The sequence below is a fragment of the Felis catus genome, chromosome D1 (assembly GCF_018350175.1).
Source record: "Felis catus isolate Fca126 chromosome D1, F.catus_Fca126_mat1.0, whole genome shotgun sequence".
NCBI classification, from domain to species: domain Eukaryota; kingdom Metazoa; phylum Chordata; class Mammalia; order Carnivora; family Felidae; genus Felis; species Felis catus.
In genome coordinates, this window is record NC_058377.1 from 89,605,273 (window position 1) to 89,880,052 (window position 274,780).

Here is a 274,780-nt window from a genome sequence, read left to right on the forward strand (position 1 = left end):
TTTTTTTCTTTTCCGCAAATGGGGGCCCCAGTGTTCCACTGGGCATAGGTAGACAAGATCCAGATGAAATAACTCTTAAAGGTGTTAGCTTCCCTACTCCACTTGTGGTTCTCAGATGTCAGTCTAGGAACCACCTAGACGCTTGTTAGAAAAGCAGAATCTCCGGCCCCACCTCAGACCCACGGAGTCAGAATCGGCATTTTAACAAGAATCCCGTGTCCAATGCATATTACAGTTTGAGAAGCACTGGTCGCGGTATTCTGCTCTTGCTACTAAAAATAAAATGCATATTTTCTCATAATATTTGGTCCTTTCTTCCAAACTTTTTCTGTCTCTCCCTGGAGTGAACTAATTTTATAGTTAAGTCAAGAACTCCAGCTTGGTCTGGAAGGCGGTGAGCGCCGCATCCTCGAGGATGGAGGAGCTAAGGGAGGAGGAAAAAGAGGGGGCAGAGAACAGAGCCCGGGCTGTTGGAAGAGCCTCGAAGCCCAGGCGGGAGGCGGCGAGGCCAAGGGGGCCGGACGCTCCGCAGCCCCGTCGGCGGCCCCTGCAGCCGGGCACGCGGGACAGGGCGCGGACGGCGCGCGCGGCGGGGCGCTGGCAAAACTTGGCTGAGCGCGGCCGGCGGCCGGGCCGGGGCGGGCGGGGCGCGCGGGGCGCGCGGGCGGAGGGACAGCGGGGGGCGGGGCCGGCGCGGCGAGGGGCGGGGTCAGCGCCGCGGCCGCGGGGGCAGCGACGGCGCCGGGCAGCGGGAGCGGCGGCCGCGCCATGTGGCTGCTGGGGCCGCTGTGCCTGCTGCTGAGCAGCGCCGCGGGTGAGTCGGAGGGCGTCGGGCGAACTTCCTGCGGGGCGCGGGGCGGGGGTGCGGCGGCCGGGCTGCGATCGCGCGCCCTCCCCGCGGCCCGGCTGCGTCTCCCGGGCGAGTGTGCACGGAGGGCGGCCCCCGGCGCCGGGCTGGCCGGGACCCGGGCGAGGGGCCGCGGCGGGGTGCGCGCAGTCCTATTGTGTGGGCGTGCGGGCCGGCCGGTGCGGAGGGCTGTGCGCGCGGGCGGGGCTTTGTGTGCAGCCCGGCTGGAGAGCCCGGCTGCTGCCCCGATTGGGCGTAGCTCCAGTGCGTGTGTGTGTGTTGTGTGTCTTGGGGAAGGGAGGAGGGGAGGGGAGGGGAGGGAACTCTTCCCTGATCCCATCTTCCCAGGCTCCCGGTGCTGGGCGCTGTGCGAGCCTCCCCAGGGCCTCTTCCCGCATCCCTCGCGTGCACCCTTGTGCCTCAGTTTCCCCCCTGGACGTCTGGCGGGTAGCATGGTGGCTTCTTTCCACTCCTTCCGGAGACTGTGTTTGGTTTGGGTAAAGAGAGATGATGCAGGGCCAGACCTGGGAATTATTAATCTTTCCCACTTATCCGGGGAGCAGAACGTTTGTCATCTGACCACCCCGAGTTGTTCCTCAGCGAGCGCCCAGACTGGCGAGGTGCCCGTTGAGAGTGCACCCCAGCTTCATCTGGAGGCCCTTTGGACCAGGCATCACCGCAGCGGGTGCATCCTGAGGTTCTGGGAAGCAGCAAAGCCTCTTTCCCTTCCTGACAGCGTGCTGTCCCCTGGAACTTTTCTGCTGATGTGGTCACGCTCAGAATTCCAGCCCAGGAGCCCTTCCTCCTCTGCCCCAGCCCGCTGGCCACAGCTGTCAGCTGCCCCTCCTCAGCTCGGCCCGCCCCCTGACGTTTATTTTTGGGCAGCTGATGCCCAGAAAGTGGGTGACAGGGCCCAGTGAACTTTCTTCAGCTGAAGCATGCTTGCCTGACATTTGTGCTATCCACTTATCTAATGTATGCCTGATTTCCCCAGATGCTTCTAGCTGTTTGCTATGGAGGTGTCTGTGGTGTTTCATGTGTTGGGAAGTTGAGGCTGACATCACTCTGAGTTCCCCCACTCCCCCATGTGTGTTTGGAAAGAGAAATCCCCCTCCTTCCTTGAAGTCCCTGGTCCTGGTCCTCCTCAGAATCCACTGGGCAGCCTTTCCCACCTCTCAGACCTGTGACATCATCCCCACCCCTGGAGACCCGTTTTGGTGTGTGTGGGTTTGCTGTGCCTTCCAGTGATGGTGGAATGGTGGTAGGTGCCATGCGGTTTTAACTCAGTCTGGGGGACAATGCCCTGTTTCTCCTGAACTGTCAGGCCAGTCCAGCGAAAGAGTCCCAAGGGGGCATTGGCAGCTATAGGTAGGTGTGAATGAGCCTGTGTGGGGGCTGTTAGAACAGGGAGCTTTCCAGGGCCTCTAAATTCATGCTCTCCATTTGCATAGCGGAGATGTGTCCCATGGTAACATCCAAGTAGGACAGTCTGGAAGCTGGCTCTTGTAGGTGTCCTCAGATTTGCTTGTGGCTCAGTGGACACTTTTTGCAATTCCCAGTTGGTACTTGGTTGCTTTGGTTGAGTCTCCATGTCTGTAAAAATAGCTGTGAAGTTAATTTTGTCCTTCTCTGGTCAATGCTGGTTATTTACTACATGTATACATATAAAATAGCATTACAATAAACAGTCACAGTGGGGAGGGAGAGATTGGGGGTCACAGAACCTCCTGACTGTCCGTGGTGGTGGTTTTCCATTCTCTGTGGTCATTGCATCATTGTGGCTTTGAATCACCTTTACAGTTGTTGCTTTAGAAACTTCTAGGCAGGTTGGGTTGTGTGTGCATTTTTCGTGTTACATTAAGCATCATCCTTTTAGCATGGATTCCACGTTGACCCAGTGTGTTACCAGAAACAGGGCTGGTCATTTTTCTTGATGCCCCCGGGTGCCCCTGGCCTTCCAGCCTCTTAGAGAAGCCCATGTGTGGTTCAGTTTGGGGTTCATAGTGGGACCAGAGACTCCACCCCTCTATCTCATATCCAGCTTCTTGGTGCTCTTCTGGGAAGTTGGAAAAACAAGAGAGATTATAAAAGCCAGTACTTTGGATTTCTGTCTCCCCTTGGAGAGTCTGTGAAGAAAACTGGGGTCATAGTTAGTTGAACCCTACTCTGAGTTTCTTTGTAGGGCTGGGAGGCCACTGACATCTCAAGAGCAATCCGGAGGCCTTTGTTACTCAGGAACCCCAGACACCTCCGTGTGTTTTCTTTTTCTTCCTTTGTTATGTTGTTTGTGTCAGTGAAGTGAAGCATTGATTTTTTAGCTGTTGTTATGTTTTAATGTATCCTGTGAGAAAGACTCAGCCCATCCAATGTCCAGTTTCTTTTCCCGTGGTGGGCTTGCTGGGTTTTAAGTGCACAGATGGTGAGCCGTGTCTGATGGTGGCCGTGTCCTGCGGGTGGTCAATCCCACCTCCCCCTGGGCGGACCTTTGCTTCCATTCCCTGACATTCTCCTTCTGTCAGTGAACACGCTTGATTTTCCCCCCATGTGTACTCCCAGGAGTGTGAGTACTGACCTTTTCTCCTGGAAAGATCTACTTAATGGTGTGAGCGGGTAGATTTCATTATTATTTTTACCTAGTTGAGTAACATCGCAGCCCAGCCCTGGTAGATGAGACTGGGCACTGTGTACCGAAGTACAAATAAACACACCTTGTTGCTGTTCCTCTTCAAAGAGATGGGACAAAGGTTCCCTGCTGGGGTCTGAGGTGTTTCTATTTGGCAGCCCACTTAGGCCTTTGACCTTGATATGGGTGGGGGAGGAACAGCGGAGTGAATAGGAAAGGGCAGGATGGTCAATTCTGGGCCTCCAAGACTGGTGTAGACACCTTTTTACCAGAGTCTCCAGGGTAACTTGAAAGTGGGCTTGTATCTCACCTTCATGAAGCATTTTAGAAGAAGCTGGGAGTAGGAGAGTTTGTAGTCAAATAATCTCATAGTAAAGACTTGACCTTGCCCGTTTGCACGGGCCCAGGGAGAAAGGGGACCCAGTATTGATGGCAGGCACATATATGTGTGAGATATTTTGCTTGCCACTTTAAATGCACGATCTTGTTGAATTTTTTCAATGGTACTGTGTGGCAGGAAGTCATTTTATGGTTCACGAGAACTCATTCATACCCAGGATGCCGGAGTGAGGACTGACGCTTGGATTCTAACTCTGGCTTCTTGTTTGCAGGAATCATGCACACAGCTTCCACGCCTTTACTCCCACTTGCTTTTGTGAATTTAACAGTCAGTGAGATTGTTTCCATAAACACCCCTCCTCCCTAAATCTGTTCGCTTTGTGGTCACTGCTCTGAACTTACCAGTTGGTGTTCATGGGAAATACAGAAAATAAATCTCAATCCTTGAGGAAAGATGGAACTTTTCAAAATAGCACGGGTCTGTTTTGCTGTGTTCATGGTGGGGAGGCTTGGTGGAAAGATACCATGGGCCATGGTTGGATTTCTTGACCTGAATTGTAATTACTTGGCGGGGGGGTGGGGAGTGAGGAGGGTTGGGTTGTTTTTGTTCATTGAGATCTATATGTATACATTGCCCTTTTTTTTAAATATGTTTATTGTATTTTACAATTAAAAAATAAAAGATGCTATATGCCATAGGCTGATGGAACTATTTTTAACTGTAAGATAGCCCCTGGGGACAAGTTTTGTTCTTTGGATCCTCCGGGATCTGTTTTGTTTGTGGAGTTTTCTTGTTTGTTCTCTTTTCCTCTTTCTTTCTCTCTTTAGAGTATTTTGGAAATGGTTGAGCCATCCTAAGTGTGCTGGTTTTTCTGCCAGTGCCTATACCTGACCTCCAAGGAGATTTTTAAGATGGTTGTGTGTGCGCGCGCGCGCATGTGTGTGTGTGTGTGTGTGTGTAAGTAAAAGAACTGTTCTTTCTTTGTAATTGTTGTAAAAGAATCTGCTCTCTCGGATGCTGAGGAGTACCTTTAAAAATGTTTCCTGGGAAAGCAGCCAGGTACTTTGAAGATGCGGCATTTGCTTGTGACATCATCTGCTTGATTTTTTTTTTTAGTCAAAAAAAAAGTTTATTTATTTGTTTATTTTGAGAGAGTGCTTGCATGCGTGGGGGAGGGGCAGAGAGAGAGAGGGAGAGAGAACCCCAAGCAGACCCCATGCTATTAGTGTAGAGCCCTACTTGGGGCTCGATCTCATGAACCATGACAGCATGACCTGAGCTGAAATCAAGAGTCGGAGGCTTAACCGACTGAGCTCCCCAGGTGCCCCTGCTTGCTGTTTGATGTTGCTTACCAGAAGAAGTGGACTTTTGTGACTGGGTAGCTGCTCCGTCCCAGGGATGGCAAATGTTTCTTTCAGGTAGGATTGTTAGAGTTTCTGGACATGATTGCAGGGATGGGGTTGGTCTAGTGCAGGATTTCGCAGCCTCAGCTCTGTCGACTTTTGGGCTGCATAGTTTGTTGTGGGGACTGTCCTGCCATTCTAGAACATTTAGCAGCATCGCTGGTTCTAGCCAGTAGCGGCTCCTTCCTCTTGGCCTCCCACACTTGTGACAATCAAAGATGTCTCCAGATGATACCAAAAGCCCTCTGGGGGCAGAATGCACCTCCCCTCCCTCCCCCCCCCCCCCCCCCGGTTGGGAACCCCTAGGGTGAGCAAGCCCCCTTGCCATACACCTTGAGCGTTGTTACTGCTCATCCAAAATATCTTCTAGATGCGGTGGGTTGGGATGGCATCCTCCTTCCAAGGGGTCTTTTAGTCATCTGGTTTCTGCTTTCTGTTTCCACAGCCCCAGAAGTTCAATGTGAAAGTACAGTTGTAATTAGAACCGCCCAGCACTGACCCTTTCTCTCTCTCGCTTCCCCTTGTACCACAGCGAAAACTTTCGGGAGTTTTACGTTGCAGATTCAGTTCTCCTGGGAGAGACTCCTGAGGAGGGTGACAGCTGACGCCAGAAGCCTCTAGGCTCCCTGAATGTGAAACTGGGGAGGTTCACCCTGCCTAGAAGTCCGCCTTGGGAGTTGTGTGTTGAAATCTTAACCCTGGAAGTCCCCCCTTCCTCTGCTCTACAGAGCAGTTACTGTTCTTCTCAGCTTCCCTCCCCTCCCTGTGATTCCTGCTTCCTTCCCATCAAAGGGCTTTACAACTTGGGTCGGTTGTGCAGGTGGCGGGGAAAACCATCTGTACTAGCGGCAAGATGGTTTTGGGGGAATTTTCATCTCGGACTTTGTTCTCTGAGGTCTTTTTAGAGTTTATGTGTCACTTTATAACACTCGGATTCCTTTAAGACACTTCGCCTTCCAGCTGTCATTTCCCTTTGTTCAGTGTCCAGCTTTCCTCAAGTGTTTTCCTTCCTTCTCTCCTCAGACCAGCAGTGTGCATTGTCTGCGGTCTTTTGTGCAGGAAAAAAGGAGGCTCCACGAAGAGGGATGCTGGGCTTGAAGGGAGAAGCGGGTGTTATCTTAGGTCAGGCACCTGTGCCTCCGGTCACGTCCTCTTCAGAGAGGCTTTTCCAGGGAGGAGCTCTTGCTTCCCAAGCATGCAAATGTGTGTTCCCTTTTGTCTTTGGATCAATTAGAAAATTCTTCTCAAAGTTTTACGTGGCTCTTCATCAGTGTGGCACCAGCTCTGCCCTGTCCATGCCTTGCTCGAGGGGCTTGAAGCTGCGTAAACGTGTTCATTGTCCTTGAAGAACCGGATGATCCAGTGATGGCAGTGGGGTTGTTTCCCTTCTGTCCTTATCTGGGAAGGCACTTGTCTGCAGGCACTATTGCAAAGGCGTTCTGGATGTGAGGTGTACCGACGCGCACCTGGCCTTGATGGGAACAGAGCTGCGTGGACGTCACGGGGCCTCAGCACAGGTGGATATCTTGCCTTTGGGGATATGAAACGGATGAGTCCTTCTTGAACAGGTTTCAGAGGCGGTGGCCCCATTCTGACTTGCTTTCTTTTGCTTTCCAGTTAGAATGTTGGGTCATGCGTGTGGGTGTTCTAAAACTCCTGTGGCTCTTGGCTTCAGGGATTTGAAGAAGACGTTTCTTCTGTGGCTTGTGGGCAACAACCTTCTTTATCGTTCAACAGATATGTCCTATTTCTTGTGTCTTTCGTGGTATCTAGGTGCATAATAATGGCTGTCCCTCCTTGAAGGTTTTCTCTATGTGGCAGGGTGCCATGGCTGTATATACATTATTTTGTTGTAATCTTCTTGAATTAAAGCCATGACAAAAATAATACCCAGATACCTGCTTATTATAAAGATTCAAACAAAATAGGATCCTTACAATAAAACATTAAAATCCTTCTTCGTCTTTCATTTACATTATCTCTCCTTTTCCTAAATTACTATGAACTGATATATATCATTTTAGCCCTTATATGGATTTACACACACACACACACACACACACACACACACACACACACACACACACAATTTAATGAGCTCATATGTCTCTGTATTTGTAATTTTTCGACTTGTTGTTTTCACTTAAATATGTATTTTTTTTACATACATACTTAAATATGTATTCTGTCACTTTTACTTTGAGCTATGTGAATTAGTTATGTCTGCCCCCACCCCCACTCCCGTTTGGAAACGTCATTTATTCCAAAGCATTTGGCATTTCCTCTTAACCTTAATGTGCACTGCAGTAAGGCTTCAGCTCTTTGTGTGTGTCTTCCTCTATTAAGTACTTTAAAGTTACAGAATTGCTTTGCAAAAATGATGGAATTGCAGTCATTTTTCCAATGACAGATATTTGCTTCCCTATCACCACATTTTCACTGTTTCCTCACTTTTTTGTGTACACACTGATTTTTCATTAAATTTTTTTTAAGTTTATTTTGAGAGAGCGAGAGCGAGCGGAGGAGGGGCAGAGAGAGAGAGAGAGAGAGAGAGAGAGAGAGAGAGAGGGAAAGAGAGAATCCCAAGCGGGCTTTGGGGCTCCATCTCACAGTGAGCCAAAGTCACGAGTCAGACCCTTAACCAGTTGAGCCACCCGGGTGCCCCTAATTTTTCATTTCAACATTGGATCTCAGTACAGTCTTTAAAAGACATTCTGAATACCAACCTCTTCAGTACTGTCAGTGCCCAGAACTGGACAGAGGTGAGGACACCATGAATGGCCGTGACCAAGTTTGCCCAGGTACCACCAGTGACCAGTAAATCACTGCTTCTGTTTGTCCTGTGCTATCACAAGATGCTGTTGAGCACATCTTGATTTCAGACATATTTCAATATTAAAGATAAATTGGGTACATCCTGATTTCAGATGTATTACAAAAACAAAGATATGCATTGTCTTAACCATCTTTCGGTTCTTACATATCTACCCATTCTTTTAAAAACATCTTCTGGGGGCGCCTGGGTGGCGCAGTCGGTTAAGCGTCCGACTTCAGCCGGGTCACGATCTCACGGTCTGTGAGTTTGAGCCCCGCGTCAGGCTCTGGGTTGTTGGCTCAGAGCCTGGAGCCTGTTTCCGATTCTGTGTCTCCCTCTCTCTCTGCCCCTCCCCCGTTCATGCTCTGTCTCTCTCTGTCCCAAAAATAAATAAACGTTGAAAAAAAAAATAAAAAACATCTTCTGGTATGTGTGTATACCATAATTCATTTTTTTATTAAAAAAATTTTTTTAATGTTTATTTTTGAGAGCCAGAGAGAGAGACAGACAGACAGACAGAGCGAGAGTGGGGGAGGAGCAGGGAGAGAGGGAGACACAGAATTTGAAGCAGGCTCCAGGCTCTGAGCTGTCAGCACAGAGCCTGACGTGGGGCTCAAACTCACAAACTGTGAGATCATGACCTGAGCCAAAGTCGGACTTAGCTGACTGAGCCACCCAGGTGCCCCAAATCTTATTTCATTTTCAAGCAGTTTATTCAGGTAGGTGGTATGCTTTGCCATTTTATAGATGAGGAAACTAGAAGGCTAAGTAATGTTCCCAAGCCCACAGCCAATAAAAGGTGGTTTCAGAATTGGCATATAGGACTGTACAACTTGAACCTGTGCGCTTAACCGCTGGACCACTGGCTTTACTGCTCTGGCATCGAGTAGTCACTCAACTCAAGTTCATGTATGCTGGAAGAAGCAGGTGTACTCCCTAGCTTGTGCTAGACAATTCCATCATTGGGTAGTGATGTCAATATTGATTCCAGTTTATCATGTTGGATAGAATGATGTTAGCCATTAGAGTCAGGGGGCGTCCTAAATTGATTTTGTTCGAGTGGCTTGGTTTTGGCAGATTTAAACTGATGTTCTGCCATTCCTCCCTGTGGAGAACTTGTCATTTTAGGTATTTAAATTGGCCTTTGTGGAGGCTTGTTTTATTAAAAGAAACAATAACAACAAACAAGTTATTTCAACACCAGGAGACTTGCCTTTGAATGTATTAATGATGGAGAATTTTTTTCTCCCTGTTGCTGGAAATATTTTATTGGAATGCCAACCTAAAGCAATTTTTTTTGGTCAGTACTTCCCTTAAATACTGCTGGGTTGCCAAATAGAAAGGCTCACTGTTTATAAAGTCCTGATATAGGTTTTTTAAGACAGAAGTACAGTGCTGATTATAATATCTCATATAAAAAGAAAAACTGAAGTTTTATTCTTACTTTCTGACCCTGAGCTGAAGCTTGTATGGTTCACGTATGGGAGAACTTTTTCTGAACGCTAGTCGTTGATATTATTCATTGTGAAAGGTGAAATGTTAATATACTGCACCAGAAATAAGGTAGAAATAATTTGCCCCATTTCGTTGCCCCAGACCACAAGGTTTGCTCTTGTGGGCAGTGGGTCGTACCTTGTGAGAAAGTAAGGCCACAGGTCTGTCACATGTTAATAACTCTAGGCAGACCAGAGTGAGCTGAGCCTCAGGATTCCAAAGTCTCTCTCCCATGTCCTCTCCTTTTCATGAGTCATTGTGATATCAGGAGACTGTTAATTGGGTGGATTGGCTGGTGCTCAGATCCAACTGTGATTTTTGACAGACAAATAGCACAGTGTGAAGACAAGGTTGTCTCTGGCCTGGAGAGAGGCCACAGAGAGGGAGGGCAGCCATTTAGCTTACTCTGGAACAGGCCTTTGGGAACTGGGTGCTGGAGGAACATGGAATTTATGAATAACTTGATTGAGAAGACTTGCAAACCCAAGGAGCCAGTGTTCCACGTGGGACACTCATGTGTCTGTTGGCATACAGAAATGAAAGCATAAAGGGTGTTTAATTTTACTGCATTAAAAATCCCTTCTCGTTATTATAAGGCCCAGTGAGGTTAGCTTCGGGGATATCAGAAGTGTGTCGTCTTTGATGGCAGCCCTGGAACATTTTCCTTCAGTCCTAGCCTTGAATCAGAGCAGTGTTCTCCGGGAGTCGTTAAACTAATTGGACATGGCTGAAAAATGAGTCCCAGTCACTCTTGTAGCTCCATGGTCAGTTAAAAAAAGCCTCTCAATTGGTTTGGAAAGTTCTAAATATAACTTGTTTTTTATTTTAAAAATAAAATGGGGGACTTGGGGGCGATGGAAGGGTGATTAGCAATGTAGGGTGTTTCATCAGAAAAAAATCCAATGCCATAAAAAAGTGTCAATGCTGAGAGAAACCAGAACAGAACGGAATAAAGGGTTTTGAAAACAGATTTCATAAAAACATCAGCATAAGCTTGATGAAAAAGTGTGATAGTAGCAAGTGAGGCCAGCTGGCAGGACCTGGGGAAGCAGGCCTGGAAAGTGTGGGTGCTAATTACTGTAGAAGAGATGAAGTTAAAGAGATGGCCTGTCAGGAATATTCTGTATCAATGAAAGATAGAGCTAGCCTTGTAAGCGTCATATATAGAGAAACTGTACATCCTTGGATCTATGCAGTGATGCAGGGAGGCAGAGACTTAGCACGCCCCAAATTCCTTCATGTTGCCCAAGTAGATGGTAAGGACAATACAAGAAAAACTAACAGATGTCGAAAATATAATAGGGACGCTCAACGTTTGAGTTATAAACACACCAGAGGAGTTGGAGATGCTCAGACATTGGAATAGATATTCTGGGAAAGGAACACTGTTCAGCCTCAAGGGGAGAGTATCAGGATCTTTTCCAAGTACAGTAAAACCTTGGATCGCAAATAATTTGTTTTGCAAGTGTTCCACAAGATGGGCAAAGGTTTCTAATAAATTTTAACTTGATAAATAAGCAAGGTCTTGCAATATGAGTAGCACATGGTGCCGAATGTCACATGATTGCAACTGAGCCAATGGTCCTGTCTTTCTCTCACTGTGGAATTGTGGGTGATTGTCTCCCATGCTTGGATGCTTGGTCTCACATCGTGTTGTTTGGCAGAAATCAGTGATTTTTCAGAACATTGGAAGGTGCCCACAACTGGCACGGGTGTATTTTTTGTCACTTCAAAGCACCTGTGGACAGTCCTTTGCTTTTCCATGCAAGAGTAAGCTTAGGAATGCTTTGCCTCATTCTAGGTCAGGCTGCCTGCAGATATAGACCCTTTTCTCTGCTTCCTTATTGCCAGTTAATTACATACAGTATATGACAAGAGTTTGTCAATACTGTCCTGTAGTCAACATCCATGTGAGTGCCTATAATGGCCCCCGTGAAGAAGGGTAAAAAGAAAGGCAGTAAGAAAGAGACAATCACAGTGGAAGTTAAGGAAATCATGGAGGAGCACGAATGAGGTATGCAAGTGGCTGAAATTGAAAGATTTTATAAAAAGTTTACATCTGCATCTCGTCTGCAGAGGAGGAGGAGAAAACCGGAGGAATCCCTCACTTCAAATGAGATTAGGGATATGTGCAAAATGTGGGAAACTGCAAAATTCTGTAAATATTTTGGGTAATTTGGGTATAAAACCACCACTCGAATAAGGCTGTAGAAGTGCAAGAGATGAATCTGTTTAACGACAATGCAGTGTTGCAGTTCCATGAAATCCTCAAAAGGAGGCAAAAGCAAGTGTCATTAGAAAGGTTCCTTGTTAAAGTTGCAGGGAAAGAAAAAGATTCCATTGAGCCAATAGATAGCAGTGATTCCGTCAGCGATAGTGAAAGTTGTTCTACACAATAACCCTCCTTTCTCTTGTCTCCCTCACACCAGCCCCAAATGTTTTCAAAGGTAAGTGCAGGTTAACTTATTTATATTTATTTATTTTTCTCTATATTTTGTGTTGTCTTCATTGTTTTATATTACATTACAGGATTGTCATGATCTTATATGAATGTTTTTGGGTTGTGGAGCAAATCATCTGAGTTTCCATTATTGCTTATGGGGAAGTTTGCTTTGATATACAAGTGCTTTGGATTACAAGCATGGTTCCGGAACGCATTATGCTCTCCAACCAAGTTTTAATTTACAAAATGTGACTCAGCAACAACCCTGAACAGAAAAAAGGACTCTTCCTTTCTTGTGTGATTAAAGTTCCATGAGGCAGGATGGCATCAGGCAGGTTCTTTGAAGGCTGCCTTAGTTGCCGTGATAGTCTAGCTCCTGAGTCAGTGCTTGGCATAATGTCAGTCACACAATACAGTACCCTGTAGGTTTCCTAGAAGGAATGGAGGTGACACTAAGGACGTGTGGTTTTGAGAAAGAGAGGCAATTGAAGGAAGTATGAAATTTCCCTGGTCAAGCTGGTTTTGCCCTTGGGTGGCACATTGTTTCCCTTCCAGATTTTGGAACAGTCTTACTCATTTTCCAAGACCTAGAAAGGTCTTTACCAGAGATACCTGTGACTTAAAAAAGACAAAGAAGACGACGTCTTTGCGAGGGAACCGATGATTACCATATTAAAATCAGGGGATAAATTAGTCCCTTGTGAGGCTGGCATGTGGTACGTAAAAAGGGTGTAGGACAGGTCAGTGAAAACTGCTTCGCATCTTAATTCCATTTGAAGGGAGTTAATAGGGAGAAGTTACCAAGAGGAAAAAGGGAAAACAGTTCTGTTTTGTGAAATATCACTGTTAAACATGTTAGCTAGTAAGAAATTGAAGGTTGTCTTCTGGTCTCATTTCAAAGCAAATAAGAATTTGCTGCCTAAACCACATAAATGATTCAAGGAAGGAAGTGCATTAGTAAGCATAATCTTAGAAATGGAGGGTGATAGAAATACACCAGTTATAAGAGTAGATGTAAGAAAAAAAGCTGTCACTAACTCCTAACTGAAAAAAAAATCACCCATCTATTCATTACAGGAGACATAGTAAAAACCAAGAGATATGAACAGAATGAAAAGTTAGGGAAATAAAATTCATTATGCAAGGGCTACTTTTATGGTATCAGATAAGTAAGTTCATAGCATTAAGCATTAAGAGAGATAAACAGGGTTACTGCAGAGAGCTAAAGGTTCATTAAACAATGAATATCTGGGTTATCCCATATAAAAAGACATGAAGAATTAGGAACATAATTAAAGGGTACTTTAATTCATAATTGTTGAAGGTCCTTCAAGTATAAAATTCGTTAGTGCTTGCCAAATTTTGGAAGGTTAAAACACTTAAAGAATACATAATTTTAATGTCGCAAAGGAAATGTCCGTGGGAATAGGGGAATGCAGGTGGCAGACGGGCTGGTGTCGGTCTGCAATGGGGTGTGGAGGGTGGGCCCGATGTGTTCTTCTGGATATTCCCAACAGCCTTTCCTCCATACACCTGCTCCCTGGACTCGTGCACGTGTTTGCTAATGGAAGCTTTGGGGATAAAAAAATCCTCCCTGCTAATGAGATGAGAAAGTTGATTCAGCTTTCAGTTGGGCTGAGCAAGTCTGACACTGATGGCTGCCCAGGGCCGGTGTCTGTGCGTGAGAGTTTCCAGGGGTGGCGTAGGGCCGGCCATATGGATGGCAGAGAAGATTTTTGAGAAAGTCATTGGGAAGGAAAGTCTATTTTTGATTTTATAGATTAGTAAGCATTGATAGTATCTGAATTATGAGCAGACATTTTCCTGGTTGAGTATAGTGGATTTTCTCCTTTAAGATTATAGTGTAAGGATTATCGTGTGGTGCTTTGCTCTTTAGAGTGTGATCTATAGGCCCACAACATCAGCATCACTGAACCAGAGTCTGCAATTTAACCAGATCCTTGGGTGATGTATGCACACATTGAAGTTTGAGAGGTGCTGATGTAGTGGCCGGGGATACAGGCTTTTGAGGAAGTCAGCCTGGGTTCGCATCCTGCTCATTCCCTTGACTTTGGCCAAGTTTCTTAAACATTTACCAACCCACTGTGGCTTCATCTGTAAATAGGAGTAATGATGTTTGAAACCATTATTGCCATGTTGAAATAGTTTAAATGAGATACTGCACATAAAGCGGTTCTTTTTTTTTTTTTTAAGTTGTATTTATTTATTTAGAGGGAGAGAAAGCACAGGCAGGGGAGGAGCAGAGAGAAGAAGAGACAGAATCCTAAGCAGGCTCAGCACCATCAGTGCAGAGCCCGACACGGGGCTCCAAGTCATGAACTGTGAGATCATGACCCGAGCTGAGATCAAGAGTTGGACACTTAACTGACTGCAGCACCCAGGTGCCCCTAAAGCATTTAGTTTTTAAAATTGCCTACTAAATGTTACTTATTTTAATAATTACTCAGGTTTATTATAAAAGTTTGGAGAGGAGTTTAGAAAAACACAAGTTACGGTGCTACAAACTAAAGATTGTTAACACATTGGTGTATTTTCTTTTATTTTACGTATTTTTGATCATGCTGGGAATAAATTTTGGTGTACTGCTCTTTTCTCCTGTGAGTATAGTATAAGCATTCTCCCTTGTTAAACTAATCTGGGGGAACAGATGGTCTGACATCACCGAATGGCTGGGTGTATTCTTTGAAGTTGGCTATAAAAACCACCTAACCCGACCAAGTCAGTGGCAAGCTTATACATAGGGGATGATATTACCTGCCCCATCTCATTTGATGTGGTGGTCATGAGGGTCCCATGAGGATCACGTATTCACAAACAGCTAGTGCGGCGTCTTGACTCTCGATTTCAGCTCAGGTCGTGATCTCATGGTTTGTGAGATCGAGCCCCACGTTGGGCTCTGTGCTGACAGCACAGAGCCTGCGTAGGATTCTCCTTTTCTCTCTGTTCCTTCCCTGCTTGCATGTGCACATGTGCACACATGCTCTGTCTCTCTCTGTCTCTCTCAAAACAAATAAGTATTAAAAAGAACAGCTAATAATAGGTATGATGCTGTTTGTATCTATGTTATTATAAGTGGATGGTGTTAACATGTAGGAAAAACCTAGAACCATAATTACCTACTGACTCCACAATTCTACTGTTAGGACTTTATCCTGATAGTGTGGGATGTGTACAAACTTTCAGCTAGGATCATGTGTGTGGCAGCATTGTTTTTAATGGTGAAACGCTGGAAGCAAACAAAAGACTCATGAGAAAGTGAGCTATTACATCAAATGCTAAAATGCTAGGCAGACTGAGAAGGATGCTGTAGGCCTGTACGTTCAGTAAGCTGTCCCCTAGCCACATGTGGCTACTTCAGTGTAAACGGGTTAAGATGAAATACAATCGATCAGAAATTAAATTCTGCCTTTACTCCACGCAGATTTCAAGGGCTCAATAGCCTCAGGTGGCTGGTGGCTACCTTCTTCCACAGCTCAGATGCAGAACATTTCCATCATCTCAGGAAGTTCTTTTGGATAGCGCCACTGTAGAAGAATAATTCTTACATGGAAAGGAAAATTTTGTGAGGCAGAATGATTCAAATTTATAGAGAGAGAGAGAGAGAGAGAGATAAATTGTCCCGTGGTGTTTGGGGAACAACATGGCATTTCCTGATTTTTCTAAGTTCATCAAATCTGGCCCTAATGGTCCCCACTCACCAAAAGCTCGAGATTCGGTACAAGTGGGTTGGTGAGGCCTCATCCTGTAGCTTCTCTCAGGACCCTCGGTGTCTGACCTGATCATTGCTGTTGCTGTTGCTGTTGCTTTTTCTTCCAAAACTTGTTGCCGAGCATTGGCCCTTCTTGTCTGCCCAACACTTCAGTCCCTCCCTTCCCACGAGTTAACTCCCCTTACATTTCACAGCAATGGTTTACAAGAGTTGCGAGAGAGGAAACCACTATGCTCCCTTCCCCATTCAGATTGGTAGGATAGTGTTACCTATTAGAGGGAAAAAGGCTGAAATCATTCTACGTTAAGTGGAAGACAGTAATAACAACACAACTCCTCTTGAGTGATTTGAAAATGTGTGCTCTGCTTTTAATCTGGTTTGCAGATCCTAGCAGGGACTGTGCAGGAGGGCTGTACAGAGGTGGACCCTCCCTCCCCTGTCCCTTCCAGCAGTCTCTGTACCCAGGCACCCAGGCCTCGGTGGGAGTACTCCCTTCACCTTGCCAGTGGGGTCAGCTGAGACAAATAACCCTTGCTTTGACTTTCTTGGAGGTGCTGTTGGTGCCTGAGGGATCCCTGTCTCCTGTTGCGTTTTTAGAAACGGTTCTGGCCCGCTTGCCTGAGAAAGGACGGTGTTGGGCGGCTCATTCCTCCCCCCACAGCTAAATGCAGCCGTTATGTGTGGAGTGTGTGCCCTTGTTTACTGTCTGGTCCTACCGTTGATTTAGACCGTGTCTGTGTTTGTACAGTTTCTCAAAGAAAGTTTCCTCTTCACCCTTCAGGACCTTGCCAGTGAATCTCCTTGTCTCGAAAGCTGTCCTCCCATATTCAACTCCCAACCACAGAATTAAGCTGCCTTTTTAAAAATTTGGTATGTGGATATGCTGCAAAATGATCACTAAGTAAGTTCACTTAACATCCATCACTTGGCAGAGTTGCAGATTTTCTTTTCTTGTGATGAGAAGTTTTAAGATCTGTCCTCTGAGCACCGTGTTATTAGCTGGAGTCACTGTGCTATACGTTACATCCCCAGGACTTAACTGCTGTTATAACTGGAAGTTTGTGCCTTTTGACCTCTGTCACCCGTTTCTCCACCCCCACCCCCTGCCTCTGGCAGCCACCAATCTGTTCTCTATTTCTCTATGAGTTCGGATTTTGGGTTTTTTTGTCTGTTTGTTTGTTTTTATTTTGTTTTATGATTCCATATATATGTGAGATCATACAGTATTTGTCTTTGTCTGACTTATTTCACTTTCCATAATTGCCTCACGGTCCATCCGTGCCGCCACAAGTGCCAGGATTTCCTTCTCTTTTAAAAGCTGAGTAATATTTCATAATCTCACTTTTTTTAAAGTTTATTTATTTATTTTTTGGGGGGGAGCAGAGAGAGAGAGGGAGAGAGAGAATCCCAAGCAGGCTCCACACTGTTGGCGTGGAGTCTGACACGGGGCTCGAGTTCATGACCTCAGATCATGACCTGAGCCGAAACCAAGAGTAAGATGCTTAACCGACTGAGCCACCCAGGTGCCCCTTATACATGTTTTAAAGTGTACATAAATGCTATCATACTGAGCATATTTTTCAGTTTACTTTTTCATTTATTCTTATAATATTGAGGTCCATCCATGTTGCCATGTATAGGTGTATTTTTTTAGGTAAACTCTACGCTCAGTGTGGGGCTCTAACTCACGACCCCAAGTTCAAGGGTCGCACACCCTACTGACTGAGCCAGCCAGGTGCCCCAATATAGATGTGGTTTTTAAACTGCTGTAAGATACTCCATTGTATGAATATACTGCACTTTGTTTATTCATCCCTTAAGGAGACCTTTAGGTTGTTACCGCACCTGTTTCCCCACGTCTTCCAATACTTAGAATTAAGAGTTCTTAGTTTCCCAAGAGCACAAAGCAGTAACTTGCCTTGGTTTCAGTGTCTTTTCCCCTGAAAAGTAGGGAGGGGAGTGTGGTAGGCTGTGGCCAGTCTTCAGCCCGCCCCACCCCCTCCTCTACCCCCATTTGGATGTAGATAGAGAAGCCTGAGGGCATTTGGCACTGGGTGGTGGTTCCACAACCACCAGAGTTCAGGACCGGAACTCCAGGTTTAGGGCTGGCTGATAAGGTCTAGTTCTGCCAGGGAGTAGAATGTTTCCTTTTCACATGGATTCTGGGTGCTTCTGTGTCACAGCATCTAGAAGGAAGCTTTACTCTGTGAGGGCTGCTGAGATCACTGAACTAAGTTTGTGAGCAAACCAGCAAAGCTGTGGGAGCCACTTTCTGGCCCCCACTTCTGATGGAGGTATAGGATTCAAGAAGGCAGGCTCTTTAACCAAAAACTTCTGGGTTCAGATACTGGCTGTTGGCCTTAGGCTGGTTATAGAGACTCTATGCTTCAGTGAGCTCTTTAACCTATAAAAGGGAGATGAGAATAATGCCAGCCTCATAGCACTCTTGGGAAGAGTGGACAAGGTCATACATGCAAGGTGCCTCTTAGCCCAGTGCCTGGTACTTCATCAGCACTCATCTGCTTACCAGTCCATGCTCTGAGACTGGGTTTGAGGGCTGGGGGTGTCGTTTATGCCAGGATCCTGTGTTGGCACTGATGTGGGTGCTCTCAGTGAACATTTGTTGAATGAATATATGAGTTTCTACCTACGTATGTGCTTCAGTTTGTTTGTACAGCAGGTTATGTCAAGGCTTTTGAATTTTATACTAAGAGCCATGAGAATATTTTTAACCAGTGACTACTATGATCCTGTTTGGTCTTAAAACAGAGATGAGGACTGTTGGTCATTCTGATATTTTCAGTCTTAAAATTTTATGAACCCGAAGTCGGGTTTTTCTGACTCATTTTCACACTGACTTTTAAAAATGTATTTTCCCCATCTCCCCCGCTTCCTGGTCCTTCTGAACTACATTCGTAGTTTTCTTTCTGTTGGTGGCTCTGAAATATACAAGTGTTTGAAGTTTGAACTTGAGCTAGTCGACAAGTTCCAGGGGGTAGTCCCCTGCATAACCTGGGATATATTGAAGGTTCAGCGCTGAGTTCAATTCTAGAGGCAGAGTCCGGAGAATTCTGAATATGTTAGAGTTCTGCTTCAGGTTCACAGGGCTCACTCCCTCCGTTGTCTTGCTGCAGACGACTTTCTTCCATAGTAAATTTTGCATCAAAGGGGGTGTGTGTACCCTGCAGAGCCAGCCTGCAGAGTAAGTGACTGATGGTAAATTTCCCTATGTTGTTTCTGCTCTGACTTCCGGGGAATTGCAACCTCCCAGCTTGCTTCTGGGAGGTTCATTGAGTTGCTTGGGTTCTCCGGAGCACTTCCTTTTACATGAGTTCCTAAGGTGAACAGAAGAGCCTCAAAGATTTTGAACGAGAAACGTCCTTTCTTTAACCACATTTAAAGGGGCTTCGAGGAACTCCTGCCTGTTCCCTTTCCTACTGAAATAATTTTCATTTCTTTGAGAAATGGAGGGTGAGGACAGAATGGGAAGCAATGAGAATCTCTGTGGACTTGAGTTATTTGCACTCATACGGTACCATAAAAAGGCCATTGAGTAGATTTAGAAACCTGGTGGGGGCATAGGAGATGGGGGAAAAAAAACCAGAGTAAAGGCTGCCTTTGTAAAATAAATAAATAACACTGCCACTTGGAGGAGGTGAGTCAGATGAAGGTAGGAAAATAATGTGGTAAAGATTAAACCCAAAGAGGACAAGCAAAACAACCCAGAAGTCAGAAGTACAAAGTTGTAAATGTTAATGGGAGAGCAAAGTAGTCATGCACTGACTGAGTGGGCCAGGCCTTAAGGACGTTGGATTTAAATCCCACTAGATTTGAATTTTAATTACCATTCACATGCATTGCCTGAGAGTTGGGGATGGACATGTGTGTATACACACAGCCTTGTATGTGTGTGTGTGTGTGTGTGTGTGTGTGTGTGTGTGTGTGTGTATGTGTGCATGTGTACACATATAACCATTGCTAGCTTTGGTCTTAGGAGAAATTTCACATGGGACATAGGAGGTCTTCATCCTGTATCTGCTTATCTGTTTTAAAATGATAGATTGTGGGGGGTGCCTGGGTGGTTCATCAGTTAAGCGTCCGACTTCGGCTCAGGTCATGATCTCGCAGTCCGTTGAGTTTGAGCCCTGCGTCCGTCTCTGTGCTGACAGCTCAGAGCCTGGAGCCTGTTTCAGATTCTGTGTCTCCCTCTCTCTCTGACCCTCCCCCATTCATGCTCTGTCTCTCTCTGTCTCAAAAATAAATAAACATTTAAAAAAAAAAGATAAAATGATAGATTGGGGACTATGTCACAGGGGCTTCTTAGAACAATTATTTATCGTTCACTTACTTGTAGGACACTGTGGCAAGTCCTGCTGGACATCCAGAGTTTCCCCCGACTTTGAGGAAAGAACGCAGGAACAGAGGGAGAATGTGCAGATTCTATCTAGGTCTGAGTAAAGCATCGGGTCTTAGTGTGAAGAGCTGTACGGTCACAAGAGTGGCATGGACCAGAAGCGGTAGAATTCAGAGGATGTCCACACTTACTCCTCCTGCGATGGATAAGCAAGGATCGTGAAGGAGGTCCTGACACGGGCTTGGAGGAACGGGTGGAAGATAGGCTGGAGTGCCAGGCTGTCGTGGGCAGAGTCCCAGAGGTGGGAAAGTATGAAGAATGATTGGGGAGCCCCAAAGACGACAGTTTTGCTGGAGTCTCCAGGAGTGGTGGGGGCAAAAGCCAGAAAGAGGGCATGCTGTACTATGAATACTCCTCCTTACCGTGTTCCCAGTTACTGGCACCTCCTGTGTCCTAGTTATTGGCACTTCCTGTGTCCCAGGCACTGTGGAAAGTGCCTTACTCCAACCCCCTATGAGATAGGTACCGTTGCCATCGCTTACTTGACCTGGTAGGAGACTGATGCTCAGAGAAGCAAGCAACTTGCTAGGATGTGGGCAAAGAATAGGCTGCGGGCCCTGGGCTTTCCCGGCTTCTGTGGGTGGGGTGGTGATGAGGGCCGCACAGGCCAGCGAGAGCTTGGGCTTGCGTGACGGAGGTTAGGAGGCCGTGGCCTAGATTGAGGCTGTGTAGCACACGGGGGTTGGCTACTATGCAGGCTCCGCTATATCTGAGTGCAGCGAACACTGCCTCGCTCACACCGCCAGATGCAAGCTGCAGGGAAGGGGCCTGGATTTGGATACCTTCGATTGAGCCGTTTCCCTGCAATGGTGAGAGCAGACGCTGGCTTTGTAAGTGAGGGTCAAGCCGTTGAGCTGGGGACTAAGTGTAGGCCGCCAGGCATCGGGCGATTCCCAGACTTGGATTTCTGGATCAGTAAAATTATGAAAAATAAACCCAAAATGGGTGGGCTCTTGATGTTGGGTCACCTACTTGTATTTGCTCGCGTGAGAACAACGTAAAAAAAAAACAAACCCACCCTTTATTATATCGCTGTTTTATATAAGAAGTCACGTTTTACTGAAAAAAATGTAGGAGCTTCTCATCCTCAGAGTAAAGATGGCCCTTTACATGGAACAGATTACTTGTAAGGAGAGTTCACGGCCGTTGCTCCTAAAGTGCAGTGAACACCTTGCAGTATCTGGGTGTTTTCACACACACATTTGGGACCCGCTGGGAGAGGCTGTTGCGTCCCCAGAGGTGATTTCCTTTGGGGAAGGGGAGGGAAGCTGCATGGCACGTCGTGGGGGGAGGGGGAGGATTCAGGTGCCTAGTGTTTAGGCCTGTGGGCATTTAGGATTTAGAGAAGAGTGTTCCAGGGCAGAGAGCCCTGACTGTGTCCACAGGAGCTGGGGAGGGATCTCGTGAACACAGGAGCAGGGAGAAAAGCCAGAGAGAGGAGGGAGGGAGGAAGGGCAGTGGAGGGGGCAGACTGACCACCATTTAGCACCTGGCAGGAATACGTGCAGAGCGGCCCTTCACTTAATCCTTGTAAGAAGTCTTTGGGTCAGAGGCACTACTGCTCCCATTTGCCAGACGGGGAAAGGGCAGCCACATAAGTGTTTGGTGTACCCGAGTCACCTCAGAGCTAGGTCGCAGAGTTGAGGTTCCCGTGGAGCCTGACACCTCTTTTTATTTCTCTGCACGGGTCCCTCACTCTGGGATGACATCGGCATGCTGTTTGGGAGCCCTTTCAATGACTCCTGTAATTTATTTGGGGTAACCGTTGTGATGTGTCAAGGCACTTCTGATTCCCTTGGGGACTTGTGTGGTTGGCTGTCTTGTGACTTGGTGACCGTTTCAGCTGGTTACACCCCTTCAAGTGCAGCCTCATCATTTGGCACCTGGCAGACGGTATCTGCAGATCCACAGATTGCCGTTGTCATTACCAAGAATCCTTGCCTGAGTGTGTCCAGTGTGTGCACTGATCCGTGGCTAAGCTTCACCAGTTTGTGTGCGGATCTGGGTCCTAGAATCCGTGTGTCCTGCGCGGAGGTGGCAGCTGGGGTTCCGGGGTGCTTGTTTCTCCCTCTTACAAAACTGAAACTCCCAGAGAGGAAGGGGGATCCCCAAGCGGGCAGGATTTGAACCCTGGCCCCCGCCCTCTCGGTCTGGGCTCTTCTCACCTCACTTCTGCGGAGGCCTCTCTCTCACACTGGTGTGAACTCTCATAGAGGGCTTCCCAGAAAGCTCATAATAGAATCTTTGAACAGCTGTCCAGGGATGGTTTCAAGGATGGTTTACCTAGAATTTCAGATATTTTCCTCTTTTAATGGAAGCTCTGTCTGGCTAGTTGGTTCACGGGGGCCAGCTTCGCCCAGGCCACTTGCTTCCCAATTTGCAAGCATCCTCCATGGACAAAATCCACCCTACGGGAGCTTACGCCTTAATGAGTCTAGTCAAAGTCAGTCTCATAGTGTGGGCAGTAGGGCAGTAGCTTTGATCGTCCCGATGGGTGTTTTGGTTTCTGCCGAGGAGGGAGTGGGGAAAGGGCTTTGCCCAGGATCGATGTGTCGCTTCGCTGGGCGCACCATCTGGCCTGGCTCTCCGGGGAAGGCCCCAGCGTGTGCTGCTCAGGATTCAGCCTCAGCCCAAGGCTTTATCTCCCCTACAGCCCGGGGGCTTCCAGGGCTTTGTTTCTGGAACGTGTTGCTCAGTTGGAAGGCAGCCAGATGTTGGGACCAGAAGTGCACACCTCTAGGAGAGCCCTTTCTGCTTTTAGAGCAGCCCGTGGGGCTCCTTCCTGGCAGACCAGCTCCTCTAGGAGGAGGCGCGTGGGGCCCACGTGTGGGTGTGGGGTTTCCTCAGACAGACCCACTGATAAAGCATCTACATCGGTGACTTGGTACCCAGCCCTGGTTTGTTTGCTTTAAAAGGCTCAACAACACATCAGCCGTAAGGATGCCGGCTTGTTAGCTTTTGGTTTCTTGCTTGCGGTTTTTGTTTTTATGAGGAGCGGGGAAGCCAGGCCTGATGTTCTGGGAAGGAGCCTGCTGTGTGGGAGAGAGCTCCTCCCTTGTGTGTCTCACAGTGATGAGGCTCCCGCCCGTCGAGCGTTTTCCGTGTGCCCCGGCCGCGTTCTTGGTGCTTTGCGTCGCCGTCGTTTTCGTCTTCTTACCATCTCCTAGGGGGGTTGAATGGCATCCGTGCACAAAAACATATGTCCCAGTCCAGTTGCGAGTGTGACCATATTTGGAAACGGGGTCCTTGCAAAATGCAGTTGGTTAAGATGAGGTCATACTGGATTAGGGTGGGTCCTGATTCCGGTGACTTTAAGAGGAGGGGACACACAGACACGCAGAGGAAGATGGCCCTGTGAAGACACAGCCGGGAATTGGAGTGATGTAGGTACAAAGCAAGGAATGCCAAGGGGGGCTGGCCACCACCAGGGCCTAGGGGAGAGATGAGGAAGCGTTCTTCCCGAGAGCCTTCAGAGCGAGCCTAGCCTTGCCGACACCTTGACTTTGAACTTCCAGCCTCCAGAACTGTGAGACGGAATAGATTTCCATTGTTTTTCGCCACCCGGTTTGTGAGAATCTGTGAAGCAGATCGTGAAGCGGTAGGAATTACCTAGGAGGGTAATAACCCCATTTTGCAGATGAGCAAACCAAGGCTCCGAGGGGTTAAGTGTCCTGCGTCAGGTCACTCAGCGCCTGTGTGGAGACAGACAGGGGGATGGCGTGACAATGCTGCCAATCTACACCTTCAAGGTGGTGACTTTGTGCTCTCGGCTCTTTAGGACATCTGTACTTCTTCAACTGGACAACAAAGACTGGGAGTCTGTAGCAGGGAGGTGTGGGGGGCACCATCAAAGTGTCTTAAAGGAGGAAAGACACAGGACCAGAGGAAGCACAGTGGCTTAAGCCTGTCTTTTAACGGTCTGTTTCAAATTGGTACAAAAATGGAAGAAAATACAGTGAAAAAGTAGTTCCCTCTCTTACCCCTGCTGCCTTGCTACCTGGGTTACTAGTTACAGTTATACTAGTTCCCAGCCCAGAGGAAACCGGTCCTCAGATGCTCGTGTGTTCTTCTGGACGAGCTGTTTAATACATAGTACGAATGTATGCATACATCTGTGTATCTATAGTACATAGATATGACGCCTGTAGATATCTTTATATAATTGTGTATACGTATAGTATTCTGTATATATAACATAAATTTAGAATCTTTACTTTATTAAACAATTTTTTTAATGTTTATTCTTTTTCAATGTTTATTTATTTTTGGGACAGAGAGAGACAGCATGAACGGGGGAGGGGCAGAGAGAGAGGGAGACACAGAATCGGAAACAGGCTCCAGGCTCTGAGCCATCAGCCCAGAGCCTGACGCGGGGCTCGAACTCACGGACCGCGAGATCGTGACCTGGTTGAAGTCGGACGCTTAACCGACTGCGCCACCCAGGCGCCCCTTTAATGTTTATTCTTGAGAGAGAGAGAGAGAGAGAGAGAGAGAGCGTGAGCAGGGGAGGGGCAGAGAGAGGGACACAGAATCTAAAGCAGGCTCCAGGCTCTGAGCTGTCAGCATAGAGCCCGACGCGGGGCTTGAACTCACCAGCCGTGAGCTCGTGACCTGACCCAAAGTTGGACGCTTGTTTGATCGAGCCACCCAGGCGCCCCAATTTAAAATCTTTATATTGTTTATGCTTTCCAACAACTTTGCATGAATTTTTTGATTTGAGTTTTAATGTTCTGAAAAAGAAACACAACCATATGGTGTGATACTCATAAGGTACAAAAGAGCACACAGTGAAAAGGCGTCCTCTGATCTAGTCCCCAGCCACTCCTCGTCTCTTCTCTGGAGGCACCTGTTTTTTCGGTTATTGTTGTTTATTTACTAAATATATTTCAGAGCTCGCTCTCAGAACAGAAAGAGCCGCCTCATTTATTTTTATGGTTTATAGTATTTGTGGCGTTCTGTTACCTGGATGGACCATAAATTACTTAGCCCATCTGCTATTGGTAGATAGGATGACTTCCATCTCTGCTGTGACGGTGTTATGTTAAATAGCCTTACACATAGGTTATTTTAAATATCTGGAGAAGTGAAATTGTTGAGTTGAAGAGTTAAGCGCATTTGATATTTTGATGGTTATGCTTAATTGTCCTCCAGAAAGTCTGTTCCAGTCCCCCCTCCCCCCTCTGTAAACGAGGGTGCTGGTCTCCCCACTGCTTTCCCGCCCACTGTGTTACCAGCATTCTATCACAGTTAGTGCCTTATTTTATTTCTCTTACAATGAGTGAGCATCTTTTCAAAATGATCTTTTCTTGTTGATGTGGAGGAGCTACTTTGATTTCTTATTATTTGTAGGAGCCATTTTGAAGGAAAGTAGCCCTTTGTGATACAAGTGGCAGATAGATTTTCTCACTTTAGTTAGATTTATCGATCCTTTCTAGATGAAGAAATTCTTCTGGGTTTTCGTGTCACGTGTAGGCCCTCTGTGCTCCAGAATTACGTATTTAAAAGCTCCTGTTTTCTTCTTTTGATTTATTTTTTCATATTTAAATCCTTCACCCATCTGGAAGTTATTTTGGTGGTATGTGTGAGTCAGGGATTCAACTTTATTTTTTTCCAGGTGGCTATCAATGCATTCCATTCATTTATTGAATAACCCCTTCTTGCCCCCTGACTTGATTTGCATTAGTTTTTTATTGCTGCATAACAATGTCACTGCAAACTTAGTGTTTCAACACAGCATGTATTTATTGGTTCATCTGTGGTTCAGGAGACAGGGTGCAGCATAGCCAGGCTCTCTGCAAGGCTGCAGTCAAGGTGTCAGCTGGGGCTGCGGTCTCCTCTGAGGCTCGACTGGGGAAAGATCCATTTCCAAACTCACGTGGTCGTTAGCATTCATTTCCTCGAAGGGGGCGGGAGGAAGGCCTCATTTTCTTGTTGGCTGTCAGCTGGAGGTGGGTCTCAGTTACTTGTTCTGTCCCAACATAGCCTTTTGGTTCATCAAGTCAGCAAGAGAAAGAGGAGCCCTGTAGTCTTCTCTACCATAATCGCATACATCCTGTCACCTTTGCCTTCTTCCGTTGATTAGAAGCAGGTCACATTCAGGGGGAGGTGATCACACAAGGGCTTGACACCAGGGGGAGGGGGAGACTGTGTAGGCACCTTCTTGAGAGCGTGTCTGACCTCCTGCCTTCGTTTTACTTTAAATTTCTATGCATATTTGAACCCATTTCTGAAACCCCACCAGCTTTTTTGAACCCATTTCTGAAACCCCACCAGCTTTCGAGGAGTGGTAGAGGAAGAGAAAGCTGCATAGAGATGGGGAGGAGGTGCCCATCTTTTCCGACTCCCTACCTGGAGCCTAACTCACCCTGGCCAGTTGTGGACCGTGTCTCTCTGAGACGTTTGGCGGCTGGCTTCATTCCATGGCTGAACTTGATACGAAGGCTGCCTGCTGCCTTCACGTCCGCACTCTGTGTCTCCAGGCTGAGATGACCTATCGCTGGCCTGGGCGCACGTTTGCAGCTTCACTTCCATGCCCTTGAGCTGGAATTCTGTGTTTTATTAGAGATTATGTTCATATTGGTGAATATTGCTTTTTAGCCGCACCACTGCCTCTAGATGAAATCAAGTGTGTTGTTGCAACCTGAAAGTGTTATCCCAGTAGAATGCAGAAATAGGATAAGTTGTGGGGGGATGAGAGATGTTGATGGATTGGTACCAGTCCTCTTCCCTGGGGAGCACGAGCATGCAGAACAGGCCTCTGGAAGAAGGATGGGAATCCTGACAGCTGTGTTCTCTTCATACTTCCTTAAGCCTTCGGTCAATTTTATTACCTGTAGTTTCTGTCTCCACCGCCCCCCCCTCCATCCCAGTATCCCATTTCCTTTCACAAAAGTTGTTATGGACCGATTGGTCTGCTGCGAGTAGAAGATTTAAATAGTCATTAAAAGACAATGGGGAGGGCACCCGGGTGGCTCAGTTGGTTGAGCATCCCACTCTTGATTTCAGCTCAGGTTGTAATCTCATGATCCCGAGACCGAGCCCAGCATCAGGCTCTGCGCTGACAGCACAAAGAGCCTGCTTGGGATTCTCTCTCTCTCTCTCCCTCTCTCTCTCTCTCTCTCTCTCTCTACCTCCCCCACTCAAAATACATAAATAAACATTTTTTTTAAGTGTAAAAAAAAAGATGATGGGTATAGCCACAGCAAGCAATATATGCAGTGGTGTGCCAGTGTGGTGTAATCTTGGGCACTGAGCTGCGCAGGGTGGACAGGTATGAGGATGCAGTCATTCATGGTGGCGGGGAGGGGGGATTGGAACCTGGCCGTGGGCCGGGGCAGAGGGGGCTGGCCTGGAGGAAGAGGGGGTAATGAGGGATTTTTTTTTTCTTTAAGTGGAAGGATGTGACACTAAAAAAGAATTTTAGTGTTGTTTGGGCATGCTGATGGGGTAAAAACTTCTTAGAACAAGTAAGGGATTGAGTGGCCAGGCTCAGGAGAATGGCTGTTTAGAATATGCCTTGGTAGGGCTGGAGAGTCCGGTGATGCAGAGTGGGGACCATTTTGCTATCAGGTAGGAGGAGTCAGAGGGCTTTCATTTCCCGGAGTATAGGGTGCTGGCCCTGAAGGAGAAATAGGCTGGTCCCAGAGTTGCGGACCATGAGGGCTGACTGAAGTGATGTTGGCAATAAACCTGCCAGGCGGTCCTCTAACCTTGTTGCCAGTGAATTGTAACCATGGTAGAAGTTGAACTTGGAAGTGTATGCAGTTGGATCCTCTTGTCCCTTCACAATCGAGAAAAGGATTGTTATTGGGATTAATTCGGTGGATCCAACTCTTTCAGAAGTGTGGATGGTCAGTGTCCTAGTAGGAAAAGGAAGTTGGTGGAGATGACCCAGGACTTCTAGGTGGTGGGGCTGGAAGATTTCTCCCTCACAGCAGGTGATGCGAGCTGGAGGGTGGGGTGAGGAGCCTCTGTAGGGGGAGTGTCTACAGTAGAGAGGGGTGGGGGCCTTCGGAGAATGGATGAGTATGTTGACAGGAAACAGACATAGATGCCACCAAGAGGGAAGATGTTGATATGTCCGTGTACACTCTTTTCCCTTTTCCTGGGCCAGTGGGTGAATTTTATTTCATTCATTATCAAACTTACTATGTTCCGGGCATTGTGTTAGGCACTTGGGGATACTGAGTTGAATAATGCCCAGTCTCTTCTCTCCAGGAGCTTAGGGTAGTGGGGGTGCGAAAGACACTTTGAAGGATCTGAGACAATGTTGGAACAAATGGAACTTCTCCCGGAAGAGTCTGTGTGAGTTGAATTCTGTTGTGTGGCAGGGTGGACAGTGACTTGAGTGGTCTGTGTGTGTGTATGTGTGTGTGTATGTGCATATGCATGCCTGTGTGTGTGTGTGTGTGTGTGTGTGTGTGCGCGCGTGCATGTTTAGTTGTATTGCTTTGGCTTTTTATTCCTCTTGGAGTCTTGGAAATATGTGCGCTTAAATGTATTTATAAACGTGTTTTGTTTGGGTGCTCTCAGTCTACTGCAACTCAAGCCAAATTTAGTAACTTGATTTATAGCATGAAAATTCCATTACTCAGGCATGCGCTTAGCCCACTGAGTGGCTTGCAGAGCTTTCTGTAGGTAGGTGATTCAGAGGGGCTTGGTGGCTCCAAGTCCTCAGGGGCCCAGGCTCCCTTTCTTACACATTCCTCTGCTAGCTCCTCCATGGCCCAGAGCGACTGCTTGAGTACCAGCCACGTCATCTGAATTCCAGCCTGCAGGAAGGAGGAAGGCCCTAAGTGGAATGAGCTCCTTCTTGCAGCACCTGGGTGGCTCAGTTGGTTAAGTGTCCAGCTCTTGGTTTCAGCTCAGGTCATGATCTCACGGGTTTGTGAGTTCAAGCTCCATGTCGGGCTCTGTGCTGACAGGGTGGAGCCCGCTTGGGATTCTCTCTCCCTCCCTCTCTCTGTCCCTCCCCTGCTTGTGCATGCTCCCTTAAAATGAATAAATAAACTTAAAAAAAAAAAGAATGAGCTTCTTCTTCTCAAAGGCCCTTCCTGTAAGTCACATACAGGACTTCTGTCTATATCCCATGGGCCAGCGTGTAGTCACATAGCCACGTTCTGCTACAAACGAGAGTAGGCACTGTGCTGAGGTCACGTTGGGAGCCCTCTTAGTGATTACGGGAGGAGAAAACACATCACAGGGGGTATATATGGGAGTTCATCACGAAGGGAAAAAGACCAAGGACTAGAGTTTTACTTCTGGAAACTTGTTTCAGGGCAAGAAAGGGTACAGGGGTAGATGGCTTCACTGGGCTAGTACGTTACAGGAAACATGCCTCATCCTCCCAAGCAGCTCTGAAAGAGGAATCACAGGTATCCTGGAGAGGCCAGGTGGGGAGAGCTCCCACGTGACCCCTTAGGGTGCATGTTTTGGGAAAACCGGCAGTGGTATCAAGCCAGAAGCCCCGCCCCTCCGTCCACGTCCACAGTGGCCACTCTGTGCCGTGGATGGCAGTTTGCAGGGCTGCAGCCTCTCATGTGGGCAGCTCCATGGAACGTGTTCCAGAGCGAGGTCTGTTTCTTGATTCGTGATGGCTGACTACCCCAGATGCGCCGGGGTGATGCAGGGGATGCTGGCCCCTTTAAAAAAGCTAGGCGCTCATTTACATTTTTGGGAGGAAGGGAAATGGCCCTGAGGCACGTCCCCCAGTCCATCAAAGGCAAAGATCCAAACTGTAGCCCTCTGTGAACTGGATCCTGCCTGTCCCCAGCCTCATCGTCCCTGGAGGTTTGCATACCTGCAGTGCAGAGCTCCTCCACCCAGCCCTTGTCCAGGGCCGGGGAGGTTCAGGGCAGAGCAGCCTCATCCTTTGTGTCTGTAACAGTCACGTGATGTGTGGCCCGGACTGACGCCCGTTGAACGTTTTCCTGCTTCCGTCGGCTCTTCTTGGCGAACTAAGCTCCTTGGTGCAGTTGGGGCTGCTTCTCACACATCTTTGGGTCCCCAGCACTGCTGTGCTTGGCACCTGTGGCCGGACCCAGTGCCCTAGACTTGAGGGTCCCTCTGCGTGTCAGTCCTGGCAGGGTTTGCCATGTTTTCACAGCCTCATGGTCTTCACCTACGCGGAAGGTCCCTGGAGCGAATTACTAAGTGGGCAAAGACTGGTAAAGGGTAAATTGATCACTTGCTGAGCCCGCGACAGTCAGCTCATTGAAACATTTAAATTTTAAACACCCACACTCAGAACTATTTCTCTAGCCGTCCAAGTGCCTTGGGTTAGGGAGAGAGAGAGGAGTTCTTTTAGTTTAGATGCTGCTTTTGCGTCAAGCGGTTTAGTATTGAAGCACTTTTTCTTTATCCATTCGTCCGTTGGTGGACACTGAGGTTGCCCCCGTGTCTCGGCCATTGTGAACAAAGCTGCAGTGAACACGGGGGTGCAGATATCTTTTTAAGTTACACGAGCGTTGGAATGGTGAGTCTCCACGCTTCTGGTCCGTTTGTTTTAGGCAGTTGTTCTTTTGCCTCTTCTGACGGCCCTGGGATAAGCAAATTTATGTTGAGTCGGGTTAGCTCAGGTTTTTCCTAGGTGCCGTGTGTGAAAGAGAATTTATAAGCTATACTGGGCCTTGTAGCTCTTGCAGAGAAATAGGGAGTTGATGTGATACCTGGGACAAGGCTCTTGAGTCAGCGGCTCTCCCCTGGGGAGGGATCTCCTGGTCTCTTGATTCCAGCCTGTCTTGCATCTGTTTTGCCGGGTCTGTCCTTGTCTTCTTCCTTCTTATTTTATTTTTTTTAAATGTTTATTTATTTTCGAGAGAGAGAGAGTGAGCGAGCCTGAGTGAGGGGGGGAGGGGTAGAGAGAGTGGGAGAGCATCCGAAGCAGGCTCTGAGCTGACAGCAGAGAGCCCCGCTGCAGGGCTCGAACTCGCAAACCATGAGATCATGACTTGAGCTGAAGTCAGATGCTTAACAGACTGAGCCCTCCGGGCGCCCCTCTTGTCCCTTCTTGTTAGCTAGCTGGTTATTGATGGGGAGCTTTATCAAGACTGTTACAGAAAGGTCCCGTATCGTGGGGGACGACCCGATCAGGTGGAGGCCCGCGCTGGCTGTGAAAGAATTCACCCGAGGCAGAACAAAGGGGATAGAAGTTAATTGAATACACTCGCTGCACAGGAACAGCAGGCAGGACAGCAAAGGAGAGACTGTCTGCCAGGAGACAGTGGTGGGGGGCTGTAGTTACGGGGGAAGGTGAGGAGGTATGGGGACATATGGAATTTTCCTTTTTTTCCGTGCTGCATCTGGGTGTAAGTAGCCCGTTGGTCAGCAAGGGCTGATGGATATTTTGAGGTGGGTCACCTGATGGGCCTGTTTGTATTCAGCCCAGGGGTCACTGGGGGCCCTTCTACCTTACCCTGGTTTCCACTGTTCAATTAGTTGAGCATATCCCTTCTCTAGGAGTGGCTCTGCTGGCTTTAAATACTGTTGTCTTTAAAATAACAAGGTGATCGAGATTTTTTTTTTTTTTAATACGGAGCCTCTTAATTGAGCCTTAATTTCCACGGAAGTATTTTTATAAGATTTATAACCGTGTTTAGTTGCTTTGTAATGGTTGCTATGTCAATTTGCATAATGCTGATTATCTAGGCAGTCCAAAGTCATTTATGGCTATGTCTTCATTACCAGGTAGTAGATATTCTCCCCATTCCGTTGCTGGGGAAATTGAGGCTTCTTATAGAGAAATATTGGACCCATAGAAAGTCAAACCGCACAGGGAATTACCACCAGGGCTCCCTGGCATTTGTCTTACCTTTTCGCCATTGACTTTATCTGGATGGGCAAGGTCGTGCTGGGAACTAATCTACTGGTGATTAGTTGGTTTGAGTTAACTCCTTTTAGAAATGGGATCACTGTTTCTCTTTACGTATATGACATGGAAATTCTCATTCACCTAGCTGCCCCGCCGTGAAGGTTAATGAAAAAATGTGAGGTTTGTTAAGCAGTTTGGGAGAATGACAGCATGAGGAATGTTATGTTTTTAATGGTAAACTTGGGCCCTTCCACTGGGCCTCACGGAGGCGGTTTCCAGCTTCCCAAGTGTGGATGACACAGGGCTGATAAATCCCAGTCTACTTCCGTTCTGTCTAACCCAGCCAAGGACTTCTTGCCGAATATTCTCCCACAAACCAGATGTTTTCACATAGCTTGTTACCAAACTGCAATTATTAAATAATAATCTGTATTGTTAAATCATTAATGAAAGACTTTATATCTGCGAGAGATTCCTTTGGAAGGATGTAGTTATTGTTACCACACTAATGTGTTTGAACAGAGACATTTGATGTGCCGAGTGCTGGGCATTTAGGCAAGTGGACACGTTTGGTTGGCCCCTTTGAACTAGCCCTGGGAATCTTTGACGTTCCCAGCCACCGGGGACCTCGGTTTGGAAGCTGTTGATGGAGACCCTAGGGCCACTGCTGACCCCAGGGGAGTCCATTATCATTCAGGTTCTGGTTTTCATATTGGTTGGGAAATTTCATATAAAAAAAAATCTAGAAAATCATTCTCTTGGGGTTCCCATGGTCTACTTAGAGCTATGACTGGTTCTTTCCCCCAAGGTCAGAGTCATGAGGTCACATGGTGGGGAAATACAGGCATCAACGGGAAGGTGGAGTCAGAGGGGGGGGGGAGAGTGACAGCTCTGGAAGCAGAGTGACTTGGGACCAGACCCAGGCTGTTTCTCAGCAGTGTCACTTTAACCTCTCTGATCTCAAGTTTCTTCATCTGCAAAATGGAGGCGATAACCACCTCAGTGGATTATTGTGAGGACTAAATGTGGTAACATTTATAAAAAAGGGCTCTCCTGGGCTAGCACCCAGTAGGCTCTCAATATTATTAAGAACAGAAAGTTACCCATGAAGACCTAAGATTCTTTGGCTGGTGCACCTCCTGTTGAAAGATTGGGTTCTTATATCCTCATATTTTTCTAAGAGTGCACCTTTCTCATGTTCTTTTAGATAGTCCTAATACTGTGACCTTCACCCCCCCCCCCCCCCCATCCCTTGGGGAGGGGAGTCTGTTCCTGCCCTTTCCTAGAAGCCTGCAGTTTGCTAAAACCACTGTTGTCACAGATAGCCCTCTGGCAAGATGGCCTTGGAAATCCCTGAGTGCGGGGCGTCCCCCACCGAGTTGGCATTGCCCTAGCTTCACCCGTGAGCAGGACTCAGCAGTAGCCCTGCTACCCAGGCTGGGATCATGGTGTGTGTGTGGGGGGGTATTCAAGGCACGTGTTGGTTGCATGTCAGAAAATCTGCCTTTTCTACTCTTGGTTCTTCCATCGGAAGCTGAAGAAAGGTCCTTTTTTACTTGGCTTCATGGCTTGTGAGCTGGAGCTCTTTGGTCCTGCCTTCGTCGGTTTTATTTCCTCAGCTGTTCTGGGTTGCAGTAACTAGTCCCATGTTTGGGGCCTCTTTTGTAAACTCTTTTAAGACCAGGACCATAACTACCCTACGTTGGACATACTGGGTTAAATAAAATGTATTATACCTGTTCCTTTTTACTTTCTGGCTACTAGAAACATTTAAATTACATATGTGGTTTGTATTGTGTTTCTTTTTTTTTTTCAAGTTTATTTATTTATTTTGAGAGAGAGAGAGACAGAGTGAGCAAGCTAGCAGGGGAGGAGCAGAGAGAGAGAGAGAGAGAGAGAGAGAGAGAGAGAGAGAGAGAATCCCAAGCAGGCTCCACACTGTCAGCACAGAGCCTGATGCAGGGCTCGAATTCACAAACCGTGAGATCATGACCTGAGCTGAGATCAAGAATTGCACACTTAACTGACTGAGCCCCCCAGGCGCCCCTGCATTGTGTTTCTATTAGTGCTGGTTACAGCCCTCTCTCTCTGTCCGTTTAGTAAACTGCATGGACCCACCTGGGTTACATGGCTGGGTTGAGGGTTTGGGGTAGAGGTGGGCGTGAGGTGCTCTGAGTGGCTAGCGTAGACCCCTGTAGTGAGGTGTAGTGAGTTAATGGTGGTCCCCCCAAAGATTCGTCTACCCTGAACCTGTGAATGTGACTTTATTTGGAGAAAGGGTCTTTGCAGTTGTAATGAAGTTGAGGATCTTGAGAGGATACCATGCTAGATTATCTGGGTGGGCCCTAAGTCTAATGACATTGTCCTTATAAGAGGAGGAGACATAGAGAAGGTCGTGTGTAGACAGGCAGAGGTTGGAGGAACGCCAGGGATTGCCAGCAGCCCCCAGAAACTAGGAAAGAGGCAGGGATGGATTCTCCTGGAGAGTCTCCAGAAGGAAGCACCCTATCAACTCCTCGATTTCGCACTCCTGTCCTCCAGGATTGTGAGGGAATGATTTCTGTTGATGTGAGCCGCCCAGCTTGTGGTCATCTGTCTCAGAGACCCTGAGAAGCTCACCCATGAGGAGGTGGCACCCCACTGTGTCTGATGGAGGCAGGGGAGGAGTTCCCTGAAGGGACCGGAAGAAACCAGCACAAAAATGGGCTGGGCTGTTAAGCTGTCGCTGTCACAGACCCCTGCCCCAACCTATAGAATTTATTCTGGATATCAAAAGTGATGGCATATACAAAGTGCCTGCCTTAGTTTCCACAGCGAAGGAAGTTTTCGTTATTACGGTGGAAGGTGCTACGCCACTCTCCTCAACCTTGACGGTGAGATGGTGGCTGATTGTGCCAGTGATGCTAGTTAGTGGTCTGGAGACCCTTCACGTCTAGGCATTTTGTGTGTGCCTTGTGAGGCCATCTGCCAGGTTTTCGGGTTATTTCCCCTATTTATTTTGTTGCATGGGGAAGAAGAGGAGAAGTTTGCTGATTCTGAGAGGTTTTTCCTGCTTGGTGAGAAATCTGCTGTCTTTTTGGTGCTCGCTAAATACTTGAATTGGATCACTCCATTTTGGGGCGAATGGTGTTATTCTCTAGTTTACCTAGAGATTTTGGGCTCCCACCAAAAAGTTTTAGAAAAGGCGCTCTCATATTACTAATTGCAGAACAAACATTTCCAGCCCCATGTGCAGCAGACTTATTTGGCCAGTATTTATGCTGGTGGGGAAGAGAAAGAGTATTTGTTGACTGTCTACAGTACCTCCGGCAGTTTTGTGCAATCATTTTAGTTAGTTTCTCATGCTAGGCCTGCAAGGTAAGCGTTATTGCCCGATTGATAGATATACTCTCCGGGGGGAAGTGACCTGTCCAGGGACATGTGGTAAGTGGGAAAACCGAGAGTCCCAATCGAGCCAGTCTTGCCTTTTCTCTGAGAAAATGGTGACATGGTAGCGAAATGCGTAGAACAGGTCATCTCGGCTGGTTCGGTTAGGTGGGCGTTGTTGGGGTGGGTTGTGGGTGGCGAGAAAGTCTGTGCCCTCCCCTGGAATCCTCACACTCTGGGAGACTCGGAGGCACCTCTGCATAGCTCATTTCGAAAAATCATTGTTCCTTACTTGATGACTCCCTCATTCACCCTGTGTCTGTGATTCTGCGGGTCGTCCATTGTGTTTGTCCCTTCAGTTATTAACCTTTAGCATTTTGAGGTTTTCATTTTAGATGAGTCAGGCCATGTAGCGGGCCCCATGGGAGAGCGTGTTTCTGCAGATTCTGTAAGTTGGCCTGCTGAGGTGGTGGAACTTCCTGGAGAATGGGGTGGTAATGCTAAAAGTCACTGGGGCCTTTTAGGGGCACCTGGGTGGCTCACTTGCTTAAGAGTCTCTTGGGGCGCCTGGGTGGCTCAGTCGGTTGGAGCATCCGACTCCGGCTCGGGTCGTGAGCTCACGGTTCGTGGGTTCGAGCCCCGCGTCGGGCTCTGTGCTGACAGCTCGGAGCCTGGAGCCTGCTTCGGATTCTGTGTCTCCCTCTCTCTCTGCTCCTCCCCCACTCATGCTCTGTCTGTCTCTCAAAAAATAAACATTTAAGAAGAAAAAAAAGAGTCTCTTTTGGCTCAGGTCATGATTTCACGGTTGGTGAGATCAAGCCCCGAGTCAGGCTCTGTGCTGAAAGCTGTGGAGCCTGCTTGGGATTCTCTCTCTGCCCCTCCCCTGCTTGTGCGTGCGCGCTCTCTCTCTCTCTCTCTCTCTCTCTCTCTCTCTCTCTCTAAGTAAATAAATTTAAAAAAAAAGTCAGTGGGGCCTTTTAGCGCTTGGGCCCCAGTCAGGCTCTGGGTCTTGGAATTTAACCAGCTACTTTATAGTGCTATATGCTCACGCAGAGATGTATGTTAGAGAATGTGTTAGTCACGGTAGGACAGCTCTTTGCTGCAGCATGGTTTCCCCAGTAGTCCATTGGTTTAACACATAAAAGCCTGTGCTTCACTTACACAAAGACTCTGGCAGGAATCTACTCCTCATGGTGACTTTGTCCCGGGGTTTGCAGGACTTGTCAGGTGCTGGTTCTTCTGTTCTTTACCCTGAAAGTGATAGGAGTCACTTTTGTCCGCCTTCCGTTGGCCCACACCAGTCATGTGGGCTGCCCGGCCTGGGAAGTGGGGGCAGTGGGGTGGTACAGATGGGCCTGGTGGTATAGACGACATAGACGGGGGTGAGTACCACTCTGTGCCACGGAGCGCACAGAGCACGCCTGTTGGTGATGGGTTCACTAACTCCGAGTAAGTGCTCAGGCCCATTTGCTTGAGAAAAAAATGAAGAGTCGGGGCTGTATTTCTGTGAATCTTTTACTGGCTCTTTTCCTCACACCTTCTCAGCACTCAGCAAACGTTGGCTGAGTTGAATGAATGAGACATTTAAAATCTGGGTCTGATGGGCAGTGCTTCTTCCCTTAGACGGAGGTTCAGGGTCCACGCTGATCCAGGATGACCTCTTCTTCACCTGGTTACATCTGCAAAAGAACCTCTTTACATTCATAGTTACTGGAGGTCAGAACTTGAACATAGCTTTGTGGGGCAGGGACACACGATTCTACCCTTTACGGTAGTGTAGGTAAAGGATTAACACAATATGCACACATAGTAGGCCCTCATTAAATAATAGTTTCCATTACTCTTCTCAAGACAGTGCTTGGGAAAACCCATATAGACCTTTGAGGTTTATAGTATCAATAAAACGAGAGCATTTTCTGTTGTTTTTGATAACGCGTAGCTCTTATTTGCAATATGATGTTCTTCTAGGGCATGTATACGAGATGCCGTGCATCTCCATTACAGAATACGCTTGGCATTTGGATTTTGAGTGACTTTAGCCCAGTGCTGTCGGTTTCCTTCGGGCACTTTTGTCTTGCTTAACGATGCAAAACAGAAAATGCACACCAATGGTTCCCCAAAATGAGGACTCTTGTTATTGCTTCTTTTTTTTACCTCTGGGGCCCCAAACTGCAGAAGCTTATTTACTGCAAGGCAATGAGGGCTCTAAATCTCCCGCCTCCATATATTACATTCTGTATTACACTCAAACTTGGTGAAATTAATTGTGGCCAAGGCAGGGGAGACAGGAAAAACCTATAATGGTTTATCATATTTTGCAGGCTTTGTGAGGGCCATAAATTTAAGGCATATAGGAATTGTATTTATTCTTTAGATTTCACAAATTTGTCATGTTCCCTTTCTCTGAGGATGACAAGTTCTTTAAGACAATGGAGTCTCTGGTTTTGAAATAGAAAGAGGGGAACGATGGAGATGTTCTCGGTGTCCCAGATGACCACAGAGTCCTTGCTCTCAAGCTTCTTGAGTTTCATGCCTGTTAATAGTTAAATTATTAATGCAGGTTTGCTAGCGGAGGGAGTTGCTTTTGACCACCGCCTCTCCTCTCCTCTAGTATCAGCTCTTTTATAGCTGCAGTTGTAGGAGTCAGATTTCATATGGAGCAGTTTATAAATTGAATAGCGTGTGTGTGTGTGCGTGTGCGTGTGCGTGTGCGTGTGTGTGTGTGTGTGTGTGTGTGTGTATTGGAAAGAGCCTGTAGTGGCCTCTCACTATGTCTTGTGAGTGCCCTTGTGTCTGAAACCTTGCGATGTAGAAATTTACATCTTGGAATTCCATCCAACTTGGAGCTGGCTCAAACAAGGAAATTGACCTAATACTGAATTCTGCTGATAGTTCAGCAGCTTCTGTCAGTAAGGAAATGGCCCCTCTCCCAATCTGTTTGGACAGTGAAGTTGCATATTCCTAGGGTTGAAATTCTCTGAAATGATAGGTTCTTGAAGATTTGCCCCCAGAATCTCTGGTGGCCGCATCAATAAGAATGCAGCTTTGATTTGATGATCTTTATTTTCTTTCCTGAAGCAAAAGTCCATAGAATTGATTTTAAAAAAAATCTTAGAATGATGTAGTTATCCCTCAGTAACCCTCTAGGCCCCTGGCATCAAACTTTTTTGATAGTAACCCAAAGAAACACATTTATGTGTGTACACAGACATTTGGACACAGATGGTTCATCGCTGTGTTATTCATGACAGCCCCAAAGTGGTAATTACACTGCTGTCATCCGTAGATGGATGGGTAAATAAATGTATTATACTCATGCCATGGAATATTATACAGCCATAAAAAGGAATGAAGTAATGATACATGTTGTATCATGACTGGACCTTGAGATCATTATACTAAGCGAAAGAAGCGAGACACAAAACACCACATGGCATATGATTCTGTTTATATGAGTGTCCAGAAGGTAAATCCTTGGAGACAGAAAGTAGGTTGGTGGTAGCCCAGGCTTGAGAAGAAATGGAGAGTGAATGCTAATGGGCATGTGGTTTCCTTTTGAGGTGATGAAATGTCCCAAAACCAATGTGGTTATGGTTGTGTAACTCTGAATTTACTAAAAGCCATTAAGTTGCATACTTTTAAGGTAAAAGCATGGGTAAATTGTATGGTATGTGAATTATATCTCAGTCATGCTGTTAAAAATCACATATATAGGGGCGCCTGGGTGGCTCAGTCAGTTAAGTGTCTGACTTCAGCTCAGGTCATGATCTTGTGCTTTGCAGGTTCAAGTCCCATGTCAGGCTTCTGTTGTCAGCACAGAGCCAGCATCAGATCCTCTCCCCCCACCCTTCCCCTCCCCTGCTGCATCTCTCTCTCTCTCTCAATAATAAGCATTTTTAAAAAAATCACATTTACATTGCAATCTAGATCATCTATATGAAGCTCAATCAAAACCTACTCTTCTATTACACTCTGATCGATTCCAATCTCTTCCATTCAGTTTCTTTAAAAAGTTGCTGGCTGTTTCCCACCAAATTAATTTTCCATAACCTGTACATTGATAGATTCCTCTCCATTTTACAGATGAAAAAACCGAGTCCCAGGGCTTAAGACGTGGGTGCAGGGGTACCCAGTGTATTAATGACCAAGCTGAGACTATAAGCTGAGCCTTCTGACACCCAGGCCCTCTGTGCCAGCCCAGAGGTTGGGTGTTCTTTTTTCAAAGATTAAGCAGAATTTGGGGTTAAAAAAAGGTACTGGCACTGAATAGCCTCGTTGTAAACACCTTCACGTGGAGTCTGGAGTGGTTAGGAAAGCTCAGGACGCGGAGAGGACTGATTGCATGGTTTTGCCTTGGGCACAGTATTCAGTGCGCCTACACCCCATGGCCACAGCTTATGCGGGGGGGGGGGGGGGCATCTGTTTAGGTTTCAAGCGAAGATTCTATTTTCTGAGCGTTGTAGGGTAAACACTTGAGAAGTTTCTGGCTGTTATTTAGACTCCCTGGCTTCTAGCCCTTCCGCTTTAAGTAAAATTCGAGGTAGGGATTGATAGAAAGTTGAGAAAGTACACACAAGGAATTAGGAGAGAAGGGGAGCTGGTGTGTCCCTACAGCTCTTGAATCAGCTGTTTGGTGCCAGTGAATGGTCAATGAACACAGCACAGCCTTGGCCAGAGATGCAAAGACGAGAGAATTTTCTCTGGGGAAAGGATGGGGAGGGAGGGGGAGGGCAGAGGTACCGAGAAGGGCCCGGTCACTGTAGGCGCGAACTTCATTCTCTACAGGGTTCATTTCTGAGTCTCTAGGAGCTGATTCAGACCTGCTGTCCCCTCCTGTGGCCCTTGAGAGGCCATTTCGTGGCCAGGGCTATGTTTTTTTTTTTTTTTTAATAAGTTTTGCTCAACATTTGGACAGAACACCATACCTCCTTGGTTAATTATTTGCGTAAATACTTGCTCCTTCGTCATGGGACCGTCTCCTGGGTTAAAAAGACTCACGTGGAAATAAAGGTTTTCTTTAAATTTTTTTAAAAGTGTATTCATTTTTCACAGAGTGCGAGCGGGGGAGGGGCAGAGAGAGAGGGAGTCACAGAATCCGAAGCAGGTTCCAGGCTCTGAGCTGTCAGCACAGAGCCTGACCCAGGGCTTGAACTCGCGAACCGTGAGACCATGACCTGAACTGAGGTTGGATTCTTAAGCGACTGAGCCACCCAGGCACCCCGAACGTCTTCTTTTCTTCCTCCCCTTATGAATGGAGTGCTGGTCAAAGGGTCCACCTCAGGAATAGAAAATCCCGTCTGCAGTGAGGGGTCTGAGCTGGAGGTGGGAGGTGGGTGGAGGGGTGGCCTGTCCTTCCACAGGGTTGGCCTCCAGCAGGGCTGTGGTTGCCCCCCTTGGTGCCTAGAAGGGAAACTCCGCCATTGGCTGGGTTTCCTGAGTGCGGCCAGAGCCCCCTGTGCGCGTGGCAGTGTGGGCGGAGCTCTGGTTAACCAAGAACCCATGTCCATCCTTGCCCGATTGAGAAAGCCAGGGGCCAGGAGCGTGACAAAGAGAATCAGAGCAGCAGATGTAAATAATACATGACAAAATAGTAATGATTAACCTTTTTTGGTGTAAAGCCTCTTTCAAACCGTGCCACCTTCTCAGCGGGAGAGGCTAAGATGCTCCCAGCTCTGGCTGGCCCGCCTCCAGGCCCGGCCCCTCCACGTGCTCCTGTGTAGCCTTGGGAATGTGGTGTCACCTCTTTCAAACCTCAGTTTCCTCATCTGGCACGCTGGGACAGTCATTTGCTTGCCTGGAGGGATGACAGCCGACTGGCATAAGGTGAAACACGACAGCGCATAGCCTGCAGAATGGCCCCTATTCCATGCTCCAAAATGATGGTTATTTTTATGAGTAGGCAGCACCTTTCCTTATTCCCATTCAACAGACTGGGATGCTGAGGCACAAGTAGGTTGTACGGCTGGCTCGAGGTAGTTGGGGCCTGTCCGACCTTAGACCTCTTTTTTTTTTTTTTTTTTTACCCATGTTGTCCTTGTGAGTCATCTGATGAATGGCTGTAGGTGTTGAGCTTAGGGAAGACACCAGGGCGGTGGGCGGGGGTCTGTGCTGCTTATTCAGATTTCTGGTCTGCCCAGAGGGAGTTGACTCTCCCAGGTGACCTCAAGGATGTGCACTGCAGGAGGGCCATCACACAGCCCTTAGGAGTGGACCTGTGTCCCTCCCTTCCCTCTTCCTCTGTTCCGGGCATTGCTGAGGCTGAGGTGTTTTCCGTTGCCCTTTTGAACTGAAGGACTCAGCTGACTTCTGGTTGTGCAAATTCCTTTGTCTTCCAGTTTCAGTATGCGTGTGCCTTCTGTTCGTTTTGTCTGTCGGAGATTGTAATCTGTCATGGCAGATAAAGGCCCTTTCCTTCCCTCCCTCCCTCTTTGATGCTGGCACATTCCTCGCGGCTAATAAGTATTGGATGCTCCCAAGAAACAGAATAAACACATTTAATACTGGATTGATTCTCTGAGGCCTTCCCGCCCCGTCTCCTCTGGGCCGGAGCATACTCACTCTTTGTCAGTCTTGCGCGCTCAACTGTGCGAGGCTTAGAGCCTGTTGGGCAAGATGATTAAAAACAAAACAAAACAAAAAAACCCATCCTGGAATGAACCTCTGGAGACGATTACCCTGGGTTCCCTTGGAAGATACCCTGTGTGGTTCCAGGGTGGTGGAAGACGGGAGTCCCGGGTGCGTGGTTTGTTTGCGAAGGCTGCCGCGCTCAGAGTGGGGCCTCGGTCTCGTGGCTCGAGGAATCCCGCGGCCTCTGGGTGGTAGTAGTAAAAGCAGTTTAAAGCAGGCTCATTACTGGACCAGTTATTGCTTTTGTTCAGAATGGCCCATCTAAGTCAGGCCCTATTAAATACAGCAATTTAACTGACACTTAGCGTCTTTAAGGAGATAAATTATCCTTTGGCCTGGTCACCTCCACTTTGAAATCTGATCATTGGTACGGGCCCTGGGAGAGTAGTTCAGGCGGATGCGTTTGCTCACGGAAGCCACATTTCAATCATATGTTCAGGACACATTTACTGAGGACCTACTCTGTACCTGATACCCCTGTAAAGCCTGGCTATGTGACGTGGGCCCTGCTTTTAAGGTGCTCACGGCTTTTGTTCGGGCATGAAACATGGAGTGAGCACCTACTGTGTGCAGAGCCCCATGCCTGGCGTTGTGCAGGAGACTGAATAACGGCAGCAGGTGCGTACCGGTGGGGCCCTTACCTTTTGTGCTGAGGGCTGCCGTGGAGTCAGTTAACTGGGCACAGCCTGGAACCGAGTGTGCGTTGTGAGAGAGGTGCAGCAAGTGCCGTGAGGGTGGAGGAAGGAGCCGGTCGTTCTGTGGGCTGGAGAGAGGAAAGCTTTATGGCGGAGGTGACATCTGTTGATCTTTGAAGGAGGGCCTCTCTCATGAGAGGCACTTAAAGCAGGGCTCCTTCTCTAGGACGTAGACTGGAGCCAGCAGCCTCCCCAGACTGAGGCTGCGCCTTTGCCCATCTCTCTTGACAACTGCATGGACGCTCCTGGGTGTTCTCGTTTGCGTGCCTCTTTGCACGCCTGCCGTGTTCTCACCCTCCCCACCCCTGCCTCCAGGCTTCAGTGCACACCATCCCAGCCCCGTCTCCCTCAGTCTCTTCCCGCTCAGCTCCCGTGTCTCGCTGACCCGCTTGTGCCCTAATCCTAAAAACCCTAAGGGAGGAATTTGGGCCGCCTGTCCATGTTTTCTGGCCACGCCCTGCATGCCGCTGGCGCCTGGCAATCCCATCTTGGATTCAGGCTTGCCTGGCTCAGGCAGCAGTAGTCAGGGTCAGGCACAAATGACTATGGTGACTGGCTCATCATGCGCCCTGGGCACGGCAACATCCAAGAAAGGTGGGTTATGTGTCCTTTGGGTCCAGCATTGTCGCCCGAGAGAAGATCTCTGCAAGTGCCTGTGGAGATGTGTGTGAGATTGTTCACTGCAGCTCTGTTGGCAGTAGTGAAACATTGGAGAAAGTCTTGTTGACCATTTAAGGAGACTGAGTAAATAAATGGCGGTGCCATCACAAACTGGAGTGCTATCCAGCGACTACAATGAATAGACCAGATCTTCACATGCTGATACGGATAAATCTCTAAGGAAATTTCGAGTGGAAAAGAGGAAAGATCTATATGGTATGTGCCACTTGAGTTTATTTTAAAACTAGAAAAACTGTATGTCTGTCTACCCAAGTAGTATCTATATATCTGTATATAGTGAGTGTATATACGTGCAAAATTATATATGCACATGCATCTATAAGTTATTTATGGGTGTATATATACATATATAACATACATATGAAATGTGCACATACAATTGAGTTATGCGTGTGTTGTAAAAGTAGTAAACAGAAGATACACCCCGGGATTGTAGTTACCTCTGGGATGACGGGGTGGGAGGGCCTCTCAACCATCCATGTCACTAGTGTTTTATTCCTTAAGAAAGATGAAATACGGCAGAGTATTAGCATTTGTGAATTTGGTGCTCTGGGTACATGAGTCTACTATGTTAAAATCCCTATTCATATGTTTGAAGTATTTCATATCATTAAACAGTTATGTTTACAGAACAGGCGATTGATTATGTGGGATGTCTGGGACGTAGCTTGTGAGGAGGAATGTTCTGGATGAAACACGTAGAAAGGTAGGTGGAACCTCGGTCATGCAGGCTCCGAGGCTTGCAGCCAGTGAGGTTCTGGATGTAGGAGTTGGGGAGACTTGACGTGCAGACAGTGACGTGATCGGTCTTCAGTGTGAAGAGTCGCCGTGGGGGAAAGAGCCCGGGGGCCCAGAGTTTGGGTATGAAGTGGTCCAGGCAGAGTGGGTCAAGGCCAGACACAGGAAGGAAGGGGAGGATGAATCTGAGAGCCCTGAGGTGAAGCAGCAGGACCTGGTGAAGTCAGGATGTGATGACCACATTCTAGTGGAGCCCTGGCCACTCCAAGGGAGGATTGGCCGTGGAAGCGGTACAACTAGTTTAACCCGACCCCGGGGCTGAGGGTTGTAGCAGGTCGGCGGTACTTCCTCTGTCAGGAAAAGTGCGAGGAAAAGCAGGTGCTGGAAGAGAGCTTGGAGAAAACAATGGCTCTGAGGAGAAGGCGGCTGTCTCCCAGAGTCTGACTGGTCAGGAATGGAGTCTATAACGTTTTGTGATTTGAGCGTCATGTGGACGTGTGCTCAAAATGGAAAGTACCTACTGTATCTCCCAAGTCACACACTCGATGTCACTCACTACAGAAATGTCCTGTGGAGGAATTCTTTAAATAATAGGCTCCGTTTCTGCATTACTGTGCACTGTCTTTATAAAAAAAAAAAAAAAAAAAAACTTTTAATTGAATTATTAGGTGGAAAGGGTCTCTGGGGAGTCAAAGTGCCACCTGCTTTGTATGACATTTGGGTTCTGTAATGGTCTCTGTCCCCATGAAAATTGTGAAAAATATCTCAGTGGGACTTCCAAAAAAAGAAAAAAAAAAGAAATAAGATTGTGGAAAATAACTTTTATTGCTATCGTTCCTGTTATTTCTTGCTGAAAATTCAGTTAACTGGAACGAAGAAAATAAAAATCATCAGTGAATCCTACTGTTCAGAAAGAAACTGGCGTATCCTTCTTTTGGATACTTTACGTGTGTGTGTGTGTGTGTGTGTGTGTGTGTGTGTGTGTGTGTGTGTGTGTATGTAGTTTTTATACTTTCTGTTTCCATCTTAAATGTGCTGAAGATTTTTCTATTTATTAAAACATTTCTATTTTATTTTTTATATTTTTAAAATTTATTTACTTAGAGAGAGAGAGAAAAGAGAGTGCACATGTGTGAGTGGGGGTGGGGCAGAGAGGGGGAGAGAGAATCCTACGCAGGCTCCACACTGTCAGCTCAGAGCCCGATGCGGGGCTTGATCTCACGAATGGCAAGATCATGACCTGAGCCGAAATCAAGAGTTGGATGGACGCTTAACCAGCTGAGCCACCCAGGCGCCCCAAAACATTTCTATTTTAGTGTATCCTCAGTCTTCTCTACCCCAACTCTATCGTTCAGAATAATTCTTATCAGCTTCATTTCTGTGGTCTGTATTAGGAAAACAGTAGGCTTCTTCGTTATTTGCCTCCCAACTCAGGATGGTTATTCTAGCAAGAATTGATTGTTTGGAACCCCACGGTGCCCCTCTTGACTGGGCTTTCTTTCCTTGAGGGAGAATGCTTCCACAGCCCTGCCCCCAGTACTTCTAAGCCTGTTGTAATGGCTGCATTGAATTCCGTCCAACAGATGTTCCATAATTTATTGCTCTAATTTTGGGCATTTGTGTTGTTTCCAAGTTTGTGTTTATTTTAAACATCGTCGTGGATAGCATATTTGTAGCTATTATTTGTGCACATCTAGTCATTTTGGTAGATTAAAAACAATTCCCAGAATTTCCACACCCATTTGTGCCCCTCAGCATTGAATGGGCACAAGTAGACACAGGTGCCTTAGACCAGGTCCTACGGGCAGGGTCCCAGAGCTTCCTGCCTTGTGCATATGTTGTCACTGTCTTCCTGTGTCATCCTTATCATTCATGCTGTTAACAACGAGAGTCATAGCTGGTACCGTGTTATTCTGTTAGTGCTACTGCCTGGACCAGAGAGGGGCACGTGAGGTCGTTTCACTGAGCTCCATGGATGCCCTCAGTTAGCATCATCTGCTGCTGCCCCCTCACCCCCTTTTTTAAACCTCTTGGCTCTTTGTCTTAGCACCCACCCTGGGTCACAGTGGGTCTTCCCAATCCAGACTGGGGAGGGCCCCCCAGAATGCCACCTAGCTGTAGGATGGTTAAGTCTCAGCTCACAGAAAGGGCCCCAGGCGTCCAGAACTGTGGCTCTAGATAAATGGCTTTCAAATGATTTTTATCTTTGCCTTTTTAGGTGGGTCAAGGGCCCCTGTGGTGCACCAACCCCAGTGCTTCCCACTTTTTATAGAAAAGAATTAGAGAGGGACCGCCTAAGCGATAAGGTAGTATTTATACACCCGAATCTCACGGTCATCCTACAAGTTTATTAAGGTAAGGGCAGCCATTGTGCATACGAGTGTGTCAGCTTTACTCATTAGGCTTCTGGTAGAAAGTAATCTTGCACGTGTTATTAGGTTACCATACACATTTTTGTTAGGTAAAGCCATACACATTTCCAATTACGACAAAGAATGTGCAATTTCCTGGAGTCAGGATTGAGGTCATAACCTTGAGTGCTCAGGAATTCCAGGTTTAATTAATCCACCAAATGATGATTACTAAGAGGAAATGTCCTATCAATATTAACCGCGACAAGACGGCGGTCTGGCTGTGACACGTCACTCTTGTCAAGCCCTTAAATCTTAACTTATCTGGTGGGTCCAGGCAGTGTCTCTCATCGGGGTGAGTGCGTCCCCTCTGGAAGCCAGCCACGCTGACTTCGTCCCGCCTTCTCCGTTAAGTGCACACTGCACGCGAATCTTATGGAACTTACTGGGTTACTTTTCCCCAGCACTACCTGTGTTTTCTGAGCCTTGGCTTCCCTGCTCCAGTGAAATCCCTTCGGTCAGGAGACCCGTGAGCTTTTTCCTAGCGAGGTGGTGTCAGAGAGATTTCATTTTACAGTAAAAAGAGTCCTTCTTTGTCAGGCTTCTTGGAAGGAATGGGCTGTTTTCAGCGCCTTTGCCTTTCTTCTGAGAAGTCATGCTCCAGGGAGGGAGCCATTATCTTAGTTCAGCTCAGATCGCATTGCCTTCCTTTGGACTGGAGAGCGGAGGACCCTTGATTGTAGCCCCGTGGCATTGTAGCCATCGAGAAAGAGCTCATTCTAATAAAGCAGAAGGAGAAATGCACGCATGCCAACAAACTTGAACAAAAACCAGCCACCGGTGTCTACTGTAGCTGTGACTTGAGAACGGCCGGCTCACTCCTCCTCCCGCTGGAAGTGTGGGCTCAGGGACCTTGTGGGCAGGCAGTACGATTTGATGTTCTTCCTCTGGCTGCAGCAGTTTGGTCCTTTTTCTCCCTGAATCACGTAGGCTGCATCGTTATCAGATTTATGGTGAATTCACAGATGAGGATCTTAGGTTAGAGGGAAAAGTCTTGAATTTAGGAGCTATGTAGAGGGGTTAAATTTTTGGCTCTGCTACTTATGAGCTGGATGATCTTGACTTTTCCCGGCCTTGGTTTCTCATGGGTGCAGTCGAGGGAAGGGGACACCCCCCAGAGTTGTTCTGAGAATTAAGTGGAACAGCCTCCGTGGAGACAGCGAGCTCTGTGGCCAGGACGTGGGAGGCACTGAATGACTGGGTGGTGTTTTCTCCTTCTCCCCAGAGTCCCGATGAGCATCTGCGGTGGCTGTTGGGTTGAAGAGCATGAGTTGGAGGGTCACACAGTCCTGGTTCCACTGCTCTCTGATTATGTCACCTTGGGCAAGGTATTTAACTTTCCAAGCCTCTGTAAAGGAAAGCCAACTTTCCCTCCTCTGTAAAGTTGGCAGTAGTTCCTTCCTGCCCCGTGTGGCTGGGATCAGTGAAAATGCAGGTTTTGTGTACTCTGTTCAGTGCCCGGCACATAGGCAGTGCTCTGTTACACGGGGTGAAATCCGATGGGCTCATGCCCGCGGATCCAGACCTCACTTCTGGCTGTATCGGCCCTGTTGCACCTGATGCCTGTTCTCCTTGCAGGAAAAGCAGCCCTTGTGTTGCAAGCAGAACGAAGCCGCTGCTCTTAAATCACCACGCTGCTCAGTTTTCAGCCCTATGGGCCCCCTATTTGTGTCTTGTTTCGGGTCAGTCCATTTTCAGCTCCACACAGTGGGCCTCAGTCACTCCCTCTCAATCTGCAGGGAGAAAGTTAACAATTCAGATTCCAAGAGCTTTGGAAAAGTCTCACCTCCCCGGCAGGCATTACTTATTTATGCTTTAATCTTCGTAGATTGCTCGGAGTTGCTCTCAAGCTGTCCCGAAAGCCCCCAGTAAGCGGAAGTAGTGCATGCACCCAGAGTAATTAATGCACTTTCTACTAGAGACGGAACGTGTAATTTGCAGGAATGTGTGTCAAGACCCACCCTGCTAAATTTATACCCTGTAATTTGCAACGTTAGCTGGCACCAAATCGGCAGATTGGTGAGTCTAGCCTACCTGCTTTGCAATTATATCTGCTGGCTGGTGTTGCAGGATTGAGTAACTGGAGATCTCAATCATTTAAGTAAATTAGAACCGGCTCCTGGGACCCATCTGAGATCACCCTCAGGTACAGGAGGCTGGTTAATGATGTTTTCCTTTGTACCAGCTTGAGAGGCTCTGATGAGGGCGAGGAAGGGAAGAGTCTAAGACAAGTCTTCGGGCTTCTGTGGGTGTGGGCGGACCATAGGCCGTGGGAAGGCCTCTCCTCAGGAGCCCCCCCCCCCCACAACCCCCCACCCCTGCCACGCCACGGGCCTCTGGAAAAGAAAAACACAAAACTAATATAACAGAAATGGTTTTATGGTCTGTTTTATGAGCTGTATCAGCCCTAATAATCGGCTCTGGGGAGATTCTTGTTAGTTCTTAAAACTGGAAGTCACTTCGCAGCCTCTGCAGACCAGTGATTTTTGTAAAACCCTCGTAAATTTTCTTTTTTGGGAAGACTTGCAGGAGAATCTTCTAGGCTGACGTGCAGGCTTCTTGTTCTGTGGGGTGCTCGGAGGAGGGCGTGAGCCGGCTGGGTTTTCCCGTGGTTATGTTTTTGTGGCCGGATGAAAGAGTCCGGTAGAAGACAAAATGAATTGTAGGCAGACTCAGCCCTGGTATAAAGCCCAGATCCTCAATTACTTCATGTGACCTTGGGCAGATATTTAACCTCCCTGAGCAGCCTTTCCGCATTTGTGGAATGGAGCTAATGATTCCTTTGATTAAAGCTGTTATAAATATTAGATGTTTGTAAAGGCATCTGGCACATGGAGAACACTCAATAAATGGTAATTATCATCAGTGCCATTTATATTTGGGGAGGGCATATCATTTATCAGTTGTAAAGAACGCTTGGCTACACAGGCAAGGCGGACTTGGTAGACAAATTGGGTGGAATCTTTATTCTTTCAAAAAGCCATTTGTGGATACACCCTGAGGTCTGAAAATGTGGGTTGGCGCTATTTGGTGCTGTCCACGGGAGTGGGCTTGTTGCTAAAGAAAAGCCTCCCTCATCCCGATTCCAGGGCTCATCTCTGAAGAGCGTGGGATTCCCGTTCGGCCTTGGGACCTCCTCAGGGCTTGAAAAGTGTAAGGAGGAATGTAGAAGCTGGAGAGAGAGAGAGATTCTTTCCCCCAGGAGCTGGTTGAGCTCAGGAACGGGAACTTTGCACGCTCTTACTGCGAGATTGGGTTTGCACATACACGGACAATTCTGTGGGTCCCCCCACCCGGTGGGGTGAGAAATGTGGGGCGAATATGTTCCGTGTGTGCACACGCATGCATGTGGCGCTCGTGTCTGGTGGGCGTGCACGTGTGTGCCCGGGTCTGCTCCTAAACATTTCTGGGCTGGTGGCCTGCAGCTGGGAAAGGCCCGGGTTTAACTGGCTCAATATTAATAAACATGTTCCAGAGCATTGAAGCCTTTGCTTCGTCTTTATAAGAAATGAACCCCTTCTCACTCATTGCGCTTCCGCGGGAGACCGTGCTGGGCGCAGAAGTACTACTTTATTTTCCTTGTAGGCTTTCCAGCTCGGACTCCTGTGTCCACCGAGGCCTTGTTTTTAAAAACATGTTTTTACAGCAGAACTACAACTATGGAGATGACAGCGGTTTCTTACCACTTTGATTATGAAAGTACTGGATGTGGTGATTTTATTTCTGTTAATCGACCATTCTCTCACCGGTCCATTTCTCTCCTCATGGGGCTGTGCCAGATATCTCCTTCCGTTGTATTTGTTTCTGCCTTCTCCAGAAGTCTGAGATCGACGCCTAAGCACACACCTCCGCTTTCCTCCTCCTTCCTGGTGCCCAGTGAAACGGATCTCGCACCGTTCTAACGCCCGTGCTTTTCCCACATGCCTTTCCACCTTTTTCTTCCTGGAACTTCCCTGGAGAGCTCATTTCTGTGTCTTGGCATCACATCCCAGGATCCACATCCCCTTTCTGCTCTGAGACCGACCTTTTCTTTTAATTCAAATCAAATGTTTCCAGACCACAGTTTAAGTCCCCCGGCTTGGGAACAGTCCTGCTCAGCAAGCCCTATGATGAATTCTTTTTGTGGGATTTGGTGTGGACTTTCGTGGTCACTTGGCTGAAATGAAGGCTGGGAGAAAAGTGCAGGCAGTTTTCACTCCCCTACCTGAAAAATCAGTTTCCATTAGAACAGAGATGGATTCTGCCCCCTGCCAAAGGGTTCTGTCAAAAGGGGTTAAGGTGGATTGGAGGATGAAATGGAGCTCTTTGGAAAGAACGGATCTCCCGCCCCCATTATAACACCTGAGTGTATCCTTATGAGCCGGTTTGGTGCCTGCTCAAATGCAAATGGATTTGTTCCGTTATTGGTTTGCTTACGGAACGTAGCAGAAATGTAATCCACGCAGAAAATGCTATGAGTCACTCCATCTCCTGCACACGCTTCTTTTATTATTATTATTGCGGAAAGGAGCACATCGAAAGGCAGGTCTAGGGAAACACAGTTTCGAGAAGCTTATTTGATTTGTCTTAAGAAGCAGTTATTTCCCTGAAATTAGCAACCAGTACGAGGAATTTTCCAGCTCTGCCCACCTAGCCGCCTGTTACTGTCTGAGTCTCCTCCTTGCTTCCCCCCCCCCCCCCGCCCTTTTCTGCGTTTGTTGCCTTTGAGGTTTTGCAGACATGAAGGACACTGGTCAGAATTGTGTCCAGGGTGCACCGAACATTCCACCAGCATAGGAGTTTGAAGCATGTCTTGTACTTGGGTGTGTTTGTGTCCGGGTTATCCAAATGCTCAAATTGGAAGCCCAGTGTAACGTCCGTTATTGCTTATTACATTTTGGGATTGCCTGCCCCATGCGCCAGTGGTGCAGGCTGAGGAAATGCAAACAAAGTGCACCATTAGCCTGAGCAAAACATATAACTAGGACAGCAGATCGGCTGCCAAAACTACCATCTGCTGTTTTCTAAAGCCAAAGATTGATGACTTGGGTTGTCTCCTCCTTCAGCAAATAGTCAAAGAGACTCGATGTATCTATTTATTTAACTTTGACCAGCCTTTCGTGATATTTCTTGTTAGAAGGTGGACTGTATATTGGAGTTAGCAGAGTAAGGCCCAATTCTTTGATTCGCAGCTAGATGCCTACAAATTTCCAGTAGCTTCCCAGCTGCATTTTCTTACTACTCCCCTAGCCCGGTGTCTGTTTAGGTAGAGCCACCGGGTTAACCTACACGAAGTATTTATTACTCGGTCCATGTCACTGCTCTGCTCAAGAACCGTTGCTCTTGGAGCGCCTGGCTGGCTCATCAGTAGAGCATGAGGCTTGTGATCTTGGGGTGGTGAGTTCCAGCCCCACTTTGGATAGAGAGATTACTCAATGATAGTTCAAAACAAAAACCAAAAAACTGTTGCTGCTGGTTTCTCACTGTTGGCAAAGTGAAGTCTACACTCCACAGCCTGGCTTTTAAAGCTTTTCTCAGCCTTCTGTCCCTTGTTCCTCTTCGTTAATGTTTTCCTGCCTCTGCTTAGCTTAACATTTTTTTTTTTAACATTTATTTTTGAGACAGAGAGAGACAGAGCATGAACAGGGGAGGGTCAGAGAGAGAGGGAGGCACAGAATCCGAAGCAGGCTCCAGGCTCCGAGCTGTCAGCACAGAGCCCTAGGCGGGGCTCGAACCCACGAACTGTGAGATCATGACCTGAGCTAAGTCGGATGCTTAACCAACTGAGCCACCCAGATGCTCCTGCTTAGCTTAACTTTTTATCTAGAATGCAAGTCTACATCTTAATCACCCTGCAAAGCCAGCCTGGTTGAAAACTGTGCTGTGAAGCATTCCATGATACTTCCCTGAAAGAAATTTTTCCCTCCTTAGTGATTCCTATATCCCATTTTGTACTCCTTTTTGATGGCATTTATGACCTCAGGTTTTATAATTATAGCCATGTAGGTGCATATTCCTCTCTTCTGGTCAAACTGTAGGCTTTGAAAGTGCTCAGATCTTGTATTTGTCATAATCTGAAGGACATCAGGTGCTCAGTCAGTTCTTTCTGGGTCATTGAATGCCTGTGTTAATTGAATGAATGCTTACCACAAAACAGAGCACACGGAGGTAATGGGTCGATTTAAATATAATGATCTTGTCTCGTGGACCCAGTGCAGTGGCACACTGTCATTGTCAAAGAGAACGTTAGCTCAAGTGGTTTGGCAGTGGGAACGCAGCAGTTGCCCAGTTTCGGATTGGATGGTTCTCCCACACTTAGGGTACGTAATTGTTAGGATTTGTGCGTCAGAAGTCCCGCTATTCCAATAACACTCGATTTGTGACTTTGAAAGGTGGTCCGTTTGTGCTGTCGTGGGAACACGACGGTGGTGGAGGGAGGAGTGTTTTGGGAAGCCAGATGGACCTTGATCTGCATCCCAGTGCTCACTGACTGTTTTGTCCTCTTGAACCTCGGTTTTTCCATCTGTAAAATGGGCATAAAATCTAGTCAGTAGGGATGCAGTGTGGATTGAATAACATGCATGAAACACCAGCACAGGCTCCAACACATAGTGGGTATGACGTAATGTAGGGATTATTTCTAAGAGAAGGGTGGCCTGTCACCAGCACTTGTTAGTGAGTGATCATGGTCTGCTTATCTGTGGTTGAAGACAGTGGAGAGAGTCAGAGCCATTTTTAACTTGAAATGTCTGAAATTGCTTTTTTTGTTGCTACTGTCCTTGAAGGTGGTTTCTTCCTGTTGATTTTAATCAGCACATTTAGATTTCCTCCCATCTATATTCTAAGTAATTGGAGGTTAGGAATTCTGAGTACTCTGTCTCTATCAAAGATGTGAATGTCTGGGAATTTTTGAAACTGGAAAAAACTGGACAGAAAAGGTAGGAACAAACAAACTGTGGCGCTTGGGGAGCAGAGAATGGAAATTCATGGAACGTTTGAAATCCTGTTTCTCCCTTATAAATTCTGAAGTTACTTGTTAATTCTGAACCATAAAAAGATCTGCTGTGTATAAATTGGCTTGCCCATCGTTGATTATATTTGGTATATGTAGGGCTAGAAATGCTGTTCTTGTTTATTTGTATGGAATTTTGAGAAATAACTTGTCTTGTTCCTGGGCTTTCTTGTCTCTTGTTCTTTAAGAAGTACCGAGGATAGGGGCCCATGGGTGGCTCATTCGGTTAAGCACCTGACTCTTGGTTTCAGCTCAGGTCATGATCTTGCGGTTTGTGGGTTTGAGCCCCAGGTCTGGCTCTACACTGGCAGTGCAGAGCCTGCTTGGGATTCTCTCTCTCCCTCTCTCTCTGCCCGTCCACTGCTTGGTCACTCCTTTCTCTCTCAAAGTAAATAAATAAACTTAAAAAAAAAAAGTGAGGACAGTGCCTGATGCACAGGAGTCTGGTTAAAGCAGACGTTTTCCTGAAAGTATGTGCTTGCTAGCAGGGCCCCTCAGCCTCTTGGCAGCTTGCTTATGACGGGGACTTTGAAGGATGGGCGTCCTCTCCTTTGGATGGTGTTTTACGGAGTCGATTCCCTTCTCTCCTCCTCACAGGTGCTTGTAACCCCCAAGGGAGTGTGTTCGAGGCTTTCCCTTCTGTTGAGGAGTTGGGGTGGTGGTTCCTGCCTCTCACTGACCAGCTTTGCTGACACCCCTGAGGCTGGACGGTCCATGGCCCAGCTCCTCGTGTTTATGTGCTGTGTGCTAGGATCTAGAAGGCACCAGAAGACAGTTGATCAAGTCCGGCTTTGCTAGCACCCTCCCTTTCCCCTGCCTTAATAAAGAAACCTTTTTTTTTTTTTTTTTTTTAAGTCTTCGGTTGGTTCTTTCTTTTTCAGGCTTTCCTGTGTGATTTTTGGATCTGTGGTTGCTGCTCTCAACTGTGGGTCTGTGATTCTTGGGCCCGGTGAGCGCAGCCTGAGGTGTCCCTTGCCCACCTGACCACCCGCCTCGTTCTCAGGCTGAGCTTTGAGCTGGTCTTTCTGTGTTTACACAAGTTTGGGATTTTTCCTGGGATGCGGGAGGTGTCGGGAGATTGAGTTGCGCCTGGCCAAAGTTTGAACAGAAGCTGTTTGATCTGAGAGAGACAGACAGACAGACAGACAGACAGAGGGGTGGTGGACAGAAACGTAATGTATCTGTGTGGGGAACACAATGTAGGGTATTAAGCAAGCTGGCCTTGAATGAAAATGCGGTAGCAGCATCACATAAAATGAGGGTCCCAGTCATGCCAGACAAGTCCAAGTTGCTGGAAGGATGCAATATGCAGGCATATGGGCTGGTACCCCAGTAGTGTCTTCAAATCAGAGACTGCCCTTGGCTGGGGTGGTGGTCCTCGCGCGCTCCTTGCTTCCCTGCTCTGCCCTCCAGAGGTGACAGTCACCTTGCTGTGAGCGACAACCAGCTGTACTTTGCTTGAGCTGAGGCTTTTCTCCCTGAACATCTGGGCAGTGGTGGTGACTTGGCAGGTGTCTTTTTGAAAGGGTGATTGTAGCAAGGGAGGGAGGGTCGGAGGGAGGGAGAGAGAGAGAGAGAAAGAAAGAGAGAGAGAAAGAGAGAGAGAGAGAGAGAGAGAGAGAAAGCCAGGCTCAGACTTCTCACTTGGCCTCACGCAGAGACCAGCATTCAGTTGCCTAATTTGTGGGTTCATCGAATGTAAATCATTCTGGATCCCTTTTCTCTCCCTCTAGTTTTCTGTAATCCTTTTCGTCAAAAGACAAAACAAAAGAGGGGGGACCCCCAAACTGACCACCTGGAGAAGTTCATTGAGACCCCAAGTATCGCTGATAATCCACGAATAACCCAGGGGGTTTTGGGGAGTGAGGGCAGAGGTAACTGGAGATAGTATTGACTTACAGGAGGAGAGCCACACCCTGCTTCAGACTCTTTTTGGATTGAGAGCTGGAGCAGCCGGGCAGACTTTCTGGATGCTTCCTGGAGGCTCGTTCTTCAAATGGGGTTAGTAGACAGGACCACAGAGCCTTGTGCCAGGCCTGAGAAGTTTGCATGCTTGGGGTTTATCCGGGTGGGGCTGCTGCCATTTTGGGCATTGGAGGAAAGGAGTGGGACTGTTTTGATAGTAGGAGAAAATGAGCAAATCAATTAAAAATAAATGCTGGACATTCCATGCCCCACTGCTCACACCGCCAGTCCCCTGCCCGTCACCACATCGTGGCACTGGGGACTATTGGACTTGGCGTGACTTTGACCAGTACATTTGTTTGTGGCTGGGGCTGCAGGAAAGAAAGGAGGCAGTCAACCCGTAATGGACAGAGGCAGTCAGTGCCCGTGAGCTAGCTTCCCACTAGAAAGGTTTTCTTTTATTATTTAAGTAACCTTTTTATCGAAATTTAACATGCGTACTGAAAAGTGCACAGATGTTAAGTGGGGAGCTCCGTGAATTTGCATAAAGTAATCACACGGGGAGTCAGTGCTCTCAGGTCAGGAAATAGAGCATCGCCAACACCCCCAGGACCCCCACCGCATCGCTGCCTGGTCCTCCCACGCCTCTTCTTGACTTCCAACATCATAGATTACTTTTGCCCGGTTTTGCGCCGGCAAGACTAAGAGCGTCTGGCTCCTTTCTGCTCACTGTTAAAAACATCTGATTTCCGTCCCCTTTCCAAGGAGGCGGGTTGTGGGACGACCCTCCACCCACTTGGGTTGGGAGGACAACTCCGGATCCTTGGCGAACAGACATCCCGCCAGCCTTGGGCTCCTGGGTCTGGCTCTCCTGCTGCAGGCGCCCTTGGATGAGCTCTTCTGTCTTCCAGCAGAAAGTGTGGCCTCAAGCCACCTGGAAGGTCCAGTAGCGGGAAGCGGGAGTCCCGAGCGAGCTATAATTGTGGGCTCACATTGAGCACAAGCTCGCCTTGGAGAGACACGCTGCATTCCTCACAGACGACAGATTAATTTGTATCCCTTGAATCTGAGTCAGAGCTCGGAGGACTGGCACGCAGGCCAGCGACCGACCTACCATGGGGCCCCTGGTGTGGGAGGAAAGGGCAACGTGTGGCTGGGGGAAGGTGGCTCAGCAGCTCTCCTGTGGGGTGGGTTTGTGTTGGAAAACCGAATCAAAGGGAATAAAGCCCTTGGGTAATTTCCCGGAGTAACTCATTAAGAAAGCAATCCGCAGGTTTCTCCAAATGATTCCCTATTCTTTCGTTCATTCGTTCGTTCATTCATTCATTCATTCATTCATTCATTTTAGTTTGGGCCAATGTTTGGGGCTTTTAGTTTCATAATTATGTAAAAGGGCTCTCACCCAACTTGCTTCTCTGAAGTTTCAAGGAATGCTTTGTCTCTTTTGTATGTTATAAATTGGTAAATGGGATGACCTTTTTCTTTTGGGTTTGCTTCTTAAGGTTAAAGGAGCTAGTGTGTGTGTGTGTGTGTGTGTGTGTGTGTGTGTGTGTGTGTGTGTCTGACTTAATAACTAACAATGCACTGCAGTCCCTCCCCCATATCATCTTGGTTACTCTTGTAAGTTCTTCAGGCACATTTACCATGGTGATATATTTTTTTAAATGTTTTATTTACTTTTGAGAGAGAGAGCGTGAGCAGGGGAGGGGCAGAGAGAGGAGGGATCGAGGATCTGAAGCGGCCTCTGCGCTGATAGCAATGAGCCCGATGTGGGGCTCAAACTCATGAACCTTGAGATCATGACCTGTGCCAAAGTCGGATGCTCGACTGACTGAGCCACCCAGGTGCCCCTGCCATGGTGTTATTTTAAGGAATTCGTTTCAAAGAAAAGATGCCAATAAGAATATGCCCATGTTTTAAAAATTTTTTTTAAATTTTTTTAAATGTTTATTTATTTTTGAGAGAGAGAGAGAGAGAGAGAGAGAGCGAGCATGAGCGGGGGAGGGGCAGAGAGGGAGAGAGGGAGACACAGAATCCAAAGCAGGCTTCAGGCGCTGAGCTGTCAGCACAGAGCCCGACATGGGGCTCGAACCCACCGACTGCGAGATCATGACCTGAGCCCAAGTCAGATGCTTAACCGACTGAACCGCCCAGGTGCCCCAGAATATGCCCATATATATATTTTTTTAACAGACCTTTCAGTTTCTTCCCTTGGAGTGTATGTTCTAGGACCTTGTAGATGTGAATGTAAATACAGGTGCCTATATATTATCACATATATCTCTAGAGATAAACAAGAAAGGCTTATGTTACACATACCGTTTTGTAATTTACTACCCCCCTGACTCTGTGGTAGGTGTTCTTCCTATGTGCTGCGGTGTTCTAGCATGGATATGCCATATCACGTTTACCCATCTCCCTCTTGGGTGACATTTAAGTTCTTTTAAGTTTTAAGCTCTACAAGTAAGTATGTGGCGGGGGGGACGCCTTTTGTGTTTCTCTATGTGTTTATATATTCCTAAGGAAGGGTTCCTAGAAACGGAATCCAGAGGTACACTCCGTAAATAGTGCTGGCTACTGCCAGGTGGCCTCAGGAGGGTGTTTACATTCTCACCAGTAGTATGACAGTGCCACTGTCCTCACATCTATGCCAGCTCTCAGCATTATCCACGTTTTAGCTCTTGCTGATCGGATTGCTTTAAAGAATTGGCATATCTACTAGTATTTCTTTACCTGCCCTTGAGGCTGTGCACTCTCCGTTCGTCTATTAGCCATCTTATGTTTCGTGACACGCTCGGTCATTTACTGTATCCATTTTTCTTTGCAGTCCCCCCCCCCCGAGTTTTAAGGAGTTCTTTGCAGTTGGGGACACAGAGGATCGCTTTAAAAGATTTTAGGGAAAAAAATCATCTTGATTGGCATTCTTGGCTATCAAGGTCCACAGAAGATCAGTCGTCAGCCTTGAAATTGGCACTGGTTAAAGGCTTGGGTTTTCTATTTTGTTTTTATTTAATTAGGTGAAATTTTCCCTCCTGGCTGGAAAGTCCCTGCCGTCTGTAAATGCATTATCATTTGTGCGGCATGGGTGAATCGTGATGTGCAGGGAAAAGTGAGTGGTGCCAGGCGGGGGTTGGCGCCTGTTGGAGCTGATTATCACAGACATTCAGTGGGAAGCTGGGTCCCTTGCCTCATTTCTCTTAAAAAACCGTGGTCTCTCATGTCTTTAGCATAAAGGCACATGATCCATAAAAGAAGGGACAGGGAGAGTCTCTCAAGCCGTGTTGGCAGTTCTGGTTCATGACACTTCTTTATTCTGCCAGCATTTCCTAGACCAGTGTTGCTTCTTAAACTCTTGGCAGGTTCACATTGGAGCCAGTATTCTTCTCTTCACGTCCAGAGCCTGCGGACCGTTGCCACCTTCCGCGTGGGTAAACAAACTGGACTTTGTTCAAAGGATGTCAGGGCAGTTACTGGGGACCCGGGTCTCAGTGCTCCCATGGCCCTTGATGACAATGGCAGACTGTTGATCAAGCCCCTGTAGGCCCCTTCATTCCACCAGGCCACCCTCACCAGCAGATGGCTTCTTTCTTTGCCTGTTCTGGAGCAGAGTCCCAGCCCAAAATGCCACCGTCTTTGGTACAGCTGTCACTACTCCCTGGATACGGAAAGAAACAAACAAAGGCCATGTGTAGGGTGCTGATGGTTTGGGCTTTGCCCTGGGGAGAGGGGAAATCAGCCTCCCTGTGGATGGAGGCCTGAAGGCTTAAGTGAGGCCGCCTCCAAGCCAGTATGGAGCAGAAACAGAGGGCTGACTCTTACGGGTGTTTTCGGCTACTTCTGCACCTGAATCTGGTTGGTTCTGCTCCCCCTCCCCACTTAACACGTGTCCATCCTTGATCTCTTGAGAGATTGGGTCATCACAGAATATTGGATCTGTCTCCTGGGCAGCTGTGCCAGATCTTGCGGGCAGCTCGCATCCCATACAGAGTCCGGGTGCCCAAGAGCTCTGGAGGCAAGCTCTAACCTGCTGACGTTATGGTGGAGAGTTGGGCTACCTTTGAATTTTTATGTTCATCCATGAAGAATGATTGATTAAGCTCAAGCTAATCCAGGTGTTAAGATTGCTTTGTAGAAAATCCCAAGGTTCATAGACCTCTCAGGAAAGAGAATAATAATATGAATAAAAAATATTTTTGGTTCCTCTCCTCCTCCCATTTTTCAAATAAATGACTTCAGATCAAATTATTATCTGAGCATGAAGAAACATGTTTTTGTTACATAAATCTTAAGCTGCATACAAATGTGGACTGTCCCCACGGCTGAGGAATAATCCTGACTTGCAGGAGTTATCCACAAAAATATTTGGTGGAATGATTTTCATAGTATTTTCGCACAAAGAAGCAACCATCCGTATTTCCGTCCACCTGCGCTATTTATTCCTTCTTCCCTTCTTCCCTCCCTTCCTCCCTCTATGCATCACAACAGACATTCTGTTTTTGGCTCCGTTTAGGACGTTAGGACACATGCCCTCCTCTGAGGTAAAAGCTGCTCATGGTGGGGAAGACAGAACGGGAACCGTGGAGCACTCTGCGAGGTGAAGAGACAGAGGTTGGCATAGGTTATGTTGAGAGGTCTGATGGGGAGCTTGTGAAGTAACCTGGGGGGCTAGGACAGAACTATAGGAGAGATGGGCTGGCCAGGACACGCAGGCCTTTGATTTCTTCTCAGTGTCTCCGCACTGAGCGGTCCCCGTTAGCATGGCACCATAGTAGCCTCAACCGGGAGGGAGACTAGTCTGCTGTGGGGCAGACTGGATGTATTGGAAATAATTTCTTTTTTTTTTTTTAATTTTTTAATATTTACTTTTGAGAGAGAGGTGCAGCATGAGCAAGGGAGGGGCAGAGAGAGAGGGAGACACAGAATCAGAAGCAGGCTCCAGGCTCCGAGCTGTCAGCACAGAGCCCGATGCGGGGCTCGAACTCACAGACCGTGAGATCCTGACCTGAGCCAAAGTCGGTCGCTCAACCGACTGAGCCACCCAGGCGCCCCATAGAACTGTATGTCTTGTGTAGAGTGGCATATTTGGTGCCTACATTACATCTAGTCTTTATATAATAGTAATTCTTCAGTAGTGAATAAGGATGCCCTTAACAGTGAACTCTGGCTAGTCGTATGGCCTTTATCTGCATGCTGTCTTATATGTGTGACAGTCCTGGAAGCTTCCACTGGCTTCTTCATCCTTTTAGGTTTTCCAGTGTGAGGGAAGCAGGACAAGAGCTTTGAGGTTTTCCCCTCTGTTACTGTGCAACTCTGGGACCAGATGGACAGAATAGCCCTTTAGTTCCCCAGGGGGCTTGTCAGGGTTGTCTTTGGTCCATCTCCATTTTATAGATGAGGAAACTGAGGCACAGAGGTTTAAGCCATTCCGGGAGCTGGGAACGAGTGGCATTAGAATTCAGAGTTTGTGGGCTCCCAGGCCGACCTGAGCGAGGCAAGCTCTATAATCCTTCCTTAATCTTTAATCGATTTCTTTTCTGGACCGTCATAGGCTCCACAATCTGGAGAACCCAAACAGGTTAGTCTTCACGGTGTCAGCCCTTTGATTTGCCAAATCCGACAAGTCTCTTGCAAAGGTAAATTGCTCTCTCTGAAAGCCGAGCTCATTCAGACGTGCATGCTGAAGCGGGGACGCCAGCAGTAAATACTGCTTAACTCTGGCACTTGCTAGATGTACAAACATCATTTGCTCAAGAAGTCAGCTAATTCCTCATGATGGAGGGCCTGTCTTCGTGCTCCATACGGAGGGAGGGTGCCCGCGTGAGCAGATTGTAGAAGCTGGATGGACCGGTTTAATGGATTAAGCTACTTAAGAAAATTTAAGAAGACGCACCAGTTAATATGTATTCCGCCCTTGCTTGGTTGGTAACAGGCTGGTGTTTTTGATTTCCCTAGCAGGGTTCCTCCCTGATCGGAAGTGATAAGCCAGACAGCCGTTCATTTGCTGAGGTGTGATGGGAGATTGTGGTTAATGGAGTGAACCGGAGAGGCCCTTGCGTCCCTAGAGAGCAGGAGGCAGGTCAGATTCCTGGCCCCCTGGAGATGACTTTCTCCTGTTTCGGGGGAAGGTAGGACCAGCGGTGTAGAGCGGAGGCAGGAACAGTGTCATCCCGGGTCTGAGAACCTGGGATTCTCTGGCTAGCTTCCGTGCTGCCTTTTTGACCGCCTGGTAGATCTCTGGGTCCTAAGTCTCCCTGTGTTGAACAAGGAGGAACTACCTTCGGTATCTGGCTTGTAGGGATGTTTTCAGTCCTGTAGTGGAGGAGCTCTGTGTAAATCCCAGGTATTATTTTTAAATGCTGAAGAATGTATCTAGGACAGGCAGATGGTGAGTGTTTGCCTCCATGGGGACTGGGTGTGTGTCCTCAGAAGTAGGAATAGTAAGTTGAGAGCTAAAAAGGAACTTGGATGTCATCTGTTACTGCCTTATTCTACACACGGGGAAACTGAGGCTCATGGACACAGAGCAGCTCCCTCCGATCCTGATGAGCCCCACGTACCTTTCTCTTTTCATCTGTGTCCTAACCACGCTGTTCTGAGGGGTTGGTTTGTGTTTATGATTTTGCTGCTGCTAAGGAGTCCTAGGGATGATCCAAGAAAGGCTACTTCTTTCTTTTTTTATTTGTTTAGAGAGAACACGAGGGGAAAGGGGCAGAGAGAGAGAGAGAGAGAGAGAGAGGACAGAGAATCCCAAGCAGGATCCATACTGCAGAACCCGATGTGGGCCTCGAACTCACAAGCCACAAGATCATGATCTTAGTCAAAATCAAGAGTCGGATGCTTAACCACCTGAGCTCCCCAGATGCCCCGAAGGGCTACTTATTTCTTTAGGAATTACCTAACCGAGACTGTTGTGTGTTAGAAGATACAAAGCCAGGGTCACATTGTGAGCTCCATAACTATGTTCTCAGAACCCAGCGTCTGTCCCCAGAGTCTACATTTTTGCACCTGGGTGACATGTACTCTTAGCCAGCCAGCCCCGCTTGTCCAGGCTGCGCCCTTTTTAGGGAGGCAGGTAGAGAAAAGGGACAGTACCGGCTCTGTGAGGAGAGTCCGGGAGAATGTATGGAGGGCAGGAAGGAGGAACATACCAGTACTATTTCTTGAGCCCCATGTATCTGCCAAGTACTCTTAACTATATTTACTTTATCTCTTTATCTGTGTATAGATATTATATCTCTATCCCTCAGCAACCCTGCCCAGAAGGTGGACTTACCCCAGGTTTGTGAGTGGACAGTTTTAACTCAGAGACGGTAACTCAGTTGTCTGAAGTCACACAGCTATAGAGAAGCAGGCATTTGGCAGTTGTGATTGGGTGTGCCAGATCATCGCTGGGCCCCTTTACTTGGCCTCCTTGAGGAGGGGTGAGGGGGCAGATGGTATGGGCTATTCTGAGATGGACAGATTACTGCGGCTTTGCCCACCCTGACGTCTCAGGGAGTTCGTATTTAAAAAAATATCTGCCCTTCTGGCTAGGCCTTGCTATTTTTGTTTTCGGAATGTCACGGCTTAATGAGTTGGGTGGGTAAATCTATCTTATGAGACGTGTTTATTTTTTCCTCCACAATTTGCTTCTACTCTGCAACTGTTGCTGCCTTTCAGAAAATGAAAAGAGCTCATAATAGGACCGAATTTCCCAGATGGATGTCCTTGCATTTGCTCTTTTTTTTTCCCCAGCGTGAATAACTTGCCCCCTTTTATCTCTCATCCTTTTATAGTTGATGGGGTTTTTGAAGCTAGGATATCAGTGGTAAATGGTTCCATATGTCTTTCAGAGATTTTCTCAAATATTAGCATTTTTTTTGTTCTTTATAATACATTTTATTAATGAAACATTTTTTAAGGGATGGGGAAGAGGAACAAGAATAACACGAAGGAAGCCTGTGTGCCTTCCACCCGGCTCCCGTGAATTCTGATATTTGGTCATGCTTGCTTCAGATTGTTTCAAAGAAAGAAATCTTATGTTTGCAGTTCATTGTGTCCCCTCTGATCCCATTCGCCAGAGGGTGACCACGCTCCTGAATTTGCTATTTTTCTTCTCCTGTACAATGAAAAAAGAAATACTTTTGCATTTGTATCTACCCGTGAAAGTCTTCTAGTCTTCAGGCTTGACTTCAGTGATATTCTGCAACCTGCTCTTTCTTCACTGAGCATTGGGTTTCTCAGATTTGACCCATGTGGATCCATGCCACCTCAGCTGATTAAGTTGAAGCCTTGGGTGCTGTTCCATCGTGTGGGTGCAACCCTATTTTTCATCCATCCTGCTTTTGATGAACATTGAGTTTGTCTTGCAATTTTCTATGCTAGTGGTACCAGCCGGGAACGTGCTCTTGCTATTGTCTCTTCCCCATGCCTGGGGTGTGCACCAGAAGACGATAGGCAGGTCAAAGGGTAGGAGCATCTGCGGGGTCACTAGGAGCTCCCAGGTCGTCGCTCCGAGTTCCTCCATCACGTGCAGCGTGCGTTCCTGTTGCGTCACATCATCTTGCTACTTGAGAATGTCATACTCCACCTTTTTGCAAGTCCGATGGGTGCGAAGGAGAACTTTCTTGTTTCGTGAATTATGTTTTGATTACAAGTGAGACTGAGGACATCTGAAGTGGCTATTTGATATTTCTCGTCAGTGAAAGCACCTGTTCGTATGCTCTGTCCAGTTTTCTGTGGGATGGCTTGTGTTTTCTCCTATAGTCTTGTAGGAAAATCCTGGGTAGTGAGCTCTGTGGGTCCTAAATGTGGCAGATACAGCCTTTCAGTTAGTGGTTTACCTTTTAGGTTTGTTTGTGGTATCTTTTGATGAGCAGGAGTTTTACGCTTTAGTGTGGTTGTATTTCTCAATCTTTATGGTCTATGCTTTTTTTTTTTTTTTTTTTTTTTGAGTCTTATTTCGGAAATCCTTCCTTACCTTGAGCTCGTAAAGATAGCTTTTCGGCCTAATTAAAGCTTATTTTGTTTTTCTGGCCTTATTCCTTGGTTTGGTTTGGGATTTTCCATACGTGCCCTGCCTGGGTGTCTCTGTGTGGAGTGTAATACAGGCTGCAGAACGGTTCCCAGTGACCGTAGAGATTATTGCAGCCATCTCCGGGCAGATAGGGTTGAGCTGAACTTGGGGTCAGAGCAAACTCCTTCTTCTTGACCCTGTGGCTGTTTCTGAGACATGCTTAAGTGCAGGGTTGATCGGCCCTCTCTTAAGCCTGGCTTATCTGCGGGCCTGATAAAAATTGGTCATAAAGCCATCCCCTTTTTTGTCCTTAGTTTAGCTGCACTGCCTGATTCGCACTTCCTGCTGCTGCTGATTGAAGCTGAAAGGACAGAAGGGGCATGTGGGGGACAGCTCCTGCCCCAGGTTCTCCCCCGGGCCTGACACCCTGGGCCTGGTGTGCAGCCGGCCCTTGGCAAGGGCTCTGGTGTGTGCACAAGTTCATCTGGTGGTTCTTCGCTTCTGTTCTTTTCCTCCTGGGTGCTCAGAAGTGTTCTACAGACCCGATGTCATTTATCCATTGCATTTTGCACGGAAATCTGAATGGGTTCAAGTAGGGTTTGGGTAAAGTCATAAAACTTTGAGAATATCCCAGCTGGAAGGGTCCTGATGCATCATCCCTCTTTCAGTCAGTAAGCACTTCCTGAGTGTCTGCTGGGTGTCTGGAACCTTGCTAGTTGCTGAACACATGGGGAGCAGGACAGCCAAGGTCTGCGCCCTCATGGTTTTGGGGAGCAGCCATTGAACCACAGGGATCATTTCAGATCCTGAAAGTGGTGGGGATGTGGGATAGAGAGAAGGTGTCTTTGGATGATGCCCCCTAAGGTCATTTTGTTATTTTGAATAGACCTGCCATCTTCTAGCTTAGGAGTCCATAAACTGTGCCCCATGGGCCAGAGCCAGCCCACTGAAGTCACCTAGCTAAGAAGGGTTTTAACATTTTTAAATGGTGAAAAAAATTAAACATTTGTGATAGATTTTGATGATAGGGAACACTAACCTTGAACCTTATCAAGTGCAGTGTTACCTGCCCCCTCTCCCACCACCACCTCACCCCCCCCCCGTAATTCTATTCTTCTCATTAGTAGACCTGTATTATGAAAAATTGTTCTCAATAATGATCATGTGTTGAATTTTGCCAATGCATATTTTGTGGAACATTTTTTCTCTCCTTTTATAGAAGTACCTGTCTTTAAAAACATTTTTTTTAAATGTTTATTTATTTTTGAGAGAGATATAGAGCAGAAGCAGGGAGGGGCAGGGAGAGAGGAAGACCCAGAATCTGAAACAGGCTCCAGGCTCTGGGCTGTCAGCACAGAGCCCAACACGGAGCTCGAACCCATGGACCGTGAGATCATAACCTGAGCCGAAGTCTGACGTTTAACCTACTGAGCCACCCAGTTGCCCCAGTACCTTTCTATCTTTACTTTGGCTTCCTGTCTTGCACAGCCTAAAATATTTACTACCTGGTCCCAAAAGTTGCGAGCTGTGTGACTTTGGGCAGGTTGCTTCTTGAGTCTCTGTTTTCCTCAACTGCAAAATGGGCATGGCTGCCTAGTGCATGGGACTGTTGTGAAGGACAAGAACTGATATGTTAAAGTCCTGTCATGTGTTGAGAGCTGCAGCAGATGTTAGATCATCCCTAGGGGAAGATCAATAATAGTTCCTTAAGGGCTGTTAAAGGGAGGGTCGTGAGGGAGGGGGAGCAGGGTGGGGCTCCGTGCCCACCCCTGAGGGTCAGCATCATGAGGAACAGCCCCCTCCAGCATTGCCATCCAGCCCCCTGAGCTGTGGACCGCGGACCTTGCAAGGGCTGCATCCCGAAGGCTCTGCAAATCCCCACGACGTTAACGCTCTTCCTACATAATTTTCCCCATGAAATGCGATGAAGCATAACTAAAAAATGTAAGTAACAGCTTCAGGCCCTTAATGAGGCTATAAATACAGGGCAGAAATAATTTCGAAAGCCATTTCCTGGTGAAGAACTGTCCCTTTCCTAGACCTCTTCACTTTCGCTTTGCTTGGCCCATCAATACTAGCCATTGGCTTTCTTTGCCAACTCATTTTAGGGAGGAAACAGAGCATTGATCATCTTGTAGTGGTTGCCGTTTTGCATTTCATGGCAAAAGCAAACAAGAAACCTGCGTGGAGCGCAGAGGCTGCACGGACAGCGAGGCTCACTCCCTGCTTAGAAGACTTGCTCCATCCGTCAGCTGTTCCTGCAGCAACACTCTCTTCCTTCAGTGTCAGTGTGAGTAGGCTACCCTGTAGGTGTAAACATGGAGTCTGTGTAAACATGGAGTCTGTGAATGCCAAGGCTCAGCAGTCCTGGGCTCAACCTATGAGGCGTTTTATGCCTTCTCACCCATTTCCCTGGGCTGTATCTTCCTTGAACGGATGGGTAAACGGGGTTTGGGGCCCCTGGAATGTTCTCCCAGGGAGGAGCTGTGTGCAGAGTCTAGACAGAAGTAGAGACCTGGCTGTGCATAGGTACTTGGAGCCAGAGGCACAGCCCCCCTCCGGGCTCACACATCCCCCGGTGACCGCTCCCTTTTGATGGCAGCCAGAACGTTCCCCAAAGCGGAGCTCAGCAGGAAGCAGTTTGGTGAGAACTGAATGGATCGGGGTTGTGCTTGGGACAGATGTCTCTGGTTCCGTCTGACACTGATGCCACCACGCAGAGCAGTCTGGGGTCCGAGGGACTTTTAGGGACTTTCCAGGGATGTTCGCAAACGAGTCCTTGCAGACCAGCCCACTTGGTGCTGTACATGTGCCCGTGCATGGAACGTGTGTGTCGAAGAAGCGAATTCAAAGGGAAAACAGACGGTGGCTTCCAGCGGCCTCGTAGCGTTATGTTTGTTGGCACCAGGCAGTGGGAGGAGGTGTGTTAATTCTCCAGGGAGGGTTTTAGGGTAGCTCTGAGCGCTGAAAAACAGAACGCCAGGCTGTCGGCACGTACGTGGGCATGTCTTGCTTTGTTGTTCCTTGAGCCTGCACATGGGATTGTCGGGAGGCGAGGGATGAAAACAGAGGCGACTGGACAGAAACTGGGAAGGAGGGCCTGTCGATAGTTTGCAGATGTCGGTTCTGCATCGCGTCATGACAAGGAGTGTCCTGGCGGAGAGCGGCAGAGGGAGAGAGGAGCATGTGGGGGCCTCTGGCGGGGAGAATGGGTTTCCCATTTCTCAGCTGGAAAAGTCAACATCACTCACTGCGCGCGTTCCAGAAGGACAGTTTGGGAGGACGCAGCAGCTGTCTGTGTTTCTGCTGTTGCTCCGGGTGTGGCTCCCTCATCCGGGATAAATTCGTGGATGCCAGAACTTTTGGGAGAAGCTGCTGCTCGCTGTTTGCCTTTGCCTGTTGGGGGAGGACTTGGAATTTTTTTTTTTTCTTGGTGCAGATGGTATAGTTATTTTAAGTAAGTGATGTGCTGCAGTGAACATGGGCAACTCTTTTCATTTTTCAGCTTAATGAAAAAAAGAAAAGGGGGAAGGAAAAACCCCAGCTAGCCAACTGCGTGCTAATGCTTGTCTTTTTTGGATTCTAAATGTGTCCCAAGGCACTGAGATGGGATAAATATTTCAGCCACTAGAAAGTCCTGCTGTCGGGCTGAAAAGATTTCTTACCTCTTTTAAAGCAGACGGGGTAGTAATTTACGTGCACAAATCCAGACGCCCCCACGTCCCTTATTTTCAACTATGTATGTATAGATCCCACTGCCTTCCATGGGGATGAAGCAGGGAGGGGATGGAACTTTGCGAGGAAGAGTATGCAGGGTGGGAATAAACCATAAGCAAATGCTTGGCTGTCCTCTTAGAGCAGCCATGCATGTCTGTTGGGCCCTTAATCACCTCTTCGAAGACCCTGGCTCCCAATACACACTCTGAGGTACTGAGGGATAAGGCTTCAACATATTAAATTTTGGGGCGGTGAATGGGGGGCACAATTCAACCTGTCTCACCAGGTGAAAGGTGGGTGGAAGAATCAGTGTCCGCAAGTAGCAATGTACGGGGGCCTCTGTGCAGGGAGGACGTTCATATTCCAGGAGACGAGGTTGCAAAGGTAGGCAGGGGCTGATCATGACCGGCCTTGTAAACCGTGGCATGAGTCTTAGATTTACTCATGAGGGCACTGGGAAGCCATCAGTAGCATTTTAAAATCTCACTGCTGCGAGGGGACAGAACCTGGGGGGCATGGGAAAAGCAGGTTGGAGGGTTGGTTTTCCCAGACTTCCTCAAGGATGTCTCAGCCTTGGCACTACAGACGTTTCGGGCTGGATACTTCCGTGTGGTGAGGGGCGGCATTCCCAGCCTTGATTCTCTAGAGGCCGCCACCAAAAATGTCTCCCGGACATCGCCATGTGTGCCCCAGGTGGGCACAATTGTCCCCTGTTGGGAACCACTGGTTTAAAATAATTTTTTTTAATGTTTATTTATTTTTGAGACAGAGAAAGGGAGAGAGAGAGAGACAGAGAGAGAGAGAGAGAGAGAGAGAGGCAGAAAGAGCGAGGGAGACCCAGAATCCAAAGCAGGCTCCAGGCTCCAAGCTATCAGCACAGAGCCCAACGTGGGGCTTGAGCCCATGAACCGTGAGATCCTGACCTGAACCAGAGTCGGATGCTTAACTGACTAAGCCATCCAGGCGCCCCAAGAACCATTGGTTTAGATGGGATCGTTCCAGTTTAATAAAAGCGCACTGGATGGGTTTCAGGAAGATTTTTGAAGGCAAAGCCTGCAGGATTTAACTTCTCTTTGCCTTGGTTTCTCCTCACGCTTTTGAGGTTGGTGATCTTGTCCCTTCCCTGAAGCACAAGGCTCCGTGCCGTCTGCGTTTATAATGTAGTTGCTCAGGAGCTCACAAAGAGCGCTCCTCTGTGTTAGCCTTTGCTGGGCCCGGGGATCCCTGGTCCTGCCGGTGAAGCACCTCAAGCCTATGCTGGCAGGGCCACCTGTGTATGACGGATGTGGTACTTGGTCTTTGTGCCGTGCCCTTTCACTTGTCAGAGCCTTGCACGCCCAGCCTGTCGACTGACTCTCAGAGCAAGCACTCTGGAATCCAATCTGGCCCATTTTCTGGCTCTGGAAATCTGTTTATCTGAACAGGATTTCACAGTTGCAGTGACTTTTCTAGGGGGCTTGCCTTCGAGGAGGCAGCTCTACAGAGGCATATGTGAGTGATTTCCAAACAAAACAGAGTGACAGTTGCCTTCTGGAGCCCGGAGGAATTCCCTGGGAGCTTGCTGGTGAAGCCCAGAGCAGTTGTAAGGAAACAGCTGGAATGGGTGGGCGGTCTGGGTTGTGCCTTCCGTGGCTGGCTGGGATCCAGCACCTGACTGCCCTTCTGGGCTTCTCTCCTGTGATTCCCCTTGTCCTGTGACTGCGCTCACCCAGAGGTGTTGAATCGGTTTCATGCTTTTCTCTGGGTTGCTGGAGGCTTTCTGGAGTCCGGTCTTGAGAGGGATTCTTTTACTGAGTGTGGGCTCAGTGGACAGGGCACCATGTCTGGTAACGGCTGACCCAGGGGTGGGATAGGGGAAATAGCAACACAATATGTCTGCAATTCCTGACGGTCAGAGCCGTGAGGGTTTTTTATTCTATACCCTTCAGTGCCCTGGGCTGAGCCTTCCTGTGCTCTTCAGGCCTGAAGGGCCTTATGTTCTATCTCTCTGTGTATTAGCATCCACTGTAAATGCCACTTCTTCCCTGGAACCTTCTGCAACATGTTAAAACTTGACTTTATCTTAAGAACGTTGGGGACCCATTCAGTGGCTTTTTAAAGTGAGAAAGAGTCACGATCGATTTGCCCTTTAGAAAGATCCTGCTGGCCACAGAGACGTGGCGGGGAGGCGAGGAGGCCAGGCTGGGAGACTGGGAGCAAGGTTGGTGCAAGGTGGCGATCCCTTGGGCTGGAGTCAGGCCTGTGGCATTGAGACTGGCGTGCAGGGCTCAGCTGTTGGCCCTCCAAAGGGGATGATGGAGCGAGGAGGGGTCAAGAGAGACGTTCAGGATACTAGTGTGGGGAGTAAGGCAGGGCGAGGCCCTTCACTGTAGCTGTTGTTATGGAATTCTTCAGCGACCTACAAAAGTTCGTTTCCAGGAGGGAGATGTGTACGCAGCGTGACAGGGTGGATGGTCCGCGAGGAAAATCCACGGCCGACGTGGTGCTGCCTGCCTAGGGCTGCGTCCTTTCCAATTTCTTGTTGCCTGTTTGTTCCACTTGTAAAATACTTTTAGTGCCATCTCAGTAGTGCTGGAGCTGCCACAGCAGAGTAAGGGCTCATTTCTTCTGGGAAAAGTCAGGGAACAGTTCAGACGGAGAGTAACGTACACGTTGTATGCAAAAGGGTAGGCAGGGGTTTCCTAGGACACTCACGGGTCGAAGGGCGTTCCGGGTAAAAATAAGAAGCTACGTAAAGGCTAGCGGCATGAAAAAGAGGTCACGTCCGGGATCTGGAGTGAGATGCTTCTCTTTGGCAAAGCTTGTGAAAGAGGGTCCTTGGCCCTGCTGTCTTCCTCTTGCTCCCAGGCAGGTCTGGACACCTCTCTTTCTCTGCACGTGGCAGTAAGACCACTGGCATAGCCTCATGCCTTCCTGGGCTGCAGGGAGGAGCCCCACCTTTCATCTCTGCATCCTTAGGACCTACACAAGTGTCTGGTCACAGATGTTCAATGAATGGCTTATTGAAGATTCAGAGAGGACCCCTGGAGGGCCTGGTCTTTTTCTCTCCTTTTCCCCTAAAACAACGTTACTTCCAGATGGCTCCTTATCTCCTGGCTGCTGAACACACTGGCTCAGACTGATGAGATTCATTAGATTCTGGCTCCCTTGAAAATCTGTCCCCAGGGTCCATTGGTGGATGAATTCAGCAGCCCCGTCCCCGTGAAGAGCCTTTGCTCTTCCCTGTTTGCTGTCCAGCCTAAGACTTGGCCTTTTCTCATCAGGGCCTCGGCATTTGGTGACTGCGCTCGGTGCCCTGGAATCTAAACCCTGGGGCTTCGTTCTAAACCTCCAGGAGTTCTTGGCAAATAGTTCAGTGACCTTGCCGCCCTGAGTTCAAGTTTCAGTTTGGCCTTTCCTCCCCATATGACCGTAGGTGGGTTTGTGGGCTAAAGTGAGATGGTCCTCAGTGTTCCTGCTGACAGGCCCAGGTTCAAATATCTGGTGATTGTAGGGCCACGGGGTCTGAGGCCCGGAAGGAGCCCATGATTCCTGCAGTTGGAGGGATTGGGAATCCAGAGCTCACTCCTGTCCTGGAACTTTCATTTTTAGCCACAGCTGAGGGCCTGGAAAGAATTTGGGTTTTACAACCAACCTTTTTTTTTTTTTTTTTTAATTTTTCTTTTTCTTTAAAAATTTTTTTTTTTTTTTTTTTTTTAGAAAGAGAGCAGGGGAGAGGGGCAGTGGGAGAGGGAGAGAGAGAATCTCAAGCAGGCTCCGTGCTCAGTGCAGAGCCTGATGCTGGGCTCTATCCCATGACCCTGGGATCATGACCTGAGCAGAGATCAAGGGTTGGACGCTCAACCAAACTGAGCCACCTAGGTGCCCCACAACCAAGCTTTTTGACAGAGAAAGGAGAAAGGCAGTGAACATCAGTTGTGTGCCAAGCACTTGCTACAGGCTTTCCCTGTATTTTTCCATTTAGTTCTCTTAGAATCTCTAGGGTGGGGGTTGGGTGGATTATCGGTCCATTTTGCAGATGAGGAAACTGAAGCCCAGAGAAGTGACCTTGCCTACTGGAAGTCTCCCATATGTGAGCCATGTCGAACAAGAGCCCCGTCGGTTGTGGGGGCTCGCGTCCCTGCTGCCTCCGCCTGTCTCATGTCCCCGTCCCCTCTCTCTTCTGCAGAGAGCCAGCTCCTCCCTGGAAACAACTTCACCAATGAGTGCAACATTCCAGGCAACTTCATGTGCAGCAACGGGCGGTGCATCCCCGGCGCTTGGCAGTGTGACGGGCTGCCCGACTGCTTCGACAAGAGTGATGAGAAGGAGTGCCGTGAGTGGCCTGGCCTCTTGCTGGGGTGGGGGTGGGGGAGATCCTGGGGCAGAGGGAAGGAGGGCCTGATCCGGCTCAGACCCTGCACACCCCACGTGCTGCAAGCTGGTGCGTTTGTTTGGGCCTCCGGCCAGCCGCCCTGCCCTCTCCACTCCGCAGCTGTGCCTGGGAGCAGCGAGGTCTGTGCAGAGACAGGAGTCTTGGTGGGGACAGAGTCACGGTCTCAGGAGAACAGAGGTCCCTTCCAGCAGGCTCTACTAAACCCCACCCTGAGGCACTGCTTTTTGCATTCCATGTGAGGACTCCGAGACTCCCAGAGGTTACATGGCTGCGGTGTCCCCCCAGCTAGCAAGCAGCAGATCTGGATTTGAATTCAGGGCTGCCTGCCTGACCCCAAGGCCCCGGCTGGTGATCATCTTTCCCATCTCGTACATGGTGGAATGTTCTTAGTGACTAAATACGGTGTAGCGTCATGCCAAGTATACGGCCCAGGGCTGGTGGTGACTAGACGGCAGTTTGCTCTTGCCGGCCCTTCTATCTGCTAATATGGTGTGGGCAAATGGGGTTGGTTCTTTCTTACCCTCCCCCCCCTTCTCCTTCTTCGGCCTCTTTCCCATTTTGTGCCCTCGAAATCTGCAGACGCGAGTCGAGGGCGTCCGGGGTGCTGGACGATCACGCTCCCCGCCCCGTGGAGTGCGTTTCTCTTCCACACCAGAGTGTGGCACCGCAGAGTGAGCTCGGCCGTGGCACCCTGGCAGGCAGGAAGCACACCTGAGGAGCGCTGGGCCTAAGGGTGTTCTAATGGGTCACTGCCTTGGGACCACACAGCTGGCTGGACACGGGTTCTTGGCTTGTCTGTGGGCTTCGGGCACCAGGCCACAGGGCCTCACTGACAGGAGAACCGTGTGTTCTGGCTCCGAATCTTCCAGAGAGGGCTCTGGAAGCCAGCCGAGGAAATGGCTGAGAGATGATAATTTGAACTTTGCCGTGGCTGTTACTGGGATTTGACGCACGGGAAGAAGAACTGGGTTTGGAGCCCAGTCTGGATCAGCGCGCCCCCACCTTCATGATGCTCTCCCTCAGACAGGCTGCTCACTCAGAGATTGGCCCCTTGTCTGTCCCAGGGCTCCAGGATCCCCCACCTGCCTGCTCCCACTCCCCAGGGAAGGTTTGGGAGGGGGTGGGTTAGGAATATGTTGTGTTTATTCCGCGTGTGGGGGGAATATTCATTTTGCTTGTTGCAGGTGACTGTTTTTCTAAATGGACCAGCATACGTAAGGCGTTTTCATTTTTCAGAATTTTAAACACAGTATTAATAATGTCTATTTCAGCTTTCTCTGTTTCTTGGTCTTTAAAATTGCTAGAAACGTAAGGTTTGTAATTTGAGTTACATATGTGATTGTATGGGTGAACTCTACAGTCTATCCAGTTTTGGGGTGCCTGGGTGGCTCAGTCGGTTAAGCATCTGACTTCAGCTCAGGTCATGATCTCACAGTTCATCGGTTCGAGCCCTGCATTGGGCTCTGTGCTGACAGCTCAGAGCCTGGAACCTGCTTTTGATTCTGTCTCCCTTTCTCTCTGCCCCTCCCCAACTTGTGCTCTGTCTGTCTGTCTCTCTCTCAGAAATAAATAAACATTAAAAAAAAAAGAATTTAGAATCTGTCCAGTTTTGAGCATTATTAAAACTACACAAATATGTGGAATGACCATTTTTAGAATACGGTGTGTATTTGAACTCTGGTTAACACAGATTGTCTTTAGCTGAGCTGGGACTATTCAGCACAGGGTCCGTTTATGAAAGAATACACGGTTTGGAGTTGAGACTTAAGTTTTATTTCCAGCTTTGTCAATAGAAGCTGTGTAATGTTAGGAGATTCTGTGTCTTGTGTCAGTCCAGTTCCATGATTTCAGAACTCATGCACAAACTGGAAAAGGTGATGGAAAGAGAATTAAAAAAAAAAAAAATGCCCAGCAGCTGCCTGGCGCTATTTAGTTTGGTTTGGAACAGGCTTGTCTTGGCTGTTCTCATTTTTGTCTCCTTATTTCCTACCCTTAACCCCCAAGTGTAGTAAGGACTTGATTGGCATTTACTTAGTGTTTTGATCAAAACATAATTTTAGGGGCGCCTGGGTGGCTCAGTCAGTTAAGCATCTGACTCTTGATTTTGGCTCAGGTCATGATCTCAGGGTTGATGAGACCGAGTCCCCCATCAGGCTCTGCACTGATAGTGTGGAGCCTGCTTGGGATTCTCTCTCCCCCTCTCTGTGCCCCGTTTCCACTTGTGTGCACTCTCTCTCTCAAAATAAATATTAAAAAAAAAACCCAAAAGCCCCACAATTAAAAAAAAAAAGTGTATGCACAAACACACCCATTAAAGAATCTCTCCTCGGTTGACCTTCTTTTTTTTCCTTTTTGTCTTTAAGTTATAAAAACAGAGCATTAAAAAGCTTAGGTAATAGAAGGAAGGAAAAGAGGTCGCTTTTCTAAAACAAATTCTACTTGCCTTTTGAATCTCTTACGTATTCCTTCCCAGTCTAGGACCTGATGGTCTGAGCACTGGGGAAAGACTGTGCAAATCCCTCGGCCCAGATCACGTGCTCTGTGATCTTAGAGAAGGTACCAGGATATTCTAGACCTTAGCCACTGGGAGGATTGAGTGAGAAGTCCCTAACCTCATGGTGCCTCAGTTGCCTCCTCTCCAAAATGAAAAGAATAAGGCTTCTGGTAAGCATTGTTGTGAAGCTTAAATGCACCTTAAGCACACAGCACAGTGCCTGGGCGTAGTAAGTGGCTTGTAAACGTTAGCTACTATTGGTCAGTCTCCACAAACTGTTTTATACAGACGTCGTCATGGCGATGGGTGATTGAGTAACCCATTTGTTTCTACTTCATATGAGAGGCCCTTTGCCATGTGACCATATTTAGCCTTCACGGTTGTTGTTTTGTGAGGTTGCTCACTGATGCATCAAGTTGGTGCCGTGTAACCTCACCACTCCTCTCTGGTGGGGTGGTCACACGTTTGGGGTCAGTTAAGGAACTTATCCATACCCGGAGGACAGTGTGCACAATGATTTCAGCTGGAGCCAGCTGGGGTCGGCCAGGCCGAGGTCTTCAACTGCACCGTCTTTCCAAGGGCACCTGGAGAGTGGCTCCCGTAGAATTCGTGCCGCTTCGTGTCCTTTCTTTGATTCTTTGGAACAACGTGGTGCTTCCCGGGAGGAGAGTGAAGGTGCCTGATTTCCTCACCTCGGAGAGCTGATTGCCTCAAGTATCCTGTGAAATAGCTTTGCCATTTACAAGGTTGTACACTTAAAAAAAGAGAGTTCTTGCCCCTTCCAAAGGGTGAGAGAAGAGTCCAGAGAGCTGTGTCGTGGTGGGATGTGATGCGGTGAGAGGCTATTCTGTACCCACAGCAGAGGAAAGATTTTTCATAAGACAGGAAGAAACTTTTTTTCATTGTAAACATAATAAAAATCACATGCTGTAAAACTTGGAACGGGGAGGAGAAAAACAATGGCATTGCACCTGAAGTCTCAACTCTAACAGAACCACTGTTAGTTAGCTTCTTAGAAGTTTTTATTCAAGGTTTTTCCCAGTTGTAATCACTGTGGGAATACAATTTTAGATTTTGATCTTTCGAGGTAACATTTAACCTTTTTAACATTTTAATGTATTTTTTTTTTCATATTTCTCTATGAGTTTTAATGCCTAGAAAAACAGTCCACTGACTTGGTATAATATAGTTTTTTTACTCCTTATTTGGCATTTGCTTCCAGTTTTTCATTGTTAGAAATAGTATTCAGTGTTGTGAACATGAGGGTGGATATGACTTTCTCCCTGTTTTGAGAGATTTTCTTAGGCTGAGTTCTCAGAAATGAAATTACTAGGTCAAGGGACAGGAAGCCTTTTTTGGTTCTTGAAACAGATGCCCACTTGTTTTGCTAAAGGTTGCACCAGTGTGCTCTCTCACTGGCAATGTGGGAGAATTCTGGTTTTATTTTAGTCTTGGCAGCATTGAGGAATATCTTTAAAAATATTTTTTCTGGCTAATAGAAAAGTTATATATTTTTATTTTTATTTTTTTTATTATCTAAAGAGGTTGAGTGTTTTCCCAACCCCTATTCACTAGTCTTGTTTCTGACTTGGTGAAATGTCTATTAATGGACCAGAATAAATTTCCACCCGGGTTGAGTCATTAAATTTTCCACCTTGTGAATCTGGAGAACCTCCTCCTTAGAATTTTGAGAGAAGAGGCTCCTTTTGGGATAGTTTGAGTGAATTTCTGCTTTTGGTTGGGAAAATGACCCAAATAATTATTTTATCCAAATAACTTTTGGTGGGGGGGGAGGTTGTAAAAGGAATAGAGATATTTTAGAAAAACGTAGAAGCCCCATGAAAGCACACATTATTTGGGAGCTTTCTCTAGGTTGCACTATCCCCGGCACTTTGTACTTATTAACCCATTTGATTGTTAGGAGCCTTATGAGGAGAGGACCATTGTCATTTTCAGATGACGAAACTGAGCCGCAGAGAGATTATGCAGAGCTTGCCTATTGTCCCAGAGAATAAGTGCCCTTCACCTTCCCCATCAGAGACCACCTGTCTGTCTCTCCCTGGATCTGTTATTCTGCTCAATCAGAGTCTCCTGTATGTTATCACTACTAACCTGCTCTTTTTTTTTCTTTTTTAAAAAATGTTTATTTTAGAGAGAGAGCAGAGGAGGGGCAGAGAGAGAGGGAGACAGAGAATCCCAAGCAGGCTCCATGCTGTGGACAGCACAGAGCCCAACGCTGGGCTTGAACTCAGGAACTCTGAGATCATGACCCGAGTTGAAATCAAGGGTCGGACACTAAATGACTGAGCCACCCAGGCGCCCCTCTACAAACGTGCTTTTTTAAAAAGAGTTAGAAATGTCAATAATGTTCTTCTATGGAAATGATTTCTAAAATGGCCATTAGCGCTATGAGTCTCTGAAAGGAGAGACTGTACTGTAATTACTGCCACAAGCTGTAATAAAGCAGCAGTTCAAATATCCAGAACTCACACATGACCTGGAATCACGAGCCTTAAGATCTCCTTCCAACTTGGTGTTGGATTTTAGCTGCCATTTATCTGTGTCCTGACCAAATGGGGGAGAGATCTTGGAAGTTTGAGTTCTGTGTCACAAAGTGGTTTTCTTCTTTGATAAATGAAATCGATCGATATCTTTGATGAGGCATGTACAGATTTTCAAATCTCAGGCCCTTTGTGCGTGTGTGTGTGTGTGTGTGTGTGTGCATGCACGTGTGCGCACATGTAGATGGAGTGGAGAGGAGATGGGGATAAATTCAAGGATCCTGTCAAATGATAAGATTTCTGTGACTCTCCCAAGTCCAGAGACAGAAAAGGACAAAAATGGAACCTGAATTTTATTTGCTTGTACTGTTTCCAACCATTTCTTGAGCACGACTGGTCATTGCTCCTGTGCGATGGCAGAAATCCATGAGAGGGTTGAAAGGGCGAGTTTGGAAAAAGGATCACCAAGAAACATAAAAGGGGAGGAAAGGGGAGGGTTGGGGGTGGGGACAGAAACTCTTCCTTTCCTTTTGATCGTCTTTCTCATCTTCTGCCTCTGGGTGGCGCCACATGTAATGTTTTCTTGTAAGCCTGATGCTACAGGGCTAGCAGAGAGAGCGCACAAAACTGGAGTCTGAGGTATTATCCTTATCAAACTTCAGCAGTAGTTCAGCTATTCCACCAGGGCCCTCGTACCTGGCTCATGTGCAGAATTCCCCAGAAAGTCGGGAAGTGGAAATTTGGATGCAGAGGTACGGACAGGGGGAAGATGGTCTTTTGAAGCCAAGGAGAGAGGCCTGGAAAAGACCCGTGCTCACCACCCTCAGAAGGAGCCAACCTGCCGATACTTTGGTTTGGGACTTCCGGCCTAGCGGACGGTGAGACGATACATTTCTGTCGCGGAGGCCACCAGTGTGGTGGAGGCCACAGCTCTAGCAGACTCATCCAGACATCCACCCAGCTCTCTTTTGTTTTCTAAAATTATTACGTGGTGAGTGACAGCCACCCTGCCTACTGTGTAACAGGGTGACATTCACAGGCATCCCACTTCTGCTTCTTTTCTTTAATAATTGGAAAGCAAGAATGTTACTCTTCTAGGTTGAATCGCATCGCCCCCAAAAGATATGTTGAACTCCTGAGGCCCGGTGCCTCAGAATGTGACCTTATTTGGAATTGGGGTGATTGAGGTTGGATTAGTTAAGATGAGGTCGTACTGAAGTCGGGTGTCTTTATAACAAGACAGCGTGAAGAAAGGAGGGAAGAGGGCCTGGTGACAGCAGAGGCAGGATGATGCAGCCGCGAGCCAAGGAGTGTCAGGCATTGCCAGCCGCCACCGGGAGCTGAAGAGTCTCAGGGAAAGGGTCCACGCAGAGTCTCAGAGGGAGCATGGCCCTGCCGACAGTTTGATTGTAGGCTTCCGGTAATGCGAGAGAAGAAATTTCCGTTGCTTAAAGGCGCTCAGTTTACATTGCTTTGTTGTGGCAGCCCCGGGAATCTATCCACTTACTTCCCAGGGACGGTTAAAGCCATCTGGGCTTCAGTGGGCCTTTCATCACACCCCTCCCCTGCCCCCCGCCATGCCGCCGGGCCTCTCTCTGGGAGTCATGCCCTCCATTCCTGCTCATGTGATTGAGATGTCCTCCTCCAGAGCTGAGACCTGGCAAGCCACGGTTAAGGGCTGAATTTCAAAAGCTTTCTGAAGAAGTTGAACTTCACAAAGCAAAACTGGAACTTACAAGAGTCTAGAGAATATCACTGTGGTTTATCGCCACGTCCGTTAAGCCCTTCGGAGAAAAACTCGCTTGCCTCCATGGCATTCACTGTGCAGAAGAAATCCAAGACCCCTGGGTGTTAATGTTGCCTCTTTTCTGACTTAGGCTTTTTGTTTGTTCCTGTACTCGTCTTTAAACGTCTTGGGTGATTCCAGGCATGCCCCCTGCCTCGCTTACTGTGTTTTATCTCAAATGTGAGACCATAAATCCTGTAGTTAGGAAGAGGGGCCTTGGGCCAGCCTCCATTTATGACCTCGGGCTCTGGGCACCATTTTACCTTACTCTGTCCCTATTTCCTCATCTGTAAGAGGGGGATAATGATGCTACCTACTCCAGGGGTGATATTGAAATTACTAGGTCAAGGGTGCTATGTCCAGGCCATAAGCCAGTTAGGAATGAGCTGACCTTAAACAGTAGGCACTGTTTGCTGGTACACAGAAGGTGAAGATCAGCTCTGCTGACCACAGGACATTGTTGTCTTAAATGAGCCGATGTGTGTGAGGCTTAGAACTGGGGGCCTGGCACGTGTTAGGCATTCAGTAAATGCCAGCTGACATTTTCCCTCGATAAGCAGTAATGACATTACACCGAAACCCAAGTCTGCTGCGACATTGCTGGCCTGTGCAGTGCGGACACGACTGGTCCAGCCCGCCCCTTGCCTACCTCCCCTGGACCCTCACGTTCCCTTCTCCTCCCCCCCTTCTCTTCCTGCTCTCACTTATAGAACCAAAGCCATAGCAACACCTTCTTTGGTTGGGTCAACATCTTCTCTTCAGTTTAGAGAGTCTTGAGCCAGTTGCTCTTAGGAAATTCTCTTCGGCTTCGAGCTCCGGCCACACGCCAGAGCCAGTGCACAAGGGAAGGAAACAAATATTTGAAGGTCTGAGATGAGCCTGGCAGGGAGGGAAGTTTGGAAGTGGCTCTCTTGCATGCGGCTGGGCCCCGCTGGCTAATGGCCCTGCGGTTGGTCTCCGCCTGCAGGGCAGCCGCGTCAGCTTGCTCCCGGCTCTGCCACGGCCCCGCACAATTAAGCACGTAAGTGGATTTTGACGATGGCATTTTGCTTCATTGCTTGAACTGTCTTCTTCAGTCCCCACGGCCGCTACCCCGGGGTGGGAACCCGCACGGTGCCCTGCGGTGGCCTCCAAGGTTTTCGGCCTAGAATTCGTAGAAATGACAGTCTTCCCCGCCCTCTTTCTGCCCCCAGATTTGCGCCTTGTGCCCTGCGCCCATAGCGAGGAGAGACTTGCGGCCCTGGTGTTGAGACCTCGGCCTAAATTCCCAGGTAGTCCCCTGACGGCTGGATACAGACACTTCTGGCTTGTCAGGTTCTACTCGACCTAACACGAGTTTGACCTTGTGTTAACTCTTCTAAAAGGGCCCCGTAGCTGTTGGAAGATGCTGGCAATTTTACACTGGGAAGGGAGATACAGAGCGCTCTGAGTGTATCAGTTAGCTAGGCCTGCTATGATAAGATACCACAGACTGAATGACATTAAACCACAGAAGTGCATTCTCTCATGGTTCTGGAAGCTAGATGTCCAAAGTCAAGGTGACGACACGGCCATTCTGTCTCCGAAGCCTCTACGGGAGGGTCCTTCCTTGCTTCCTTGCTGGCATTCCTGGGCTTCCTCGGCTCGTGGCTGGAACACTCCAGTGTCTGCCTCCACCTTCATGCGGCCCTTTCCCTGTGCATCTCTCTCTGTGTACGGATTTCCCTCTTCCTAAAAGGACGCCCATCGTTGGATTAGGGGCCACCTTAATCCATTATGACCTCACCTTAACTAGGTTACGTATGCCAAGACCTTGTTTCCAAATAAGGTTCCATTCACAGGTTCCAGAACACAACCTGCCCCACTGGGTCCGTACAGAGGAGGAAGCATGGGCGGTGACCAGCAGCTGCCACGGCCCTCTGGAGGTCCGCGGGCCGTGTGCGTTCTCACTGTATCCACTCGGGGGATTTTGTTGTCATATGTTTTACCCCTGCCTTTAGAGCATGATGGTCGTGGAACAAGAGCAGGTGTGTCAGTAGATCAGGAGTGGTTTGAAAGCCCGTGGAGAGTGTATTGTATGAGAAAATGAAGCATTTTTTAAAAACTCAGCTCTTTTTAAAGAGTTTTTAAAAAATTCACCTGGCATCTTGATTTGGCCATTTCCATGATGAAAAGGTACTCAGAGTGCTGGTGAGTGTGTAGGCAGCCTGTGACAGTTCTTTGCCTTGAAGGGCCTCAGGGGTGGCTCTATTACTGCATCAGGCCGATAGCTCTCTGCCTTCCAGCCCACCTAGAGGAAGCTGGGAGGCCTCCCGGCCATGTTGGGCTGCAGTCAGGTCCCCTCTGTCCTGCTCAAGGATACTAAAAGCACCAATTAGTTGCCACTGTGTCTGAATTGGGAACTTGCACGTAAAAGTCAGGATTATCAGGTATTCTAGAAAAATCAGAGTTAGCGTTAGGTTGCTTTCTGCACTCAGGGTACCTTGCTTCCACTCTGCATCTGTCACGCATTTCACCATCCTGTTCGTGCGAAGGCCTCCAGTATTTGTTTCGTTCTGAGACACACATCTTTTCATGTTTTCAGAACTCTCAAGCGGAGATGCCTCTGATAATGGATGGGGTAGGAAAACGTGGTGTCCTCGTTTAATTGGCCAGGTTTTTTCCTTTCTTAGTTGTACATAAAAGAGTGGCTTGCCTTGCAATCCACGTGTGTTGGATTCAGTGAAACAGAATTTTCTCCGATTGTTAGCACGGGATGTTTCAACCAAAAGTACAGACATTTCCAAACAGGTAGAGTGTTCCACGTGTACATTTTCCTTAGGGTGCTTGAGGGCAGGGTGCACGTGCAGAATTTCCGGGGTTGGGGGGAGGGGAGGGTGGCTCTGGAATCACACTACCTGGCTTGGGTCCCGGCTGTGTCGCAGGTGAGCTTGGGGACGTGGGTGAGATACTTAGCCTCAGTTTCCTTAAATCCCATGGAATTGTTACGAGGATTAAATGAGCTAAAACCTTGACAACCTTTTAAGTAGCTGCTGGCACATAGTAAGCACTGAATAAATGTTAGCTGTATCTTTACTGGCTGTGTGGAGGCACATTTCTGGTTTATTGATTTATTTTTTTAATGTTGGCTTATTTATTTATTTTGAGAGAGTGAGAGTGGGGGAAGAGCAGAGAGAGAGAGAGAGAGAGAGAGAGAGAGAGAGAGAGAGAGACAGGGGATCTAAGCAAGCTCCACTCTGTCAGCCAAAGCCCACTGTGGGTCTTGAGCTCACGAACCTTGAGATCATGACCTGAGCCTAGGTCAAAGACACGTAACCGACTGAGCCACCCAGGCTCACGCATATCTGGTTTAGATCCCAGATCTGCCACTGGTTAGCCCCTTCCTTTCTTGGAGCCCCAGTTTCTTCATCTGTGAAATGGGAACAGGTTGAAAAGAGGTGTGTGAAAATCACATATGCAGGTGCTGACGTCTGGTGCATAGTAGGCGCTTGAAAGAACACACTCTCCTGTCTTCTGCCTTCCCCAGCTCTACATGACTCCCTAAAAGGGAGAGTCTTCAGGGTTGCCAGAGAGTTTTCGATCCAGGCTTCCTTGGGCTCCTGTAGTCCTCAGACATGGCCTGGAAGATGCTGTAGATTGTGCTTTCTGGCAGGTTGTGTAAGCTAAGGAAGGTGGACCCTTCTACTTCAGAAGTACTGTGAATGTTCACATCGGCTGCACGCCAGTCAAAATGAACATCTTCCCTTCTCTGAACCATTTTCAGAAGCCAGAACCCAGGGACCCCATGATACTTCTTTTGAGGGGGGTACTGTGGGGCTGCCTAGGATGGGGAAGCCTCATGCCAAATACAGTGCTCTTGAGCCCCTATTGATCCCCCGGAAGGTAAGAAGGCTCAGACTCTCTACCAAGGTCCTGTGCCCCTTCCCTGGGAGCTGGGACAGGAAACCTCAGACTCTGGTTGGGGGAAAGGTTGAGGTAAGGTGTTCCAGAGCCTAGAGAAAAACTGGGAGAATTTGTCCAATTTGGTGTCTTCTTGGAGGAGAGCGGCTCTTTGATTTCTTTTTTTTTTTTTAAGTTTATTTATTTATTGAGAGACTGAGAGCGAGTTGGGGAGGGGCAAAGAGAGAAGGGGACAGAGGATCCAAAGCAGGCTCTGTTCTGACAGCAGAGAGCCCAGTGTGGTGTTCAAACTCATGAGCCGTGAGATCGTGACCTGAGCCGAAGTCAGACGCTTAACCGACTGAGCCACCCAGGCGCCCCCCTTTCATTTCTGAATCACCAATACCCCTAGCTCTTAGAAAGATTTATCTTATTATTTCGTTCTAGCTCCCCTCACACATGCCTGCTGGGGCCATTCCAGTCCTATCTGGTGGTGATAGACTCATGTGGCATCTACCAGGAACCCCATCAAGCCCCCTCTGGTTTCCTCCATCCTTCCCAGGTGATGCCAGCCATTGTTGGGGACCTGCCACCACTTTCTCGGGAACTACCAATTTAAATGCCAATACTGTCACCAGCTGAGAAGTTAGTGGCATAGTCATCTTAAAGTCATCTTTTAAATCAACTCTTGTGCAAATATCAGCCTCACTCCGTCTTGCCAGTCCTCCCCGCCACTTCCAGAGAACTCTGTTATTATCGGCACTGCGTGCTGCCTTTTCCCTGCAAGGGGAGAATCCTAATGAAGTAGCCCGAGCTGGGGGAGTCTACGTGGTCTTGTGTCGCTAGAGTGAGTGTGGTGAGGTCTCCCAGGCCTTTGTCATGCCGACACGCTCTTATAGCCAGGACTTGGCTGTGACTGCATGATGCAGTCAGTGGTAACAGGCTCTGTAATTGCTAATAAAATTTAAATGGCTGCAAAATCACAGAACATCAAAAAAAAATTTTTTTTCCTGGCACGTCTAGACAAATTTTGCTGATCCAAGTTAGGCTGTGACTGTGCAGTCTTTTTATTTTTATTTTTTTAATGCAGACTTGTGCTTTCATCTGTGACACGGCTAGTTTGCAGTTGCCTAATGGCTTTTTAAAAAATTCAGAGACAGATGAGAAAGTAATAATTAAAAGACGAGGATGTGGTGCGTTCATATCATTCAGACACGCGACCAGAGATATTCTTTTGCTTGTAACGCTTGAGAAGAATAGTTTCCGATGGTTTAGAGTGGGAGAAGATGGGGGAGGGGGGAGCAGGGAGAGAGGCTTTGAGGTCAAAAGCTAACTGTGTCCCCCTCTTAAGCGTTTCAGGAGCTTTTGGCTTTTGACATTGTTAACATCACGTCCTTTGCCAAGATGCCTGCAAAGGGAGTCCCATAAAATGTAAGAATGAAGGAGTGACTTAGGTCTAGAAGGTTTGCTGGCGTCCGTGGATGAAGAGAAGGGATCAAAATCACTTACATGCATGTATGTCATGTTCTGCCACCTGGAAGAACATCAGGTTCGTTCCAAATGAGAACATAGTCTCTGAGTCTTTTGGAAAGGCATCCGTTTGCAGGTGCCCGAGTTGTTTATTTCTGTCATCAGTGCCCTTCGTTGGGGGGGGTGGGTGGTGAGGGTGTGGAGGCAGGTAGGTAATCCGTGTCTCCGATTCTTGATAGGACGGAAATATGCAGGGTGCCAAAGACCATCTTGGCCCCTGTTGTCTCTTGTCAGGTGTACAGGATCATTCCCTGCTCGCGTTCTTTTGGAATCTGGCAACAAGCTGGTGATTTTGCCTCCCCTCCCGAGCTAAGAGGAGGTGCTTCAGGGAGGGCAGCCGCGCTACCCGGTGATTTTGTGGTGATCACCCAGCGTCGTGTATTTTTTTTCTCTTGGCCGCTTTGGGCATTTTGGCCGAGAGAGGGGGCGCTGTGGCAGGAGCCTGCTGGAGCCCTCACCCTTGCCGTGCTGCGTGTCACTGGGCCGCTTCCTGTTGTGCCCCCGGCACAGCCTGCCTCTTGATGTCCTCCCACCTCCCAGATGCTCACGCGGCTCCCAGTGGCCGGGCCGCAGGCGGGCAGCCGGTGGGCAGTGGAGTGAAGCTCTGTCACCTGATGGGGAGCAGATGCGCTGATGCAGAACGTGGCGGGTCTCAGCCACTTGCTGTCTGACATTCAAAGCCAAACCAGGATTGTTCCTGGCTCCCCGGGATGGAGGAAGCTGGCCGGCCTGATGCCGGGAAGGGACGAGGGAGACTGCGTCGCCTGCCGCCCCCAGTTGGGGTGGGTTTCTGGGGCACAGCGGCGACGGTGCCTGATGCCGTGACCCAAGGCCTGGCCATTACGCCCAGTCCCTTCCCCGTTCCTGCCGTCACTCAGGACCTCCTCTGAGCTTCTCCTGAGATGGAAATGCAGGTGAGGCTCCCCACTCTTTCCCCAGTTAGCCTTTTCGTGGCGTGCTGGGATATTGGCCCTCGTGGTGACTTGGGGAAGAGCCTGTCTGGCCGCCCTGACTTTGGGGACAGGCCGTGGCGTAGCAGTTACGACTGTATTATTTAGGTCTGCTGAGACACAGGTACCAGGATGGGATCGGGCACTCAGGAGCTTCACTGGGGGTGGGAGGGGGAGGAGGCAGGGAGAGCCCTGCCGGAGGTTTGGCACCGGAGGAAGGAGAGAGGGCAGGGGGAGGGAGAGGAGGGCAGGAGGAGCCTCACACTGCTGGCTCGGCCCACGGAAGGTTCTGCCAGGCCCATGGGATGTCCTAGAGCCGCAGGCACCTATTGGAGGAGTCCCGGCTCTTTTAGGGATGGGCCTGTCTTAGCACACCTGCCATGCCTGGTCAGGGGCTAAGAGCAGCTCATGGGAGGTGTGGCTTTAGCCCAGATGTGGTAGTGGGTCCAGAGGTCCTCTGCTGGGACTATCAGTCATGCTTCCTGTTCTCAGAGATCTGGGGGGTACATTTTCTTCATTGTCACAGCCACTGCTGAGCCAGGTTATACATTCATGAATTCTCTTAACGGACATTTACAGAGCACTTTCTGTGCACTTGACCCTTGTTGGCACTGGGGGAAAACAACACATGAGGAAATCCCTGTGCTGTGAGAGCCCTCAGTCAGGTGAGAAGATGAATCCACGAACAGGCAGTGGCAGTGGTATGTGATCCATGCAGGGCAGGGCCACGTCCTGGGTGCTCTCGGATCCCACAGAAGGGACACTAATCTCCCCTGGGGCATCCAGGGCATGTTCTGGGAGAAGGCCACTGTCTAAGCTGAGGCTGGAAGAGCGAAGGTGAGCGAATGACCCAGTAAGAGGTTGAAGAACTCCAACGGAAAGAGGAAACCTACACACAGCCCCTGAGGGTAAGAGAGAGGGTGGTGTCTATTTCGGCATGCCTGTAGTAATTCCTGTGGCTCGTGGGGAGGAGGAGAGATTTTTCAGGGGGTGTTTACAAAAGTACGTGTTGGGGAACCAGTCATATGGGGCCTTGTAAACCAACAAAAGACATTAACTGTGTGCCTTGTGGTCAAGAGGCCGATGAGTGGGTCAGATCCTGCCCTACCACTTCCCAGCTGTGCAGCCCTGGGCAAGTCACCTAACCTCTCTGTACGTCTTTGCCATGTCTGTCGAATGGGATCACAATAGTCGTGTTCCATCCGGTTCTGAAAATTAAGTGGCTTTCTGTCAAGCTCCTAGAACAGTACCTGTCATGCAGTAAACATTCAATAAATGTCTGTTTCAGTTGTCATCATTATCCTATACTTTAAATCGTCCTGTTCAAAAATCATGGTCAGACAGGCTTAAATGCTTGCCTGCTGGCATTTGACAGTCGCCAGACTTCTCAAAATGACACGACTGGTACATTTTCTGAATGAATAAAAGAGTGCCGTGGTGTTGTCTCGATGGCTCAGGATGCAGCTGCTCTGGATAATATTGACAGAATCAAAAAATGAAAAACCCAAACCTCAACCACTAAGTTTCCTTGACTTTTCTCCTGAACAACAACTGAATGAACCTCGAAGCTGTCGCCACCTGGGGCTCTTGGGCTCTGAGGGACAGTCCCCAACCAGTGTTTCCAGAAGCGGGCTCGGTGGGTCACCTGACTCATCTGTTAATGTAGATTTGGGGGCAACTCAAAACCTGCTGATGCAGAGTGTCCGAGAAGGAGACCCGAGGTTCTGTGTCTTAACCGGCAGCCCAGGTGAGACTTGCTCCCACCGCACTATGAGACTCACTTGTCCTATGGTTAGACTAACAGTCTCCGTGAAGGAGGAAGTTAGCATAAAGCTTTTATGTTGTCAGCCTCTTTCCATATCAGGGAAGGAAGGATACCCAAGACAGCATCCCTTCTGAGAAGCCCAAGCAGGTAGGAAGCATCTCAGCTAGTGTGTGGGCCTCCAAAGCAAAACATTCTGAACACAGGGCACTAACTGATGCGATGGCCACGTGCTGAGGGTTAGCATTTTACTTTAAGGTGCATTCATGCATACTGTCTCCTAAAGAAAGCCAACGGATCGCAAGTGCTGTCCCTGCACTGCCCACGGAAGAAAATGACTTTATCTCCGCCGGAAATGAAATTGTCAGCAAGAGGTGCCTGGCCTTTGTAAATCTCAGCAAGTAACTCCCAACAAGATTAAATCCCCGTGAACAGTGGGTATCTCTGGGAGGTGGGATAACGGGCTACTGTTCCTTCCTGATAACTTCTTACAAGTTTTGCACGGGAGGCAGTGTGTGGAGTGCTTCAGAGTGCATAAGCCTGGCACGAGCCTGCCTGGGTCTGTCCTGCTTCCTCTGCACACTGGGCAAGTTACTGACTCTCTCTTTGCGTCACTTTCCTCATCTGTAACATGGGGAACAAATAGAAGGGATAATCAGATGCCTCACTGAGTTTAAATACATTTATAGCTGTGCAGTGTTTAGGCAATGCTTAACAATTACTAAGCTCTTGAGAAGAATTAACTATTATTATTATTATTTTAAAGTTTTTTAATGTTTATTTATTAGAGAGAGAATGAGAGAGTGTGAGTGCACGTGAGCAGGGGAGCGGCGGGGAGAGAGGGAGAGAGAGAATCCCTGAGCAGGCTCCGCACTCTGTGCAGAGCCCTACACAGGGCTTGATCTCACGGCCACGAGATCACGACCTGAGCTGAAATCAAGAGTCAGATGCTTAACTGACTGAGCCACCCAGGCGCCCCTGTTTTTTTATTTTGGAGACAGAGTGTGTGAGAGGGGCAGAGAGACAGAGAGAGAGAGAGAGGGAGAGAGAGAGAGAGAGAGAGAGAGAGAGAGAGAGAGAGAGAGAGAGAGAATCCTAAGAAGGCTCTTCCTTCAGCGTGGAGCCTAATGTGGGGCTTGATCCCGTGACCCTGGGATCATGACCTGGGCTAAAATCAAAAGTCAGATGCTCAACCGACTGAGCCACCCAGGCGCCCCTCAGCTGTTATTAATAATAACATCATCATCTTTATGTACATGCATCAGGTAGCTGTAGGGTGATTGGAAATGAGGCATAAAGAGTAAGGCTGCCTCAACTGTAGGAGCTAATGTGTGAAAGGTCTAGACTATCTGCTGTAAAGACCAGAAGGAATTGATAGGGAGCCAGCTGTAGTCTGGTTTGGGGCCTGACTTTTCATGTCTGTTGCGAGGGGTGAGAGTCCAGTTAGCGTTTCACACTTTGCTTCTTGGAGCGCCACGGTTTAGCGCCACAGTGACAGGCAGGAGGGCCGAAGGGCCTGGGGGGCTTTGGACTTGGGCTCTTCTGTCTGAAAGGGAAGCAGCTACAGTTTTCTCTCTTAATACCTGGTGGGTTTGCATAAGATTCTGGTTTTCCCACAGAGGGTCCTGCAGTAACCAGACAAAAAGAGTTGAATCCCACTGGGCCAGCTCCCTAACAAGCCCCTGTTCCCCCTTCGCTCTCTTCTTGACACCTGCAGCTGCAAAGACGGCCCCACGACTATCCTTTTCCAGGGCAGAGCTCGCTTCCAACTACCACAGCACGGGAGCCTCGGGAATTTGTTCTGTGTGATGGGCCCCAGTCTGCTTTTTGGAAGTCTTTAATGGTCGCGTTGGGGTGCCTTAGGTACTGACGAGTTCCCTGTTTTTAGAACCGTTCAGGCTTCGGGTGATATCAAGTTCTAGCTTCACTAATTGCTGGCTGCGTGACTGGGTAATGAATATGAGGCTATAAGCACAGTGTTTCCATACTGTGAATGGTGGGTGTCGGTGACCTGACTGCTCTAATAATCACAGTCGACTGGCGAGCGTCTGCTTGGGATCCTCTTTTTGCCACCCGGGAGTCTCTTTTTAAAGTCCCGTTTTAACGCGGCCACCCTGGTACTAGCCGTCAGCCATCCTCACGGACGAGGCCATGGACACGATTGCTAGAGCATCCATCACGTCCCACTCTTTCCTTTGCGCTGCAGGGCGTATTTCCGAAGAAACATGAACGGTGGATTGTGTAATCACGCGCTGATGCAAACCAAATCTTGGCAAGTGTGAACGACTATGAAAACAATACATATGCGAAACACACTTCCCCTGTGCTTCTATTTAACGTTCCGGTTCCCATGCCAGGTTTCCCCCTGTGTTCTGCATTTCAGAAATATTTTGTTTTTCATTCCAGACCGTAGGAGTACAAAGGCAGATTTGTTTCATCACTTAATTTGCTAATTCTGCCAGGCTCTTTCTCCCACTGATCAGCAGTCCTCCTTAGAGTCTTACATGTGAGGCTGGCCTTTAGGAAAATTACATAGGAGTGGTTTCATATTTACCCTGTGCGTGACTGCAGAGGACATGAGTAAAATCAAAACAAAACAAACAACCGAGGAAACAAAACAGTGCCCCTGTGGGGGAATTTTAGGATAGGCTGGTATGCCGCAGCTGAGCAGGGTAGGGGTGCAGACTCTATTTTTGTTCTTGACTCTGCGTGAAACTTAGGGCATGTGATTTTACTTTATTGAGCTCTCTTTTCCTTCCAAGTAGGAACCTGCTGTCTGACATCCCAGAGATAGCGTTATTTTACAGGATTGACATCACCCAGTTCTTTGACTTCCCTGCTGATGGGAGTACAGAAAACCTTAGCAGAGACTGCTGCTCAAAAAGAAGGAAGATGGATGGATGGATGGATGGGTTAGTGGATGGATTGATGGGTAGATTGATGGATAGATGAATTGATGGATGGCTCAGTGGATGAAATGATGGATGGGTGGGCGAGTGGATGGATAGATGGATGGATGGATGGATCAGTGGGTGAATTGATGGATGGATGGATGAAGACAGAAACTTCTTATTCTATAACCGCATCCCTGCCCAGAAGCCTTCCTGACCTTCCTTTTCATTATACCCACCTTGTCCCTGCTTCCATAGCCGTCCTCTACCTTTGGCTTGTAAACAAGCAGATGCAGTAAGGAGTGGTAGGTAAAATCTTCCAGGTAATATTAGAAGCTTCAGGACAACCAGGAAAAGCCCCACATAATTCTTGTTCACCGTCATCCCCACACCAAACAGTGTCAGCTTCTGGCACTTAGAAGATGCTCAGTACACATTTGTTGGATGAACAAATGAAAGCATCCAATGAGAGAACGGTGACTGTTCGCAAGGACTTTTGGGAGCAAATCTTGGCTTTCCTTCTTGTATCCCTCTAGTACTACTGCTCTTGTGAGAGCTGGTTTTCTATTCATGGGGAGCCAGATGGGATTGCTAAGTAGGAATAGGATTCCTCCCACCTGTAACACACACACGCACGCACACACACACACACACACACACACACACACAGTTTCTCCCTCAGGACTTCTAAAGGGGTCACCTGACTGATTTGCTTTAACAGCCTGACCTCCTGTCCTCCTTCTCTCCCTCACCTATCCTAATTCCTCCTTGTTAATTAATCATTCTTCTGAGGGTAAATATTCCTCCCGGCTCTTTCCTTTTCCTTTGGGCCCCAAGGGGTGTGACCTCTGGGAGAGCCTTGCCTTTCTCTTTCTAAGCCTTTGCCTAGATACCTATTATTATCAGCTCAGTCATTGCATCCTGATATTTTGCTTGGATTTAAAGACGAGAGGCAGGGGCTAATGAAGGGCTTTTGTGTTCAGGAACACAGGGCACCCAGCAGCTTCAGCGGCTTCTCCCTTTGATTCCAGGCTTGTAGGGACACTCACTATGCTTAGCACAGCCCTGGAGAGGGTGGCAGGGAGCACATTCAGGCCTCCCCTGCTCAGCACTTCCTACACAGCCTTGGTACCTGTGCTCAGAGGAGGAGCCAAAACACCGGAAGGACATAGTCTGCAGTCTTCCTGGCCAGCACAGCATACTCTGGTTCAGAGAACTAACTATTGCCATGGGTATGCACTCTGCCTTTTCTGGGCCTTAGTTCTCTCATCTATAAAGGGACTTGATCTTCTCCAACCCCCATTACAACTACAGATGCCTGTGATTTAAAATAGAATGTCCTTCCCTCTGTGAAAATGCAGAATGGTTTTCTGGCACGTGGGCATACACACGTAGGAATGGATTTAGGTCTGTTGAGGCTTATGCAGAATGCTGGCGACCCTCAGTGAGCAAGTTAGTGAACAGGCTCTGGGTCAGACTATAAAACTTTTCCCTGCGGACCAGGCACTAGACCCAGTGCTCTGCATGGATGATCTCCTTTAGTCATCACAACTGTCCCATGAGGTAAGTCCTACCAGTACTCCCATTTTACTGATGAATTGCGGTTTGGAGAAGTTAGGTCATTGGCTGAAGCAGTTTGGGTATCACGAGTCACGTTAGGAAAGCAGACACGCAGGCTTGAGGGAGCGGCTTGACCTCTCTGCTCTGCTGCCCCCTGCAGGTAAGTGTGTGCCATGGCGGATCTGTACCAAAAGGTTTCTAGGGCTCAGATGCAGCTTTCCTGCCTCCCTTGTAAAGGGAGTGCATGTTAAATGTCCTGCCTGTCCCATTCCCATGCAAGAAAGGATTGCATTTGAAATGTCTGAAGTCATGCCTGACTTTGCTCCTCTGCCCAGAGGGCCCAGCAGGGGCCTGAAGCGTTAAAACCTGTATGAGGGTTCATTTCAGTGATGCTTTGCTATCTTTCATAAAAATTGGCAGCAGGCAAATCTCAGGGCAATCTGCACTAAAGATGTCTGGCAGGAGGGCACCTGAGTACCTCTCCCCTCTACCCCAGGACCCTCCTTCCATTCTAGTCTAGAACTTCGCAAACACTGTGTGTATCATAAAGGCATGGGATCTTGGTAAACTACAGATTCTAATTAAGTGAGTCAGGGGCGTGGCTCCCAGGGGGTTACCGATGCTGCAGATCTGAGGTCTACACTTTGAGCAGAGAGGGTCTAGAGGCCATGGTTTCCAGGCTGCATCAGAATGCCCCGGAGGCCTCAGTAAACAACTTCCCAGGACCTTCCTGGGAATCTCAATCACCAGAGTGAGGAGGGGACCCTGGAGCTGAAGTGTTTCTGGGAGCACACTATAAGAAACACTGCCCAGTCCAGTGGCTCCTAAGCCACTGTAGTTGTCCGAGTCCTCTGCAGATTGAGGTCATCCTGGGAAAGAGTGGCTCATGGGCCTAGAGTGGGGCCAGAATTCTCTGCGTGCTGTTTCCCCAGGTGAGTCTGACCTGTATTCCAGTTTGGGAACTCACCTCTTTATCGTCAGTCTTTCCCTGGCCCCAGATTCTTCCTCAGGCCAGAGTCCTACAGGCCCCTGCCCTTTGTTGTGCCTAGTCTGTGACACAGCCCTCTGTAGTATGGCTTTCACATGCACCACAGTCATGAATTTGCTCTGGGGAGGATCACAGGAAACTCCTGGTTGTCAGATCCAGTGTCGAGATCCGACCTTACCTGGCCCCCAAGCTGTGTTGGACACTGCGGACCACATCCTTCACTTCCATCTTTTGTTCACTGGGATTCCATCCCCTATTTCCAGGCTGCCCTTCTCCCTGGCAGGGAGGCCCTCTTGGTCTGCTTCCTGCATCATTATTTACCAGAAATAGATTCCTTCCTTCTCGTCTAATACTCCGCCCACTCCCCTCCTTGGAGATCTCCTCCCCTCCCATAAACTGGTGATGCCCAAATATTTATTTCCTGAATCATCTTCCTAAACCACAGACCAAATCATATTACTACTACCTTGCTTAAAGCAGGAGGCAGAGGACTCTGAAGCCAGCCAGCCTGGGCTCAGATCCTGGCCCTGCCACTTGGCAGCTGGGAAGTCTTGACCGAGTCATTGAACTTCCTGAGGCTGCCATTTTCTCATGTGGAGAAGGGGATGAGGCACCTCGTCTATGTAGAGTTCCCTGCACTGGAGTTGGTATAATGTGAGCACTCAGTAGATAACCCACTTCGAGGTTTGTTTGTTTTTTAAATCCTTAGATGTGAGGAATATGAATAACAGTAGACTTCCAGGGGCTCCCAGGTCCCCCATGGAGTAAAGGGGTCTCCGAAGTCCCAGAGAGACCTCCTGGCTGGCTCTGCCTGTCTCACTGGCTGCAGCTCCTGCCCCACCTTGCGTGCCTCCCTAGCCACTCAGGCTTATTCCTCTGGGCCTTTGCACATTCTCTTTTTCCCCCTGGGCTTCTGTCCTCCAGCACAGCCTTCAGCCTCCATGGTGCCTCCCCTGCCTCCCCCAGGAGTAAAGGGCCATGTTCTCCTTTGTGCTTCTGCTTAGTCTCACGGGTTCTTCTAACCCATGTGTCCTGTACCAACTTCACTTGCTTGTATGTCTATGTCCCTGTTAGACTGTAAGCTCTTTAAGTCTGTAAGCCAGGCCTCCCTGGGATGAGGTATGGCTGACTCTGGGGACTGTGTTTTTTTTTTGTTTTTTTTTTTTTAATGTTTATTTTTGAGAGAGACCAAGTGTGAGCAGGGGAAGGGAAGAAGGAGAGGGAGATAGAATCTGAAGCAGGCTTCAGGCTCTGGGCTATTAGCACAGCCCGATGCAGGGCTCATTCAGGAACCACGAGATCAGGACCCGAACTGAAGTCGGATGCTCAACTGACTGAGCCACCCAGATGCCCCTCTGTGGACCATTTGAATGAATGAATGAGTGACACTGAAAATCAGGAGCAAGTTCAGTGGCAGACAAGGCAAGCAAGCTGAATGTTTGAGGTGATCTTACCTTGTTATGGACAAAAACGTGGGAATCATCCTTGAGGCCTCTCTTTTGCTGACTGCCCTTTCTCCCTGATCCCGCCTATTAGCAAAAGCCAGTCAGCTCTGCCTCTAAAGCAGTGGTTCTCAGCCAGGGGTGATTTGGGCTCCCAGGGTTAGTTATTTGGCCATGTCTGGAGACATTCTTGGTTGTCAGAACTGGGGATGCTGCTGGCATCTAGTGGTGGAAACCAGGGATGCTGTGAAACATCCTGCCGTGCATGGGACAGTCCCCCACGCCAAGGACTTTTCCAGCCCCAAATGTCAACAGTGCTGCGGTTGAGACACCCTGATCTAGAAGGTTCTGAGTCAAGTCCGTGCACAGCTCTCTGTCTTCACTACTCCCACACACCTCCAGGCACTGTTGTCCCCTCCTGGAACGACTTCCTGCTTCATTTGCTTCATCCCACTCTCCCAAGGGCAGCCCAAGATCTTTTAGAAAAGTAAATAAAATCACTCCCCTGTAACACTTCCCATCACTTTCACTTGGAATCAAACCCAGACTCCTTCCCTGAGGAATCCCTTCTGGACCTGGCTTCTGCTTTCCCTGCCTCGCCCCGGGGGCAGCCTGCTCCAGCCTTGCCTGGCTGCCCCTCCTGCTCCCGGGCCTTTCCAGGCTTTGTCACTGGTGTGTTTTCGTGATGGGCTCTCCGCCTGGGCTGCTCTCCCCTCTCATCCCTGCTTGGCTGGCTGCTGCTTGTCATTTAGTTCTCATCGTAACTGCTTTGGCCTCTGAAATTCCCTTCCTGGTTATCCATACCAACCATGCACCCACGATCACATCTTCCATCTCCGTGGAGCACTTAGCACTGTCCGATTTTGTCTGTGTGTTTGTTGGAGCTCCATGAGGGCAAGACCTCCCCTGCCTGGGATAGGGCTGTGTCCTCTCCTGCCGAGAACAGTGCTGGCGTGTGATCAGTTACCAATAAAGTGTGGTGGGAGTAGGGCTGCTATTAATAGCTTACATTGGTGCAGTAGAGCCTAAGAAGTGCTCAACATGATTTACATTTAATGCCCACAATTGCTTTATGAGATTGGGTACTATGATGGTCATCTCCACTTTACAGATGAGGAAACTGAGGCACCGAAAGTTAAAAATTGTATCACTAGATAGGGACAGAGCTGGGATTTGAGCATAACCAGTCTGACGGCAGACTCTCTCTCTCTCTCTCTCTCTCTCTCTCTCTCTCTCTCTCTCTCTCTCTATATATATATATATATATATATATATATAAATTTATTGCCAAGTTTATTGCCAAGTTAGGTAACATACAGTGTATGCAGCGTGCTCTTGGCTTCAGGCCTAGATTCCTGTGATTCATCGCTTACATACAATGCCCAGTGCTCATCCCAAGTGCCCTCCTCAATGCCCATCATGACAGCAGAATCTTAATCATTCCATCACTCAGCCACACTGTTGAGGACATGAATGTGGAATACAAATGGTGGCACATTCACACCCATCCTTCACCGAATGCTTAGATATTAGGCAGCCTTTTCAGAACTGGGATTCTGCTCTGGGTTCAAATCTGCTCTGGGTTCAAATTTTGTGACTGCCTCACATTTTGTGATGTATTCACTTACATCTGGGTTATGAGGAGAGAGTACCAAAAATCTCTTTTCTCTTAAATGGTTAGGTCTTAGTGTTCTGTACGCTTTACTCTGACTCCTTATCATGTTTCCTTTGTTGCTTTGGCCACTAGGAAACTCACAGCCCTGATGATAGTAATCCTGTAATACTGTATGGAGTGCATCTTGTCTACTACCTTCTTTTCTTTTGCTTTTGCCTATAACATCCTGTTTTCCTTGGTTTTTTTACCGATTTTTTTTCCTATGGCAACCCAAACGATTTATGAGTTGAGATGGAGCAAAGATAAATATATATGGAAAGTGTGTCCCTGGAAACATTAATCTCTCTGATTGTCAGCATTCTGTATGCAGTGTTAGTAACCAACGTTCTCAGTTTTTTGGTGGAATGTAAATTGGATAAAGTCCACCAAAGTGGCTCAGGACACACAGCAAGAATTTAGTAAGTGTTAATTACTTTATCTTTTTTCCCTCATTTATGGTGAGGAGGAGGCGCTCTCAAACTACCACCTGGTCTAGTGGAGGTGTTGGAAGGCCTGGGTGGTTTAATATGTCTTACTGAGCCATTCCTATCCACTGCTAACTGGTGAGCTCCATTACAGAAACCCATAGCAAATGACAGCCTGTCATCTTGTCCTGTCTTTGGTGCTATTTCCATGACAGTAAATTGGTTTTTGAGCAGCAGAAAGATATTAGGTGTAGTAGATGGAAAAGACTCCGCCCCTGTGCATTGAACTTGTACATGAAGTGTAGCCTGACAAACAAAAAGCATTTACTGGAAAGAAAATGAGTCAGACTCACAGAAACTTTTTATTACTATGGCAACAGGGTACTTGGCCAGTCCCTCTTTGGCTAGAGCATAATATACTGGTGAGGAATGTCAGCTGTTACGTTTCAGTTGCTTATTAACTCGTAAAATGTCCTAGTTTACATACTAATTGTTGCCGGAGAAAATAGTCCTATTTTAAGATGACCCAGTCACCCATTTCCTGGTACTAAGCCACTTTGGGGCTTAACAAAAAATAATAATTACAGTAATAAAAGCTCTTAGCCTTTCTGATACCAGGCATCTTCTGTCTTCTCATTTAATCCTTACCTACTTTGTAAGGTTGATTTCATCATCCCATTTTACAGATGACAGAGTAAAAGCCCAGGGCAGGTAGGTAATTTGCCCAAGGTCTCAGTTCTGGGAAGGCGTGGGATCGGGATTTGAATCCAAGTTCCGTTTGATTCCTAACCCTTTGTTTGTTTGTTTTTTAACCATTAGTAGAGAGTTAGGTCTTCCTTTAAATCAGAAAAGGCTGAAGTTCAAGAGTATTGACCTTTTCCTGGTGTAGGGTTCTTCACTCTTGAAATGTTGACATTTTGGGGCCAGATAATTCTTTATTTGATGGAGGGGAGCCCCCTGTGCATTATGAGACTTTTGGCAGCATCCCTGGTCTACCCACTGGATGCCAGTAGCACTCACTCCTCCCCTCCTACCACCAATGTTTTTTAAAAGATTTTATTTTTAAGTAATCTTCACATCCAGCATGGGGCTCAAACTCACAACCCCGAGATTAGGAGTTGCATTCTGTACCTACTGAACCAGCCAGATGCCCCATCCTCCCCCCTCCAGTATTGCCAAATGTTCCCTGGGGAGCAAACCAGAAGAACGAGGGAGGAATTCAGACAATTTCCTTCCTGGAAAAGAGCAGCTCTTTCATTTCTGATGTCACCAACCCTCCTGGATCTCAGAAATTCTTAGAAAGTTTTGTTTCCTTGTTTAGTTATATTCAGGGAGTTGTGCAATTCTTGCTGCTACCTGATTTTAGAACACCTTTATCACCCCCAAAAGAAACCCCCTTCTTCTCCCTTCCTCCCTCCCCCAATCCCTGGGGGCCACTAATCTATTTTTGTTTTTTTGTCTCTATGGATTTCTGTATTAGATGTGGCCTTTATGCATAGCCCTTTCACTTAGCATGATGTTTTCAGGTTTCATCTGTTTTGGATCATGCATCAGTACTTCATCTTTTTATTGAACAAATAACATTCCATTATATGGAATGAATAACTTCATTATTTTGCATGTGGGTATCCAGTTGTCCCAGCTCTTTGTTGAAAAGACTGTCTTTTCCCTTAATGAATTTTCTTGACACCTTGTCAAAAATCCATTGACTGAAAGTGATGGGTTGTTTCTAGACTCTCAATTTTATTCTGTTGATCCATAAGCATTTGAATCTGTAGATCAATTTGGAGAGTATTGGTATCTTACCAATACTTAGTCTTCTAATCCATGAACATGGGATGTCTTTTCTGTTTATTTAGTTCTTAAATTTCTTTGAACAGTATTTTGTAGGTTTCAGTGTACAGGTCACAAGACCTCTGGTTAAATGTATTCCTAAGTATTTTATTTGTTTTATTTATTTGTTTTAATGCTATTATAAATGAAATTGTTTTATTAATTTCATGTTAGGATATTTGATTGCTGGTATATAGAAGTTCAATTTATTTTGATATTTTCATCTTGTGTTCTACACCCTTGCTGAAGTTGTTTGTTAGTTCTAAGAGTTGTTTGTGGATTTGAGATTAAAAAAAAATACACTTACAGCTATACATTTCATTCTCAATACTGCTTTAGCTGCATCTTGTGAATTTTGGCATGTTGTTTCTGTTTTCATTCATCCCGAAGTATTTTTCTAATTTTGTATTTTTTTCTTCCACTCATTGGTAACTTGTTGGTAATTCCTACATAGTTGTGTTTATTCTGGTATTGGTAATATTGACAATTTCCCACATAGTTGTGAATTTCCAGATTTCCTTCTGTTATTGATGTCTAATTTTATTTCAGTGTGACTGGAGAACATACATTGTATTATTTCTTTTAAATGTATTGATGTTTTTTTAAATATTTATTTTTCAGAGAAAGAGAGAGAGAGAGAGAGCGAGCATGTGAGTAGGGAAGGGGCAGAGAGAGACAGAGACAGAATCTGAAGCAGGCTTCAGGCTCTGAGCTCTTAGCATGGAGTCTGGTGCGGGCCTTAAACACAAACTGTGAGATCACGACCTGAGCTGACATCAGATGCTTAACTGACTGAGCCCCCCAGGAGCCCCATATATTGAGGTTATTTTATGGGCTAATATTTGGAATACCCTGGAGAATGTTCCATTACCGCCTGAGAAGAATGTGTGTCCTACTGCTTTGCTTGTAATTTCGATGGATGTCTGTTAGATGTGGTTGGTTTACTGTGTTGTTCCTTTCTGCTCATCTGTTTTCTTGCTGATCTTCAGCCTAATTATTCTACCCATTATTGAAAGCAGGCATTGAAGTCTCCAACTCTTACTGTTTAAATATTTCTTTCTCCCTTGTCAGTCCCATGTATTTTGGGACTCCGTTTTTAAGTGTATGTATTATGCCTTCCTGATGGATTGACCATTTCTTTGTCTCTAGGAACATATTTTTATCACCACTTCTATTTTGTTTGACGTTAGTATAGTCACTCTAGCTCCATTGACTTGGGATTGCTTTGCTTTGTTTTGTTTCATTTTTTTTAAAGCTTCCTGAGTTATTGTGATGTGCATTCAAGATTGAGTCACAGCTCTTATTGGATAAGTTAGAAGCTGAGGGTCGGTGTTTTGTTTTTAAAGCCAGCCCATAGCTACTGAGAGATGCTCTCCTTGGGATTATGTGATTCCTGTGACTGGTGTTGAAGGCATCATAGAAACCTCCAGATCCCTTGGTGGAAACCGTTCCTGGAGCCAGATTTGTGGTGCGTTAAGCCATTGTTTTCAGGCTACCTCGTGACAGACTGAATGTCCTCCTGCTCGGCTTTTCAGAGCCGCCTCCCCTGTCTCACTCTGTTGGCAGCAGCCAGCAAAGGATTATGCCTCGTGTCTGTGAAGGCACGTCCTGCTGTCCTGTGGATCTGACGCCAGTGTAATCCTCCTTCATAGGCCTTTCTCTGGCCCTTTTGGCCAGCACTGCACCGTTAAGGAGGCAGTGTCTGAGTCCCAGGGTCCTTCTGTCCCTGTGGATGTGTGGGGAGGGGCGGGTAAGGGGGGCTGTCAGAGACACTTCTAGGAGGCTGATCAGAAATGAGCTTCCTTTTCACAAGGCTGAAGGTAAAGAACTTGCACAGAAATGAAGGCGTTTTTTTGGAAGAAAAACCTCAGCGTTTGCCGAGGGCCCAAAGGGTGGAAGCAGGTAGAGGCCCTGAAGAGTAAAACCTGCCTCTTTGGGCAAAGGTGATGTCCCTCATGCCCAGCAAGATGGAAGGTGATCTACAATGGATTCTCCTTTGTTTCTGTTCAAGCCTTTAAACTTTGATTCTCGCATCATCCCCCTTTCCCCCCACATTTTTTTTTTCCTTTATCACTCACCCCCTCCCCCGTTTCTTAGGAGTTGGCCCTTGGATATCACCTTTCCTTGGATGATGCCTTTATCAAAGTATCCTTTATAAACTGGAAACTAGTCAGTTCTAGCATGTCTGTTCCCACATCTGGTTTTCATCCCGGGGACTCTGATCCACTGTCAGGAAGTTTTTTCTCCAAGCGGTGAAAAGCCTCTGGAAGCTAACTTATCTGACCCACGTTTATTTATTATCTTTTTCGAGCTTATCCTCTCAAACTTTGTCTATAGAAAAATCAGATGGGAATGTCTTGGTTTCCTACTTACGGGTTCTCTGGAATTTTCATTCCAATATATATACATACACACATACCTTCATGCACGTATGTTTGTGCATTACAAATAGCTAAAATTAATAACCTGGAAAAAAAACCCCTTAGGTTATAAGATAATGTCTTAATCCCAAACTTGCTAACTTTTTCCCTTTCATTCTTAAAAATATTTTAAAGGGCAGGGCACCTGGGTGGCTGAGTTGGTTAAGCGTCTGACTTCGGCTCTGAGCATGATCTCATGGTTTGTGAGTTCGAGCCCCTCGTCGGGCTCTGTGCTGACAGCTTGGAGCCTAGAGTCCGCTTCGGATTCTGTGTCTTCCACTCTGTCTCTGCCCCTCCCCTGCTCATGTGCGCGCGCATGCTCTCTCTCTCTCTCTCTCTCTCTCTCACTCAAAAATAAGTGAACATTAAAAAAAATTTCTTAAATATTTTAAAGGGCAAGGACAGGCACTTAGAATCCCCTTATTGTTTATAGTGCCCTTTTTCCTGAAAGCCCCAAAAATATTGTAGACTTGGCTGTTCAGTTCCCTCAGGGCTTTTTGGGAGTAAGGGGGATATTTACGTGCTTACAGGGCCTCATAATATTCTTGTGAGTCCGTAAAAATTTTCTTCATAAAACCCAAATCTGACAAGTCACTTGCCTGGCTGGCTCGCGGGGTGGGGAGGTGTCTAGGTGCTCCCTGCCTCTACCACAGATCGTCTCCTGCCACATCCGTGTTCCACACGCCCTACACTCTCCCAGGTTCTGTACGGATGGGCTCAGCCCTGCCACCACTCAGCTTTTATTCATGTCACTCATTTTTCCTGGAAGCCCTTCCCTCTCCACTTCCACTAACGCATCCCTACTCATCTGCTAGACGACTGACATGGCCGTCGTTTGTGCTGTGTTCCCTGGGGCAGGATGGGACAGGAAGTGCTTGAAAATAATAGTCATAAATAATAACAGTAATAATAGCTAATGCTGTAATTATACTGTATGATACTCTAACACTGTATAGGATACTGTTGTGGTGTAATGTTAAATAATAATGGCTAAGGTGTAATATATGTAACAATAGCTAAGACAGTATCAACTGTCATAGCTAATACCGTGTTCCAGAAAAAGACGAAGCAACTATTGGGTTGTGTCCTTTAATCCCTGCGGCAACCCAACGAGGTAGATGCTGTTAATGTTGCCATTTCCTGATGAGGAAATGGAGGCACAGAGAGGTGAAATAAGTTGCCATAAATCATGTGTCCAGTAACTGGTGGAACCAGTGTTTGGACCCTGGCAGGCTGACCTCTAACCCTACTGTTGAAAGACGAATGTTTATACAGCTTATGTAGCACTTACCACATCTCATGGCAACGATCTGTTTATTGTCCTTTGTTTTCTTCTTTTTCTTCTCCTCCTCCTCCTCCTCCTCCTCCTCCTCCTCCTCCTCCTCCTTCTCCTTCTTCTCCAGGTGCTCCTTAGCTAGAGGCACCTTGCTCCCAGAAGTTATATTTGAATGTTTGATTCTCTTTGCAACCCCACTTGGTCCAACGTGTGGCATAGAGAGTCCGAGAATTAACGTTAATGCATAGAATAACTGAAAGAGGAAGGCCTTAGTCTAAACATAACATCGGTTTCCACCTCATTTTTCTCCAGGCCATCCATATATGGGAAGAACAGTTTGTAGACCCGTGGACCATGTTAGGGAGGAGAAGACATGATCAGATCCCTACTAGATGTCTAGTATTACAGTGTTTTTTCTACATGCAAAATCTCATGTATTTTCCAGCAGCTGATGAGGTCTGTTCTATCTGTACGCCCCTTTTACAGATGAGGACGTTGAAGCCAGTGGAGGTTAAGTGACTTGTCCTTGGTCTCTGGGATTATGTGGCAGAATTGGGGATAGAAGCCCAGAAGCTTCTGAACCCTAATCCCTTCTGACCTCTTAGCCCCAAAGCTTCATAACCTCCTGTATTCTCTTGAAAGAGGTGATTCGAAAGAATTTTCTGACAGTCTTCTGTTGAAGCTGTTGCAGCTAGATGCCTTCTTTCTGTATTTATGTTCCAGTGAGCATGTGGTCTTTTGCATTGAACTACTGTAACAGGCAGAACGCCTTTTGTTGTTGTTTTTGTTGTTGCTTGTTTTGGTTTGGTTTTGCTCAGGTAATAGTGGATGTGCAGACTTGAATTCCAGGCACGGATTTGGCTTTCTGGGGAGTGTGTCCTCTGCATCAGGACCACCATGAAGCACCTGTTTGTTCCCCTCTCCCAGACTTCTTAGAGAACCCAGGCATGTTGTTTTTTAAAAAAGCCTGTTGGGGAGCCTGGGTGGCGCAGTCGGTTAAGCGTCCGACTTCAGCCAGGTCACGATCTTGCGGTCCATGAGTTCAAGCCCCGCGTCAGGCTCTGGGCTGATGGCTTGGAGCCTGGAGCCTGTTTCCGATTCTGTGTCTCCCTCTCTCTCTGCCCCTCCCCCGTTCATGCTCTGTCTCTCTCTGTCCCCAAAATAAATAAAAAACGTTGAAAAAAAAAAAAAAAGCCTGTTACTTTTTATAAGGCTCTTTTTGCTTTTTTGCTTCCAACCATGAAGTCATGTTTGACTTTTCAGAGGAACCACAGTTTGACATTTTACAAAGCGAACCAGGGGGCTGAATATAGTAGCAATTTTGGGTCCATTACTTTTTGCGAAATTTTTAGCCAGTGATGGCTGCACGTGGGCGTTCACTCTGGGGGGGGGGCGGTGTGCATGTTGATTCAAATTATATGAATTTTATAATCTGACTTTTTTTCTGATTCATACTTTGGTGTAGATAATGCTTACGTTTTTAGCGTGAGCTGAATTGCAGCTGGCTCATGGCACATTTCTTATGAGAAATAGGGTTTTAATTCTCTTTTAAATTTTTAATGTTTATTTTTGAGAGAGAGAGAGAGAGAGTAAGAGCAAGGGAGGGGCATTGAGAGAGAGGAAGACATGGAATCCAAAGCAGGCTCCAGGTTCCGAGCTGTCAGCCCAGAGCCCGATGCGGGGCTCGAACTCACCAACTGTGAGATCATGACCTGAGCCGAAATCAGACATCCAACCAACTGAGCCACCCAGGTGCCCCATGGGTTTTAATTCTTTTTAGTTAAAACATACTGGGTACTTTTTCCTGACCTGAGAAGGAATCTTGTATTGACCCCCTTTCAGTTCTCCCAGTACCACATTGTTTCTGCCTCTTGGCCTTTGCACATGCTGTTCCTCCTTCCTGGAACAGTCCCACCAGCACTGAAATTTTATCTGTGGCAGAGCTGTCTCCAGTGTATCTTCACTCTTTGCAGGTATGACAGAATTTGTGAATTAATGTTAGTGTGAGTAAATAAGTGTGTAAGGCCTAAGACTGTCTACACATTGCATTCGTTTCTACCTCAGCTATGTGTGAAGTGGCTTTGCTGAGGCCTGCTTTCTTCTGAGCAGCCTTTTCTGACATCAACCTCTGCCTCTCTTTGAGATTGGGTGACCTCTAGCTCCCCCATCAGGGCACTCATGGCACTGCATGCAGAAGCTCACTTCCTTGTCTGTGTCCTTCTCCGCTCCCAGTTAGGGAGTACTGTTGGATCACCACAGAACTGACCCAGTGCCTGACGGATAGCAGGATGCTCAGGAATATTTTATTTGCTAAGAGGGAGCAGCAAACATGTTTTGGCCTCTTTATCCCTATTTTGTATTATGCACAGATAGCGTAAATCCTTAAAAAGTAGACAGAACTTAAGGGGTTTTAAAGTTCTAAAACGGCCCTTTTGCCGGGACAGCAACCATTGGAATATGAGCTAACAGCTTTTACGTGTAAAGCAGAGTTATTTTGTGTCTTGCACATGAACGTGGAGGAAGAGAGAGCCTGTTGAAATGGAGAAAGATCATAAAGAGGCCCATGGTTTTCTTGTGGGTGCTCTTTGCATGATAACTACGCTGTCTGGGATGCAGGTGCTAGATTTGACCAGGGTGGTGGCTGGACTAGGCCCACAGTGGCCCCATAGCCAGAATTCCTGCAGTGGCTGCTGGTCTGTGCAGTGGCAACAGCAGGAAGAAAGGACTGGGGAGGTCATTTATTCTCGGGGCATAGGACACAGGTAGAGTCTGTCCAGTAGGGTGTTTGCATGAGAGTGTTCATTGGAATCCTCTGTGCTTAATACAAATGCAGACCTCCTAGGAGAGAGGCCCCGGAATCGGCATCTTCACCAGCACCCCTCTCCAGGGATCCCTCTGCGGGGGGATCACTGACCCCCTTCTTTGTTAAACACTGCCTTATGGGACATGACGTTCTGGAGAAATGTGAATTTCTGGAGAAATGGGATATGACTGGCAAGGAGGACCGTCTTTGGAGTGAGAACCTACCCTTTGTCGGGCCCTTAGAGGGGACAGTGCAGCCTAGGAAAGTTAGTGCAAGGAGCATCTCCTGAAAGGAGGGACACTTTGCATTAGCCCGTGATTCGCGTAACCCAGGGAAACCAATTCCAGCAAAGATTGATGGTCTGCACCCGGTGCAAATTTAAAAGATAAAAAGAAGAGTCATGGTTTCCTTGACTGGATAGGAATGTCCCCTTCTCTGCAAAGTAATGAAATACACAGATGTTAAAGTGAGGAGAGACAGAGATAAATGGAGAATAATGGAGCACCGGCAGCTGTGAAGGGCCCGCTTAACATAAACACAGAGGAACCGTGGGGTGTTCGCAGCCTGTGTGCTTCGAGGAATATCATTGCCAGCCGGGGAGAATCAGCCTATCCTGGGCTGGAGGCTTTTCCTGTAGCCATCTGTGGCCAGAAGACAGTACCAGGAGGCCGTCGATGATCAAAAGGATGCCCAAATGTGAAATATGCATATCCTTTGACCTACTGGTTATACCTTGAGGAGATATTGTACAAGTGGGGAAAATAGTACATGCATCTGTATGTGCGTTGTTTATTGAAAACACCCCAAATATCCATCAGCAATGGGACTTATGGGTACAGAGATGCAGTAAAATTACCTTTAGCCATTAAAAGTGATTGTGTGCACCTATAGTTATCAACATGAAAATGTCAATATATTAGTAAGTGACAAAAGCAAGTTTAGAATAACGTAGTATTTTATGGATGCATTTAAACAAAACTGCATGCTCAGATTTCTATGTATTCATTTAGTAATTATTGAGTAACCTGTGTGCTAGACACTTTTCTGGGCACTGGAGATACAACAGTGAACAAAACAGTGGGCCTTGGAAGTGAAGTGCCTGGGACCCACAGCATTGACATCATCTGGGAGCATTAGGAATGCAGAATCCTAGGCTCCACTTGAGACCTGCTGCATTTTAATAAGGTCCTGAGGCTACCATTTGCACACAATAGTTTCTGAGACCTTGCTTTTTGGAGCGCTGTTTACCAAAACAGCCACTGTGGCTTTTCCTGGGCGACAGCAGTTTGGGGCAGTTTTTACATTTACCATGTACATTTCTCTGTAGTTTGAATTTTTCACGGTGGGCTGTGTCATGAGGATGGTAATTTTCCGGAAGAGCTTAAGGCTCCTGCTTCTGGTTCTTTGGGCTTTCACGGGCACACACTGGCAGGATCCCGGAGCAAGAACTGGAGGCAGGCAGGGGCAGTGAAGGTAGCAGCTGTTGCTTATTTGGCCCCCTACAGACATGTTGGAAGAGAGACCCCAGATATTCGTGTTTATAGCTGGGGCTGTTGCCACAGCCCGAGAGATGCCGCAGGTCCGATGAGCCGATTTCCTGGCTGAACAGAGAGGCTGTGTCGTTGCAGCTCCTGTCTGACTCTTTTGTGGGATCACTACCCAGGGAGGGTCTGGGCCAGGAGCTGTAGACAGCAGGCCCACGCTGCAGCACTGGCATCCTCCAGGACCAGCGGGTAGCCCTGAGCCCTTTCTGGACAGATGGGAGCCCCGGCCTGAAGCCTGATGCAGAGCATTTCTCTCCAAGGCGTGGAAAGTTCTGGCCATGTGGAACTTTCAGTCTCATAGGAGCTCTCCTGAATGTGATCCCTGATGTGGGGTTTGGCAGGGTGTGGGTGTGAAGCACCCTGCCTGAAGCACATCATAGTTGAAAGAGGCTAGACTCAGGGACTGAGAACTGGATTCTAGGCCAGTCAGATCCTAAATAGCTGTGTGACTTTGGGCGCGTCTCCAATCGCCTATCCTCAGGCCTCCGTTTTCTCCCCTGTTGAAAGTGAGAATTCGTTACTGAGCAAGCTGTGTGAACCACCTGCCGTGCTCCAGATGTTGTGCATAGAAAGGTCAGGTCTTTGCTGTGAGGGCCGCACAGCCTGACCACACCAAATGTCTCCTGGTTCCCCTCTGGTTCTGACGTAATCCTCCAATACTGGTCTGTCCTGCATGTGGGAGGTGAAAGCAGTTTTTGCTTAAGACCGTAGTGAGTAGGGATTATTGCGGGTTTGTTTATGTCCTTGCTGGTAAACTTAACAAGTTGGCAACCATTTCAGTCTTTTGCCCATGCCTATCTCCCTTAAAAAAAAAATTACTTTTTTATGTTTTATTTTCCTGACCCGTGAAAATCAGAACTGTGACAACCTGGCTGTAAGGAGGGAGGGGACACAGATCAGGAAATTAACCAGCCCCCAGGAGAGCCCCAGTTTCTTGTCCTTCTGCTGGTGAAAGCTGCCACCTTGCAAAGTTCATGGGGCAGGTACTCAAAAAATCGTGAATTCAGGTATTCAGTGGCGTGGAGTCCCCCTGTCCCCCTTTGTCAGGGCAATTTGAGACACAGTCAGGCTTCCATCTTCTGCCCGGGGCTGCCGAGTTTCATGCTGAAATCTCCCTGTCGTGGAAATGGGGGCTGGGGGAGGACAATGCAGACTTGGTCCAGCAGCCCCCCCCCCCCCCCAGCCCGCCAAGTGGGTTGTGCAAGCAGGGAGCAGCCGACAGCTGCTGTCAGCGGCTGGCTTCTCTCTGAGGCTCAGCCAGGCGCTTGGCCGGCCGCCTGTGATCCGCCTCGCCAGTTGCCTTAGCAGGCGCCCGATGGCGCAGACGTAAATCATAACAGGACGGGCTCCCTCTGACAGAGACCACGACTGAGCATCGCTGACAAGGCAGCAGGTCTCATTACTAATCCTTGAAAAGGGTTCAGGGGCAGGGCCAAAGAGCTGGTTAATTGAACGATAGCTAATTCATTTATAATTATGCATATTCTTTTTCTTTGTCTCATAAAGTCTGGTCCTTTGGAGCTGGACTGGGGCTTAGAAATATCTGAAGAGGCAGAAGAGCAGACGAGTCAAGAGGAAGGTTTGAGCCTTGACTCTGCTTATTAGCAGTGGCAAGCTCCCTCACTTCCGGACCTCAGTTTTCCAATCTGTGAAATGGGTTTCTGTGAGGAGTAAATGAGGGGAGATTCGTAAAACGTAGAGCATCCTGCTTAGCCCGTGGTAAACATTCAGCCAGTTGGGGGTCATTACCCAATCCCAGTCTCTCTTTTACAGGCCTGTTTGTGTAGTTGGCAAGTATTTATCACCCGGTGTCGGCGCTGCATAGCGTAGCTCTGTCAAAGTGGTGAATGAAAGTATTTGAATGACCATGTGTTCATCATTCGCACAGCACAGCACAGAGCCGCCGACGTCCTTTCCTAGGAGGGAAAAGAAAGAAGCAGAGTGAGGGGTAGAGAGACTGAGGGTGGGAGTCAGAGTTTCTGGGTAGACGGTAGAGTGGTTCAAGACACCTAAATGAATGGAGGGCCACACGACCCTGGGAGAAAGGCAGTGCAGGTAGCAGGAGAGGCAGGGTCCCCCCCCCTGGGGTGGGACTGAGCACGGCAGCTCCCGCAGGAGCGAGGAGGCCCGTGTAGCCGGGCAGGGAGAGTGGGTGCATGTGAATTACAGATGTCTCCAGAGCTGCCTGATGCTGTGATAGGGGCTTTAGGCTTTTTTAAGATGCTGGGAGGGCAGTGATGTTGTGAATAGAGGTTTACAAGGAAACATCTCCCAGATGTCAAACCCTATAAACAGCCTTTCTTCCTCTGATCCCTCAAAGGGTGACCAGAGGAAGGCCGGCCGAGACTCTTAATGTGGGCATCCATTGCTGGGTCTTGCCTGGAACGGTTGTTACTGGGGTGTTTGCTAAATGGTGACTTTTTGCTTCCTACATCCTCCAGTGTAATAATTGGAATTCTTCTATAAGGAAAAACTTCCCTTCTTCCCCATTTACTTATTTATCCAATGATGTATGATACTGGTACGGACTCACAGATATTTATTGTGTTCTCTGGACCACAGTCCGGTACTGTCATCATTTTGTTGCTCAAAGTGTTGTAGCTTTGGCCATTGGGCAGCTCCTTCGGGGTGACCCCTGTGTCCTTCTGACATGTGCCCGTCATGTTTTGAGTGCTTCTTGACTTTCTGACAGCACAAGACCCTCCACGTTCATCTTGAATTTTCTGCTGGAATCAAATGCTTCTCCAAGGATCCCTGGCTCCCTTTACTGGATAATGGTATTTAGAAATCAGGATCTGGTGCTGGGCGTGCTCATTTGTGTATAGCTTCTAGTCTTTCTTGGCCCACGGAACTAGGAAATAAATGTCTGTATGTATACTAACTCAAGCACACACACAGATTATGATTTCTCTTTCTCTCTCTTATCTGTCTCTCTCTCTCTCTCTCTCTCTCTCTGTCTTTACAAACCTTGAGTTCATACTGATGCCTCCTCCTCTAGTCCAAAGCCTCTGGGATCATTTAGCCTTTCCACTTTACTTATTTTTAACTTCTTCCTCGGAGAGTGAGGAACCTCGCTGTTATTATCTGCAGTATATTTACTCATTTGTTCAATCCGAGTACACACAAAGGTAGTTTCAGAACGGCTAATCCATACCCCGGCGACAAATAAAAGTAGAGTGCCGTATGTGTGTACAATTCTCTTTTTCTTTAGCCTCGTAGAATGCAGTCCAAGTAACGGTTTCCCGAATTAGGTGGGTTCTGCTCTTCCCCACACCCTTCAGGTTGGTGGGCTTACTCACCTACAGTCCAGATGCGTTCACTTTGCCATTTCTGTTCCATTTTGAGCCTCTCCACACATGCACACGTGGATGATTTTAATTGTTTATCCTTTGGCTATGTGAAGTATTAGAGTTCTTTTTAAGTGTTTATTTATTTTTGAAAGAGAGAGCAGGGGAGGGGCAGAGAGAGAGAGAGGCAGACAAAGAATCCCAAGCAGGTTCCACGCTGTCAGCACAGAGCCCAGTGCTGGGTCTGATCTCACGAGCCGTGAGATCATGACCTGAGCCAAAATCAAGAGTCAGACGCTTAACCAACTGAGCCACCCAGGCACCTGAGATAGGGTTCTAAGAGTCAGAGCTGTACAGACTCCAAGAAATGTGACCCTTCTCGTTTTGACTGCCTCATTCCAACCCTTTCCCACCCACCCCTCGTGGGTAAGCAGTCTCTCCAGTTTCTGCTGTGTCCTTCCCGTGTCTTGTATGCACAGATGAACCATTCCAGGTACATTTTCTTATGTCCCTTTCTTTTGCTGTAGAGATTTTAAAATACTGTAGATAACTCTTTTGCAGTCTGCTTTCTCCCCCACTTAACAGTGTATCCTGGAGATCATTTCATACCAGTTCATAGAGATCTTCCATAATGAGCTTTTTTTACCTTTGGCAATCAGAATAAAATTAGCAGCCCAAGTAGTTTTAAAATTCTATAAGTAAAGATGGTGAATAGTGTAAGCATTACCATTAATTGAGCACCTACTATACCATGGTCTGTGCTAAGCATTTTACATAGATTATCTCATCGAATCCTTCCTAGAGCCCTGTGAGGTAGATGTTACCTCCAACTTACTGGTGAGGCAGCTGAGGCTCAGTAATATGAAGAAACTTGCCCCAGTTCACAAGACAGTAGAGCCACTATTCGAACCCAGGACGCTGTCTCCCAAGTTTGTGCTTTTGAAGAGCACACCAGCACCATTGCAGAAGTTCCTAGTTGAAACAAAGCGATGTGGGTTTTTAAAACCTAGGCACGTCCCAGCCCTTAAAACCCTGTTGATTGTGGATCGTGCCACCAAAGTTGGCATGTTACTGATGGCAGGAACGGGAAGGTAATTTACTGGCTGTTTGTTCCCAAGAAATGGCCCTTCCTTCCTGAGGACCCTAGCTCCTGCCTCTAAGGCAGGAGATGGGAGGGATGCTAGTCGGAGCCAGCTACCTGGGATGTGGCAATAGATTCGATCTTACACCTCGTAATCGCAAGCCAGAGCAGCCGGCACCATTAACGGGAAAGTACATTACCCCACAGGGCTGTTTGGTTAGCAGGCCACTCCATCAAGCGTGAGTTACAGCAGCTTCCGTTAAAACTGTTTGTACAGCAGGAGTGGAAGAAGAATTTCTCTGAGCAGGAGTCTGGCCTCTGTTGTGAGAAGTGACAGACTGGCAGAGAGGTAACACAGTTGAGTTGGTTGAGAGCTTGGCTTCTGGAATCTGAGTGCCGGGGTGCTCACCGCAGGGTCAGATTTTCTAGCTGTGTGGCCTTGAGTCGGTCACTTCACCACCCAAAGCACGCCTCCGAAATGGGGATAAGAACCATCCCCATCTTTGTCTGCGGTCCCCGAGATCGCCCCCGGGCTCAGTGATTTGCCAGGAGGATTCAGTGAGCTCAGCGTATAGTCGTATGATGTATTATGGTGGAAGGATACCTAGCAAAACTAGCAAAGGGAAGAAGCACGTGGAGTGAAGTCCAGGGGAATCCAAGTTCAGACCTCCAGTCCTCTCCCTGTGGAGTCACACAGGGTGCACTTAGCTTCCCAGCAACCAATTGTGACAACACGTGTGTAATGTTTTCCACTGGGGGAGCTCATTACAGACTCAGTGCCTGGGGATTTTTCTAGGGGCTGGTTTCGCAGGCACCATCTGCCCAGCGTGCACCAAAATCCCAGACTCCCAGAAGAAAAGCAGGTGTTCGGCATAAACTGCACTGTCTGCATCAATAGTTCAGGCACAGTGGGCCGTTCTTACCGGAGAGAATGGTGGGAACCCTCCCGAAACCCCAGTTCGCAGACACCAGCCGAGCAAGGGCAGCCTTGCAAGCCAGCAAGCCTTACTCAAGGGTAGCCGTCTTAGGCCTGTGGCGTTAATTCTCTTCTGCACACCATGCCGTTGGGTGCTGGCCGGGGGGATTAAATGACATCATCCGTGTGTAGCCCTGGCCACGCTGTCTAGTATGGGAAGCATTTAATCAGTGTAGACAATTACTCTGACAGGAAATGAATTTTGAATGCTTCCTTAGCACCTTAAGAGCAGGCTCAGTCTATCACCCCATCTGCTTACCCATTCATTGCTTTGTTCAGCACGTGCTGATTGAACCCTGCTGGTGTAGGGGCCGTGTGAACACAGCAGGATTGGCCTCCCCCTTACGCAAGGATGGTGCGTGCGGGCCGCCGATCTGGCTGGGCACCGGAGGTGGGTGGTGGTGGTAAGAAACCTTTGGGGACTTCAAGGTACACGGGGAAGGACCCCTTTGCGCACTCAGAGTTGGTGGGATGGGCGTGCGGTGGCCAGAAATCTTCACCTCCTGATGACCTGCTGTTTGTCTTGTGTTTCCTCCTGTAGCCAAGGCCAAGTCGAAATGCGGCCCGACGTTCTTCCCTTGTGCCAGCGGCATCCACTGCATCATTGGCCGCTTCCAGTGCAACGGCTTCGAGGACTGTCCCGACGGCAGTGATGAGGAGAACTGTAGTAAGTGCCGGGAGGGCCCATGTCGCCGTGCCTTGTTCCTTCTCGTGGGCCGGGGCCTCCATCAGGGCCACTTTTCTCCGTGCTCCTCGCTCCCATAGGCCCAGGTGCCTTCTGCCGTCCCCCACATCCTGTTCCTTACCGCTTCTTTCTTGCGCAAACGCGTGAATGCTCAGCTGCCATTTATTGGGGTCTCTACTAAACACTTGGGTCTCGGACATACTTCAGTACAATAGCTCTGCAGGTGCAGGCGTGTGATCCTCATTAACAAGTGAGGAATCCAAAGCATAGGGACATCCGTGAACTCGTCTAGCATCTTACAGGTCATAAATGGCAGAGCTGATTCCCTGCTCCTTCAGACCCTCAGCTGACTTACTCTTACACTCGGCACCCCGTGTTCATGTGCCTGCTCTCCTTCCTAGTTTGAGTTATTTTTAAAAAGGTGTATATGTATATGTCATAAGAATATATTTTTGAGGGGCGCCTGGGTGGCTCAGTCAGTTAGGCATCTGACTTCGGCTCAGGTTGTGATCTTGCAGTTTGTGGGTTCAAGCCCTGCATTGGGATCTGTGCTGACAGCTCAGAGCCTGGAGCCTGCTTCGGATTCTGTGTCTCCCTCTCTCTCTCCCTGCGTCTCCCCTGCTCATGCTCTGTCTCTCTGTTTCTCTCTCTCTCTCTCAAAAATAAATGTTAAAAAAATTTTAAAAAAGAATATATATATATACACATACATATATATACGTATATGTGTATGTATGTTGCTATATATATGTATATATATGTATGTGTATATATATATACCAAATACTGTAGAAAGCTAAAGTTCTCCTTGTCTTGTGACTGCCTTGATTCCTTTTCCTTGCTGTATGACATTCCAAGGTATCACCACACAGACAGACACACACCCCTTCTCGTGCTCTCTGCCCCACCTTGCCTCTTAGCAGTCCTGGTGTTGAACTTCATACTCCATGGCCTGGACGCACGCATTCCCTTCCTGGCCAGAGTCTCTGTGTCCAGAACCATTTCACGTAGGAGCTTCAGTGACCTTCAGGCATCTCTTCCCCACCTTTCATGCTGTGCCGGCTCTCCCAGCAAGTAGCTTTGGAACTTGCAAAATACAGAAAATATAAAGTGGAAAATGAGATTTGCCCAGAATGACACTTAATATGTGGGCTTTCTTGTGCCAGTCCTTCCTCCCTCTCTCTTCCTCCCTCTCTCTTTTTGGCCCTCTCTTTCTCCCTCCCTCTTTCTCTCTGTGTATATCAATGTATGCGTGTATACGTACATGTACACATATATGTTATTCGTGAGGATTGTCGTTGCTATGAATGTAATTGTTATATATGTTACGAATTTATTTCAAAACATGGGTTTTAATGACTTCAGTGATTGTTTCGGGAAACTGACTTCCCTTTACCCTGTTGGTTCTGTTTTAAGCCCTGGAAGAGGGGGTGACCATTCATGCCTTCCCAGGGCCTAGTCATTGACACCCCCTCCCAGCGAGGACGCAGGAAGTATATAATTCTCCCGTGTGCCTTCTCCTGTTGCCTTTTTTCATCTTCTGGATCTCAAATGGCAAAAATGTGACATAGCGGCTAGATTGTTGAATGATTAGTCGAGTAGCAGAAACCCACCGTAGCAGGGGGATACAGGTCACTAACAGGGTAGCAGCCTGATTGAGTGAAATGACTCTGGAGCTGGAAAGTCTGGCTCCAGGTTTCTGATCCGCCCTCATTAGGCATGGGTTGGCTATGCTACGTAATGTTGCACGGTGGTTTCCTCATCTCATGAAAGAGGAGTGCTAAGAGCCTGCTTCCTGGGTTGTTGTGACAATTAGACCAGGTCATATCTGAAAAGTGCTTAGTGTGGTGGCTGGCAAGGAGTAATTGATTTTGCAAACCCATAGTGACTTAAAACTATGAGCTGTTAAGAGGAAGACCGTATTTACTAGCATTTCACCTTTGGCTTAGGACGTCCAAGGACGTACTTGTTGTATTTTCATTGAGTTCTTTCGAGTTTCAACTTGATCTTAGCTTCTTCCTACTGTCCATGGGGAATTTACGTGCATGTATATATATGTCTGTATTTATGTATATAATTTGTTTATATACACCCATATATACATATGAGAGAATAATTGAATGGCAATAAAAAGCAAGTGTGATACGTTCTAGTACGTACATTCTAAATGACTGTGCCATTCTGCATACTCCCTGCCATATTAAAGACCTTGTATGATTTAAATGTTTGGATATTGGTCTTTAATTGTCTAAATGAGTTAATTCTATCCATTCCAAATTAGATCATTGGGGATTAAGCCAGCATTTTCCTCTGGCATATCTACCATCTAAAAATAATGGTTCTAATTCACTGTTTTTATAACTAGTAAATAAAAGAAGAGAATCAAGCATTTAGCCTCCTTTTTCTAGATGCATTGTACTTCTCAGTAATTAAATAGCCAACATAGGAAAGGTTTTTGTTTTTGTTTTTTTAATGAACTATAATGGGAAAAAGAATTAGAGTGTCTGTTTTGTAACCCTGATGAAGACGTGCATCTTCAATGGTTCCTGAAACCATGAAATAAAAAATTGATGGGGAGCTTTATAAGGCATGGATCAAGCTAAAAACCCTTGAAACCAGCTGTCAGTCTTTCAGCAGACAGACCTGAATCGATACTGTGCCACCTCAAGTAGAACGTAGAAACCCTGTCACTCTGTATATCTCTTTATGTTCTGGTCGTCGGTACAGCAACAGAACATCCGAAACCCTAAAAGGCCGTGTTTTAATTTTTGCTTTAGACTCTCAGATGCATTTTAAAGAACTTCAGAGGGAATGAGCAATCTGTTAGTAAATTTACCCAGAGATTTGCCATTTTGGTTGTTCTTTCTTCATTCCTGATGTTCCTGGTCTCCTCTGGTACTGTTTCCCTTCTGTCTGAAGCACTTCCTTCAGCAGTTCTTTTAAAGCAGGTCCGCTGGCAACACATTCTCTTAGTTTTCCTGCATCTGACCGTGTCTCGATTTCACCTTCACTCCTGAAGGATATTTTTACTGCATATAGAATTCTGGGTTGACAGCTCTGTTTTTAAGCACTTTAAAAATGTCGTGCCACTTCCTCTGGCTTCTGTGGTTTCCGATGAGAAATTTGCAGCCATTCAAATTGTTTCCCCGTAGAAAATGCATCATTTTTCTGGCCGCTTTGAAGATTTTTTTTTTCTCCCAGCCTAGCTTCAGCAGCTAGATTATAGTGTGTGTGTGTGTGTGTGTGTGTGTGTGTGTGTGTGTGTGTGTGGCTATGTGGATTTCTTTGAGTATATTCTGCATAGGGTTCTGTTTGAATGTGCAAGCCTTTGTCTTTTGCTATACTCAGTACATTTTCAGGTATTCTTTCTTCAAATCATTTTCAAGTACTGTACCTTCTCCTTGTGGGATTCTGATAACAACTTTGGATCTTTTGTGATCATCCCACAGGTCCCTGAGGCTCTGTTCAGTTTCTAGTCAACCTTTTTCCTTTCATTGTTCAGGTTAGATCATGTCTGTTAGTCTTTTGTCAAGTTTACTTTCTCTTCTGTCATCTCTAGTCTGAGCCCACACGGTGTGTTTGTTTCTTCGTCACTGTATTTTTCAGTTCTAAAGTTTCTTTTTGGTTCTTCTTTATACCTTCTGGGTTCTTTGCTGAGACTTTCTATTTTCCATTTGTTTCAAGAGTGTATGTGATTGCTTGTTAGAGTCTTGCTGTAAGAGCTGCTCTGAAGCCTTTGTCACATAATTCCAACATCTGCCTTATCTTGGCGTCGATGTCTGTTGATTATCTTTTCCCATGAGAATTGAGATTTTCCTGATTGTTTTCACAAGGCAAGTTAATTTTGGATTATATTCTGGATATTTTGTTGGTTATGTACGACCTTCTGGGTTTTGTGTCAGTCCTGCAGAGAATGCTTATATTTTTGTTTTAGTAAGCAAATGACCCTGTTGGGTCAGGCCACAGATTCCTAACAGCCCCTCTGTGGGCTGCCGTTGTCATAGTTTTCAAACTGTTTTTGCACTGCTGTTTGGATGTGTGGTGCATGGGCACCTCCTGTGTGGTCTGTCTGAGACGTGGGCAGTAGTCGGTGAGTTTGGTTCTCAAAGTCTTGGGTGTGCTGATTAGGACCAGATCCATGCTTGTGCAGACTGGGGACAGCCTAGAAGTTCATAAATAACTTTATAGGGTTGCTTCTCCAAGTTCCTCCCTGCCCACCACTGTCTTTCCAACACTTTGTAGTTTTCCTGGGACTGTGCCGGGGGAATGAGGGAATAGTAAATTCACCACTATTTCAGTGATAGATTGAATTTTGTTCTTCTTCCCCAGTTGGTCTACTCCAGTTTACTTTCCAGAATCTAAAAATAGCTGTACCACGTATTTGGCTAGGTTTTTATTGCAGCTGCACGCAGTGGCAGAGACAGGGCGGGTGTGATTACCGCATCTGACCTGGAATTGGAACCTCCCGCAAATCAGTCTTAGGATCACAAGGAAAGAGACAGCCAGATGTTATTTGCCTTCTGATATGACCCAACAGGAACACACATCATCACTGTGAGGTGTTTCTGCCAAAACTTCCAACCTGAGCCTGATTGATTGAGCCTGTGAATCTGCCGTAGTCAATTTGGGCTGTAGTAACAGAAGGCCATGGACTGGGTGACTTAAACTTATCTCTCATAGTCCTGGAAGTCCAAGATCCAGGCTACCATCGTGGCTGTGTTCTTGGTGTGGGCCCTCCTCTTATTGATGTCCTCACTTGGCCTTCCCTGGTGAGGAAGGCAGAAGAGAAAGTAAACTTTCTTCTCTCACACATAGAGAAATCCCTTGGCCCCTCATCTCATAACGGCCCTGATCCCATCCTGAGAGTGCCACCTTCATGACCTCATCTTACCCTAATCTCCTACCAAAGGCTCCACTCCAAGACCATCCCGTTTATTAGGGGTTAGGGTTTTAACATGTGAACTCTGGGAGACACAACATGACGTCTGTAACACTAACCATTTGTTTACAGGAAATTCAGGGACAGGGGAACATGTTAGCGACTCCATGGGGAGACATACTGCCAGATCCAGAATATGGGAGATTCTTCAGGACTCCATTGCATCCATTAATAAATTCTAAGAAAAATTAGAAGAAGAGGGAATCTACAGACTGAAGGGGAGAATGAGTGACAAATCAGTCAAATGCAACATACAGATCTCATTTCAGTCCTGACTCCAACAAGCCAACTGTAAAAAAAAAAAAAAAAAAAGTGGGGGCACCTGGGTGACTCAGTCAGTTAAGCCCCTGGCTCTTGATTTTGGCTCAGGTCATGATCTCACGGTTTGTGAGATCAAGCCCCGCATTGGGCTCAGCTCTGACAGTGTGGAGGCTGCTTGAGATTCTCTCTCTCCCTCTCTCTGTCCCTCCCCTGCTTGCTCTCTGTTGGTGTCTCTCAAATTAAATGAATAAACATTTGAAAAAAAATAACCCCCAAAATTGAGGTAACTGGGAAAATGAATTGTGGTTGTATATTTAATGATGTTAAGGCAATCCTGTTAGTTTTTTAAAGTGTGAGAATGAAAACAGAAAATGAAGTGTGAGAATGATAATCTGTTTATTATTTTAAAAAATACTTATATATAAAGATGTATCTGTATGTATACATATATAATATCTAATAGCATATTAAATATAGTAATAATAAGTATAATAATAATTAGAAATATATAAAGATGAAATCTCATGAGGGGTAGTAGATGTGGGTAGGGTTGAAATGAAACTGTCAGTGAGTTGATAATTTTTAAAGCCAGATGATTGGAACATGGGGATTCATTATGCCAGTCTCTATTTGTGTACATTTGGCATATAATAAAACAGTAAAAATAATAAAAGCTAAAGGAGAGGTTTCATTGGATTATGTCTTGACTTTGCATCGATAACTAAAGAATCATAAATTTTTTTAATGTTTATTTAGTTTTGAGAGAGAGAGAAACAGAGCACGAGTAGGGGAGGGGCAGAGAGAGAAGGAGACACAGAATCCAAAGCAGGCTCCAGGCTCTGAGCTGTCAGCACAGAGCCCAACACGGGGCTCAAACTCACGAATCTTGAGATCACAACCTGAGCCAAAGTGAGACGCTTAACCGACTGAGCCACCCAGGCACCCCTGGAGAATTGTAATTTTAAAGAACTTTGTTTTTACAGATGTGTTTTCCCACTTTTTGCATTCATTTGACTCAGGAGTGAGGATAAGCAAGAACCAGGATTTCCTCTTAGAGGCTCACAATGCTGAGATTTTACTCTTTTGCCTTTTGTCCTTTCTCCCTTGGCTGTGTTCAGACCTCTCCTTCTTCCCTGTGCTCAGACATTCTTGGCTGGAGCTCGGCTGGCCACATGGCCCTGACCTGGGTCCCATTCAGTGAAGACAGAGACTCCTGCCCAGAACCGAGATGGCAGAGTTGCCTGGGTGACCACATGGAACGCTGATTCACGCTAAGGACCTTATGCTATTGGTTTCACTGTACTTGTGCCCAGAAACACCACCAGGTCCCAGACTGTGTTTCTTCCACTGCTGACAAGTTCTTGCCTGTCCCCCCAAGCAGCCAAATGGTTTCGCCAGTGTCTCTGGTTTTTGTTCACAGAGCCCCTTGGTGCTGGCATGTTCCCAAAGCTCTGGTCACGTCAGCCAGATTCGATTCTATATTTCTTCTTCACTCCTCTGCCAGTGGCAGTGGCCTCAAGGAGTTGGGCCCGCATCACATGGGCAGCAGGAGGACCCTTTCACCCAGGGCTCCAAAGCCCCCTCATCAAGGTTTCCTTAAAGACTCCTTCCTGTGTGACCTGCTTCCTTATGGAACCATCCCTGGTTTGCCAGGGCTGGGCCAGGACATTCTCCTGTGTGTCCATATACCTACCGTCCTGGGCCTTCTCCAAACAAACGCCACCTAAAAAGAGAGACCTGCTTTGAGCACCCTATTAAAACATAACCCCCTTCCTCGCCAGTCTTCCACTCTGTTTCCTTCTCTGCTTCACTCTTCTCAGTGCCACCTTGTGTTCACGTTCTGTCTTCCCTGCTTGTGACCTCGTGAGATGGTATATTGGCAGGTTCACAGCTGTGTCCCCAGTGCCAGGCATGCAGTCGGGCTCGGCCTTAGCACGAGTAAATATATGTGGAACGAATCACACTCGTCATGCTTTATCTTCATTGCCTATTGCCTTTCCTGTCTCCCCACTAGAATGTCAGCTCTGGAAGAACACAGACTGGGATTTCTTTTATCCCCTGTGCCTAGTGGAGTGCTTTATTTGAAGGAAGTAGTCAGTCATAAATGTCTGTTGACAAATGGGCCAAGCAACTAACTAATCAAACGAAGGGTTAAAGAAGGAAGACAGGCAGTCAGGATATATTCCTAACATATGGATGTCTTGAACCTCTTCTGCAGTCTCAGATGTATACCCGGAGGGCATATTTAGGCCACACATTGTTCATTAGCCCCCACCTCCTGCCTTCTTTCAGATTCTCTTCTTTCCACAATTTCTATGCCAGACCTGTGCAAGATGCCGCAAAGGATATAGACCTGGGTCACATACAGGACCCTGGCATTGTTGAGATCGTACTCGAGCAAGGGAGACAGTAATGCTCACATCCAGATGATTAGAACATGGGGTTGGCTGTTGGGAGTGCTGTGGGAAGCTGTGATGGGAAGGTTATTTCCCTCTGGGCTCATCAGTGGGAGCTGTTGAAGGACGCGGCCCTAGGAGAATGAATAGCATTAAAAAGTTAGCACTACAGTTTCAGGCTTAGAGCCCAGGCAGAGGCTGGGAGGCGTGCAAACTACGAGATGTAGAAGCCACTTGGTTGACAATTGCTGAACACTTACATGCATGTGGCACATTTCTATGTGCTTTAATGTGTCTAATCTCATTTTAGGTTGGTAATATTACTCCCTGTTTATAGACAAGGAGACAGGTACAGAGAAGTTGAATAGCTTGCCCAAGGTCACCCGGTAAGTGGTACAGTCAGTATCTCAACCCACACAGGATAAATCCAGGATCCAAACTCTTAACCACTATATTGGTAGGTGTAGTTATGTGTAATGTGCGGAATGTTAATTATAACAAGCATCTATTGAATGCCTCTGCGGGCCACATGCTGTTCTCAGTTATTTGCATGTATTATCTCAATTATAACAAAATGTTATTATATAGGCACAATTTGCTTTGTAAGTAGGTTCCAGCCAAACGTGAGGCTTGAACTCACAACCTTGATACGAAGACCTGAGCTGAGATCAAGAGTCAGACGCTTAACCGACCAAGCCTCCCAGGTGTCCCAATAATGGCAGTATTTTTATCCCCCATTTTACAGATGAGGAAAATGAGGCTGAGAGAAGTCAGATGATTTTCCCAGCATGATGTACTAGTGAGTGGGAAAGCTGAAATATGAACCCGGGTGGACTTCACACTCAGTTCTAACCATAACAGCAAAGTGTATGCTTGGCCTGGTAGGCTGGGGCAGATCAAGAAAAGTTAAGAATTGGGGGTTGTATTTTATACCCAGTCAGGAGCAGTGGGTATTGAGCCAAGTGCATGCAAGGTGCGGAGAGGGAGAAGGTCAGACGTGGCTGGAGCCTGAGGAACTGGGACATGGTGGTCCTTTAATAGGAGTGGAATCACAGGAAGGGGGCGGGGGGGGGGTCGTCCATTTCAGACACGCAGAGTTTGAGGAGAGGGGATGTTCAGGCAGAAGTGTCCACAGGGCGTCAGGAATGAGGTTTAGTGCAGGAGGAAAGGTCTGGGGAGCCATCCACGCAAAGGCAGTGGTCGGGGCAGTGAAACTGGGTGTTAGACAGGAGCTAGGCACGTCCGGGAAGCCTTTCTAGGGAGGAGGAAACAAACTACCTCAGCAAATTCTGCCGCTGGCACCTGGTGGACTCTAGAGGGGTTTTGGAAATTCAAATCCTCTGAGTCCTTAGAGACTGAAAAAAAGGCAAGTAGAATTAAGGACTCTTGGCCTCCTGCCTCTGGCCCCACATAATGACCTCTTGCCCTCCTGCAGACTCAGAAGAGGTTCTAGCTGCAGAACATGGCTGTGCACGGGCCCCAGTGGCTTGGTGGGCAGAGGACTGCGGGAGAGGCCTTGCAGAGCAGACTTGGAGAGGAAGGCAGGAACTCGCAGCTGGCCGCACACGGGCTGCCTCTTTGAAGGTCGGCGGCAAGCGTTTTCCAGGCCACAAAAAGGGTAGTGCTTGTTAATGGGACAGATGATTTGCACAGAGGCTTGGGGCCAGGCGCCCTGCATCCTGGAACAGAGGAAGTCCCAGGGCAGTTCCATCTCCCCCAGCTGCCTGGTTTCCAGAGAAATGGGGCTGGAAAGACAAGATTTCCCTGGGGGCCATGAGGTTGGGATGCCTGGTGAAGAGGGGAAGAGAAACCGCCACAGGATGGGGAACAGATGGGAAGTGAGGGCGCTGGTGATGAGGGGTTTCTCATTGACGTGCTTTATGAAGAACCCTTTGAGGTAGAAGAGGGGCTGACTTCACAGACTTTAAATGGATTAAAGGCGACATTTCCTACATCCTGCTAGAGACGGATTGCTTCATTTCCTGTCTCGAAGCCGGTCAGTTGCTTTTGGGCAACCGCAGTGGGCCTCGGGTCCTTCTCCTTCAGATGTGGTTGAAGTAAACGCTGCCAGTTTAATTAACCACTGAGCTTAACCTTAACTCATTCCTCTCTCTCTCTCTCTCTCTCTCTCTCTCTCTCTCTCTCTCTGGCAGGGAAAGACAAGTTCTCTTTCCTGACTATTGTGGGCTGGGAAACATCCTGAGATCCCTGTTTGTTGTGCTGATAATAATAACTGAGGAGTTTTTGAGTCTGCTGTTGAGTTTCTGAAATCGACTCTCCAGACCATTTTTTCCATCCTTGCTGAGATAAATAGTGTTCCTCTTTCTAGTTACCTAAGTAAAGTAATACATTTTCTGGTGACTGGTAAACCTGACCAAGGACAAAGAAAACATACATTTGGAGCACATTAAATATTGCTAGAAAATACTGAGACGTAACATCCTAAAGAACAGAGTATTTCCCGCTCCGCTGATGAGCTGTGCATTGAGCAGTTACTGTTTCAGGGTCCCGCGGAAGGCTCTACGGGACCACAGGGACCCGTAAGACTCTTTCCTGCCCACCCAGAGCCTGCGGGGCTGGTCCACCGCAGTCCCACGTACACTCACCCCGAGCTTTGGCTGAGCCTGGTAGGTAGCCGCGGAGGCCCTGGAAGAGATACCGTGAAACTCGAGCTGTCTGGGGTCTTAGGGGAGATTTGCTCCTCTGGTTAAGTGAGTCTGACTAATAACTGAACATCTTTATACTTTTGAGGACCCTGGTTGCCAGGGATCTCTCTGAGATGCGTTGCATCCTGGCGTAATCAGTGTTTACCTTTGTTGGTGACAGTGCAGGGCCATTCTTAGAAACGTTAATTTTTAGACCAGGCTATAATATAGGTTGCCTTTGGCTCCTTTTGGAACTTTCTGGTCTCTTTTGAAACTATCTTAGGCTGCTCTGCTTTTGGAAGTCTTAAGGCAGCTTTTTATAGCTTTTCTGTCTCCTGCCATCGACGTCTGCGTTTATTTCTTGCTGGCAGTTTGTCTGTAGAGCGGCAGTCAGCAGCCCCTCTCCCTTCTCATTCGCTGTGCCCTTGGGAATGGGAACCCAGACCTTGTTGGAATTCACATAAATGGAGAATCCATAGACCCTGAGGGAGGTGAAGGCTTGAGGGCCCTTTTGCGAGGAAGCTCCTGGCATTTGAAGGACACGGACGTCGCAGCGTGTGTCTTGATGGTTCAAAGGCTTTTTTCTCTGGCTTGCCGCGGCTTGGGGGAGTGTTCCGCGGGCTTCCTCTGCCTCTGTTTCTCTGCCCTGAGATTGGGTGGTGGGGAGGATACGCTGTTTTCTGAGGAGCCGCTGATGAGGAGGTACCCCAGGTATGGCTTTTTGCCAGCACGTACCTGTGTCTTCTGAGCAGCTGGGCACCTAAGCGCGAAAGATACTAAAACAGGTGTTTGTGGGCCAGAGAGAATTTCGTGAGGGAAGAGTGAAGGAAAAGGACAGCAAATGATCCCTGGAACATTTCTGCCAGGGTAGACACTTAACATGTTTTCGTGAAATCTTTCAAACATACTGAAAAGGAAAAGTGAGATTAAATGAACACCTGTGTCCCCAACGCCGTGTTTTAAAAATCCCATTGTCTGTTGTTGTTACCATATTATTATAACTGTGTTAACTGTAGTTAACAATAATCTGTCATATTATTAATCCTATAATGGTATAACTAGGTTAACTATAGTTAATAAAACTGTATTGTATACTTGGAAGCTGCTGAGAGAGTTGATCTTTTTTTTTTTTAATTTTTTTTTTAATCTTTATTTATTTTTGAGAGAGAGACAGAGTGTGAGCAGGGGAGGAGCTGAGGGGAGGGAGAATCAGAAGCAGGTTCCAGGCCCTGAGCTGTCAGCACAGAGCCCGATGCGGGGCCCGAACTCATGAACCGTGAGATCATGACCTGAGCCGAAGTCGGATGCTTAACCGACTGAGCCACCCGGGCGCCCCAAGTAGATCTTAAAAGTTCTCATCGCAAGAAAAGAAATTCATAACTGTGTATGGCAATGTATGTTAACTAGACTTATCGTGGTGGTCATTTCACAATGCATGCAAGTATCAAATCATTATTTTGTATACCTGAAACTCGCATAATATTATATGTCAGTTATGTCTCAGTTAAAAAATCCCATTATTTCTGTTTTGACTTATTTGCTTCAGGTTTTTAAAATAAAAGGTTACCAGGCATCGTTAGAAGTTTGCAGTATGTACTTGTTCCTGGATTCTGTCCTTCTCCCTTCTCTCCAGAGGCATCTACTGTCCTGAACTTACTTTTCTCCCTCACTGTCATATGTGTGAAATTTGTCCATCTTGACTCTGGTTCTTTGATTTCTCTTTCTTTCTTTCTTTCTTTTTTTTTTTTTTTTTTTTGTTGTTGTTGTTGTTGTTGATTGATTTTTTACTACTCTTCATCAGGGGTTGGCAAACTATGGCCCCTAGGCCAAATATGCTCTACCACCTGTTTATTTTTTATTTTTTAAGTTTATTTATCTTTTGAGAGAGAGCGCGCACGAGTGAGCAGGGAGGAGCAGAGAGAGAGAGGGAGAGAGAGACTCCCAAGCAGGCTCCATGCTGTCAGCACAGAGCCCGATGTGAGGCTCAAACCGGTGAACCATGAGATCATGACCTGAGCCGAAATCAAGGGTCAGATGCTCAACCGACTGAGCTACCCAGGCACCCCGTCCCACCTGTTTTTATAAATAAAGTTTTATTGGAACACAGCCATGCCCTTTTGTGTATGAATTTTCCATGGCTGCTTTGCATTACAATGGCAAAGTTGAGGTTCTAGCAGACACAAAGGCAGAATGGTTAGCAAAGCCTTAAATATTTATTAACTGGCCCTTTACAGAAAACGTTAGCCTCCTCCTGCTGCGGAATTCTCTTATAACACTGTAGCACGTTGTACCTGTTTTCCCATGGGTGAGCATTTGGGTCATTTCTAATTTTTTTATTTTACACGCAGTGCTTCCGTAAACATTTTTGTTTTGTTCAGGATTCTCCTGGAGCGTGCAGTAAGCGAAATCACTGGGCTGTGGGGCATGTGCACCTTTTTACCGGCTGTGACTAAATTGATCTCCAAGGTGGATCCACCAGGCTCCCACTGGTGGTCCCTGAGACCTTCTCTCCCTCCACATCCTTGCCAACAACCTGATATTTTAAGACCGTAAGTTTGGCAAGTGTGCTGTGGTTAAGGCGGAGCTTTATTACCGATGACAGTCAACGTTTTTTCAAGTCGTTATTGACCATTTGCCATTCCTCCTGTGGGAACTGCCCGATCGTTTCGCCCATTTTCATACTGAGTTGTTCGTCTTCTTCCTTTTGGGTTGTGAGAGATCTGCCTGAGATCTGCCTGTGTGAGCCTGCCTGATAGTCCTTTTGGCTGCATGGGTTAAACCCAGTGTGTGACTTGGTTGTCAGTCTGGATTCTTTCTCAGAGCTGTGTCTTAAGGGATAGTCAGTCTTCGTTCATCTTGAAGATACGTGTGATCTGTATATACGCCTAACACACACGTGTATGTAATGTGTCTGTGTGCATACATGTGCACACACGCACGTACAGATAGATGCCTTCTTTGCCATGGGAAAGTTTGCAGGGTTGCAGGGGTGTAAGGCTGACGGAAAGTGAGTGGATGCCGCCACCGTCAGCAAGGTTGACTCAGCACAGACTCCCCTACCAGAGCCTTCACGTACGTGTGCAGAGCCCCATCTTGGAGTGATTACAGCGCCTTCCCGAGGCTGTCTGTCGGAGCGAGCTGATTGCTGCTGACGCCTCGGCTGCGGGCACGTGACCCGCGAGGTCCCAGGGAGGCTGAAGGCCACCACGGAGGGCTGCCGAAGGGTTTGGAAGGCTGCCTTCGACAGAAACCGAACGTGATTTGTGGTTTGGGCTTCCCCATTTTGGTTTTGGCTGAAATCAGACCTTGGTTTCACTCTGATCAAGTTGAACAGCTCTGTGGCCCACAGCGATTTAAATAATTAAAACTTAATATTTTCAGGCCAGACTGCTTTTATTTGACTTTACACTGGTCCATATCTTTAAAACTGAGAGCCCTGGCTTCCTCCTCCCCTCTACCTCCTCTGACCTTTCAAGTCAAGCTTTCTGAGTTAAATAGTTAAAGATACTGGGGAAAAACAAAACAGAACAAAACAAAACAAAACAAAAACCCTCTTCAGTCCTTCGGGTTTATGAAGCCCTGTGAAGTCTTCAGCCCTTGCAGCCTTAATCTGTGTATATCTTAACAATAGCTCAGTGAAGCGTGTGGGAAAGATGTATTACAAATGCCATCTTGCAGGGGCACCTGGGTGGCCCAGTTGGTTAAACGTCCGACTTCGGCTCAGGTCACGATCTCGCGGTTCGTGGGTTTGAGGCCGGCATCAGGCTCTGTGCTGACAGCTCGGAGCCTGGAGCCTGCTTTGGATTCTGTGTGTGTGTCTCTCTCTCCCTCCCCCTCCCCACTCATGCTCTGTCTCTCTCCCAAAAAATGAATAAACATTAAAAAAATTAAAAACAAAATGCCATCCCACAATTGAGGACCAATGAAGGGCAGCACGGCTAACTTGACCCTGACCCCATAGCAATCCCTGTGCTAGCCCCAAGCGCCCCAACCTGGTGCTCTTCCCATCACGTGTGATGCAATTGTGGGCTTGGTTTAGTACCCCACATCTAGTATGACCCCTCCTCATCGTCACCAACATTGCCCGTGCAGGGAGGGCCCCACTCTCTGGACCGAGACAGACATTACTAAGGGAGTGTGTCTAATGTTCCCTGAGCGTTATGCTACGAGTCAGACTTTGCACCGCACGTTTTCTCACACACCATCTCATTGGATGCGTGAATTAATGCCATAAGCAGGGCCGGCTTCAGGTCCTGTCTCCTGCACAGGTAGCCAGGGCCCAGTCTCCACTTGGAAGGGCACCATGCTTGCTTTTATCCCCTGCACTGCCTTCTTGAATTTTTAACTAATTTCTGAACAGTTGACCCCGAGTTTTCATTTTTTAATATTTTTGTTTTTTGTATTTTTTGAGCCAGAGAGCGAGAGGGAGGGGCAGAGGGAGAGGGAGGGACAGAATCCCAAATTGATGTGGGGCTCGATCTCACGGCTGTGAGATCATGACCTGAACTGAAATCAACAGTCAGACATTTAACCGACTGAGCCCGACCCCACATTTTCAGTTTGCACTGGGCCCCACAAATTATGTAGCCAGTCCTGTCTGTAGATAAAGAAACCGAGACTCCAAGAGGTGAAGTAATTTGCGCAGGATTACACGGCTAATAACTGGCAGAGCTAGGATTGGACGGATTTCTACTTTGCTACTTCATTTGTTGAAAATAGCAATGAGCCTTGTTTGAATCGCACTGCAGGGAACAGGGAAACAGGTAAATTGCATTGTACAAATACTGATTTTCTGTGGAGAATTGCTTGTGCGTTGAGTAGTTTTGTGTAGACCTCACGCTGGCTAGTACCACTCTTTTCCTTGAGGGGAGGGACAATACCTGTCATTTCTTTTGAGGTTCTGAAAGTGCCTAGACCAGGGAGCCTCACAGCAGTGCTGCTCAGGCTGACCGAGAAGGCTAATGGGCTTCTTGGATTGTAACGAAACTGAGACCTCTGAGTTTACCTTGGTAAGCCATAAAGATACATGAGGGATTAACAGGCTTGTCCATAGTCACAGAACCAGAAGAATCCAGCCCAGCTCTTGGACCAGATCATGCCATCACTCCCTGGGTGGCAGGTGTTCAGGGATCCCCAACTCATCTCCTCCTGGCTTTGCTTATCTGTGTGTCTTATGGTACCAACCATTTCACTCTGACTTTCCCAGGAGATTCGGGTTTTGCCCCAGGCCCCTCAGAGGCAGCTGGCCAGCCTAGAGGTTAACCATGTGGAGTGAGTCATTGCCTCCTGGCCATGTTGGTACGTTATAGGGTACCGCCTGGTGACTTGGGAGAAGGAGCTATTAGAACAGGGCAGGGTAAGTGTTGTCCTGTCTTCCTCATTGGCCGGCCAGTTTCCCAGGATGGTCATTGAGTCCGCCATCTTGGAAGATGAGCTCACTGCTTCCTGAGCAGGACACACTCCTGGTTTGGGGGCTTCTCCAAGGGACTCGCTGGCCTCCCTGATGATCTGCTGTGTTCTCCCTTCACAGCCGCCAACCCTCTGCTTTGCTCCACCGCCCGCTACCACTGCAAGAATGGCCTCTGCATTGACAAGAGCTTCATTTGCGATGGGCAAAATAACTGTCAAGACAACAGCGATGAGGAAAGCTGTGAAAGCTCTCAAGGTAGGAAGCCTCCTAAGCTTTAAAAAACAATTGCGTCGCCATGTACCACAGTTAACACTGAACAGAAAGAAACAACACCCATACCCCCTCCAAATACAACAGCCATGTTAGTTTTTACACTTTGCCTTGTGGCCCTTGTACATATGCTTTTAACCCTAATGCACCTACCATTTTGTATTTTGTGTTTCTCCTGTTTGGAGTATCGCATATACATTTTCTCTCCAAAACTGTAATTTGCCCCAGCTGCCTTGCATATGGTCAGGGTGCTCTACTGTGGTTTTCTACGTTGTTGCATGAGTTGGGGCCACCTGGATTGGTTTTTTTCCCATTGCATTACTTCTTTAGGCTAAATTCTGCAGAGCACAGTCCGTGGCTTACACCTCAATGTGCAGCTGTTTGAAACAATACTTCCTTTTCTTTACATGGTTGCTAACATTGTCTGCACATGTCAGTTTTATCTTCATATCCTGGGCATTCGCTGCTGTTCCATTTTTTCCATTTTTGCTAATTTAGGAGTCCTAGAATGATAGCTCCCCAAATGCTTTAATTTGCATTTCTCTGATTATGAGCAAAGTCAACATTTTCCCCCGTGTGTTTGTTTACTACTTTGCTCCCGCTTGTGTGAATTGCCTGCTCCTATCAGGGTTTTTTCGCTCTCGGAGCTATTTTATAGAATCTGAAGAGATACAGTTGGGGGGATGGAAAGATGAGCTCTTAAGAGAGCCCAGAAGGACACAGCAGGGTCATATCCTCTGTTAAAACTGACCAGGTTCTTTTCTTTACTCATTGACTCTTTTCTTCAGTGATTAAAAGAATATATAAAGATTTAAAAATGTACATCCAAATTAAGGCATCCTAAGAAGTATGTATTTCTAATGTTATAAACTGGTGGGATCTGTATGCAATCATTACTTTTTTCACTTAATGTCAAGTTGCTGTGATTCACCTACATTGTTGCTTATCGGTAGACTTCATTTGTTGTGACTGTTACTCAGTATTCTGCTGTGTGTACCACAGTTTATAGATTTAATAAAATTATAAACTGGAAAGGCAAGAGAAAGGTGGCTAACTGCTTGGCTCATATGTTGGGAGGCAAGATGGATGGAGTAAGCTCTGTGAAGTTACAGAGAGGCCAGTTTCAAAGTCCTAGCTTTTATTTTGGTTGATGTTTATTATTATTAGGTGCAGGCCATTATTAAAAATGGATGAGTGAATGAATGAATGAATGAATGAATGAATGGGTCAGGCGTAGCCCACTGGTGAGGGTAGGTCACACATCAAGGATTACACAATCCAAATCTGTGTGCTGAGGTCCATAGACAAGAAAAGACAAAATGTGTATCAACATAGATTTTGCCAAAATTGGTGCAGAGAACAGCTCTGGGAGGTGAGTCTTAGGTAGCATTACCCTCTGGTTGTCCTCATCCAGAAAATTTCCGTCCTTGAGTTTTTTCTTCACCAGTGGTTCTCAAAGTATAATCCTCAGACCAGCAGCATCAGCATCGTGTGGGAACTCTGTGGAAACATAGAGCTCGGGCTGTGCCCCAACCAGCAGAATCAACCCGGGAAGTGGGCCCAGCAGTCTGTGTTTTAACAAGCCCTCCAAGTGATTCCAACACATGTTAAATCTGAGAACCACGGTTTTATACCAACTTTAGAGACGTTTCTAATCTTGCCATTTCCCTGGGAATTTCTAAACTGCTGATTGGATGGCAAGGTGTTTCTAGCCTTTACACAAAGTCAGATGTTTATAAACCAAAACTTACCAGTGTAACTCCTATGGCCTCTGCCATCGGCAGCAATAGATACCACATAGGGGAATAGCGGTCACAAAGTGAAGGTATTAGCATAGATAGGAGGGATGGAAGAACATTTTCTGCAAATACTGTTTCTTGTGTAGTTCGTTATGTGTTTATGTATCCTAGACTCACCTGTGGTGCCATGAGATGTTCAGCAAAACGACCCCTATCTCAAAAATTTGGAAATTAGGGAATTTGTCCTGGTGGGTTTGGGCAGCATCCCCCTACCCTCCACGTGCTTATCCCTGCATTTTGCTGTAGCAGATTCTTGCTTGCCCTTAAGAACTGTCTCTGTGATGGCTGGGTGAAGTTTGTATTTCTAAATCCAGCTCCTTTCTCTCTCTCTGCCTTGTACTCTCATTGTTATAAACAGAGGTGGAGGGTGAGTCAGTGGTGAGACCCTTGCACACGAAGCCCAGCTCTCGGCAGATATGAAACTTGAAGCAGCATCCCTTAGACTCTCGGCTTTGTGCCCCCCTTACCCAAACAACACCCCTGTAGAATGTAAGCTCTGTTTGCATGTGCTCCCCGAAAACATGTCCCATCCGGGCACGGGTGACAGCTGTCAGGTGCCGTTTGGCATGACAGCCTCCGAGCCCGGGTGCTTTGCATTGTGGAAAGGCACTTCTGCCAGTTACCAAAGAACAGGAAGAAGAAAAGCGTGCCTTTTTTGCCCCTCAAATGCCACCGATCCTACCTAGCTGCACAGCGCCCTTGCACATAGTGGATTCAATAAATTGTGTATGCTAGAAAAGATGTCTTTGTTGGGTGTTATGTTATGAAGCTGCATTTAATTTGTCCCTTCTGTGCTATGACAGCGTATATATATTTAAGTTATGTGAGTTCAAGTGTACACAGTCTATTAAAATAATAAGTATCACTACTGGTATTTAAATAGAGTGGGTGGTTCTGTCATTCCCTCAATGGGAGTGCGCCCTGTAGTGACAGGGGACAAGAATCTGGACCTGCTGGCCCCTTGGCCGGTGTGCAGTTCTGTGTTCCCACTGTGATGTGAGTGTCTTTCCACTCCGGGTGTGATTTTAGTATCAGAGGGTGTGCTTGTCTCTATCGAGTGGCTTCTAAATGCGAACTGGCTACTAATTCCAGTGCGTGAACAAAGGAACGCCAGTGTTCTGGGGCTGGGGGAAAACCTGACTCAGACTGGGCTTTTGAGAGACCGTGCTTCATGCAGTGTCTTCCTGAAGAATGTCAGAGGCATCTTGAATCGACAAAATATGGTCTTACACGGCGCGGGATTTGACCCATTGTCCTCTGAATAATGTGAACATTTATCGAGTCTTACCAAGCGCCAGATACTGTGCTAAGCACCTTCTGCACGCGAGCTCATTTAGTCAGAATACATCCTCTCTGCTCCGGCGGGGCTTCCAGACCTTGAAAAATGTGTCTTTGCTCTCACTCGGTGTGGGAAAGAAAATTATATTTTATAATGTTTATTTTGATGGAGTGGAGAGGACTGGCCCTAAGACAGGAAATATGGTGCTTGAAATACTTTTCTTCCGACTTGATGAGGGTATGAAAAAAGTCGTGTCTCCACTTGAGAGACACCAGCTGTGTGTGCCTCTCCTCCCTGTCTTGCTCATCCCGATTTAGTTCCCTCCTCTATCCTTGGCCTTTGAAACCAGCAACAAACTGTCAGAAATTGGAAGTGGGAGGGGACCGCGAAAGCGCAAACATGACCGTGTACCTTTCTATTTCACCGGCAGTGGTGGGGGGGTGGGGTATTAGCCAAAGAACTCGGCGTTGGAGTCGATTTTTAATTGGGGATTTACTGATTGGAAACGTAGCCTGTATATCAGATCATTCCAAAAGCATAGCTTTGGAGCAGGCTCGCATATGGCTTTTCTGTTTCTTAGGAACCCATCTGAGAGTCCACAGTACTGCTGTGCACGTGTTGGGTGTGGCCAGCACTCAGGTAGCCTTAGATATGTTGGATTCAATCCTAATTGAGCGGATAGATTCTTTTCAACTTTGGATAAATGACTGACTGTGGCGGGCATCCTACAGTGATCCCTACCCCCTGGGGTTCACGCCCTGGTAGAGTGCCGTCCTTTGAACGCGATCTGGACCTTGTGACTTGCATGGTTTCTTTCCTTTTTTTTTTTTAATTGTGTCAAAATACTCGTAACATAAAATGTAGCACCTTAACATTTGTAAGTGTATAGTCCAAAGGTGTTGTGTATTCGCACTGTTGTGCCACCAAACTCCAGAACTTTACTATCTTGTAAAACTGAGACACTGTACCCGCAGACAACTCCCTGTTCTCCACTCCAGCCCCTGACAACTGCCATTCAACTTTTTGTGTCCATGCAGTTGACTACTCTAGATAACTCCTATGAGCGGAAGCATACAGTATTTGTCATTTTGTGACCGGTTTAGTTTTCTTAGCAAAATGTCCATAAGAGTCATGCTGTAGCGTGTGTCAGAATTTGCTTCCTTTTAATTAAGGCTGGATAATACTCCATTGTATGTCTGTACCACCTTTTGTTTATACACTCACCTGTTGATGGACATTTGAGTTCCTTCCACGTTTTGGCTGTTGTGAAGAATGGCCGTTGGGAACATGGCTGTAGAAAGTGTGATTCAATTTTAGTGAAGAGAGTAGCAGCACAATTGATCGAATGTCACTTCCAAGATTAGATTAGAAAAGATTTTGGCGTTTTGCGTACTCTCTCCTGCTGACGCCTGTGGAAGCTGGTTACCATCTTTGGGCTGCCTCCCAGATGGGCTCATGTGGCAAGGAACTGGGTAGGGCTCTGATCAGAGGCCAGGGAGTAGCTGAGGCCTGTCAGCGGCCACCTGAATGAGCTTGGAAGTGGATCTCCCGCTAGCCCAGCCCTGACCTGTCTGTGGCCTGGCGCACACCTTGATTGTGACCTTTTAAGAGGTCTTGAGCCAGAGCTAAGCCACTCCTGGATTTTTTGGCCCATGGAAACTGTCAGATAATAAATGTTTGGTTTCTTAAAATTTTGGAGTAATTTATTGTACAATAATAACTAATAAAATGAATACTTCCCAAGCGGGTCCCAGTTCTGATTGCTTTCATTGCAGAGAGCTTATGAAGACGTAGGTGTTGCTGAGCGGGTCAGACCTTTGAAGGGAGATCAGGCACACAGGAGATAGATATTTACACGGATAAGCGTTGCTTTGCGCAGTAAGCGTCAGACACCGGTTTTAGCATTGTACCTTTATTTTCCCATCCAGTCTCACAGAATCCCTGTGAGAGCAGCTCCTCTCCCAGACACATGATCTCCATTTCTAGATGAAGAGCTCGAGAAGCACACAGGTTGTTCCGTGGCTGTGCCGCGTTCACATAGCAAGTAAATGGTGAAGCCAGGATGGGACGTGGATCGTCCACATACAGACTAACGTTCTTCGTGGTTCTTCATCGGCCCCTGACACTGCCTCCCGGTTATCACTCGCCTGGGACCAGGAACTCCAGGTGATCAGTCCATGCCCGCCCTTGGCCCTCCCGTGAGCTCACGGGCAAGGTTGTGTGTGAAGGCTGGCATACCTTCCCTGTTTCCATACTCAGGTTTTCCTTTCAGTGTGAAAGACTAATGATGCCTGTCCACCTTCCTGCTTGATGAGAAATGCTGGAGAGTTAAGCTCTTCTAAAAAAGCCACCAGTGCCAAGATAGCTAATTGAGTATTTTGGCAGTTGGGTTGCAGTTTCTTTATCTTGCCTGCTGTATCCTGGTGATAACGCTCAAGGAGAATTTGGAAAGCTGGTCGTGAGGTTTGGCACCTCCCCAGAAGCTAACAGTGACAGCTTTGTCCTGTTTCTTCTGTAGAAGTGTGTGTGTGTGTGTGTGTGTGAGAGAGAGAGAGAGAGAGAGAGAGAGCGAGAGAGAGCGAGAAGGAGGGAGGGAAAAAGAGAGGGAGAGAGAGCAAGCAGTCCTTACTGGTGTTTTTTGTCAGTGGGAAGGTAATGGGGTACCTCCATGTGCCAGGCCTTGAGCCGCATACAGGGGATACAGTAATGGCCTTGGCCTCTCTTGAATTATGTCCTCCCTCACCTAAAATTCATATATTGAAGTCCTAAACCCCAGGGCCTCAGGATGAGACCTTATTTGGAAATAGGGTCATTGCAGATGTGATTAGTTAAGATGAGGTCATACTGGAATCAGGTGGGCCTCTAATCTAATCTGACTGGTGTCCTTACAACATAAAGGGCAAACTTGCGTGAGAGTGTGTGTGTGTGTGTGTGTGTGTGTGTGTGCGCGCGCACACACACACACACACACACACACACACACACACAGGGAGAACTCCATGTGAACATGAAAGCAGAAACGGGCTAATACATTGATGAGCCAAGGAACTCCAGACACAGCCAGCAAACCCACCAGATGTTAGGGGAGAGGCACAGCACAGATTCTCCCTCAGGCCCTCAGAGGGAGCCGACCCTGCCAACATCCAGCCTCCAGAACTGTGAGACAGTAGATTTCTGTTGTTTAAGCCATGTAGTGGGTGGCACGTTGTGAACAGCGGTCCTAGCAAACTAATACAGCCCCCAGGACGCCACCCTCAGGCAGGGCACAGCCGTGTGCCCAGTGCCACAGCGAGGGGATGGGAGCTGCCGGAGGGTGGCCAGAGCACGAAAGCAGGGTGAGAGCAGGGCCCGGGGAGAGGTGAAAGCTCGCGGGGCTCCGAGGGGACCGTGGGGGCTGAGCATGAACCCGTGGGGAGAGCCGCTGCTCTGCCTGCCTTGGGGGTCGTAGAGCCGTGCTTGGTTAATGGGACATCTATCTCCCCGCTTGTATCTCGAGACGCTCCCCTCCCGTTCGTGGCGTACAGGCCTCATTAACCGTGTCTCCACAGCAGTCCTGGCCCTAGAGTCAGTGAGTCAGCACCCCTCCAGGGGTCTGGCTGAGACCATCAACACCCGTTTCCAGGCACAACTCCCGACAGTTGTGCTTGTGGCTTTCATCTGCCGAGCCTAATGCCACAGCCAGTCTAAACCCACCAGTGACCGGCTCCGGGCGGGCGCCGGAACCGGGCCTTCCAGTGAGGAAATATATAGCTGCAGGAAGGAGGAACTAGGGACAGGGACTGCGTCTTACCCCACCCTCTCAAATAAACACCTCAGAGAAAACCCTGTAGCCGCGGGAATCCGACACAATATAACCGAGTGATCCAACAGCCAAAGAGCATTTCTAGAGGAACCCGGAAGGCACGAGATTGGAAGAGTGCTAGTTTTTATTATCACTTTTCAAATATCAGTGGAAAAGAGCCTTATACGTTTAAAAGCAAAAAAGAGCCTTCTAGGTTCAGGGGATCCAACCAAAAATGTCGCCAGCTCGAACTTGGTGGAGAGTCAGGATTTCCCACAAAACCGTTGGCCACCAAGTGGTGTCAAGGGCTGTGTCAGAGGGACCCTCAGAAAGACTCGTCCCCACGAAAGAACTCATTTGGCTTTGCTTAGAATAAAGCTGCTGGAGGTACTATTAACGGCAGGATTGCAGAAGCCTTTCTTCCACTTTTAATTTGAGAGTTTGAGAGCCCAGCGGGGCGAGGAAAGGCAGAAATGCCGAAGAAACAGGAGGATGGGCAATGCTGCCTTTCTGTACCTGTGGAGTTTTCTTCCTAATAGTCGAGTGCGTCACGAAAGCTTCCTTTCCTTCAACCACTGCAGCGGGGGCTTGAGGATTTCTGAAATGTCCCTCGTTGAGAAGCAAGTCAGAGTGACTCTCCTCCCGAGACGATAATTGCTTCCTGATCCCGCAGCCACCGTGGTAATCTTCAGAGCTGTTTCTTTAGGCCCTCCCATTGCTTACACACGTCTCCCTCCTCTTGGCTCTCCTGGCTTCTGCCTCCATCTGTCCATCTGTCCCTCCCTCTCCCTGGCATGCGGCGCATCCAGCCTGGACACCTGAGGCTGTGGACAGAAGTTTCGGGGCAATGGGACCGCGTGTGGGGCTTCCTGCCTGTCTGCAAGTCTGCGTTGCAAGTTTTCTGAGCTGCTGCTTGATCATGCGGGGGCCATTTATCTGTCCCGTCCGTGGACAGCTCCCCGCCCCCCGGCCCCCGCCCAGCACCCTGTTATTTTCCTGACTATTCCCAACACTCATTCACACACACACCGTTTGCAGAGTGCCCCCTGTTGCCTGGCCCCACTCAGGTCCTGGAAGAAACACACAGCTAGATCCGATTAAAACTGCTCGCGGTCTACAAGGGAGAAGCAGTGTGCCCTGCAGATAATTACCCAAAAGTGTGATAAATGCTGTCGCAGAGGAGCGAGTAGCACGCTGTGGTGACACGAGGGGCATGACTGAGACAGTGGGCGAGGACAGTTTCCCTAGGGGAGTATGGATAAATACTCTTGAAGGATAAGTAAAAATGGAGCCAGAAACGAGCGCGAGGCCGGGCATCCTGCCGGAGCGGGTAGGGCAGGAGGAAAGTGTGCGTGTGTGTGCGTGTGGGGTGGGGGTGCATGGTGGGCTGAAACTGTCAGGGTGGGTTGGCGCCGGCCGGTGGAGACCCACTCCCTACATGCCTCACTTGGAAGGTGGAGCCAGAGGAAGAAAACTAGGAGAAATGAGATGCTCAACCCCGGTAAGGAAAGTCACAGGAGGGGCTGATTCCGACTGCATACAGCCAGCATTGTGATTCTCCGTGGCTCCTGGTTGGCTCTGCTGACCCACCGGCGGGAAAAGCCTAACTGAGATTTGGGGATACTGTAAACGAGGTTGTGGAATAATCGATTCTGTGAATTCTCTTTGGGGAGGGCCGATGACCATGGGCTGGGTGTTCCCCGTCTCCCACCCTTGACTAGTAGCTTGCACTTCCTTCCTGGGTTATGCAGTCCTGTAATTATCTTTCCCTTGTTAGCCCCAGTTTGGCTACCTGAGAACTCTTGGCCTGTGAAAAGTGGAAATGGGCTCTGATGTTACAGATATCTTGTCACATTCCCCAGAGGCTCCCGGACCTCTTTCTCATTTCCTCCCTGTTGCTCTCTGAAGACTGCAGCCTATCAGTCTTTGGTTCTGGAATGCCCCAAAATGACATGTGGCCACGTTCTCCCTCCATGAGTTCTTTTCCTTGAAATCGTGTCCCTTCTGTAATCACGTGAGCTGCTCAAATTTGCACCGGTAGTCAGCTTTTCTTGAAGGTCTTTGGCAGAGCACTTTGCTGTGAGGAGTCAAGATAATTCCTAGGAGCTTAATTTTCAGTTGAGAGAAAGACCAGGAATGCACAATCACCCCTTTGGCCAGCACTACCAACTTGAAAAATGTTGCGTTAATCCTTGCATTTGAAAGTATACATTAACGTGCTGTATATTCTGGATACCAACGTACATCAGATATGTTCTGTCAGCTGCCCCGTCCTCAGCTCCTTCCTGACTGCGTGCTCCACTTAAGACCTTTGGAAGGACGAGCCCTCCGTGCTCTGAGACTGTTCCCAACCACCTGAGCCACTGTGAACCCAATAAGGCACGGACACCTGACCCGAGGCCAGTCCGTTCATGGGCTGGCTGGCAGCAGATCAGAATGTCTCCCTCAAACTCAGACGCTCAGGGCAGAGTCAGCCTTAAGAGGCTGAGCAAATGTTTTGCTTCATCCCCCATCGCCCCCGGTTCTCAGCGCTGGTCCCCAGCCCTGGTCCGCGTGAGGCCCAAGGCCTCCATCTTTCAGTGAGTATCCCAGAGTAGACCTTCCCTTCCACGTGAGCTGACTCGACTGGACCACACGTGACGATAAGCGGCAGCCATTCACGGACTCATGGGAAGAGGTCGTTTTGTACTTGGACGAGTAGGAGGGAGTAGGAAGACGGGAGAGGCGGAGCAAAGAGGGAAAGGTGCAAATCCTTCAGGGACCTTTAGGATCCGTGCTGAGTGTTTCTTCTCTGATTTTTTCCACCGTGATGTTCTTAGTTTGGAAGACTTGAGGTGGCCCAGGGACTCCATATTAGTCAGGAGATGGGCTGATACAGTGGCTAAAATAACGTGGAAGTGATACTTTAAGTAAGTGCCTTAAATAAGACAAAGTCTCTCACATGCGACACCCCAGAGATGAGCAGTCCGGGCCGACTGGGAGCCCTGCCCTCTTTGGGGCTCCCGAGGCTGCTCCAGTGGCCACCATTTCCCAGACATCAGAAAGAAGAAAAGAAGGAGAAAACCAGGACAGGCCACTTCCTCTTTAAGGAGGTGACCCGAAAGCAGCACAGTGTCAGCTTTCTTCATAAGCCAGTGACCCGAACTTAGTCACATGACCACACCGAGCTGCAAGAGGGACTGAGGCATGTGTTCTTTTATTTTTTAATTTTTCAAATTTTTTTTATTTTATTATATGTTTATTTATTTATTTTTGAGAGAGAGAGAGAGAGAGAGAGAGAGAGAGGGCACAAATGGGGGAGGGACAGAGAGAGAGACACAGAATGTGAAGCAGGCTCCAGTCTCCAAGCTGTCAGTACAGAGCCTGATGCGGGGCTCAAACCCACGTACTGTGAGATCATAACCTGAACCAAGATCGGATGCTTCACTGACTGAGCCCCCCAGGTGCCCTGCATGTATTCTTTATCATCGTGGGTACACCTGTGCCCAACTAAATCTCAGGAGTATATGTTCTGAGAGGCAGAAAAGGAGAGAATGGGGAATAATTAGCCTGTCTCTGCCCCAGGCTCTTGTAAACTGAGCCGATAGACTGAGGTTGCTTTATGCCAATAGCGTGCCCTGTCGGGTTTTGGTACTGGCCACCACTCGACCACAGACTTCTCTGAGTGGCATTAATCACACCGCCTGAGAGAGGACACTCAGTGGGCGCTTCGCTTCCTGGGGCTCTCGGACGCAGCGGGACTGAGTATTCCTTCATTGGCCTCCCTCATTCCCAGATGCCTAATTGGAGAGGCACTTTACATATTTGCCCTTCCTTCATGGACTCATTTATTATAAATGTGTTGTGACCCTTTGAGAGCCAAGCTTTTACCTTAATCTTGGAGTTTGATCAAGGTGGTAGTTATTCTTCAGATGACAGGAACCTGACTTTTCACTTGCTTTTTCTGCAGAAGTCTCAGATCTGGCTCACTTTGCATCTGAAGGAAATCTCCAAGGACCGATGCTTTGTCCTCGCTAGCTGATTGGTTAGGCAGCCTTTCCCTTGTGGCTCAGAACCTTCTATTTATTTTCTTTCTAACTGTCTTGGTCTACCAGTGCCTGCCGGTTTCTCCCTTCTGGAAATATGCCGTGTGTTAGGGAAGTGACCGTATGGTGCCCATGTCCCCACAGTACACATCCCTGTGCTTTTCACAGCCAATTACTTCTCCCTGTCTTTCTCCCGACCTCAGTGTGGCAGTGTGGCAGTTTTACCTTTTTTAATGTTTATTTATTTTGAAAGAGAGAGAGAGAGAGAGTGCGTGCGTGAACAGAACAGAGGAGGGGCAGAGAGAGGGAGAGAATGCCAAGCAGGCTCTGCACTGTCAGTGCAGAGCCCAACGCAGGGTTCAGACTCACGAAACTGTGAGATCATGACCTGAGCCGAAACCAAGAGTCAGAGGCTTAACCAACTGAGCCACCCAGGCGCCCCCAGTGTGGCAGTTTTAAAGTGTGTCCACAAATTCTTTGGCATTCTTCTCATCAAGAACTAGAGCCCGTGTCCCTTGCCCTGGAAACTTTTGTGAGTATTTGACTAGTAGGGTAGAAGTGATGTTCTGTGATTTCCGCAGCTGGGAAGTAGAAGGCTATGTGGCTTCCTCCTTGCTTTCTGGAATAGTTTTATTGAAGGCTTCACCTACCATATAAACGGTCCAGCTGCCCTCAGGCTACCATACTGTGAGGAAGCCCAAACCAGTCTACAGGGAGAGACCATGGAGAGAGTGTCTCGGCAGCCCCCAGCGGCTTCTGCCGCTCTGATCACGGTTATACGTGAGACCCCAAGGGAGAACTACTGCTCCTGTCCTGAATTCCTAAACCACAGAAACTGAGAGATAATACAGTGTCATCATGGTAAGTCATTAAACTTAGGGCCGACTTGTTACGCAGCAGTAGCTCCCTGGAACCCCGTGCCATCAGAGAGCATCTCCCTGAGCCATAATCTGCTCCCCGAGGTGGAGAAGCTGATGGGCCCAAATGCTTCGCTGGGCGCCTCATTTCCCAAGAGAGCCCTCACGTGGTCCTTGTGTTCCTGGGTGCCCTCAGACATGGTGTTGCACACGCAGGCCAGAAAGGCTGCCGGCCGCCAGACTCTGCTGTGTCATGTCTGCGTCACACGAAGCTATTCCTGGTCACCCCACAGACACATCCCCCGAGTGTGATCACACTTCACTTGTGATCCTTGGAGGCCGTGTAGGATGCTTCTCACAGAGGCTGAGCCCAAATCCCTGCCCACAGAGACCTGGAGGAGCTTTAGTTTCCCTGGCCAGCCCTGTGCTAGGCACGGAGGAGACAGAGGAGAACATTTGATGGGAGAAGGTTAAAAAACAACAACAGCAACAACCCATGAGGCTTTGGTTATGAATGTTAGGAGCAAGCTGAATTTCAAGACCTTTCTGTCCCCTTAGCGACCGTATCAGACATAGTCATAGTACAACACATCAAGATCTCAGACTTTGCGTGAGGTCAGACAGCAGCTCTACCGGCTAGGAGCTCGGTGGCTTTGGGCAACTTATTTAACCACTCTGAGCCTCTTCAACACCAAGATGACAAGGCCGGCCTCCAGGATCGCTGGAAGGAAAAGTGAGAGAAGGCTGCCGAGCACTTAGGCCAGAGCAGGTACTCCTGAGTATGGATTCCATTCCCCATGGGTCAGCGCTTCCTCTGTATAACCAACAACCACCGCAGCTACCTGCCCGAGCCTTTTCCTCTTTGGAGGAACACTAAATGTAAAAGAATCAGGTGAGCCCTCCAGGGTACTCTGTCTCTGCCAACTAACAAGGTTTTTTCTCCTTCCTGCCTACCAGCAGGGAGCCAGGCCACAGGCTTGGTTCCATCTGGCACCTTGCTTCCTGGCCTGACAAAAGTGGAAATAGCAGTGGAACATTCCGGAGTGTGAGCGTTCAGAGATAGGCGGGAGGCGGAGCGGACCTTCTACCAGCTCGGCAGGGATGAGAAATGCTCAGGAGGGACCCATGTTGTCTAAAGAGTCTCCGTAATAACTTGTCTGGTTACATCCTTGGAGAGACGATCTTCATGGTAAATAACAGAGGTGAATCTCACATCGGCCTTTGTTCACTCGGCAAATATTACAAAATGTTAGGTACCTAGAATGCATCACTGAATCGGAAAGGCCCCTGCATTATGTGGTTCTCTCCATTTCTATGGACCAGCACCAGTCTAAAAGCTGCATGTAAATCTCGATTCGTTTGGAGGGAATTACTTCGATTATTCGCGAGGAGGAACCGAGATTTGCCTTCTGTTTGCAAGAGTAATCTTTTAGAGCAGAAGTGGTGAGGTAGAATCTGGAAGAAAAGGGAGAAAAATGTCTCTGGAGTCACTGATCATCCATTCCAGACAATCACACTCTGAGACATTTAGAAAAGACACCTCAGACTAATTTATGGTGTGTTTTCTATTAGAATTGCAAAATTTGCACAGAGGGTGTTAAAAGTGTGGCTTCACATCCTATTTAATACACACTCTATTTAAAACTGGGATATGAACTGAAACATGGAATGAAAGCTAGGAGGCTATACTAATTTGCTGGTTTCTGAACCTAAGCATGGTTCTGCTTCTGTCTTTTTTGGTTTCTATCATTGTTCCTTATTATTTTTCATTAAAAGCACGTTGTGTACACTTTGAAAGATCAGGGGCCCCGAGTTTGTTCTCGGCCCTCTCTTTTCCCAGTGTATCCCCGACCAAAGGATTTTTGTATATATTCTCCACACAAGTCCTTTGTCAGTCCTGTGCTTTGCATGTATTTTCTCCCATCCTGTGGATTGTCTTTTCCACCTTCTTAATAGCCTCTTCTATCGCGTAAAAGTTTTTAATTTTGGCGAAGTCTAATTCGTGTCTGTTCTTTTGTTGTTGTCACATTTGGTTTCATATTTAGTAAATCATTGCCTAATCCAAGGTGCCAAAGATTTACTTCTACTTTTTTCCCTAAGAGATGTATGATCCTGGCTCTTACATTTAGGTCTCTGATGGATCTTGAGTCCATTTTTATGTGCGGTGTGAGGGAGGGGTCTAATATTCGTTTGCATGTGAACATTCAGCTGTCCCAGCCCCTTTTGTTGAAAAGAATGTTCTTCTTTCATTGAAATTGTCTCTGTACCCTTGTCTGCTTTGTTTTTAATAAATACACTACCCTAGACTCCCTCGGCTATATTTCTAGCCTGGGGACAAATTCACAAGTAGCGTACAACTGTCCCTGCCTTCCAGGGATTTATATTCAGAAAGAAGACAAAGCTGTGTGATGATACGGCAAATATTTTTTTCTAAGTGGTCAGATCCTTCCTCATTGGATGACTCGGTAATTGCACATTCTTCTCCTTCATAAAGGCAGTGCCGTCTCCTTCACCAGAATAGCATTTTTTACTCCACAGGTAATGATAGTTGTGCTGAGCAGAAACTGTCACATGAGCGTTTGCTGTGTGTCAGGCACTTCTCTGAACACTCTGTATGCGTCATCCACTTAAACCTTGAGAACCCCATGGGGCAATAACTGTTATCCACATTTTGTCAGTGAAGAAAATGAGGCCCAGAGAGGTTAGTTAGTTTGCCGTGGGTCGGTTAGCTCATAGGTGAAGGGTCAGATTTGAATCCACCAGCCCAGCTCCAGACCCCAGTGCACGCTCTGGCCATTTCAGCAGTGAGGCCAAAGTGCCTCTCTCATTCACTGCCCCATCCCCGTTGCCCAGCACTCAGTTGGCACTCAGTGGCCACTTGTTGAATACACAGTGGGATGAAATGAATAAACGACTTGGGGAACAATCCGGACAGAAGAGCAGTGGCCAAGGGAAGGGAGGATTGATTTGTGGGAGCAGATCAGAGGAGTGACATCCATAGAGTTGGCCTCAGTGAGAATGATGCCCAAGCCAGCGGCGCCCCGAGGGAGAAGAATCGGCTCGCTTTGGGAGTAGGGAAGGGGGAGCGATGGGCGGTGCAGTGAAGAGCCACGGAGTTGCAGCCAGTGCAACGATCTGCATAGGAAAAGTATAGAAATGCTATCGAGTAAGCACACACACCCAGGCATCCACCACCGCCGTGTAAAGGGTGCGGGCCGGGGAGCCCGTGCCCTGGGGCTGCACGGCAGACCAGCAAGGCCTCGCCTGGGATCAGCGGGACGTCGATGGCTCTGAGGAGGTGGTGTGGCATGCCTGTCACTTTATTGTCGTTCTGGGAAGAAATTGCTTGTGAAATTCGGGAGACGTGGTGTCCCCCAGAAGTGTTCTGGCAGGGAGAGCGGGTTCTTGGGAAAGGGGAAAGCTTGATGCGGTGTCGCCGGTAAGTCAGGCGAGGAATGTTGAGCCCCTTTGCTTCCCTCACAGTCTGTGAGCCGAAAAATTGCCTCCAGCTCGCAGGGCGGAGGCCGTGCCGGCATGAGAGCGCAGAAAGCCACGAATGAGACTGGCTTCCTTGAGAAGACAGTATCTGCCCCTGCCAACCTGTGAAGAGAGAGCAACAATCACCAGTCTTAGAGTAAACGCCCACGGTGTGCCGGGCACCGGGCCCTCACATTTTACACCTTACCGGAATCTACTGAAGAAGTTTCTCCTGCTATTATGATCCTCATTTTTCAAGGAAGGAAAAGGAGGTTAAGGGCGATTGTGGGACTTGTATAAGGTCCTTGTGATGGTTGAAGGTGTGTGTCCCTTCGGCCGGGCTAAGGGTCTGGGTGTGTCTGTGCAGGCTGTTTCTGGAAGACATTAGCATTTGGCTTAGTAGAGTGAGTAAAGCAGATAGCCCTTCCCAGTGCTGGTGGGTCTCATCCAACTTATTGAGGACAAAAAGGCAGAGGGAGGGCAAATTCATTCTCTCTGGTTAAGCCAGGACGTCCTTCAGACTTTAGGACATTGGTGCTCCCAGTCCTTGGGCCTTTGGACTCAGACAAGGACTTCCTCCACCGGCTCCCTGATTCTCAGACATTTGGGTTTGGACTCGAATTATACCACCCAGTTCCCTGGGCCTCCAGCCTGCAGAGGACAGATCATGGGACTTTTCAGCCTCCATAATCATCTGAGCCAATTCTTCATAGTAAATATCTGTCTATCCATCTATGTATCTATGTATCTATCTATCTAGTCTCCTTTTGGTTCTGTTCCTCTAGAGAACTGGCTGTACAATCATCCAGTAAATGGCAGAGCCAGGATTTGAACCCACACCCTTGTGACCTACCTAAAAGCCAAAGTTCTTAACTGCTACAGTCTGAAGACACAGTCCCTGCCCCCCAGGATCTTGCCATTTGGTTTGGGTGACCAAGTTAGCAAATAGAAAACAACAAGTCAGGGTGTGCGGTGTGCCCAAGGGAACAAGTGAGGGTGTCTGGATGAAGCGCTTGGAGATGCTGTCCAAGAGAGAGCTGTGGTCCAGAAAATGGTGGCTCAGCGTTTGGGAGAAAATAGAGAGGGCTTGCTCTGTGCATTTAAGAGTTAAGAACTGATGCAATAGCCTCTCCAAGACTCTGTTTTCTCCTTTGTAAAATGAGGACATGACCCATCTCCCCATTTATTTGACTATCCTGTGAAACAACGTTGTCAAGAACTTAGCGGAGGGCTTGGCATGTAAGAAGCATTCAGGAGATAGTGGCTGCTGGTATTCATTGCTGCTGCATTATTACTGCCGTCGTTATTACTATACAAACACTGTCTTAGGTGCTTGACCACCCAGGGGAGAGGAGTAAGACCCAGCCCCAGCCCTGGAGGAGCTTAGACGTTAGGGAAGGAGGTAAGCAAGTGAACAGATCATTCCCACATTGCCTGTTTCTTTTTCTGTGCACTCCCCGCTCCCAGATTGTAAGTACTCAAGGCGACACTGTCAGACGAGTAACTGTCCGTATCTTAAAATGTAATGTGATAGGCACAACATGAGAGTCCTGCCTGGCCTGCTGTTTGGGAGGGCGTGGCTGATGTAGGCCAGGCTCACCTCCTCCCTGCAAGCTGGGTTCAGGGTTGCTCTACCTGTTTCTCTTTCTTCTGGGAGAAATGGGCCCCCCAGGGCATGTTTTTCTCATGGAAAAGTCCATGCCCAGCTGCACAAGCACATTTCAAGCCTCTGCTCATGGCATAATCTGTGGCCCCATTGGCCAGAATAAATCACATGACCAAGCGCAAGGTCAGTGGGGCGGGATTTATACTGTGCCTCTAGAGAGCAAAACTGCAGGGTTACGGGGCCAAGGGCACGGGTGTGGGAAAAGGCGAAGAATGGGGAGCAGCAGCGTGTTTCACACTGAAGTTTGGAGTGGGGGTAGGTTCTGGCCACAAATGTCTGTCCTTGACCCGTCAGATGTCTTGAATTCCAGGATATTTGCCCGGCTGTGGCAAGGCACCTCCCTCTCCACCTTGACACTCTGTGCCAACCATCCAAACTCCTAAAGCCCTGTGGCGGTCACAGAGCCGAACTCTGGCTCCAGCCAGCACTGCCTTTTATTGAGTCTGCCTCTGACTCATTATTTACACAGACTGTAAAATAAAGCCTAACTCAAAATTACTGTAAGTCAGTGCATCCGAGTGAAGCCGGCAGCTGGACCTTCACAGTTGAAAGCAGACTAAATAAAGGGGGGAGGGAATTAAAAAAAAAAAGCTGCAAATAAAATGTCAGGGAATGCTTAATTATATAAAGGTTATGAGCCTGCCTGCATAATTGTCTAAAGGGGCTGATGGCAACAGCTGGGCTTCAGTTCTATTTATGTGTTTATCTGGTGCCTGTCACCAGAATGGCTACGAGCAGTATTGATCTCAAATTAATTTTGCCTCATTTCTTCTCTTTCTTGGCTCTACCCTTACTACTCCTTCCCCCGATAAAATTGGAAAACTTATTGGGTGCGTGGCAGAAATTTGGGGTTTGAGGAGCAGAGTCCACCAGCAGGACGCAGACAAGCTCTTATGTGCCAAGCACTAGCCTACGTGTTTATTTTGCATGTATAACCGACTCTTCTGATACTCACAACAACCCTGTAAAGTAGGTGTTGTTATAATTCCTGTCCTACAGAGGGCACCTAGTGGTGCCCGGAGGGGGTTACTAGACTGAAAGAGTGCCACAGTTTGGGGGCGCTTGGTGAGTTACTTAACCACGGTCCCGCTGACTGACCGGAATCTGCAGGGTGGTATTTTGGGAGTTCTCACCTTACTCGGGGTGAAATCCAAACTCTTTACCAAGATTACAGTGCTTGAACGTTCCAGCTCCCAAGTGGTCTCCAGTCACATCTTCTGTCCGCTGGTCCGAGCCACACGGGTCTCTTTTCCCTTCCTTAGACATGCCAAGCTCCTATCTATCCAAGGGCCTTTGCAGGTGCTACTTCCTCTGCCTAGAACTCTGTGCCTGTGGGGACCACGGCTTCCCTGGCCACCCTCTCTAAGCAGGCTGTCCTCCCTTGGCTCTTTATATTCTTGATCACAGCATCCTGTGCCTTTCTTTGGCACAGTTCTTAGACTTGTTTACCAGTGGTTGTGGGTCTCCCTTCTGGTCTGCACTCTCTGTGCAAGCAGGGCCCAGACTCTGGAACACAGAGGCAGTAGAGTGCTTCCTGGGTTCAAATCCTGGCTCCGCCATCTGCCTCAGACTGTGTGACCTTAGGCCAATGACTATATCTTTCTGTTCTCTGTTTTTCCACTTGTAAATAGGGATGATTAATAGAGTTGTTACGGTTAATGAGTTAACTAATCTGTAAAAATGCTTATAGGCCAGTGCCTGGTACCTAGTGAGTACTCAGTAAATGTCAACTGCTAGAATTATCACCGTTATTCATTTATTATTATTAGCAGCACATAGTAGTCCATGTAAATTCTGTAAATCCTTTTGGTGGCATTGGGCAGCTGATTTTGTTGGTGGAGCACGGTCCTTTCGTGCTCACCCAGTGGGCAAAATGGTTCCAGGCCATGAGGAAAGTGAGGCTGGTGGTCCTGTTCCGTCCCCTCCGACAGCCCCATCAATCCAATGTTATGCGCATTCACTCCCCTTGGGAGGCATCTGATGGAAGAAGGCTTATGCTAGGACCCAACTTGGGAGAAAGGAGGCCATTTGGATGCTGAGGATCAGGTCAGACCATGCGTGGTGATCTGTGCACGCCATGACCCTCCTCACCTTTCACTTACACAGTCTATTTGGAGGGTCCAGCCCCGTTTTTCACTCTCGTCCTTGCCTTCTGCCTCTAAGGTTTCGGCAGCCCCCCCGGGATGCTTTAGCACCCTCCCCTGCCCTCCATTCCTTTCTTCTTCCCTCTGCTGGCCTCTGCTGCCTGCTCCTTCCACCCACCTCTGCTAGCTTCTCAGTCACACGGCGTCTCCCTTCTTCGGTGCCTGTGCCTGCCGAGAGCGGGGTTTCCTTTCTCCCAGTGTAATTGCTTATCCTACCAAGATGCTCAGATCTCTTACTAAAGAGAGTAAGTTATCCCAGGGAGCCTGGTGCTCAGAGTGGTCGGGAAGAGGAAACTGGTCCCCAGAGGAAGCCAGCTGGCTATCGGCTGTGGCTTCGGGGCAAGGAGGTCCAGTGCCCAGGTCATCCACTGGGGCTGTCAGCCTTGTTTGGGTTTTCCAGTGGAAGCTCATTAACAGATCCAATAACAGGGTGCTGGGTGGTCTGAGCTGCCCTGGGGTTTTTGTACCCAGTGCTCCTGCTGTTATGTGCATGTCTGTGATTTTAATTTCCTTTTTAATTTCTGTTGAAAGGAAGAAAGAGCTCTATGGAATTATAATCTACAAAGGACCTATGTTGTAAGACCAGTGGGTGTCTTAAATGGCTGAGTAATTTACGTAACCACCCAGCATGAGACCCACTGCAGAGTGATGGATCCTGCGAGCTGGATTCTGTAAACAAAACTGTGCAGGACCAGCCTGAAGGAGAAGTCACGAAATGTGAGCGGGTGGTCCTCTCTGGTGGTGGATCACTGGGGACTTTCATGTCTGGCTGTAGATACTTTTCATTCTTTCACCCTGAGCACATTGCTTTTGTGTTTTGAAAGAAAGATGTACATTCAAAAATAAATAACACTGATGCCCCTGAACACTTGATCTTGTGAACTGAATATAGAAAGACTGGGAAAATGACTGTCAGAAGCTAAAATATACAGGTTTTAAAGGCTATCTTTGTTTTATTATTTATTTATGTTAAGGAAATAGTAATGTAATAAAGCCGCAGGTCTGCACTGGAGGTGGGATTGGTTGAACAGGGCTTTGAAAGAACATTGCTTATGAATAGTTTATTGTGAGAGGTAAAATCAGAAACTAAAATTGTACTCAAGAGGAACAGGTTTTTACCCTTACATTTTTAAATGCATATAGCAGGTGCTATTTAACCCTGGGCTGGTTCCTTAAACTCTCTGTGTCTTAGTGGTTATTCTTAGAATGAAATTAATTAACGTTTGCCAAACTTTTAGAACAGGACTGGGACATAGCAATGACTTAATAAAATGTTTGCTGCTGCTGTTTTACTCTTGTGATATTTTTGCTTTTGGCTACATTTTGAGCCTCCATATTAGAAGTCGCAGGAGTGAAGTTACAATAGTGAATTAGGGAACACGGGTAGAGTTCTGAGCCACGGTGCTCAGTTCTTTATTTAGATCATCCCATTTGCTCCTCACATCTACTCTGTGCCATTTATTCTGTTATTATCTTCATGTCATAGATCAGGATGCGGGGGCTCAGAGAGGTTAAGCCACCTGCCCAAGATCGCACAGCTTGTAAGACTGTGACCCTGGCTCCAAAGCTCATGCTGTGAGTCACTATTTTCCATCACCTTGTCTTATATTTTGTGCCCAGGATACACACTTGTCTTTGCTTTCCCTGGCATTCCTCCGGTGGGTCAGAGTTCCTCCAGTCGAGGTGCTTTAATGCTCTCCCAAAGGGATGTGCCAGGAATTTCTCAATCTCTGCCCCCAAGGCAGAGATCAAGCCACGTCTTGGTGAATATATTCGAGAGGCAGGAACCACCCACATCGACTGATCTGATGGATCAGGCAGTGGGAGATTCATAACTCAAATGCTACCTATCGATGGCAGAGGGCTTTCAGAAATGTAAAGCAATTATATGACTTGCAATTAAACTTATAATGGGAATTGAAAGGTAAATCATTAATTTCCTGTTTGTGGTACAGTGTCCAGGCAAACAGTTCATCAGCATCTGTAAAAGTACCCACCCCGTCAGGGCCCAGTAAGAGGGGCTCCTCTGCTTCCTGTTAGCTGAGGGATGTCAGTCCATCTCACACATTTAACCACGAATTAGTCCGCCTAGCTCTGTGCTGGGTACTTCAAGTAAAGATTACTCAGCTGTCGAGTGCATGGATGCTCCTTTGGGGCCCTTGGATAGAGATGCCAGAGGGCTCTAATGAAAGGCCATGGAAGCCTGTGGGCCACAGAAATTGGACTTTATCCCAAAGGCAAGGAGAATCCGAAGGGCAGAGGTCCAATCAGATTTGCTCTTAGTAAAACCACTCTGTTCGCAGAGCAGAGCAATGAAGGGCAGAGGCCAAGATTAATACAGAGAGACCTGGCTGGGAGACCACCCTTATTATCCAACAGGAGGCTGGTGGTGATCTGCCCCATGGAGGGAGGGAAGAGGGCAGACTCAAGATATCTTAGCAAAGTCGAAGTAACAGATCCCAGTTCTAGTTTTGATGTTTGGGAGGGACTTAGTGGGTCTTCCCACATATGAATGCCTGGGTCACCACGTGAGAAGGGAGAGAGGTTAATTTAGGAGAGTTATTGCAGGGGTGCCTGGCTGGCTCAGATGCTTAAACATCCGACTCTTGATTTCGGCTCAGGTCATGATCTCACAGTTGTGGGATCGAGCCCCGCATCAGATTCTGATAGCCTGGAGCCTTCCTGGGATTCTCTCTCTTTCTCCCTCTCTCTGTCCCTCCCTGACTTGTGTGTGTGGGGGGGGGGGGGGGGCTCACTCTCTCTTTCTCTTTCAAAATAAATAAATAAATAAATAAATAAATAAATAAATAAAATAAACAACTATTAAAAGAAAGAAGAGTTATGGCACTAGTTCTCTGCATACTTCCCAGCAGAATGAGAATAGCCTCTCTGTAGTTTCATATTATGTATATTTATATTTGTTATTTTTGTTGTTGACTGTTGTATCCCCAGCCCCAGAACAGTGCCTGGAACACAGGAGGTATTCAGTAAATGTTTATTGAATGGACAATAGCAGTAAAGGCTAATGACTTCTATCCGCTGAGATTTTATGCTCATAGTACACTACACTGTGGGAAGACAGGCGATTTCAAACATGATAATTCATGTAAGAAACTGTATACAGCACGGTGAACAAGCTGGACTTCTGTGAGGAAAGGGCGTTAAGCTGCGGCCTCTGAAGGGTGAATAGGAGTTTGAGGAGAGGAAAGAGCTTTCTAGGCGGAGAGCACAGCACGCGTGAGAGCATAAGGTGAAGAGAGTGTGGTGCATACGTGAAGAGGTCTGTGGAGACACCTATCTTGAAAGGCCAACCAGGGATGGGTGGGGTTGGGTCTTAAAAATAGTATTAAGACCCTGGCCTTGATCCCCAGAGCAGCGGGAGGCCAGGAGAGGGTTTGAAGGGCAGTTTGGAAGGCACAGCTGGGGAAGTGCTGCCTTTCCCAGGTGAAGCCAAAATGCCTTGCAGGGCTGTGGCACACGGGCGCCAGTTTGATCCTCTAAGTCACAGACACCCTTGAGCCCAGACTGTGATGCATCCAAGGGTCCCTCTTAGGTCCCTCCTGCTGTCCTGTCGTTCCCAGTGTCTCAGCCCCCGGTGGAGTGCCCCCTTGGCACCAGCTGCTCTGCTAGGTCCTTTGCACAGAGTACCCCTGTGCTCCTCCGGTGATTGTCATTATCCTCACTTTGCCAAGTGGAAGCCAAGGTGCAGAAACTTGCCCAGGTTCAGTCTTCTAGAAGGCGCCAGAGCTGAGTCCATGTCCAGTGCTCATGCCCTCCTTCCCCTCCGTGCCCTGCCTCTCCCACTCTCGGGGTTCTGGGGCCCTCACACCACCCCGCTGGTGGCCCCCAGTCCTGGCCTCTGTCAGGGTCCCTGACTGCCTCTGGGACCCACACTGAGCCTCGCAGGTCTCAGCTCACCGACAGCAGAGAACCAGAGGGGCAGCTCTTCCCGCTTGAGCGGTGGCGCTTAGGAGGCTCTGTGAGGCCCTCCCAGCTTCCGGCTGCACCTGCCCCGCCACTACAGGCAGTCCCGTTTCAGCCTGGCTCTCTTGCCTCCAGACATGAGCAAATTGCAAATAGTGAGACTGGAAGCAGCAGCAGCCAGGTTGGAGAGCTAGTCTGAGGCTCAGAACCTTTTTCTGTGTGAGACAACCCCCTTTAGAACCTTCTCAAAGATGGGGAAGTTGGTATTTGCAAAAGGTGAGGTTTTCATAACGTACCGAGCTGCGAGCTGCCTGGCAGTGCCCTCCGGAGCCACAGAGCCAGCCAGTTTGTGAAATACCTACCTTTTGCATTGCTTTGCTGCTGGAGGGCATTGTATGAAAGCAAGAGAGGATATCCGACTGCATTTTTGTGCTTATTTAGTGAATGAAAATGCGGTCCCAATTATTGGGGAGAGTTTGCCTTTTTCCCCTCCGTTCTTCTTTTTAATTGTGGTAAAGTGTACAAAACATAAAATTTGCTATCTTAACCATTTTTCGCTGCACAGTTCAGTAGTGCTAAATACATTCACATTGTTGTGACGATTTGCCTTTTGAAATCCAGAAAAGAAAGCCTGAGTTTATTTTGTGTGGAGAGGTCAAAACAAGCTTATGCTGTTAGTTCCTTGGCCATCCACGACTACTACTAACATTTGACTAGTTACCAACGTTTGGGTCGTTTCTTCCAATTTGCTTAGCCTGTCCCGCGTCTTGCCTCCCTGAACCCATCTGGGGATGGGTGAGGAGCCCAGGGAGGCCAAGGTGTGGGGTAGCTTTCTTTTGAGCATGTTCTAGCGCCATCTAGTGTCTGTGGGATCTTGTGCCAGCAGGGCTAAGGCTGCTGGATTCCCCTGCCTCTGGTGGTGGCTCTCTAAACCCAAATGGCTTTAAAAGAGCACCGAGGAGATGTCTGTCTTTTTAGATCCGCCAGTATTTTTTTCCGGCTCTGATCTCTTGGAAACCAGCAGCAGAAATCTGTTTCATTAATAGTCAGAACAATTTGTCCCTTTGAAGCTCAGACAGGGTGAGATTAATATGAACCTGATATTAGGCTATTAAGCATCAATTTCATGAACCTATTTATAAAAGAGAGCTTCAGACAGAAAATAAAGAAGGCTGCTCAGAGGGGCCCATTTGCCAAGTCTACTTGCTCATTGGAAAATGTGACCCCATCACCAGTTTTTGTGCGAGAGAAGAGAAAAAAGAAAAAGTGTGTGTGTGTGTGTGTGTGTGTGTGTGTGTGTGCACGGACATATCACATGCTTTGACAATGTGTGGTTATTCTAATAGTAGTCATAAGAGGCATACTGCGCTGTAGCTAAACCTATATAATTCTGTGTGTCCAACACTCTTCTAAGTGCTTTACATTTTAAATTATTTAATTCTCACTACAGCCCAAAAGGAGTAGCATTATATGAAACTGAGGCACAATATGGTGAAGTAATTTGGCAAAGGTCACAAAATCACAGTGTGTTGTGATAAAGGCATTTCAAAGGGCTTAGAAGCATGTGGGGTTTAGGTATGTTTTAGTTAGGCTTCCAGGTGATGGCATGTTTCCCTTGCTGTCCTTTGTTCCTCAGCTAGCTTTTGGCAGTGGCCATTGTCTCTCACGTCTCTGCGTCCCTTCTAGTCTGGACCCCACCCCCACCCCCACCCCGCCCCATGCCTGGAGACGGCCCAGACAGTGCTGCTTGTGGGAAGAAGATAGTGGAAGCTTGCCTGGGGTTTCTGGCTTGTTTTAGGGAGTTCCAAAGCAGAAAGCCATGAGAAGCTGTCTGTGGAGGAAGGGGTGCCAGTTTGGAGTCAGCAGGTCTGAGGTCTGTCCCGGCTCTGTCACTTACCTACAACGTGACTGTGGACAAGTGGTTTCCCCTCCTACCCCTCAGTTCCTCCATGTGGGGCAAAATAAAATGAGTTTTATAGTGTATTGTTGTTTTTGAGAGGATAAAAACACCTGTCCAGTGTCTGACACTTATGTGCTCATTAAATCCTGCTGTTTTTTACTCCCCAAAGCCCACAACCTAATTAAAAAACAGGCAGAGGACCTGAATAGACATTTCCAAAGAAGACATCCAGATGGCCAGCAGGTACATGAAAAGATGCTCAACATCACTCATCAGCAGGGAAATACAAATCAAAACCACAATGAGATGACACCTCACCCCAGTCGGAATGGCTGGTGTCAAAAAGACAAGAGATAACAAGTTGGCAAGGAGGTGGAGAAAGGGAAACCCTTGGGCACTGTTTGTGGGAATGTAACTTGGTGCGGCCACTGCGGAAAGGAGTGTGGAGGTTCCTCAAAAAGTTGAAACTAGAAATGCAGTATGATTCAGGGGTGCACGGGTGGCTCAGGCCGTTCAGCGTCTGACTCTTGATTTCTCCCCAGGTCATGATCTCACAGTTGTGGATCGAACCCCGTGTCAGTCTTAAGCTTAAGATTCTCTCTCTCTCTCTCTCTCTCTCTCTCTCTCTCTCTCTCTCTCTCTCCCCCCCATCCCCTCTCTCTATCCCTCTGCCCCTCCCCTGCTCACACATAGGTGTATGTGGCAGGGGTGTGGGGGTGTGTGGGTGCTCTCTCAAAAAAAAATACAATATGATTCAGTAATTCTGCTACCGGATATTTACTCGAAGACGAAGACATTGATTTGAAAAGAAACACGCACCCCTGTGTTTATAGCAGCATAATTTACAACAGCCAAGATACGGGAACAACCTGAGTGTCCACTGATAGACGAATGGATAGGATAAAGAGGATCTGGTATAAATACAATGGAATATTACTCCGCCATAAAAAAGAATAAGATTTTGCTATTTGCGACGACATGGATGAGTCAGTCGGAGGAGGATAAATACCCTATGATTTCACTTCTGTGTGAAACTGAGAAAACCACAACAAACGAATAAACAAAAAATAGAAACAGACTCGTAAATGCGGAGAACGAGCTGGTGGTTGCCAGAAGGGAGGGGGGTGGCCAGGGGGATTAAGGACAGCAAACTTGGTGGAGGGAAACCTGAGGGAAGTCAGATTAAGGGTTATTTGAGAGAGAAAAGGCCAGAAAGGAGGTGGGCGGAGGATGAAGACATCCAAAGGGGATTAAGACGTACAGACTTCCAGTTGTAAAATAAATAAGTCACGGAGGTGGAAAGGACAGCGCAGGAAATAGTCAATGATAACATAATACCGTATGGTGATAGATGGTAACCCCACTTACCTCGATGAACACTAAATAATATACAGACTTGCTGAGTCACTATATTGTACCCCTGAAACTGATAGAACATTGTATGTCAACTATACTTCTCTGATGAAATAAACAAAAATTTACCATTGTTTACTTTTGATCTGGAAGGTGAAACTTAACGTTAGCTCTCCAAACGTGCACGTCTGGTCTCTGCTCCCGCGACGTATGTGTGCCCTGTCGCTCGAGAGGGCTGAGTGCGTTTTCTGCACTGGAGGACAGGATGGCCTGGCTCCGAGCGGACATTGGTTCTTGAATGTCTGCTCCAGTTGGGAGCACTGAAAGCTGAGAAAGTTGGGTTTATCACCTCTTCTCTTTCCGATTTCCATATACGTATATGCATACACACACGTATATACATATATGTGTATATACGTGTGTGTACATGTATGTATGTATGTGTATATGTATACACATACATACATACATGTACACACACACATGCATTCACATCCACCTGGGTAAGTTTGGACAAAGTACAACAGGAGTGGCAATAAAACCAGAAAGACAGCAGACATTTGGATGGATGGTGAGACACCAGACATGGGGGAACAAATTGTGTTTGTCTGCCCATGGCGTCCTACGATGCAAAATCATACTATCTAGCATCCTACAGAAACCGTGAGGAGGGAAATCCTGAGAAATTTCCTGCGTGCCGGGGATAATAAATGGAAGCGCATTACATAGCCCTCATTACCGCAATTTAACTTGTGTGAAGTGTCATTGCTGGTCTCGTTAATATGCAGGATGTGTTGAGGGTGAACCAACAATATTAATAAGCACTCTCTTAGGTTCCTATAAAAATTGGGTTCTCCTAATCCTGTTTTCCCGTCGGATATCAGGCTACCCAGATTTTCACCCATGGGGTCTGTTGTATTGGCACGTCTCAAGGAAGTGCTTTCTTAATCCAACGGGATGGAGCTCCAAGAGGGGATTTTACGTGTTCTCCTCGTGGCCGTGTGGGAGATGAGATCTGTTTGTCCTGAGAGCCCATGTGGGCCCCCTTCTCGGATGTGGGAGGAGGCCGCGGTGCCGTTGTTCAAGTGCAAGCCCGGCTTTCCATTGAACAGTAGGAATTGCAGCGGGGTAGCAGCGACGCAGGGCATCTGCTGCTGCCCCTTGTGGAAAAGTGGGATCACCCCTCCATTCGCTCAGAGGCTCGCTCGGTGACAGTTGGAGCCTCCCATCTGCCTGGAAAATCTGTCATCTGGCCCGAGCGGGAAGGAGAGCTTGGAGTAGGCAAGGTGGTGGTGGGCACTGGGGAGGACGGCTGGTGCCTGGCACCAGGAGGGCGCCATGCGGGGCGAAACACTAATTATGTTTTGTGGTTCCCACTGCTCTGGTCCCTCCTCTCTCTCCTTGCCTCTCTCTCCTTTCCTGGTTGCTTGTACTCCCCGCCCACCACCTCCCCCCCCCCCCCCCCCCCCCCCCCGCCGCCCTGGGCCCTACACTCAGCATCCAGTTCCTTTGATGTTCCCTGTTTCCCCCTTTCCCTCTCTCTCTTCCTCCCTGTTGTAGATGCAGCAGAGTAACAGTGAGGCTTGGTGGACAGTTGGGTTGCCCGAGGCTCCCACCTTCCTTTGCGTCAGCCCCGAGATGGAGCCTCTCCACTTGTCTATAGAAATCACTTAAACACAGGCTTAATAAAGCACAAGGTTCTGCTGCAGCATGTAACCAGCTCACTCGGGTCAAAGCCAGAAGTCCAGGGAAGTGTCTGGGGAAAGTTGTGCCTGTGCCTTCCAGTTCTGTGCCATCTGATTCATGAGACACACGTGGCCAGCTTTTGTTCTTTCGCGGGTGGAGTCTGGGAAGGTTGCCACTTCTGGCCTTTAAGGCTTGGGGTGGTGACAGTTGTGACTGTCCAGTCCTCTTTTCCCTTTCTCTTTTTTTTTAAGTGAATTTATTTTGAGAGAGAGAGAGAGTACACGTGTATTGGGGGAGGAGCAGAGAGAGATGGAGAGAGAGAGAGAGAGAGAGAGAGAGAGAGAGAGAGAGAGAGAATCCCAAGCAGGCTTCACTCTGCCAGCACAGAGTCTGACGTGGGGCAGGCAGGACTTGATCTCATGAACTGAACCATGAAATCAGTGACCTGAGCTGTAGTCAAGAGTCAGATGCTTACCTGACTGAGCCACCCAGGCGTCCCAACACATTCTGAGCCTTTTTATTAACCTGAGTGTCTAACGTAACTTTTATGCTTTCTGCCACCCACTCCCCAGAGAAGATCTGTGATTTAAGAACTATGGTAAAAAAGGGGCGCCTGGGTGGCTCAGTCAGTTAAGCATCTGACTCTTGATATCGGCTCAGGTCATGATCTCACAGCTCGTGAGTTCGAGCTCCACATCAGGCTGTGTGCTGTCAGCACAGAACCTGCTTGGGATTCTGTTTCCCTCTCATGCAGGCATGGGCATGTTCTCTCTTTCTCTCTCTCTCTCTCTCAAAATAAATAAATAAACATTAAAAAAAAGAAGTATGGTTAAAAAAATTAAACCACTTTCTCTGTTTTGGGACTGTTTTGAGCTTTGGATGCACTTGAGTTCATTTGGCATCCCTAAGTGGGGTGCAGAGGTGGGGGTAGATTCTGGCATTTCCCAGAAGCGCTTGACCGTAGAATTATTTCTTTTTGTTACATCTTGTGGATGGACACTGCCGAAAGTCTGACTCCCAAAGACTTTGTAATATCATCCCTTCCGGGTCAGATGCTCCTTCGCTGTAGCCCAGTTCATCATCTGTGCCCATGAACCCGTGCACGTTGAGTCCTGTGCTCATGGCAGTTTGCCTGTAGGTGTGAGCTACAGCAAGCCAGCTGACCATTCGTGAGATCCAACCGAGGCATGACACCCTGAATGCCTCCCCCGCACCAGGTATTTCGCTTGCACTGGCTTACCTAGACTTCACAACGAACCTGCGATAGGCCTCATTATCCCTGTTTCACGGACGCGCCCACCGGTGAGGGGAATCTCAGTTACCCGTGGCCCCGCGGCTAATAAGCGGCAGAGCCCGCATTCACCGTAACCACTGGGAAGAGTCCACGGAGGAGGATTAAGCCATACTGAGCCTCGGTTGTCAATGGTATGTGACCAGGGAACACAGCTCTGTGCTGGGATTATTCTCAGGCCGTTCGTGGGCCCGAGCTGAGGCCTCCTCTTGCCGCTTTAGCCAGGCACTTCCACCCCTTGGCTACCGGAACACTTTGAAAATACAGGACTCGGTTCGCATACCTGCTGGTTCCTTGTTTATCCACCCAGCCCGTGCTGACATAGCCGTGGAGGTTCATTTTACCCACAGTTTCTCCTGCCAGAGTTAACAGATGCTCTGTGATGTGGGGGGAAGGACTCTGAACGCACGGCACCCCATCCCAGCAGCCCCAGTGGAAACTGTAATCCCACCAAGTTCGTCATCTGCAGTCAGCCCGGATCACTTAAATTGGTTTCCGAGAGGGCTTAAGGTTTATGAGAACAGTTTGGCAGAGCTAAGCTGGTATTAATAAGTGCCTTGTGCCCACGGACAACACTGTAGATCAATACAATATATGCTTCAAATTCAGATGATGAATGAGTACCATTATGACCTAATTAGCAAGACTCATATTTTGAATGGATAAATAATCATTCCACCACATAATCCTAGACCACTTCTTGAAAGATGCTATTAATGCTGTTCTTTCCCGCCGCACAGATGAAGGCTAGGGGAGCAGAGTAACCGTTTACATGTTTATTTGCTCCAGTGATGAGCAACTGTTCTGTCTGTATGTGCAGACTTCTCTAGCTCAGCTGGGCTCATCGGTTTTTAAGGTTAGAGAATATTAACATGCTCATGCTAAAAAAAGCCAGACCGTGTCTTGAGGGTGCAACTTACTGGGCCGTATGTAACTTGGGGGGCCGCCCCCTCCCCCTTTAATCTGTTGTATTTGTGCAGCATCGGCCTGAGTACCTGACTGAAGATCATGGCATTGGCTCCCAGACGGGCAGGGACCCCAGCTGGCTGCCCACTGCTAGAGGACCAGCGCCCTGTGGGCTCCAGCATGGGCTCTGGAACCACGGAGACCCGGGTTCAAATCCTCGCTCTTCCTGTTCTTAATCTTTCTGAAAAGCAAGTGAATGAGGATGTTAGTACTACCTACTTCCTTGGGTGCCTGGGAGGACGGGGGAGATGATGTGTCTAGTACTTAGTGCTTAGCCCGGTGCCTGACACGTGGCACAGGACTAGATGGATGTTAGTCTTCATTGATAGTTCTTTCTAGACCTCGGTTTCATCTTCTGTACAGTGAAGTGATCACACCACATGATGGGTTCCTAAAATGGGGTCCACAGACTCCCAGGGTTCCATAAACCTATTGATGGGGGTGGTCCACATGGCATTTGTAGTCTGAATAAGAAACGCCTGATTTTTTTTTTTTCTCTTGGCTGGGTTCGTTTAGCCTCAGAGCAACACCTGTTATCTCATGCTGATGAGAGCCTTGGATTGGCATTACATTTGCTCATGGTTAATAAAAAAAAAGGGGGGAATCGGATGAATTAGCACTTAATAACTGCATCGTGATGATAGATGTTGCAGCCAGACTGCCCTCCTACATCTTAACTTGAAAAATGCCTGTGGCTCAGAAGATGGCAGCTGTCAGGACATGTGATCCTTGGGGGTGGGGATGGTTGGGCAGTACAGACAGCTCATGATGGTGGAAGGTTTGGAACCCTTGGTCTGGGTGGTGGTTTCCGTGATTCGGTGGGTCCAGCCTGTCTGGAGAGCACAGCTTTGTGAGCCAGCACGGAGTCCAGGCAGCTGCCCTTTGACCTTAGCTTTTTACTCTTAATAGAAACCATGACCATTTTTACCTTTTGCACATCCCGCCTGCCCCCTCCTTTCCCACCCATGATCCCCCAGCTTGTGGCCTTGGCTTGAGCCAAATAAGTGTCCTGACAACCTCAGGAAAATGCTGCAGTCACATGTTCTCCCTGCCCTAGAATGTCCTTCTCTGTCCCGTGCACTCACAGGGGGTTTCTCAACCTCAGGACTCCTGACGTGTGGCTAATTCCTCGTTGTGGATGAATGTCCTGTGTGCTGTCGGATGGCTAGCAGCATCCCTGACCTGTCAGACGCCATTAGCACCCCTATCCTCAAGTTGGGACGGCCAGAAATGTCTCTAAGACATTGGCAAGTGTCCCTGGGGCACCAGATGCACCTTAACATTTTACCTTCTCCATGAAGACTTCATTTCCAACCAACAGAATTCACTGGTTAATTCTAGATGATCTCAACTTTAGTGTTTGCCTTCATTTTGTGTCCCCATCCAGGATCTGGTCCGCATCTTAACTTCTATCTCCACAGACCTGATTCTTGTTTGATACATTGATATTTGGTTACCATGAATTGAGTGCCTGATATTTTCCAATCACTTCTTGCATATTTCTTCTGTTTCTTTTTTTTAAATTTCTTTTTAACATTTATGTTTTTTGAGAGATAGGGAGAGACAGAGCATGAGCAGGGGAGGGGCAGAGAGAGAGGGAGACACAGAATCCGAAACAGGCTCCAGGCTCTGAGCTGTCAGCACAGAGCCTGATGCGGGGCTCGAACTCACTGACTGCGAGATCATGACCTGAGCCGAAGTCGGACGCTTAACCGACTGAGCCACTCAGGAACCCCCATGTCTTACAACAACTAACATTTTTACTGGGAAGATGTCTGAGGCTCAGGGATGGTAGGTAGCTTACCTGTAGCCACACAGCTGATGACTGGAAGGCTGTTCCATTTCCACGAAAACACAGCCTCACTAGTTCAGGGAGGGCAGCAGGAAGGCAGCTGAGATCTCTGCCTGTCTGGGGGTTGAGAGATTCTCTTAAAATGGTCTCTAGGAGATGAGAGTGAAGGGAGGCTGGGAGTGCCCTTTGTGAATGGATGTGGGAATAACTAGTGCAGAAAAAACAGGTGACGACCTCTTTTGGTCCGGGAAGCCTTAGCAGCAGGAAGCCAGATAGAGTGACAGCATGCTCTCTGATTGTAGAGTTGGGCACTGGGTGGCTGTTGGTGCTGCAGCTCTGAAGACTGCAGGAGTGGGGTCGGCCTGATGTCCTTGGAAATGCCCTGGGAAATGACATATCTCTTGTTGGACTAAAGCTCCATGCCAGGGAAAAGTAAATTTGCCCTCTGGCAGCTGTGAAAAGAAGAGTCAGTAATGATGAGCAAGACAAGAGGGGTGATTTGTTTTGCCTTGGAAAGCGCTGTGTCTTTTACCTTTAAATGTGACGTACTTGTTCATAGCAAATGCCATTCGCAGGAGAGGAAGTTCAAGGAACCGTGAGCCTAGGAGAAGGTGCTCACCCATTTCCGAAGACAGGGCAAAGCGGATCAGAACGCAAGGGTCCTTTGTCACGCTAGAGAAGATCTTGCCATATTTCTGAAAGGAAGAGATTAGGGATTTTCTTGTCATCATTGTTTCTAATGACAAAAAAATTCCAAACAACGCAAACGTGCATCAGTAGAGGATTAGACAGACCATATGATGGAATGCCGTGCAACCTTTGAGTTTTAAAAAAGAGGAAGATGTGGATCAATAGATAACACGGTAATGATACAGTCTGCGTGTGCTTTGAAAAACACGTGGAGGGGCGTCTGGGTGGCCAGTTGGTTGAGCGTCCAACCTCGGCTCAGGTCGCGATCTCATGGTTCATGAGTTCAGGCCCCTCACTGGGCTCCCTGCTGTCAGCACAGAGCCCACTTCGGACCCTCTGTCCCCCTCTCTTTTTGCCCCTCCCCCACTCACACTCTCTCAAAAATCAGTAAAAACACTGAAGAAAACCACACATGCAGGGGCACCTGGGTGTCTCAGTCAGTTGAGCATCCAACCCTTGATTTCAGCTCAGGTCATGATCCCAGGGTCATGGGATCGAGCCCCACGTCGGGTTCTGCACAGAACGTGAAGCCTGCTTAAGATTCTCATTCTCTCTCTCTCTTTCTCTCTCTCTCCCTCTGATTCTCTCTCCCTCTAAAAGAAAAAAGAAAAAAGAAACATACAAAGTAGGCTATTATGTTGACTATAGAGATAAATATGTGTATGAAAGTATTTAAAAATGGACTTACGGTTGTGAAACAGACTCAAGAAATTGATTACCTAGAGTCAGCAGGCTGAGGGATGGGCAGACAGTGCAATTGAGTGGGGCTGGGTCAGGAGACCTTGGCTGTATCTGAAAGATATTTTTTTAATTAATGGAAAGTGACAAATCCTAGCTAATTTTAATTCTGGGTACTGTTGGATATAAATACACACAAAAATACCTGCATCTATTTTTCCTATGTATTTTTTAAAGTCTCCACCCTAAAAGGAGATATGCATGTTACCAGCCCTGCCTCTCGTGAGGATGTGATGCTGTTAATAGATGTGAAAATGGTCTGTCAACTGGGGTGCACGGCAAAAGTAAGGTAGTGTTTATTTAATAAGAATAATCACCTATTGAGCTTTCCTTTGGTCCTTGGCTAAGTAGCTTTTGGAGGCCTGGGAGGATTTGCAGTGATTCACACTCTCCATACCTTGAAGTTCATGTTGGTTTGTTTTGTAAAAACTCCCCAGAGCACACAGCAAAGATGAAAGTAAAGAGAAAGCGGGGGTTGGATTTTTATGTGCCTCTTGGAAGGCTGGGGAGGATGTGGGAGAGTGGACGCTTCCCTCCCAGAAAACAGCTGTCCTGAGGTCCTGGGGTTTTCTCTCTCCGGCAGTCACCGTCTCTGGAACAGATCTGATAGACTGAGAGCATGCTTGCTCCTTTACAGTGTCTCTAATGCCCAGAGTTCAAGGGAAAGGAGGGTTTGATGGGGTGGGAGGTAAGGAGTCAGTCAATAAAGGGAGACAGGAGGTGGGGGAGAAAGGGATGTTCACTATCCAATATAGATGAAGGGCAAGGTGTTCAAATAGTGGTTTCTATGACAACACGAGCCCGAACCGGGTGTCCCCAGTCGGAGGAGACGAGCGTGGTCTATACAGAGCTCCTTCCATTACCTGGAAAGGTAGCCACCTGGGGCAGCCGGAGCCATGGGCAGTTGGCGGGACTGGGCACAGAACTGGGCAGAAGGCAGGCTCAGACTCAAAACACAGGCTCATCTGCATTTCTGAAGGCAATAATAAATTCTCATTTAAGCTGCAATATTGATTTGCTCTGTGAAATTGCAGTATCAGTGATTTTTTTTTTTTTTTTTTTTTAAGCCATACGATTGGGACCTTGCCTTGAATCTCAGATAGGATGTGCAGGAGCTAACTTGCTCCATTTTCTGACCAAAAAATAAATCTCTGTTGCTCGTTCCCACCCCTCCTCCTTCCCTCAGTCTGTGGGGAAGCCATCCCACAGTGTTCGGAGGTCCCGACCAGACGCTACCCACACTCAGCAGCCCCCCTGGCCTCCTGTCAGAGGCCCTCTGAGCGCAGTAACACCCTGGGCCTCTCTCTGGTGTTTGTCCTCAGATGAAAGGGTGGACTGCAGTCTAGACCTCATTCAGACATCCCCACCGGATTCGTTAAGTGAGCCACAGAAGAGCGAGACACAAGAAAATCCATCTGTCTGTCTGTGCCCGCTCTAATTCTGCTGTCTGTATTTGTAATCATGTTCAGTTTAATAGCTACTACGGAAATCTTGAGGTGGAAATCTTAATGCTACTACTTGTTCACCTGCCCACTTGAAATGTGGCTCATCCTTAACTCTGAATGCTGGTTCCACAGCCTTTAGTCAAAGCCGATGGGGATTCGTTTACTTGCCGGTGGTGCCTTTAGAACCCGCTGGCAGGTTCTGCGCCCTTAGCACTACACCTTGAGTCCCATGTATAAATGTCTCCAAGAGGCCGAGCAGGTGGGCAGGGGTTCCCGTCAGGGGGGACCCATGCACACACCCCATGAAAGGCAAGCCCCGACTCAGTTCCAGCCCGACACCGTCATGTCTATGACTCTTATCTATTGCTGCCATCTTCCAGTTTATCCAAAGGACTCGGGTTAAGAATTTCCGTGCAAAGGCCCTTGCTTTTTAAAGGCTGGGAATGGAAATTCAGTCTTTTTAACATATGGTGCAGTCACAGCAAAACCCGGCCTCCAGACTCATGTAACTGCAGAGGGGAAGATGCCAAATGACACCAGGGGGGATTTAAATACCATTGAAAAAGGAGCCAAATTTGTGACACTTAAAAAGTATTTATGAAGCCCCTCCTGTGTGGTGGGCACTATGCTAAGTGCTTGACATTGCACATCCTTACCCAGCAGTGAGGTGGGTAGGATTAGTTTCACTTACAGATGAGGAAACGGAGTCTCAACTTGGGGAAGCCATCTGCTTGGAAGCAGGGGTGATTGAAACCAGTATCCGAACCCAGTTCTCTTCTAAAGCCTGTGCCCCCGCCACCACACCCTGTCTTCCCTTGCTTTCCCTGTCTGAAAGTCACAAAGCATCCCCTGGCCCGAAAGAGAAATCATAGGTTTTGTTTGTTTGTTTGTTTGTTTGTTTGTTTGTTTTAAGTAGGCTGTATGCCCAGTGTAGGGCTTGAACTCAGGACCCTGAGATCAAGAGTCGTAGGCTTTACGGACTCCGCCAGCCAGCCGCTCCCCGGGCCTGAGAGAAAACCAAGCCTGGGGCACCCCCGCCCCACCCCATTGGTGGCCTGTGGCTCTAAATGAGAAACCACAAGAGGCTGGCATATATGGTGAATGTGGCTTCGACCACTTCACCTTCCCACTGGGCTTGGCGAACCTTCGACAGAAGATGGATTTGCCAGAAACCTTGGCTGTTACTGTTAGCCCAGAAGTAGCCTCATGGGGCAGGAGAATCCTGTGTCTGGGAATTCTGCATTCTGCTGCTTCCTGTTCGAGTCCGGAAGAAATGCTACCAGAAACAGAGAAATGGCCATAAAGACCGTGTCTGTGTTGCAGCCTCTGTAAGAGTCTTGGTTAGCCTGGGCTGCCATAACAGAATACCCCGGGTTGCATGGCTTAGCAAATTGGTACTGATATTGTCACAGTTCTGGAGGTTAGACATCCAGGATCGCGGTCGGGCTTCTTCTAAGGCCTCTCTCCTTGGCTTACGGATGGCCACCTTCTCTCTGTGTCCTCACCTGGTCTTCCCTCTGTGCGTGCACGTGTCTGATGTCTCTCTTTTCCTGTGTGTCCAGATTTCCTCTTTTTATAAGGACACCAGTCAGAGTGATCAGGACCCGCCTCAAGACTTCATTTTCACTTAATCACCAGATCACTTAAATCTCCAAATACAGTTACGTTCCGAGGTGCTGGGGGTTAGAACTTCACCGTGTGAATTTGATTGACGTGGAGGCATGGGGACACAGTTCAGAGCAACTTAGTAAATGGCCAAGTGGACTGGAGCAGGTGAGAGAAGCTCCAAGAGACCCAAATTTGCATTCACACTCACCACCAGCTCGATTTTTTTCTTTTATTATGTTTTTAATGTTTGTTTTTTTGGAGAGAGAAAGAGAGAGAGTGAGCAGGGGAGGGGCAGAGAGAGAGGGACACAGAATCCCAAGTAGACTCCACACTGTCAATGCAGAGCCTGACACGGGGCTCGAAGTCAGGAACTGTGAGATTATGACCTGAGCCGAAATCAAGAGTCAGACGCATAACCCGCTGAGCCACCCAGGCGCCCCAAACCGGCTCAGTGTCTTGATTGCCCCCCAGCCCCGGCTGCTCATTTGTATGATGTTTCTAGTGCACTTAACCTTCCGGAATTAATCTGAAGACCTAAATGGCTGGTGAGTAAGAACCATCATTTCTGCTTGTCCTGCTGTGTCGGTTTCCTACAGCTGCCATAAATGACCACAAACTTGGTAGTTTAAAACAACAGAACTTTATTCTTTGACAGTTCTGGAGGCCAGAAGTCCAAAGTCAAAATATCAGGAGGATTTCCTGGTATCAGTTTCCTTCCAGGGCTGCCGGGGTGGCTCAGGCGGTTAAGCATCCAACTCTTGATTTGGGCTCAGGTCATGAGCTCACAGTTTGAGAATTCAAGCCCCACATCAGGCTCTGGGCCGTCAGTGCAGAGCCTGCTTAGGATTCTCTCTCTTGCGCTCGCTCTCTCTCTGTCTCTCTCTGTCTCTCTCTCTCTCTGCCTCTCCCCTGCTCTCCTGCTCTCTCTCTGTCTCTCCCAAAATAAATAAACTTAAAAAAAAAAAAAAGGAATGGTTCCTTCCAGAGGCTGTGAGGGAGAATTTATCACACACCTGTCTCCTAGCTTCTGGTGGTTTCCAGCCATCCTCGGCATTGCTTGGCTTGTAGACGCATCACTCTTGGCTTCTGCCTTCATCTGACCTTCATCTTCCCATGCGTCTCTGTGCCTGACATCTCCTCTTACTCTTGGGGAAACCCCAGTCATGGCGATCAGCCCACCGTAAATCCAGAATGATCTCACCTTTCAATCCTTCACTCACTTGCACCTGCAAAGACCCTATTTCCAGATAAGGTCACATTCACAGTTACCAGGGGTTAGGACTTGGCCATCTCTTCGAGGGGGATGCGGTTCAACCCACTGTCCATAGGATCACCTATGGTTTCTCAGGTCATTAAAAATCCCTGACACTATAAATGTTCCAAATACCCCATCATGTGGCTGTGGTGTAGTTTATTTAGCACTGCCGGGTCCTGCATGCCAGGCTGCTGTGAGTCCCACCTCGCACAGCACCGCAAAGCAAAACCCTGCTTCCCCTGTGCCCTGTGGTGTTGCAAGGGTGAAGCTGCCAGCCTGAGCCCGTAGTGCCTGTTCCTTTACTTCATTCCCTTTTTTTCCCCATGAATTTTTCATTACTCTTTTTCTATTCTGTGAGTGGTGCAGGCTGGTTTTTAGGGATTCCAGAAAACAGAAGAGCAAAAAGAAAAGCATAAATCGGTGGGCCGGTGATGATGTGTTTAGTCCTGCACCCCTGTGTGGTTTGTGTTTGGGCTCCTCCTCTGTCATTTCGGGGGTTTACCGGCGGGCAGGGTGTGTCCTTGGATGCTCGGCCCACCGTCCTGAGTCCTGATGCCCTCGGGCTGTATTTCCTCTCTGAATTTCTGTGGTGACTCTGGAGGCATCGCCGTTCGTTTAGTGGCAGATCCTGCTTTTCCGTTCCTTAGCTGGGACGTTGCTACTTTTATTAATTTTTCCCTCGCTGCCTACCTTTGAGAAATGCTCCTGACGGTTCTGTTTACCAGTGGGATCAGAGGGAGGGCTTGAGTTTGATAGCAGCGATGACGAGAAGCGTGTAGATGCAAAGGGTTGGGAGGTCTAAGTGGAGGTCTGAGTGACGGCCAAGAAGAGGAAGGCGACAGGGCCATCTGAGGGTTTTCTGATCTCTTGGACTCTGGGTCTTGGTGACCCCTGGGCACATGTAGCAGTGGGAGAGCTGCTCTGGGACCGTGTCTCCCAGCAAGGCTTGGAACCTTACCTTCCACGTTTTGAGGGACACGGAGAATGTCTCCTGCCACCCACACATCACCAGCCCTGTGAAGAAGGTGTCCCCCAGGCTCAAGTAGGCAGAAAGTGTGGGTCACGAATTGAAATAACATTTTATCTTGAAGCTTTTCAGGGGAGGTGATCTAGAAGGGGCGGCTGAAGTCCACGAAGTGAACCCTCACTCATCCCTTCATCTAGCTATCCTTTCAGCTGGCATCATTGACGCCTTCTGTCGGTGCCAACCCACGCTGTGCCGGGATTGTAAAGAGAAGTAAGATCTGGGCCCTCAAGAAACTAAGGGCCTAAAAAGAGGAACACACCAAGGCCAACTGATGAGTTCTGTTGAGTACCAACATGGCAAATAAGGGCAGTATTTAACCTCGTGTGGGGGGCCAGGGAAGGTGGGCTTTCTGCAGGCTTCTTGGCAGTGAGCAGGCATTCAGGACCAAGTGGAGAGAAGAAAGAATGTCAAGGGACTGTGTATGGAAATAAGGAGATGAAATGTCAAATTAAATCTATAAGAGAATGGAAAGAGGCTGGAGAAGCAAATGTAAAAACTATCCTGGGCAAAATTAAGCTGGCAGAAAGCAAGAGGAAAACAGGGAGGAACGTATCAGCGTGTGGTAAGTAGAAAAGGACACAATTACCCCATTTTGGAAGGACCTAAAAAGACAGTGATTCGAGAGACACCGTCTTGGGCTGAGTCGCCGACCTTACGTAGCAATATCCGCGGGCTGGTAAGAGATGAGGATGAGAGGGAGTTTGAGTCTGACCCCTGCTCCTGTTTACTTCTTGTTAAAAATGTCAGAGCCGTGTGTCTGCTTCTGTGCTGGCACTCAGGGGTCCATGCCTCAAAGCACTACACTGTCCTGCCTCGTCCATCTCAGACAATAATTGGGAAGAAAGCCGTCGCCTGGGACTCAGCACGCGCTGGGGTGAGGGCACGCGCACAGCCTGAGCTTTCTTAGGACCAGGTGCCGTCCTGGCTGAGAACAGGGGATCTGATGGGGGCTCTGCACCTGTCTCCCCACGACCCCCACGTTGCTAAGTGAGAAGGTAAAGAAAACCCTGCTTCATTTTTACAGTGTCGCTTTTCTGTACCTAAGGCCTGCGGCAGGGATGGGTGATGGAGTTGGGGAGTGCAGTAGGGGAGGTGGAAAGAGTAGGGGATCCTTTTCCATTTCCAGAAACAGCTTCAGGCAGGTGTCATTTACCTGGAAGCTGGGTGTGGTGTCACATTCTCTAGGGAGGAAGAGCTATGGCACGTGGCCGCGTCTGTCTTAGTCACCACCTATCCCAGGACTGAGCACGTTATTTGTTGAATGAAGGAGGCATGAATGGTGCTTTTGAAAATCCCTGTTGGAGCCGAATGCCTGTGCCTCCTGCCTTCACAGAGGCTCCCTGGGCCTCGTTCGCCCTGCCTCCAGTCCATTTCCTCAAGCCCAGTCCTAATTCTCTTGCTTTCTCTGCCAACTGCATAAAGCCGAGCTTCTCACTCAATAGCGAAGGTTCTCCAGATCTGTTCTGTTCACCGTTGCCTATGGATACTCCTTGGTTTCCCACGTTTTGCTCACACTTTTCCCTCTTCCTGGAATGCCCTCCCAGGCTCAGCCAGGCAAAAGATGTCCAGTTGTTCAAATTCTAATTCAAATGGCTCCTTTCAGTGAACCGTAATGACATCTGGGAATGACTCCTGAATTCCATCATGGCTCAGATAAATTAGAACACGTTGGGGGTTCTGACTCCCACAGCAGCACCACTGACTGAGCACTTCTTACACGCACATGGCCAGGTCTCCCACACTGCACAACTTCAGGAGCCACCGTTCACTTCGAATACGGGACAGAGGCGCTGCTGATCACAATGCCAAGCCCTGTACATAGATCATTTCAGCCTCCGTTTTACTGACTCCTACGTAGCCAGTAAATGATGGGGCTGGGCAGTAATTAACTCAGGTCTGTTTCCAAAGCCTGTGTTCTTTCCATCATATTCTATTACCCTTCCAATAGATGCTAAACCCTGTGAGGTCAAAGTCCCACGTTGAATTCCTTTGTAATTTTCCCTCTCCTCCTTTGAGCTCAGTAAACATTCATTGGCCAAAACTGTTCATCTTGTTGAGTGCCAGTTACACAGTAGTAGGGACTCTGGCATTATTAGCATGGGTCCAAATGAATAGGTTAGGCTTTAAAATCAGTAAGTAGAGTTGAAAGAAGCAAAATACACAGTTCCTCTCCTGCAAAGCCCAGGCACCAAGTCTGTTCTCTTATATCTTGGTAGCATTACAAGGAACGTCAGGGTCGCAAACTAAGGGACTAGGGGTGCTGAGAGCTTCTTGGACTTGACCCCAGCACCTGCAGCTGGGTGACTCTGAGAAGCTGACCCCCGAGTGACCGATGTGCACAGTGCCCTCTGTGGACACCACCTCTCTTCCCAAATCAGCCCATTGCTGAGCCAGGTATAGACTGGCACAACCAAGGACTGGGACTTTCCAGACACATCCTAAGAGAACTGAAACCACCTCAGAGGCTCGCTGGGCCCATCCTCCTTGCACGGACCAGTGTGGTTTATGCCGGACACCTGCCTCCCTTCTGGGAGTCTGGAACCGTGGCACGTGCAAGGCAGAGGGTGCCTGTGCGACCAGCCCCCAAAACCCTGGGCAGTGAGTCTCTAATAAGCTCCCCTGCTCGACGGTCATCCCCGTGTGTTGTTACAGCTCACTGCTGGGGGAATTAAGGCCATCCTGTGCACCTCCACTGGAGAGGACTCTTGAAAGCTCGCATCTGGTCTCCCCTGGACTTTGCCCCATGGGCCTTTTCCCGCTGCTAATGTTGCTTTCTATCCTGTATTGAATCGTAGAGTACTTATAAGCTGAGTACAGCTGATATGCTGAGTCCTGCAAGTCCTCCCAGTTAACTGTCACACCTGGGGGTGGTCTTGGGGACCTTGAACTCAGGAGGAAAGGAGTTCGAAATCCAGGGCACAGTCAGACAGTTTTTTTTCTTAAGGGAAGCAGGAATGATTAGGGCCTGTGAATGAAGACTTTGGAGTCCTGCTCACCTGGTTCCAGTCCTGACTCTGCCATTTGCTGTGTGTTTGGTGCAAGTCATTTCTCTGAGCCTCCGGGTCCCCAACAACGGGGATATTAATACTTGAGGATTCAGTGAGATGCCAGGCCTAGAGGAGAAGATGCTTGAACAGTGTGAGCTCTGTGAGTGCAAGAGCTCTGTGTTGTCGATGCTGTGTCCCCTCTTCAGAGAGCAGGGCCTCCCGGCAAGTAGACGACCCATAGTAAATGTACTGAATTTATCATCCAAGAGTAAATAAATGCCACCGTCCATTGCTGAGGGAAGCACGTGGGTCCAGCAGGAACCAGAGGTTATTGTCAACTGAGGTGTGTAAATTCCATGTAAGTTTCCGTGTGATTACCCGCTGGCCTCTGATTGCCCTGGGAGAGAACCTTCAATAGAATGCCTTGGGGGGCATTTCCACTTCACCCAGACCTCCAGCCCTGTCTGTGGGCTTGTCCAATCAGATTTACCAGCGAGCCTCCTTCTCCCCAGAAGGGCACAGAGGCTTCCCTCTGGATTACCTTGGTTTATCTCTTTCTGGGTCAGTCTGTGAAGTTGTAAATGTAGACCCAGTTACCAAGTACATGATCTAATTAGCCAGTTTTCTCCTTTTGAATGGCTAAGTGGAACATCTCCTCACAATCCCAGTGACCCATTTCCCAAATGTTCCCGTATGCTATTTTTTTTCCCTCTGCCTCTTGAACAAAGGAGAAGGGAGGATAGCACCATTTGCATATTTATTTGCTTCAGTGGTGGGTAGCCACTTACCCTCCCTGCCTTGGGGAGTTCCTCTGGCTTGCTTTCTTGTTAATGTTTCTTTTACAGGATAAATAATGTGGAAGCGTCTTTGGAAGATCAACAAGAGGCTGGCCAGCCAAGGGAAGCTGGAATTTACCGCCTCCCCAGCAGCCCAAGGACACAGTTCCTCTTGATTTAAAAAAAAAAAAAAAAAAAAAAAAAAATTAATGTTTATTTATGTTTGAGAGAGGAGTGTGGGGAGGGGCAGAGAGAACAGGAGACACAAAATCCGAAGCAGGCTCCAGGGTCTGAGCTGTCAGCACAGAGTCCTTCACGGGTCTTGAACCCACGAACCGCAAAATCATGACCTGGCTCAAGTTGGATGCTAACCGACTGAGCCACCCAGGTGCCCCAGTTCCTCTTGAATTTTTAAACGTTAGTTGGAGTTGTACCTTCAGCAGATGAGCAAGAGGGCAGTCAGAGGAGCGACTCTGAGGAGGGGAGGAGTTCCCCCTCCCCTCCACTGGAGAGGACTCTTGAAAGCTCGCATCTGGTCTCCCCTGGACTTTGCCCCATGGGCCTTTTCCCGCTGCTAATGTTGCTTTCTATCCTGTATTGAATCGTAGAGTACTCCCCCAGAGGAGGGGAGGGGGAACTCAGACTAAGGGCCAGTAACTCCCAGTTCTGGTTTCTTCTTCGCCACTCAGTTGTCCCTGAGACTGGCCATTCCTCTTCTGTAAGTGATGAGTTGATCCAGAATGTTCCCTTATATTTCTGGCATTCTTCCAGAGTGTCAGTCATCATGATGAGGTTTTAGGGTAATGATGGGGTTTGTGGGGTTTGGAGCTGAAGGCCGAGAAAGAATTCTTGAAGACATCTTTGATGCAAAAAAGTGATTTTATTAAAGCACGGGACAGGACCCATAGGCAGGAAGAGCTGTGCTGGGCTTGTGAGGAGTGGCTCCTTATATACTATGAACTTGGGGGAGGTGAAGTCAAAAGGGAAGTTTCCAAAGTGATTTTCATATGCTAAAGACTCACAGATTACTGAAGGCCTAGCTGTTGTCAAGCTAAGGTTGTTTTTCCCTCTAGCAAAGCATTAACTTTAAGACAGTAGGGAGTTTCTGGAGATATGTTACACTCTGTATTTGCCTCAAGTATTTCGATGGGCTGCAGGTTATAAGGAAATTTAATTACCTGCCATTTTCTTCTTGCCTTTGTTCCCCACATCACTATGAAGGGGTGATGTTGGGGCACCAGGAAACTGAGTCTACAGATTTCTGGAGATTAGGCTATTGATACGATCGCCTTTTTCTTGTAACTTACTAAGATATCTGAAAACTGATGGAGACTGTATCAGTTTAACCATTTGTTTTCTGCCCTTTCCTTTGTCCTTGGGCAGCCAGGAGTGCCTGAGGAATGTCACACATATCCCACCTGCGTTGGGGGGGGGGAGGGGAGGGCGGCAATGGTGAGTGCTATCTTGTGCTGGGCCCTCGGCTTGCCCCACGCTCCCTCATCAATCACAGAGTCCCGGTTTTGGTTTCTGAGAATATCACACCCACTGGAAGTCACATTTTATTTTTTTTTATTTATTAAAACAATGTTTTTTTTATGTTTATATATATATTTTTTAATTTTTTTTTCAACGTTTATTTATTTTTGGGACAGAGAGAGACAGAGCATGAACGGGGGAGGGGCAGAGAGAGAGGGAGACACAGAATCGGAAACAGGCTCCAGGCTCCGAGCCATCAGCCCAGAGCCTGACGCGGGGCTCGAACTCACGGACCGCGAGATCGTGACCTGGCTGAAGTCGGACGCTTAACCGACTGCGCCACCCAGGCGCCCCTGTTTATATATTTTTGAGAGAGGGAGAGAGACAGAGAACGAGCAGGGGATGGGCAGAGAGAGAAGGAGACACTGAATCCGAAGCAGGCTTCAGGCTCTGAGCTGTCAGCACAGAGCCCGACACGGGGCTCGAACTCATGAACTGTGAGATCATGACCTGAGACAAGATCTGACGCTTAACCAACTGAACCACCCAGGCGGCCCTGGAAGTCACACTTTAAACACCAGGTGGAATGAAATGTGTTTCATGTGTGCCTCCAGGGTGAGGCAGAGTGCGTAAATGATGACTCCCCTTTAGTGTGCAAGAGGGGACACAGCCAAGGGGCTCTCAGGCCTCACAGATTCCTTCTGTGCCCAAGTGGCATCCCTAAGGCACTGTCTTTATGGTCCTAAATCTACAGCAGTCTACCCATGGTCACCTGGATTGGGGGGATACTCCCCTACTCTTAGAAGTCATGTGAGAGATTTGGAGAGATGTGCTAAAAAGAAATCTAACATTGTCTGGCCGTGCATCCTGAACTGAACTGACCAAAGAACCCGTTATTTTCCTGCCTTTTCACCCCCCACTCCACACCCGTGCAAACCCATTCCAGAAGCTGTGGCTGCGGTCAGACAGGTAACCCAGTCACAAATCTGCATGTCTCGCTGTCCATCCTGATTGTCCGGGGACCTGTGTCAGTGCATTAAAGATTCAATGTTTGAGGGGCACCTGGCTGCCTCAGTCAAAAGAGTGAGTGCCTCTCAATCTCAGAGTCATGAGTTTGAGCCCCATATTGGGTGTAGGGATTACTAAAAATCAATGAATAAATAAACTTTAAGGGGCGCCTGGGTGGCTCAGTCTGTCGAGCGTCCAACTCTTGATTTCGGCTCAGGTCATGGTCTCGCGGTTCATGGAATCGAGCCCCACGTTGGGCTGTGCAGTGACAGTTCAGAGCCTGCTTGGGATTCTCTGTCTCCCTCTTTTTCCACCCCTCCCCCACTCACACTCTTTCTCTCAAAATAAATAAACATTTACAAAATAAATCAGAGATAAACTTTAAAAAGACTAAATGTTTGTGTCCCCATGCCCGCACCCCATATGCATATGTTGGAACCACAATCCCAGTGCGATTATGTGAGGAGCTGGGGCCTTTAGGTGATTGGGGTGATTGGGTCGTGAGGGTAGAGCCCTCATGAATGGGATTAGTGCCCGGGTAAGAACAGGCCAGAGAGCTAGAGCTCTTTCTCTTTTCTGCCGTATCAAGGATATAGGAGAAGCCAGCAGTCTGCAACCCAGAAGAGGGTTCTCACCAGAACCCAGACATGTGGGCACCCCTCATCCATCTAAGACTTCCAGCCCCCAGAACCAACTTAGAAACAAATTTCTGTTGTTTATAAGCCACCTGGTCTACGGTGCTTTGTTACAGCAGCCGAACTAAGTCGCAGGGGGACATCTGGGTCCATCTGATGGCAACCTCATTTGGAACAGAATGCTCCATGATGAATACACGGGTCTCCAGCTGGCCCCAGGCAGCCACCCCGCGGTGCTCCCACCACAGGTGCCTGTCCTGGGTGCCCGGCCTGTCCTCAGGCTCCGATCGTCGTCTGTTTGCTTCTTTCTCTCCCTTCTTTTCTCTTCCTCCAGCCTGCCCCTCCTTCTCATTCCCCATTCTTCATCCTCTGTCTCCCCCTGAGTTTGACCTCTGCTGGGAAGTGGATGGCCTTTGACCTGAGACCCACAACTCTTCCACATCCGAGGTGGTTTATTTGCCATTCTTTGGTTTCCCATTGATCAGGAATGAGCTGGTGGCTAACAGGCTCCTCAGAGTAGATCGTGCCTGTCTAGGAAATCTGCTGATCTAGAAAGATTTTGAGATGTTGTTAACAACCCACAGAGCGTGCTGTCAGGTGCTTGCTTTTTTGCAGGCTGCTCTTGGCACTGGCTGCATGTGATTCAGCCACTCAGCTGTGTCCTTTTGGTGACATTCATTATTTATTCAGGGTGTTGGAAGCTATGCCTCAACACGTCATTAAGAATTCTAAATGATTTGAGTTTCGTCCTCTTTTGTTGAAAGAACTGTAATGAAAAACTCTGTTTTGAGACACCCCCCCCACCCCCCACCCCCAGTTAAGTAGTAGTTGTGTTGACTTAGGCCTCTGCTCCTGGGTGCAGTTTTGCTGCCTGTTTCCTCCCCAGTCTGGCTCCGAGGTTTGGAACTGGTCAGACTGGTGTCAGTTCCTCACTTTGTGACCTTGGACAACTGCTCAACGTTTGTGATCCTGGGTTTCTTCCTCTGCAAGATGGGCCTGCTAACACCTACCTCGTAGATGGGTGGTAAGAATTAAATGAGAGAAGAAGAAGAGAATGCAGAGCACTTAGCACAGCCCAAGAGCAGAGCTCTATCTGGATGGGTAGAACTTGAACTTCTTAGGTGATTCACAGGGGCCTGCAAATTAAACAGATGAAAGGCCAGATTAGCCGGAGAATAATGTGATTGATGGTAATATTCTTAATTTCATGTGCATGGAGACTTCGTGGAAAAGAACTGAAAATCCTTAAGAAGTGATGAGGCCCGGGTTTATGTTCCGTTTTCACAAAGGGTGATAAATTGTGGAGAAGTGACCAGATAAAAGAAAAGGGTGTGGGCCTCTCTGGGTGGTAAACTGTGGGAAGGTGAGAATATGGAGAAGCCTATGGTAGATAAAGGTTATTTGTAAAATGTGTTTTCACAGACTCATCTCTGGGCCGTCTCTGACTCTGGTGGTTAAAGGTCGTTCTCTGCTTGGTGTAAGAGCGGAGGACATGTCATGGGAAATTGTGTCACTTTTACAGGGGAAATTTGTGCTCTGCTTTTAGGCAGTTGGGGGCAGGCAGAGAGCTCTTCCTGTGTCAGTTTCTCGGTTACCTTCCGCTCAAAATCATCCTTCTGCCAAAGCGGTGTATTTCGGGGTGGCATACTCTCATCGCCTTCATATCCATCACCTCAGGAGAAGGAAGGGGCCTCTTGTTCACTCCTGTGTCGGCAGGGGTAGCTGGCTTGTTAGTAGATGGTCAGGAAAATGTTTGCAATGGAAAATAGAGGAATGGGACGTGGCTATTGTGAGAATCCTCTATGAGAGGCTTGCCTGTACCCTCGGAGGCCCTGGGCCTGTCTTCTCCCAGCTTCAAGGTGCTGCCACAGCAGCCCGGAGGTCACCTGGAGGGTTCTATGAGAAATAGCTTTGAGCTGGGGGACTGCATTCCCAGATAAGTGGTCCACCCCCCCTCTAAAGCCATTTTCAGTGGTTGCGCATTAGAATCGCCCAAGGAGCTGTTGTTACAATCTCGATGCCAGGGCCACCCCCAGAGATGGACTCCGCTGGTCTGGGATGGGGCCTTGTGGTTCCAGTGCACGGCCAGGGTCAAAAAGCCAAGGCTTTTCATTGAGAAGAACTGAGTGGAGATGATAGAACTGTATCGAATGCTGAGCACTTGCAGGGATTAAAAAAAAAAAAAAAAAAGTCCAGTAGTTTCTCATCTTGGTTTGGGCTTCCAGATTGAATCAGAAGCCGTTAATTATCTCTAGGGGGTGATACCGTCCCCAACTTCAAGAGCAGTTGGTAGTACCTTGTCGCTGCAAACTCAGAGTGCAGGTTTGATCTGTTCATACAGCCGACTCTGCCCAGAGGGACCCTGGATAGGGCCAGGCGCCTTGGCAGAACACGAACCAGGTGGTCCTGGGCCACTGGGATGACACCCCCCACCATTTGTCATCGTTAGCATGAGCTGAAGGACCTTGGGTCTTCCCACGGCGGTTCTACCTCATTGCGGTGCGCAGCAACTTTCTGAAGACCTGCCATCTCTAAATAAACACAGATTGGGTTTGGTTTGCTTACCCACACAGAGCTTTCTCTTGGGTGGAGGTTAAGTGAGGAACACAGTCTCAGCTCTGATGTGGCATTATTTGGAAACAATGACTTACTCATCAGCCACCTCCCTCCCACCTCCTGCCACCCACAGGACCGGTGGAATGACAAAGGAGGAAGGTCAGTGTTCATCATCTTCAGCACGATAAAGTTTCAAACGTTTTTAGCGTTTGATTTGTAATGTTTTCAGAAAGCAACATAAATCACACTGGTAATTTTTTTTTTTACCGCGTTAAAAAAAAAGAGAGAGAGAAGGCTGAATCCATTTGGGAGAGCCTGTGTGTCAGTCACAGCCTCTTTGGATCTGGTTGAAAAGCTGCAAATATTTTTCTCCACACAAAGTACATTCGGGTTTTGTTGATGATGTCGTTGTTAATACAGATCTCCTCAGGGGCTCTGAGTGACTCTGGGGGGAGGATAGGAATAGAGCAAGGGCTGCAATTTTCAGCCTGGAATAGAAGCAGCAATTTGAAGCAATTTAAAAAATTCTGTTAAGAGCAATCTGATGGTCTCCTGCTGGAAAGAGAGGGCCTTGTTCAGGATACTCTGGCTAGTGCTGCAAGGTGCTGATGGGGTCTCCAGATTTCGCACAGTTCCCTACACCCCCAGAGCTGTCCGGGAGAACCCCCACCCCTGACTCCTGCCCCTCACGCCTTTAACGGGAGCATTAATAATTTCCTGCTTAGTGGAGGATATATTAGAAAAACAAGAAATGAGTTGTCCAGATAAAGCGAGACCTCTGGGGGATTCCAGACAAACTTGGTTTCGTTGGAAAAAGAAAAAATTAGGGCCATTGACTGAAGAGTTTCCCACATTGCAGCTGTGATGTGTAGTGCTTTTGTTGATTTCTTAAATTTCCTTTTATTTACCTATCGGTTTTTAAAATCCCAGGTGAGCCATGAGTCCTTGGGCAAGAGAACAGATGAGCGTTGGTCAGATCCCGGAGTTATTGTCCAGAAACTGCCCATGAGGTAGAATCGCCCCTGTCGAGTGGGGGTCATGATGTGGTGGGGGGGAGCCCTGGCCGGGAAGCAGGGTGTCAATCTTTGGAGGAAGTAGAGCGTCTCTATTTTAGTCATTCCTGAGGCAGGCAATGTCTGATGGGCAAGGAAATGTCTTCATCTCTTTGGGCTTCACTTCTTGAGCCCGGGTTATAGGGAATCTGGATTTCCTATACTGATTTCCCTGTGCTGGGGGCAGAAGACAAGGCTTAGTAGATATGGGACAGTAGCTTTCAAGTTATATTGACCGCAACCCACAATAAGAAATCATTAAAAAAAAATTTTTTTTTAACGTTTATTTATTTTGAGACAGAGAGAGACAGAGCATGAACAGGGGAGGGTCATAGAGAGAGGGATACACAGAATCTGAAACACACTCCAGGCTCTGAGCTGTCGGCACAGAGCCCGACTCGGGGCTCGAACTCACGGACCGCGAGATCATGACCTGAGATGAAGTCGGACGCTTAACCGACTGAGCCACCCGGGTGCCCCAATAAGAAATCATTTTTACATCGCAGTCAAGTACACAGTAGGGATGCGTTCTCTAGGCAGTGCCCTGATTAATGTAGTCTGTCTCTTTTCATTTTACGCTGGCGCTGACCCACTGTGTTAGTTTCTCTACTTCATATTTGGTCCAGGCCTGATGTGTAAAAGCCACTGCAGCAGGGTACTCTGTGAGGACTCGTTCAGCACGTGAGTTTCTAGGGCTGCCTCAGCTAGAACATTTCCAGGGATGTTACTGTCCGGGGTTCATGTGTGTTCCATTGAGTGTTACAGAACAAGCCCCCTGCTGTTCCTCAGACATGGCAGGACTCTTCTCACCCCAGGGTCTTTGCACTTGCTCTTTCTTCCGATTGGAACGTGCTTCTTCCAGACCTCCGAGGGTCCATCTTCAATTCTTGATCAGGTGTCCCCTTCTGGATGAGTCGCCCGCCTGACTGCCCTGTTTGTAATTACAACACACCTCCCTCCCGCACTCGTGCTCACTCTTCATTACACTGTCCACCCTCTGGGGTTTTTTGGGTTGTTGCTCGGTTCTTTCCGACAAGCAACATACTCTATAGTTTATTATACTTAACCATCTGCCCCGCTCTGCTAACCTGTGAGTCGGGCGAGGGCAGGAATTTTTGTTGTGTTGATGCATTTACCCCCAAACAGCTGGAGGAGTGCCCGTCCGGTGACGGATGCCCACTCAAGATTTTGTTGAATGAACAAAGGAGCTTGTAAAAGTCGCAGCCCCTTACTGTGACTTTCTTGAATTGAGGCCATTAAGGAAAGGCTGAGCCCCCACTTGGATTATAATGGAAAGGAGGAAGAAGGGTGGGTGAGACAAGGGACCGGGCCGTGCGAGGAAGTGAAAAGCCCCGGCGTGAAGGGGAGGTCAGGGACCCAGCCTCAAGGTGACAAGGTCCTGTGACCTCTTCCCACAAGAAGAACCCATCCTCAGTCGTCGGGGGCCAGGCTGTGGTAGGGGGCCAACCACCTCCCTCTCCCTCTGGCTGGGGCCCCGAGCCTGCCTTCTCTGAGTGCCCAGCACCTCGGCAGCAGCCGCCACGGGGCTTTCATTGGGACCCCCTTGAAAATGCTCGGTCCCACGCTGCTGCACGTTGCTCGTGGTTGATAAGACCGTTGCGGGAGAATTTATAATTCCGCCGCTTTCGTGGCTGTGACTGAGGCAGATAAGCAGCGGCCTGACAAAAATAAAAGCATCCCTCCCCCCCCCCCCCCCCCCCCGCCCTTCCCTTTTCTTGCCTGAGACACAAAGAGTAAACCGGAGTCTGTGTGGTGAATGAACATTCAGGTGAAGTGAAATGATAACATTCCAACTTGCCGCTTCGTGGGAAATGGTGCGAGCCGCCCCGTCTTTGTTCCCAGACCCCTCCGTGCCGCGTGCAGGCCAGCCACGGCAGCCTTTGCCCACCGAAACCCGGAGGAAAATTGCCCTCACGGCAAGCCAGCGTGGCTTTCCGGCCGGGGGAGATAAGGCTGTCGGGGGAGCGTACTTCCATGAAGCAAAGCTAGTTGGGCCAAATCCTCCTTGAGATATTTAATTATAAGATACACGAATGCATATCCCAGCAGTTCTTTCTTCCTCTTAACCTTTATTTAGCCTTGCAGCAAACAAATAAGACAAAACAAAACACTGCCCCTGGGAGTCTATCCTTCTTCTCATCAGAGGCCAGTTTTTGAAATGTCTGTATCTCGTTGTTCAAGCCAGGAATTCTGTTGTCAGAGGAGATGATCTTTGAATAAAGTAATGGTGTCTGATTCCCTTTATAGCCTCGGTTAACCCTTTTATAGTAGTTTTCGGTTTCTTTTTCTTTTCTTTTTTTTTTTTAAGTTTATTTTTGAGAGAGAGAGAGAATCCCAAGCAGGATCCTCACTGTCAGCACAGAGCCCGACGCGGGGCTCAAATGCATAAACCAGGAAATCGTGACCTGAGCTGAGATCCAAAGTCAGAGGCTTAACCCACCGAGCCACCCAGGCGCCCCAGTAGTTTTCAGTTTAAGGGAGTGTTTTCACAGCAAAGAAACCAAGGCTGAAAATGCACTTGTGACCTGCCCAGAGCTGCACAGTGAATCGGCGGGAACCTGATGGATACCCTCGCTGAGTGCCGGTCTCCCCATCTCTACCCAGCCAGCGTTTCCTGCCTCTGATATCTGTCCACTGGGCAAGAGGACAGACACCCTGGGGTGTCTGGCACTTCGTGTGAAGTGCCCTTTGTACACTATTAGTCAGCTGGCTTCTCCCAGGAATCCCGTGAAGCAGGTTTTATTACCCCCACTTTCTCATTCACGACACGGAAATTCAGAGTGTTTCTGTTGCACCTGGAAATCAAGCTGAGGCCCCAGCGTCCCTGCAGGCTGGGTGAGACAGAAACTTTGACAAAGGGCGGAGAGGCCATCAATATGTAGATGTACTTACAAATAGAAACACAAGCAAAAACAAAAACAAGAAAACCAAACCACTCACACAAAAACCTCAGCTCCTTGTGGAGTGGGGATGGATGGATGGATGGATGGAATCCAGCAATTCTCAGAGGCCAAGGCCGTTTTCATGCCAGGAATAATAGCAAGCCCCTCTTGCTGAAGGGCTAGAACAGATGCATTTGTAGACATACACATCGTGGCTTCCGACCAGGGAAGTTTGATCCTGCCAATAAATTTGGTCACCGTGGCAACACATCTCCTGACTTGTAAGATGACTGAGAACAAGAGAAAGTTCTTGGAAGACGGAAGCCCGTGCCTTAATCAGTTTCGTACGCCCCGCCGTACTTAATGCTTCCTGGGTGCCTACTGAATGTTGAAATGAACGAAACACGGAAATCAGTTAACATGAGGCTCTCTGAGAATGAATTAACATCTGTCAGGAGTTGTGCAGTTCACAGACTTAAAAATATCCAAAAATAATCACCTCCAGAGAGATCTCTGAAAAACAGCAGTGAAAAGAGCTCAGCGAAAACCATAAATCATTCCATTACCGTCTCATACGTGTTTAAGTAAGCGCTTTTGGAAACAAGATCAGTGTGTAAGCTGCATTTAGCTTTGGTGTGCTAAGCAAATTTGAACCGAATATAAATTCCTGGTGTGGTATTTTTAAGTCATTGTAGGGGGTGGGGGGTGTGTGCTGGGAAGGAGGAATTGGAGGAGCATCAAAGCTATTTTTGAAAGTTTAATCTACATTTTTAGGAAGATGCATTTTGAAAAACTGGAATATCTATCACCTCCCACAGGCAGGATTCTTCATCAGGGGAGAAGGGACAGGAGGGCATATCCGCTCTTCCTTGGATCTTTCCAGATCGCATTATTAAAATGGCTTTTCTTGCTCTGCACCACGTGTGAGAAGAAACCCTTCCTTGGAGTCCCTCCCTGCCCTTCGCCTCCTTATTTACAGCCTGTGGTAGGCTTGTTGAGTGTGAAGGGAGAACCCAGACAGAATGTTAATGCAGAGAAACGACACGTGAGCCCTGGGCTGTGGGTGCACACGATGGAGGGGAGGCCCAGTCAGCTGTGCTTCTGCTTCTTGCATTAGCTTTGACTTACTAGACATTGCGTGCAGGATGAGTTGGAGCCTTAGCCACGAGCCCCTCAGCCAACAGCCAAGCGACAGCCTTTGAACCCACAGCTCCCACTTGAGACTACTTAATTAGCCAGGGTCCTGAGCTTGGCTAAGGGGGGCGAGGGGGCAGTGAATGCTTGATTTGCAATGGCAACCCGCAATTTAGTATGGAGCCTCCACGTTGAAAAAAAAGCGTTGGCTAACATTACAGCTTCCCCCCAGCCCCTTCTCATGACAGTCTTCTTTCCTGGACTATTTCAAATGAGAGGGATAGAATGGGGTTGTCATTAGAACTGGATCCCCTCCAGGGGGCTCAGCAGTTGTGATGTTCAGCAGGACAAATGTGGACTCAAAGCCAAACGGCATCTTCCTCCCCAGGTAGTTAAAACAGAGATCTGTCCACCACCTTGCCTGCGTGTGTCTGCACAGGCGTCTGGTATCAGGGTAAGCTAGGGGCTAAGGCTGGGGGCAGAAAAGGCAGTGCAGATAGATGCATTAGGCAGGAAGCCAGGGTGAATCAGGAAAAGGTCTGGAATTACGGAAGGGTGAAGATAAGCAGTTTTGGTTGGTTTCCAACACAGGCAGTTGCCTGCTTTAATGTCTGGATAAGAACTTGCTTGTAATTGGTAGATGGATTGCTTAGATGTAAATGGAGCCTGAAAAGAATCTATTTCCTTCCAGCAATTAAACATTCCCCCCCGTGATTTCTCCACTGTAGTTATTCAGCAGACCCTTCCTCCTTAATGCACAGCACAGAAAGGTATCATAGTTTGAATTAGTTTATGGGCTCCACATTAAAGAAGTTCTAGCCTTACTTGTCACAAGATTTGGTACAGTGACCAGTGTGCAGAAGTGTAGTTTGGACAATGCTGGTGTGAGACACCCACCAGCCAAACAGGGGGGTCCCTTTAAGTATTCCTTGTCTCAACAAGATTGTAAAGGCAGGAAGCCATTATTTCCTGACCCTCGTGCCCACCCCATCACTGCCACACATATTCAATCACCATGTAAGGATTTAGAACAGTTTTCTAGAGAGGGGTGTGTGGGGAGGGTGATTCTCTGGAGTCCTGGTAAGTATTTTTTACCTTAAAGAAAAAGAAAAGCTGTGTGTTTGATACATGGATTGACACGACCGTGTGTAGAATTAATAAATCAATGTCTCTATTGGTGGCACATGTTAAAAACGTTATTCATAAAAGTGTTTGAAGTCCACTGGTTCAGAGCGCCAGATGAAGCACCTAGATTTTGCTCCCTTTGTCACTGTGTCATTAGTGCTGCTGAATGGCTTCCCTTTCCCCTGCTTTCACTACATCCTGGCAGACGAGGTGAGGAAAATGAAGGCCTAGAACTTCTAATGAGAGAGAGGAGGTCGGTGGCGAGAGTGAATTAAGACACCCGGCGGTAGGGAGCCTTGTCCTGCCCTGCCCCCTGCCCTTAGTGACCTCTGGGTTTCAGTGAAGCTGGCGGTGTGACTGAGTCCTGTGGGTCTCAGCCGTGTGCTCGCTGCCCCCACACTTCTCCTTCGACTCCCGGCCACTGAACATGTGCAGGTGCTTTGTGGGAAGCACACGGGCGTTGGGTTTGCCCGCCCCCAGAGCCCGCATCTCTGCCCCGCTTTGCCCTGCTGCTGCCACCGCTGCCGTGTAACCTATTTAGGTCACCCGAGTGTCGCTTTATTTAAAATTGAACAACGTTCAAAGCCACTTAGAAAGTACATCGATAACCTCATCACTCAAACAAAATGGTGCCCCTACCCCCGTGCCCTGCCCATGGCCGTCGATCGCGTCTCGTTCCCAGAAAAACAGATGGCTTGCTTTAAAAAATCTCGCTTGGGCAGGTTCAAAAAGCTAGAGATGATGGCTTTCGAGTGCACAGATTTGCAGAGAAAGGGGGATGCTGTGATTGGGGCTGATGTCTGGCAGGAGAAGTGTCCAATCCAATCCACGCTTGTCCATCCGTGCGTGTCTGTTCTAAGGCACCGCACAGCGATCTCCTTCCAGTGAAGGAACGTCAGCTAATGGAGTGTCTGTGACAGCTGTTTGACTCATCCTGGAGTCTCGTAGTTGAAAGCTGACAGCTCTGACTCTTCCTTTAACTTCTTAAGTGCAGTCTTCTGGACAGATAGAGATGCTTTGCAAGCAGGCAGCTGACCAAATTCTTCTGTGTTCCAGATCTGGAGGTTAGATGCGAAAATGTGGTATTTACAAATTTGTTTCACCTCGAATTAGCCATGATTCGATTGTTACTGTTTGTTGAAGGAGACATCTTTCAAAGGCTTACTTATACAACTGACATGCTTTACAAAAGCCTAGTAAAATCCCATGTTTCCATTATAAAAGGACAAAAACTTACTTTAGGACATTTGGTAAACACAGACGGAAACATTCACACATATATCCCTCAACATTGATAATCATTATTAGCAGCTGGTGTATTTCAATTTGAATATTTCCATATTCTGTCATTTTCTGTGCATATGTAATGGGAGTTTTGCATTCTTATGCAATGATATTATTTATTCAGTTTGGCATCTTACTTTTTCCTCACTTGTATTAATAAATATTTTCATATATTGCTATAAACTCTTAATAAGCATTGTTTTTTTTTTTTTTTTTGAAAGAGAGCATGCTTGCACGAGTGGGGGAGGGGTGGGGAGGAGGGAGAGAGAGAATGACAATCTGAAGCAGTCTCTATGCTGGGCTCGGGGCTTGATCACATGACCTTGGGATCATGACCTGAGCCACCCAGGCACCCCTTAATAAGGGTTCGTCATGCATGATGTTCTGTCAGCTGGATGCACTTTGTTTTACTTCGCCACACACCTATTGGTGAACATTTAGGTTTTACCTTTGAATTATTATACACAAAGCTGTAATGTTCTATAAAGCTTTGTTTCATTTTTTTTATGTTTGTTTGTTTTTTTTTTTTTGAGAGAGAGAGAGAGAGAGAGAGAGAGAGAGAGAGAGAGAGAGAGCGCAAGCTGGGGAGGGGCAGAGAGAGAGAGGGGGACACAGAGTCCAAAGCAGGCCCAAAGCCCGATGCAGGGCTCGAACTCATGAACCGTGAGATCATGACCTGAGCTGAAGTTGGACACCTAACTGACTGAGCCACCCAGGCACCCCAAGCTTTGTTTCATCTTTTAGATTACTTCCTTAGGATAGATTTCCATAGGATTCATACCAGTTATGAACACTTAGGGCTCATTGTGCTTTAATTACTAAGTTGTTTTCCAAATGGATTGTATCTTTTTACACCCCCACAAGCAATTGAATAGAACCTTTTACCACATCCTTGCCAACATAGAGTGTTATCATTTTTAAGTGACTTCTACATTGCCAGTCAAGAAATGATATCTAATTGTCTGTAATGCTGCGGCTCCCTTTTAAGTGTTGATTGAGGCTTTATTTAGGAAGACCCTGCTGTATTTTGCATAGTTCATGGAAATTCTAGGAAATTGCATAGTTCATGGAAATTCTAGGAAATTGCATAGTTCATGAAAATTCTAGGAAAGTGCTCTTGAAAAAGGAAATCATTTATTTTTATTCTACTTTTTGATAGCTCTCATCACCACCCCCACCCCTTTTAAGTCATCTTACCTGAGGAAATATATAACCAAACTACAAGGGCAGGGAATTAGTACTCCAAAGATTCTGGTGATTGAAAGGGCCACCCAGTTCTCAGGCGATAAACAACCTTACCTGGAATTTAATTTTTCTGACTTCCACTGTTTAGTAAGTAACCATTGAGTGCCTACTGTTTACAATCCTTCCTTCCTTCCTTCCTTCCTTCCTTCCTTCCTTCCTTCCTTCCTCCCCTCCCTCCCTCCCTCCCTCCCTGTCTCCCTTCCTCCTTCCTTCCCTCCTTCCCTGCTCCCTTCCTTCCCTCCTTTTCTCCCTTCCTCCTCCCCTCCTCCCTCCCTCCTCCCCTCCTCCCCTCCCTTCTCCATCCTGTGACAGTTTAGGTGAATGTCTGACAGAGGGAAATTAACTGGCTAATCCCTGTGCAGCAGCCCTTGGTTCCTGCTTCTCTTCGTGCTGAACATGATTTATAGTTGTTTGGCAGGAGGTCAAAATCTGATTCCTCAGAGTGGGGGTAGAGGGGGAAATATTTGATTTCTTTGACACAGTTCATTAAAAATTCATACATATGGATCTGAAAATGAAACATTTCTCCATGTCAACATGAGTTACAGTGGGAGCCTAGAGCAAGACTTCAGTGTTCGAGCGCTACACTGTCCTCGAGTAATCACACCGACCTAGCGGTGCTTCTAAGAAGGAAGGGGGGAGAGGTGACCTGGGCTTGGGTGGTGGAAATGAGATTTTTTTTCCTCTCCTTTGCCGAAGGGCTTTCCTTGTAAATAGGGGCCAGTTTACTAGAAAAACCTCTCTATCCTAAAGAGCCCAGTTTATTCATTTATTCTTTTGTCCTCTCGTGTGACAAATATTATCTAGCCTCAGCTGTTGGTAAGGTGCATATTAATGAGACGTGACCTATTTTGAAACTCCCTGCTATTTCTAGTTTCTTTCTTAGTTCCTCTTCCCTGACCCTTTACTTTAGAGTCGTCTGACTCTTGTACTGTCTAGACTCCAAGCCTTTTATTGTAGGTGCCATAATGGTTGCAAGTGTGGTCTAGTCCAGGGCTTCTCAAACTGCTGTGCACACACATCACCTGGAGGTCCATTAAAATGAAGGTTCTGATTCACTAGGTTCAGGATGGGGGCTGGAAAGACTGCATTTCTACCAGGCTCCGAGGAGACACCGTAGCCGCTCATCCAAGCAACCACACTTGGAACAGCGAGGCTCTCGTCTACATATCTACACTGGGTTTGAGGGTGTTACCCCCAAGTTCATGTCCACCCATGAATGTGACCTTTTCTGGAAACAGTCTTTGCAGATGTAATCAAGTTAAGATGAGTGTCTTATCATTCTCCAGAAACACAGAATCAGTATCTTTCTGTCTGTCTGTCCTCTCTCCCCACAGATAGACAGATTGATTAACTTATTTCAAAGAATCATGTGACTGTGGGAGCTAGCAAGTCCAAAATATGTGTGACAGCCCAGCAGGCTGGAGAGCCAGGAAAGAGTTGATATTGCAGTCTTAAGTCTGAAGCCACCTTCTTCCTGGGAGAACATCTGTCTTTTTTCTCAGGACCTTCAACTGATTGCACAAGGCCCATCCACATTATAGAGTGACCTGCTTTACGCAGAGTCTACTGATTTAAATGTTAACCACATCTAAAGAAATAAATACCTTTATAGCAGCATCTAGACTGATGTTTGATGCTAGGTACCGTAGCTTAGCCAAGTTGACACATAAAATTAGCCATCACAATGAGGTCTTATCAGATTAGGGTGGGCCCTAAATCCAACATGACTGGCATCCCTGTAAGAAAGAAATTTGGACGTAGACACACAGGACTGTGAGAAGACGGTGACAGAGATTGGAATGATATATCTACGAGTCAAGGTATGCCAAGGATTGCCAACAACCACCAAAGCTGGGAAGAGGCAAGAAAGATTTCACTAGAGCCTTTGTTTATGTTATTTTAAGCCACACACTTGCTGGTACTTTGTTAGACCAGCCCTTGAAAACTAATAATCCTAAGTAATAGGCCAGTGACCAGCCTAAGAATATCATCACTTGCCTTTTCTGACAATCTGCTGCATTGAAAGATAGACCCGGAGTCTGGAAAGGGCACAGACTGTAATATTTCATCACGGAAGAGAAGCCCAGAGCTTCTGTACCTGAGAATGAACTGGTCAGGGCTCCCCTCTTTTCTCCCTTCTTGAGAGTTGGTCTGAAAATGCTCATCTGTCTCCTCCTCTCCTTTCTCTTCTCTCTGCCCTTAGGTTGCAGGGGCAGTCTGGTAACCAACGAGGAGGAGTTAAATTTGCTTTTCATTGAACAAACTATACTAATTAAAATGTACCCCCACCGGGATTGCCATTTGCCATAAGTAATGCATATTTCATTAACATTTGCTTTAAAAACCAACAGGATCATAAAGTTAAGATTGCTTTAGCCTAAATGCTGTCCAAATTTAATATGCATGATATAACCTCCTGGCATAGTAATAAGCTTGAGCAGGCAATTCTTGGTGCCTCACTGATGCTTGTTTCGAACAGGAGGAGAATCAATACCGGGTGAGGGTTTGACTAACAACATGAGCTATCAAGAACCCAAGAAATAATTAAGCTTATAATCTTACCAAAGTAACATTGTTGTAGGCAAATGGATAGACGATTTTATTCTGGATGGGTTCCTTTTTTTTTTTTTTTCTCCCCTGCCTCGGGCACATTTGTTGGCATTTTCAGAAGGAGATAGAATCAGATTTTTTTTTCCTAGGGAGTGTTTAAGTAAATGTCAGTTGTGATCAATAGGGTAACCTGCACAAGGAAAGCAAAGCTGTAAATGTCACTCATTTCACTTTTCAGCAACAATTGTGTGTGTGTGCGTGCGCGTGCACACACGTGCACTGAAGCCTGAAACCAGTGAATCCAACTTTAGCCGGGGGTATCAATCAAAATCAGTGGCAAAGAAACAAAATTACTCTTCTTAAGAGTGACGGCATGGAGAAACCAAACTCCTAGGTAATGTGATTTCTCAACTACCTAATTCAGCAAATCAAGGTGGGTCTTAGGACTGCCTCAAGGGGGACTTCAGACCGAACACAACCCACATCATTCTTCGAGCGTGAAAGTGATGCTTCTCAGTGTGTTGACAGTTGGGTTGAAGTGTAGCTGTAAAGAATGGCACTCTGTGTTCACGTGGTGAGATTCACTCTGCCTTTTGACTCCCCGAGAAGAGCCTTCTGTTTACTGACTTGTGCCCGTGCAGACTCTGGTTAACCAGCATTAGCTAGACCCTTCCTGTACTGGGTGACACACATCCTTCTTATTGATCTCCTACTAGTTGGTGGCCCATCTACCAGTTTTAAACCATCCTCTTTCTCATCTTCCAGCCCCGTCTTGCAGAATCTCATGCTTCCCACCTTACAGAGAAGCTAGAGGCCACCTGGGATGAGTCTCTTCAACTTCCTTTCCACCTTGGGCTCGGGTTTTCCTACTTCCCCTACCCCTCCACTGTTGAGGATCCTCTCGTAGAAAGCCGGCACCTTCCTTTGCCCTCCATGGTTCATCTGCCAACTGGTCTTCCCATCCCCTCGTTCTCCCTCAGACCAATCCATCCTACACCCAGTGTCAGATTTATCTTTCCCAGTCTTCCTTCCGGTGTTAATTCCCCCACTCAGACCCCTTCCAGAGACCACCCCCTGTGCCTTTTAGATGGAGTAAGCTCCTCAGCCCGACATTCAGAGCTTTGACTCCAGTGGACTTCTACATACTCTTTCCCTGCCCCTCAGCAAAACTGGATTATCATTCCCCAAACAGATCTTGTCATTTCCCACCTTCTACTGCCCAGTGCCGTTTCCCTCCGTGTGGTCACCCCAGTGCTTAGATCAGAGAAGACGTCGCGAATGTTGGTTTCCCTCCCAAAATGCCACCTCTGGTTCTGTGGTCGCCAGTGGCTCTTGCCTGACTCAGTACAGTATCATTTTCCTCACTCACAGCATTATTGGAGGTCCCTTCCATCATAAGCCACACTCTTCTGCACCTGGGATTCATCTTCTTCTTTGCCTCTTTCTGCTGCTTGTGGCCAGGTGGACCTGAGTTGCCAAGGACACAACGTGCATGCTGCTTTTCTTAGAGCATCTTTTAATTGGTGCCATCTCTTGACCATAGATTGTTGAGTGTCTGCTCTGTGCCAAACATGGGTCTAGACCCTGGACATACAGCGGTGAACCAAATGAGTAAAAATCCCTGTCCTCAAGGAGCTGGCACTCCAGAAAGACTAGAAACATGATAAATAAGGGAGCCGTGTGAGGCTGCAGCAGAGTGAGGGCAGAGCCCGGAAGGAGCCCAGAGTGGAGAGGAGTCTGGGAACCAGACGGCGAATACAGTAGGAGTGTGGCAGGGACTTCGGCTTCTACTCCTGGTCAGATGGAGCCCGTGGAGAGTCTTGAGGAGACGAGTCAGTCACATGGCAAGGTCTGGCTCCTGTTTTCACAGGATCTCCCTGGCTGCAGTGTGCTGGGTAGACTCTATGGAGTGTTGGTGGGAGCAGGGAAGCAGCTGGGTGGGGGAGCTATTGCAGTGATCCAGGCACGGGAGGGTGGCCCCAGGACCAGTGGCCGTGACAGTGGAGGTGGTGAGAAGCGGTTGGAGAAAACCACACTTTTGAAGTGGGTGAGTTGGAATTGCTTATGGATTTGATGTGGAGTATGAGAAGAGTTGAGGATGATGCCGGCGGGTTTGGCCTGAGGAAGTGGCAGGACGGAGTGACCAGTAACAGAAATGGGGGGTGGGGGGTGGGGAGTGCATTGCAAGAAGGACAGATGAGGATCTCATCTGGGGGCCTAGCACCTCTTCAGGCTGAGTGTGGGTGGCCTCAGGTGGCTGATCTCTGGGACAGATTGGAAACTCTCCACCCCACACATGGCTGATCATCAACTTTTTTTTTCTTCAGTGCTTACTTATTTTTGAGAGAGAGAGACAGAGTGCAGAGTGTGAGCAGGGGAGGGGCAGAGAGAGAGGAAGACACAGAATCCAAAGCAGGCTCCAGGCTCTGAGCTGTCAGCACAGAGCCCAATGCGGGGGCTCAAACTCACAGACCGTGCGAGATCATGACCTGAGCCGAAGTCAGATGCTTAACCGACTGAGCCACCCAGGTGGCCCTGAAAAATCAACTTTTTAAGAATACAAGACTTGGGTGAAAAATTAAGTCTTCCTTGCTACCCTTGCTGCCCTGGGATAATTATTGTTCCGTTTGCCTTTTTTTTTTTTTTTTTTTTTTTTTGCGGATAATGTGTTTCTACAAGTTTCCAAGCCTGGCCCTGAACCAGTGAAGTGCTTGATAAGCATCTCCTCACAATAATCCTCTTCTCAAATCTTTGAAATGTAGATACCTTTATTCACATTGTACAGATGAGGAAATAGAATCAAGGAGAGTAATTTACTCCAGGCCGGTGAAGGCCCCGGGTTCATGGTAGCTCTTCAGACACCGAAGCCTCAGCTCTTGACCACTGTCCTCGGAGCAGGAACCCCAGGCTTTCATGAAGGAGCCTCCTGAACTTTCTCTGGCATCTCCTGCTGTGGGGTCGGATGCGAGCGACTTGGTGTAGACCCTACCTAAATTAAATTAAAGTGGTCTAATTAAACGTGGCTTCTCTCAATAGACTGCCATATTTCTAATTAACAGCTTCTCTCCTGAGAAGGCAGCCCAACATTGTTTTGAAAAGTTGCTCAATTATTAATGGTTTGATAACACTTTGAAAATGTGAAGTGTCATTAAATTGTTAATAAGAGGGCCCTGAGGGGGGACGGGAGTCAGTTTTGCCTGCCTCCCTCTCCCTCCCTCCCTCTCTCTCTCTCTGTCTCTCTCTCTCTCTCTCTCTCTCTCTCTCACACACACACACACACACACACCTTTAGCTCGCAGCTGACTCAAAGCATTAGAAAGAAAAGGTCAGAACAACTGATCTTAGCTGCTAGAAAACCTCTTATCCTGTCTCCCTAACTTTGGCTCTGACCCTTTGACCTGACCTGCAGACAGCGGAGATGAGGGGCTTATCTAGACAGGAGCAGTGCAAATGACTGGGAACAAATCGTTTCGGGGAGGCAAACCGAGGAGGATAAATCGATCAGCTCTAAACAGGAGATGGCTTGCATTCCGCCTGCTTGGATGTGATCCCTGCACGGAATTGTATCTTGGGCTTGAAGTTGTTGCTTGTGATCCAGTCCCTTCCAGATAGAATAAATGAGGTTTGAAACTACAGAACCCTGATCACCAAGAGGTATGCAAGTCTGCAGGTTTGGGAGCTGGAAGACACCAAAAAGAAAAAAAAAAAAAGATTTTTGAAAGAGACTTAGGAAAACATAGGCAAGAAGTGTAATGGCTGTGAGTGATCTTGAGAACTCAGTCCCCCAAGTTCAAATGTTTGGCATCATCTCAACATTTTTTTTGCCCTATCCACTTTCACCCCATCCTGCCTGCCCTCCTTTAAGAAGACAGGAGTGGCTTCTCATCGTGGCAACATCTACTGCTTATTAGTACATTTGCACTCCTGGGAGAGTTGGTGTGCTTAGCTTTAGAAGTTCTACGAGCCCCTCGTCCACTCCTTCTGAAGTGGGGGATGGTGGAAAGTTGCCAGTCCCCTTGAGTTCCCCGTTGAAGCTTTTGCAGACCCCTGACAATGCGGGACACCATTCTGTAGGGAAGAACATGATGACAAGTCACAAAGGCTTTCCTCCGTCATCTGTCACCTCCTGCGTCTTTGGGAAAGCGTTCCTGGAGTTACAGGGGCCACGGGTCTCAGTCTGATAATGCAGGCTTTTGGCTCTCATTACACACGCGGAGAGCCCGATGTCAAGAATTAAGCAAAGGAGCCAGGCTGCAACAGTGGCACCAGGAAATTGCTGTCTTTGAGAAAGCAGAAGGAATTTGGAGAGACAACAAGAGAAGTCTGTAAGGTTGGGGTTACAATTCAAGAAATGGATTCATCACTTATTAATAATGGCTTCCAAGTTTTTGAGCACTTACCAGTGCACCAGGCACGGTGCTGGGGACTTCATGCCTGTTGCTAGGAACGTAGATGGTGGGGTGCTCACGTGACAGGTGGGGAAGGCGAGACACAGGTGAAGTGAGTGAACTAGCCCCAGACACACAGTGGTAGTTAGCTAGCTTTTGAGAGGTTCTTTTCGTAGGCTGGAGTGAGTGAAAGGCCAGCAGCGTGGACTTCTATTAAATACCAGTTTAAGCCTCGGTAGTATTTTATACCTACTCAAAGCAAATCTAATCTTAGCTGCTAGAAACAATTTTTTTTTAATGTCGTTTGATTTGGGAATACAGATGACCCTTGAACAATTCAGGAGTTAAAGGGTGCTGAACCCCTGTGCAGTCGAAAATCTGTATATAACTTTTGGGGTACCTGGGTGGCTCAGTCGGTTAAGCGTTGGACTTTGGCTCAGGTCATGATCTCGCAGTTTGTGAGTTCGAGCCCCGCGTCGGGCTCTGTGCTGACAGTCCGGAGCCTGGAGCCTGCTTCGTATTCTGTTGTGTCCCTCTCTCTGTGCCCCTCCCCCATTCATGCCGTGTCTCTCTCTCAAAAATGAATAAACGTTTTTTAAAAAGTTTAAAAAAAAGGAAGAAAATCTGTGTATAACTTTTGACTCCCCCCAAACTTAACTACTAGCCTGTTGTTGACCAGAGGCTTTACCAGTAACGTAAACAAATAACACATATTTCGCATGTTATATGTATCATATACTGTATTCATACAATAAAGCAAACTAGTGAAAAGGTAATGTTACTAGGAAAATCAAACGGAAGAGAAGATACACTTACAGTACTGTATTTTTTAAAAATCCATGGGTGAATGGATACATGCATTTCAAACCTATGCCGTCCAAAGGTCCACTGCATAGAAATACTGGGTTTCAAAACATGTTTTGAATCTGCTGTCTAAACCCCAATTAAATTACAGTACATTGACCATAATACAGGAAGGTATATTACACATTCTACCCAACTATTGTGGGTGAGAAGGGTATATATAGTCAATGAGAGGTGAACAACTTAATATAGTTTCAACAGAAGAAAAAAAATAACTTCTGAAGTCTGCCACCCAGAAGTTTCTATCCCACTTCTTAAAGTACAGGGGCTTCCACTCCTGTTAACACTGCATATTCCTGGGCCCCAGTGTAGTCCTGAAGAAGTCACATGGTGGGATTAGGGCCCCAGAATCAATATCTTAACAAGTTCCAAAGGGGATTCTTCTGCACATAATATTTTGAATTTCCTTTAGACCGCCTCTCTCCATGTCTCTTAGCTTCCTATTTGTATTTCCCATCTTTTTGTGCGGCTCTCTGCAGCATTCTGAGTAATTCCTCTTTCCGTTCATGAATTCTCTTTTCATCTGTTTCTAATCTACTGTTAAACTGGTCCATTGAGTTTCAATTTTAGTTACAGTATTACTCACTTGTAGATATTTCTGTGTGGTTCTTTTTCTAATTTCTTTGGTCATTTACTATTCACTGCAGATGGATGTATTCAACCCTTTATTCCTTTACAAATAGCAAGCAAAATGTTTATGGTTTGGTGTGATCGTTTTAATATTTGAAGTCTTTGTGTGTCTCTGTCTGAGGTCACTTGTTCCTACTGGTTTACTCATGGTACGTTGGTTCTTCAGGTGCTTGGTATTTGGGGCTGTATATTGCTCATTGTCTTTGGAAAATTGTTTGTGGGGATTGATTAAGGTCTGTGATAAAAATGCCTTTTTCAGAGAGATTCAGCTTGGCTTTTGCGAGGTGCCTGGTGTATTACCAGTACAATTTCACTTCAATCCAAATTAATGAGGTTCCCTAAACCATCTAAGTAATGCAGACCCAAGGTATACAGTCCAGGAGAGGGCTACTCATGGTGATAAATTCCTCCACATCTCACTTGTTGCACCTGTTGCAATGATAACCCTCCCTGCAGTCACCTGCTGGGCAAGGAGGAAGAGAAAGCTTACCTCTGGTTTCATGCGGAGCTCTTTGGAGTCCTGTTGTAAAGCAGGGGTCCTTTCGACTCCCATTTTGGGCAGGTCCTGGATCTCAACTTCAGTCTTTGGCAAAACCAAAACCCAAGTTGGTGCAGACCACCGTTGCTCTTAGGAGACCAGCTGTCTCCGTTTTCCAGATGTTTACTCTTTACTTTTTGTCACCTCTTCAATGGTTTTAAGACTTTGCTCCAGCCTCATAAGTTACTTTTTTTTCCAGGGGGGGAGGTTGGTGTGAAGAGATAGCCCCCACCATATTGCCAGGGCTTGAAGTCTCTGTGCTGGAGTTTGACAAGCCTCTGTCCACTCCAGTTCACAGTAATAGAGAAGGGAACAGAAGCTGTACTTCTGGACTGTTGTTGGGTAGAACACTGTACTTGTCTTTGCCCAAATCTCTCACTTTTGTTCTCCCTAAGGTACCTGTGGGTATCAAATGAGATGGCTCCCGTCTCAAAATGCCAGTTACGTTAAGGCAATAAAAAGGTCCGACGGTGCTTGTAGAAGGAGGCGAAGGGGATGCCATAGAGGTTGGGAATCCTTAGATGCTGGGAATTCAGGGAGTAGGAGCCACAGCTGTTCGGATGAGCCGGTGCTAATCTTCCCTCTCACAGTCACTGGGTGTCTTTAGCCAGCCGACGAGATTTGATTAATGCAGTGGCACAAGGTGGCTTGTGTCCACCACGGAGACGGATAAATGCAAGTAGGAGAGAGTGCTCCAGCTTCTGTCAATGAAAACTGGGGAGATGGTCTGCGCTGGGGCTCTGTCGCTCTCATCTTCGTTATTCCCTCAAATGGATTAATTGGCCTCTTGAGGTGAGATGGCCCCTGGTTCTGAAGGATGCTTCTCTTTGCCACATTATTGCTTGCCCTTCACTCTGCTCCTGAAAGTCACTCTTGAAAACGCACGTTCCTCTCCACCTGTGAAGCCTGATTTATCAGCCAGCTCCTCAGAGAAGAAACAACAAGATAAAAACCTCTGGCTGTAAAACACTGTTATGCATTATGCTCTGTTGGTTTTGTGTCTAGACAGAGCTACGAGACCCCTTTGTGGCCCTAACTATACCTAGAGTAGACTGTGTATTTACTGTGTTTTAGAAGAAAGATAGACTCAACAGCTTTATATTAGACAGAGGCCAAGGAGTTTGGCAAAGCAAGCTGTAGCCCGGGGGGGTGCCTGGGTGGCTCGGTCAGCTAAGCTTCCCACTTTGGCTCAGGTCAGGATCTCATGGGTCGTGAATTTGAGCCCCACGTCGGGCTCTGTGCTGTCGCCTCAGAGCCTCGAGCCTGCCTCCAATTCGATTCTGTGTTTACCTCTCTCTGCCCCTCCCCACTTGCGCGCTCTCTCTCTCCCTCTCTGTCTGTCTCTCAAAAATAAAAATGTAAACACTAAAAAAAAAAATGTAAAGAAAGCTGTAGCCAGGAAGTCAGGAGATGACATGTTCAACTCTGGTTCTGACCATCCTTCCCCGGTAAGAGAAAGCACAGCTTCCTGGGGTTCCAGTCCTGACACTTAACTACTTCTGTGACCTTGGGCGAGTTACTCGTATCTCTGCCTGAGTTCATCATCTATAAAATGGAGATAATGATGGTACCTATCTCATGGTGTTGTTGCAAAGATAAATCATGTAAATTGCTTAGACTAGAATGTTTGGCTATAGCATGCACTCAATAAATGGGAGCTATCATGATTATTATGCTAGCCCAGAGCAACTATATGCAGATACTGTCAACGCCTATAAAACAGTCCCCCGTTCCAGTGAGTCACGGGAGCTAAGAGCTCCCATTTTGGAAAAGGAAACTGACAGTGGTAGCTGGCTTATTGGGACAGAGCTGGTCCACATCCAAGGATCTTTTCCACACAGTACCTCTGCCAGAATGACTGCATGTGTGGTCTAGGGTTATCACGGTCATTGCCAAGAGACATGTGAGTTACTGAGCCAGGAGACACCCATATTAGGAGGATCTAGAATCAGGGAGTCTTTGGGACATGCAGATAGAAGGCTACAGAGCACCACCGGGCAGGTGCCACTCAGAATTAGTGAGGTGGGGGGGGGGGGCGGGTAGGAGTCCCACACCGAGCAGTGGCTGCTGACCCGTCGCAGGCTCTTAGGGTTGAGACAGCCAAGCCATTCCTGTGTTTGGTCTGGCTGGTGAGCTCAGTCCCCCACAGAGCCACCCAGCCACATATAACTAGGGGATTATGTTAAAAGCAAACTCCCCTATGGGTTGCCTGGGTATATGCATTTTTTCAAGGTCATTGAGCTGTAGACTCAAGATGTGTGCATTTCACCGTACGGAAATTACAGGGTGGTGGTTTTTTTTTTTTTTTATGAGATTTTCTTCCCCATAAGTTGGTAGTGGAGCTTGCATAGATGCACAGGTTGTCGTCATGGCCTGAGGAGGGTCCTTTTGTGGCCACCAGCCGTGGGGAGGTACACCTGTTGTACGTCTCCTGCAGAAGTGTGTGTGTGACCTGTCCCCAACGCCTGCCTACCCTGGCCCCTTTCTTTCTTCTTTTTTTTTCAATGTTTATTTAGTTATTTTGAGAGAGAGAGAGAGAGTATGTGTGCACAAGGGAGGACAGAGAGAGAGGGAGAAAGAGAGGGAGAGAGAAAACACCTGAAGCAGGCTCAGCGCCGAGCCCGACACGGGACCGATCCCACAAACTGTGAGAGCAGGACTTGAGCCAAAATCCAGAGTCGGACGCCTAACCAGCCGAGCCACGCAGGCGCCCCTCTCTGACTTCTTACTGCCTTTACGTTTCTTCTCAGAAAAGTAGTCTTGGTTGTCTTGGTTACTCTTTTAATTTATATTTAATCTCTTTTATGATCAGAAAAAAATACGTCCATGCTATGAAAAAAAATTAAGTGCTCAGAAGTGTGTAAAGTAGAAAGTGCACGTCTTTCCCCACCTCTAATCCCGTTTCCCCGAAGTGACTGTCATGAGTGGTTTGGTGAGAACACAGCCAGGCCCTGTGTAGGTGTGCATGTGTCTGTAGAATACAAATATTTAGACATGTAGGTAAACACATATCCATACAGAAGGTCTTGTTTCATTGCAAAGATAGAATCATTTGCATGGTTCTGCATCTTGCTTTTATCACTTAATAGATGGTGGGTATCTTTTCGTGTCGGCACATACAAGCTGCCTCCTCACTCTTTTTCAGTGGCTATAATATGTCTATTGCTTGGATATATTTAACCACTCTTTCTTCTCCATCCCTAACCTAATGAAAGATGGCTATATAGTCAGCTGAGAGGGGCGCCTGGGTGGCTCAGTCGGTTGAGCGTCCGACTTCGGCTCAGGTCATGATCTCACGGTTTATGGGTTCAAGCCCCTCATCGGGCTCTGTGCTGACAGCTCAGAGCCTGGAGCCTGCTTCGGATTCTGTGTCTCCCTCTCTGTGCTCCTGCCCCACTTGTGCGTGCTCTCTCTCTCTCAAAAATGAATAAACATTTTAAAAAAAAGTACCTCTAGTCAGCTGAGAAGCGGACGCATTGTGGAATGGGCCCCCAAAGACCACTCCGTCTCACCCATCCTGTTGGGTTAAAGCTCTCATGGATTCTGGAATGTGTTTCGGGTACTGTGGAGCCTGGCTGGCTTGGGCGATTGATTGAACAGTGCTAGTGGATTGAGAAACCCTCTCCTGTGTCCTATGTCTGTGTGAATTGGGGGGGGACGTTCTTTTGAACATCTCAAGGGTGATGTGTAAGATTACTGGAAACAAGCCTCTGAGATGACGTTAGATTGAATTTCAGGAGAGGAAAGTGACACTTTAAGTAACAGCAAAACCATGTGCTTCTTTAGTACTTTATGCTTTTTGAAGTGCTTTCATACTCGTGATCCTCTTTGATCCCACTCAGAGCCCCGACGGTGCATAGGGTTGGGGTTAGCCTGAGCCCACAGGTGAGACCAAGGCTAACAAGGAGTCAGGATCAGAGCTAGGATTAATCCCTCCTTTCTGACCCCTGGCCCAGCGCTCTTTCCCCCACTGAAAGGAGTACCAGGCCAGGAGGAGATTGTTCTCTACAACACAGACCCCCAGGATCCTGTTAGCAGAAATTACCTGGGAACCCAGATGCCTTAGATATTTGGGGTTCAGGAGAGTATTTACAGGTAGGTAGTATTGCCTACCTTCAAGACTTCTGATTTAAAATGGCAGCCTGGGGGTGCCTGGGTGGCTCAGCCAGTTGAGCATCTAACTTCAGCTCAGGTCATAATCACATGGTTCATGGGTTGGAGCCCCATGTCAGGCTTTGCGCTGGCAGCGTGGAGCCTGCTTTGGATTCTCTATCTTCTTCTCTCTCTGCCCCACCCCCTCCCCACCTCAAAAATAAACATTAAAAAAAATGGCCACCTGGACACACACATTTACCTCTGCTTCCTTCTGAAAATCTATTCCTATGGTATTTTATTTTATTATTTTATTCTGTTTTATTCTATTTTATTCTATTATTCTATTCTATTCTATTCTATTCTATTCTATTCTATTCTATTCTATTTTTTAAATGTTTATTTTTGAGAGAGAGAGTTAGTGGGGAGGGGCAGAGAGAGAGCAGCACGGAAGGTCCAAAGCAGGCTCTGTACCAACAGCAGACAGCCCAGAGTGGGGCTCGACCTCATGAACCACGAGATCATGACCTGAGCTAAAGTCAGATGCTCAGCTGACTGAGCCCCCAGGTGCCCCCCACTCAATTTTAAATGGTAAAGCCACAAGGACAAAAAAAGAGAAGAAGAACCAGCAACGGCATAAAAATGTGGAAGCCGGGGAGTGGATGCATGAACAGTAGCTGACATAGTGGGCTCAGAAAATGGAATCTGCCCTGGCGTGCGGGAGAACCAAGAAGCAACCGGATTCACTTCCAGAAGGCCTGGGGATTCGCAGCATGAGATACCCCCAGCAGCAGGGGTGACAGTGGGGCCAAAACCAGGAAGATTGGTTGGCGTTTCATCAGGAAGCTGTCAGGCGTGCAGATCGCCTCCCTGAGTGACTCTGGTGAGGACAAAGCTCAGGGTCTCTGGAATACAGGTTTCAAGCACGGCTGAGGCCGGGGGTCCTTTCTGACCATGGATTTAGTGCAAGTTGCCATAGTGATTGTTGAAACCACTCATCTTTTTCTTCAGGCCATTTCCTTCCAGTCAAGAGTTTAGAAGAGTCTTCTGTGGGGGAACCTCACCCTTTTGAGGGATTGGAGATCCCCAGCGAGATGACCCAACAGAATCATTTTATGGTGAAGCCTTGCAGTCAACAAACCTCAGCCATGAGCTTTTTAGTACCCGGTGCTGAAAAAGGGAGCGGGCAGCGAAGAACCACCTACCACCTGGGGGAAAGCCTTGACTATGAAAGACACAACACACACACACTCACACACATACCCTCGCGTGCACACACACGCACACTTGCACATGTAGGTACAGAGAGAAGAGAAGAGAGGAAAAGAGAAGAGATACACCTTAGAGGAAACAGGCTGTATGAAGAGAACTTTAAAAAAACAACAACAACAAAACCTGGGGCGCCTGGATGGCTCAGTTGAGCCAGGTTGAGCTCAGGTCATGATCTCACGGTTCATGGGTTCGAGCCCTTTGTCAGGCTCTGTGCTGACAGTTCAGAGCCTGGAGCCTGCTTCAGATTCTGTGTCTCCCTCTCTCTCTGACCCTCCCCCACTCACACTGTCCCTTTCTCTCCCTCTCAAAAATAAATACATGTTAATAAAAATTAAAAAAAACCCTAAAAGATAGCTGAAGATCTTGTATTCTTGAAATAAAAACAGGATGCCCCCTCTCCCTTTTTAAAGGAGCCAACAGGAGGGGCACCTGGCTGGCTCAGTCAGTGGAGCATGCGACTCTTGAGCTCAGGGTCGTGAGTTCAAGCCCCATGCTGAGGAAAAAGATTGCTTAAGCAAACAAACAAATAAGCAAACTTGAAAAAAATAAAAATAAGCAAATAAAGGAGCCAATAGGAAAGAATGCAGAAATTTATTTATTTATTTATTTATTTATTTATTTAATATATAATTTATTGTCAAATTGGCTTCCATACAACACATAGTGTTCATCCCAACAGGTGCTCTCCTCAATGCCCATCACCCACTTTCCCCTCTCCCCATCCCCCATCAACCCTCAGTTTGTTCTCTGCATTCAAGAGTCTCTTATGATTTGCCTCCCTCCCTGTCTGTAACTTTTTTTCCCCCTTTCCTTCCCCCATGGTCTTCTGTTAAGTTTCTCAAGATCCACATATAAGTGAAAATATACGGTAAGTGTTTCTCTGCCTGACTTATTTCACTTAGCAAATACCCTCCAGTTCCATCCATGTTGCTGCAAATGGCAGGATTTCATTCTCATTGCCAAGTAGTATTCCATTGTATGTATAAACCACGTCTTTATCCATTCATATGTTGATGGACATTTAGACTCCTTCCATAATTTGGCTATTGTTGCAAGTGCTGCTATAAACATTGGGGTACAAGTGCCCCTATGCATCAACACTCCTGTATCCCTTGGGTAAACTCCTAGCAGTGCTATTGCTGGGTCATAGGGTAGATCTATTTTTAATTTTTTGAGGAACCTCCAAAAGCGGCTGCACCAGTTTGCATTCCCACGAACAGTGCAAGAGGGTTCCCGTTTCTCCACATCCTCACCAGCATCTATAGTTTCCTGATTTGTTCATTTTAGCCACTCTGGCTGGTGTGAGGTGATATCTCAGTGTGGCTTTGATTTGTATTTCCCTGATGATGAGTGACATTGAGTATCGTTTCATGTGTCTGTTGGCCATCTGGATGTCTTCTTTAGAAAAGTGTCTATCATGTTTTCTGCCTATTTCTTCACTGGATTATTTGTTTTTCAGGTGTGGAGTTTGGTGAGTTCTTTATAGATTTTGGATACTAGCTCTTTATCCGATATGTCATTTGCAAATGTCTTCTCATTCCGTTGGTTGCCTTTTAGTTTTGTTGATTGTTTCCTTTGCAGTGCAGAAGCTTTTTATCTTGATGAGGTCCCAATAGTTCATTTTTGCTTTTAATTCCCTTGCCTTTGGAGATGTGTTGAATAAGAAATTGCTGCAGCTGAGGTCAAAGAGGTTGTTGCCTGCTTTCTCCTCTAGGGTTTTGATGGTTTCCTGTCTCACATTCAGGTCTTCATCCACTTTGAATTTATTTTTATGAATGGTGTAAGAAAGTGGTCTAGTTTCATTCTTCTCCATGTTGCTGTCCAGTTCTCCCAGCACCATTTGTTAAAGAGACTTTTTTCCATTGGATACTCTTTCCTGCTTTGTCAAAGATTAGTTGGCCATGCTTTTGTGGGTCCAATTCTGGGTTCTCTATTCCATTGCATTGGTCTATGTGTCTGTTTTTCTGCCAGTACCACACCGTCTTGATGATTATAGCTTTGTAGTAGAGGTTAAAGTCTGGGATTGTGATGTCTCCCGCTTTGGTTTTCTTCTTCAATATTTCTTTGGCTATTCGGGGTCTTTTGTGGTTCCATACAAATTTTAGGATTATTCTAGCTTTGTGAAGAAAGGAATGCAGAAATTTAAAATAACAAAAACATTTTCACACGAATTGAAGGATATATCCAAGAAAGTATAAAAACACAAAGAGATACAAGGTGAGACTGAAAAGATAAGAAAAACCAAGGACATGGTTAGATTTACATCCAGATAAAGGAATTGCAGAGGGAAGAGAAGGAAAAGAAACACTGAAGGAAATCCCCTCCTCACCCCCAACCAAGGATAGAGTTTTCAGACAGGAAAGGGTCCACCTTTCAGATTTGTGAATGAAGTTAAACCACACCAGATAGAATACCTAACGGATTTGAATGTAGAGGAGATTTACAAAGCTGGGGACGCCGTTGAGTTTGGATTAGTGAGAAATACATAGAATACTATGGAGGGGAGAAGTTGTATTAACTCCAGAGAAAACAAACGTTTGCCCGGGGAAAGTGTTTAAACTGAAACAGACTATACCAGTGTGTCAGTGAATAACATTTTCATGATCATGATCGCGGGAACACTGATCATCTGAAATTACTATCTAACTTGGCAGACACAGTGGGCATGTGTGTGGCCGAGCCGAGGTGGTTGATGGACCCCGACTAAGTCCTCGTCCTCCCGAGTGTGAAGTCAGCAGCTAGTTCCCAAACCTGAAAAATCAAGAGGGAGTCCTGTTGGCATGTTCTGTAGAGATAGGGAGGTGGGCGAGAAAAAGGTGAGAAAAAGACCCAACCAAAAATGGGAAGCAACGATTGCTTCTGGGACAGGAGGGTCAAAGTATGTGGGTTTCTGTTATTATACCTCATACCACTAACTGACTCTAAATTGTGGGCAGTGTTCCTGTGATAAAAATAAAAACGTAATTTGAAAAATGCACTGGGAGGAACAATTGATCCGTAACCACGCCTGTGCTTAAAAGAGGGCTGGTGGGTTGCCTGGGCATCCAACTTGGGCTCAGGTCGTGATCACATGGTTCGTGAATTCGAGCCCCGCATCAGGCTGTGTGCTGACAGCTCAGAGCCTGGAGCCTGTTTCAGATTCTGTGTCTCCCTCTCTCTCTGCCCCTCCTCTCTCTCTCTGTCTATCTCTCTCTCTGTCTCTCAAAAAATAAATAAACATTGAAAACAAAATTTATAAGAGTGCTGTTATGTGGCTCTCTGGCCTCAGCACAGATGGCCCAGACCCGAACATCGCTTCATCCCTTGTCTCCCAGCCTACATCCACCTTAGTGATGGAAGCCAGGACCTGACTTTTCTCTGTGCAGGATAACTGTGGGATGAGTGGTTTGCTGAAAAATCCAATTCTGAGCATGTTGGTCTACCACAAACCAGAAGAGGTGGCCGAGGTGCCTTCGAAGTGGGTTTGGGTCACACACAAAGCGGCACAAGCCCCATTTGTGCAGTAACTTAGAATTCTGCCCTGGTGTTCAGAGCAAAACCACGTGGCACTGATCTGGGGAGTAGGATAAGGATTTACTCCCTTCTCCCAGGCTCCTAGATGAGCCTGGATTAGGTACATCGATTATGGCACATTCCTGACAAGCTCCAGACGCAGAATGGGTTATCTGTTCATCCCCTAGTACGTCTTTGGGTGAAGAGCAGAGGCTTTCTCCTAGGCGGGTAGCCCAGCCAGCCCAGGGCCACAGAGGCCAAACCCTCTCATTAGCATCATGGTTCAAAGCTTGACCTTTGGGACCAACCCAAACTAGATTCAAATCTTGACCTTGCTGCTAATCAGCTGGGTGTGGCTCAGAATTACTTCACTTCTCTGAACCTCTGTTTTCTCCTCTGTAAAATGGGGATAACAGTAGTGGCTTCAGCTCAGGTCATGATCAGGTCAGGTTGTGGGTTCGAGCCCCGGGTCGGACTCTGTGCTGACAGCTCGGAGCCTGGAGCCTGCTTTGGATTCTGTGTCTTCCCCTCTCTCTGCCCCTGCCCCCACTCATGCTCCCTCTCTCTCTCTCAAAAATGAATAAACATTTAAAAAATAAAAAAAACAACAATCATACCTACGGTATAGAATGAAATAGCACCTAAGTTGTGTTCTTAGAGCAGTACCTATCATGTACTAGCCGTTAACTCAGTAATATATTACCTATGTCATATTGAGGAAGTCTCTGAATCTCTGTTTCCTCGTTTGTAAAATGTGGGAACACTGCATCTCTCCAGATTGTTGTGAACCGTCTGTGAGCTGATGTGTACAAATCGCTTACCCTAAGACACTGGCAACTGGTAAGAGCTCAGTTCATGAAGGGAATTGTTCCTCCCTTCGTTTCCATACCCCAGGCCTCTGTCCTCATTCAGGCCCACCTTCCTCCTGCGTGGCCACCAGAATAGCCCATCTGGCCACTGGCAGTCTCTCTCCGGGTCTCTGCTGTCGCTCATCCTCCATACAGTTGCCAGAACAATTTTTCAGAAATAACTGGCTTCATCACTTCCTGCCCCCACTGAAGAAGAGCCCACTGTGGTTATAAAATCAAAACACCCCAGCCCGTTATTTAAAGCCTCCCATGGCTGCCTCCTTCCCAGCTCTCCTGCTCTGCCTCTTTTCTGTCTGGGCACTCAGCTTGTTCCTCACGCACTCTTGGGTCTACCGCCCCTGCGGGCTGTGCACCACCACGTGCCCCCCTTAGCTTCCCTCTGAAGAACATGACCTATTGTAGGAGTTGATTGAAACTCACTTCCATCAGGAAGCCTTCTGTGGCCACGTCTTGTTGCCTTGGCTTGTCTTGGCTGTAATCGGCACTGGTCTCGTGCAGTCTGGGTTCAAATCTCAGTTGTGCTGCTCACCAGCCGAGAGACCTGGGGAACAGGATTTTACGTTTCCGGGTCTTCATGTGCAAAATGAAAATTTGTAAACTGGGAATAGTGTCATTATTCCCAGTTTCCAAATGAAGACATCGAGAGGTGAAGTAAGGCAGGAGGTCATTATGAAATAGCCACGGCAGGGGCGCTTGGGTGACTCAGTCAGTTAAGCTCCCGACTTCAGCTCAGGTCGTGATCTCACGGTTCGTGAGTTCGTGCCCCACATGGGGCTCTCTGCTGTCTGCACAGAGCCTGCTTCAGATCCTCGGTCCCCCTCTCTCTACCCCTCCCCTACTCAGGCACTCTCTCTCTCTCTCTCTCTCTCTCTCTCAAAAATAAGTAAACATTTAAAACAAGAAGAAGAAAAGAAATAGCTACGTCAGTTCCTTAGCAACACATCTGGCATGTAGTTGCTTATGTATGCATTTTCTTGCCTCCATCGTTTCGTGTGTGCATGTTTTGTTGCTTCGACACGACACCTTCTCCTTAGGTGCAGGGCCTGGATATTCTGTTCGAGCAGCTTGCCCCTCTGTATCAGTACGTGTGTGCTAGCTAATGCTCTGTAACATGTAGGTCCGAGTCTCAGCAGTTTAAAACAATGGAAGTTTATTTCTTGCTCATTCTGCACGTCCATGATGGATTGGTAGGGCAAGCCCTTCTCATTCTAGACCTCTCACCTTTCATTGGCCAAAGCAAGTCCCAAGGGCAAGTCTGATGTTTAAGGGGACGGGGAGGTCTAATCCTCCTCTGCATCTTGAAGGAGAGAAATTTAGGAGCATCGGTCAGTGACCTAAGGACTCCCATATCGGCCAGAAGTCTGCCTCTGGCTTCGCATGGGGAGATGCCTGTTTGAGAGCCTCCTGTCGCTGCTGGGTGGACAGTTCTCTGTCAGGCACTTGGAGTCCGAGATACAGCCCCATTCTGCAGCGGTTCCACCCCGATCCCCAACCTTTGCCAGAAAAGAAGAACAAATCCAGTTGTCTAAAGACTCGGCCATTCCTCCCAGCAGTGAGGACACACAAAGAAGAAAGTTGTATCTCATCTGAAATTATGACCAATATTCAGAGACCCCAGTTCTCCAAAGTTCTGTCATCCTTGACTCTTTGATTCATTTGTGCGTTTACTCAGCAAATACCGTAACTATCGAGACCTGCTGTAGAGCAGGCACTGTTGTGTTTCCAGCAATGTGGTGACAACCATGACAGATATGTCCCTGCCTTCTCAGGTCTGACAGTTGGCCAGAGCAGGCAGGCAAATACCGTGCCTGAGAATGGACTCTGGAAACAGCCCACCTCCCTGGGCACGCATCCCTTACTAGCAACGTTGGGCAAGCTCCTGCAACTCTCTGTACCTCAGTCTTATACAGTGGGAATGACAGCCATACGTATAGGATTATCATAAAGAGGTACTGAGGTAGAGAACTCGTAGAAAACATTTCATTAAGATGTGCGCATACGGAAAGCCCTTGGCAGACATTCGCCGTGCCTCTTGTCATTGTAGTAGTATCATTGTAACAGTAGCATTTAGGATCGGTGATGGGAATGGCAAGATGTTGCACCAGGAAGGAAAGTTTTGCATTTTCCTGCAAGAACCATTGTTACTAATGGTTGTTTGCATCACACGTTAGTCGCTGGAAGCTTGTTTCTCATGGGCCTGAAGCACCTGGTAAAGACCACCATTGCAGTCACACCTCACCCCCGTTTATAACTTTGTGCCGGGCCCAACTAATCCCCTTGGGATTCACCATTTATGTGGCTCTAGCAGATCCGCTGTTGTTGGCCTCTGAAGTCTCCCCGTCTAATCCCTTTTGAACGTTCAAGTGGCTTTTCACTGTTAAGGTTCAGAGTATGGAAAGAACAGCTGTATATAAATGGAACATTTTTAAAAAGGGAGGAAATGGCTAATCATTCTGAAAGCCAGACTGAAGGGCTGAGAAACATCCCCGTGATACATCAGACAAGTGCCTGGGTGTGCTTCCTTATAGCCGGATCTTGGTCACTGTTCCTAGGGATAAATGCATGCTAAGTGCCTCAGGGGCTCAGCCACCCAGGATACTTGACAAGGCAATGACATATGGAGGGTTTGGCAGCAAGGACAGGGGAGCCAGAGAAACAGCACTAATTCCCCCCATATGCATAAAGTACAGACACTTCCGGATCTACATCAGCTCAAGTCCAGGATCATCGCGTAAAGAAAGGGAAGTCACCCTTGCCACTGCTACCGTCAGAATCAAGGGCCTGAATCAAGGACATACCTGTGCTACAGTCCTAGTCGTCCATCTCAACCTTTTGCCAAAATATCCATCCCCCCAGAAAAGAAAAGGAAAAAGTCTAGCCCGTCCAAAAAGCTGGCCTAATTAAATCCTGCCAGATTGCTGCTCTATTTCACAGCTGCCTGGTAGCTGCATCGGTTTCTCTGGCGGGAGCAGGATACATCTGGCTTCACTGAGTTGTTTAATATTATCGGCATGAGCCAAAGAATGGCAGAAATGGCGGAAAGTGTGTTCTTATCTTACTCTAAGGCACGAGGGAGTTGGACAAAGGATCTTTTTTTCCTCTTGGCTTTCCAGTGATCAGGAGAGGAGGGAGTGGAGCGTACTTTGGCATTCCATCGGTGGAACGAGTCGTCGGTATGCGGTGATTCCTGTAGGCTTTGAAATGGTGTGGCAGTTCGACCGTATCAAATGTTTAATGAAGTGAGGCCCCCCGTCTCATCGGTATTCGGTGTGGCACTGACGTTAACGCACGCTAATCCTGAAACAATACGCCGTAAAGGAGACGCTTTCTTTCTCGGGTTGAAATGAATGGAGCAGCCTGAATTCTTCCAGTTTTATCTCCTGCTTTATAACCTGGAATGGTGCCAACGTGTTGGGTTTTACCCTGGGGAGTTCACATCATGTGAAAAACTTAAATCAGGTCTGTCTGCCAGTACACGCGGTCCTAATCCGTTAACTATTTCTGGCTAACAATGCACATGGGGCCCGTTAGCTACACAGACAGCCATGTTCTGCTAAGACCATGCAAATGTAACCACTTCTGCCTGCTTCTCGGGGGGAGGAATCAATAATTCCCCATGCCTACGTGGTTTTACCCAAATCCCTCATGCGACGCACCAGGCATTTGGCATGTATTAACCTTAGCGGTAATACTGCACGGCTCGTTCTCTGGGGTCGGGTTTTCTTACTGGGGGCCTGGAAAAGTTTTAAATGAAGGATTGTCTTTCCCTTTGATGAGCCACTTATGAGGAGCCAGAACCTTTGACTTTATCAAGTTATGGGAACTTGAGTCGGCTATAGAATGTGCAAAGAAAAAGGCATTGAGCCCCGTCTGTCCCTCGTCCGTTCTGGATTCAGGGAAGTTAAAACGTTGGGGCTCGTTTTAATGAATGAACCTCGTGTGGAACATTTTTCTTCAGAGTCACGCGCTGCGGTCTGAAAAAGAAAATTTCTTTGCAGAAAACTCTGGTTTTTCATAACTACGTCTTTCATTGTGCTGGTTCATTCCCAAGGGAGTGATTTATTTCTGTTCATCCAAGAAAGGAGATAACATTTTGAGGATTCTAAAAAGCCATGTGTGATCCATCTTTCATTGACAGCTCTCCATCGGGGACCCCCCGTGTGCTGAGTTAAGTGCCGGATAAAAGAGCAGGGCAGTGTAGTTGTTAGGAGCGTGGACACGGGAGCCAGTGGCCTGGGTACAAATCCTGGCTTCAACCCTGAATCGCTGCTGAGCACACAGCCTTGCTGTGTTGTGGTTTCCCCTTTGGCAAATGGGGCTATCAACCATGCTTTCCTTGTTTTATTTTGTTTGTTTGTTTGTTTTAAAGTTTATTTTGAGAGAGAGAGAGTGCTCGCGAGAGAACAGGGGAAGGGCAGAGAGAGAGGGAGAGAGGGTGAATGCCCGACATGGGGCTTGATCTCATGACCTGAGCCGTGATCAAGAGTCAGACACTTAAATGACTGAGCCACCCAGGCGCCCCTATACTTTCCTTATTTTAAAGTCCTTAGAATAGTGCCTGGCCCTTAGTAAGTACTGTGTAAGTGCACCACCACCTTCACTGCTACTCTTGTTGATAGTATTATTAGTATTATTAATTATCATTACCGTTACTAGATGCTGAGAACAAAACAAGGTAAAAGCCACCGTGCTCCCTGACTTTACGGAGCACAGAGTTTCCTGGGGGAGGCAGACACGATATACAAGATTGTAACAAAACTCTTAGCAGAGTAGTATGTGCTATGCTGAGGGAGAGGTAACCCCTTCCCGCTGAACAAAAATGAGGAGCCTCGTCCTAGTCAGGAAGGTCGTCAGAGGCTTCCCTGAGGAGGAGATGATTGCCCTGAGGTCAAAGGAAGGCGAAGCATTAATTCATTACAAAATACAGTAAAACCTTGGTTTGCGAGCATAATTCATTCGAGAAACATGTTTGTAATCCAAAGCACTTGTATATCAAAGCGAATTTCAAGAACCATCGGCTCAGTTGTGATCATGTGACATTCAGTGTCACATACTACTCGTATGGCAAGACATCGCTCGTTTATCAAGTTAAAATTTATTGAAAAGATTTGCTCGTCTCGTGGAACACTCGCAGGACAAGTTACTTGCGATCCAAGGTTTTACTGTCATTCAGAAAATGAAAAAACCACTGATAATCTATCCATCCAGTGGTAACCACTGTTAACGTTTTACTGTGTAGCCTTCCATATCTTTTTTTGAATGAATAAAAATACACCCACGCATGCACGTTTCCTCACCCACAAAAGTGGCATCCTGCTCTTAAAAAATGTTCTATTTCCCTAAAGGGCTTTTACCAAGCGGTATACCGTGGACCCCTTTCTTTTTAAAAATTTTTTTTTCAACGTTTATTTATTTTTGGGACAGAGAGAGACAGAGCATGAACGGGGGAGGGGCAGAGAGAGAGGGAGACACAGAACCGGAAACAGGCTCCAGGCTCTGAGCCATCAGCCCAGAGCCCGACGCAGGGCTCGAACTCACGGACCGCGAGATTGTGACCTGGCTGAAGTCGGACGCTTAACCGACTGCGCCACCCAGGCGCCCCCGTGGACCCGTTTCTATGGCAGCCATCAGGACTGACTTCCTGATTGCCCAGAGCCGCTCTGGACCTTCCGGCTCAGTTACCTACCGGCTGACCTCTCTGCCCCATCCCTCCCCTGCCTTCCCACGAGGCCGGATGGTTCTGCTCCAGAGCCAGCCCCTCCTCACACCCACCTGACCGCTGTTGTCACACACCCAGTGCCTGGGCTTCTGTCTACAAGGCTACTTCTCAGCACCTGCTGAAAGCCTCCAGACTCCATGTAGCATATTCTGATGTGCAGACCGCAGCCAGAAACTTTGTGGCCATATCTGAAAATATAACTTGGGTTTGCAGCCAGCAGTTAAAGGCTTATCTGGAATGGGAGCCTCTGTTTAACTAACATGTTTAACATGCATGTGCTCATCACCTTCTTTTTTAAAGTACCTCTTGTATTTTGGGATCCTGAATTGTGAAGAGTTCCTGTTGAGGACTTTGCTCCTAAGGTCACAAGAGACCCCCAAACCGTATTAGTCTCTTGGAGGATGAATTGTTTGTGTTGAAATTTTTGAAGGCTCGGGTCACCATGAGTCACCTTTCAAGGAGATACTTTTATGGAATCAAAAAAAAAAAAAAGAAAGAAAAATCATCAGTGGCCTTGTGCTCTGTGAATTGATTTTCCACCTCTTTCTCCTCCCCATCTACTCAGTGACAGGTTGATTCATTCTTCTCCCCTGGGGTACAGTTGAAGACGTGTCGGCGCTCCGGGTTGAGACCCTGTTAGCATACATGTATACAACCTGCCTCATCCCAGTTGGGGCAACGGCAGCCGCCTGCATGTCCCAGCCTTTTAGCTGTACCCCATCCAGCTTCCTTTGTGCCCCAAAGACTTGTTTCAACTTGGTTTTCACTTCTCTTTTCCTTTATACTCTCCTGGCTTCACCCTGAGTCAGTCCGAAATGTACAAGGTGGGTACCCAAGGTCATTCAGTAAAACCGTGGAACAGTGTCTTACAGTCTGTTCAGGCTGCCATAGCTAAATACCATAGACTGAGTGGCTTTAAACAACAGAAATTTATTTCTCATAGTTCCAGAGGCTTTAAAGTCCAAGGGCAACCTGTAGACCGGTGTGGTTCTTCTGGTCCCTGGCCTGTAGATGGCCACCTTCTTGTGTCCTCACATGGAAGGGAGGGAGAGAGCAAGCTCTCTGGGGTCCCCCTTCTTTTTAAAAAATTTTTTAAATGTTTATTTTTGAGAGAGAGAGAGACAGACAGACAGACAGAGCTCAAGCAGGGGCGGGACAGAAAGAAAAGGAGACACAGAATCCGAAGCAGGCGGCAGGGTCCGAGCTGTCAGCACAGAGCCCCATGCAAGACTCAAACCCTCGAACCGCAAGATCATGACCTGAGTCGGTCGGACGCTTAACTGACTGAGCCACCCAGGTGCCCTTCTGGTGTCCCCTTCTTAAAAGGGTACTGATCCTATGAGAAAAGTCCCACCCTCGTGACCTCATCTAATGCTAACGGCCTTCCAAAAGCCCGACCTCAAACGGCATCACACGTGGGTTAGGGCTCCAACGTGTGAATGTGGGCAGGAGTCACATATTCAGGCCATAACCAGCAGGTCTCAGGACGTGGGGCTGAGAAAAGCATGTTACTAAGAGGTGTGGCTGGTCGAAGATAAAATCTGAACCGTCGGGATGGTGGGGCATCAAGAGGAGGTTGGGAAGGTAACACGGCACGGTGGGAAGAGTGGCATCACACAGCAGCCTTGCCGCTTACTGGCTGCGTGAACTCGAGAGACACGGTCCGTCGGATCTTGCCTGCCGTGTCTGTAAAAGTGGGGCTGGGATGCTCATTCCTGGGCCTGCAGTGAGTTCTTGATGTATGCGTTTACGAGTCCTGGCGGTGTTCTCAATTCAGTCGGTCGGGAAAGCACGATGGATTGATGGATCGGTTGGTTATCTGTGATGTGTCAGGCACTGTGTTAAGTGTGGCAGTTAAGTGAAACTCATGTGTATGCCTAAGACCAAGTGCAGGACAGAGGGGACACTCAGTAAACATTTCCTTCCAGGTCCCACGCAGAACGGATCACAGGAAGGGGGTTAACGGGGATGACGCGGTCAAGGAGCTAGTGAGAGCCCAGGGCAGTGACAGAATGGGGAGTAAGAAGTGTTTTGTTAAGCATGACAGTGAAGTGCCCTGGAGGCCAGAGGGCAGTTGGGTCCTGAAAATGGCAATCGGTGGAGACATTTGAGGGTAGAAGTGAGTGGGGTAATAATGGAAGCCACACGCTGTCCTTTGAGGCTGAAGCATGGAACGTAGGCCTATGGCCAGAAGATAGCTGGACCATCGGCAAGCCTCCCCAACTGTCACAAGTCTTGTCTTTGTTGCTAGAAGGTAGAAAAAAAAAGAGGTATGACTCCAGGGACATTTGTGGGATTGGCCTCTTACGGCTTGGCACTTACAACCTTGCATTCGCGTTAGGAGCGATCATGTCGCATTTTTAATGCACGCGAGTCTGAGTGACCAGGTTTGCCATAAAGGCTGGTGATGGGGGTTTTGTTGTGTGGTTGTTGGGTTGTGTTTTGGTTTGGGTGTGGGGGCTTTTTTGTATCTTTTAAATTGATTTTCGATTAAGTTTTGAAAGAACAAAGTATAAAATTAACTAACTTGCAATTAATTTCAGCAGTAATTATGCAAAAATTCTAGGCATGTGAAAGATGGGGAGCATGGAATAATTAGTCGTGGATTTTTTTCACTACCATAATTACCGTGATGAATATGGATGAGGCCGTTTGGGAAAGGAACGCACAGCAAGCGATTGTATTTAATTAAACTTTTAGCTGGCTTAGCTCAGGGAGCCTGCATTGTGCTTTAGGCTCCCCAACTATTAGCAAAGCCTCCCCAAACCAATAGCACCCAGAAACATAAAGGAGAGAGTCACAGGTGGCTTTTTTTCTCAACTCTTAATTTTGTAGACTTCTAGCTTTCATGGATGGTTGGTATGCCATGCACTGTTGTCCAGGGTGTGGCCTGAACAATACTTTGAATTATGGCAAGTGAGCATAGCCACTCTGTTTTAGTTCAGGCTGTGTCAAAGACCCTTTGTTGGGCATTCCTTGGCAGTGCAGGATACAGGAGTTGGGTTAGGACAGCATCTCCTGGACTGAGCTGTCACTGCAGGTCACTCAGTGTGCTGAGCACTTGACATGAAAGGTTCTCTCTCAGCCGTGTAGCCACTGAGATCTGAGACTTCAGGAACTTGCCCAGGGTCACTTGCCTAAGTGTCAGGGCGAGATTTGAACCCTGCTCTTTCTGACCCCAAGACCTGTGCTGTTTGCCGCTCATTCGCTCTCCTGTTTGTCCAAGCTGGAAAAAAGAAAGAAATCCTTATAGTCCCCGCTTTAGGCCGCAGGTGGAATTTATTCAGTGTCCTTGTTTTTCTGAGGTTGCCCTCCCACTACAGATGGACATGCCAGGGGTATCTAAGCCAGTAAAGCGAGGCCCGGCAAGAAGCCATGAAGAAGAATATCGCAGAGGGGGTGAAGAGGGGCATGCCTCCAGTGGCAACAGCAAATGTTTACTGAGCTCTCTGTTTGCCAGCCACTATGCTGCCTACTGTATAATGACCAAGTCCTGTCTTCACAAACAGCCCTTGAATTATCCCCATTCTACAGATGAGGAAAACTGAGTCTCGGGAGTCTAAGTAACCTGCCAAGATTGCAAAGCTAATGAGTGGTAGAGCGGGATTCAAGTACAGGTCCGGCAATCTCCAGAGGCTACAGCATATACTGAACCTCAGGGCATCATCTTCACAATCCCATTCCACGTCCAAGGGCAGCCACTCCCCGGGCAGGAAACACGGCCCTAAAAAGGCCGTCTTCAGTCTCGCCTGCGGGTGGTGAGAGCCAGATCCTGAGTGTTGGCCATCTTGGGAGATTTCCCCTGGTTGCAACAGAGGTGATATTTGGATGCTTTTAAAGAACTTTCTAGAATCTCCAGAGCAAAGAGAGAAGCGTAGATTGTGTCTAACTGTAATCATTACAGGGTCTTGTTTTTATTTAACACAGAGTATGTTCTCTGAGCTTCCCATTTCCAAATACACAACCACGAAAAGGCCTCTCAGCCTTTTCCCCTCTTGGCGAGCTCATGCTGTCTTAGTCAGTGACCACTTTTGATTTTTGAAGTACTCTGTTTCTTTGAGGTCAGTGGTTCCTATCTGGAATGGCGTGTGATTTCCGCAGGCAGTTACAGCTCACCGGAAGGGCCAGGATGGGTCCCAGTGAATTCTGGTTCCATGGCCCTCTTCCAATTCTCATTAAGTTCGATGGCTTTAGTAAGAAAAAAAAAATCCCATCACACACGCACATACCAGACTGCCATTAGTAGACCGGGAAGAACCTTTTGCCAAGCGAAGCAATTTCCTCATTCTGTAATTAAAGCAATTTGGGGCTGAATGTATTTATGGGCAGACTCGCCCAAGTGAGACAGAAACGTTTTACAGTGTGCGTGCCAGAGGAGAATCGGGAGGCCACGGGCACGACACCCCGGATACCTCTTCGTCGTAGAAGCAGCATGACAGGTGGGTCGGGTCTGAGCCAAGTCCTCACACTGTGTCAGGCACAGCATAAGGAGGTGAGAAACTGAGGCACAGAGAGAGCAAGCAGTTTGCCCAGAGCTGGAGAGCGAGCCAGCCAGCCAGTGGGGGCCCAGGCCCAGTCCTCTGCCTCCTGCGTCTCTCCGGGATATACAGTGGGGCTGAGCTCGTGGGGCTTGTGCCCTTCTGCAGGCATTCGGGGACTCTCCTGTTGTCACTGGCGTTTCTTTGCTAATGGTTTCTGTTCTCCTCTGGTTCTTACATTTACAAAGTTTTCCCAAAGTCGCATTATACCCTTAGACATTCCTGTCTCCTGCCAGCAGCCTGTTGGGGTCATTTTGTCACTCTCGCTTTGCAGAAGTCTGTAGGCTCAGACCACCGGCCCTTGTGCCTCACCAACCCCATCTTCCCCCGGGCTCCCAGCTCCTTCTCGTTCTTGACTGAGAGGAGGCCAGAACTCTCTGGAACGGAGATGGATATATTCCAAGCTCAGCTGGGGCTCAAGATCAATGTTCAGTATCCCATTCAATTTGGATTTGCTGCACTCTTAGTTCTAACAAGACCCGTGCGAGTTTAGGATAAGTTAAGGTGACAAAACTGTGGTCCCTTCTTGCTGTCTGCGGGCTGGGGCATTTTCCTGAGATTTGCACCATCAGCAGGGCTCACCCCACAGTTGACCGTCATCAGTGTGAAAGGCGGGAGGAGGCCCACAGCTCATCTCTGCATCGAGTGAAAGCCCAAGGCCCTTTTCCTCCGGCACCTCTGTTCCTCCTCTCTGCTTCTTGAGAAGCGACTTTTTTTTTAAGTTTATTTATTTTGAGAGAGAGAGCATGCAGGGGAGGGGCAGCGAGAGAGGGAGAGAGAATCCCAAGCAGGCTCCACGCCGTCAGCAGAGCCCGATGCAGGGCTTGAACTCACAAACTGTGAGATCACGAAATCAAGAGTCAGACCCTTAACCAACTGAGCCACCCAGGCGCCCCTTGGGACGTGACTTTCAAGGAGCAGGATGGATGCAGGCTCACAGGGCCAGCACTGTAGGGTTTTTTGACCCCCAGTGTCGTTCACGTCGCAGGGCTGTTCATGCATCATCTCTTTTTTTTTTTTTCATTTTTTTTTTAATGATGTATATTTGAGACAGAGACAGAGACAGAGCTTGGGTGGGGGAGGGGCAGAGAGAGGGAGACACAGGATCCAGAGCAGGCTCCAGGCTTCAAGCTGTCAGCACAGAGCCCGATGCGGGGCTGGAACCCAAGAACGGTGGGATCGTGACCTGAGCCAAAGTCGGATGCTTAACCGACCGAGCCACCCAGGCGCCCCTCGCGCATCATCCTGTATCCACAAAGGGAACCAGTCGTGGCAGAAGTGCTACAAGTGACAGCATCTTCAGCTGAAGACTCATGGTTAGAGGATCTTCTGAACCAAAGGAAGCAAGATCTGCACCATCTCTTATCACTCAAAGTCTGTGCAGAGCGAGAAAGGGTTAAGATAAGCCTGTTTATCTGCCATCAGACAAGATGCTCCAGAAAAGCGCCAACCTCAGTCTGTACCGTGGAGACCACAAGGGGAGTCTGTAATCATGACTGATTAGGAGTTTTCCTCCTCTGGAGCCCACAAAAAAAATACAATTAGCCCAGTCTTCCTTTCTCTCCCTCATTTGTGTGTTCAGTTAGTGCAATTAGACACAGATACTATTGTGAGAGAGCTATGCTGGGTGATGTGGGGGGGGGGGGGGCAGCAAACTCTCCTAAATGATGCGTCGAATATTAATTGACAGGAATTCTGTTGGTTCTTTTCCCTGGAAGCTTCTGCCCTGAGTCTCCGGTAGAGGTTTGAGGTTGGTATTAACACGAGTGTCTCCTTGTTGCTCTGGGTGAAGGCATCACCAGAAGGGACACGTGATACCTAAGAACAACAGAATTAAGCCAGAGGCCCTCAACTTTTGGCCAGGGATTATCTCTTGTTTCCTCTAAACTTGGGAATTGTAACATTGGGGAGGAAAACCATGGGGAGTCCAGAGAACCAAATCCTTATGAGAAAAGAGAACATGCATTTATGAACTACTGAGGGGTGATAATAATGCTTATAACGGCTAATACAGTGTGTGATAAGCATTGTGACGATAAGCACATTCTAAACCTATAATTTAAGGCTTATTATTACTTACTGGTTCTACAGATACTATAAAGTACCCGCTATACGTGTGTAAGCCTGGACTACTTAGTGCTTAGAAGCAAGAGGAAACAAGTTATAAACATGACTGAAATGGGAATCCAACCCTCGAGAAATTTAGGGTTTTCTTGGTAGGAAACTGGCTGTATCAGTAACTCTAATTTTTTTTTAAGTTTATTTATTTATTTTGAGAGAGACAGAGACAACGTGAGGGAGGAGGGGGCAGAAAGAGAGGGAGACGGAGAATCTCCCTCAGGTCAGTGCGGAGCCTGATGTGAGGCTCGAGCTCGTGAAACCGTGAGATCATGACCTGAGCCGAAACCAAGAGTTGGACGCTTAACCGACTGAGCCCCCCCCCCCCCCAGGTGCCCCTGTATCAGTAACGCTTACAAGCAAGAGACGGAATAAGTGCCATGAGGTAGATCAGGTGAGGGGCCGTGAGAGGTGGTAGGAGAGAGAAGTTATTTCTAGTTGGAGGGCTGAAGAGTGGGGGAGAAGTCAGGGACACAGTGGCCCTCTGAGTCTCGAAGGCTGGCGAGGATGTGGACAGGAGGTCACGTTGGGCAGGACGTAGTAGGCCAAGGGAGCGACAGTCCTAGGAAGGAAGGAGGCCGGACACGATTGACCTGGAGAGCCCCGTAACTAATGGGACTGCTCTTCACTTTCAGCTCTGCTGAGACCTGAGTTGACTTTACCTTTTGTACACAAATAGCTCCTGCTCGCTGCCCGCTCAGAGCTCACGCTGGCGCCATTGGCTGGGACTTTGGTGTCATCTGAAGGCTCAACGCAGGGAGGATCCGCGGCCAAGCTGCCAGGATTCTGTTCCTGGCAGGCTGCTGGGATGAGGGCCTCAGCTCCTCACTGGCTGGCTGGCAGCGGGAGGCCTCCCTCAGGTCCTGGCCACGTGGACTTCTCTGTAGCACAGCTCCCGCCGTGGCCCTCAGAGCAGGCGAGGGAGGGAGAGAGAACGAGCACTAAGACAAAACAGAAGCCACAGTCTTCCTAGAACCTGATGTGGGAAGTGACGGCTCGTGATGTCTCCCATGGTCTCTTCGTTAGAAGGGAGGAAATTAGTCCAGCCCGACTCACAGGAGAGGGATCACACAGGAGCTTGAACGCCAGGAACAGAGAATCAGAAGCTGCCATCTTGGGGGTTGCCCACCGCACAGGGTGAGAAGGGAAGGAGCAGCAGGACCTATGGTCAGAGAGGGCCTCAGAGTCCTTTGTGAAGACTTACAGGGTTTTTAAAAAATATATATTTCTTTTTGAGAGAGAAGGAGAGCAAGCGGGGGAGGGGCAGAGAGCGAGGGAGACAGGGGAACTGTAAGGGGTTCTGCGCTGAGAGCACGACGTGGGGCTTGAACTCGTGAGCTGCGAGATCGTGACCTGAGCCTAAGTCGGATGCTTAACTGACTGAGCCACCTGGGCACCTCAAGACTTGCAGGTGTTACTCTAACAATTGCTGAACTGCGAAATGACCCGTGCACAAGGACTTTGTGTCGTTGTGAAAGGTTATACTAGGAAGAGCTTGGAAGTAGACCCTAGGTGCCCATCGAGGATTCTGGCACATCTCTGCAAGTAGCACAGCACGCAGCTCTTTAGTGGCGAGTGGATTCCAGTTCTGAGGCTGGGAGCTGCGAGGGTCTGAAGTACTTTCTGCCAGAAAGCAGACAAGTAGTCCCTCAAACAAACAAAAAGGTCGTCAGGGTGTGTTGAAAAGTTTGCAGGAGCTGAGCCAGCCTGAAAAAGCTCCCTATGGCCAAAAGTTGGAGCAACCTGAGTGACAAATTAAATAACAATAGTATTGAATTATAGCTTGGCCAGTAAGATGAATATTTATGAGTCTATCTGATGTAAATAAATAACTGGATAAATAAATGGGAGGCAGGGACACATCTTCGTTAGAGAAAAATTCCAGTTAATGAATGTATAAGGTACGAGGGAAATTGAAAATCACCATTAGAGGGGCTCCTGGGTGGCGCAGTCGGTTAAGCGTCCGACTTCAGCCAGGTCACGATCTCGCGGTCCGGGAGTTCGAGCCCCGCGTCAGGCTCTGGGCTGATGGCTCAGAGCCTGGAGCCTGTTTCCGATTCTGTGTCTCCCTCTCTCTCTGCCCCTCCCCCGTTCATGCTCTGTCTCTCTCTGTCCCAAAAATAAATAAACGTTGAAAAAACAAATTTAAAATAAATAAATAAATAAATAAAAATAAAAGAAAATCACCATTAGAACAGCACAGTAATAATTGCTGCAGGCAAGATCCCCGATGAATGCTAAAATTAGTGGGTAAAAGTCTAAGCAGAAACAGGGTACTTCCATGGTTTCAAAGGATCTCCTCCAAGATATGTATTAACTACAAAGGGGAAAAATAGTAACTTGACAGTGAAGGACCTGGGCAGATGCCAGCTTCAGTTAACCACATGGTTATGGTTAACATCGTCAGTAGATGAACATCAGGCATCCTCTGGGAGGGCGCACCAAGGAGGGCACGTCACCTCTGGGCTGGGCTCCTCAGTCGAGAAACTACATCGGAAAAACCTGCACAGACGGACGGTCTCCAGAATAATGGCTCCGTTTCTTCAAAAGCGTCAAGGACAGGAAAGACGGAGAAGCTGTCACAGCTTCGAAGAGACAGACGGTCTGTAGGATCCTGGGTTGGGTGGTAGGACAGAAGAAGGACATGAGTGGAGAACTGGAAAAGTCTGAATAAATCCTGGGATGTCATTAATATAATCATTCTAAAGTCACCTCTTTGTTTTGACAGTCATTCTGTGGTCGGGTAAGGTGTTAACGCTGGGATGGCTGGGTGTAGGGTATATAGGAACTCTCTCCACTATTTTTTGTAATTCCCTTGTAAATCCAAACCTACCTCAAAATAAAAAGTTAAAAAAATAAAGAGCCTGGCACATAGTAAGTGCTGTATGGGCATTTATTAAATAGGCAAAATGGTACTTGGTTTTAAAAAACTGATGTATTGCTGTGGTTCATTAAGTGAAAAAAAATTTTAACTAAAAAGAATAGATATTTAAAATGTGTAGTGAAAGTAATAGATATTTGTGAACAGGTGCCCGGACTAGTTCTGGAAGCCCACACAAAAAGAAAATGGTACCGTGTGCCTGGGCAGCTCAGTCAGTTGAGCATCCGACTTCAGCTCAGGTCTTGATCTCACGTTTCGTGAGTTCGAGCCCCGCATCGGGTTCTCTACTCTCATCGCAGAGTCTGCTTCAGGTCCTCTACTCCCCTCTCTCTGCCCCTCCCCTGCTCTCACTCGCTCTCTCAAAAATAAATAAAACATTTAAAAAAATCTTAAAAAAAAAAAAAGTGGGTACCAGTGGCTGCCCTTAGGGAGGAGAAGCTGGTGGCTGGAAGACAGATACGGGAAACAGCTTTACTTCTCTCTTCAAATCCTTTCTTACCTTTGGAGTTCTGAACCAGGCAGCTGTTACCTATTCAAAAAATAAATTTAAGAACAATCTAAGCAGCCATGGGAGTTCTGGCATTCGCCGGGCTCCCTGTCCATTCTCCAGTGACTCCAGCCCCATCGCCGTGACCCAGAATCGCCTGGTACCCTGGCTGTCCCCCCCAGTGGATGCTCAGTAAACACTTAATGAATAAGCAGGTGGCTCTGCTGTTGGCCTGTCGGGGGATCGGTCTTTGTCTCACATCAGTCCATGTGGGTCCTCACTTCTCTTCCTAAGGAGGCCAGCTCGGTCCTCTGTCAGTGACAGAGGCTTTGATGCCTTCACTTTCTTGTTTTAACACAGCCCCATTAGTATTTAAAACTGCTTGCCTGAGTTCCCTGGCCTGTCTTCGGTGTCTGGAAAGCTTTTGACAGGGAAACATGGATTCTGCAAAAGCCCCAGGGATACTCGGTGATTGTTTCTTCTCTAAAGAGTCAAGGAGGTAACTTTGAGTCCTCCACTGCCTGAAACCCTGTAGTTATTCATCTATGATGGAACAGCCAAGTTCATCGACCCGGTGCCCAGGAGGGCCTCTGCTGTTAGAATGGATCCTCGAGCACCTTGTCTTGGAGAACGTTAAAACCTCCACCAGGCCCTCATTTCAGGAAACATCCGTGAGAGACAGCCCCGGCACCTCTCAAAAGACAGGATTGCAGAGTCAGACAGGATTGGCCAGCCACACAGAGAGGTGCTGGCAGCAGAGAGCAAGCACGTTTTTAACTGTCCCGTATTTCATATCCTACGTTGAGACCAAGTCTGTCATTTCCTTTGGGAACATCTTCTACTGTTCCTGCTTCTGCAGGCAACAAAAAGCAAGAGCCAGCGGAGGCATAGCGGGGAGGGGGTGTTTGATTTCCTCCTTGACTTCCTGATTTCTCTGTTGACTTTCTGCGTGGTTCTATCACTTTATCACGATTGCCGCATTTTGTATATTAGAGTAACTTCCCAAAGACTGTACGCTGGATGAAAGCAGCTGGTATACCTCTCAGCTCATCGCTCATTACGTGTTGGTCTGCTCCAGAAATCAAAATGAGACCCGGGTATTTTGGGCTCTGTGTGCCCTAGAGCCTAGAACTATGCAACTACTATCTGCTGTAGTCTAGCAGATGTAGACTGTACGTAAAAGGACAGCCATGGCTGTGTTCCAGGAAAATCTTATTTATTAAAAACAGGCAGCAGCCCGGACTTCACTGATCCCCAAGCTAGAGCGTGGGGTGCCCGGAGGCAAACGGCTCAAGTCAGGTTGTACAAGAGTCAAGGGCCAGACCAGAGAGGCCTCTGGAGGCCACTGTTAGGAAGTTGGAGTTGGAGTCCAATAGCTGCCATCTTATTTACTTCCTAAAAAGCTTTCTGAATGCAGTGTGGAAAATGGAGAGGAGCAAAACTGGACATTGGGAGGCCAGCTAGGAAGTTCAAGTGGGAACCCACGCAACAGATCGTGGTAACTTCCCAGAATTCTTGAACGGCATTAGCAAACCTGCTCCTGGACTGGAGTTGGTCATGAATGGAAAAGGAAAAGGCAGGAACCAGGGCTGGCACTGGCACTTCCAGCTCATGGGTGACCAGGATGGCATTTTGGGGTCGTAATGGATATTTGATGATGACAGTTGTTTTCTCAGCTCCCACTAATGAGATTTTCTTTGCTCTGACAATGGCATGCCTGAGGTAGATTCTTCCTCTCCCTGGTTTTTAAGGTTGGCCTGTCCCTGCGATACTGTTTATGTTTGATTACTCGACACTCAAACTCATCAAAGCATCACTGCTGCCCGTGTCCCGCTTGAGTTAGCAGTATTCTGCTCCGGCCGCTGACACCGCAGGCTCAACAGACCATTGTATCATAGCTCACCGAGCCTTATTACGGGACCAGGAACTAACTGACCATCGAGTTCAAAGAATGTCGGCGAAGCATTTAATTTTGCAGCTCCCACCAAACACTCCAGGTAAAGAGATACAGTACACAGAAGAAATAGTAATTCTGTGCAGCCCTCCTTATTCAGCGATTCCAGGAGGCCCATGTATCCATTTTAAGCAAGCCAGTTACTTGCAGGAGCCCCCATGCTGTCAGATCGGGGAGCCTCGGTCACCTGAAACCCCTCTGTGCACAGGAGAGAGGGTGTCCTGGAGCTCTCCCGTCTGACGGTTAGAAAGATTGGAACGTTGATCCCAATTCTTGAGCTCATCACCACGCCTCACACCCCTCCCCTGCTGGCTCCCATGGGCTTTTGCTTTCTATGGTCTGCAGCAGAGCAGAGGCTGGAAAACTCTTACCCCCTTCCTTCCACTGCCCTGCACTCTTCTGTTGACATGTTTTTCTTAAGTCATTACACAATCGAGCAGAGTTCTAAAAAGGCCACCCGGGGGCCCTCGCTCCAATTACCCTCATCACTGAGTTTTGGTAGCAATCTGAGTTCCTATTAAAAAATGCCTTTTTCTGCCTTAAACAGCCAATTAAGTTCCTTATTCTCCAGCCAGTTCTGTAACTGCCCTGTGCCTGTTTCTAAGCAGAGGCCATTCACCACCTAACTCCCCAGGTTATCACGGACGCCCTTCCTCATCAGAGGCGGAGAGCAAGCTCGGAGGGCGTGCAGTGTTCTTAGGCAGGCTCCGAAGGGCTCGGGGATCATGGGCGGTTTCCTCCATGCCAAGATGCCCCCTTGCCAGGAGCAGCAACAAGCCGGCTGTCTCGGTAGCATCTGCTGAAAATGCAGAGTCTTTTCAGGAGGCTCCCCTGCCCCCTCTGCCCAAGAGCAGGTGGAAGGGGGTAAGACCCCCTTTCGGTGGGGAAGACCGAAAACCCTTCGGTCTCTTGGAATGAGGACAACTGAGAATTCCCAGGGGGATGTCTGCTTCCTTCTGCCTTCAGGTTTACAACTTTCTCATGTCTTTCTCCTCTCCCCTCTCTCTCACTTTGCATTGAATCTTCTGGTGCTTGTCTCCTGGTTCTGGATGGTCCTAGGGTCCTAGCTTTTTTAAACATTTTTTTTAACCATTAAAAAAAAAAAAAAAACCAGAACTGTGACCCACAGCCTCCAGCAGTCAGCCCAGGACACCAACCCATTAACTGCAATAACCAGCCAGGAAGCCAAACCAAGCTCCATCCCGGCGCATGGGTCCCCTAATTTCCCTCGGGCTCAGGCCAGGACGGCTCCTGCTGTGGTCGATCTGACATGGAATAGGCTGGCAGCGTGGATTTTCCCACCCACCCCTCTTCCAGTTAATTTTAGAAACTTGAGTTACCATGGTAATGGTTCAGTGGGGTTTTTCGTGGTTCTCTTTTGATTCAGTCATTTGCTGGTCTGCCCTTTCAATTAAACTTTTTCAATCTGCAGCTGAATTGGGACACGAGATATGCTTGGAATAGGGACCCATGAAGGTGCTGCAGCCCCACGGGATTTTTTTTTTTTTAAACAAGCAAGTCAGGGTGGGTAGAGGATGCCTTTGGCATGCAGTGGCCAAGACAGCTCCTGGAAGCTTCCATGCTGGAGAGAACGGGCCACAGGCAGTCAAGGTAATCATGGGGTGCTGGAGAGAAGTGCGTCCCAGGGCTTCTCCATGCACTGAGCTCCTCCAGGGTAGGTCTCTGCTGCTTTGATCGTGTAATCCCCAGCACTGAGCACATGGCCCCACCCGCAGTCTGGGCTTCATCAGCGGATAAACGCACGTGCGCCCAGCCAGACTTCCCTCCTCATCTCTTCCTTCCACCCTTGACGAGAGCGTGGAATTCTAATGACCAGACCGCCAGGGAGTGTCGCTTCCCTTCCATCCTTGGAAGGCCACAGCCTCTGCATCCCTACCATCCCGCTGCCCTCCCTGCCTTCCGCTGGGTAGCATTCCCCTTCTCCACCGGTCAGCACCCACGAGCCCCTTTTTAACTGGGTGGGAGGGGACCAGACTGCACAGATGCTAGAAGGTCACAGAAGCGAGCTCTGTGGTTCCAGTGGTTCACTTGGTTCAGACTTCAGACTTCAGACTTCTTTAATGTTCATATCAACTGTGTGCTGTGTATAGGTTTCCAATCCCAGTTTTATACAGGCTCATAAAGGTGCAGGACATTGTCCAAGGTCTGTCATGTGGTCTAGGGCAGAACCAGAGCTCTCAGCCAGTCACTCCAACTCCCAAACGTGGACTAACCACCATGCACGCTGCCCCTTTGCAGGGGTATGCCTGTCCCCCTTCACACGAGCCCTTACTTCCCTGTGTCAGTGGACAGGTGCATATTAATAGTAGCGACTGTCTATGTAGACTGTACTGTGCATGTCAGGACTTCACCTGTGTCAGCGCTGAACCCCGCGGTGCTGCTGGGGGGGGGGGGGGGCGGGAGGGGGGGCATTTATCGGCCCTACTTTACAAGTGAGGGAACCGAGCATGAGGCTGGCCCAGAGTGTCACAGAGACTCAAGCCTACGTGGGATTTGGGCCAGACTCAGGGATGAGGGTTGCACAGTTGGTGAAAGGCTAAATATACGGACCTACAGTGGCTAGACCATGTGTAAAAGCAGAACTCTGAGGGGCACCGGGGTGGCTCAGTCCGTTAAGCATCCGACTTTGGCTCGGGTCATGATCTTGCGGTTCTTGAGTTTGAGCCTGGCATCGGGCTCTGTGCTGTTTTGGATCCTCTGTCCACCCCCATCCCGCCCTTCCCCTGTACTCTCTCTCTCTCTCTCTCTCTCTCTCTCTCTCTCTCTCTCTCTCTCAAAAATAAACATTAAAAAGAAAGAAAAAAAGCAGAACTGTGACCCACAGCCTCCAGCAACCAGCCCAGGACACCAACTCATTAACTGCACTAACCAGCCAGGAAGTCAAACAATAACCCTGGTAACAATGGGCCCCAAACCTCCAACACTTAACTGACAACCGACAGCTCCCCTACGCTTTGTCCAGGTTTCCAGCTTGGGGCCAACCAGCGTAAGCCAGATATGCAGCCCTCACGAATCTCACGGGATCAGGATGCCCCGTCTCTAGCTCCCCACACCAGCCGCCCCCACAGGGCACACCTCAAGCCTGCCCTTCTTCCCACTCCGCTGCCCGCCTTTGAGACTCTGCCCGATTGCAAGCGATCACAGCTGACTCCCTTGCTACAGCAAACTCTGAATAAATAGCCTTCGCTTTTCTCCCTTGCGTGGGCTTCCTTGATTTCCACACCAAGGGGGAGCGGGCACGGGCGCCAGCTCCGAGGGAAGGCGCTTGCCCGAGTGGGGTCGTGAGCACAGGTGTCCAGGGCTCCCACTGAGCCAGAGGGGCCGCGGGCCGCTCCCGTACCGCCTCAGCCACCTCGCCGCCAGCCTGATGTCACACGCGGCATACGGCGAGATGCCATGAGCGGGCCCGGCAGAGGGAAGGACCCAGGTCATCCCAACAGAGGGGACAGCTTTCTTCATGAAAGCGGTGGCACTTGAGCGAAGGCCAGGAGCAAGGTAGAATTTGCTAGGCTGCGATGGGGAAAGGGGGTGAGGTTGCAGCAGAGAAGCTGGGGTCCCTGCGCTGGCTGCTCTTGCCGCACCCCCTGCGGCCCATCCCCCCGCTTCTCCTCGCCACACACACGGTCCCCCTTCCCCAGGCTGCGTCAGCAGGGCCTTCCTACCCTCTGGCTTCCGGTGGCTGTGGCCAGTGGGAAGCACTAGCAGAAGCTAGAGGGGTGGAAAGAGAAAAATTCAGCCTATCTGTCCCCCCAGCTTCCTGTCGGCTCTCCTAGGTCCTGGGAGCCACCCAGGCCTGAGGCTGGGAGAACCTTCTGCTGTCCCGTCATTAAACTCTTCCAGCCTCCCTTTTTATTTTTTATTTATTTTTAATTTTTTTTTTTACCATTTATTCATTTTTGAGAGACAGAGACACAGCAAGAGCAAGGGAGGGGCAGAAAGAGAGGGAGACACAGAATCCGAAGCAGGCTCCAGGCTCTGCTCTGTCAGCACGGAGTCCGAAGGGGGGCTCGAACTCACGAACTGTGAGATCAGGACCTGAGCTGGAGTCGGACGCTTAACCGACCGAGCCACCCGGGCGCCCCCACCCCCACCCCCACCGCCCCAGTTTCCCTTTTTATTTTTATTTTTTTAATTTTTTTTTTCAACGTTTATTTATTTTTGGGACAGAGAGAGACAGAGCCTGAACGGGGGAGGGTCAGAGAGAGAGGGAGACACAGAATCGGAAACAGGCTCCAGGCTCCGAGCCATCAGCCCAGAGCCTGATGCGGGGCTCGAACTCCCGGACCGCAAGATCGTGACCTGGCTGAAGTCGGATGCCTAACCGACTGCGCCACCCAGGCGCCCCCCCAGTTTCCCTTTTTAAACCGGGAGGCTGTGGGACCCACTTGGACAGGCAGTAGGCACAGGCAGGAAATCTGTGGGTGTGTCTGAAGAAGTGAGCACCCTGTTCGAGGCTGGGCCGGCCAGCACCCAGGAGGGCAGGTAGGGATGCAAGCAGTGAGAGGAGGGGGGAACCCACTCTCCCAGTTCCCAGTGCGGAGCCGGGACTTTGCCCTTGGGACGTCGGAAGTTCAGGCAGGGTTGTGAGCAGGGGAGCGGAGCCCGCTCAGGTCTGCACAGGCTGGGCCTGGCCTGACTGGGTCTGGGCTCCGTCTCGGCCACTTCGGAGAGAAACCCACATGCTCTGTCTCCACACTCCCAGCCCTGAGAGGTGGTGGGTCTGTAGATGACTCCGGGAGAGGGTTAAGTGGCCCCCATCTAATTTGTGGAAGGGAAGGTTCTAGAAGAACGGGACAGTGCTTTCGTACTCCCGCACAGTTCTCTACCATCCTGAGCTCTGCCAGCTGCCCGTCAAATAGCAATACGACTATTTCAGCTGCAGGCGTGGTTCCACATTCCCTGAGCAGATCAGCTCAAGAGACCTGAGTGGGACCTGTCCTCATACCTCGTGGGTCTCTGGATGGTGGCCAGGCAGACAAGTGCTCAAGTCCCAGCTCTATCGCTTCCTGGCTGTGTGACCCGGGGCTGACGACCTGACTTCTCTGAGACTAACTTTTCTCACCTGTGAGGTTAACCGAGCTCACAGCCATGGAGCACTTGGCATGTGAGGCGCTTAGTCTCACGTGAAAGGTCGCAGGTGTTACTGGCAGGACAACGCCCTGAGACGGACACCTACAGAGCCCCAGAGTTAGAGACCCCCTGCCCACTTCCAGCAACGTATTTTCACGGAGCACCATCTAGGGCACTGGGGATACAGCCGTGACTAAGCAGAATGCAGCTCTGCCCTCCCACAGTTACATTTGAGTAGGAAAGAGATAATTCCATACACAATATAGCTGACGGTGACAGGTGGTGACAAGTGCTGTGAAGACAGATAAGGCCAGGGGAGGGGCTGGATGGAGAGGCTTAGCGGTGGCTCGGAAAGTCCTCCCACTAACACTGACCTAGGAGCAGAGACTTGGGTGGGATACGGTGTGAGAGATGCAGATGCCCAGGGAGCGGCATACAGAGCAGAGGGCATAGCAAGGGCAAAGGCCCTGGGGCAGGTGCGTGCTTGGTGTGTTCTGAAACCACAGAAAGGAGGCCACTGAGTCTGTAGCATAGAAGCTGGGAAGGGGCAAGAGTGGAGGCCATGGGGAAGATTCGGACTTTGTACTGAGTATGTGGGAAGCTGCTGGAAGGTATTGAGCAGAGGATTCACATGAACAAAGGCATTTAGCTTCTAGAAGGACCGCTGTGCAGCTAAGGGGGAAAAGGCTAGAGGGTAAGTGGGGGTGGGGCAGGGATGCCTGTGGCTGGGACAGGGGTGGCCGTGGTGGAAGGTGTGAGACTAGGACCAGGACGAGGACCTGCCAGGGGCTGCTCTGTGCTTGTGAGGATCAGCTGTATCTTGTGCTCCCCTTTGAGGAGTCCTTGTCCTGCCGGCTGGGACGCTGGGATGGGAGCATCAGCCCCCCAGTGTATGCAAAACAGGTCTCCCTTCCCCCTGGGGTGTGGGGGCCCAAGTTGTTAGGATTTTCGGAAATCTCCGGAAGTGGTGAACTCGTTCATGGTCAATAAAGCTCCTTCTTGGGAGCCCCTCTTGTAATGATTCCGTTAGCAGCCATTTGCCCTAAATTATTCAGAAAGTTGTCTGCATTCGGAAGCTCCAAGGGCGCACACTCAGCAGTTCCCTGGGTGATAAGGCCTCACGGGCAGGCGTAGCACCAGTGAGCTGATTTTGCGTGCAGACCCGGAGAGCAGACCCGGGGCGGCCCTGGGCCTTGTGGCATTTGAATACGATCAGCTCCGGCAGACTTGTCTCCCTAGGTGTCAAGATGCCGGGGCGTCATATACCCCTCCCGACGGAAGCTCGCATTTCACGCTCAGCAGCAGCTGCACAGTCGAGGCTCCTGGTGCTTGGCCGGCGTCAGTCAGTGATTGTGCTGCTGGGCCCCAACCAGCTGCGGCCTGGAGGTGGCGGCCACTGCTGCAGGAAGAGGGACCGGGGGCGGGGGGCGGGGGGGTCCTAGGCATTTGCGTCTCAGCTTCCACCTGTTAAGTTGGCAGCTGCAGCCACAGAACTTACCCCCACCCGGCAACAGGGCCAGGGATGCCCCTATCTGATTTGTGAAGAGACAACTTCCAGAATGTTGGGAATGTGCTGTTTTGGAATACAATGAGTGTTCTGTCCATCCCAGGTAGCACCGAGGCTGATGAAGTGGTCACAGCCTCTTGTGGAGCATCGCGGTGAACGTTTGCCTAGTAAGAAAGCCTCTGAGAAGTCCTGTGCTATAACGACCAATAATAACTAGGGTTTGCTGAGTACTTACTGTGTGCCAGATACTGTTTTAATCTTTTTAAACGTATTTTCTCTTTGTGTCCCCAGTCAACCCTACGAGGTGGATTCTACTATGACCCTGTTTCACAGATGAGGGTTTTGAGGTGCAGAGAGGAGAAGTAACTTGACCTAGGTCACACAGCTCAGAAGTGACAGAGCTGAGAATTGAATCTAAGCACTTGGGTTCCAGAGCCTGCGCTCTGAACAGCTACCAAGAGACTAGTTGGATTTGTTCGACCCACTTTTCCTCACACCTATTTGACCAAGGTCCCCATTTTCACGGACTGTCTCTCGCCATCTCACTTACTCTGGAAGACTCTCCAGAATATGTTGACCAGAGAGAGTGTAGGGTGCAGTCTACATGGGAGCTCTTGGAGAAGGAAGACAACCCCACTGCTGGAGCACTGTGGTGGGGTGGCAAACGGGCAGGCGAAATGTGATGGATTTGGGCCTCAGACTCCTGAGTGCAAATGCTAGTTGTGCCAGCTGTTTGCTGTGTGACCCTCAGTACGTTACTTAACCCCTCTGGGCTTCAGTTTTCCCCTCTTGAAGATTGGCAAGCCCAGGCTTCACTCAGCTTCAGAGTTCCCCTCGTCTTCTTATTCAGTGTCTGAGTCTCTCTGTAAATGAGGAGATTGTGAATGATCATGTTCCAACGTTAGTTTCCAGGTAGGAAAAGGTACTGGGGAGTACCTCCTTCTTTACAAGATTGTGTGGCCCTGAGGAGGACTCCCAGGAGAGAGCCTGGCCCTGGGCCACCAGGACTGCCTCTTGAGAGCGTGTGAAAAATGAAAACGAGTCACGGGTGAAGAGCAGGGGTTCCGGACCCAGACGCCTGGGCTCTTCCCGGTTTCTCTGCTGGGAAGCTGTAATGGTAGTCGTGAATGATAACTGAAGCTTTGGACCAGTGGGCACGTTCCTTGACATCCCTGTGTTCCCATTTCCTCATCTGTAAAATGGCCTGCTTCGTAGGATGGCATATTTGTTTCCTGTGTTCACCGTAACAGACCCCCACAGACTGGATGACTTAAAACAACAGAAATGCGTTCTCTCGCCGTTCTGGAGGCCAGGGGCCTGGGGTTAAAGGATTGGCAGTGTTGGCTCTTTGTGGAGGCTCTGAGGGGAGTCTGTCCACGCCTCTCTCCTGGCTCCTGGTGGCTGCTGCAATTCCAGTCTGTCCTCGGCTGGGGCAACAGTGACTTCAGTCTCTGCCTCCATCTTTCCATGGCCTTCTCCCTTGTCTTGTTTTGTGTCGTCTCCTTTTCTCTGCTTATAAGGACGCTCATCGTGGGATTGAGAGCCCTTCTAATTCGGGATGATCTCATCTTGGGAGCTTTACCTTAATTATATCTACAGAGACCCTTATAGGGTCTCTAACTTACTCAACACTGTGTTGGGCACCAACTGTAGCATGGGGGACAGAAGCAAGCCTGGGCCCACCCTCGCGGCTCTCACGGTCTGCTCCGTCTACCTGAATGTTGTTGTTGCATCTTTGGTAATAGAAAAAAAAAAAAAGGCAGCCTAAATGTACATCTCATCAGCAGAGTGTTAAGTAAGTTGTGATGCGTGTATATAGTGGGATACTTCACAGCTACTCTTTAACAAAGGTGTGGGTGGGTGAGGAGAGATGCCCACATGCAGAAATATCTGGACAGCAGGAACGAAAGTGTGTGTGGGCATCCACAGAGAAGTTCTGAAGGATTTACACTGTGGGTCAAGAAACTAACAGCCAGGGGCGCCTGGGTGGCTCAGTGGGTTGAGCGACCGACTTCGGCTCAGGTCATGATCTCGCGGTCCGTGGGTTCGAGCCCCGCGTCGGGCTCTGTGCCTGGAGCCTGCTTCAGATTCTGTGCCTCCCTCTCTCTCTGCCCCTGCCCTACTCATGCGCTGTCTCTCCTTGTCTCAGAAATAAATAAACATTAAAAAAAAAAAAAGGAAAGAAAGAAAAAGAAACTAACAGCCAGTGAGTGAAGTCCGAGCTGCTGCCTGTTTATGTAAATAAAATGTGATTGGGACACAACCGTCCTCATTCACCAGTGTATCCTCAGCCACTTTTGTGCTACACCAGTAGAGTAGTTGTGACTGAAACTATATGACCCACAAAGCATGAAATACTACTGTCCAGCCCTTGACAGAAAAAGTTTGCCAAGCCCTGGTTTACACCAAACTCTTCAACTGTTTTGTCCTAGTAGGTTTGGGGGGTGGGGTGTGTGTGTGAACATTTCTATTTTGCTTTTAATTTTAATGGATTTTTATAATCAGAAATAAAGCTCAGTTTAGAAGAAAAAAAAAGGCATAAGGGACGCATCCTACATGATTTTGAGACTTACTATAAAGCTCCAGTTATCAAAATACTTAGTGGCATAAAGATTGGTATATGGTTCAGTCAAACAGAATAGAGAATCTAGAAGGAGACCTAGGCTTGTATGGTCAATTGACTTGCAACAAAGGTGCCAAGGTAATTCAGTCGGAAAGGGTAGGCTTTCAACAAATGGTTCTGGAACAACTGAATATCCAGAGGGAGGGGGGAAAAGAACATTGAACCATAAACAAAAATTAAGTTGCAGTGGATCAGAGATGTAAATGTGGGAGCTAAAGCTGTAAAATCTCTTCCCAGGCAAAGATTTCTTGGAGAGCACACAAAAAGCAGGAAACATAAGAGAAATAATTAATACGGTAGACTTCATAAGACAAATTTTAAACACTTTCTCTTCAAAAAGGCACTGTAAAGGAAGAGACAAGCCACAGACGGGGGAGAAGATATTTGCAAAACACATTTCTGGAAAAGGGATTGTATCCCAAAACGGACAAAGGATTCTTACTCCTCACCAAGTAGCCAAACGACCAAATTTTAAAATGGGCAAGAGATGTAAATAGACACTTAAGCAAAGAAGATCTGCATATGGTGAATCAGCACGGGAACAGAGGCTCAGCGGCGTCATTAGTCCCTGGGAAATGCAACCTAAAACCTCCGTGAGCTATAACTACGCGCCTATCAGAATGGCTACAATTCAAGACTAGCCACATTAAGTCCTGGTGAGGATGCAGAGTGGCTGGGGGAAGGGAAAATGCTGCAGCCGCCCCGAGGAAACAGTGTGAGAGTTTCTTCTAAGAAGCCTACACTCCCCGTAGGACCCAGCAGCCTTACCCCTCAGGTATAAACCCAAGAAATACGAAAATATTTGTCAGCACAAAGACCTGCATTCCAGAAACCGGAAACCACCCAGTTCCCGCTCTCAACACAAATTGTGATCCCTGCGTACAACAGAATGCTACTTGCATTTAAAAAAAATTTTTTTAATGTGTATTTATTTTTGAGAGAAAATCTCAGACAAAATCTGAAGCAGGCTCCAGGCTCTGAGCTGTCAGCACAGAGCCCGACGCGGGGCTCCATCTCAGGAACGGCGAGATCGTGACCTGAGCTGAAGCCGGACGTTTAACTGACTGAGCCACCCCGGCACCCCAACTCCGCATTTTCAAAGAGGGAAGTACTAATACCCAGGAATATGGATGAATCTCAGAAGCATCATGCCAAGTGAAGGGAGCCAGATACAGCGGGCTGTGTACTGTATAATTCCAGTTACATGACTTTCTGGAAAAAGCGAATCTCTTTGGACAGAACACAGATGAGTGTTTTCCAAGGGCGGTGAATTGACAACAGAGGAGCACAGAGAACTGGAGGGATGGAAAGGTTCTGTATCTTGTTTGTGGTCGTGGTTATGCAGCTATTTCACTTTGTTCAACTCTTAACTGCACGTTTTGAAAGGGTGCATCTGAGTGTGTGTAAATTATATATACTTCGATCAACCTGACTTTTTAAAGTATATAATCTGGAGGAAAGTATACTTTAAAAATATTTTTTTTTTTATAAAAGGCACACAGGAGTTGATTTTTCAGGGGAGTGATAAGGAGTCGGCTTGAACAGGGCAGTGAACATTCCAACAGGGACTCTGGACTCCGGGGGTCAGGCTTGGATGCCATTCTCAGGGTGTGGTGAGCCAGTCAGGGGTCTCAAGTGAGGGAACAATGGTGAGGCATGAACCCCGAGGGGTCCGTACGTTACAGGGAGAGAAGGAAGGGAAACCAAGACGTACAGTCAGCGTAGGCAGTGACAAAGTTGGTTGACGGTAGGCATGGTTTTAGAACGGATAATAAATACAATACAAAGAGGAAGAAAGGGGTGAACAAATCTCTCTCACCTCTGCCCTCCATGCTGGGAGCTCCCAGTGTTACCAATTCTGTGTGTCCTAGAAACATTCCATACAGTCTTGCTCCTGGGTGGCTCAGTCGGTTGAACGTCCGACTTCGGCTCAGGTCATGATCTCACGGTCCATGAGTTCGAGCCCCACATCAGGCTCTGTACTGACAGCTCAGAGCCTGGAGCCTGCTTCGGATTCTGTGTCTCCCTTCTCTCTCGGCCCCTTCTCCGCTCACTCTCTGTCTCTGTCTCTCTCTCTTTCTCTCTCTCAAGAATGAAAATTAAAAAAAAAAAAAAGTCCCATGCATTTTTTTTAAATGTGTATTTATTTTAGAGACAGAGTGTGAGCAGGGGAGGGGCAGAAAGAGAGGGAGACACAGAATCCGAAGCAGGCTCCAGGCTCTGAGCTGTTGGCACAGAGTCCGACGAGGGGCTCGAACCCACGAACTGCGAGATCGTGACCGAAGTCGGCCCCTTAACCGACTGAGCCACCCAGGAGCCCCTCCATGCATTCTTTATTGAACTTTGCTTCTTTTCACTTATCAAGATATCTTTCAGATGGTTCCATATCAGTGTATGTAGAGCTGCCCTGATCTTTTCCAGAGGTGTGGTATTGTATGGATATCACAGCTAATGGTTCATTTAGCCCGGCCACAATTGATAGACATTTAGACCATTTCCGATATGTGTGCTATTACAAATGATGCATCCGTGAACACTCACATTAAAAAGTCATTTCTCATCTGTGTGAGTGTATCTGTCAGATAGACCCTAGAGAGCAGAATGGTTGCACCAAAGAATATGTACGTTTTTATTTTGCTGTGTATTGCGAGCCCTGTCTCCACCTGGGCTGCACCAGTTCACCCTCCCATCAACCGTGCATGGATAATTACACCTATTTTCCCCAGACCTGGCCAGCAAAACGTGAAATCAAACTTTGCGTTGGCCAGTGTGCTAGGTGAGAAATTGCGTCTCCTGGGAAATCTGGTTTGCGTCTGGAGGAAGGAATAGTTTAGAAGCAAAGAGACACCCAGTCGCGAGCGCCGGCTGCTTTTGTGCCTCCCTCAGGCCAGACAGCGCCTCTCCGTGAATTAGAAAGGGGCCCTCCTCCTCCGGACACCTGAGTGCCGTCTGCCAGAAGACAGTGGTGATAACCGTACAAATCTGAGATGACTCTGCGGCGGAGACACCCCCTGGCGCTGGGGACAACACAGCCTGCTCTGCCCCAGGCTTGACGGGAGCTGCTGGCGGTTTTGAGAGTACCGTGGTCTCCGGGTAGTAACCAGATTGCCTGCAATTAACGTAGTGGAAACAGCGGATGCAGGACAGGAATTCCAGCTGACAGCGGAGCAGAGGGCATTGGCTTGAGGGACAGCCAGAATAAATGGAAACTTCATTATCCATGGATTATGCACTTAGAACTCAGGTCCCAGGCAACTCTGATATTAGCAATTTGGCCAGCGGGCTCATTAAGCTCTTAAGAAAAGTGAATCTAGTTAATGAATTAATACAAGATGACATTTTACACACCGAGCAGAAACGAGACCGGGCACCACTGAGTTATGTAACATCATAATTTCTCGAGTGAATGTGATTGCTGCTTCTCGCCTGCCAAAGTGGGTAGATCTGGAGAGAGCCTGCTTTCGGAGACACAAATGAGCCTGCTAAGATCCGCGGTCGCTTCCCATTCATTTTAAAGCGCTCCCTCCTGTGTTCTTAAAACTTCAAGTGGTTACACGCAAGGTAGTGTTTTAAAATCTCTGGACCCGTTTGCTTTCCTGAGGAAAATCCACCCGCTTTCGTGTTTTAGGAGACATATCGCCCTAAAAAGGAGCTCATTCAATTCTTACCCTCTCTTCCATTCTTACTGCCCCCCCCACACACACACACCCTCCCTCCTGCCAGAGCGAGGCTTCTCCAGCCTCTGCCTCTGGTCCAGAGAAGCTGGTGAGGAGAATGGAAAGAATGCGAACACTCAGAGTTAGCATTATCCAGTTGGGGATGATGACAAGTTCTGGGGGTGGATGGTGGTGAGAGTTGCACAGCTATGTGAATGTACTTAGTGCCAGTGAACGATGCCCTTGGAAAGGGTGAGAATGGCAAATTTTATAAGTTACATGCATATTTTACACAATAAAAAAGCAAGAAGAACTGGCATTAACCGAGGGCAGACACTTGCCAGGCACTTTACCTATATATTGTATTTTACCTTCCCAGTAATCCAAGGATTCGGCTACTCTTTTTCCCACCACTGCCACTGCCGCCATTTTAAACATGGAGGCAGCTGGGGCTCATGAAAGTGCAGTCAGTTGCTTCAGCAGCAGCCAGAAGTGATGTCCACAGAGGGGCACCTGGGTGGCTCAGTCGGTTAAGCGTCCGACTTCGGCTCAGGTCATCATCTCGCAGTTCGTGAGTTCAAGCCCCACGTCGGGCTCTGTGCTTACAGCTCAGAGCCTGGAGCCTGCTTCGGATTCTGTGTCTCCCTCTCTGTCTCTGCCCCTCCCCTGCTCAGGTTCTGTCTCTCTCTCACTCTCAAAAATAAATAAACATTAGAAAAAACAATGTTAGAAGTGATGGCCCCAGGATTCAACCCCTCAGCTCTGTGCTTGACATCACAGAATGAAGAAGATATTTTCTTTCAAGCCTGAATTCTGAAACATACACACATAGAAGCCCCCACCTGGCTTTTAGTTATCTAAACTGAGAGCAGACAGTACTCCAGCAGCACCCCAGATGGTCACAGCTAATAGACTCGAGAAAAATCCCAAACTGCCTCCTTCCCTCAACTGTCTGCAGCACACGTCTGCGTGTCGTCTAGCATGTTACTCGCATCTTTCTGTATAGTTAATCATTGAAACAGCGACCTACAGGAACATTGTAGCTTTTCGTTCACGTTTGAGTGTGGCCAGAAAGAAATGAACATAAAGCCTGGGGCTTGAGGGGGAAAATCTTCGTTTGTCTCAGATTAGGATTGTTTGGGGGAATCGAGACGTTTACATCAGGAAAGGAGAGAAGGTAGTGTGTTCCCCAGCACATGGTTGTTTTTGTTTTTTGTTTTTTTAATGTTCATTTTTGAGAGAGAGGGAGACACAGAATCCGAAGCAGGCTCCAGGCTCTGAGCCGTCAGCACAGAGCCCGACGCGGGGCTCGAACCCACAAACTGCAAGGTCATAACCTGAGCCGAAGTCAGACGCTTAACCGACTGAGCCCTCCCACCCAGCGTGTGGTTTTTTGATGGAGAAGTATCTGGGTTCTAGGCCTGGACTCTCCTACTTGCATCATATGTGAACTTAGACAAGTTAAATCACCTCTGAGCCACTCTGCCATCTGGAAAATAGGAATCAAAATACTGACAGCACCTGCCTTACCAGGGTGTGTGAATACACGTTTTTTTTCCGCTGAGCTGAAGGCATTTATTGAGTGCCTGCTCCGTGCCCGGCACCATCCCGCACACTGGGGATGCTGTGATGAACAGGACGGGTGTGTATCTAGTGACAAGGGATTGGGAACGCTTGGCCCAGCTCCAGGACACAGGGCCCGGGCCACTGGGGTTGCTGCTCCTGCTGCTACTTTACGTCTACCTTTTGGCGCCTGTGGACCCACCAAAACCTCACTGCTTCAGAGGTTGGATGCGCACAGGGGGTGGTCACCAGATTTGCTCACTTGGGCTGTATTTAGACTGTTCTTCCAGCTGGGCCACAACAGTGGTAGTCGTGGTTCTTCTGCAGAGACGAGGAGTCCCCAGCTTGAGACACCCCTCGGGTTTCCTAGGGCCAGCCTGGACCTTGTCTTGTTGCCACATGTGTTCTGCTGACCGGAAAGCCCCTCACCTGAGTGTGTGAAGCATGGCTTGTTATACACTTGGAAAGGCGGGGTGGGCCACTTGCCGGGGGTAGGACATGTACCAGACCGTTGCTTGCAGACTCCGAGGAAGTGCTTGCAGATTGCCTAGCGAGTCTGGTTAGGGGGCCACAGGACGGAGCTTTAGGGGCAGGGCTCTGATGTCAGATCACTGGGCTCAGATCACACACCGCTGTTTTTTCCTAACCCTGTGACCCTCATTAGGGGCCCCAACCCCTCTGAGCTTCCCTTTCCTCATCTGAAAAAGAAGGCGGTTACAGCATCTAATTCATGGACTTGCTGTGGAGGCAAGTAGATGGAATAAAGCATGTGTCTGTATGTCTCGAACACGCACACCCATAGGGGCGCAGTGTGTCAGCTGTTCTGAGTGCTCGATCATTATTCACACATTCCATGCTCCCGATTGCCCAGGGGATTGGTCACTCTTACTATCCCCATTTTACAGACGAGGAAATTACAGCACAGAGAGGTTGGCCACTTTCCAAGGGGCACATAGACAGTGAGTTCATTCATCTGTCGAATGAACGAACGAATGACTTCCAAAGGGCACAGAGGCTGGGACTTGAACCTAGTCTGGCCCCAGGGTGCATGATGTCGGCCTGTGCCGTGCTGGCTGTCTATCTTGAAAGCTCCAGATAGGGCCTGGTGTAAAATAAAATAAGCACTCTGCAGACAGAGGGAACCCCAGCCAAACCGACCCCTGTTCCTCGTAGACGTGATGCTTCGAATTCCCAGGGGATTTCCAGCCCCGGGCAACCATTCATCTGTTTTCTGTCTCTATAAATTTGCCATTCCTGGACATTTCCTATAAAGGGAATGATACAGCACGTGTGCGTCTGGCTTCTTTCGTCTGGCATAATGGTTTCGAGGTTCACCCGTGGTGTCACACGCATCGGTCCTTTTTATGGCCAAACAGTATCCCGTCGTGTGGGCATCCCGCATTTTGTTTATCCATTCACCAGTCACTGGACACGATGGGGTGGTTTCCACGTTCGGGCTGTTGCGAATCGTGTTGCTCTGAACGTTTGCGTGCGCTTCCTGGGACTGCGAAGCAGAAGGTGAGCCAGGTTGGTAACCTCCCTCCTCTTTTCTCCCCTCGGGGGTTTCGCAGAACCAGGCAGCGGGCAGGTGTTTGTGACCTCAGAGAACCAGCTCGTGTACTACCCCAGCATCACCTACGCCATCATCGGCAGCTCTGTCATCTTCGTGCTGGTGGTGGCCCTGCTGGCCCTGGTCCTGCACCACCAGCGGAAGAGGAACAACCTCATGACGCTTCCGGTGCACCGGCTGCAGCATCCCGTGCTGCTCTCCCGCCTGGTGGTCCTGGACCACCCCCACCACTGCAACGTCACCTACAACGTCAACAACGGCATCCAGTACGTGGCCAGCCAGGCCGAGCAGAACGCGTCGGAAGTGGGCTCCCCGCCCTCCTACTCAGAGGCCCTGCTGGACCAAAGGTGCGTGCTGGGGGGTGGCAGAGCCTGGGGGAGGGAGGTCAGCGTGGGGAACGCAGGACAGGTGCACACACCTAGGTTCCGGGTGCCTGCCACGAGCCCGCGCTCAGCAGCAGACGCGACAGCAGTGTCTGGCCTTTACCGGGTCCTGGCAAGACAGTATCATCTCATTTATTCCTCTCTGCAAGCCACTGGGGGAGATTCATTATTTGCCTTAGTTTTACAGACGAGCACACAGAGCCTCTGGGATGTTAAGTTCCTTGTCCGAGGACATAGACCTAGGATCCTGGCCAACTCAGCCACACCGATACATGTTCAGACCGTGGGGCCTCACCCGCTACTCCAGAACAGCGCCAGTGGCCATATTAGAGGTGGTTCATACTGTTGAACCAATGAACGAACGGATGAATGAATGAATGAATGAATGAATGAATGAATGAATGAGTTCCTTGCTTGCCTTCATTTATAAAATGAAAGGAGTAGAATAGAGCACTCTCAAGCTTTTTAAAACAACAGGACCCTCATTTCAAATGGAGTTGGACTAGAAAGCCCAACAGAGAAAGTCAAAAAGCAGAATTCTGTATGGAAGCAGGTGGTAGGCCTCCCCACCCTCCCCTCCCTTCTTGGGTGACCTCCAGGGTGTCCCCAAGAACCCATTTGGGAAGTTCACTTTGGCTCTCAGAGTCAAAGAAAGAAGAGTGCTCTCTTCCTCTGAGCCCAGGACTTACCCGGTGCGGCGAGAGGCCTTTTCAAGCTCTTGTGCCCGGGCTGACTGGGCTCCTCTCCCCGCTCCAGTGGCAGCTCTCGTATATTTTAAACTTTGTTTCTCCTTCTCATAAAAGATAACCGTCACTTGAGCGGGCTGTGCTTAAGGATGTCGTTGCAAATAAGCGTCCGAGCCCAGGACCTCACTCACCACTCATAACCTCTTTATTTGGACCCTCCAACGCAGAGTAAAGTTTAAATTGCAGAATCTGGAGTCAGAACACCTGGGTTTCAATCCCAGAACTGCTGCTTACTAGTTATTTGTGGTCCTCTGCAAGTCACTTAATGCCCCCTTGCCTCAGTTTCCTCCCCAGTACAATGGCCTGCCCTTAGTGCTCTTGTGAGCACTAAATAAGGTAATGAAGGTAAGGCAGGGGAGCACGGTGTCTGACTCCCAGTGAGCACTGCAAAATAGACTCTTCCCTTAAGTTATCGCCCTGCAAGCTAGGTGTCATTATTACCCCTTCTGCAGAGCACCGAGCCATTGAGAAGATACCCTCTCGCCCAAGTCCACATTGCCAGTTCTTGACTTTCAGTAAGAACCCCAAATTCTGTCGACCGTCAGAGGTTCAGTCCTGGACCGCAGGGCCCCTCGCTGGTGGAGCCAAGTGTCCCCGCCAGGCCGCCCAGGACAAGGCAAGGGGATGCTTGGCATCCTCGACCCGGGGCCACCCACAGGATGTGGCTTGGACACCTGCCCAAGCAGCACGAGCCAGCCAGAGCACACTGACCTTTGTCCATTCCCTTGGTCTTGTCGCAGACCAGGGGTCCTCCCAGAGCCCGGAGAGCCGCCCCACCTGGGGGACACATCGGCATCCCACAGACCGGGGCGGAAGGTGGGGCGACTGCCTTGCCTTGGCTCCTGACACGTCGCCCTCCCTCCCCTGTCCCCTGCCTCTCCCGCCCCATCCTGCCTTCTTCTTTGCAGACCCGCGTGGTACGACCTTCCTCCGCCGCCCTACTCCTCCGACACTGAGTCTCTGAACCAAGCGGACCTGCCCCCTTACCGCTCGCGCTCCGGGAGTGCCGACAGCGCCAGCTCCCAGGCGGCCAGCAGCCTCCTGAGCACGGCAGACAGCGGCCACGGCCCGGGGCAGCCCGGCCCCCCGGAGAGCACCGCGGGGCCCAGGGACTCCGCGCCCAGCCAGGGCACCGCAGAAGTATAAATCTGGCGCTTCCAAAGTCCATGTGGGTTAATCTGCTCTGACTTGGTACCATCCTAACAACTCAGCTCATGGGGAGCTCCTCAGGGTGCCTCGAGGAGGGATTTCGGGTGTCAGCGGTCTCTCCGTCCCCTTCCTACCCCCTCCCCCCACCCCACCCCAGATTTCAGGGATGTTCTTTAGAAGGAGACCTGGTGTTTTTCTGGCCTCTCGGGCGACACGATGTGTTGTGCCATCTTTTCTGGGAGGTCACTCGTCCTGCGGGGCCCAGGAGCGTGAGCTCACTTGCCACGTCATTGTGTCATTGTTGGAATGTTGCGGACAAGGCAACGTAAGTTTGCAGGCGGCCGGATAAAGCGGCATTTGAGGAGTCCTGGGGAACGCAGCACTCCTGTGCCGGGTTGGATGTCCAGAAGGGCGGGAGACACCAGCCCGAGTTCCCCGTGGCTGCTACCATATGGCTCTGTGGGAGGTTTGGGTCGGATGATCCTCCAGGAGGCCGTTGTGGATGGCTGCCCTGGGAAGAATCCAGGTGAGCACCAAAGCCTGCCTCACACTCTCCTGCGCGCCGCCCTAGGTTCGGCCGAGGCCACGGCCAGAGGAAACAGCCATGAGTTACACCCTTCCGCAATCACCAGTGGCCTTTTGGTTCTCCGAGTGACTCTGAACCATTTACTTGATAGATTCAGGCTTTAAAACCTTCCCCAAGAATCCTCGTGTTGAGGGTTTTTCTCTGCAACGTCTGTCATCAGCCTCATCCCGGAACGGGCAGGGGGCCTCTGCCGTGAGTTCGTCCGAGTTCCCAGCTCTTCAAATGCAAGCTGCCGAGAGCCTGGGCCTGCTGAGGGCCACAGCCCTTCTCTGGCTTCTGGACCGTCCCCTTCCTGGCTGTGACCTTCCCGGAGCCAAGGGCTGAGGACCCCAACTTGAATTGGCCAAAAATCTGATCTGGTCCTCCGTCCCTGTAAACCACGCCCATCTGTGCCCATCCATGCAACTTTCAACACTAGCTTCCGACGTCACCTTAACACCCAGAAGTCATCTTACCTGTGCGTTTGGACTTGAGGACACTGTGGTTGATGACACACGTGAGAATGTTCAGGACCTCCCACCAGAGCTCCTGGGTCCCTGTGTTGCACACACTCCCCTTCCCAAGGCCCAGATACCAGCGTCCTGACTTAGGATTAGGGCTAGGGTTAGAGTCAGGGTCGGGCTTCTTCTGACTTGCCATAGTTTCTCCTCTAAAAGACGTGGACGGTAGATAATTTGGAGTCACGATTTGCCATTCGGACTTTTTTTGTTGTTTTTTAATCTCTTAGAAATGCATTTGAAACAGTGTGTTTGTTTTTTCCCTTCTAGTTAAGGGATTATTTATATGTGTATAGGAAAGCTGTCTCTTTGTTTTCTTTTGTTTTTCCTTTAGTGAGGTCCAAAGAAAGATACAAAAAGGAGATCACACCTTTGTCCCGCTGAGCCCTGACACCGGGTCACTGCAGACTGACCTGTGTGCCTGGCGTTCGTGCATTGTTGCACTTTGAGTTATTATTTATCAAGTTCTTGAAGGTTGCAGAAGGAGGGATGTGTTTCTCCCTCAGTTCAGAGTCTCTGTGTTTCTGCTAGTGTTTCTCTTTCTCTGTGCCCAGCTAGCTGCAGGGCCCACTCCCTGGAGATACAGTGGGTAGAAATGTAGGCGTTATTTGGCAAGAAACCACCCTGATGGGGCACAAAACTGGAACCAGGCGGAACCACTCCAGGCAGCCCTCACCCATTCAGGACTTCTTCCCGCAGCGGAAGAAATTTTCGGTAACCTGTTTGATGCTAATTTAAATGGAGCCTGCAGGAGTGGGGGACGAAGTAGCATTTAGTGATCCTGTTCTGTGGACTTTTTTGGGTTTTTTTTTTTTTTTAACCATATCCAAAATATGTTACAGGAAAGCTAGCGACTTGGTGATTTCTTTCTTTCTAAGTTAAAGAAAAGGAGGCTAGTCGTTTCTGTCTTTCATTTTTTAAATAACACTTGAGTTACTTTCCAAGTACTCTGATAAAGAAAGAACTTAATGATGGTATCCAGAGTGTGGTAGGAACTCTGGCTGAACATTTCATCTCCTGTGAGTCAGAATGGCTTTATTTCTTCTCCCTTTGATGGGCCCATGCTCCTTTCTGGTATTTTGGAAGTTGTTTAGAAGAAAGGATTCTAATTTTAATTAATTGTGCAGTGAATTAATCTCACTCGCTTTTCTGCTTCCAGGCATCTTAGGAAAAACAAATGGTCTTAGTAGATAAGGAAACCTATTAATGTTGTTGTTTTTTTAAATAAACACAGGGACATTTTTATTATAGATTTGATTTTTTTAATGAATCTTTTTAAAAATATATAAATAGGGCACCAAAGCTACAGGGGTTTTTCCTGTTTTTCCCCCTACTCAAAATGGCAAATAAGTGGCCAGCAATATTTTTTAACTCATTTCCTTCCAGAATATTTTTTTATACATTGCCTAAATCTACACCAACCAGGAAACCGTCTCTGTGCTTTTTTCTCAGATGAGAGCAGCGAATTCTTTTTATTTTAGCATTAAAATTAGCGGCACTGTAATTGATAGCTTACCCCCTGATTCAGCCCCTACTCTGAAACTGACATCTTTTTCAAACATGCAACAAAGTGGTTGATAAATAGTGTGTGATGTTCAGAGTTGATGCAAACTGGAAAGTTTGTGTGTGGTTGCTCTTTGTGTTTTGGTTACGTTTTGGTTTGGGTTTTTGTTTTTGTTTCTTAATTTTTATACTTTTAAATAAACTTGCAGTTTCATTCTTTCTATTGGTGTGAATGGTTCTTAATCCACGTTTCTCCTCCATGGCAATATAACAAGTGCACGGTCACTTCTTTTGGCTTCTGCAGTGAATTTATGCCATAATAAAATGAGAAAAAAGGAAGAGTATAGTGATGGGACCTCAAAATGTGATGTGGTTTATGGATTCCATAGCCCGTGTGGCTACGGTGCAGAAGTGAAGTCATGGACACCAGTTAGTATCATCGGCCCATCAGAAGATGGGCATTAATTGCCATTACTGTGGTGCTGTTTGAGGGAAAAGGGCAAGTGACTGGGACAGCTGTAACAGAGGCTGACCGCATATTCAAGGGCACACCACAGTTCTTGCACAGGTAGGCTGGTTGTTAGTTTTGAACCCCAAATGGCTCAGACTGGCCCTACCAGTGATGGTAACATCTTTGTGCTCTTTTAAAAAATTTTTTTCTTAACATTTATTTATCTTTGAGAGAGAGAGAGAGAGAGAGATAGAGTGCAAGTGAAGGAGGGACAGAGAGGGAGACACAGAACCCAAAGCAGGCTTCAGGCTCTGAGCTGTCAGCACAGAGCCCAACGCAGGGCTCAAACCCACGAACTGCTGAAGTCAAGACGCTTATCTGACTGAGCCACCCAGGCGCCCCATCTTTGTGCTTATCTAAGTCTCATTGTGGAACCCTGCGTTGATTGATTCTGCAGGGACAGTTTCCATGAGAAGTCAGGATGTCCAGGAGATCACTACCACCCAGGAACAGGAGTAACCCTGGCCTTGGCCATGATTGAAATCCACATGGATTTCTAAACACAGAATGTACAGAACCAAGCTTCAGATCACGTATTGGCCCCCAGGTGTCTCAAAAAGAAGACTAGGCTGTCAGACAGTGATATCCCAAATATACGGCAGGCCATGTCCTGCCCCACGTGGTCTAGAGTAGACCTTCCCAAGCTGTATGCTCCAAAGATTTGTCAAGTTATTAACTCCTTCATCTCTCAGAGTACCATTGCTTATGGGTGCCAGGATGAAGAAATGATCGAGAAGCACTAAGATCTAGAGCAAAGATCAGGAAACTTGTGTGTGTAGGGCCAGATCACGAAATATTTCTGGCTCTGCATCCATATGGTCTTTGTAGGAATGACAAGAGCAGCCATAGACAACAAATAAGCAAATGGACATGGCTGTGTTCTGGGAAAACGATTTATGAAAATAGGTGGCTGGCTGGCTTTGGTCCACAGGCTGGAGTTTCCCAGCCCCTGATATAAAAGAACGTTCCCACACTGGGCTCATGGGTCCAAAGCACTGTAGAAAAGAAACAGTATGTATGTTCATGGCCTGGAATGTTAGAATCCCCCAAATGGAACCAATCTTTAAAAAACATAAAAAGAGGAGAACTTATGAAGCAGACAATTCAAGGACCTGTGAAATTAATTTTAATTGGCCCTGTAGGCTCTTTTCCAGTGAATAAGAAAATACAGGATTAAGGTGAGTAGAGGCTTTCCCGATGAGGTCGGGGTGAATGCAGGGGTCCTGGTCAAAAAACGACTCTCGCTAGGGATTCTCTAACATGATCAGCTGACACAACCGTCTGTCTTTTAGAGAAAAGTCCACGAGAACAAGAAGTATTGTCCGTATTCGCCACTTAGCTTGCCGCCCTGAGGCAGGGCAGTAGAATCTATAAAATAGAAGGGGCTTCAGATGACTTCAGTGGAGGTGTGGTAAGTGCATCCCGTGAGACCTTAGGAAGAACGTCAATGAGAAAATATGCTGACTTGGGTAAGATCACGGGTTCACCTCCAGTAACCCCCAAGTGATGGAAATCCAATTCAGAGCAAGCTTAATTGTGTTACATTTTAGGAGATACGTTAGTTAATGTAACTTAAGTCCAAGGGTGTGGAACTGTTGGTTTCAGGCAGGGCTGGATCTGGTAACTCAACAGCTATAATTAAGAATCGGTTTCTCCCTCTCAACTTCTGAACCCTGCTTTGCCCAGAATTAGCAGGCATCATGGCTTTACGTGAAAATTAGGGTTCCGGATGATCCAAGTTCGAAATCTCAGAAGTGATACTGTTTCTCCTAGAGTCTATAGAAATTCCCTTACGTGGAGTTATGATTGGTCATCCTTGGTTGGTCGTATGGCCACTAACGTGGGTGGAAATCAGTCTCTTGATTTATAGCCCTGCCAGAATTAACATGAAACAGGAAAGGGATGATTCCCATACAGAAGGGGCTGGTAGTAAACAAAATACCAATATGTCTACTGTGAGCCTCACCAAGGAATGGGACCCACAACTGGCTGACACAATTTCTAGTACACATAAGAAAATGCCTGTAACTACAAGCTTCAGGCAACATAGGAGCAGAGGTGGGTTTACAGTGAAAATTTCAGAACACAGCAGCCTTTCTCTAAACGTAGGAGGCAAGGGCAGCATCAAGCTACAGGTATATTGGGCTTGGGTTAGGTGTGCTTTCTATGAGATGTTCTTCTGGAGTGGGTCACACGGATACAGCCATGTAGGAGGGATTCTTCCCTAAAGAAGCCTGAGCGGTCTCATGGGCTCCAGAACTGTCCCCCAGACCACTGGAAGTACAGAAATGGTGCAATTACCCCTACCCAAGACTCCGCAACTTGCACAGGATTTTTAAGTTGACGGGTCAGAGATAACATCCCCATTTTCCACCCTTGTTACGTGCCACAAAGACTCGGACTCCACTACACGTGCTGTTTACTGGGCTTTCCAGATTAATCCTTTTATGTGCCTCCCTAAGAGCGAGGAAGCATCACATCTGGAGAACCACAGCTTGGACATTCTGGGACAGCTGGTGTTGCCGGAGCTGAGGGGCTGGATTCCCGTCACAGTGGGGGCTTGAACGGATGGCTGTGGGAGACTGGGATACAATATCGGGGGAAGCTTGTTCATTTTATCATGACTGATGCTTCACTTGGGCTGGGTTTGGGTCTGTGGGCTGCGCAAGGGTGATTCATGCTAAATTCCAGTACCAGGCAGTTACTGGGCTTTCAAGTTCATCCCGATAAATCATCCCAGCGAGCCAGCAGAGGAAAAGGCACATGAAGAAATCCTATGGACTTTTCACTAAAATGGAGCACACGTGAGCAGTATTTATGGGCCAGGCGTGGAGGTAATCACACCCCCCAGCTCACACCCCATTGCCCAGAGTTTGCTGGTCAGTCACACGACCACACCTACCTGTGGGGAGGCTGGGAAGGTAGATTGACTATGTGTCCTGGGAGAACCGGAAGTGGAATTTGGTGCCAAAGGTCACCAAAGGTATGTCTGTACACTTCCTTCTTCCCATAAAATACACTCACCCCTTCCCCAAAGAAGAAACCCAACCAGATTCTGAATCTAATCAGATTCAGTGTCCAGGATTAGTGAGAATTTCTGTTAGATCCAAATGTGGCTCCCCTGTTAGGACAGTTTCTCAACCCCACGTATCTTTTGTCATCTGACTTCTTAGACTGCCTCCCTTCAGCCTAAGGGTCAAAGTGCTTGAATAACTTTTTTTTAATGTTTGTTTATTTATTTTGAGAGAGAGACAGCGTGAGTGGAGGAGGGACAGAGAGAGACACAGAATCCGAAGCAGGCTCCAGGCTCCGAGCTGTCAGCACAGAGCCCGACGCAGGGCTCGAACTCATGAACCGCGAGATCATGACCTGAGCCTGAAGTTGGACGCTTAACCGAGCAGGCCACCCAGGTGCCCCTCAAAATGCTTGAATAACTTTCTTTTTTTTTTTTAATTTGTTAATGTTTTTATTTATTTTTGAGACAGAGAGACACAGAGCATGAGAAGGGGAGGAGCAGAGAGAAAGGGAGGCACAGAATCCGAAGCAGGCTCCATCAAAATGCTTGAATAACTTTCAAGTCACTTGGAATAAAAATAAAAACTGTGCTTTGCGGGCACCTTCGGCGGCCATTACCTATGTAACCTGATTGTCCACTATTCTCCGCTCTCTCACTCTGTTCCAGCTGCCTCGGCCCCTTTGCTGGCTCTTGAGCCCACCAGCCACACTTCCAGCTCAAGCCCTTTGCTCTTATGGTTCCCACTACCCGAAACACCCACCTCCAGATACGTGGCATATTGTTCCTCGTCAGTGTGACCTCATCCACTTACATTCTTAGTCTTGCCGTCTTGGGAACCTCAGCTGTGGCATTTTGAGACCCTTGGAAGAAAAATACCAGAGCTCTCTCCTGACCAAAATCTAGTTACCACCCAGTTGAGAGATTCCTAGGCCAAAGCAGTACTTGGGAACCTGGGAAGGAGAATCGGGGAGTGTGTTTGAGAATTGCGGTATAGAAATGTAATTTGGGCCAATGCTAATGTGCCCCAAGGGCCAAGAGGCGAGCCCATTTAAGAAAAACCTTGAAATGAGAAATAATGCACGGGACCGTGCAGAGGACTGTGCAGAACAGGACCTAGGGATTGAGATAGTATGTGAACGCATGGCCACAGGGGGCCTGCCCTTTCAGTGACCCCTGCATGATGTGTGACTCCTTTGCCAAGGAACTTGAACCAGACCTTCAGCTTGGAGTGTGTTCCAGTGTATCAGTCTGTGAATCAGCTAAAGGGCACGCAGACGTGCCTGGAAACTTCCTAGGACCACCATTTCCTGTTTGAAAATGAGGGCATCCTCAGTTCAGAGATGAGGAATTGACATCGAGCTCAAATAGGGAAAGGAGTTATAGAGATATTATAGAACGAAAAGAAGGAGATGGCTTCCTTCTAAGTGGAAAATAAACTACTTAAATAACTCATCCCTCCAGTTGGAATCAGTTGCCAGGAAATGACTGAATGTGAGTGTTTTGACCCCACTTGCTGACTCGGCTTAAATCTAATAAGTGGCTCGTTCATGAAGATGATGTTTGTGTTTGCCCAATGCATATCAGCTGGGATCAGTCAGAGCCACCACAAGCACTATAGGAATAAGGGATTGAATATGGAAATTAGTGGTTTCACTGATGTGGGAAGAGCTGGCCGAACGGTGGCCTGGAAGGACCTCAGACATTTACTAACGACCCCAGCCTCATCCAAGGACAGGTGCAGAAATCTTGCAAGGCAGGCCGAGAAGCCTCACATTAACTCCAAAGTGGTCCTGCCACGAGTGAGCTCACAGAAGGACTGTAAAGCCGTGTGTCTGGTCACCCCCGGCCCCCAAGAATGATGATCCCTCTGTACTTCTGCCTTTCACACCTCACATGATCTCCTATCGTCCCCACATTTGCCCTGGAACCCGTTCAGGGAAGGGGATTCTGGGAAACATTCCCAGCCTTAGGTCAGAATGAAATCAACAAGCACTCAGCCCACTGGGGGGACCAGGATGTCAGGCCACGCATCGAGTTCCAGAACAGATCCTCCGTCCCCCCGGTGAAATTTCTTATGATGTAGCAAATTGGTCCAATGAGTGCTGGACCTTAAGTTCTTTGTAATATTTGAGGGAAGGGAATTTCACTTTTGCCCCTTAATTTTTCTAGGTATATCCAATCATTGGAGTCTGTAGTTTTGAACACTGGCATGTAATTCCATCGTATTTTGGTATAATTTCTGGTAAGCTGTTTGGACAATTTGTGTTGGGAAATAGAAAAGGCTTTGCTTTGGAGTTACTGTTACTAACGATCTGTTTTGACCCTGAACAGAACTTCCTCCTGCCCACCGTGGGTACCAAGGAGACTCAAAACGGGACAGTTGTGAGTACTGACAACTGTCAGTTGTCAACTGATAGTTGTGAGTTGTGAGCTTCCTGCAGATGGGAGGAAGGTGCAATGCCTTCTCCCCTCAGGGCAACGGCTGACAGATTGACCACAGGTTTGGCTGTGAAGTCAGATGAGTTGAGCAAAACAAAAACAAACAAGTTGGAAAGGGGCTTCTGGCCCCTCCCCGCCATGGTTTTCCTCTCTCCTGCTCACTAACACCTTCTCACTGAAGCAAACTTACTAGGTAAGAGTCAGTCAGGTAAAAATATCAATTGGGCCATGTCAGCCAGGGGGCAGATTCCTCAAAGTGGGAACAAGAATTCAGAGGTTCCAGAAGGAAGGGTCAGCCTTGAAGAGGGAATGAACACCTACTCTCTCCCACCTTTCCTCTCCCCTCCTCCTCGTCCGTCTCTCTCCCTCCTTCTCTCTCCTTCCGGTCGTCTCTCCCACCCTCTGTCTTACTGAGTTTTGATGACAGGCCTCCTCATGCTCCTTGGAACAAGGAGGGTGGCTACGAGCCCTCAGAGCTTAACCTGCGGTCCCAGTCCACCCCCCGAAGGTCTGAAGGTTTGAATTTCCAAAATAGAATGTAACAGGGGGCTCTCGTTTGCGTTTTAGTTAATAGCCATGTTTTACTGTATCCCCCCTTTACGGGGGAGCCTACACTTTGAAAAACTACCAGGCAGCTTGCATTTACTGTCAAAACTTCTATCCTGCTTTTATCTGGGGTCCTTGCCTCTGCGCTCAACCCTGAGTTTGCGAACCACAAGTCCGAGAGCAGAATTCAACCCATACGTATATTTTAATCGGCCTATAGGCTATTTTTTGTTTGTTTGTTTGTTTGTTTGCTTGTTTGAATCTGTTGCCCGTGATTAAGGTTCAGGCACTTGCACACAAATATCTGGAAGTGTGGCTTCTTTGAAAGAACCATAAGCTATGATAGCACTGGGCTCTCTTCCCACATGTCGAACCCGCCAGAGCCGAGGAGCGGCGGCCCTGATCACGCGGTCCCCACTTCTCATTAGTGTCTCCCATCCAACCCACTTCACTTGTTTAATCGCTTGCCTGGCCCGTGTCCTACTTGTTAGATCCTGGAGGGAGCGGGGCTGAGGAGCCGGCATCCAAATTTCTACCAGCAGTTTCTTTCTGGAAAGAGCAAGTGCCGGAGATTCAGACAGTTGCCAGCTTTGCCACTAATTAGTCTTGTCACTTTCTGGGCCTCTGTTTTCCTTTCTGGAAAATGAAAGCCTAAGTTCCTATAAGGGACATTTGCCAAGCCCAGCACCTCTTCTTGTGTGGGTGGTAAAATATACATCACGTCATTTGCCACTGTAACCGTTTCTAAACGCACACTCCGGTGGCATTGTGTTCACATTGTTGTGAGGCCGTCACCACCGTCCGTCTCCAGAAAATCTCCTTTACCTCAAACTGAAACTCTGTATTCATTAAACTGTAAGGACCCCTTCCCCGTTTTACCTTCTTCTCTATGAATTTGACTATGTTAGGGACCTCATATACGTGGAATTGTACAGTATTTATCTTGCTGTGTCTAGTTTATTTCAGTCAATGTAATGTCCTGAAGTGAAGGTTTACCCGTGTGGCAGCACGCGGCAGGATTTCCGACTTTTTAAAAAATACTGATTTATTGGGGCGCCTGGGTGGCTCAGTCGGTTGAGCGTCCGACTTCGGCTCAGGTCACGATCTCGCGGTCCGTGAGTTCGAGCCCCGCGTCGGGCTCTGGGCTGATGGCTCGGAGCCTGGAGCCTGCTTCCGATTCTGTGTCTCCCTCTCTCTCTGCCCCTCCCCCGTTCATGCTGTGTCTCTCTCTGTCTCAAAAATAAATAAATGTTAAAAAAAAAAAAATACTGATTTATTTCTTGGGAAGCGCAAGTGGGGGAGGGGCAGAGAGAGAGGAGGACGGAGGATCCAAAGCAGGCTCCGTGCTGACAGCCGGGAGCCCGACGTGAGGCTCGAACTCATGCACCACGAGATCATGACCTGAGCTGAAGTCGGACGCTCAACCGATTGAGCGCCCCGGGTGCCCCTGGATTTCCAACATTTCAAGGCTCATGAGGATACCGTTCTGTGGATCTACCACAGTTAGTTTATCATTCATCTGTCGACGGGCATTTGAGTTGTTTCCACCTTTTGGCTCTGGTGGCTAATGCTGTGTTCAGGGGAGTACGGGCGTATCTTTGAGTCACTGCCTTCATTCTTTGGGGTATGTACCCACAGGTAGGGTTGGCCCACACCTTTTGCACATCCTTCCTGGGTTTGGGGAATTCCTTTCCTACGAGCCCCCTGCTTCCCCAGGGGAGAAGTGACTCATTTTCCCAAGCTCCTTGAGAAGCCCAGGCACGTGACCGAGTCTCAGCTACTAGGACCTTCGCTTGAAGACTTCAGTTTGAAAGAGAATAATGTGGGGGCACCTGGGTGGCTCAGTTGGTTAAGCGTCCAACTCTTGATTTCAGCTCAGGTCATGATCTCATGACCTCATGGGATTGAGCCCCACGTCAGTCAGGCTGCGCGCTGGAATCTTTCTCTCCCTCTCTCTCTGCCTCTCCCCCACTAGCACTCTCTATCTCTTTCTCTCTGGAAATAAATAAATGAACATTAAAAAAAAGAAAGAAACAAAGAAAGAGAATAATGTGAGAAGGAGGCATCATGCAGACAGAATCGGTTCTGAGGGTCACTGAAGCATGTCGGGCTTCAGGCCGCAGCCGGAGCGAACATCTTAAAAGTGCTCAGTGTCGCTGGCTCAGGCTGTGTTTCCTGGGCCAGAAGCCTCTGCAACAAAGCACCGGCATTATCGTTGGGGTGTTGTTCCCCTCCACAGCCCCAACCCTGATTTCGGTTCCTCCCCAGAACTCTCTAAGCCACGTACTCCGTGAATTCCTTTTCTCTTTAAACCAGCAAGTGTATTATTTGCAGCTGCAATGGCAGGGAAGAAGCACTGGGTTTAGAGTCCACGGACCCGGCCAGGTCAAGTTTCAGCCCAGCTCCCACCCCTCAGCATGACTTGCCACAAGTCAACCTAACCAAAGCTCGGTTTCTTGTCTACAAAATGGCTGTAATCGTCTGTACTTCCTCAAGCAGCAGTGGGAAACCATGCCATCTTGCAAATGAAATCCCTCGTGAAGGGCAATAGTAACTTTAAATGGGAAGTCTTATCAATGGGACTTCAGTGGACATCCAAGCTGCCCTTGCTTTTAAATGCTGGAGATTAGGGAAACCGCATTAAGCAGGCAACTTCAGGGCAAAGTCCTGAATGCATTTGCACCCGGGAGTCTGAATCAATCCGCTTAAGTGCCCTTTTGGAAACTGATTTAACAAGTTGGTAAAGGCAGGGAGAGGAGAGATTTTTATTAGGCAGCACCTGATGATCCACATGACCAAATGCAGAGCAATAGTGCCGATGAGCATGATCATGAGCGTGGTCATGATGATAGTAACATTTATGGGTCAGCAGTTTTGTGCCAGGCACTTTTGCTGTCGTTTGCATTGGCTCATATAGTCCTCTGAGTCAGGGGTTGGCATGCTGTAACCCACAGGCCATGTCTGGCCCACCATTTGTTGTGTAAATAAAGTTTTATTGGGACACAGCTACGCCCATTCATTTACCGTTTGTACGGCAGAGTGGAGTAGCTGCAACAGAGTTCATCTGGCCCCAGAGCCTTACGATATTTGCCATCTGGCTCTTCAGGGAAAGACGTGAGGATCCTTGCTCTAAATGAAGACCGAGAGATGGATATTATTATTCCGCCCACTTTCCAGATTGGGAAACTGAGGGCCAGAGACATAAAGAGCTTATTCTAAACCCCTAGACCTAGTAAGTCCTCAATTTCAGGTTTGAGTTCGAAGGCCAGGCTGCAACCATTAAGTTTTAAACTTCCAGTCACTTTATGGCAGTGATGTCTCCTTCCCATTCCCCATTCTGTCTTGGGGAAACTGGTGCATGACAGTCCCTGCCCGCCTCCTTCAAATAATGGCATCAGGCCTGGATTGAAATGTCCACTTTCTGCCTCCAGGCTCTCAGAACTAGATGCTCCTTCCCCAGGGATCGCTCGCTGCATTACTGCTTTCAGAATCAATCCATTCCCCGAAGGCACTGTTCTGCTAAATGGTAGGAAGTCTGTGTTAGTCCGGGGGCTGAATCCAAGAACCGGGAGAAACCCAGCTTTGCCAGGCAAGGCTGGCTTTGTGGCAAGTCTTCCTTCCAGAACGCACGTGGGCCAGGTTTCAGCGCATGTCACTTTGGTGTCCCTGCGGCACACCCTGCACGTTAGGGAACCGTGAGCCCCAGAGTCTGTTTTGGCATCTTGCTCTCACTCCCGCCTGAGTGCACAGCTTACTCGGGAGGGATCAGTCTCTGGCCACGAACTGTTGATGGCCACGACCATGTGCTGCCCTGGAGGGGTCTCTCCGGCCTGGGCGCCCGGCCGCTGCCGGTCAGCCCAGAACTGAACAAGGACGGAGCCAGTGTGCAGCCGCGCACGGGGCTGAGCAGTCGCTGGCTGGTACCTACTCATTTCGGTGGCTTCCTCACCTCTGTGCTTTCCCGTCGACTTTGTCATGTCCGCTCTGGTGTCTGTGGGACTCATGAAACGTTTCAGGGGAGACAGGTGATAGGCAGCCGTGGGGGAAACCCTGGCAGCCGACTCTGCCTGGAAGGGATGGGCCCATCCGTATGAAGCCCGCGAGAGTGGGCTTCCCGCTGCGCTCTGCTCAGGAGCCTCTTGCAGGCAAACGGACGCTGATGGGATGATTCGGTTTTCCAAATGAGATTCCCCCGGCCCTCGCCAGGGCTCAGGATTGGCTCATTTGTCAATGAGCCAGAGGGTGTGCCAGAGGGACACTTTGTCATGCACAATTCCCAAAGACAGACGAGCCCCATGCGGGTGCTGGCCTCCGCGTGCTCAGGGCGATTTCCACGTGCGAGACCCTCCTCTGTGCCTCAGCAACCCCGTCTATAAAATGGGAAGGCAGCTGGCCGCCGGGGAGAATCCTCATTCCAGGGAGCCTGGGGCCCAGGAGACAAGCATGGGCCGTGGCATCACAGGCAGCAGGAAACTTCTGCCTCCAAAAGGGAGGGCGGGGCCTTCTGCAGAGTCTCTCAATGGGCCTTGCATCTTGAATAAATTGCATGTTGGAATTTAATTTGGAATCCCTGCTGTTTCCTTGATGAACGCAAACCACACGGCAATTAGGGTGATGAAGCAGGCCTCTGCCCCTCCTGACAGGATCATCTGTCTGAGCAAGGAGGGAGGGGACGGCGTTGGCAGGTCGCTGGCGGACCTGTGCCAGGTGAGTTCCGTGCATCTCCTCCCCAACCCCGCCGCCCCGAGAGAAGGGTCCCCAGGACCAGGGTTGTCTGCTCTCACGCAGCTCCGGGGACAGGGTAGAAGGAGGGGCTCGGGGGGACGTTCTTGGTTTGCACCCCGCGGCTCACGACCGCACTGTGGCCCCCTGCTAACACTGGAACAGTGGACTCTGCTCCTAACCCAAGTCTCAGACTCTCCCCTCCTCAGCCATCCCAGGACGGCAGGAAAGGAACACGTAGCCAGCACTTGGGATGTTCCAGACCCCGGGCTGAGTGCTCTGAAGGCGTGATCTCGTTTAATCCGCTCGGCAACCACCTGAGATAGGCTCTCTCATCATCTTCATGTCACAGATGAGAATCCCGTGAGGCAGAAAGATTAAATATTGCACACAGCTCACAAGCGATGGTGGGAGGTAGGATTTGAACCTGATGGTCTCGGTCCAAGTTCACTTCCCACCCATGCATTCCCAAGGCTTCGGTCTTCCAGAGACTGGCCTGGTGTCTCCCTGATCATTTGCTACTGCCTCCTGGATCCCTGCACCCCCTAGTGGCCCATTGAAAGAGGAATCTGCTCTCTCCACACCCCCTTCACTGGTTCTTCCCCACCGGAGGAGGACTGCCTTACCTCATCGGTGAGTTCAGGAGACCCGGCCATCCAGGGAACGCGGCCATCCAGCAGGTGCAGGGAGCATGCCCTGCCTTCCCCATCTTCAGGTGGAAAGCAGACTGTGCAAGGGTCGGTTCTAGAAGCCTGAGCCAGGGTTTGCTCCCCTGCTCCAGCTCCTTCAGCTTGGACTAGATGGAATATTTTGCCGAGGGATAGCAGGTCGTAGTGGTAGAAAGTCTCGTTTTGGCCTCAGGTCCGGGCTGCACACTCTCAAAGCTGATTTTTGAGCCCCCTGTGCTCAGTTCTTTGTACCGATACAATACAGGCCAGAATTCAGGAAGGGAAGAGAGGGAGCGTCACCCTAAACCTAACCCCCACCTCACAGGCACCAGAGCTAAACACCCAGCTCCTAGGCTGGGGGTGCTACGGTACAGGAGCCTAGCCCAGAAACTGTCCCATGGGACCTAAGTAAAGCATATTAATCTGCTGAGTTCCCAGCATGCTCTGCTCCCTGATACTTCAAGCCCAAACCGTCAGAGGGAGGCGCAAGAAGGCGCAGGGAGCTCCCAGAGCTGGAAGCAGGGGGGGAACAGAAGAGATTCCACTGGAAAGGCCACATGTAGGCAATGGGTCCAGAGCAGTAGAACAAGTCAGTGGACCCCAGTTCAAATCCTGCCTCAACACCTAGCTTGCCATGTGGCCTTTTGGAATTTAACTACCAGCTGGGTAAAGTAAGAATGCCAAGTAAATAGCTCTCGTGGCATTAGGATTCTGTGAGTCTAGTGTGACTAATGGACATATGAGAGCCCAAAGCAATGGGTCAAGGGATCCTGAATGATCTGGGTCCAGAAACAAATGGCAAGCATATCTTGGGGCTCGCATTCAATCATTCCTTCCACAAACACACAGTAGAGGCCTGCAGTGTGCTGTCAGTGCCAGGAGGTATGTGACGTCATGGAGCAAGAAAACTCCTGTTCCCATGGGACCATGGTTGAAGGGAGGAGACGGACAGGACACTGCATAGCCCGCCAGGCGTAGTCCAGGACGGGGAGCGCCACAAGAGCGTAAACGTGCACGGCTGGCTACGTGCAAATGCCAACCCTCTTGATTTTGCGGTGGTGATGAGGGTGGAGGCTTGACTGCTTGGCTGAGACCAAAATACCACTTGCTCAAACAAGATGGATGTTTATTTCTCCCTGTGTGACAGTCCAAACATAAGGCATCCGGGGCTGTTACGAACACTCCACGATTTCAGGGACTAGATGTTTTCTGTCTCGTGGCTCTGCCATCCCTGTGTGTTGCCCTCATCCACGTGGCTGAAGGCAATTTGCCACCATATCCACTTCCCGGCCCACAGGGGGCAGGAAGAGGAGGAAAGGAGGGTATGACCCAGAGGACACATCACTTCTGTTCACATTCTCTTGAGCAGAGCTTAATTGTAGGGACATACCCAGCTGTGAAAGAGTTTGGGGAGGGTCGTCTTCCTCTGGGCAGCCATGTGAAGAACGCAGCTAAAGGTCTGGGATTCTACTACTATGTAGGGGAGAATGAAAAATGGAGAACAAGACATGGCTGCCATACTTGCTTTCCCTTCTTTTAAACCATGACCGAAACCACATGGAGGTGGCTTAGCCCAGCACGGGGTCATAGTCTCAGAAGACAGACTCCACACCGTCAGAGCCTGTAGACCGATTGGAAACCAGAGAACCTAGGACTGTCTTCGGTGCCTTTGTAGAAATAGGGAAGTCGGGAAATTAGCCACTCTGGGGATTTCAAACAAAAGGGCAGTTAGCACAGGGAACTGGTTATATGGGTGATGGTAGAGCTGAGAAGCCAAACAACCCAGAGATTAGCAACTACTAGGAAGTCATTTCACTCCCAGGCTAGAAACGAACAAGGGAGGGGCCCAATATCAGGAACCAACTGGCAGGAGACAAAGTCATGGTGGATGATGCCCAGTGGGACCTGGAACCACAGAAGGAAGGACTCTCCATCAAGAACTGGACCCAAGAGGAGTTGCAGCCACAGCTGGAGATGCCCCCTGGGGCAGAGTGAGAAAGGGAACTATGGCTTTTCCCCTTTTCCCACCTGTCAGTGCTGCCCACTGGCCAAAATTAGCTGGAAGACATTTGCAAGGAGGTTCTTGAAAATGTAATTCTGCGCAGCATGGTGGGGAACAAGGGAAGAGTGGTGGATAGATTGGAGCATGAACATGTTTACACAGACTAGCACAGGGCCAGAAGCACCTGAGGGACAGGCCTTAGAGTGCATTATTGGAACATCATATTTTCTCCAGGCTAGAACTAATGAATATAGCAAAGTGGGTTTTGATTTCTATGGAATAAAATAGAAGCTGAAGTCCTGATTTCAGAAAGGGATACAGTGAAAGCAGAGGCTGATGGGCTTAGTGGCTTATCTCACAGATCTGGAGATCGGAGTCTTAGTCTTACTGAAGTGGTCTTACCAGGCTAAAGTCAAGGTGTTGAGAGGACCGCATTTCTGCTCATGGCTCCAGAGGACAGTCTCTTCCTGGCCTTTTCTAGCTTCTAGAGGTTGCTGCATTGTTCGTCTCATGGCTGCATTGCTCTGACCTCTGCTTCCATTGTCTTTGGAAAAGCTCATGCCCTCTCTGTCCATCCCTGGTGAAATCAGCGGCCTGACAGGCCAGGGTTGGACAGGGGGAGCTCCCTAGAGACCCAAAGTGTGGATGGGATGATTGATGAAGGTGGTGGTCATGATAAAAATAGCTATGTGAGGTGAGTTCTGTTATTACTCCCAATTTTACAGAGGAGGGGACTGGGACTTAGTAAATATGGCCTGTCTCAAAGGGATACCACTACTGAGAGCCTGTTTGGTCACAACGCCTTCCCACCTCCTGGAATTCACTCTCCAAGACCAGAACATCAAAGAGCAACATACCTCCAAGGACTACAAAAGCCAGAGGAGGAATGTTCTGAGACCATTGATCCAAGTGATGCCTCCCGTGTCTAAAATCTGCTGCCTGTCCAGTCTCAGTGCAGTTAGAATGAGCTCAGGAGAATCGACAGGCACACCACACACTTAACTTTGTCTCATACTTCATTGATCACCCCCAATTCAAAAGCATTTATCATTATTAGATCCAGCCCTACCCCTGTGGTAATGGATTTTTTTTTTAAATAATGCAAATAGAAAACTACATCTTCCCTGTGGCTTCAACAGGTCAAAATCTGGAGGTCAGGGCCATTCATTCATTTAACAAATATTTATTGTGCACCTACTGTGTATCAGGTACAGTTCTAGCTGTTGGAAATCCAGTACGGATCAAAAAAAAGAAATCCTTGCTCTCATGATCTGTAGATTTATGGGAGACAAGATGTCACGATTCTAAAGGAACACAGGACCTGCTCAGTACATGGTTGTGAACGTTAGCGACCTTTAAGAGATGCTCCGAGAAGACTGGAGAAGCGGGTCGTAGCGAAACGAGCCCCTGTTGGCCAGCTCAAGCCCAAGTTCAAGCGGGCCATGCTGGTTTCCTCAATCTAGTGCAGTGGTTAGACATCCACACATCCGGATCCGAGTCCTGTCTTTACTACATACCCACGTACCCACTTTGAGAGCTTGGGTCCGTTACTTCACTCCGAATCTCATTTTCCTCACGTGTGAAACAGGGATAATAATAGTGTCCCCACCAAACAGTTGTTGTAATGCAGGACACCTGACCCCATAGGAACCACTCAGCCACAGTGGTTGTCATTGTGGCATCTTTTTTTTTTTTTTTTAATGTTTATTTATGTTGGAGAGAGAGTGCGAGCAGGGGAGGGGCAGAGAGAGGGAGACACAGAATCCGAAGCAGGCTCCAGGCTCCGAGCCATCAGCACAGAGCCCGATGCCGGGCTTGAACTCGTGAACTGCGAGATCATGACCTGAGCCGAACGAAGTCGGACGCTCAACCGACTGAGCCAGCCAGGCACCCCTGGCGTCACTTAACACACATCAGAAGCAACGTGAGAAACTCCCCCGGCTGGACTGGGACTCAGGCACGCTGGCATTTTGCGGCTGCCCACGCGCCGCCTTCGTGAGCCCTCCGGATGCGCTGTGTGCTGTGCCTGCCCGGCTCTCTTGTTAACCAAATACACAGCTGGCCCGGGAGCTGCCTGCCTGGAGCTGCCTTTCTTGCGGAGTCTGCTTCCATCTGGATAGCACAGGGAGCACAGAGAAGGGGCCACTTGCCAAGGCAGGAACAGCTGGGGCGGAGGCCGGGAGAGTCCTGGGCTGCAATCTGTTCGCCGCACGGTCGTTCGAGATGCGTGGCTTTTGGCCGGGGACAAAATAGCTTCTCAGGATACAGCCAGCCACTCTCTGCCCTCCCTCCTCCTTGACATGCAGGGAGCGTAGAGCACGGGCCCAGTTTTGGCCAGTGAGCAGATCCGATGGCTGGGTTGTCCAGTTGGAGGAGAACTCAGAGTGCAGAGGCCCCAACAGGACAAGGAGGGCATTTCCACTTGCGGTGCACGGTTTCCTCCTGGTGCTTCTGACACCAGATGCTGGAAGACAGTGAACAGGAGGTGAGTGGGTGACGGCATTCACTCGTTCCTTTAGTAAACGGCAGGCCCTCCTCTGAGCACCAGAACTAACTGAAGAGGGAAGCTGCATAAGAGCACAGCCCAGGGGTCGCAAACTTCAAAGCGGCCCAGAACCACCTGGAGAGTTCTGATTCTGTAGGTCTGAGGGCGGCCCAAGAAGTGGCGTTTCCAACACGTTCCCAGGTGCTGCTGCCCCGGTACCACACGTTCAGAACCACTGACGCCCTGGAGTCCTGCTGCCTGGGTTTGAGTGGAAACCAGCTCGTCTGCTTAGCAGCTGTGAGACCTTTGGCAGCTCGGCCTCTCAGGGAATCAGTTCCCTCACCTGCAGGGACATACGGGACGGTGACGACAGTGGCCACCGCACAGGGTCCATGTGAGGAGTAAACAAGTTATGCACACAAAGCACTCAGAGCGGAGCCTGCCTTGTAGGAAGCAATTAACACAGATTAGCTTTTACGATCTGTAATGTTTAAACAACACTTTACAGGGAGAGCTATCGCGTGTGCTTTTTGTAAGCAAAGAAAAGGTGAGTTAGGGAAGGTCCCTATGTATTTACGCACATACATGTTTGCATATGATTTCGAGGGGCTCACACACCCCAGGAAGCTCATCCTCCTTAAGGCCCCTAGTGGACTAGAGGACAAGAACCACCAGCTTGCAATGTTGCATGAAGTGTGGCAGGTAATTTAAGTTCTAAATTACTTCATTTGGTCCCCCAGTCACTCTGTAAGGCAGCCGTCATTCCTGTTTTACAGGCGACGTAATCGAGGCTTAGAAAATGTGCCAAGGCAGCGTTGGAGACAGAATTTGCACCCAGACCTATCATACCGTCTGTCACAGCGCCACTCTTCACTTCCTTAGAGCTATTGTATCACCAATTTCTCCACAAGAAGATATTTAGTAACGTCCAAGTGCTCCGCCCTATAGGGTAGAAATTAAAGGTTGCTCTTGACCTCCGAGGAATCTAACCGAGGAACGAGGAACGAAGAACATATCAACATGCGAAAGAGTACGTAATTAAAGGCTGAACAATGGACGTTCCGGAGGGTTTATGCGGTTCAGCAGATACTCGCTTGCTCTTCCCATTTCCCAGTCTCCCTTACAGTTCCAGCCAGCGAATGTGGGGGGGTGGGGGGGCACGATATAAGTTCCTTCCAGGCTTGACCCTTTTAAACACGTCACATGATTGCTCCTTTTTCTCTTGTCTTGCAGCAGTGATTTCGGAAGCCACGTGTTCCAGGTGACATAGCTCAAGTTGGAAGAGGACCACCCAACCGGTGTCAGATTGAGATGGGAGGGAGAAATGGAACTCTGTGGGTTAAGCCACTGAAATTTCTGGTCACTGCTGTGTAAGCTAGTGTCCCCTAACTAGCCGAATGGGAGAGCCATAGCTGTATGCTAAAGAGTTGTGGGAATATTTGTGAGTCCTGAAATATTCGGGTGTTAAATTGGATGAAGGTCCCGTTCTAGACCAAGTGAGCCAGGATTTAGGGAACGGTCTTAGGAGCCTTTATTTTTAATAAGGTGACACTGCAGATTGGCCAATTTGGGGAGCCTGGCCCTATGGTCTGCTCAACATCCCCCAGTTAATCCCCCACAACAGAAGCAGCATCAGGTGACCATCCAGAAGGCAAGTTGTGGGGGGAGAAGGGCATGACTGGGAAAAATCCTGCCTCCACCTCCTTCTGGCTCTATCACTCTGGGCGATTAAAGTATCTACTTCAGGGGCGCCTGGGTGGCTCAGTTGGTTGAGCGACCGACTTCGGCTCAGGTCCTGATCTCGCAGTTCGTGAGTTCGAGCCCCGCGTCGGGCTCTGTGCTGACAGCTCGGAGCCTGGAGCCTGCCTCGGATTCTGTGTCTCCCCCTCTCTCTGCCCCTCCCCTGCTCATGCTCTGTGTCTCTCGGTCTTCAATAATAAATAGACATTAAAAAAATTTTTTTAAAAGTACTTCATAGAGTTCTTGTGATGATTAAATGAATATTAGTCATCTATTACTGCACAACAAATTACCCCAAAATTTAGTGGTATGAAGCAACCACCATATCATCTCTCACAGTTTCCATGAGTCAGGAATTCAGGGGCATTCCCCTGGGGATTTCCGGCTCAAGATCTCTCCTGAGGGTGCAGTCAGATGTTGGCTCACAATGCAAAACGTGGAGACTTGCGTGGGGCCAGAGGATCCGTTTCCAAGATGGCGCCCTCCTGGAGCTGCTTTCCACATAGTGATCCAGGACACCAAAGAGGAAGCTGCAATTCCTTCCCATATCGTCCCTACCATCGTATGATTTCCTGGTCACACAGGTCAGCCCTGATCCGACGTGGGAAGGAGGCTAAACAAGGGTAAGAATATCAGGAGATGAGGCTCACTGGGGGCCATGTGTAAGACTGAACAGCATGAGCATTTCAATTACTATCCAAAATGTCCCCAAAGGGTGCCTGCCGAGTGAGTAGCATGCAATAAGCATTAGCTATTTTGTATTATTAACAGAATGATCAGTAACCTAGAACTTGCAGCCCCAGCTTCTCCTGCCATCTTACCGTTCTTCACTCATTCTCAACAGCCCTCCAGAGTGAACCTCAACTGCATACCTGTCTGTGTGGCTGTCATGCCAGGCTAAGTGCTGAGCACTGGGCTCCCAGAGGGCAGGACTCCCATCTGGGTCCCTTGGTATCTCTGGGGTAGAAGTCCTGTCCTGGAGACACGGAGAGATGCTGGAATCCAGGAGAGAAGAGGTTGATTAATAATGAATTCTTAAATGGGGTTGTCACGTTTAACAAGGCTTCATGTTGAGTACCTTGCTTGAGAGCCATGGGGTAGGGGGAGGGGGGGCGTGCAGTGTCTGGAATGAGACAGCCTAGGGCAAACTCCAGTTCTCATTTTTATTAGCTGTGTGACTTGGGCAAGTTACTGAATTTCCCTGGATCTCAGTTTTCTCATCTGCCACAAATGAGAATAATAGGAGTTCTTTCTTCACGCGGTTGTTGTGTGAATTCAACATCCTAAGCATTTAAAGGGTTCAGAATAGCGTCTGGCTGACAGATGCTCAAAAATATGAGCTATTATTCTTCCTTCTCAAATCATCCAGGGATGGAGGTCAAGGACGAGACAAAGAGACAAGGAAATAAAGAGACTTGTGACCTGCTCAGACCCCTCCGTCCCTGACTCTTCAACAATTCCAAGGCAAAGCTGGTGTTCGAATGTCACTTTCGTTGTGGGACTTTCCCCCCAGACCTTCTAGCTCGGTTGAGAGGGCTGGTCACACGGGCAAGCTTGCGTGAGCGTGTGTCCCTGATGCTGTGAGCCACCAGGCCAGGGATGGGAGCATCCACCAGGCCAGGGCTGGGCACCCTCAGGGATGCCTGGCACAGTCTTGGCTGACTTCTTCTGTGGCTGGGCGTCCGGTAGTGCTGTTACCCCTCCCTCCACGTTCTCTGCCTTTGTCTCTCTTCCCTAGTTCCTTTTGTTCATTTCCGACAAGCTCAGGGTTCCCCAGCGGATCCTGCCTTCCTTTGATGGGGGAGCAGCAAGCAGACGGGGCTGGGGCTCCGGGAGGGCTGCACGGGCGGGCGGAAGGAGTGAGGCAGGCAGGTGGAGGAAATCAAAGGGCTCCACATCAAAGGAGACAGGGGCCGATCAGCTGGAGGATTCTCCGTCCTCTGAGACTGGATCTGCGCTCTAATTTGTGAATTTTAGGTAAGTTTCAGAAACCAAAACTAAGGGGCTGCCGGACCTCCTGCCTAATGAAGGTGTTTGTTGAAAGGCTCTAGGGATGTGACCAAGATAGAGCGTTTGGCGGAGCTCTACAGAGAAGGGAGTGCAAGTTCTAGAAGGTGGGGACACCACCGTGAACTTGACACACAAGGTCCATACCGTCCCAGAGCACGCCCTCCATGGGGAGGAGACAGACAGCACAAGCCAGATATCTTCAGTGAGCGGCCACAGGATGAGGAAGTTGGGCTGGGCTGTCAGAGAAGCTTCTGTGAGCCGGCTGTGTTGGCCTGAGCTCTGTGAGCAGCTCATGCGGGTCTGTGGGAGAGCATTCCAGAGAGGGATGAGCTGGTGCAAAGGGCCTTATGCGGAGGAGTTCGATGTGGTTCAGGGTGGCATGGAGGCTGGCCTGGTTGGAGCAGAGGGAGGGAAGGACAAGGGCCCCAGAGAAGGGGACAGGCTGGAGGCTGGGCCGAGTCGTTGCTGGGACAAGCCCCGCGGCTGGTTTAAGTGCAGGAGTGATGGCCCCTGATGGGTTTAAAGGGATCACTTGGCTACCAGGAAAGGCATGGGCTTCAGGGGGCAGCAGCGGAAGCGGGGAGGCCCGTTAGGGGAACTCATGAGGAGTCCTAATGAGAGATGCTCCCATCCCGATTTACAACGGATGGGACAGTGGAACTGAGGAAGTGGGCGGGTGGACCCGGAGACCTTGCTGGGCCCTGCATGTGGTGGGCGAGAGAAAGGACGAGTCCGTTAGACTTTGAGGCTTGGGACTTCAGTCCAGGGGGCTGCCCCTCTGCACAGGACCTGCCTCTGGGTTTTTCTCCGCCCTGCCAGCTAAGCAAGCAGTTGGAACCCCTGAATGACACATGAGGGGTCTCTGGGGGACAGGCCGCCGAGGTCCCCCATCCCATGATGGCACAAGGTGTGGTTCTGAGGAAAGGCGCTGGTGGCAGCCTGTCCTGCACTGTCCACAACAGAAAAGGCTTTGGGGAGAGGCCCTGCCTCCAGGGGCCTTCCCCAACACGAGCAACCTTCTCCATCCTGGGTCTCGGCAGATGGCAGGTTTGGGCAGCTGGTGGCTGGCCTTGCTGGCCAGTACCTTCTCTCGTCAGAGCAAAGCTTGGAAGTGAGAAGCTTTGCGGGGATGGGACAAAAGGGTATGGGGTCAAGGGCACCCGGAGTTCTGTGCTATTGTAGCCTCTGGCTCCTGGCAGCCCCAGCCCTGCAGAGGGGTTATCCATGTGGCTTCAGCTCCTGGTCTGGATAGAGCATCGAGAAGCCTTGAAGAGTCTGTTCACCTGCAGCAAAGTCCAGAGGGTTCAGGTACCTGGAGGCAGGAAGTGCGAAGGACCTGGGGATCACTGTCCTCAAAGACCTGCTTCCTGCAGGGGGAGTGGCAGGGGGGGCACCCAAGACCACGGGAAGGTGCTATGGAGACAGGGGTCACTGTGCTGGCGGGGAGAGCGAGGAAGGAAGGGGAAGGGGCTGCATGCCTGCCACCAAGACCACCAGAGACTTGGTTCTCCTCGGGCAACTGTCTCCAGACTGAACTCTCCCCTCCCAGATACTCATTCACTCAGCAGTATTCGAGATGCCAGCAATATAGCCAGGAGGAAAAATGAGGAAGGAAGGAGGAAAAGGAGGGAGAGTAGGAGGAGGGTGGATAAGGCTACAGACTGAATGTTTGTTTCCCCCAAATTCCTATGTTGAGAACGAATGCCCAAGGCGAGGAGGTGCTCATGAGGAGGTGGGGTCTCTGGGGGTGCTCAGCTCATGAAAGTGGAGCCCCCATGAACGGGAGCGGGGCCCTCATACCAGAGACCCCAGAGGGCCCCCCCCCGCCCCTTCCACCGCAGGAGGACACCTCGAGGAGCCGGTCATCTGTGAATCGGGAAGCAGACCCTCACCGGACACCGAATCGGCAGGTGTCTTGATCCTGGACGCCCAGCCTGCAGAACTGTGGGAAACAAATCTCCATGGTTGTAAGCCATCCAGTCCGCGGGTGGTGATAGCAGCCCCGAGCAGGCGGCGTCTGTTGCTACACAGTCTGTAACAGCAAAAGGCTGGTACCGACCCAGCTGTCCTTCCAGACCACAGAATTCCACGTGCCCTGAGACATGACTGTAGCGGTTCTGCTTCATACTGATAGAAAGAGGTCGTCAGGATAGATTATCGAGTGAAAAAAAGCAGGGTATGCAGACTATGCATCTGTTGATTACATTTTGAACAAACTTTCTGTAAAGGACTAGACAGTAAATATTTTAGGCTTTGCAAAGCACAGGCCACCTCGGTCTCATATTCTTCCTTGTTTTTTGTTTGGTTTTGTTTGGTTTTCTTACAATCCTTTAAAAATGTAAAAGCCAGGGGCGCCTGGGTGGCTCAGTTAAGCGGCCGACTTCGGCTCAGGTCATGATCTCGCGGTCCGTGAGTTCGAGCCCCGCGTCAGGCTCTGTGCTGACCGCTCAGAGCCTGGAGCCTGTTTCGGATTCTGTGTCTCCCTTTCTCTCTGCCCCTCCCCCATTCATGCTCTGTCTCTCTCTGTCTCAAAAATAAATAAACGTTAAAAAAAAATTTTTTTTTTAAAATAAAAAAATGTAAAAGCCAGGGGCACCCGGGAGGCTCAGTTGGTTAAGCATCTAACTCTTGATTTCCACTCAGGTCATGGTCTCGCATTTCACGGAATTGAGCCCTGCATCCAGTTCCCTGCTGACAGCCGGGAGCCTGCTTGGGATTCTCTCTCTCTCCCTCTCTCTCCCTGTCCCTCCCCAGCTCGTGTGCACACACAGTTACTCCCCCCGCCCTCTCTAAAATAAAAAAGAAACATTTTTTTTTAATGTAAAAACTCTAATTCCCTCTCAGGTTGAACAAAAACAGGCTGTGAGCTGGCCTTGACCTTGGGAGGAGCTGAGCTGAGATTTGCTGAGCCCGGGATGAAGGGGCAGGATGTTTGTAGGGGCAAAATCTATCTCTAGAAGGATGAGCAAGAAACTGACGCCATCCGTGCCCCTGGGGAAGAGACCTGGAGACTGGGTGTGGGAGGGTTTTCATCGTGTACACTTTTGTGCCTTTTGATATTTTTGATCATGTGATGTATTACCAGTTGAAAGATAAAATGAAACGAACCTGCCTCCCGGCTCCAGCCCTGCCCTCAGCGGCCTGGAATCACATACATCCCGCTTGGAGGAGACCGCCCTGTGACATGGGTCCCCCATTCCGCCACCAGGGCACACCCTGCCAGAGGCCGGCTGCGACAATTCCTGGCGCCCAGCGTGGAAGTGGAGATACTCCCCCTCGTGGCGGATGGATCGCAGCGGGTTGATCAGAAACAAATCGGTTTCGGAGTTTGCCGCGGAGAAGCTCCCGCTCCTCGGGACTGTGGTTGGTGGAAAGGCACCCCGATACCCTCACTCCGTCCCCACTTCCCAGTGCGGGCAGGGCTGAGGCCGGAAGCCATCCCCAGAGCCGCACACCGGGGCCTGTAGGCAGTGCTTCCTAGAGGGGCTGACCTGCGCTTGGAAACGCCTTCCCCGACCCGACCCCGACCCTGACCCTGACCCCGACCCCGGCAGCTGCCTGGCGTGGGCTGGGCGCGTGGAGAAGCCTCAGCACAGAGCAGCTTTGCAAGGAGCCAGCAGAGATGGGTTTGATCTGGCGCATGAACGTTGAGCAGAGAAGCTGGGCCACCGGGACATCTTCAACTGGGGCGGTGGGGAGGGGGTGGTCGTAGGCAGGTCGCCCCCTCCCCTGCCGTCTAGAGAGGCTTCTCCTTCAGAGGGACCACGACCTCTGGGGGCTTTCTTGTGGTCTGGCCGCACCTCGATTGCAACATGAGTGGGAAGAGGTTTTCTGGTCCCCAGAACACGTGCTTTTACTGAGGACAAACCATGTGCCAAGCACGGTGCTAAGCTCTGGGGCGGGAGCTAGAGGGGGCTTGTTCCCTGCCTTCAGGTCTGCTCGTTTCGAGGACTTGCTCTCTTGCGAAGTCTGATGCAGCCCGGCCTGAGCCCTGCGGAGTCCGACCTCGACCTCGGTTTCTCCCTTCCCAGCCACACAGCAGCAAGGGCTGCCCGCTCTGATCGGGGCTTGCTCCCTTGGCTGCTTGGTCCAGAGTTTAATCCTTGTTATGGTTTAAAAAAAAAAAACAGACATCACAGAATTAAAGCAGTCCCCAGGATCACAAAGATCGTTTGTCCAATGTCCCTTGCCTCCACCTTTTTTTTTTTTTTTTTAACCTCCTTGGCCAATGCTCTTGTTGACACCATGAAACCCATTCTGGCTTAACCCTTTCCACTTGATTGACTCCCCATTGGTTGGTAAGGAAGCCAGAAAGTCAGCTCAAGCAAGGTGGTGAAGAAAGTGTAATGGGCGCCCTGGGGAGTTCGGAATGTCTGCTGAGGACAGTGGGGGAACCAATGGCAGACTAAAGCAGGACAGTGACACGGCGGATCTGCCATTTGTTTATTACGTTTGCTTCACAGATATTAATTGAGCGCATACTCTGTGCGGGCCTGTCGTGGGCCCTGGGGGTATCAGGTTGAACAAGACAGACAAGCTTCTCGCCCTCATGGTACATTCTAGTGGGGAGACAGACAATGACAAGTTAAATAAAGAAGCATACACATACATGCATTAAATTAATACGACTTTCTATTGGGGAGCAGGAAGGAAATAAGCAGGATTCTGGGATCGAGAATAAAAGGTAGAATCCTCTTTAGAGAAAGTAGCCCAGGAGAGTCTCTCTACGGAAGTGACTTTCTCGCCGAGCCCTAGAAGATGAGAAGGAGCCGGTCTCATGAACACTAGGGGAAAAACGTTTCAGGCAGGGGTGGGGGAGCAGTGAGTGCAAAGGCCCTGCAGCAGGAAGAGATTCGGGGGCTCAGAGCTGACGGGGGGTTGGACAGGAGACCAAGAGGCAAAGGCTGACGGATGTCATCATGGGTAGAGACTACTGGGAAGCGGCTGGCCATGAACGAAGTTGGTGCAGGGATGGAGAGAAAGGGGTCCGTGAGAGATGGAACCAAGGGGATGCCAGTGGATGGGATGGGGGCAAGGATGCGCGTGGGCAGCATCGTGGGGACGGAGGCGGCCGTGGTGTCTCCCACAGTTCTGGTTAGAGCTGTTATTTACTGAGATGGAGAAGCCTAGGACAAGGGGGATCGGCTTTGGAGGGTAAGACAAGATCACAGTGAAGGCTGGATTAGGGGAGGACAGGCCTCGGGCAAGGGAGCCCAGTTCGGGGCTGAGCTGGTATTCCAGGTGAGAGACTAGGATGGGCGGGGGGGGGGGGGGGTGACCCGTGGGGGGTGACCTGTGGGGACGGTGGGAAACGTCCTGTCCCTGCTCAACAAGCAAGGAGCTTTCTGCCTCTCCAAAGGCTGTGGAGTCTGTCCAGCCAGAGGGAGGAGTTCTTTTTGGAGAAGGCTGAAGTGAAACCGGCATATGGAGAAGGGGGAGGCAGGTGACGTGGAAAATGGGGTCACGGGAGGGGCAAGGCAGGGGCTGCAGCAGTGTCGTGTCTCCCAAACACAGGATGCACACCTCGTGCGCCGGGGAGAAGGCCATCCTGGGAGGGAGAAGGCCAGGCAGCCATGCCCAGGATGCCGGCTGACCAAGGGGCTCAGGGGGCAAATGCAGGATGACCCTTGGCTGCCAGGCGACCTTCCTGCAAGGTTTAGGACAGAGCATTCAGAGAGGCTGTGGGTGTAACACCTTCTGGGATGTCTGCCCTCGGTGCCACCGTTACATCCCCCTGGACAAGCTCTCTTCTCCTTGACCTCGCTGTCCTGTAGCACTGCCCCCTTCCAGCCTCTGAGGTTAGACAGGGACAGGGGGCTGGCCTGGCAGCCGTGGGGGAGAAGGTGGTGTATCTTCTTACGGGCTAAGGGCAGCGGCTGGTGCACCCCAGAGGTGGCCAGTCAACCCTGGACTCTGTCGGGCTCTTCACTCGCTCACCCGTTCATGCCTGCGTCCCCCCGACAAACACTGACCGAACATCTACAGTGGCAGGCAGTGTCCCGGATGCTGGGGACAAAACGGTGAGCGCCCTCCAGCCTGTGTCCTCTAGAAAAGGCAGATGAAGAACGGGGCAGCGCTGGCTACCAGCCCCCCTCACTCCTTCCTTCCCCACCCTGCCCCCTCTTCCGTTCTCGGTGCTCACCTGTGTCCTGCTGTCACCCAGGACCCACTCCCTCCAGCCCCTGGACCTCATGATGTTCATTCGGATTTAAACTCCTTTCCTTAGAGCGCCTGGTGGCTCAGTCGGTTGAGTGGCTGACTTTGGCTCGGGTCATGATCTTGGGGTTGATGAGTTCGAGCCTGGAACCTCTTTCGGATTCTGTGTGTCCCTCTCTCTCTGACCCTCCCCCACTCATGCTGTCTCTGTCTCTCTGTCTCTCTCTCTCTCACAAAATAAACATTAAAAAAATTTTAAACCCCTTTATTTAATCTTGTTTCAAGAGACCAACACAGGGGGCAGAATATAAAGAAGGCTGAATGACATTTTCCTGAATTCAGCGTTTAGTCTGAGAGCGTGAGAAAAGCCATTTACGAGTTTTAGGCAAGGGGATGGCATTGCATTTGTGTTTAGAAAGCACCTGCCGCAAGGAGGGGGAAGATGGGAGGTCAGGAGACAGGGTGCCAGCTCTGGAGGCGGGAAAGCAGGTAGGGGCCTTTTGGAACAATCGGGATGAGAGATGACAGGGCCCCTGGCCACTCCCAGCCCTCACAGCCGACCCACTCACTCCCAGCGGAGAACGGAGGAGCCTCCCCCCTGCGGCAGCCCCCCCACCCAGCTCCCCCGCACACGTGGCAGGGTCGGGTCCAGCGGAGGAAGCTGCGTGTTTGAAGTTTACCCAACAATGGTGGTGCCACATCCACTTCCCAGACACCTTCATGTATAATTAATCCCCTCCAAGCTGTGTTGTCGGGAGAAATCACACTTAACCTTTCTTAGAGACAAGAAACGGAGACTTGGTTTCAGGTTCACCTGAATCTGAGTCCTCGCTCGGCCACCTGCCCAAGGAGTACAGCTAGAAAGTCACGTGGCACACGGCCCCGTGGGCTGAGCGCTGAACCTGTGGGCTTGCCTCCGACAAAAGAGTAGCACTGTACCTAACAGGTCCCCGTGGGGCGGTGGGGAGTGGGGGATCCTGGCGTCCACCAGCCTGTGGTAGAAGCCAGGAAGAGTCAGTGGGTGCTTCTGAACCTGGTGGCTTGAATGGGCCCCCTGGTGGGTCTGCCCTGCCCCACGTTCCTTCTATCCTTTGTCGCCCTAGGCCTGAGAGGGACAGTTCTGTAGGGGAAGGGGCCTGGGGGCTTCCTTGGCAGGAAGTGTCTCCCCTTGCCGGGGTTCTGGGAGAGGCCTGCAGGCTCCCCCCACCTTGCCCACTCTTGCCTGGTCTTTGTTCGAGATGTCAGGCCTGGGAGGGACGATAAGGAGAGAAACTGCACCATCTGCTGGGCATCGTGGGCAAGCTCCAGCCACGCCCAGGTGACCAGCAGGTGGAAGCTTGCCTCCCGTGGAGGCGTTTGGGGGCAGAGGAGTCTTGAGTCACCAGAGTGAGCATGACAAGGGACGAGTGACCTCTTCTATAGGAGAAACCCTGGGGACAGAACCCCACTTCGGCGCATGGCAGGAAGCTCTCAGTGCCAACAGGGGCTGCCTATGAGCTGTGCACTCAGGGGAAGGGGATACCGTGAACAATGTGTGTGTGTGGGGGGGGATACAATTACAACTGTCTTAATTACAATGCGATCTGGTAAGAGGAATGATGGGGAAATACAGGCAGGGTAAGCTGACTTCCTAGGCCTCTGTTAGGTGCTGCTCCTGAATCCAGATGGTGAATACGAGTTAAACCAGGGTTAAGGGGAGACATTCCAGACAGAGGACAGAGCGAGACCTGGGAATGTGTGCTGGGGCCCGGGGCTGGCTGCTCCCTGCCTGTCCCTCCAGCAGTGGGAGAGAACTCCCCACCTTCCCTCTGCTGCCCCTTAGAAATGCTGGTCCTTGAACACAGTGGCAGGAGCTCCAAGTGCCAGCGTCTGCTCCTCGCTATCACCTCGACAGCGGATTTCGCCCTCCCCTCACCCCCACGGCTCCTATCCCTTCCTCCAAAACTGGTGTGCTTGGGAGACCGCCCGGGGCGGGCATCCCCGCGCCCACAGACCTGAAGCCGGCCAGGACTGGAAACACGGTGCAAGACGGGAGAATGGTCCTCGTTGGGGAATTAGGGCCCTGCCACCCAAGGTCCCTCTGCAGGTGTTTGAATGAACTGATCTGCGGTAAAAGGCAGCACGACTGAGGTAGATTTAGGAGGAGCAAGTCAAGTCGGTGTTGATTCCATCGGCTTGCGTTCTAATTGATTCGATATAATTCAACCATCACTTACTAATACAGGTCAAATCCTGTGTAGGTTTGTGGAAGAAGGTGGGACATGAGGAAGCATTTATTACTGTGTGCTGGGTAGGCGCTGTGCTAGCTACTATGGAGACCGAGGCAAGGAGACATGGTCATCATCCTCAAGAAGCACCCCCCATGACCACCATGACCACCATGAGCACCATGACCATAAACGCCCACAGAGCCTTTTGTTCTCTTCTCTTCCTCCATGAAACCTGCTGCCGGGAAAGCAATGGTAAATTAGGCTACACTGAGCAGCTGAGCAGGTAAACACCCGGGCCTTCGGTTGTCTCTCACTGTCCTCTCTCTCCTTCTTACTGTAGTAACGAGCACCCCCCACTCCTTCCCGCCACGTCCACCCCCAGTTTTGGCTAGACACGTGACTGCCCAGCCAGAAAAAGGATTTCTCAACCTACCCTGAAGCTAAGTATAGAGCATGTGATTATGACCAATGAAATATGAGTGGAAATATGTAGCGACTTTTGGGGTACGCCCTCCGCTCCCTCCTTCCCGGTTCCTGTGGGCTGGGATGCAAGCATGGAGTGTCGTGGTGAGCAGGCTTCACACCCAGGGCGAGGGCCAACACCTTCTGATTGGCAAAGCCACAAGATGGGTGTGGGGGGGGGGGTAACCCAGGTCTACGGAGTGGAACTATCCCATCTCTTCAAGCCTCTCCCAGCCCGGACTTTCACATGCAAGAGAGAAACTAAATTCTTTCACCCATGGAAACTGAGCTTTTGTTGAAGCAGTCTCAAATCCACTTCCCGCTACAGTGACTCCCCCTCCCAGAAGTTGAACGAGCCAAAGGAACGCCTGGAGCAGGAGCTGTCTCAGAGTTCCTGAAATCCTAAGCAGAGGCCCTCTCCGGATCCAGTGTTTATAACAATGATCCCAGTGCCCTCTGATATCCCAGGGCATCACTCAGTTCATTTATCATCCACTTGTTGGGACAGCATCGTATTTCATTGTGTGGCATATGTCTAAGGTCATATGGCTAGCGCAACATTGATGCCAATAGCCACGAAGGTCCCATTCATCAGTCAATGGGACCACTCCGTGGTTTACTGTGGATCTGTGAGGTGTGTTACCTGAGGAGTAGCTCATCTCCACTTACAGAAGAGGCATGAAAGCGTGTCGGACAAGAGCCCAGGGTTAATAGAAACTCTGATTCTCAGATTTACCTTTAAGAGCTCTTGACATTTCCTCAAATTAAGAATGGTTTTCTCTCCTTGGAGATTAGGGTCCTTTGGCACAAGCCAGGGAATACTATTAAGAAATCTTTCTTTTCCCTTTCTTAAAGTAGTTGTGAAAAGGACAATTAAGCCGCAGAAATGCGAGCACTAGAGAAAACAGGAAGTTGGACAAAAGGCGGCATCATGCAGGTCAGGGGAAGTGTAGTGGTTACTAGCATTTGGAAGTCAGCGGTTACGGGTTCAAAATAGTTCTTGTTCGTGTTCAACCACTGGAAAGCCTTCAAAATGCCAAGTAGTCAATGGTTTCCAGATGAAAGCGTTTTTCAAAAGTAATAAAAACTCTCTCACTTCTGATAACATCTCAGCTTACTGAGCGAAATAATGAAGGGCCTTTACACCACACTGGACTCACTTCCTGGAAATTCATAAATACCAGGCCACAGAGCGTGACAAGTAACTAGTAGACAAGATGGCCACTCGGTGTGTTTAGAGAACTGACTCGTGTGGAAAGACCCAAATGTCTGGTCCTCATGTCAATGTCTCTGGACTGAAAAATCACCAGAGATGGAGGCAAAGAGGCCCCAGGTGGAAGTGGTAAGGCAGGGCTGGAGAGGCAGAGAGCGGCAAGCGGCCACATTAAGGGGGAGGTTCGGCTGTGGAGAATCCACGTGTTCTTTTCCCAGAATCGAAGCAGGGATGGAGAGACTATGGCCTCTGAGTTGAAAGACCCAGATTTGAGTTCTAACCTGGCCCTGGACGTCGCAAGCTGGCTCCTGGGTGGACGCACAACTACCCAAGGAGCAGATGTTCCGCCGACTGCAGAGGGCAATGTGAGGAGGCAGGAAGATGTCTGGGGAGATGCGTCAAGTGCCACACATTTTGCTCACTGTTCTTTTGTTTGTAAGTGCAAGTCAGCGTAGGCAAAAAATGGCATCTTTTGCTTCAGATGGTGGACAGTTCTCAGTGCGGATCACGAACACCCCATTTCCCTTCCTCACCGGTGTATGGAAGGACTGAAGTCCTCTGTCCTCATGGGGTTGGCTTGTCGCTTCTGGGAGGGAGCTTCAAGAGTGCGCGATCTTGGGGCGCCTGGGTGGCGCAGTCGGTTAAGCGTCCGACTTCAGCCAGGTCATGATCTCGCGGTCCGTGAGTTCGAGCCCCGCGTCAGGCTCTGGGCTGATGGCTCAGAGCCTGGAGCCTGCTTCTGATTCTGTGTCTCCCTCTCTCTCTGCCCCTCCCCCGTTCATGCTCTGTCTCTCTCTGTCCCAAAAATAAATAAACGTTGAAAAAAAAAAAAAGAGTGCGCGATCTGCCATATCCCCTCATCCTACCTCAGTGACTGTGTGGGGACAAAGTTTCCACTGTCCTTAGTGACTGTGGTGAGGAGAACACTTACTCCCTGTCCCCCCACTCTTCATCGGCTGGGTCGCAAAAATAAACTTGTTAACTTAAAAGCCGCTGCAACCTTGGGAGTGTTTGTTACTGCTGCATAACCTCTCTGTGACTGCATTTTATCTTCCGTATTCTTGACGCTCTGGCATTTGGGGCCTTGATCCTGGAGACTCTCCCTCCCTGTGCTAATTCCTACCTCCCCAGAGAACAAGACTTTGATACAAAAATCAACCAATCCACAGCCACACCGCGAGGTCTTTTACCAAACTCTCCCACACCAAGCAATAGTCTCCCTGGCCCGAGTCACCCCAGGCCCAGGTACCGCACAAGTAGGGACCACTTCTGTAGTCCAGAGCCCGCCGGAATTGTTCAAACTAGCCAATCCCGAGCTGACTTGATGGACCTATTCTGCCTTGCCCATTCCTCCCCGTGAAAACCCCAATAAAGTCTCGGGCCATGCTGTCCCCTTGCGTCCCTGCCTCCTGACCATCTCCGGTCTTTCCCCAGGTGGCCCTGTGTGATGTGCCACGCCTCCTGATTCTAGAGATCGCGTGCATAAACTTCGTCCTTCGTGACAATAGTTTCCAATCTTACCAATCCCGATAAAAGGAAATCCTGGGTACATTTTAACACCAGGAGAGAGCAGGAGGAGGCTGGGAGTGGCATCAGGCACACCGGCTTCTCCGGTCCTCTTCCCAACCTCTGGGTTCTGCTTTGCTCTGGGCTGGCCTCTCCCCTTGCAGATGGGCTTTCTCTGTGTGGCAGAAGAAGGACCTTCCTGGCTTCACTACCAGCACCCAGAGGCGGGAGATGGTTTTTGCTGATTCCAGCAGAAAAAGCCAAAGAGAAAGCCTCAGGCTGGCCCAGTTCGAGTTATGTACAATCATGACACAGTCTGTGGGCCAAGCACATTGGTTAGGACTGAGCCACGCACTGCCCACTGTGGCCTGGTGGGTGGAAAGTGCTGGACAGCCGGAGGCACAGGCGGGGTGATAGGTCTAGCATTGCCCTTTTGTGGATGGAGTCTGGACATCCAAACCTCACCATGTTCTAAGGAAAGGACAGTTTACGGACTGCTACTCGTTACACAAAGTACTACTGGGAGATCAGACAAGCACGGAAGGAGGGAGCTTCCTTTGAGATCCACAGAAGCTAGGAGGTTTTTCTGAGATAGGATCAGACCAACTAGAAATACGGTATCCACAAACAATCCTCCCTATCAGTGGAAAACAAACCCTGTAAGTGAGCACATGAGGTGAAGGGTAGCAAACATTCATTGAATTTTCCGGTTATTGAATGCCCTCCATATGGAATGCACCCAGATGGTTCTGTTCAGGTCAACTTGACTAAAGGAACATCCAAATGCCCAGACACCTACGCCGCTTCAAGTGATTTTGTTATGGCTTCCCATGGGAGGTCCAGAGAACAGGGATT

General features: G+C 48.5%; 1 protein-coding gene and 1 non-coding gene across 6 annotated transcripts; both read left to right on the plus strand.

The window, feature by feature from the left end:
- Positions 1–698: 698 nt before the first annotated feature.
- LDLRAD3 (low density lipoprotein receptor class A domain containing 3) lies at positions 699–242,460 on the plus strand. 5 transcript variants are annotated; one of them, XM_023239769.2, is made up of 6 exons: positions 699–814; positions 72,213–72,359; positions 112,022–112,147; positions 127,937–128,071; positions 237,377–237,722; positions 239,413–242,460. In XM_023239769.2, the coding sequence occupies exons 1-6, from the start codon at positions 769–771 to the stop codon at positions 239,648–239,650; spliced, it is 1,038 nt and encodes a 345-aa protein (XP_023095537.2). In that variant the 5' UTR covers positions 699–768; the 3' UTR covers positions 239,651–242,460. The 5 variants fall into 5 exon arrangements, with proteins under 5 accessions (XP_023095537.2, XP_023095538.2, XP_011285106.2 ...); XM_011286804.4 differs by lacking the exon at positions 699–814 and adding an exon at positions 47,656–47,764; XM_023239770.2 differs by lacking the exon at positions 72,213–72,359 and having other exon boundaries at positions 739–814.
- On the plus strand, positions 35,850–35,935 carry TRNAR-CCG. Its single transcript has one exon. It is a non-coding gene; the product is annotated as a tRNA-Arg (tRNA).
- Positions 242,461–274,780: the final 32,320 nt, after the last annotated feature.

What these genes read in the sequence shown, in the direction of transcription:
- LDLRAD3 (XM_023239769.2), top strand. Translation starts at nt 769, where the DNA reads ATGTGGCTGCTGGGGCCGCTGTGCCTGCTGCTGAGCAGCGCCGCGG. An exon ending in GAGTGATGAGAAGGAGTGCC is followed by an intron (nt 72,360 to 112,021) that starts GTGAGTGGCCTG and finishes TTCCTCCTGTAG; the next exon opens with CCAAGGCCAAGTCGAAATGC. An exon ending in CAGTGATGAGGAGAACTGTA is followed by an intron (nt 112,148 to 127,936) that starts GTAAGTGCCGGG and finishes CTCCCTTCACAG; the next exon opens with CCGCCAACCCTCTGCTTTGC.